Here is a 205,535-nt window from a genome sequence, read left to right on the forward strand (position 1 = left end):
CCGGGGTGGAGCCGAGCCGGACGCAGTGTAAATTAGAAACAAGCCACATCTGCTCAGTGCCTATATGTGCTCCTGCACTGTATATTTGCTGGTGTTTTTAGTTATGTTATTTGCAGAAATCAGTTTTCACTTGGACATTGGAGGATTTATTTATTTTATTTATAATGACTTATTTGTAGGAACAATAAAGAGGTATCACATCCAAAGGAGTGAAAAGTTTTAGTAGGCACTCTATTCAATGTTTTCAGAATCTTACCAAAACAATATTTTACAGCTAGTAAAAATTTGACTTGAACTTTCTCAGGAGGATTATAGACAGCAGCCTGAGACAGGAGCAGGATGATAAGGTCAGTTTTTAAACTTATTAAATGATCACAGTGTATGAACCACAAAGAGTGTTTAGTCGTGAAGTTTTTTAAAAATAAATACCTGTGATTCAGATTTGCATAAACTAATCTTGGTGTCAAGTTTAAGTGTTTGAATCCTACAGTCAGGTGGGATGCTGTCTGTTACCGAGTACAATGAAACCAGTAAACTTTGAACCAGGAACAGAACTTGGTTAGCGATCACTCTCAGGGCAAAGTTAGTTTATTCTTTGTCAGGTAAAGAGAGCCAGCATCCATCAGAGAGAAATAATGAAATATACAAACGTGAATGTACACCAGCTTTTTTTTTTTTTTTTTTTTTTTTTGCCACATTGTCTTTATGGCCATTCTGTACAGTGGAGTGAGTCCCAGTTTATGTACATGTTGGGTACAGAACCTGGACAGGAGGCAATAGTGCATTTTGTTGTGTGATTGCATGCTCTCCTTCAGTCTCTTCATTTCATTTCTGCTCTTCCTCCTCCTCTGATTGGACCATCAGCGGACTTGTGGAGCATAGCCCTCCTTCATCAGCCCCTCCTCATAATCAGTCTGGCAGAGAATCATGTTGTTCTTCAGGAAAAATTTGTCTCCCACACAAAACCTGCAGAGAAGCAGAGGACAGGTGGCACTTAGATGATCACCAAAGCATGAGTCCCATCATTAATGCTCCACAGTGGTCCTGAGTTACTGCTATATTAGCCAGACGGTGGTGCTAACTCAGCCTCAACTTTTGTGACCTTGATTGTAATCACTGTGTATGACTGGTAGCATTATGCTACCTTTCATAAGTGACATTTTTTACTTCATTCTCTCTGCAGGTCAGTCATACTGTCAGTTCTAATTCCAGCTTGCAGGAAGTTTTTGGTTGTAGTCAGGCTCACAGCCAAGCGAGGCAGAGAATTTCTCTGCTGTTTACACAGATCGACTGAGCACTTCTATTTCGGTGGGAACAAGAGTTGAATTTATTTCTTTCATTATTTTATTATTCTGAAAATATCACTATTGATTGCGCCAGTTTTAAATGATTGCAATGTCCATAAATCATGAATTTTATTTAATTAATTGTGATAGTAAAGACCTTTCAGTTTAAGGTTAGACATCTTTGTCAACGTATGCACAAACCTACAGTGTGCAGGAAGTTCCAGGAAATAATGAAGGCTTTAAAACTTTGATGATATACATTTATCCCTCTGATGCATCCCTGAAATCTTTTTCTCTGTAAGCCCTCCTGAAGAAAAAAAAAACAGAAGAAAAAAAACAAGTATTTGTGTGCATAAAATTTTACCATTCAGGATTTCACTAAAATCTGATGAAATTTGATAAATATTAGAGCTAAAAACTTTAAATAAAATGTCTGCTGAACATTCAAGGGTCCAAACTTTTCCAGAATTTTTTATTTCAACTTTCTTTATTGAATTTAACAGCTTGACATTCATTATTAATCATTAGGACAATGAAAACACAATGATCTCAAATAAGAGATACAGAGAGAAAAAAATGAAGCTGGTTTCTCTATAAACCCAACCCACCCTGAACACACCACGATCCAGGTCCAAGCACAAGACTAACAATGAGACATCCAGTCCGTGGAAGTACACACACTCTAACACTACATACACAAACACACCCACACATGTTCCAAAACAGACAGGAAATAACAAAAGAAAAATCAACAGTAAATAAATGAAGGAAGGACTACTCAATAGAAATAAACAAATGCTAAAAATTATGGAATATTTATAATAATTAAAGAAATACAAATAATAAATAAATACATAGGATAAAAGGGCCCACAGATAATATAGTTTCCTTCTGTATTAAGGAGCAAAGTGGTAGTGGCTACTAAAGACAGAAATTGTTTCCAGGTCTCCATAAATTTGTGGGCAGAGCCGATGAGTGTCAGCTTCACACAGCTGTGAAAGCTAAAGATTTTCCAGTAGAAAACTTCTCTCACCCAGTTGTCATAAGACAGAGCGATGCTTAGTTTCCACATAAGTAAAATAAGTTTGAGAACCAAAAGAGTGTTGAATAGACCCTCTTTAGTCTGATAGGTAGAAGTAGAGGGTTTTTGTTGTCCATCCATTTATTATTTGTATCTTGATGTGGTGCCTTCTTTATCAAAAGCTTTCATTCATGAATGTCTCATCTTGTGACTCTCATATCATGTGCATGGTATTAATAAACCTGACAGTGATTTTTACCTGACACTGTTTGGCAATCAATATTTCCCCCCACAAGACTTTCAACTAGTGTATGGACAACATCATCCCAACCACGAAGTGTTTAACAGCTGAATGTCAATGACAGGCTTTAAAATCTTAGACTGCACTGTACATATGTCACAGTTTAAAATATATTATTTTTTAATGTTACTAAGCTGTTGTTCCTGACAAACAGCACAGGTTTGATTGTGTTCAACAGAATTAGTCTGAGGATCCAAGTAGTCCTATGTGAAGTTTTTCCCATCATCAGCACTGACCTTTCCCTTCTGCTGTCACCCAGCTGGGTTTCCTGTGCCACCATCTACACTGACCTTGACCCTCCAGCTCTTCCGTGGCCTCCGGCTCTTCAGGGCTGGATGATGAGGCTGGGCGACAGCTTCATTGATTTGCTGTCCCCAGGGCTGATCTGTGGCTAACTGCTTACAGGACGGATCCTCATATCTGCCGCCTCCACCCTGTCCTCTATCGCCTCAATATGCTGTCTGTGTTTGAATTTAAGAATGCAGGAGTTCAACTTTTAAGGTTTTAAGGTAGAGGATGCTCAGATTCTGGACAATTTAAAAACAAAAGTAACAGATATAATAAAGAAAGATATCGGTCCACTGTAAATTATATTTTTACAAATATGAGTCATCCTTCTTAATGTTATGGACAAAGTGGGGAAAATGAATTGAAAGTTGGGTCTCTTCTGCACAAGAAATGAAACATAACTGTTGAAGCTTTTCCTTTTCTCTTCTCTTTGAAGCTGGCTTATCTGAAAATGTTTCCTCCACAGGGGGCCAGCAGAGGGAAGCATGATAGCTTTAATTGCTAATAAATAAATGTTAACATTCTTATCCAATGCTTGACTGGTGGAAGAAGAGATGATGAAATCAGATAATTAACAACATAAGGCTTCCATTACACATTGGAAAAACTGACATGTTCATTCATGCACCTGTCACCACTAAAGAAATTGTGTCTGTCATATATTGTTTATATTCTATTGTTTCTCTTTTCTTTGTAGTAATGATTTAGTGTCTTCTTGATGTGTTAGGTTCTGTTAAGTCCAACATTAGGTCCTTACCAAATGTGTGTCTTACACACTTGTATTGTTTTTATAAAATCATTACCTGTGGAATAGAGGTAAAAAAAAATAAGTAAGACTTTATTTGAAGTGTGTATAAGATAGGGTTGCCACCCGTCCCGTAAAATACGGAACCGTCCCGTAATTGGCTGTTAAACGTAGCGTCCCGTATTGAACCAATATGGGACGCGATTTGTTCCCTATTCTACAAATGTGTATGAGTAATAATAAAGAAGTGGTCCCTGAGTACTTCATAAAGTAGGCTGCCCCAGTCATTGTTTGACTCACGGTGTTGGTGTTGCGATATTGTGCCCACTATATTCTGAGATATTTTGGGTACTACACACTAACCGACACGCCGCCACAGCCCCCCCGCCCCAGCTTTACATATATAGGGACTGGTCCCTTATTTTAATTTCTGAAAGGTGGCAACCCTAGCATAAGATTGACATGACACTGTCGTAAACATGACATAACACCTGTCATGAATATAAAGAAGTCTTTATGAATGTTTATGACAGTTGTCATGAAGTGTTATTCGGTAAATAATGACACTTTTAATGCAAAGTTGCTCTAAAAGTTGCATTGAAAGTCCATTAAAAATGCCAACTTTGCATTAAACTGTCATGATTTACAAAATCATGCAAAGTTTGCACTTTTAATGGACTTTTAATGCAACTTTTGGAGCAACTTTGCATTAAAAGTGTCATTATTTACCGAATGACACTTCATGACAACTGTCATAAACATTCATTAAGACTTCTTCCTGTTCATGACAGGTGTTATGTCATGTTTATGACAGTGTCATGTCAGTCTTATGCACACCCCTTCAAATAAAGTGTTACCAAAAAATAGCCTTTTGGGTAATTCTGGCTTTTTAAATTCATGAACTATCATAGCTTTTATTAAATTATGCTGGTCCTTAATCTCCTTTCAAATAAATAAACCACATCAAATCAAGAATATTAAATAGTGAATGTCTCGTTTCTAAATTATGGCCTTCCTTTAAACAAACATTTTCTCTCTATAATCCTGGTTCAACACCTTAGATTCATTAATATCAGTATATTTCTGGCAATAGTATTTCAAGAAATCAGTCTTAAATGATCCCAAACAGACACACAACATCCAGACGCAACTCTTTGACTTTTGGCTGAGAGCCTATGAAGATCAACACAATCCAGCCCTCACTGATGACTTCACAGATGTTGATTTAGAAATAAAATACGTTTCATGATTCCTGTCCTTCTAAACACTGCGAGCAAATAAGAACTGTAAGAATGAACAGTTCAAATGTAATTTAAATAATTTGTTATCAGATGATGTCATTGTGGAGAGAATATCTGAGAGAAAAAACAACTGAATGAATTGAATTCGATCTGTCCTGCTGGTTTGTTCATTGGTGCCCCAGTTCTTCCTGGCCTCTATCAGCATGTGAGGATGGGTGGGAGGAACACAGTCCATGTAGCAACGTACCTTTGATTGCAGAGCTGGCATGCAAAGCAGTCCAGGTGATAGACATTTTCTTTTGCCCTCATCACCATCTCAAAGGCTGGAATTAGCTTGCTGCAGGCTGCGCAGTTTCCTGTTACACCAAACAACCTGAACCACGAAGACAAACAAGATATGATTTAATCCAAAACAATACAAAATACAGAAAACATTAAAAATGTCTTAATTATTCCAAGACAGAAAGAGCATTATCAGATAAGTTTCAAAGCTTACTAATCATGTGGAAAAAAACTGAATTCATCACAAGATCAATTAAACAATCACTTGTAATGATTAAGTGGTTATCTTCTTGAATAATCATTCAACATACATCTGGAACATCTGCACAGCGCTTCACTTTTTCACATTTTGTCATGCAACAGCCTTTTTCCAAATTGTAACAAATGAATCTCTTTCCTCACATTTCTACATACAAATGATCCATCATGACAATATGGGAAAAAAACAAAAAAAAAAAAACAAACAAAAAAAAACATTTTCAGTCATTTGGAAATTTACTAAAAGTAGAAAACAGAATAAATCACATTTATGTAAATATTCACAGTCTTTACTTAAATTGAGCTGTTTTCACTGATCATCCCTGAGATGTTCCTACAGTTTAAATGAATCCATCTGTGGTAAATTCAGTTGATTGAACTTAACATGTAAAGATTCACACCTGTCTCTATAAGGTCCCACAGCAACAGGAAGTGTTAGTCAGATAGAAAGATAGATAGATAGATGGATAGAAAGATGAATGCAGCAATGGAGACGTCCTGAATGAAAACCTGCTGCAGAGCGTCTTGGCCTCAGACTGGAGTGACGCTTCATTTGTTCAGCAGAACAACCCAAAGGAGAGGCGTCAGAACCTCTCTGTGGACATCCTGGAAGGCCAAGCCAAAGTCCAGACTGGGACCTGACTGAAAATCTCTGAAGAGATCTGAAGATGGCTGACAGACGCCATTCATCCAACCTGATGGAGCTTCAGAAGAACTGCAGAGGAGAACGGACCAAACTGCTTCAACAGAGGTGAGCTGAGCTGCTGGCTCATATTCAAAAACAACTGAGCTGCCATAGGGAGATCAACACAGTATTAATGCTGTGTTGATCTCCCTATGGCAGCTCAAGCTTAAGCAAAGGCTAAGAATATGTTCGTAAATGTGACTTTTTGATTTTCTATTTTTAATAAATTTGCAAAACACTCAAAAAAAATCCACACTGTCACAATGGAGCATTTAAGAGTAGAATTTTAAGGAAAGAGATTAATTTAATACAATTTAGAATAGACCATTGGAGATAAGCACCAGCTCTCCTCACAACTCGCAAGGATAAATGTGTTCACATGGATGGATGGATGGATGGATGGATGGATGGATGGATGGATGGCATTTTGAATAAGGCTGCAACCTAATAAAATGAGGAAAAGTGTGAATATGTCCAGATGTACTGTAACTTGGTGTTTAACCAGGTGATTTTCTGGTAACTTCTAGACTAAAAACAATCAACCGTAGCTTGTAGGAATGCTGAAGCATTCCTTCCAAAATAATCAACAGCATTATCCCACAGTTCATATTTTCCCACAGTTCATATTTTCTTCATAATAATAGCTGTAAAAACACATTTTCAAAAGTGTCTTTTTTTTTAAATTTCAAAACAATAAATGTACCACTCAAAACTGGCATACGTCAAGACTTTAGTTAGAAACAATTAAGAATATCTTACATCATTTGAAATTGTCTTATGTTTTAGGCCCCAATTAAACATGATTTTTATTCACAGACCACAACACACTAAATGGAATCCTATTATTATTATTATTTATTTATTTATTTATTTTTATTCTTTGAGTGTGTGAGCTACAGCTGGCATCATAGAAGAAGATGGAACATTGCTTTCACTGCTGCATGCACATTGTGAAACATTCACTGACTACAGGGGCCTGTTACTAAACAGCAACCTGGATCCAGCAGCCAGTGGCAGAAATAACATAACAAAATCATAAAGCAAAATAAGCTATTAAGCAAAGTTCTTGAGGGTTTTTTCACAGCCTGTGTTAAAATGACAAAACTGCATGCAGCTCAGAGCCTGTAGAGAACACCAATTGATAAATGATCGCAGGATGTGGGATAGTCAGGCCTGGTTATTAACCTCCAGAGAGGATGTAACCTAGAGGAGATGGATTTTACCTTCAGAAATCCAGACACAATTATCATTGTTAGCAAAACTCAACACAATATGGGACAAATCTTAAGACATGGGTGGATGGGAGAAGTAGTTCAATGGTAAAAATTAACAGGTAAAAATGTAACTTATGTACTTGTATAAATTATAGATTTTTATTCAATATATAAATGCAAAAAACTCTGAGAACAAAAGTGGTCAAATTTACCACAAATGGCCAGGCAGGGGGTGCAAGACGCTCCTTTAATGCATGCTGACCCACCAGCAAACAAAGCTAAAATATGTCAAACCTTAAATACTTTAGGTTTGAAATATTTACAGGTTCTCTCTACAGGTTAAGTTCAATCAACTGAATTTCCCCAGTTGGATTATTTGACTTTTATATCAATGTCAATGTCAAATTTATTTATATAGCACTTTACAACAGATATAAAACTGCACCAAAGTGCTGTACAAAAACAACAACACAAATGACAAAACAGAACACAACAATACGTCAATTAAATGCCAAAGAGTAAAAATGAGTTTTAAGAAGTGATTTAAAATGATCCAGGCTGTGGGCAGATCTAATCTGGAAAGGTAAATTATTCCATAAAACAGGAGCAGCAACAGAAAAAGCTCGATCTCCTTTCCTCTTAAGTCGAGTCCGAGGAACTGTCAGTAATAACTGATTATTTGACCATAAAGTTCTGGACACAGACCGGAATTTTAAAAGGTCCTGAAGATAAGGGGGGCTAACCCATTTAAAACTTTATAAGTTAACAAAAGAATCTTAAAATCTATTCGATAAAAGACGGGCAGCCAGTGTAAAGATGCCAGAGTTGGCCTTATATGGTCATGCTTCCTGGTTCCTGTGAGAAGCCATGCTGCTGCATTCTGGATCATTTGAAGTCGCTGAATCTGCGATTTATCCATCCCTCTATATAAAGAGTTGCAGTAATCCTGACGAGTTGTTATGAAGACATGGATGAGTCCCTCAAAGTCCTTAAAACTTTTGTTTTAAGGACTTTTGTTTTAAGGACTTTTGTTTTAAGGACCACCTTTAACGACAGAACTAACTTGTTTATCTAGTTTTAAAGAGCTGTCAAAAGTGAAAAGTGAAAATATCAAAAGTAAAATAAAATAAAATAGGAGGTCATTCAGCCATTCAGTTCAGGTGTGCTGGACTACAGGTGGCCCAACTTACCCCAGCTTCCCCTAGATCCATACTGAGGGACTCTGCAGTGTGTTGCTTAGTAACATCCACAGTTTAGGACTTTCCAAACAGAAAGGAGCAGTGGTGAGTCCTCATAGTTCAAATCTCTTCTGTAATTGATAAAACAGCTTGACGAAGCTGAGATATATTTGAGGGTTTCTGTAGTGACACTCACCAGTGGCAAATCAAGCTGTAATGTACAATGCCTTCTGTGCCATTTTCTATTCATACCTACTTACAGTTCAAAGCTCTTTTACATTTGGAAGCACATTCACCAAACTCACTCAGAAAGCCACTCTAGGTTTTGTGTCTTGCTCATACAGGGAAGCTGGAATCAAATCCACAAACTTCACATTACCAGATGCCTTATCTTCCCAGTGAACCACAGCTGCCCATGGACTCACCTGCTTCTATGTCTGGCGTGCTGCGTCACAATCTGCATTTATTTACCTTTAGCATGGTGATTTGAAAACAGAATACATCTTTATCATTGTGATTTAGTAAAATAAGAAACAAAAACAGGTTATTGGACAATCTTTAACAAAAAGGGCCAATCAGTGAAGACTTGTATGTGTAAACTGCTCAGACAGAAGCAGAAGCTAGAGAAAGAAGAAGGTCTGCTGGAAGCTGCGTGCTCCGTTTCTTTTGCCCAGCCCTCACCTCCTGTCTTGCCTGCCACATAAATTGCTCCAGCCTCGGCATGCATTCATCAGCTTCTGTATTAGAATTTGTTTCCTCACAAACCATTGATCATCGTCCTATTACTAGGCAAATGACAGTTAATTACCCACTACATTAACCACCAGGACCCGGGGACTGACTCCCTGTGCCATCAGTCAACATGATGAATGTGGCAAGTTCAGTAATGCATGACCATTCTCCCGTCTGCCCGGCATGCAGAGAACAAGCCCCAGATCACACTTTAAAGCATCAAGGGAAAATCTATGGCAATTTGCATAATTACAGACTCAGGGTTAATAACAGACAAATGATTTGTCACATCTCTCATCGGCTTTTTTAATGGAACTATTGTGTTATTAACCATGCTTGGAACAATGCTGGTGTTCTACATGGAAAGTAGAGAAGGCTTAACCTGTCCATCTGTAAAAAGATCCAGAAGCAATATAGCAGAACAGATATGAGCAGCATTACATTAGAATTTGATCTAAGAAGTCAATTTGACCAGATAGTCAAATTCTTAAGGGAAGTTGGGGAGGGGGGAGGGGCAGATGTAATTAGTCCCTCTCCACCATTCATGAGATTGTCAATGATTAAACAACTCAAGAGTCAAAGTTATTTCAATTACCACAGGCATGACCTGGGAATTGTCACTGGGATACAATTTTTCTCCTTGACTGCCCTCACTTATGAGGCTGCCAGATCCACCAGCCCTCATCTACACCCAAACACCGATCTGTCCTAACAAGGAATTATGGGATCTATTATGAGAAGAAGGTGATAATGTAGGGAAGTACATCAATTATTTTTCCTATCAATGTTTTAGTGAAACTCACTCGTGAGGCAGCAAAGGCAGCACAGCAGTGAAATGTTTCACTTAAATATCAGTTTGAAGGTTTCTCCCCAACCTGTTTATGGCTACTTCTGCTGCTTCTAGTTAGCTAGTTATTGTCCCTAATTCAAGATTTTAATCCAAAATCCAAAATTCTACATTTTCAGCATATCAGGAATGAAATATGGCGAAGTGGCTTGCCTACATGCACCAGAGCAGTTTTGCTCTACAGATGGAATGGTAATTGCTTGACTGACTTTATGAAATCAGAGAATGTGCCCATGTGCAAACTGAAAATTTTTAAAACAACTGACACTTTAAGAAAAAAACAAACAAAAACACCTTCTGAGTTTCAAAAGAAAAGCCAAGCCAACGGGAAGGTTCTAACAGTGACACAGGTAACCCTGTTATTCCACATGTTATACTCGGAACTGGGACCTCTCATCACCTCAGTGCAACCTGTCAAAGGACTATTTCCATCAATCATGCTGCTGTCATTCACTGGTTTGAAAATGCTGATTTCACCAATGACTTAAAGTGAGGACTCCCTGTTATGAAAGGCCCAGTTAATAATAGTAGAAAGAAGATGAGCACAAACCAGAATTACTATGGTGTGAGATGCACCAGTACTCTCATGCAAAAGTGCATGAGAGTACTGGTGCACAGCAAATCTTACTGTGGATTTTTGGCTAAGAAAAACTTCTGTCATAGTATTTTATTTTCAAGTCCGAGCTAAAGATCTCAGTCAGCACCGTTCACTGCAGAGACCTGGCAGGTAACAGAGCAGCTGGATAGCAGTGGGTGGGTGTAAAACAGAGTCTCACTGTTCCACCACGCTGCCAACTAATTCAGAAGTCATTGAGGGACTCAGCTCAGGCCTCATAACCCCGCCAATACCATCAATATCAACAGCTGTAAGCAGGACTGACACCAACCAATCAGGATTTTAACATACTGTTTTCTACATTCTGCTCTGCCCCGTCTGCACTCCATGCTGCAGCAGCTCCAGCCAGCCACTCTCCCAGGCTGAGATGTGTTTTTAGCTCATTTGTTCCTGAACCTCATCGCCATTTTGCTTCATTAACAAGGGATACTAATGAAGGCCTGGCTGAAGCTGCCCACTTCAACTAAAGCAACGCTTCATACACACACACACACACACACACACACACACACACACACACACACACACACACACACACACACACACACACACACACACACACACACACACACACACAAATCCAAAGGATTGGTCACAGACATTCACAGAGACATTGAGCGGACCCTTGTAGACGAGTTCAGATGATGAAAATCATGTCACCTGGGCAGCAGAATCAGGAGGTATGAATTATGCTTAAAGATTTTCTCTGAGTTATGGTTTTTATCACCACACAGATATGAACAGGAATAAATAAGAAGGGACATATGTAGGGTTTGAATGAGTTTGGGTAAAGATAATTGGGTCAAGTAAACTTGACTGCATTGTTTGGATGTATGACTGGATTGAATTAACTTTACTATAAAGTGCCTTGAGATGATATGTTGTAAATTGGTGCAATAAAAATAAATTGAATTTAATATTATTTAATTTGACTCCAATGGCTTCACCCAGTCTTCTTATATTAACAAAGAAGGCCAACAGACATTCACTGGCAGAGTTCAGGAGCAAACTGTAAAAATGGCTGCTGCTCCAGGAATTTCAATAATACTGATTTTATTAACGTATCATTCCAACATCAACTCCCTCATATGCCAGATAGTGTTAACATCTTCATAATCAGTCCTAGTCTGTCTTAATTTTTTTTTTTTTGCAGTATTCTCAACATTGCTATTGTTTTAGCGCAATGTTGTTGGGCTATCTTCCTTCTGCTACGCTGCCTCCTGTTGGTGACCTTACATGGGTGTTCGTCTAGTTCAGTTTCCCAATCAAATATGTAATTTTTTTAGGATTAGGGTTTTACTGGTTTTCTTGTGTCAAAACCTTATTATTTATTTACAAACACACAAAACCTTGAAAGAGGTACATTGGAGAGACAAGGCATTTCAGGTTGCTAGTTTCACATATCTCTGCGTCAGCCATGCGTTGGACTGGGAGCCCCTACAGTGTATACCCCCCACCTCGTCACACTGAGCAGGATATGTTGGGCATAGAAAATGGAGTGATGCATAAATAGTTAGGATGCAGCTGTTTTAACCTCTCTCATGTCACAATACCAAACTAAGCGTGAGGATTTTTGTGTTCCTTTGTTTTCGTCTTTGTTACCACACACTGGCTCTGTGTGTGTGTCAGTATATTGGTTTAAGACCAGATAACTGTGAAACCAGACCAAACCAGTGTTTGGCAAAGATTGTGAGGCTGAGAGGGGCCGATACTGCACCTCGATGTGTGTCTCACAGCAGGGTTTCTGTTATCATCCTCTCACATGCCTGCAGAATGGAAGTGACAGCCAAATATGTGGCGGTCCTGCAGCCCCAGAGTGTTTCAGGCAACACATGTCGCCCATTCTCAACAAGCAGTGACTGCGGAGGGACATAAGCACATCAAACGAAACGAAAAGCAAAGAAAATGCCAAGCTCTTTTTACTGTTGCTACAGAAAGGCTCCTGTTCCTATTTCGAGTAAGAAGTTCTGTTCAAACTAAAACCTTTTTAGACTTTCAGGTCTTGAAGTTGCATTTGCAACAACTCTAAGGAAGGTTAAATGATGGCCAGACTGGTACAAAGAGACCCAGAATATCTACAACTCTTCCACAATCCTGAACCATTGGCACAGGACAAGATTCTTTCTTATTTACTCCAAATTCTGGCCCTACCATCTGAACGTCTAGGCTGAAGATTGAGACACAGCAGAGCAGGAAACATTTTTCTGATCCTCTCCTGTCCAACTCTGGGGAGCATGTGAACTGTAACCTGGATTTCCTGTTCCTATGTGGCAGGTTAGGGTTAGGGTCAAAACACATTTTAATCCTCAACAGCTACAAATCAATGTATATTCTCTCTTTTTTTAGATTCTTGTCTGTGAACCTGACAGATGCTTGTGAGTGAAATTCCAATCAGATGAGAAGTTTATGGCATTCTGTCTGCCACTAACAACCACGCTGCATTCAAAGTGACTTAATCTCCTTTTCTCCCTATTCTGATGCTCAGTTTAACTTCAGCACTGCATCGATGCGCCTATATGGCTGATTTATGGTTTGTGTAAGCTAGCAATTGAACAAGTATACAAGGATGTCAGGGACTGCACATGTATATATAGTTTGTTGTTAGATTTTTAAGCATTACAAAGAACTCAAGCTTAAAATCACACATTTCAATTTAACTCAGTCATTTTCTGCGACAGGCTGCAACCTGTTTTAACTGCCACCAGGTGGAGCGTTGGATGCACTCTGGACACCACCAACACAGACAAAGCAGCTTGGATACAGCGGTTTGAACATCTTTGTGTGAAAAATAAGTCTGCATGCAGTGGACGGAGAATTTTTCTTGGAACTACATACTCAGGAAAATGACTCTGATTCTTAAAAAGAAGGAAAAAAGATAGCTGCAAGTCCAACTGAACAGTCATGACATATTATTACATTATGTTAATGGCAATAAACTGAAGAAACAAGGTGCAATAATTGGAGTCCTGCTTCATGTTTTCATTAAACTTAGAAAAGACAGGTGTTAAATTAAAGAGACAAAATTGGTTTTCCACAGTAATTAGAGAAAAAGGAAGAAAGCTTTGCAGACTAAACTTGTCTTAAGAAAGAATGAAAAACCGACTTGTATTTCAAACTCACTGGATATGACAAAGACAAGGGCTGTTTGGATGGGCTTTCAGGAAAAAGCCCTTTCTCCTTAAAAAGAGCATAGCAGCATAACTTTGGTTTCAGAGACTGAATCTCTACAAACCTCAACACCTTTTGAATAATGTCTGTTGGACTGTTAAGATCAAAGTGGTATGTTGGCCTATAAAACACATCAGCACAACTATTTTAAAACCAGTACAGCATTCAAGCAAAAACAGCCATTCAAGAAAACAATGATTTAAGCTCAGCAGAATCAACAGACTTTCTAATAAAACTGATGATTCTCCTGCAAAATTCTGGAATTGGAGATGAATTAGGCAACTGTTGACCTCTAAGAGTGGGAGAAAGTCGTTTCAGAGCAACTGTTATCAAACTTAATCATCTCTTATATTCTTTACAATTTGGTTTTCAGGGAAATATTGTAGGTGCTGTCTTTAGATTTGAAGAATTTACACAGTAAATCACAATAGTTTAAATTTTTAAAATTACAGAAGGAAACTTTTTAACCCTCACACCTTTTAGTTAGCAAATTACTGATATTAAAGATCTGCATCCTGATTCTGACTTTCTGAATATTGTTGTCTTGGTTACTGTGATCCATTGCATAGAAAGATGAACTCACTCAAGTTAAGAGAATGTGTCTTTTGCTTCTGTCTGATTGGAAAATGAGTATTTGTTAAGAGTACATTTATCACTGAGAGTTAAGTTTTAACAACTTCAACTTACTTTATTTGGTTAATTTTGTTTTTGGTTAATTTTGTTTTACTTTTGCTATATATCTCTTATCTTTCTTATCTTTTTCTATGCTTTAAATTCAAGTCTATTTTTTTTTAAAGGTGCTAATATCCATCTCTTTTTGTTGGAATTTTATCTATACACTAAAACATTTTCTCTTTTCTGTACCGTGTAGCAGATTAAAAATTAGTCATACTCAAGGCCCAAACCTAATCTGGAAATCCTTATGAATGAGGAGAGGAGAGATTAGGTAAGCCATTAATATATGCATAGAAATGACCTCCAGGACATACAAAAAAAGAGTGTGTGGCAAAAGGTTGAATAATCTTTAAACTGCACTTAAATTTAATTAAAACTTACAAAACAGGTACAATTGCCTTTTGGTGAGATCATGTTTTTCTTCAACAGTACACCTAAGCAACAATTTCTGTCGTTTTGATGTCAATTAAGACCCTCTTATTAAAGTCACAAAGGTTAATCTGGAAGGATAGATTATATCAAATGTGATGGAAAGAAGCCAACACAGCGACCCTGTGCTGATTAGAGGTATACAGGTGCTGGTCATAAAATTAGAATATTGTGATAAAGTTCATTATTTTCCATAATGTCATGATAAAAATTAAATTGTCATATATTTTAGACTCATTGCACACCAACTGAAATATTTCAGGTCTTTTATTGTTTTAATTTTGATGATTTTGGCAAACAGCTCATGAAAACCCAAAATCCCTGTCTCAAAAAATTAGAATATTATGAAAAGGTTCTCTGAACGAGCAATAAAAATAATCATCTGAATCAACAAAGTAACTCTAAACACCTGAAAAAGATTCCTGAGGCCTTTAAAAACTCCCAGCCTGGTTCATTACTCAAAACCGCAGTCATGGGTCAGACTGCTGACCTGACTGCTGTCCAGAAGGCCATCACTGACATCCTCAAGCAAGAGGGTGAGAAACGGAAAGAAATTTCTGAACGAATCGGCTGTTTGCAGAGTGTTATATCAAGGCACCTCAGTGGGGAGTCAGTAGGAAGGAAAAAGTGTGGCAGAAAACGCTACACAACGAGAAGAGGTGACCGGACCCTGAGGAAGATTGTGGAGAAGGGCCGATTCCAGACCTTGGGGGAAGCAGTGGACTGAGTCTCGAGTAGAAACATCCAGAGCCACTGTGCACAGGCGTGTGCAGGAAATGGGCTACAGGTGCCGCATTCCCCAGGTCAAAGGTCAAGCCACTTTTGAACCAGAAACAGCGGCAGAAGCGCCTGACCTGGGCTACAGAGAAGCAGCACTTTGGACCACTGTTGTTCAGTGGTCCAAAGTACTTTTTTCGGATGAAAGCAAACTTTGCATGTCATTCGGAAATCAAAGTGCCAGACTCTGGAGGAAGACTGGGGAGAAGGAAATGCCAAAATGCCAGAAGTCCAGTGTCAAGTACCCACAGTCAGTGATGGTCTGGGTGCCATGTCAGCTGCTGGTGTTGGTCCACTGGGTTTTATCAAGGGCAGGATCAATGCAGCAGCTATCAGAAGATTTTGGAGCACTTCATGCTTCCATCTGCTGAAAAGTTTTATGGAGATGAAAATTTAATTTGGTCTGGAATCGGCCCTTCTCCACAATCTTCCTCAGGGTCCGGTCACCTCTTCTCATTGTGCAGCGTTTTCTGCCACACGTTTTCCTTCCTACTGACTTCCCACTGAGGTGCCTTGATATAACACTCTGCAAACAGCCGATTCGTTCAGAAATTTCTTTCCGTTTCTCACCCTCTTGCTTGAGGATGTCAGTGATGGCCTTCTGGACAGCAGTCAGGTCAGCAGTCTGACCCATGATTGCGGTTTTGAGTAATGAACCAGGCTGGGAGTTTTTAAAGGCCTCAGGAATCTTTTTCAGGTGTTTAGAGTTACTTTGTTGATTCAGATGATTATTTTTATTGCTCGTTCAGAGAACCTTTTCATAATATTCTAATTTTTTGAGACAGGGATTTTGGGTTTTCATGAGCTGTTTGCCAAAATCATCAAAATTAAAACAATAAAAGACCTGAAATATTTCAGTTGGTGTGCAATGAGTCTAAAATATATGACAATTTAATTTTTATCATGACATTATGGAAAATAATGAACTTTATCACAATATTCTAATTTTATGACCAGCACCTGTAGGGACGTGATGAAGCTGAAGCTCTTGGGTCTTTATAAATTTAAAACACTTTTTCAAGAGTTACTGAAATAATGCCAACACTCATTACAGAGACTGCATAGTTGTAAATAATTCAAAATTAGCAAGAATAACTCATTTGCAATTTCAACATTTCTTAGAACATGATAAATGTGGTCATCCAAAGAAACACATCAGGAATGTTTTTATTAAACGGTTTGATATGCTCAGGACACTAAAGCCATCGTTTTATATATTTACTTCTCCTCATAGCACTGCTGTCTTATCCACGATCTGTCTCATTCATTCATTACAAAGAACTGTGTGGCGCTGCATTCCTGAGGTTCAGTCTGCTTCAAATACAGTAAGTGGATCCCTGGACTGTTGATTAAAGGCATTTGTAATTTCTGAGACTATACATCATAAAACAACTCACGTTTAGAATGGATTTATGTGACACCTGCTGCTTAATATTTTATGATTTAATATGAAATAGTGTTGAGAAAACAAATGAGACTTTGACAAACCTGATCTGTCGAAAGAATATGCTGATGATAATGATGTCTGCATTATCATCAACCTTAAATTATTTGCTCTTCCACTGTGAGTTTACCTTAAAGTTGCACCATGTAACTTTATCCATCAGTTTAGTGTGAGACCTGAAAAGTCCCCTGCAAAACTCATCCATCTGTTCTGGCTGTGCCCCCGACTCAGTACCTTTAGGATGGAGATATTTTCTGCTGTATCCAATGTGGTTGGGAGGAAAATTGACCCAAACCATAAGTGCCTTGTTTGGGGTCTTTAGTGGAAGAACCCCTTAACTCCATCTGAGGGAAATTCTCTAGCTTTTATGACCATTATTGCTAGGAGAGTAATATTACTCACATGGAAAATTCCTCAACCAGTCCTTCTTCCACTGGCTTAGAGATATTCTTTACCTTCTTAAACTCTTCTGAGGAATTTACACACTAGATAACCACTAGAAGTGCTGGCTAGACGAACTCACTTTCCACTAACATGTTCAACTAAACATGTTAGTTGAACATGTTCTCTGAGGACATGTTAAAAGCTGCAGGATATTAAAACTTTTCATAAGGAACATATGAAAGAGCCTGCAACCAATAGCAGACCTACATTTGAGTCTGCGTTCTTGTCTAATTTTTTTTAAATGGTTGCTAAACAATTGTGTGAACATTTACACTGTTCTATTTGTTTCAGTCATATTCTTGTTTCTCCAAAAATCTACAATCATCTCATGTTCAACATAAGATCATTTTTTCCTACATCATGACACAAAGCTGGCCACCAGCTCTGTGCTCAGCTTCATGCTGTCACACCTCACCCGGGTACAGTAATCAATGTTTCAGTGAAGCTGAGGACAGATTTTCAAAAGGACTAGTTATTCACACTGACAGACTAGTTTTTGTACTCAATTTCATTGAGTGAATATGATTTGAAGTATTGTCTAAAAAAGTTCACGTTTAGTGACATAATAATAATAACTAATAATAATCTGTTTTTAAAAACAGACAAAAAAACATTCTAAATAATAAGTACTTTTGTAGCAAAATGCGCAAAAAAATGCATCTTAATTTTTAATGCATTTTCATTCTAATCTAATTCCATATTTAATCCAATTAAATGAATTCCGGTATATTGAGGCACATTTCAAATCAATACAATTATTTTGTAAAGTTGTTCACATAGTATTTCCATTCATGAAAAATTGTATTCATAAAACGGTAAAATGTTGTACTTTTTACTTTTTTATCTGGCATTTGCTGGATAAAACTCTGGTAAATGCCAAATTAAACCTTCGCTGTATTTTCTGTACACAAAGAAAAAAACAAACAAAAAAAAAAAACAGAAAAAAGGCAAGCAGTAGATTTTAGACTTTTACTGAAAAATTTAAATATGAAGAGAAGATCTGAGAGCTGCATGAGGAGGATCAGATCACTTCATTCCTTGGATCAAATCAAATTACACATATGGCTGTGTGCCTCAATGAAACCAATGTTATTTGAGAGATATTGGCAGAACAAATTGCACCATGAGCTGGAGTTTGATACACACTGACTGACTAAAGTTTAACCTAACTTAATGAAAAGCTTGCAGCTTTCCTCCGCTCTCAGTGCTTTGGCAGGCAGATGAAGAAGTAGGACTCTGGGTTGTGAAGAACTGATGCACTGCTTCCAGTCTCAATGCATGCACTCCAACTTGACTTACAAGCTATATGTTAAACTTTTGTTATTCCAATGTCAATGACTTTTGCACAAATTATAGGATTCTTGATGATTCTTGAGAATAGGGACAAAATGGGTTTTAATTTTCCCATATTTTTTTAAAATTATTTCTCAACCTTATGTATGCAAATATGACAAATAATGTTTAGAAAATATGAAGATGCTAAGGTACAGGCTCCCAGTTGCGAATTTTTTAAAAAACATTACATTTTTAATCGACCTGACCCAAAACTTTGTCATCACCATCTGACAAAAATAAATCTAAAATGATTTTTAAAATACCCCATTAGTCATATTTTTACTCAATTTACAGACAAATGCTTCTCAAGAAATAAAATAAATATTATTTAAAACAAAAAACAAGAAAAAGTCCATCTGATGGAGTTGACATAGAACTGAAGGTGGTGACAAACTAGTGAGTAAAATTAAAAACTTGGTACATGTGAAGTAATGCAATTCATGTAAAATACATTAAAATGAATTAGTTGCACAATTAAGTGAGATTTGACAACAATTTCACTGAAAGAGTCAGAAAAACTCTGACGGAGTTGACGAAATGCCAAACTACCTCAATTTATATGATGTTATTCTGAAGGAGGCCATATTGTAGCTCGTCAGGTCCATGAAATCTTTACATTATACCAAAATTAAGCTTTTATTTCGCAAAATTTCATCAAAGTTTTGTAAATTGTCAGTTATGGAGTTGACACATCATGGTTGTGACAAACAATTTAGGAATAAAACAGAAGAAAAAACTAAAGAATAACTTAAGCTAACCGGAGCTAACTAGCCCTCCTAGCAAAGGAAGAGAAAAGACCAAAGACATAATGTAAGGATAGACGCCTCATGGACCGCTCTCGCCTATTGTCGCTGACGAGATTTAGGGCGGCCATCTTGGAGCGGTACTCCACTCCACTCAGCGTTATGTGTTTAGCAGGCACAATGATGTATCAGCGCATTTAATCGATCATAACACACTTTTTTGTTTCTGTAAACCATATTCAAACATCTATCAAAGCAACATTTATAAACAATTGTATTTTTAAGTATGTTTTTAATACATAGTTCATCATATTTAAATATGCTTAGTGGCTATAACAATAGAATAGGAATGGAATATTCTGATATCGATGTATGAAGAGCATATTACAAAGCACACAGCCGTTCATAATTTATTTAATAAATTATTTAGTAATATCAATATCAATACATATTTTATATAACTATACAAACACTAATAAATAAAGATTAATAATGACACAAATAAATAATGATTAATACTGAATATATATATATATATATATATATATATATATATATATATATATATATATATATATATATAAACATGTACATATATGTTTTTCAGCCAACGAGTCCAAAATCCGATGTGAGATTCATCCGTGCTGCAGTGAATCCGTCTCTCTTTATAGATTTCTCCCTCTTCTTCCTCACATCGTATCTTTAGGAAACTTTCAAAACAAAAACGGAAGATTTAGGATGTATCTTACTTTTGACAGAGTGAAAGAATATAAATAATAGTCTTTACCACCTGTGTAAACTTTGCCGGTGAATGTTATAACACATAATATAAGTTTTATAATATGTGTTATACTGTTTCATTTCTAATATAGGCCCTTGTGTCTGATAATCTAAGTCAATGTTAGAGAATAATTATTTTTTTTAGATTTACGGAATCTCAGTTAGCCTTCATAGCGGGGCTGAACCCGTATTACACCAAGCACTGTAGCTAATATTAGCTGGTATCTCGCCGGTGGACATAAATACAGTAAAGTAATATTCTAATCACAATATATACACAATAATATGTTCATCTTACTTGTGAAATGTTGTCTGTGGAGCCCTCGCATCAATAATCCATCGACCAGAACAACAATATCCCTCAGTGCTGAGGCATCTTCTGCTGTTTTGATTGAGCAAAGTAGGAGGGTATACCGCTCCAAGATGGCCGCCGTATTTCCTGCGCAGGAGCGGTCCATGAGGCGTCTATGCTTATATTATGTCTATGGAAAAGACAACGTCATGGGGTCCTCAGAAGTTCTGGTGCCCCCCAATAATGCCTGATTTTTTTTTTACATTCTTTTCATTTCTGACGGTGTTGACAAAAACTAAGGACAAATTTCAACGGAGTTGGAAAGTATCTAAAAATTATTTTTAATTCAATTTATCGATACTTTTATAATTATTTATATGACTACTTATACTTAATTGTCATAATATATAATTTTAGTATTTCTTTAATTGTTTTAAACTATAAGAATGTATTGAGTTCTGCTCCTGGACAAGGGCTTTTACAGGCATCATCCACCGACTACAATGTTTAAAATAAAAAAATATTCAGCAAAAAAAAGAAAAATATACATTGTTGTGCTCACATGACCCAGGTTAGTTTAGTTAGATATTTGAAAAAAATATATTTTGTGTATATTTTATTCAAATTTCATGCTTTATCCATAGGACCTGTTTTGTCCCTATTCTCAAGAATCACTGTTATTCTTTTATGATTAAAAAGTACATTATAGCATTTCCCGGAAGTACTCTTATTTCTCTCTATCTTTTTTTGATGAAGAATAACTCCTCTGACATAAAGGAGGCATTATTTCAATAAACAGCTTCATTTTAGTCATTTTATAGATGCATCATGAAATAAGATATTTCTCAGTCATGTATCAATAATATCTAACTCAAAGTAGTAGTTGACATTGTTTTGTCTGGCTTCATGAAGGTAGACTGGCGTGTTTAGAGAGGGGAATAGAACGGCTTCTTGTGGGGTGTGGTGCATGGAAGCTTGTGTAATTACAATCAAGTGGTCATCTACCACTTCTCTTAAGTGATGCAGAGTCTAATTAGCAGCATCAAAGACTGCCATGGGATTGAGACCTAATAGGAAAGTGAGGAGAGAGGGGAGTGTTTTGGTGTGTTTGTGAAGAATAAAAGAATAAAAAGGTATAAAGTGGCAAGGATGACAGGACTGAGTGCCGCATTCTCCTTTCTCAAGTCTCCCTAAAAGCTTAAGCAGGAGAGCCTTTATGGATGCCAAGTGCTCTATTGTAATAATAAGCTGTAGAGATGGGATTCAGTTGGGATTGGGACTGGAAAAACCGACACAATTTCTTCTTTAAGGTATTCAACAAGACAGCATAGCTTAGACTTTAGCAAATGGTTTACTTGCTTAAGATAAAAGTAAAATATATATTTTTTACATTTAATGTTCCGAATTTAAAAATACAAGCCTAAAAAATATAAATGGTCTTTTACTTCAGTACTTTAAAACGGTTTTATTAAGTTTAATGGTGTCTATAGTTTTATTTCTGGATGAGGCCTTTCATTAAGGTTGATCATACTGATTGAATACAGTATTTAATCTGAGTTTAATCATTCTGACCACAAACATCCAAGCTAAATGCTTCCTCAGCATTAGCTGCTAGGTGGAGGAGAAGATTGCTCCACTAATCTCCCTCTACAGAGGACAAAACATCTTCAGAATGTCTTCCTTTCATGGCAGTAAACTCTGCAGTATAGCTAACACTTTCTAATGTTCAGACTTCTGAATCAAAGATCTTGGGGTGATAAAGGAAGAAGCTAGATTTCTGTTGCTATGCTAGTTTTCATGTTTAATGAGCTATTATTTTGATTCAAAGGTTTTTCCTTGATCCTGTGAAAAACATGTCTCCCATTTCACAAGGTAAGCTGAGTTGGTACTCAAAACTCAATTTGTCCTTTATGACACACATCCAGTGTGCATCATCTGCTGGCTGATTGGTCCTTCTAGATGTGATGTGATTTTTGAGAAAAGGGAGAAGAAATAGCTTATGAGCAAGACACACATTTCTGAGTTCAGGGCTCCAAGACAACAGTGTTTCCTGTGTTTCCCGTAAGGTATAATTAGAAATTCTACTGATGGTTTGTGCAAGTCAGTAGACCACGTTCAGCCTGAAGTGTTGAACAGTTTCTTCAGCTGCAAAGGCAGGATTATTTATGTTATTGATCAGTTAGTATTTAAGACACAAGAAGTACTCTTGGATCTATTCTTCCTCTGCCCTCTGGTCCACACTTCATGAAAAGATAACTAGGTGTCAGATAAGCAAAGGAGAGTCTTTTCCAGACAGGATGATGGGAAAAGTCAGATAAAAATCTTGGAGCTCTTAGAGCCTACAACGGTTGAATGATTAGTTGGAGTACATCATTCCTTATTCTAGCCAAAGTCCTATTAATTCTGATCAGTAGAAGTAAATTGTTCTTTGCCGTTTGTCAGACCCTGTTTCTAATACTGTTTCTCATCAGAAAATACTTAGAAATATAGATTAGAATTTTTATTTTTTTATTTTAGTCCATAGATAATGAAAACAATCTCTAGTTAAAACAAATTACTTTGATAAGAAAAAAAAACATTTTTGAATGGATGGATGGATGGATGATACACTACTGACAGTAGAAAATAACTTGTGTTAAATTTATAATTGCACTTTTATTGTAAAGGCAAAATACATGAAGATGGTTTACTTAAACTTTATTATTCCACTAACGTGATTATTACTTGCTGCATTTTAACAAAGTCTATGTAATAGCTTTTTGGATCTTAATTCAATTCTATTCAGTTTATTTTTAAAGTGCCGATTCACAACAAATGTCTCAAGGCACTTTACAAAAAAAATTAAAAATAAAAATCATTTTGTTTTAATCAGACATTCCATTTGATCCTAGTTATCATCTTAAAGCATTAGTGAGAGTTTCTGAATTGTTTAAGTGAAGTACAGAATATGTGGTTGCAGAGCTTGTAATAGAGGTGCCAAGTAAAAATCAAGTTCTGGGCTTATTGACTATGAGCCTGGTGCCCTTCACTGTGAGGGAGACCATAGATACAGCAGAGCTGGCCTGATGTCTCAGCCAGGAGAGAAGATGACAAACTACAGCAGCTTCAGTCAGACCTCCAGAGCAGCTACTGGGCCAGAGCTGGGTAGAGTTCAGTGAACACAGCTGCCTTTAGCTCTTGGTGCAGCTTTTGATTTTAAAACTTTAGCTTCTTGTAACTGAATTAACTAGGCCCATCTGCATCCAGGAGACTGCGAATGATTCAAGTTTGGTAGAACAATACATCCTGAGCCTCGGAATGGTTTTGTTATTTAACTACAGACCTTGTGTTGGATCTGGGAAAACTCTTGGTCACTCCTCAGTCTCCTGAGTCAGAAACCTTGTTAGAAGTACCAAGTCGTGGCTGGTTTTCATGTAAATTAAGTTATTTTCTCTTTTGGGTAATAATGCCAGCAGTGCTCATTGTGAAGTTCAGGAACATGCCTGTAAGCAGTGCCGTCAGTAGCCAATGTTTTAGAAAAATGGTTCAACGGTCTTGAGAGACCTACTTTGTTTAACCCATCATGAAATACTTTTAGCGATTTACTTTCATTAGTTATCATTAATTATGACTTACCTAGCTGACATTTGCACTGGAAGGGCCAGATTTCTGGCAGCTGTAGGCTATCTCCCCCCCCCCCTATCATTTTTTCTTCATGTGTTCTATGATTTATTCCCTTCGCCATTCCATTTTAATTCTTTGTATGTGTGGATTACACATACAAATCTGAGCTGTTCCCATCATCAGATGTAAAATTAATATCAAATTTCCCATTAGAGTTATATTTACTGAACAAAAACGGATGTGTTCAGTACTTATTTTTCATACTGTATAGATTGCAACAGGAATAATTGCCATTCTTGAAAAGATCAAGACCAAGGTGTTGCCGTAGTTTAATTAATTAAACTATCATTCATGTTTTGAACAAATGATAAACAACAAATATGCCATCAAGTGAAAGTGTCACCCAGTGTATTATTGTGGAATATCACCTCTGCTGCCCAGAAAGTGAGCTGTCAGAATGTCATGACCGACATACAGCAACAATCTCCAGTCAGAGGCCTCTTCACATTAATTGAAACACTGATTGCTACCTGAGATCCTTCCTGCCCACAGCATCAAAATCCAAAACAGAAGATACTTTCAGGATGTGAGTTACAACAAGGTCGAATTTTCCTTTTGGGATGATTAAAGTATTTTCAAATTGTATTTACATTTTTATTTGTTGCTATTTCATAAAACTTGAAGAAGAAAAAAAGAGAAACAAAACTGTGAGTTTTTCTGTGTTTATTTAGGTTCTGTTTCTGTGAGTCTCTGTGCTGTTGATTGATGCTAACAGTATCAGTTTATTGATGCTGTTAGCTACCGGTGCTGAGCCTTAGCTTCCGCTCTGCCGTGCAGCCTGTAATCTGGACTGTCTGAGCTACATTTTCATCATTAAATCACCATTCATGTTCTACCTGGGTCTCAGCGTTCATTCTCACCATCACCTCCACATCATGACAAAAAAAACAACAACCTAAGAATACTATACAACAGTGATGTAATATGGAAAGAAAGAAAATCATTTTCATTAATAAACAGGGCCATAAGATGAAAGCAGATTACAAAGTTGATTCTGAGAGAAAATAAGAACATATCCTACAAGGAACCATGCTGTTGTCTGTTAGAGGTGGCTGGCTTTCCAAACTGTTATTAAATCCAGTCGTGTTTCTGGGGAGCTTGCTTACATTCCCAATTTTAGTAAAAGCAGCGTAGAGGAAAATTGAAGTTGGATTAAAGAGTGAATGAATAGATCGAAATAAAGTGAGTTTCTTTTTTTCAAATGCTGCCTTCAAAATGGGTTTTTGGACTTTACAGTTTTCCATTAAAACTGATGGTCAACTGCTTTGTCAAGCCTCCACCTGGAATAAAGGCGGGCATTGCATTGTGCCGGCTGCAGTACTGCTGTCTCCTTTTTCTTAGCAAAATTCAACCTAAAGATGTCATCCAGACTACTGTCCTCCCCCTTATTACAAACATTATTAATTTGGACTTTTCAAATTACATAAACAGTGGAATCCCACCATCATAGTGAGTGGAGGCTCTGCTTCAGATGGATCATGCACTGATAGGATGATCTTACTTTAGTTGATGACTTTCAGAGACAGCGGAGGACAAATCAAACTCTGAGAGATCAAACCTGTAATTATGTTTGGAGTTACATGGCTGTGAAGGGATATCTTGGTACACACACACGCACGCACTAGCACACACGCACACATGCGCAGACAGATATGCAAAACATTCCTCTTTGAACATCTCACTCAAACACATCTCACACATCCAGTTAGTTTTTTTCCTGTTTTGTGCCCATGTTGTGATGCAGGATTACTATTTGGTTGCTGGCTGGATTACATCACTCAGGCCAGCGGACCCCTGAAGAATTCTATTAACCCTGGTTATGTCACACCTTATAACATGCCACCCTGCTAAACAGCATGGGGCTGACCAGGAGTACAGATTAAAGTTTATAATGAATGCCCATCTCATTTATTTTTCCAGTACACTCTGCAAATAAACTAAACCTAATATATTTCCCCTTCTCAATAAGTAAAAATAACAACAGTGGTTGCTTCTGGTCTACTAACATTGGCAGACATTTCTTTAAGTGGGAGAGACAAGAAAATGTAAAATAGAAAGGCCAAAGATGATTAGAATGAGGAACTATGGCCATATGGTGTTCAGGTGCATCTCAATAAATGGGAATATTACTACAAAATATATTTTTCTCCTTCTGAAATTCAGTTCAGTTGAATTAAATTGAAAGTGAGGTTAATTAAATAGGTTTGTTTCACAAACAACAATTCTGATGACTATAGCTTGCAGCTATCAAAAACAAAAACAGTAAGATATCAAAAACATTAAATGAAATGTTGTCATACCTTACACAATCTTTAAGCCACATCACTGACTTGACACTTGTTCAGCAGATAATCACTGACATCCTCCACAAAGTCCATCACAAAGGGTCTTTGCTGAAGAAGCTAAATGTTGTAGTCAAGCACATTAGCGGAAAGTTAAGTGGAACTTTATAAAATAGTGTCACTGTCTTAAAGTGATTGTTCTTTGCATCACAAACAGCAAAGCTAAAAATTGTTGAACTGTTGTCACCTAATGAATCAGCTAATATCTTACTTTTGTCTGTTCCATTGCTAATCTTTTGTGTGTTTGTAGAGAGGCTATTAGTAACTGGTAAACACCCTCTACTAGTATAACACTTTAACTAATCCACAGCATTCCAAAATACTATCACTATCACTTACTATCTTGCCTGCGCTCAGCTGGGTTTGTATTAAAATCTCATGGCGTTGCATCAATGGGAAGACAGAGGAGCAAAACCTATCAGGTTTAGTTCAAGATAACATCTGAGAAAAAGAAAAGCCCTTGCTGAATTTAATGCATCAGTTTAACTGTAAGTACAGGCAGCAGCTTTATCATATATTTATAAGCTGGAATAATATTTTAACAACAATTAGAAATGTCAATTTTATCAAATATTTGTGATTATGATTTGTATTGACTAAATTTGAAAACAGAAAATCAGGTGCTTAGTTTGGAGTCAGTTATTTAAAACTATTAGATCGGAGTAACAAACAGCAGCTGTCATAAGATAATAAAAAAAATAATGTCCCATTAAAAATACACAAAATATTTTGTGTTGCTTTTTTATTTATAAATTTGCGCTGTGAAATAAAAACAGTTTGAGACTAACATGTTCTCATTTCCTTTGTGATGAGCTGAACTTTGTTTTGCTCATCACAAAGTAACTAACGTAAAATTTTAATGAGGTACTTGTTACTTTTGATGTTAGTAACTTTACTTGTATTTATGTGCAAATTTTTTAATCAAAAATAACTGTAGTTTTACTTGAGTAGTCTAATATTTTGTACTCTTTCCACCTCTGCTGGCATGTATAAACATAGCCTGAAAAAATTTGAGAAACACTGCATTAGATGGTTATTAATATAGGGTGAGTTTCCACTGCAGACATTTTTAGGAGCAGGGGTAGCTTCATCTTCTCATCATTTCCACTGCAGAAAAGATGGGATTTCTAGAATGGAACTCCACCCAGAAAATGGCGTTGGTAGGGAGGCAGCACCTGAAGTACACAGTCACCTCAGAGGAGGGATGCTGCAAAGCTAGTCACTCGATGCAAGATGTTCTTAGACAGAAAAACTTCTACCAATAACAAAATGTACTTTAAAATTGCTTCAAGATTAAATTTGCTGTTCACAGGAAAACTGAAGTGAAGTTTGAGCTAAACATTTCACATTTCTGGAATTTTTTTTTCAGTGAACTCCCAATTTACATTCCTCTGAAGCTCATGTTTACTGCTTCAATTATTAAAATCTGAATTATTATGAACTTATGAGGGATCCTCTCCTTTCTTCTCTCTCAGAGTTGAGAGTCAGCTCTAGCTACAGATTCTCCAAATTCAAATTATTAATCTGAACTTCGGTGCTTTGAAGATATTCTTAAGTCTGAACAGTGGGAATTATGTTTGAGAATGAATCATTGAGTTGATTATAAAATTTTTCTAAAGCCTGAAGTTATTTTAGGACATTTTAAGCATCCTGGTAGGTTGTCACTTTGTTCCCCACTCAGGCTCAAACAAGCACAGAAGCAGTTGTTGTTGCACAACAGCCAAAACTCTCACAAGTCAATAGAAGTGTTGCTGCTTGTATTTTTCTCTTCACCTCAGTTGGTATGGATATACAGATGCTTTTCTTTGCAGATAAATGCATGCTTTGTTTTGACTGAATCCTAAAATAAACCATCTCCTTTCAGTTTGACACCATCAAATGTATGTTTGCCCTTCTCCCAACTCAGAGTCAGACTCCAGCACCAATCCCAGTGCATACTTTGTTTGTCATAACATTTTTTGTTATATTGTTGTTTATACCATTCCTTTATGTACAAGGCCAACATGTTCCATTTTGTAGTATTTGAAAGAAATAGCAAATATTTTTCTGCAGACTTGTTCACAGATCACCCAAACCCAAGAAGTCACAATTGCTGCAAATTTAAGCCGTTTTCCCACCTTATAGTCCAGTTAACTTGGTTTGATTGGTGACCAAAATTGGAACATTTGTTCCACTTTCAGCTGCTGTGGTTCTTTTTCACATTGCACTGCATCAAACTAACCAAACCTTTTTTTCTGTACCTTTCTTTGTCACATAAAATCTTCATCATCTTTTTTTATGAAAATGACTTGGAACTATCCCAGTCACATTTCTACTGTTTTATTGTCAGAAAGCAAAAAGAAGTCTGAAATGTAGAACTAAAAGACAGACTTCATCTGTCACTTTGAAAGCACCATGGATTTTGGAGCTGCACTGACTTTATTTTGCAATCCGCGGATAAAGTAATTGAGTATTATCAATTGATTAAGTTTATTTGTATGGCGTATACAGAGGTAAGGCAGTTCAAAGTGCTCTACATCGTAAAACCACAAAAATATGCAGTCATTACAAACACCAATCAGTCAAAAATTGAGAAAACCAGAAACAAACATTACATTTTGATGACTGCCATCATCATAATCATCAACAGACATTGAATGTGTTGGTCAGTGCTTCATTTTTATAATACGTCTGCACTGTAACTGTAACGGCTCTCATCACTAATGACGTCAAAATGCTACAGCAGCCATATTCATTCAGGACAATGGCAGCGGTAAAGTCTGTGTGGAGAACAAGATGAATCCAATTCTCAACAGAATTGTGGTAGCAACAAAACATTGCTGTTTAAGCCTGAGGGATTCACGATATGGTGATTGGGAGAATATGAATGGAGATGGGTTTTTTTATTCCATTTTTAAAACCCGAAAGGAACATGGAGGAACATATGAGCTTGTAAGTGAGGAGTTTACTGTAGAAATGCAGCCAAACTCACCACTATATACTCTACATTTCATCAGTGTAAAGGAGCCAGACCCAACACCAGCGACTGCAACATCTTTGCAGGTACATAACTTTTCTCAGCAGGATGAAAATATCAACGTACAATACATGACATGACCCCATACATCCATCAATTTTCTATACACCGTTGTCCCTTATTGGGGTCGGGAGGGTTGCTGGTGCCAGTCTGTTGCAGGACAACAGATAGACAGGACAATTAACCATACATACACACACACACACATACACACACACACTCACACCTAGGGAGAATTTGGAGAGGCCAGTTAATCTGACAGTCATGTTTTTGGACTGTGGGAGGAAGCTGGAGTACTCCGAGAGAACCCACCATGCACAGGGAGAACATGCAAACTCCATGTAGAAAGACCCCGGGCCGGGAATTGAACCCAGAGCCTTCTTGCTCTACCAACTACGCCACAGTGCAGCCCATGACATGATCCCTTATCTTTAAAATGTAAACACACCACAACACAGAACATTCAGACACGAGTTTACCTCAGCAGCCAGTGGCACTTTCTCAATAAGAGTATCGAAGCCACTGTATGTCCTTATTTTACTATCATCACTGTTATTTTTACCATTTAAAAACCACACCAAGACAGAAGTAGAGTAACTGCATCTATAAAAACACAATGGGTTGATCAGCATATTTATATGGTGTTTAAATAAGCCATATTCTAATTTGAAGGATAGTAACACCTATATGTTATATCAAATATTATCTTTCTGTATTTCCTGTAATTGTATGTGGATTCAGCTCATGTTTGATGGCGGTGTGAAAGGCGATGACAGGCTCCAGCTGGACAAACCGGAGGAGCTTTGCAGTGATCCGTCACATTCAGATCACTGAGAGTTTTATGTCTGAGACACTTTTGTGTTCTGTTGCTGTGTGGACTACTGCATGAGCCGCTTCATGGTGTTACTGTAAACAGTAACACCATGAAGCGGCTCATGCAGTAAAGTGTGTTTTGGGGGAAACATATCTGAACTGCTGATTTTGTTTGTGATCAGCTGATTCAGGTTATTGATATGTAATATGTACACTGTAATGCCCACAAATAAGTGCCTGCCAACCGACCAATACGAAGAAGACTTTTCACATCAAAGTGTTTTGTTATTTATGATGTTTTGTTATTTGAAAGAGGAGATTAGTGGAGCTATGATCACGATGAAAGAAACACTATTGTTGGAGCCATAAATAGGAAATATTTAAGTTATGTGTAAGATGGTCTGCTTGTATTTTATAAAATTTAGTTAGGGCAATTGATATTTGTTTAGGAATTTTTATTGTGCAATTTAGTTTTATTTTGAAAGGCTTACTTCCTGTCGGGTTGTATATTGCCTTAAGAAAAAAGAAACCATTGTCCGGATTGCTTAGACACGGTTGGATTACTTAGACACGGAGCAAAAACAGTTTTTGACCGTGTAGACTGTGTATTTTTGGAAAGAAAGAAAAGGGATTGATTTATCGTCATTTTTGTATTTGTATTTTTTACAGATAGAGTTTTTTGTTAAATTCACGGTTCGCACGCGTCCTTTACTTGCAGTGTCCAAGGAATGACACAGATATTGGATCTGTTGCCATAACAACTATAAACTTGTCCACTTCCTAACTGTCAATTTTTCAGACTCCAAGTGACATTTTTAAAACAACAGCTAGTGATAAATCTAGAAACTCTGTGTTGTTGGTGACAAAGCTCTGCAGCTGACTGTCCTGAACTAGCAGCGAGAGCGGCCATTAGCCTCCATTAGCTTCTCCTCCTTCCTCAGTCTGACAGTCATCAGTTCAACACCAAACCTTCACCAACAGTCAGAACAGAGCAGACCCATTCCACTCTGTGTCCACATTGCAAATAAATCACACACTTGTAAAGCTGAGGAAAGCTTTCAATCAATGCTCACCAGATGCCATGACAACGCTAGCTACTCCAACTCCAGAAGTGAGACGGTTTTAGGCCAACTAAGCAAACTGCACAAAAATGTCAAACTTTGCACAGAAATATAAAGATAGAACCCTAAACAACCTGTTTAGACAGTTTATCAGCAAAACAAAAAGTTGTTTTAAGGTTGAGTTTCACTAAGTTGATTTACACCATGTTTCTGCATTGAAGCATGTTGAAATGGAACTCTTCAGACGTCATCATCTTTCAGGGTTATAGGCATTCCAGATGTTGCCATTCTGTCTGTACTCTGTCCAAACATCTGGGCAACAAGCGCACTTATGAATATTAATGAGCGAACTATGCCTTTAGAATAACATGTATGATGGACAGAAAATTCAGATCCCAGGTGGGATAAAAAAAACAAAAAAACACTGGTGACGTTTTTCTAAATAAAAAAAAAGTCCAGAATAATGTTAAGAAAATAAATTTAAATATGCTAGTTTTAAAACTTAACATGTCTTGATGGAAATAGCCTAATTATAGTTTTAAAATTAGTAACTTATTCTGGCCTATTTACCTTTATTTTACCTGTAGTTACAGCAGATGGTTTGCTAAGATCTTTTGAACTGTCCTTTATCTGTGTGGGAAACAATCAGGAGAGGTTCCAGCTTTTCACACTCATTTGTGAAAAGCCATAAAACAGCAGGAGTTCAGGAGAGTCTCTGCTCTCACTTCGTTTGAACAATGGAGACAAATAACCTTAGACCGTGACTTGTAGGAAGTTTAAGAAGGGTCAGAGATAGCTTCTGGTTGGATGAGCAAAGGTACGCCTTATTTGAATAAATTAAAGACAAGAATACGCCTTTACTATAAAACTTTCTACACAGGAGTAACAAATCAGATTTGCTCTGGCAATTCTCCAAAGACGTCTTTGCTTTTCTTTCTTTCTTTCTTTCTTTCCATTTGTCTCAGGTAAATGAATGTATGTCTATGTTGTTCCGCAGTTTCTGCTGTAACTTTATGCGTTGTTTTCTATTGGATTAAACTCTGTAATTTAATCCAATAGAAACAATCGTCTGCACTCATTGTTGTTTTCTGTGTGGCTACACGCAGTCTGCCGGGAGGACCTGGGATCGAAGAAGATCGAGCCAAAGAGTTTCTTTCTTAAGAAATATTATAACCTAAAATCTTCTTCAACAATAGGATAAATGTTCAATCACAATGAATCACTCAGTTCAAGCTCTTGATGTAAAGCAGCCCTGTTAGGTTCAAGTTCTTGGGCAAAGTTAATATTCATAAAGGCACAGATTTAAATGTTATAACACAGCAATCTTGTCTCATCTCATTCAGTTCAACCTGTTAAATCCAAAAAATAAGTAAACTCATGACATAATTTCATTTTACGTAGTAGTTTTTCTCTACCAGAAAAACATCAGAAAATTATCTTGAGAACTTTGCAGCCCCAGTTTGTGTCACTTATAATTTCACTTTTAACTTTTTTTACATCCACCGCAAATAAGTTACGTTTCCAAATGAATCGATTCCCCACCATCTGTTCATTAATCAGACTTTCAACCCGGTTAGCTTTAAATGCCTGCAGAAATCACTCCATAGTTTATCACTCTTTGGATTCATCTTGGTTTTCTTCATTTCTCACTGTTTTTATTTAATCCCTTGGACACAACGTCTTATTAAAATGAGACGTTTCAGATGGAAAGCATTCAGCACAATGTGTGAGCGGGCAGAAGAGTTCAAATAATGAAGATAACAATATTACTTAAGACAAGACAATATGAATGCGCATATAACTCACTGCCAAAATTTAAAAAGCAGTATTTAAGCTCCATTATTTTAGAGTGAATTTATATCCTTTATGCTGTTTATAATTTATGGATAGTTTATTGATAAAAGTGATAAAAACAAGGTTTGATTTACTGCAACAAAAAATGTATTAAAGAAAAAAAAACATACTCCAAAGCAGTGTTGTGTTCAAGACCACCTAACCCGAGACCAAGACAAGACCAAGACCAGAGTGTATCGAGACAGAGACAAGACCAAGACTTTTGGGGTCCGAGACCAAGTCAAGACCAAGACCGAGGGGAGTCGAGACCGAGTCAAGACCAAGACCAGCGGCCCGCGCTACATGACACAATAAAATGTAAAATATGATCGAAATTGCTTCTCAAAATAATCTGAGAGATCCATATTACCATAAAACACCTAGATATTAAATACTTAATACATTTTACCAATATTAAATATTCCATTTATGTGCTAAAATGTGTGATGGTCTCGTGCCATCCCTAAAAACATAACGCCCTGGGCATTTGCCCATATTGCTCATATAAGAATCCACCACTGTCTGCACCATTAAACATAGCAATTGAGGCAATGCCCTGATGGTAAATAACGCTCAACCATGAACACTGACCAAGGAGCAACAAGCAAGAAGTAACCAAACAGAAGGCGCTCATAGTGACTGTTTTCACTCTCTATCCCAGTACATGAAGCCAGGTAGTCTGACACCATGGCAGACATTACTGCTGCCACTTTGAACAAAAACAATCAAAGAGCAATGTGCATGCTCTGCGTGCTCTTTCGTTCTTGTGTTTTAGTTATTTGTTAATTTAAATATTAACGTACATAATAAAATAAAATAATGATGCAGTGTACACAGAGCATTACAAGAACAAAGAACAGGTGTTCTGTCAGGTCAGATCGTCATACGCTTAACACGAACTCACAGTGTTCTGTCAGATCAGCATACGTTGTCAGATAGTCGTACGCTTAGCTCAGATATGCATACGCTGTCATTACCATATGATTTTATTTAATCAGCAACATAGAATCATGACGTAGATCATCATACACTTGGTTATTAACAGTTGTATGGCATCCAGCTGCAGCCAGACCTGCTTTAAACACACTTTGAAACCACGACAACGCATGTATATCTATCTAGTTATCACATTATGTCATATTATAAATAATTTAATTACTTATTTTCGTCATAACTTGTTGCGTATACTGACAACTACACTGACGGTCGGACTTAATGCGCATGTGCTGGCATGGTACTCACTGCATGTATGCTATTCTGACAGCGTATGGCTATCTGATAGAACACCGGCTATATCTGTCAGACACGTCATTACCATAAGATTTCATTTAATCAACAACATAGAATCATGACGTAGATCGTCATACACTTTGTTATTAACAGTTGTATGTCATCCTGACTTAGCGGTTAAGTGAGTTTTACACGGGCGTGTGTTGTAGCTGACTCCAGCTGCAGCTAGACCCTGCTTTAAATACACTTTGAAACCATGACAACACATGTATATCTATATAGTTATCATTGAAAACAATTTAATGACTTATGTTCGTCATAACTTGCTGCGTATGGTGAACTGACAACTCCTCTGACGGTCGGATTTCTTAATGCTTAATGCATGTATGCTATCCTGACAGCGTATGGTAATCTGATAGAACGGCTCTCAGTGAGTGACACTCCAGTCCTATCTAATAAGTAAAGAGCCGTGGAGAAGAATCGACTGTTTCTGAATGTCACCTCACTATATTGCAGACTTTTGGACATAGCGTTGTCCCATATATGCGACAAGTCAGTCAACACCTCCGCACAATAATTCAGCACAGTGAGTGATAACATTTTTCATCACAATGTTTATGTGTCTCTGTACAGCTAGCTTTGATAACATCACGTTAATGGAGCTTACCTTCTTTGAGCTACTTTTCTAAGTGACGAAAAAAGTTAGACGTTGTCCCCACCGTCTGTGAAAGCGAAGCGCTGCTGAGTTAGCTGTGGCCATCGGATTTCTTACTATTTATGCAGCGCTATTATATTACTGACGATTAGACAAACATTTTCTGCCGCTGAGAGGAAACCACTGCGCGTGTCCTGGAGCGCCGCGCGAGAGTGAAAGGTGGGGAGGGGAGGAGGGAGAGTAAAAGGTGGGGAGGGTGGGGGGAGTAACAGAAACACGTAGTTGCTTGGATTTTAATCGGTGCGTTTTGCATCCACTGAAAACAAAGATGTTAACAAATAAACTGGATAGTATGCTGTACGTTTAGTGATATTTTCACAGTTGCGGTCTTGACTGGTCTTGAAATAAAATGCCAAGTCCTCAGCGCCCGAGACCGAGACAAGACCGAGACCAAATGCGGTCGAGTCCGAGACGAGACCGAGACCATCAAAAAATGGTCTTAAGACCGGTCTTATGACCAAGACCAACTTCGAGTACCACAACACTGCTCCAAAGACTAAATCACACACCATTTCCCTCAAATACATTAACAATGTATTTATGTTGCTGTTTCAGGGAGTTCCTGTCTCCTTCTGGGGCTGCTGCTTTAACTGTTACTTCATCACACATTAATAAAAATCTACATTTTTTAATTCTAATTGCTAGTTGTGCCATCACAGACACATAGTTACGATATCCTGTTTTGTTGCAGGGAAGAGGAGTGCAGGCTGTGTTAATAAGCACTCCAAATTAAGATGGATAACAATGCTTACAATGCTTATGTTTTGAATAATAAAGCATTATTTTGGTTCAGACTTATTGTTGAACGTGACATTTTTGCCATTTTGGTGGTATTTGGAGCTTCTTGTAGTGCGTTTTGTCAGTTTGACCTAATTTCCAGATTTAAGTAATTATACTCCTATCACAAAACTACAAAGAAATACTTAGACCAAAAGAAAAATTATTCCTACAAAAATAATAAACACAGACACACAAATAAATATACAAAGCAACATCAGATTTTTTTCCAAAGCAACTAAACACAAATTAGTTTCACTGATCAAATATGTGAAAAGAGCAACCAAAAGCATGCCACCGCAGTAACACGGCAGAAAATGTAAAGGTGTTTTGTAAGAAGAAGCATCTTCATGTCTTCAATATGCACATTTAAAAACCCAAATCCTAAGTAAGTGGAAAATAATTTCAGTGAATTTGTGTTTTTGTGCTGTTTCGAACCGTAAGGTGTAGAGCAGAGCGGTCAGAAGACATCGGCGTTTCTTACCGGAGGTAGTCTCTCCGGCACAGGATGAGGTTGGCTTTGGTGTAGAGCGTGGAGCCCACCTCACCCAGCCTGCAGTCACAGCAGGCACACTTCAGGCAATCCTCATGCCAATATTTATCAAGAGCCTTCAGCAGGTAGCGGTCCTTGATCTTCCGGTTGCAGCCGGCACAGCCTTTTGGCTTTGCGTCCGGCTGGACAGTGAGCATTTGTATACCTGGAAGCACAGAAACAGTCATTAAACACTGAAACAATGGTACGCTCTAGAATACCACTTCACTATTTATTTTTATTTTATTTCAGTTTGTTCATTAGTCCTGTTGTTTTGATCCATTTCTTAAAACACACAGCAAAGCACTGAGCAGAATTAAAGTCAAGAAGTGGCCGGAGTGTAAAATATTGTTTAAATTTAACAAATTGTTTAACAAAAAATAAGTTTATGAAATTCTACTGACGTTACAGCTAAAATACAGCCGCTGTCTTCAGACATTGTGACATGCGGGGTGCTGTCGTGATGCACACATGAATATACAATCAACATTCAGTTTTAATACAATATTAAAAAGCAGCATATTAATAGAATGTTTCTTTTAGCAAAAAAAATAAATACAATAACTGGTCATACTTAAGTATAGTGAAATACTATATAATCCATAATAAATCATCTGCTGGGCTAACATAAGTTCAGTTACAGTTGATTTTGTAAGACTAAACTGAAAACTGTAAAACAGATTTTGACTTTATTTTCACTTGGATGTTTTCAGATAAAGCTGATCAAATGGCAAAAATAAAAATGTCTTTAATGACTAGTTCATTTAACACCAAAAAGTGATTTAATTCATTTATCTCTTGTAAAATCATTCCGTTCTCTCTGAGTGGAGTAACAGACTAAATGTGTTCCTGCTGGAGGAACTGATCTGTTTAAATCAATCCAGATTCATCCTGTATGGTTTACATTAACACAGCCTTATTGTCTGCATTCTGACTGATTTCTTTGGGTCACTTAACTCATCCTGTGATTCTCTGCTTTTCCTCCATACAGCAGTTTTTTTGTTTTTGTTTTTTGCCAACTGCACGGCTGCAGCTTTACTCCAAGGTGAAAGATCGTTGTGTGAGAGGAACTATTGATCTTAGTGCATAAAGACTGAATTAGAAAATCTAAAACACACACAAACTGTTGCAGCGTGAGTAAACTGAGTGTGCTGAACACTGAAACATAAGATCATTACAAACAAACTCACAGCTCTGTTTAAACTGCCTTTGAGACCAATAGGCACACACACAAAGCCACCACCTCCAATTTGGCCCATTTTAACTTGACCTGATGTGTGTGCATGTGTGTAAGTGTAAAGAGGCGTGGTTCCAGGCAGTGCTGTGTATTGTTTGGCCTCAGCTCACTGTGGAGAGCCTTTGTTGGCCCTGTGGGTGCTAGGAGCCGCCTCACAATGAGGCTTTAAATTAGTATTCTCCTTCCATTCCCTGAGGAGCACCACAGCCTCACTCCTCTTTGTCCCCCATCACACACACACACACACACACACACAACTTGTTTCTTCTTTAAAATGAAGTAGGGTAGTTTGGGTCACTTTTAATTACACATATGCCAGAGTAAGGAAGTGTTAGCCAAAATTTCACCTCAATTTTGGGGATTTCTTGGAGCAAGTGACTGACGCTAATTTCCCAGCAGGAGACAAGTTGCTCATGTGGGATCTGGTTGATGATGTGTGTGAAGCAACTTTAATCTGAAAATCACGCAAACAGGATCGGGCTGCTTCTCTGTTGTAACTAACTGGAAATGTCCTTAAAAGGTGCAGGGCATGCTTCTGCTCCAGGCTGTTCAAAGTTGTTCTCTACCGCCTAAAAAAGTCCACTGCAGGGTGCAGATCTGAATAAAACAAATGTGCACAGGATCAAAGAAGTGTGCAACAGGATTTTCAGCTCATTTGTTCCGGTGCTGGCTGCTGATTTGTTAATTGGCTGGATTTAGACAGCAATGCGCCTCGGCTGCTGTCCACTAAGCACCGCTGATCCGTCCGCCCTCGTTAGCACTACAAAGTCCTGCTGCTCATTACCAACGCAAAGGGAGAAGGAGTCTGCGCCCTCCTCTTTGCTTTGCGATCAGGAGAGAGTGAGAGAGCCATGGGCTGGTTTTGTTCACTTGGCTTTTATGATAGGAAGGGGAAGTTTGTAATAAAGTGAGACAGAGCAGCCGGAGTCCGGCGGTACCGGGCTGTGGTGCTGCTGGCTCCGGGTTCTCCCCGACACGTCTGCTCCAAGACGGCCATCCAGCTGCCGGCCGATCGGTGGCAAGACGCCGACATACCATCCACTTTAATTACTGTTGCTATGGTAGCCCACAGTAAATTAAGCCCAATATCATGTCGATTGTAATCAGACCCAATTTGTGTTCCAATCAAACATAGCGAACCCCTTATCACAGGCATCAGAACACCAACATCTCGTGTGAGTGATGTTGTATACATGGAGGGCTGCCGGTGGATGTGAGGCGGAGGGTTGGAGCAGCAGCAGAGGCAGGTCACGTCACCTTCCAGAGACACGCTGGGAATTCCTCCCAGAAAAACACCGAAACAGGCGAAGCGCAGCCTGCGCCGGCGCCCGTTCAAGGAAAAGCCAAAGAAAGCGTCTTACCGAAACTTTGCTCCCTTTTCTGCATTTGCTGAGCCACTGGAGCACCACCATGCAACCCGAAGCCACCGAGTTCCGAGAGCAGCTGTCTGCGAGCAGCCTGAGACCGGGCTTTGTTAGACACAGAACAATCCAGCACGGCGGCGGAGAGAGGAGGAGAGGCGAATAGAGGCAAGCAGCGGCCGACGGAACAGCAGGCGGAGGAGCTGGAGGCGAGGCTGCCGCTGCTCTACGCTCACATGGCGTGTGAGAGCACGTTTATCACTGATCGCAGATGCAGCCTGTGCGCAGAGAAGAGCTGGCAACAAATGACAGGATGACAAAGAGATGCTTTCCCCCACCCCCTGCGATGCAGAGACCATCTGATCCGGCAGCCAGCCTAATCACAGCGGCTCCTGCTGCACGCCGCTTCGCCAATCGGCGCTTTCAACGCGCCACAAGGCAGGGAGGCAGGCTGGATCTCCCCAACCCAATCCTCATCATTTAACACGCTCTGCCTTTACTTTGTTCTCATTTGCATACAGGCTACACTTCGTGCCTTGCCATCTAAATTAGGAAGCCGGGTATTTTAATTTAAAGCAACTTTTTATTTTCAGTCACCATCAACTGAGCATGAACAGGACGGGTGACGAAGTATTGAGGACTCGTTCTGAAACAATGAAGACTACATTGCCTCCAGCAAATCTTCAAACTCCTGAAATAATTACCTGAACATTTCCAGGATCATGCAAAGACCAACAATGAACCTAAAAGTGTTGGAACCAAAGTCTTTTCTGTTTAGGCTGGTCATGATAAGCAGGCCATACTACTGCTGCACACTGTGTAGCCTGTCTTCTGTTTCCATTCAAAGGAACACATTGCTGTCCTTTGTAAAGGGCTTCTCAGAAAATGTTAGTTCCAGTCTAATAAAATCATCCCAGTTGTTTTTCCACAAAAACAACTGATGAGAAAATAATGTTAAACTTATCCATTCCATTCCAAGAAGTGATACTTATCAATATCACTTATTTCTGAGATCATCATTCTTCATTCATGGAGATAGAGAATTGAATAGTTCTTTGCTTTTTTTAAAATCTGCTATTCCTCACCCATTAGTGGCCCAGTTTTGACTATAAAGCCCGTGCTGAGGCATTCACCCACCTCAGTAGCCTCCTAGCTTCCTTTTGCACACCCATGGTGTTCTAATGCCCTGATAAATGCTGGTTGTTCTCTTAACGCTCCAGCACAGAGAAGGAGGAGGAGACGGCAGTAGGAGGAGACACAAGTCAATAGTTGGCATGCGGCTTGAGCCTAAACTGCAGCGGTAATAAGATGGGTCATAAAATGCTCTCTGCGTGCTGTGATGAGTGATGACATGCATTAAAGCTGACAGGGTATTACCTGCCAGTAATTAGGTTTTGTCATGGATTGAATTATTTTAAGACTGCCTATCTCAGTAATCATGCAATTTGCTGAGGTGTGTGTGTTCGTGGGAGAGTGGGCTCCCACACCTCTCCCGTTTCCCTTCCACCCTCAATTAGCCAAGTCATCGTCTTTGTGAATGGAAGACGGAGACAGAAGGCGACATCAATTGGAAACACCAGCATCCTGCCAGCCACTCAGAGAGAGAGAGAGAGAGAGGTATGTTTTGTAGGCTAAAAATGTTCATGACCCCAGCTCTTCTCTGTGTCCTAATAGGTCACCAAACCTTACATTCGTTCTGGGGAAACAGATGATGAAGACAGTTCCTGGTCAGGCCAAGTGTAATTTTAGGTTAATACGGAGGAGTAGTGGTGTCCTGTCTGTGTCCTTGCACTGAGAAAAGGGTAGAGACTCCTACCTTGAAATGGGATGCAGCCAGGGGAGCCTAGGGATGCTGCTGCGGATGTTCCTAACTTGGAGACAAACTGTCCACGAGGCAACTTTCTCAAATTGAGTGAATTCCTGATCTTCTAGAGAAAACTTAGCAACCAAACTTAGAAGATGGTTTGAAAATCAGCCAAGCAGACTTGAAAGCACCCTATCAAACAGTGCAGATCCTGGATTTTGCTCACAGTCGTTCCATTCCCCATTTGCTGCCTTCTCTCCTTCTCCCTGCCCTGTATCTCTGTGTCTCTTTGGTTTTCTGACAGGAAAAGCGGTACAATGTTGAGCCTCCCCTTCTATTTAAGCCCCTCTACCAGGTCCCCAGTCGGCAGCACACTCCAGCTCATCCAAGAAGCTGACAAGCACCGTTAGGGAAGGCAGCGCATGTTGCTCTAATGGACCTCATTAAGCACTACTTACAGATGTTCTCTTAACATAATTGATCTGCAGTGAGTTGAGAGGACGGCAACCTATTCCCCAGCCCCCAATTATGGCCCGGTAATTAGATCCCCAACCTCCTGTTCTCCACATTCACCCTTCTAACATTCCGAAATATCAAAGTATCTCTTTCTCTCAAAGCGACCGCTCCCTCCCTCCACCATTTCACCTCCATGTCTCCTCCTTCCTTCCCTCCCACCCACAAGATACTATTGACAGTCAGATGTGCTAACCTTTGTAGTGTAGCCAGACTTGGCAACAAGCTACACTCACTCAAACAGAACTCACTCACTTTTCTTTACCTTCTTTCTCTCTTTGTCTTCTCTCTCCACTGGGACAGAAACAGAGGGAATGAGTGGCAATGATGGAGAGAGAGAAAGAGAAAGAGAGAGAGAGACCAAAGGAAAAGTTAGTACTTTCCATATTAGACTGACATGATAATATTCGTCAGGGGAGAACACTTTTTGACAATCATATATTTCATTGTCGGCCTCTGATGGAAATGACACATCTGAACAGAACGAAGGCCGGGTTGGGCAGAGTGGTACTGCGAACTACTGAGGTTAGTCCTCATTAGTTCCACCCATCTCCAGTCTAGCTGCAGTTCTAAGGATGAAAACCCTCTGGAAGACAGTAATGTTACGTTTATAAACTATTTCCACTCTCTACCTTCGCATCAAACCCTCCATAACTCTGACCATAACCCACTGACCCTTCCAAAGCCACCACCACCACTCTCTCATAATTTAACCCGGGTTAGAGGTCACCATCCGATGTATCAATACATGTATTTGTACTGAAAACATCTGGTACAGCCGTGTTGTTTCGGTACACTCGTACTACCAAACAAATGCATCATTGTTATGCTTGAACACATGCAGAATGTTCCTGTGCTGAATTTAGTACTTAATGCAACATTCTGCAGTGTAACTTTACAAAGTGACACCACCCTTACAAAAACATCCCATGAATTTCACATGTGGTTCCCATGTGCCACATGTGATAAAGTATTTTGTTCAAATGATCATTGGTTTATTCAACATATGATCATTGATCACGTTTCTCACATGTGCACCACACATGATCAGATTTTTTCAATGCAAAGATCTGGTGATTGTACTGAATATGTAAAAAAAAAAAAAACCCTATTATTTTACATGCAAAAATCACATCTGAAAATGATGTACCACATAAAAAATATACATGTGGTTCATACAAATTCTCAGATGTGAATGATGTGAGACACATGTAAAAGCACATGTATTGTGTGATTTTGGAATGCTTCATGGTAAAAACCCATGTTTTCACATCGAATTCACATGTCTATCACATGTGTATCACCCATGTGTGTTACATGTGATACACATGGATTTCAGACTTGTTTCTTTTGCATATAGTGTATCTCTTTTGACATACATTTTTGAAGGAAATCATTGTGGTGCAGTTGTTCCAGTCTGTCAGATTTAATTCCAGGACTCTATTACTCCTGAAAGATGTTAATACTCTGGAATTTGCCCCACTCAAGGTGGCAGTATGTTTGATTATACTTTCATTCTGATTTATTTTTTAAAAGTAATTAATTAAAAAAAAAACTTTAGTTCTTAATTTGAAGTCATTTTTATGATTACTCTGTTGTTTTATGGAAGGAATTTACTTAACATTTTTGCAAAAATATGTGCTTTCACAACTGGCCGCAGCTGATTAACATCTTTATTTACAATATTGATAAGAATAGTTCAAATAATCCCTCATCTACAGCTAGGAATCCCAAATAAGTTGAAAAGGATGGATGGAGAGAAACACAGAGAAAAAAAAGAAAGTAGAAAGTTCAAACCATCTCTTCTATCTGAACTTCAATCTCTAATAAGGATACAACCAGACTATTATGTTGTGTTTAGTATGAGTCAGGTTTTGGCTATGAATAAATTAAATCATTGTGTAATTAGTAATTGCTAATACAACTAATAATTTAGATCAAAATAACCATGTATTGGAACCACACTCAAGAAAATAGCTCAAATAGTTCCATCTCAGATATTATTTATAGCTATGTGCCTGAAAAGTTCTGGTTTTTAAAATAATAGATTAAGGCATAATGATGTTATCTGAACAGCAAGATGAACACAGACATTTTTTTAACTATACAAGGACTCAACCTTACAATCAACAAACTGTCTATGCTAACAACACTTTACTAAACTACCTCAGAAAAACATATTAAACTAAACCACTAGAGATAAAACATTAATTATAAAATAAAATTATAATAGAACCAGTAAAATTCTGCAATGATGTCACAGTTCAGAATGAATAATGAACATAGAGAAACCAGATTTATTTTGTGAGGAATTTAGAGTGTCATTATTAGTTTTAACTAATTCATTAAGGTTGGTTTACAGCAATACATACTGTGTATCCTTCAAACAGAAACAATAGAAATAACAAACATAAAATAAGCAACATTCCATACGCTCTCAGAGTTTTTTTATTCATAAAAACACTTCCTGCGGGTGAGCAGGTCCTGAAACACCCAGGCTGTCCACCTGGCAGCATCAGCCATATGAAACGGTGTCAGTCCTTCACTCTGGAGATCAGCTGTAATGACAGGAACAGCCTCATATCCAAGCTGTGCTTCTTGCTTCCATCATTGTAGCAGAAAATAGTTGGTGGAGATGAAAGGTTCACGTTTTGGTATGTAAACAAAACGAGCCGTTTCAGTTGAACATTTAATGGTAGAGATAAAAGTAGCAGCAGTTTTTTAAGACATGAGTTTTTCCTCCTTCTGAATTCTCTATTATGTTCATGTCAGCTTGACAATGTTATTTGCTTGAAACTGTAATTAAAAAGCACAGACAACACATAGTATTATGGGTAAAATATTGAAAGGATACTAAAGCAATGTGAAAAACTGAAATTGTTTTGAAGTATTCTGAGGTTCATCTCCAGATGTAATACTAGACATCTGGTTTGATTTCCTCTGAACACCATGAACAGCAGTTCTTCTCCAGGCTGTTTTCTACTATTGCTGTTGCCCCCATTTCTCCACATTAATGAGTAAGGCAGTAGAATTAGGCTGCCCACTGACTGTTAATGGGGCCTGTGAAAGCTGCAGAGTGGCTGCACCTCTCGTTAGCTGAGCAGGCTACTATTGATTGTGGCAGGCCACTAGGGGCTCTCTACCTGTGGTTGACTTTGTACTTGCACAGTAGTGGTAAGGGCCTGCTGAACAACAGGGACCACGTACATCTCAAACAAGGTCTATGAGAAGCCTATCAATTAGGCGTTGAAGGTCAAACAAACTCTCTTCTCCCACCCTCCACTTTCTCTGTCTCCCCACCGCTCCCTGATCTTGAGCCGACAGTATCTTTCCTGCTTTCTCCAAAATACATCTGAAGACTCCATTCAATTAAATATCTCTCAGCTCCAGCTGCTCCCTAAGTGAAAGGTCAACTTAGTCCAGGAGGCTAAAAGAAAAAGGCTTGGGTTCTTCACAACCCCTCCCCACAAGAAAGCATCCCCCAAGCAGGCGTGCTCACTCCTAATGATACCCACTGGTCAATACCTAACTAGCAGTGACAGATACCCCCAGAAGCAAGACTGCAGACCAGAGCCAATCGATCAGGTAAAAAAAAAAAACATATAATGATAACCTGCAGACATAATGTCAAGCCTTTGCACTGTCCCAATTGGTTGACATTCAGGTTGATGGTGTGGAGAGAAAGGTGGTCAGACATCAAAAGAAAGGTATAGCAGTGAGCTGTCTGGCTCTCCTGTGGTACTGAGAGGTTAACCCTCCCTCAACCGCTCTAATTATCCACACCGCAGCCCAAAGGAGCTCCACTGGGATGACCACCAGGCCCAGCAGCACACACTCATTCAATAACCATCAGCATAAACACCAGTTAATTGGCTTAAATTGAGCCTTATTGCATACATTTTATCAGAAGCATTTAGAATAAATACAAACGTGCACAATGGACTGTAAGAAAAAATTAATATTCATTTAGTTATGTTATGTTCTTTGAAGCATCTCAAAGATGATCAGTGAAAACAGCTCAAGGCTGTGAATGATTACAATTTTTTTTGTTTTCTATGTTTAGTAAATTTGCAAAAACTGAAACTTTTTGGTAACACTTTATTTGAAGGGGTGTGCATAAGACTGACATGACACTGTCATAAACATGACATAACACCTGTCATGAACATGAAAGAGTCTTTATGAATGTTTATGACAGTTGTCATGAAGTGTCATTCGGCAAATAATGACACTTTTAATGCAAAGTTGCTCTAAAAGTTGCATTAAAAGTCCATTAAAAGTGCCAACTTTGCATGATTTTGTAAATTATGATAATTTAATGCAAAGTTGACATTTTTAATGGACTTTCAATGCAACTTTAAGAGCAACTTTGCATTAAAAGTGTCATTATTTACTGAATGACAATTCATGACAACAGTCATAAACATCGATAAAGACTCCTTCATGTTCATGACAGGTGTTATATCATGTTTATGACAGTGTCATGTGAATCTTATGCACACCCCTTCAAATAAAGTGTTACCAGCTTTTTTTCATATCGACACAAATGCCAGGATGTTCTAATCCACAGTATTTACAGGATATTCACATTACAGGTTTAAATCAGTGTTAATCTGTCATCCAGGAGATGACATGCCTGACAGATTAAAAATGATAATTCACCCCAATCCCTCAATTAAGATGCAATAATATAAACATGGACAAGCAGCATTCAATGTTCCACCCTTCTCTAATCTGGAACAAACTTCTAGAAAACTGCAAAAATGCTGACAAACTGAGTTACTTTAAATCAAGGCTGAAAACACACCTGTTTGGGTCTGCCTTTGATTAATAACTGGAACATCATTAGTTTTAGTCTGGATTGCAAACTTTTCATAATCTTTTTCATTGCCATTTCAGTGTAATTTTTTATCGTTTATTGTGTTAATCATGTAGAGAACTTTGAATGCCTTGTTGCTGAAATGTGCTATTCATGCAACATGAATAGCAACATGCAATCATGACATTTATAATATAAATGTCATGATTATATTGATGATTAGAGGTGAACAGATGAAATAAATAAATAAAACAAACTTAGGGTTTTTTGTGAAGTTGCCAGACTCACAGAGTCATATCTCTGTTGTGCTATGACTATTAATATGCTCCATTCTCTCTGCTCTCAGGAATTATGATTTCTTAGAATTTCTGCTTAATAAAATCCATTCTATTCGGCGTCCTCCTTAGCATGGTAAGTAGATCCACAATATGTGAGGTAACCTGGAGAGTCTGATCTGTATTTGGATTATTTTTATTTAGTTAAGATCACTAAAAGTAAAATCTTGAAAAAAAAAAACCAAAACAAGATTCTAATAAATTGTGTGAGGATTTCTGAAATAATTAGATATCTGAAGTCAGGTTTCAGATCTCATTATAGAACATTTTAAAAACTATATATATGGAACTGTACACCAATGAAATGTCACAATCCAACATTATAGCAACCTAATGCATTAATACAACTGGGATATAGATTAGGGACAATAGACATGCTGTACATGGTTACATTCAAGACAATTCTTCAGTGCCTTCCCACTGCTTGCTGACCTATTGCTGCTTCTCTTCTGGGATTGCTTTACATCACACAGCATCTGGTCATGCATTTCCTGTAAGCATTTTATATAAGCAAACACAAAATCCATAGCTGGATTTGAATTTCTGCTCTGGGAAAATTGAGAACTGTGACCATAAGACCAATATGATCAGTATTTTTTAATTGAAGAAGCTGGGAAGTGATCCTATTGTATGACAGATATTGTCTGTGATTTCCTGGAAATACAAAGAAACTTTTTAACTTATTTTTGCAGAGTGTTGATTAAACAGTGGCTGCTCTGTGCAAAATTAAAAGTAATATAAAAGCGCTGGTCAAAAAGCTTTTATATGACTTAAATTCAGATGTAAGCCGATTGACAGATAATAACCTCTGGTCCCAAAACAGTGATAATCGCAAAGTAGCTGCCTGAAAGTAATCGACTGTTATATGACAGATCTCTGCAGAAGGATAAAACACACACAATGTGCTTGTAAAATATCTCACTTGTTTACAGTAAATACAGAAAAAAAAATAAAAAAAATTCCCTTCTCACCCTCCGCAGGTGGTCTCTCTCTTTCATCCTCTGAGCTCGGGTCCTCTACCAGAGGCCTGGGAGCTTGAGGGTTCCTCCAGTATCTTGGCTGTGCCTAGAACTGCACATTTCTGGACTGAGATGTCTGATGTTGTTCCTGGGATCTGTTTGAGCCACTGCTCCAGTTTGGGGGTGACTGCCCCAAGGGCCCCGATGACCACAGGCACCACTGTGGTCTTCACCTTCCAGGCCTTCTCCAGTTCCTCTCTGAGGCCCTGGTATTTCTCCAGTTTCTCGTGCTCCTTTTTCCTGATGTTGTGGTCACTTGGTATTGCTACATCCACCACAATGGCTTTCCTCTGTTCTTTATCCACCACCACAATGTCCGGTTGGTTCGCCATTACCATCTTGTCTGTCTGGATCTGGAAGTCCCACAGGATCTTAGCTCGGTCATTCTCCACCACCTTTGGGGGTGTTCCCCACTTTGACCTCGGGGCTTCCAGTCCATATTCGGCACAGATGTTCCTGTACACTATGCCCGCCACTTGGTTATGTCGTTCCATGTATGCTTTCCCTGCCAGCATCTTGCACCCTGCTGTTATGTGCTGGACTGTCTCAGAGGCCTCCTTGCACAACCTACACCTTGGGTCTTGTCTGGTGTGGTAGATCTGAGCCTCTATTGCTGTGGTGTTTAGGGCCTGTTCCTGGGCGGCCAGGATGAGGGCCTCTGTGCTGTCCTTGAGTCCAGCTTTTTCCAGCCATTGGTAGGATTTCCTGATATCAGCCACTTGAGTTATTTGTCGGTGGTACATCCCATGTAGGGGCTTGTCTTCCCATGATGGTTCCTCCAGCACCTCGTCCTCTGTTCCCCATTGTCTGAGACATTCACTGAGCACATCGTCTGTTGAGGCTTTGTCCTTGATGTATTAACTAGCTTCACTTGTCCTCGATATATAAATATATATATATATATATATATATATATATATATATATATATATATATATATATATATATATATATATATATATATATATATATATATATATATATATATATATATATATATATATATCCCAAATGTTGGATCAGTAAAGAGTCTACTGGCAGATCACGAACAGTTGTCTCTGAAAATTTCACACAGTCACATTCACCAGAGACTGGGCTGGTCATCTGCAGTGCTACGAAGGTGGTGAAAGCAAAAATGAGCTGTATGAGTACAACAGAACAACATTGTCCAACATGCCACTATTTAAAGCTTTTCAAGAGCAAACAAAGCTAAATCTGATTTTATTTACACTCTAACTGAAATTAAAGACAAGAAAGTGATTAGCTTCCTAAGTCTAGAAATATTTTTATCTGAAAGCACCACTAGGTTTCTTTTTAGAAATCTAGAATTTGACTGTTCTTACACACCTTTTAACCTAGCTTCCCTTTCTGTTGTTTTAGTGTTTAGAGTCAACAAAATATTATTAATAGCTTCATCTAAACCTGTATGCTAGACTCCATCCCAGCCAAAAATGAGCAAAAGAAGTTTGTCCTTTGCGTACCACCTTGAGCTCAGATGTGATTAACCTTTTCTCAGTGAATGGACATGTACCACAGGCCTGTAATGATCCTGTAACTACACCTTTACTTAACAGAGAATTGTTCTTGACAGGATGTCTTCATCAGTTACAGACCTTGATGCAGTTCTTTCTTTCTTTTTTTTATTTTAAAGTTACCAATCAAATTTGTGAGCATTTGCAAAGTAGTGATCTGTTTGATGAGTTCCAGTCAGGTTTGGGTGTTGGAGCTCATCATGGCATGAATTGTTCCAGATGTTAATGCCGAGGCACTTTACTGCTGGTTCAGTTTGAGGTTCTGGCCGTTGATTGGGAGGCAGATCCTTTAGTTGAAGCTCCTCTCCTGTGGAACCAGAACCCAGCTTCAGTCCATGAAGCAGACACCCTGTCTACTCTCTAGACTAGTTGAGCTTACCTGGATTTCCTCATTCAGTCTTCAAGTCCACCACACTCCTCTTCATCACCATCATCCTCCTGCAAGCATCTACCTGCCCCCCACCTTCGTTGCTGTCTGCTTCCACCTGCTCCAGTCTACATGGCCTGTAGTTTCTCCTCAGTTCCACACCTCCTGCTCTTCCTTCGTCATCCAGCTCCAAGTATCATGGAACTGCCAGATCAGTCTCACTCCTCCCTGGCGTCCTTCTCCGCTTCACCCAGTAAGCACAGTTCTTCATCTCAGTGCTTGTTCTTGTACTCATCTCTCTGTCTTCTCAGTCAGTGGGTCTCAACCACCCTGGACCAATAACCATCCATATTTCACCTTCTGTCAAATAAATCTTTTAAATCTTTGCTTGCCTTCTGAGAGTTTTTGTGCATGTGATGCATGTAGTGTCATGTTTTTATAAACTCCTGACCCAGTCAGGAGTTTAGCTTTAAAATTTCCCTTGTTGATTGTTATATTTACGGTCTCTGAAGCAATGCTGCTTTAGGCGTAGATTGCTGGATCACAAATTGAATACTTCACCTCTGCTACATTCTACTTTTCTCCAAGTTTTCTTTATTTCCTGTTATTTTATCTCTGAACTTTATATTCTCTGTTTTTTCTCAGTTTGTGTACAACTGGCCTGTCTTTCAGTGTTCTACCTGGTCTCACTCCTAGACAGCCATTGTCTGAGCTATTGCAGCTGACTCAGAGCTCATCTGTTCATCTGTGTCTCTCTCCTAGATTAAGCCGCAGAAGGAGCTACTACTGAGATTAATTACAAACTTTTCTTTAATATGTAAAGTACTCCTGAGTCTGTGCTTCTTCATTTTTGTGTGTATGCTTTGTCTACTCAAACTCCCAGTTCGTCATGATATATGGTTAAGTCATAATGCCATGAAAATGAAAATGTGATTGTTTTTAAAACCTCTGCGATATTTGGAGAGCCCTCAGTGTAGGTTCCTATTTAGAAGTCACTGACTAGCATGGTTTAACATAGCGTAATTATGACCTCAATACAAGAGAAAACATTTATATTTATAACAGTATTGAGTCCAATCAAATACAAAAACACTCATGCATGACATTTCAAGTCAGCTCTCAGACAAATGATCCTTTGGAGTGTCAGATAATTATTAGTGTTTTGCATGATTTAATTGATGAGGGCAGTAAAAGGAATATCCACCAAGTATTGATTACAGGTCTACTTAATCTGCAACTGCTGTTTTCATCAAAGTGGGACTCATATTCACGCTCTCTGCAAGGCAAGTTGAATGATAATTCACTGTGGAATCAGTTTCCAATTTTGCCCGAAGCCAGTGCCAAAGGCAAGGCCCATGCAGCATCCCTCTGGACAACAAGCGATTCTGTTTAAGGTGTCATATCAACAAGGAAATGTTCAGGACCAGGAGAATGAAGGGCTGCATAAATACAGATATAATCATTGCAAAAAGAAAGTACACCGTCCTGCTGTTTTACACACCCTTAGTTATTGTTTATTAAAGTTAAAAAGCTGGAACTTTTATTTAAAAAGAAATCATGAGCTGCTATTGCTGTTTGAAGTAATGCACTGCCTCCAGTCAAAAACAACCAATCAGAGCCAGGAGGCGGGTCTTAGCATATACTGCTAAATGTGCTAATAGCCAGAGAAACAACTTATCGTTCCAGGAAAACCATTTATCTGCCGTCATCGGTAGCTATGGTAACAACCTTAGCATTCATGGCAGCCTCCGCTGATGAGGACAAGCTATAGCGTAGCAGAGAAGACGGGATAGTGCGTGAGCAGTGTGTACATGAGGATGATTGACAGTGCTAAGACCCTCCTTATTCTGGTTGGTTGTTTCTGATTAAGTTGTGTATTTCTATTGTTGACACTGGGAGAAAGGCAGCTATATTTTTTCACAGATTATCTGTCTTTATGCCATACTATCACAACATAGTAATAGTTTTAGCAAAGGTGTAAAAAGTTATAAAACTTTTTAAAGTTTTAGCTTTAAATTAGGAGATACTTTAATTTTCTCAGCTTCCACAGGATGTAAGAGGAAATAGTATAAGCCAGGTACCACTAATAAAATCTACTTGTGTGTAAACTGTCAAATATCTGTTGGTGTGTCATTGCTTTGGTCTGGAGTATAGGTTGGGATAGTAACATAACTGGCAATTGACGTGATGCTACCTGTCAGCAACTGACAAATCCCACTGGACCCCAGTTAATGGTCACAATTCATCCCAAAGCCCCTTTACTAGAGGAACTGAACCTCTAACAACAGTGCAAGCTGTGGTCATAGAGATGTCAAAATAATAGAACTCAAGGTCAGATGTTGTCAGTGGAAAACTTGATATTCAGTAACACTTTATTTGAAGGGGTGTGCATAGGACTGACATGACACTGTCAAAAACATGACATAACACCTGTCGTGAACATAAAGAAGTCTTTATGAATGTTGTCATGAAGTGTCATTCGTAAATAATGACACTTTTAATGCAAAGTTGCTCTATATGTTGCATTGAAAGTCCATTAAAAATGCCAACTTTGCATTAAATTATCATAATTTACAAAATCATGCAAAGTTTGCACTTTTAATGGAGTAGTAAGCATCCAATTTTTTGTCATATTGACACTGTAAGATTGATACTCAAATCAAAGATCAATAAGTGAAGCTAGTTAAGCTTGATTTTGTGAGTAGATTCCATCGGTAGCTCTATGGTAGTATGAAAACATGTACTGCAGCATGTAAGTACCTTTGCTGTTGTTTATATTTAAGCACTTTAAGGCAAGATTTTCACAAGCTCATATTAATTAGGTTTATTACATTAAGTCCCACTTTTGCAAGTGCAAAACATGTCCATCAGATTTCATATTCACATATAGACTTTGTGCTCCTCATCATCCTTCCTCTGGCTGTGAAAGACTTGGGTTTTAACATTGATTTCTCTGTTGTTTTCTGCAAATAACATTATAGAGCTGATATGACTCATCATTGTTTTGGTCTGGAGCCAAAACGACGGAAAAGTTCCTTGCCTGTTGCCTGTTTTAGCCTTGGTGTTGGCTGATAAGGCAAAAATGACTCACAAAATGTCTCTAGCAACACACTGAGTTTCACTACTGCTGCCATTATAACACTATTTGTCGCAGGTTTACGCTACATCCGCATGGGGGTGGAGCCAGAATCTGGCAGCCAGCAGATACCCAAACATCTGCTTGAAGTTGGTTTGAAACCAGCTCAATTATTCTCAATCTTTTTAGGAGCTATCATCATTTTTGTTCATGCCTGTTTTGTTAGTTTTTTTATGATCACGTTGAAGCACATTTCAACAACTGTCTTTGATTTTCATCATGTATATTTTCATTTATTTATATTTTTGTGAATATAGCTATAATAGTATTTATATTTTTGGAAGTTTCATGTTATTTCAGTGACCATGGTGGGTTTTTGCTCATAACAGAGGGGTAACAAATATTTTGTCCATGTGTGTCGGCATTCCAACAGCATCTGTTACAATGATAAAAAGTTTACAGAAAACATTGTTGATTTCTCCAAAGTAAGTGAACATGATCTAGAATATAAACGAGACCTTTGTCCCCTTTTCCACAACAAGATTAAAAGATTCCAATCAACATCCAACAAGTTAGAGAACATATTTTGATCAAATGCTAACTTCTTACAGAAATCTACTGTTTTAAATCTACTGTTTTAGTCCTTCCCACTCCAGATTTTTGTACTCTCTTATTTTGAGGTACCTTCAATTGTCAATTGTTTTAATTCCCTTTCTGATAAACCCATGTGATACTTTTTACTCTTGCAACCTTGATACATAGAACATCTTCAAGCTAAGGCTGCTTCCCTGCTTATGTCTTGAATAATTCATGATTTGCAATCCAATACCAGTGCAGTGGGGATAGAGGGACTCAAGAGTTGATTTAAAAAGAATCTGATTCTTTCATCTAGTGAATTTTTTTTCTCAACAAAGTGCAGGGGTCAGTTATGACTCCTCTGGCAATGGTTCGTATGAATAAAACACTGAAGGGCTCCGAAACCATGAGAGACTCGCTTCACTTGTGTAGATTATTGACGCCTCCACCACTTTTTTCCACCCTTCTTTGGGTACAAAGTACATCCTTTGTCTGCTGCCTCCTGCATGGCTCATGTTTGCATTGCTTGAGGCAAAGGACTCCTAATGTGCACCAGTGTCTTTTGGGTCCAATTATTATAATACCAAATTTATTGGAAAAACAATCACATTGAAAACAATAAAGAGATGCCACCGTCATGCATTTTAATCATTTTCTCATTTAAAATGTATTTCACGTGTTCAGCAATTTCTGGAGTTTTACCTCGTTCATCAAAGGTTCTTCTAATTATCTGCAGTGTGTAGAGGCAACTGTTGAAAAAAATAATTATTTTTTTTTTACATCACAAAGTAGCTCTGGCTCAGGAGGAAGAGCTGTCATCTGTAGCACAGTGGGAAAGTATTTGCTCACCTCTGTATATTTTTTTCTTTTGTTAGACTTAATGTTTCAGAGCATTGTCACAGTATCTGAATAAAGTCACAAAGTAGTATGCAAATGATGACTTCATGTATTTAATTACACAGGTATCCCAGCCAACCAACCAACCTGGCCCCACAAATATATAAATATTACTTATTATTGTAGTCATAATTTAGCTGTGATTAACCACAATTTATGTAATTACAGCATCTGAGTGTTTTCAGTCAGAGGGGTTTCAGATCTACTGTAATACTGACCACCACTGGAGAGCTCAGATGATATGAGCTACAGAAGCATTTAGGATTAATCAGGGGCAGTACAGTGCAGTACATAATCATTTTTGTAAATGATTGTTTGCAAATGTGTTCTACCCAAAACTCCTCAAGCAGAATAATTTTGGTTTAAATTATGTAAAAATAAAAACTGAAAAAATCCTCATATTAAGGATTTTTTCCATTTGATTATCAGTTGGATAATCCAAAAATGAATGGACATCGATATAGATATACTGTATCTGTATTGATGTTGAATCGATCAGGAAGCACTGAGCTTTCTGATCGATTCACATATTGAGATTTTTTTAGCTGTAGATGCTCCTTTCACATGTTCACCAAAGGAATGCTGTTATTGTCAAATAGTTCATCTGATTTATCAATTAAATGTCATTTACTAAAATAATCATTACCTGCAGGTCTAATTGCATTAATTTCCCATTGGAATTAATACAACATTTTTTCATTTACTTAAATTTATAATTTATGTGCAGTCACTTACTTTTACTTAATTTCATAATCTCTTTATGTCCCAATTAAGATGGATGAGCTTTATTATGTTACACTTCCACTCAACATTCACCTTTCCCGAATATCCCCAGTGAAGGATACTAAAGGATTTTTCCATTTCTTCTTTTAATTATGAATATTTCTTCCTAATCATAATGACATTGTTCAACTGTTCGGGTTTGGAAGTACTCCGACCTCGTTGAGTACCAGTGGGTATATTCTTTTACGTTTGCCGGCGCATCTCCCTAGAGGGAGTGATGAGTGATGAGGAGTGATGAGCGGGGGGCGGATTACCTCTGAAATGAAGATGCTTTTTTGGGCGCAACCAATCTAGTTTATTCCTCTTACTGTGTGACCTAAAAGAAACTAAGTCATACGGTCACAGAGGGCTCCATCCATCGCCACCCAGGTTATGAAATCCAATGAATGATTGCAAATCGCGCCTCCCTTTTGCATCTTTCCTTTGCTGGGTGGTAAATAGTGCGCACCCAGTGACGCTGTGTTTCGGAATGCGGACGGGAAGCTGAGTGGTTCAGTTCCCTCCTCCGCCCAGCAGGCTGAGTCTCCGCGTTCAGCCAATCAGCGGGCGTCCCACAGCGGCTACCCGGAAACAAGTTAAAAGTTAAAAAAAAGGCGCCTTGATTAAAGCAGGGAGGCCAGCTGAAGGTAAGCTTAGTTCTCGTTTAAAACTAAGTCACATAGTTTCCACTTGTTACTTTGACAGTGCGGTTGAAGAAGCAAATCGGGAAGTTTCTGTGTCTATTTCAATTTTCTGATCCCTCCTCAGAAAGCTCCCTCATTTGTGTTCATTTTCTAAAGGTTTAGAAGTATGTAATGCATTGTTACAGTAACACATGTAAACCTGTTTGTCTGTAATAAGGAGCCGCTTTTGTGTTGTTTCAGTCGATGCAAGTTTTGGATTATGTGTGTTCTGCGTTATGGTTACACAATAATTTCCACACTGCCAATAGTTTCAGGATATGGAGTCATGAGTCTGTCAGAAGAGATGGAAGGTGACAGCAGGAATGCCGATGTTCAGAGAAGCTTTCAGGCGGGGCCCTGACTGCCTCCCCTTCAGGCTTTATTCTGTCATTTGACTGCACTATGAAATGTAACAGCAGGGCTCCATGAACTGACCCGGTCAGGATGTTCTCTATACACTTGTCAGATGACACATTTAGCAACCTCAGTTCTAACATTATGCAATTTCTAAGAAATTGAATCTTAAGACAAACTATTAAATCTTTAGAAGCTTTAAAAGAATTTATACAACAGGGAAAATAAGTGTTTGATACACCACATATTATATACGTTTCCCGTTTTCATTTTCAGCCATTTGCATTGCAAGGTACAGCTCAGCTGTGATGAACAGCATCCATCTCAGACAAAACAATCCAAAAAAATCACAATATGTGATATGTATTTATATATATATATATATATATATATATATATATATATATATATATATATATATATATATATATATAATTTGTAGATACTTGAGGTTAATTGGAGATTCTAAATTTTAGATTGATTTAAGGCCATTTGAAAACCTCTGGAAGTCAAGAAAAATGTCATCCATCCTTTAACATGGAGCATCAGTCATCACTGAGCATTTCTGCTGCTCATTGGGAGCATGTCTACATAAATATGGACGTCGTCATGACTGAAATGTTAATTTATTCTAGCAATTCAGTTAAAAAGTGACACCTATCCATACCTTATATGTGGTATGAATAAGTGATTGTGAAGAAAAGTTCTTTTAACAGTTCAGTAGAAACCCACAGCTTCAAAAGCCAGCACCATGTCACAGAAAACATCAGAACCATGATATGTGAGCTTCGGAGAAAAATAACTGGAAGGTTCTTACTGTGACTAAGCAACCGAATTTGAGACAACTGTAAAGTCAGCAGTCTTCCCTATTTTCTTCTATAATTTCTGATGGTAGTACTGGTTATTTAAGTACATTTCTTTAAATTAGAAGTGGAATTTCTTGGCCTGTAATCAATCTAATAGGTCGACTATATTATATATATTATATATAGTCGACTATATTATATATAGTCGGCCTATTAGGTTATTTTTCAATATAACCTAATACAACCTTATGTTTCCCTGCAGTCTCCTCCTCACCACGGTAACCATGAGCTTCTCTCCTCATCCGCCCGGTCTCTCTGGGTGCAGCAGCATCCAGGAGCAGAGGGACCGCTGGGAGAGGAAACGCAGCCGAGCCGCTAAAGAGTTGGTGCAGACAGAGCAGCACTACTGCCAACAGCTGGAGCTTGTAACCACAGTATGTTTTTATTATCACTCTCAGTGAGGGAGGTTTGAGCTTTTGGGCCTGTTATTACCTTGTTGCGAATTTGAAATTTAGTAACGGCCACACATTTTGTCAATAACATAAACCCATTTTTTGGCGATCGCATGTTCAAATTTCTTTTTTCAGTAGATTGACTTCTATGCTTCTTTGTTAGAAGCCAGTGATGGAATAGGCGCCGGAAGGACTGATGATAGCTTTTGTATTTAAACATGCCAGCTCATGGTGTCAAGGTATTCTAAGTTTTTGGGTATTTTTTCAAAATTATAAAAACATTTTCTATACATCATTCCTTCAGCTTAAAATCTTTTTAATGAGAGGACAAAGTGCCAGAATGACCAAAGTTTTCTCCAGCTGTGGAGCACAAAATCTCCAAAGGCTGCTATTTTCTTATTATTCATATTCATTGGGAGATACTATTCAACCACTTTGGAGATATTTATGGTTGTAAAGTGTCAATATGTTGCCATGGCAATAGCAATACTGTTTTGCAATGCAATTGTTTTGTTAGAACACTGATATTCAATAAATTCTAATATTAATGTTGTATTTCAGTAATCCATCAGTAAATAAAACACAGATTGATTTCACAGAGATTAAGATGTTTAAGTCTTTATTTCAATTATTTGTGATTATTTTCTGCTTACAGCTGATGATGGAAATACATTTCGGATAAGAATCTGATTATTTTATGTCAGGCCAAGAATAGACAAAAAATAGTTTAAGTAAAATTCGTAACAAAAAAAATGCTTTCTCAATTAACTAATATGGATCTTACTAGAATAAATGCTAGTAAGGTGTTTATACAAAGTTTGAACTCTGAGTCTGTCAAACCAGCACCATAGAGAGATAGACATCTTTATACTGCACTGTGCCAACCCATTTGGTCACATAAACATACAATTATTTATTTATGCATGCATTTTTTGTTTTCTCATGTGAATTGATATTACACTATTGTTTAGCTCTACCATATCTTTTTTTCTTTCTTTCTGTCTTGAGTTTAGATGTATTTAATGATGAACACGAACTGATAATTAAAATGGCCCAGCAGAGGTGACAGTGTGTCTGGTCCATTCAGCATCCATCCTCTGCCTCGTGCAGTAGAGTTAGGCCTCTACAACAAGGCCTAACTGAGCTTTTACAAATAAACCCTTAGCATTAACAACACCTTACCTTCCTGTGGAGAGTGAATAAATAAAATGTGCCTCTATAGTCTAAATTCAATACAACTACTAGGTCTCCACCTCTTCACTAGAGGTAAATTTCATTTTCTTCATCCTATTTTCAGCTTAAATGGATTGAGATCCCAACAGATGTTGCTTTATTGTCATTTTGGCAGCTCAACAGTGTTGGTTTTGTGTGAGCTACACAGCCCACAAAGCTCTGGCTAATGAATATTTGGGTTTTTAATGCTTTCACATTGTAGCATATCACCTTGTTCCACCTCCAGAGTTTTAACCGTCTTCTTGTCCTTTGCACAGTTTTTTGTGGAAATCTTGAAAGCCAAAGGAACCTTAAAGGAGGATGTTCGAGAAGGAATCTTCAGTTCCATCAAATCTATTCTTTCAATGAATCAGTAAGTATTTTTTGGGTACCTGAGTATTTTGAAGAACTGATCACTGGTGCATGACTTGGTAAATTGATGAAGATTAGTCGTTTGTTATTATTACTGTGTTACAATCTTGAGGCATTCTCTTATTATATACCTATAAAATGTCACCTATGATTTATCCAGGTGATATTAATAATGTACAGTTATTTGTTCTTCCTTGCATTTTTTTAACTCTACATTGACTTCTGACTAGGGGTTCACCGATTGCAGATATCTGGCCAATTGAAAATCTTTAACAAGCCTGACATGCTGATTCCAATTTTTGGGGGCGGGGGGTTTGTCTGAAATGTGGCTAAATATAACGAAAGTCGTAGAGTTGGCAATTGTGGGCGAGTATTGTTAAGTACAAGAGTGCAGACATGACTTGGTGGGCGGGGTTAACAGTCAGACCTCTCTCACGCAGAGCAAAAGAGGACAGTGGTTGATTTTTAGACCTTTGCTGAGGTAGAAAACATCAGTGGATGAGATCGGCTTCACATGTAAGTATCAGTTGATTACCGATTTCCCAAAATGAAGGAAATCAGATTTGGGACATGTCTTCATTTTCCAAACTGGAAATCAAACCGCCACATAGGTTCTAACTGAGTGCCCTGTCACTAGGAGAAATCCGGGGTTAAAAACAGTACAAATCTTTTCATTTGTTGTCTTTACTAAAAAAATGTGACTTGAAGTGGTAAATTTCTGAACATTTGCATAACAGTTTGTCATCCTTGGAAACAGTAGCTAGTTAGGGATGAGTCTTTCTCAAGCAGGAGTTAATGGTCTGGTTTATGAATAGGATGGAACAGGAGATGGACAGACGGACTGGGGTTCTGTCTCTAGAGGGCGCTGCTACTTTGGTCTGTTGTGGTGAAGACAGGGATAGGCTAGGGCAAAAAGCAATACTCTCAATTTACCAGTCTGTCTACGTTCTAATCCTCATTGACTGAACTAAGGGTAGGTAGAAATGAGTTTCCTCATCTCCTTAGTGACAGGGTGTTGAGTTCCTCCGGCTCCTTCTTGAGATTCTTGAGAATGAGCTGGAGGATGTTGTATGGTGGAGGAATGTCTGGGGTACCCTCCTGGATCTGCTGCCCCCACAACCCTGTTTATATAAGCAATTGATGGATGGATGGATGGAAATCTTAGCTGTTGCATCTTAAATAAACTCACCAAACTGATTTTAGTCATTTTCTTAGGTCGTTGAACTCAGCTCAGCTGGCAATTATCTTGCCTTTTTGTCTGATTCATATCCAGTGTGTGAGAGAAGTTTGCTCTCCAAGTTTTTCTGGAACTTTCTTTCTTTGACAAGCTGGGCAAACAGGTGATGGGCTTTTATAGTCCAGCTCACACTGAAGCTTCCCAAACATGAGCCCTTCAGTGGGACAGGTAAGTCATCTGAAAAAATACAGTTGGTGCTTGATTTTAAATAAAAATGTAAGCAATTTCTGTTCACAATTGCACTTTTTCAGCAAGGAAAGCTGTAGAATTGTTGGTACGGATGCATTGGACATCCATAATAAGGAGTTTAAGTTGGACTAAATGAAGGTTTGAGTCCCTGCAGATGGCAAAGCTTTCTTGTTTAGCGTGCTACAATGAAGACTGAAGTATAAATTACACACTCTGATTTATTGGATGAATGGCTCCACAGTTCCCATACATCTTCATTATGTGCCCATTACTGAATCAGTGCTTGAAACATAGTGACAGTCTATCCTGTAGGAAGTGGTCTTAGGGGAGACAGTGGTTTACTGCTAGAAATATTTAACACTACTCTTTGTTTGATAAAAGACTTGGCTCGGTTCTGACATGTGGTATTCACTAAACTCGTGTTATAACGCCAGAATTTATATTGATACTCCTTATATATTGATATATAAAGTGTATAATCCTTAGTTTCATATTTATTATAAGAACCTATCCGACTGAGAGTTTAATAAAAATCGGAAGCTGAAATTTTCCAGCCCTTGTTAGAACCCTCCTAGCTGCTTCTGCATTGCTTGATTATGTAGAGTCCACCTAAGCACGGGCCTTCATTAAAATCTATTTAAATCAACTTCACTGGTAAAGTGTGTGTGCACAAGACATGTGGTTAGAAGTGTCTGGTAGCATCATTTGATGAGGGTGTGTGCTTATTCAAAGTTTAGATAATGAGCTTGTTCACACGTGTCAAAGCCCTCTGCCAGTTGAGTCTGTTAGAGAGCCTGACAGGCTTAGCGACTGCATTCCCGTCTCCTTCATGCTGTTGTTTTGGTGAGTTCAGCAGGTGTGTTTTCTCTACAAAGTGGCTGTGTTCTCCCTGAACATTGACTTACAGGAAAAGTCTCACCCCTGAACCTTGCCTGCTAAGCTACCTGTTCAAAGAAGCTCTACCTCTTGACTTTAAAAACCATGTGTGGTCAGGCAACATCACATCTGTGATACAGATGTGATGTTGCCTTTATCTCTCTCAGGCAATATTGCACCTTAACATAAAGTTCAATGCAGTTTCATTGGGAGTTAAAAATGTGACCACATTCTGTCATGAATGGTTAACATTTTAAGCTATACATTTTTCTGTTTAAAATAGAAGCCACACAAATAAAAACTTCTGACCTCAATGTAATATCTTTAAAATGAAAGCAACACATACCAATTCAATTCAGTTTATTTATATAATACAGCAGGTCACCTTGAGGCACTTTACAACATTCAAACAGCACAAATTAACCTAATACTGTATTTTCCACATCTACTTTGTAGGGTAATAAGTTAAACTATAGAAGTTGAAATTTAAACTTTTATTCAAAGTAGTTAACACATAGAATATAATTATTATAAATTTGTACTTTTCTCTTTCTCTATTTATTCAAATGCTGATTGCATAAAAGAATAAACATTTGAACCCAGATGTTTACATACACAGAACAAAAAAAATCCACATTTTGTCTTGCTGTCTGAAGTTAAATCAGACCAAATGTGCACCAGTTCCTCCTGCAGCAAAACAGCCCAACAACATGATGCTGCCACCACCGTACTTCAGTTAGGATGGTGTTCCAGGCAACCTTTATTTTTGGAGACATGTCCTCTGATCTGATGGGACTGAAGTGGAACTGTCTGACCATAATGACCATCATTACATTTGGAGGAAACATGGGGATGGTTGTTGCCTGGACACCATCCTAACTGAAGTACGGTGGTGGCAGCATCATGTTGTGAGGCTGTTTTGCTACAGGAGGAACTGGTGCACTTCATAAAATAGATTCATAAATAGGCATGTTGAGGAAAGAACATTATGTGGAAACATTTAAGAGACTAGAAATTAATTTGATTTAGGTTTTAGGACCTAAAACAGTCAGACTGTTGCCAACAAAGTGCTTACACTTTCCTATATGTAAGCACTTTGTTGCTTACATATAGGAAGCAACAAACAAACAAAAAACAAAACAATGGAACAAGAAGTTTACACATGCTTAATAAAAGTTAAATCAGACCAAACATTTGGTATGGTTTAACTTTGGTTAAATCAGTTTAGTCTGATTTAACTTTTATTAAGCATGTGTAAACCTCTTTTATAAATAAATATATATATATATAATATATAAAATGCTGAAACTATTACATATGAAGTTCAAAGCTGTATTAATAAAAAGTTTTGGTTGTCTTGCAATGGCCAAATTGAAATGATTCAAAGTTTTATTTTTGGTTACTTTGTATTTTACAGATCATTACTGGTCCATTTGGAGAATGGCTACATTGGGAAAGGCCTGGAAAAGTTCTCTTCACATTTGCACCACTACAACACCTATGTGGACAACATCTATAATGCCAACAAAGTGCTTGGGGTAGAGACTCTGCATTTATTATGCAGCTGAGTTGGATATATTTTTTAAAATGTTCATAATGTGCATGTACATATTTTATTAATTTCTGTTTACAAGAAATGAAACACCTCACTCTCCCAGCTGCTGGGAGAAAGGATCTGTTCTAAAGTTCCTTTGTGCACACAGAATTCAGAAGGTGTTCTTTCCACATCTTTCTGCTTTAGCAATCAGTGTGCTTTAGTTTAACAACAGATACCAAACCACTTCCAAAAGCAATTTAGTTGTCCTGGAGTAAAATGAAAAAATAAAAACAACCAAGAGTTTCAGAAAGCTTTCAGTGCAAATGTCCCAAAGTATTTGCATTGTCCTGTGTATGACCTTGAAAATGACCTCACTTAATATGTTTTTTTTTTTTTTTCAGATCCAGCTGAAGAAAAATAAAGCCTTCAGACGTTTTAAGAAACTTCAAGAAGCTCGACCACAGTTTAACAGCCAGAAGCTGGAGGACATGCTTCAAATGCCAGTTCAGCGAATTCGTCAGTAAGACTTCACCTCTCTGTTTAAATTAAGATTCTGGTTCTTTTGTTTCTCATCATGTTGGAATTGGAAATTAAATTTGGGGATCTATTTGGTGTTCAGCAAATGTTTTATTATTTATTATTATTATTATTTTAACTTTGTGACATGGCAGGATGGATTCTTGCTGTCTTGTTCACTGCAAATTCTGACCAAGCAATCGGTAGTGAGATTGAAAGTTGCTGCTACATTTCACATACACATCTTCTTCAACGTTCGACTCATTGTGTGTTCATAGATGAAATTCTGCTTGGTAGAATAAAGGTTGTTTCCCTTTTTTCTCAAACTAGTCTGCCCATTCTCCTCTAATATTCATAAAGATATTTACCAGGGTTTCATTGTCAGAAATATTTATTATTATTTTTTTTTAGCTTTAGGGGTTTTTAAGTAATGAATGATGCTGCGACCCATGAGGCATCTAAGTTTCTAAGTTCTTTTCTAAGTTGTTTTTACTGAGGCTTATGCTTATTAGGCATTACTACATGAGAGAGAGAGAGAGAGAGATAGCAAGCTTCTCTCAGTGTGAGAAGCTTGCACCATTACATTTGGAGTTGTGGGCTAAAAAGTTTGGGAACCATTATTCTAAACAACCTCTGTCACATTACACTGGAACATTTAATGCCACCAAACAGACCAGAGTCAAACAGCCTGGTTTCGTCTCTAATGGCCTCTTCCAGTGGCACCACTGTGTCTATAAAACAAGCTAAGACTAGACTCAGGGAGGGGTGGGCTGAGAGGTGGAGACAGACATGGTAGAAATCAATGACAACTGTCAATGTTCCTGTAGGTCACGTTATCCTATGAAAAAGTATCAAGTTTGTGTAGAGTGATTATTCACCAATACAGTGTTTTGCAAAAGTAACACCATGAACTTGTCATTTTGTTCTCTTACGATCACTAACTTCAGTGCAATTTACTGAGATTTGTGTGTTAGACCAACACAAAGGAGAACATTCACATGCATGGTACTTTTCATATTTTTTTAAATTTATTAACCTTTCAGATTTTTATTTTCTTAAAAAAATGAAAATCGTTTATTTTGAATGTAGTGTGAAGCTCTTTGGGCTTCTCTGGACAAATCGCTATACAAGTACAGTCCATTTGCCACATGGGTTTATGTCTTTGAAATATGCGTATAGACTTATTAGGGATCAGATTGTCTGCATGTTTTTTTGCAGAGCAACAGTCTGCAAGGAGCTAACAATGTGCAACTATCTGGAGGGAAGTGTAACTGGGATTATGTGTGCTCTGAGTCTTGTTATTATGGCATCAATATCTCATTTTTTTTTAAACTGCAAAATGTACACTATTATTTGACAGTTCACATCAAATAAACAACCGTAGCTTAACAGCTTTGGGCCAAATGGCAGAGAAGATCTTCCAAAGTCTACCGTTCAATACATATCAACAGCTGTTGACTCTGGTTGACTGCATTTTTCTAGTTCTTCAGTTGGTTCATCTGGTTTTGTTTGTCACTCAGGTATAAGCATCTCCTCCAAGACCTGGCCGCCAACACCAGTCCAGACCACCCAGAGTTTGAACAGCTTTCCAGTAAGTATCTCTTTATTCAAATCAGTGCATGTTTTTTAGTACAACTAAAATATGGACCATCTGTATTTACATCTCCGCCTTTCATTATGTCTCTTCTAATGAATTTCTCATTAAATGCAAACAGGAGCAGCGTTAATGTGGTTTGCATCATTAGACAAAGATCATGTTTGCCTTCTTCAAACATCTTTAAGCAACAAATTAAGGAGTCTGCACAGTTAGATGCTTTTCTTCATAACTCCCTTGTAAGTGTGAAAGCATCATTTGACTGGAGAGGAAATGAAAGCAAGAGAATACTGTGTGTACATGTGGCTCCAGTTTGACCTCGTTAATTAGGAGTGGATCAGAGCATATTAAACAGGCAGTTATATTAATAAATAAAATCTTCACATCAGCACAGATCTTGATAATGACTATTTCCAGTTGTCAAATAAACAGAAAATGTGCTTCAAGTGCAAATATACACAAGGAATTATTTATGTGAATCAATTAAAATGTGGTTGCTGGTGTGCTGCATGTGCTTACAAATTAAAACCTCCTCTGACTCTAAAATGAAGGTACATATCTTACTGTGCCCTCCTTTTTCCTTCCTCTTCTCATTAGTATTTTTTAATCAGGGATCCTTGTATGTGTAGCACTTACAAGCACATAATGAAAATTGTTCAATGAGAAATTTCAGATAATTTTAGCAAAACTGGATTAAGCTAACGAACAGAGAATCACAGGAGACTTAACTGTTGTTTCCATTCTGTATCCGTTTGCTTTCCTTCTTCTTTATCCCCTTTTCCCTGAAGCATTACTTTTCTATTCCTGCATATAAAGGCAGGATTTAATTGGTGTACCTGCACTGAGTTTTCATGGTTGCAAATTTTATGACCTGAGTGTCTGGAACACAGTTGGACTTGAGCGGTGCAGCTCAGGTTCTAATCTGTGAAGTCTGATAAATCTTTGTACTGGATCAAACACAACTGAAGAAAAATGTGGAATAAGGAGTTGCAGCAGGTGGAAGATAAATGTGGAAACCAAGGCAACAAACAGTCCTACTGCTGTCAGTGACTGTTGAAATAGTCATATTTTCTGTCGTTTTTATTTATTTTTTTATTGATAAACCAGATATTTTCATAAATTGCTTCTAAAGACTTTATTTTCTGTTTTGCTTCTTATTTGGTTTCTTTTTTTTAATTTCTTGTATGAAGTTAATTTTCATAGAATCACAGCTTTTTCTACCGCCCAGAGAATCAAAGCAAAGATACTGAAAGTGAATGAAAACGTCCCAGAGTTCACACGTTTGCACTACAGTAGCTGGAGGACGATGGGAACGAGGCCTGCAAAAGTCTTCCCAGGCTTAGTAGTTCTAGTGATAGAACTACTAAATTAAGTTTTAATTTATTTTTTATTGTTGGTAGTAAGATAGTGTTTAAATTATGCAAAGTGGATTAAAATCTAGATTAGTGAGAAATTTGCGTCAGACTTTACTTTTAAATCCAAGTTCACTGACTGCGTTCATTACTGGGGCGTGTCCTCTCAGTGGTTTCATAAAATGAATCTTTTTATTTCTCTTTCCTGTTGTTACCACTCACATAATTTCTGAAACCTCCTGAAGCCACCAGTCCTGGTTGAGATGATCACGTTAAAGCCTCTTCTTTCCTTCTCTTAATTCTTTTTGTAAATGCACTTTTTGGAGTAGGCCTGGCAGGAGCGAGGGGCTGATTCAGCACCACTGACTAGACTTTGTGCACTCAGGTCCCATGTTAGCCTTCTTCTTTCAAGTCAGAGGCTTTGTTCTTTCCCAAGCGATCCTTGGAGAAATGGAACGTTTGCAGGCAAGGCGTTTTAACTTCAAAGTCGTTGCATTTTTAACTGATGCACAGTAGAGTTTATGTAGAATGTTTCTTCTAAAAACTGTACAGGAGAACATTGTCTGCATGTAGCTTTTACAGATTATATTTGTTATTAAGTTGGGAAAACACTGCAAGCACCTTTTTCAGTTGTACACTGCACCAGTGTCCAGTAGCTGAAGACAGCCAGCTGCTTTGCACAAAAACAAAACATGAATTTGCAAACTTGTGTGTGTTTGTCACTTGCTGCCAGTGACAAAGAGGAGGGGTTAGGGGTGAAAGCAACAAACTGGGGCATTAATACCACCAAATGATATGATGGTTTATTCTCTAAACCAGAGGGGCCAAATCCAGCCCAACAGGACAAGATAACAGTTCTGTGCTTAAATATTGTTTAATCAGTCAAGTTAAATCAGGTTTTATCTGTATACTGCCAAATTACATCAGTGTGAAAAGATGTTCAATATTATTTAACTTTAAGAAGTACTTACTTAAGCAGACATAGCTATGTATTAATATTTTAGCAGTTTGTTAATGGTTTTTATCAATACATTTTGCCACACCAGGAGGACATTCATGATCTTAATGAGTCTGACACTCTTGCTATAAGCTACTGCCTGAGCGAGAGTTTCCTTGATTCAATTGGCTTTAAAGGTCCACTATTATGCTTCCTGGAACAAGCGTTCTGTGTGTTATGCAAAACATATTCATTACATTTAATATACAAAATCATTCTCAGATATTGAGATTTCACCTAATCAGTTCTGCCTGTTTTGACCTCATCAAGGAATGCAATGTTTTATGGCTGCATCACAATTATGCAAATGAGCTGCTGCTGGCCAGGCAGCATCAACAGACATTTCAGATGCATCTAACTTGAGTAAATTTGATTTTAATCAAACTTCAACATAATTTTAATGACACAACTTTGGCTTTACCATTTACAGACAGTTTTATTGCATCGCTAATTTCCAACATGATTTACAGTCAGATTACTGTAAACAGAGTTCCTACAACCCGATTTCCTGAAGATTTCTGCTTACAGCTAAAGCACACATCTAGTTTGTAAGCTCTGTAAACTTTTATTCCACAGGCTAATTTTACTCAGCTCTGGAAAAAAATTGCATAGCAATTATATATGATTCCTGCAGTGGATGATAAAGTGACATCTGAACCTCTGCATTGTTTAAGCACTTGTGCCATCACTTGTAACTGTGACGTCATCAATCCAGTCAGTATGATGTTCCTCTGATGGTAATGGTTTGATGTTGTAAATCCTTTAAAGAAATGTTTTTTTTAATACCCCATGCTTTCCAGGTTTAGCTTTTACTGTACATATCATACACATAAAAACTAACTTGAAAGCAGCTATTGCATTATGGGACATAAGGATCCCTGTGGTGGAGACCAGCATCCCTAATTAAAATAACCATGGTTTGGTGATTCTGAACACACTGTTCAGCAGACCATCACACCTAATCAGGACTCTTTGAATATTTTCATTTTCATTGCTCAGTAGAGTTCCTGACAGGAGCTTAATGAAATCAGGTTGTGTTAGTCTGTGATCTCATGAAGCCTTTCAAAAACAGATTAGAAATGTTATTGCTAAAAACAAATAATAATCCAGTTTAAAAATTTTTTGTTAATTTTTAAGATGTATCGTACATTCTAAGAGAAGACCAGCATGATCACTGTTCAGAACTCATCAATATTTGCTTTTGTCTTCACAATGGGCTGCTTATGATATTTGCGTTCATCTGAACATGTACCTGTACCTATATTTGTGAAAGTGACAACATAACTATGTTAATCAATTTGTTTCAGTGAAAACTATTTAGAAAAATCTAAATTATACTTTACCAGAGTAGTGGCAAAATGTAGACATGATGTTGTTTTCTTCTGTTTACAGAATTTTTTTTATGATTTTGTAATTGATGAATGCAGTACAAGAAGCAAAATACACAAGATTATTAAATGTACAGATGGCCTGCCGTAGATGTGCACCAAGCAGCTAACCGCATTCACAGGAAACTGATGATTCCTAGACTTTATTGGGATTCCTATTTATGTGACTTTAAACTGCATGAACCATTTAAAGGAAAATATTTAACTTTCAAAAAGTGTGATGTACTCTGAGAACAGACTCGGAGCCATTGCTGGCCAGGGGGGAATGCTGTTTGGGGTCGGAGTAGCCAATTTACTGTTAGTGGTTATTTGAGTTACTGTTGCCATTTCATTATCTTGGAGCCATCTGCACTCTTCTGAAATCAACAAGACCTTTTCCACCTCTTTATATGTGCTTACCATGTTCTGCAAACTCTGCCAGTTGTTCCAGAACTTCTCCCCCCAGCCATTTGTTGGGTCATATATTCTAGTCTCTTTTACTTTTATAGCTATCACTGTTAATTTGCTAGAGAGATTTTACCTGGACCATTTACTGCTTCACATGGTTTTGAAATGTTTTTTCTTAACCAAAATATTTAGTTTCTTCTTACATGTTTCATTTGACACAGAAATGTGTGCATGCCCACAATATGTTTAGAAATATATTCATTTTGATTCAGAAAGAGCTCACACACAAGTTTTGTGAATGTCCTCCTAATACACTATATGTCTTTGATTTCTGTAGGAGCCTTGGTCGCTGTGTGTGAAGTGTCCCAGCGTATCCAGGGCAATGCTCAGCGCCATGAAAACCACCTGCAGCTCTGCAGAGTGCAAAAGCTGCTGCAGGGCCGGAAGACGCGGGTGCTGGCTCCAGGTTGGATCCTCCAATGACGCATTCCTTTCATCTTCTTCATCAATTCCCACCATCTCTCTTATACATTCCTGAATCTGTTGCTCAAAGTCCTTTGAGACACAAAGGACACAGCTAAACTTAAGCAGGGCGACAGTATGTCAGCACATGGGGGTTCATCTGGTTTGAACCCCCACTCACCTGTTGTGTCCTTGAGCAAGGCATTTCACCAGTCTTCCATGGTCAGAGTGCCTGATGGCAGCCATACTTCTGTCAGTCTGCTCCAGGTTAGGGCATTGGCTACACCGTAGCTCACCAGCATCAGTGTGTTTAATGCATCTGAATGACTGAGCACTAAGAAGGCTGATAGCCTTGCGTGTTTCACAGGATTTTATGACTGTTTTTCGTGTTTGCTCTCTGTCTGCTGGCGGGAGTATGTGTTTACCCATGTGTGTGTGTCACTGACGAAGTAGAAGCGTGTGTTTTTATCCAGCGTTTGTCAGCCTTGTGGTTAGTGCTTTTGAAAATTCGCGCTGAAGTCATGCAAACCGAGCGAACTGCATGACTTGGCGTGTGCATCCTCACACTCAGTTCAGTGTGTCAGGTAGACGAGTGACCACTAGGGGCAGAAATCACTCACAATGTGGTCTACTGTTACTAGAAAGGTTGATAAAATCAAAGGCATTCACTGTGAATACCTACAATTATTATGTCGTAATCTTCTTGGAGAGGTAAGGAGGAAGATTACGCCCCCCACCTGGATAATGGTAGGGGAAACATTGTAGATTAATATAATGGCAAAATCTAAAGGGAAAGGTTGTAAAAAGAAAAAAAACGTTTCTATGTGCTTATCATTAAATACGCAGCAGAACCATTGAACTGTCTTTGCTTGTTTTGACTGTATATCTTTCACTACTGGAAAATACTTTAAGTAGATACAAGTTATGAAAGTATTTCAATTAATGAATGAATGTACCTTTACCCTTCACCTGCTTTCTACCTTTTAAATGTATTTCCTCTCTTGAGATGCAGTTCATCCAGTGCTTTGTGGAATGGTGGCTCTTTTCTTCCTGCCACTCCCCTTCTTTTTGTTTGCCTCAAGAGAATTAGGCCTCATTGTAGCGCTGCTCGCCCTGCCAATCTCCCCCAGGACCAATTAGAGTCCGGCTTCATCTCCCAGACCAGAAGATAAAAAGAAAGCCAGAATGTGTGTTTCTCTTAATGTGTGTGTGTGTGTGTGTGTGTGTGTGTGTGTGTGTGTGTGTGTGTGTGTGTGTGTGTGTGCGTGCGTGCGTGCGTGCGTGCGTGCGTGCGTGCGTGCGTGCGTGACGGCATGTGCATGTGTGTGCATGCGCTTGTGTGTGTACTTGTTTACGTTACCTATTTAGGACCTTTTGTGATGTATTTAGTAATCTAAAGACATCATGGTGCATAAACATATTTTAATGGAAAGGGGTTATGATTAGAGGTAGGGTGTAAGTTAAGTTGATTATGGCTAAGTCTATTCATATACTAAAATGAATGGATAGGATATACTGTACAAACCGGTGTTTGTCATTGTGGACATGCAAGCTGCTTTTAAATCAGCTCATGGAGGCTGAGAGTGAACGATGAATAGCAGCTCATGTCTCTAATGCCAATGTGAAAAGTTTTGAAAGCTTCCTCTCATCCAAGTTCTCAAGCCTTTGCAGTGCACAGGCTCCATTTTAGTGAATAAAGCTCTGGTCCCACCAGGCAGACTTCAGAGGTGCAGCAGCACCTCCCCATACAGCAACCTCATCCTGACCCATTCTCCTTCCTCCTCACCATCACCACCTTTAATGTTGGAGAAAGAAAAGCAGTGCCTTTTAAAGATCAGAAGCATCAGAGCCCCTCTAACATATTAAGTAGCTTTGGAGGACAGGAGAGGGGCAATTGTGGGACTCAAAGCCTAAATCACTAAGGCAGATACAGCACACCGTCGCGTGTTTTTATGTCTGTTTTCGTATTTGTTACTGAAGTCCTAAATTTTCTATGCAAGTAATGAGGTTTGATTGTCCATGCATCAGCCAAATTTTTCTCCTTAACTTCAATTATTTTTATTTTTCATTTGAAGCCTCAGGACATGTCATGGTTTAAAAAATAATAATATGAGATTGTGTTTTTTACCTATATTCATCTCTGATCACCCAAGTATTATTTTTTTCATTTTAAGTCAGAAATCTTATCTTTAAATTTTACAAAATAAATTCTTAGTTTTCTTGAAGCCCAATATAGAAGCTCAGTTATCCAAACATATTTATGGAAATGTTCATATTCTAGAGCCAATGCCAGACAAGCTGATCTACAAGCTGTAATTGCATGGAATCATTTTTAAGTTGGGTTAGTTCAAACCTAACCATGTGGGGAAATGAGCGTGGTCAGAAACAACCCTGAGATGCCATACGACCATAACGTTCTTCAGCTGCAATTCTGGCCCGATCTGGATGGGTTCTGTTGAGGTTAACTTGAAAGGATCAACCAAAGAAGCTGATCACATCATGAAAGGGTTAGCCATTATTTTCTATTGTTTTCCTTTAGATCTTTGTCTTAAAGAGTTGTCGACAAGAATGGTAAGTTTAGTTCATTCTTCTAGAGCCTGTCTAGGCAGGCAGGCAGGCTCATTCTTAAGATTTTCATTTAATGCCTGCATGAGAGTTCCATCCAGAAGCTGCAGCTAAAGTCTGAAAACGTTTTGTAAATTCTGCCACTGATTTCTTGGCTTTTTAATACTCTGGTGGGTTAGTGTAGCTGTGTGCTGCTTTACCTGCATCTGATGGTCTTTTTTTTTACTGCAGTGAGCCTCGATGTAGCCAACTTCCGTCAAGTATGGCATTGTTTTTATGCCATATTAAATTCGTCGTGTTGATGCATTTTGACGTGCTTCACCCCGAGGTAATTTTCCGCCGCAACATGCAAACTTCCCCATTCACTCAGTGCGTTATAGTTCCACACGACATCGCTTAGGATTTGCTGCTGCGGGTTTGCGAAGTGTGAAGGAAAGAGGAGACCAGCTGCACAGGCAGGCTGCGAAATGAGATGCAGGTGATCAGTTTGTGTGATCGGCAACACGAGACCGTGATCGGCGATCACCAATCATACACTTTTTCAAGAAAATCGGCCGATTATGATCGGTGGCCGATCGATCGGCACACCTCTAGTTTAAACTCCTGAATTTGAAGTAATAAAATAATTCTCATGTGAATCTTCTCTTTTAATGGGTACCTGCTGTAGTGCTTTTATCTCAAACAAGCTAATTAGATTTCAGAAAGTGTTTATTTCATATTTATTGAAACAGTCAGTCATTTTTCCAGTGAAACATGTGAGAAGTCATGGCATGTCTCTTTCTTTTTGAAGCACATCGCATTTATAAGCAATGTGACCCATTCTTGGCCCCACCACTTAATCTCAGTGGGCTTGTCTGCTGCTGAAAATGTCCTTCCTGAGCCCAAAGGCAGAGCTGCAGTCACTCAGGCTAACTACAATCACTTTGGCGAAAATGACTCTGGACCCAGGATAAATTTTCATTTTATCTATCTAAATGTCAGTTCTCTGCTTATTAGCTGTCATCTTACCGCTGCCAATCAAAGTAAAAACATGAGCTTTTCTCTTGGTGTAGGCCACATAGGCAGTTAACTAGAATGATAACAACAAGAGGTGCTGCTGCAACAAATGCAATACAATGAAGCAAAATAAATTGGATTAAATAATAGTATATATATATATATATATATATATATATATATATATATATATATATATATATATATACATACTGCATCTTCTGCTACATTATGCTGTCGCCCATAGCCAAAATCAGAAAAGAAATTGAGCTAAAAATGATTTATTTGGATTTTTCCATGTGCAATCTTGATTTTTGAATTTCCAAATAACCCACGTCCTGAAGAGAAAGTAAAAAAAAATTTCAACCAATCATCTCCATTCCACAGGAAGATGGTTCATCCGTGAGGGTTGGCTAAACATGGTTCCTCCAAAGGGCTCTGAGGCGAAGCCCAAGATGTTCTTCCTGTTCTCTGACCTCCTGCTGGAGGCCAGACGCTGCAGCCCGCTGTCTCTCTCCAATGGTGAGAAGTTTGTAGGCCAGCATGCCTACCCGCTGCAAGACGCTGCTGTTGAAAAGGTGTTTGGCCACACCAGGAGCCAGGGAGGACTGCTCAGTGTAAGTTCTTTGGCATGAGGGGTTTGTTTTTAGTTTTTGAAAACACAAACAGAATTATGATTTTTTTTTCTTTTTTTTATGTACTCTGCAATACACAGAAAAATGTAACATATTAATTAAACAAACAAAATGGCTGTACAGATTGTAAAGATCAGTTCAAACGTTGTTTGCCTATTAGGTTAACTTCAGTACTCAGTCTCTCCAGAGGATGGAATTTCTTTGTTTTTTTTAGTATTATCCATGCAAGTGCGTTGTATACCAATTAAAAGATGCTTGGTAATTATTCTCGGGTGGGGAGGGTTTTTTTTTTCTTGAGTTGTGAAGTGTTAATGTCAGTGTAAATGATTTAAGCCAGGCATATTAAGACCTAGGCCTTACAGGCCAGATATAATTGGATCCAACCCACGAGGTAATTTCATACATTTATTAATAATGTAATGCCAGAAAGAGTTCACAAGCTGCTTGGGAAAGTTAGACGCAAAAAGGAAACTTATGACACTTTCCACTTGCCAAGTAATGGCAAACCAAGAGCACATTTTACTAATAAACTGATCATGTGTAGTGACTTCACATGGAAAAGCATCTGAAACTCTATCATATACATTAATTTTTACACACTGACTACCATTTGTTTTAACTGTCAATATAATGTGCAAAATCTTCAAATGTATGCATGGTATGTAAAAGAAAAAAGGATGAAGTGCTTTGCTACTAATTGTCAAAACTATGACAACTACATAGCAAGGAAAAATGTTTTTAATAAGAAAAATAGTGAGAGGGAGAAAATAAAGCACAACAGGTGGATAGTATGACTAGAAAAGCTCGAAGTTCAGTTTAGTTATCATTTTACTCTGTAAAGAGGAGAGAATTAGAATGTGTAATTCCACCATGAGCCAACAGTTTATTCATGTTATGGCTCTTTATTCTTTTAATAAGAAAACATTCAAGCAAGAGCAATAAAAGACAAAAAAATAAAGGAACTGAGTGAAGAACTCAGGGTCTCCAACACCAAATGCACCACTAGCTTCACCGCTCCCTAGAATTCCTCTATTTGTTGTTGAGTTTTTGTGCAGCAGCTTTGCAAAGCAAAGTGCAGGTGGAACAAATCTCCCACCTCTGTGTGGAGGTGCAAACTGCTTGGAGGCTCTTGGGCAGGTCTCAGGTCAAAGTTGAAATTTCCTCAAATTTTTACTCGGTGCACTGTTAGGGATATTTGCATGACATCTATCCAAAGCTCTTCCTCTGTCTCAATATACCATGTTTAGTTGAGAGCAGCAGCATCTGTGTTGTTTTTAGCTTGGCTCCACAGGGTTCACTGCAGTCTCCTACAGAAAGCTCAGCAAAAGCTGTTTTTAGTCTGGAAGTCTAAAATACATCTGTCTGCGAATTCTTACTAGCACTGCATTGCTATGCTAACTTGGTATGCTTCAGAGGATGTTTTTATTTCTGTTTTCTGGTCAAGAGCTAAACTTGTCAAATTTTGTGACGTCTTCTTCAGGCTTTTGGCTCATTATCTACCATCCTTATTGATTAATGTGATCGGAAGCATGCTGTATCACTACATTAATAGTTTTTGTGTGAAACAGCATGTAGTCATTTGGTGCTCAAAGACATTTTTACATGGGGAATTGAACTGGCAACCTTCTTGTCAGAAAACTACTTTATTCTGTCATGAGTCTGTGCCTTTCCTGTGCCTGGGGGGAAAAATGATTTCCTCTCATTGGACTGTGCCCCAAGGACAAATATATCAGGTTTTATGTCTGTCTTATTGTGAGGATTAGTGTTAAACAAGTAAGAGGTAGAGTTAAGCTTAGAATAAGTGACCAGGAAGTGAGTAAAATCCTCGTGTGTGTGTGTGTGTGTGTGTGTGTGTGTGTGTGTGTGTGTGTGTGTGTGTGTGTGTGTGTGTGTGTGTGTGTGTGTGTGTGTGTGTGTGTGTGTGTGTGTGTGTGCGTGCGTGTGTGGGGGTGTGTGTGTGTGTGTGTGTGCATGTGTGCGTGCGTGTGAGAAAGGGAGAGAGGCAGAGAGAGAGAATCATCTAGTTGCTGGATCCGATTAGGTTGCAGATCCATCTCTTCTGGTCTTCCAGTAAATGCATCTTCCTCAACCCCACTCTGCCATCTCCCTGCAGCTTATCTAATGGTAGAAATGGCATTTCATTAGCCTCTTATCCCACAGTGCCCCGCATGCATACGCAATAGCTTTACACATAATTTCTCATAACGACACATTATTGATCCTGGGCCCCTACCTGAGCTAGAGGAAAAGGGCTATCAGCACTCCAGGGCCCTCATCATGCAGGACCATGAGGAATTAAAGCTAAATTAAATTTGACAGCTGTAAATGCCATGCCAATCTATATGCAAAGTTAAAAAAATAAATAATTTTTTATTAAAAATTCTGTTTTTTTCTTCTCTCCTTTCTTTTTTCCTTTCCCCTTTTCCTCCTGTTGTTTTGTCTTGCTTCTTTCTCTCTGTCTGTCCTGACCTTCCCCGTCTCTCTCTCTCCTCCTGCTAATATTCCCTCACTCCTTAAGTATTTTCTCACATCTCTGACAGATTCTCTTTGATGTATAAATAATTAGACTAAATTATGTGCAGCGATCAGGATTTCTGCTTTGCTGTTCCTATTACACAAAATAATTTCTACCTAAGAGGATCAGATTTCCTGTCAAATCCCTAATTACCATGCTGCAGTGGAGCTGGAATTTATTTATGCAGGGGTGAGTGCCTAATATTATGAAGCAGTCTGCTCATCCTGACTCACTGAACTCTTTAGTAAGACTTATGTTGATGTTACATTTCAAAGATTTTGTTTAAATATGCAAATAAAAAAATACATCTCCCTCTGTCTAGATTAAAATACAATTATCCTTCATGAACTTTCTGGTCAGTCTCTAGTCAATGCCTCGCAGATTACTTTATCAATGTTATGTAACCATTTAGAAAATAAAACTAATTTTTCCTGGAAATTTCACCTGGTTACAGCACAATCTTAACTAACTTTCCTTCCAAGCATTTTTGTTTTTACTGCAAATGTCACTTTGAGGCTTAATTCTGCTAATTTCTTATAGAAACAACAGCGGGTTTTTTCAGGAGTAGTATTGGCTTGATCTGGGCTGCCCCCTACTGTCTGATCTCCATCACTGCAGGCAGGTGTTTCAGCTAAGAACAAGCTTTTGGAATAAGAAACTGATGTGACCCAGTTGGCTCCAAATGTCCTTTATGTTCTTTGGCCTGTTAAGCAAACAAACCTTTCAATATGAGGCAAAAACTAAGCTTCAATTCAAAGCAATTTATGTTTCTCGAAAGACAAAACATCCAACCCAGTGTTATGAATGAAGGGATAAATAAGGAACACAGTCTAAAATGCAGGATCATTGTTTTCTGTTTCCCAGTTTCCCGTGGCATTGGAATACTGTCTCAATCATTTTATAGATTTATTTTTAATATATTTTATTACAACCTTATATTGCATATTATGCACTACAGTATTCCCATTTGATGTTGTGTTAGTAAAATGTTTCTCTATTTTTAAAAAGAATACACAAAAAAATGCATTATTTGATAGAATCTTGCAGGAGTTGGGTAAATACCAGAGATGGGTAAAGAAATGAAGTTGTAAAAAGTGTCCTGAAGAAGCATTTTTCCATTTTTAAAAAATGTTTTTAATAGTAATGTTTGTGGAGGTTGGCTGCACTGACATGCACTCACACACAGAGAAAAAAAACTGTGAATAAGTTGAACATCCATTTTTATTGTTACTTTTAAAATTATCATAATAAAAACCTAAAATTTTAAGTTACTGATGTGACAAGACCACTCCTGTAATGTATTGATTCCATCAACAGGAGCCTGCTTATGTTTAGAATGGACATCACTACTGGGTAAAAAAAAAAAAAAAAACTCCAGACCTGGAAATATGGAAATAGACAGGAACTGGTTAGGAACTCGCATCTTCATCAGACATCATGCTGCCATTAACTTTTTCTTCCCATATCTTCCTCCAGCTAACCCTCCCCAATGCAAAACTCCTGCTGATGTCCAGTAACCATGACGACCTCAATGACTGGTATCAGTGCCTGAGCTCAGCCATAAGGTATATAGCTGCCACACACACACACACACACACCAGGTGTTGCCTTTAGCTTTGATTGTTCAAAAATTAAATAGTTCTTATTGACTTGTCTACTTTTTACCCTGTTTAAACCCATAAAGTGATTTATTTCTTGCTAAAGAGAATAAACCAACATGAATACCGGAGAACTGTCTATAGGAGAACAGACAGCCATTTTGAAGCTGAGAAAAGAAGGAACATCAATCAACCACTGGACAAACATTGGGCACAGCAAGCACAACAATTTGGAACTGTACTGAGCAACAGACGTTGAACAGGTCTGCCAAGGAAAATAACAGTAGTTGATGACAAAAATATTATGAGAGCTGTGAAGAAAAACCTCAAAACATCAGTAAGTGACATCATCAACGACCTCCACAGTGCAGAGGTGAAGGTATCACGAACCACTGTTCAAAGAAGACTCAGAGCAAAAATATAGAGGGTATACCCAAAGAGGCAAACCACCTATCAGTGGTAAGAATCAGAAAGCCAGGTTGCAATTTGCAAAGAAGTACAGAGATGAGCCAGAAAAATTCAGGAACACAAACTTAAGGACTGATGAGACCAAGATCAGTTTCTACCAAAGTGATGGTAGAAATTGTGTGGAGAAAGAAAGGAACTGCTTTTGATCTGAAGCACATAAGGTCATCGGTGAAGCATGGTGGAAATAATGTCAAGGATTGGGCTTACATGACTGGTTCTAGAACAGACTCATTCATTTTTATTGATGCTGTAACTGATGATGACTGCAGCAGAACAAAATCCAAAGTGTACTGAAATATTTTGTCTGCCAACCGAAGGAGAAATGCATCCAAACTAATTGGGACAATGGCTCAAAACATACTTCCAACAAAACAAAGGCCTTCATCAAGGGAAAAAAGTGGAAGCTTTTGTACTGGCCAAGTCAGTCATCTGACCTTAACCCAACAGAGAACACATTTCACCTCCCGAAGGGGAGACTGAAAGGAGAAAAGCCCCAAACAAACAAGAACTGAAAGAATCTGCGGTAAAAGCCTGGAGGAGCATCACAGTGAAGAATGCAACAGTTTGGTGAAGTTGATGGTTCGCTGGCCTGAGGCAGTCACTGTAGGACGTAGGGGGGACAGTGTGGACGGCGGTAGGAGTTCGCCTCGCAATCAGTGGATCACTGGTTCAATTCCTGCACCGCCATTGTTTGTGTCTTTGGGCAAGACACTTCTGTCAGACTGAACACTGCAGCCATGTCAGCATGTGAATGTGTTCCATTTTATTTAAAAGATATTATAAATAAAATGTATTATTATTAAATATTACATATTATTCACGTTAACATTATTTTCCCTTTACTTTTGCTCACCTAAAAATGCTGTGGTGTAATCCAAATGGTGATATAAACTAATTTGCGTAACACATCCACATGTAAATACCAGGAAATAAAAGCTGACATTTTATTTCCTGGCAGTCCGTTGACATTCTGAACTCTTGTCTCATGCTCATCTTTTGATCTTAAACCCAAATATCTTCAGTGTTCAACAAAACCAAAGAATTTGGCTTTGCTGTTCCAATACTTTTAGAGGGGACTGCAAGTATTTTCTTGTCTCCAGTGTAGTAAGACATGTCGTTATTACCAGATCACTACCAAATGTGACTAGAAGTTGGACTTTCCAAACCTTTGTATTTCTCTCCACTACTTTTGCAGGGTTTGTTCCCTCAGTTTGGTGCCATATGTGTGCACAAAGGTCCTTCAACAAACACTAATCTGGCATAATGCTGAATGTGACCGTTGATGTGTTTCCAGGAAGCTGCAGTCTAAGTACACAGTGGTTCTTCAGAGAGATGAGAGGTGTGGCCAACCTCTCCACCCAGCTGTGGATCACTCCAATCCAGGCAGGAAGAGAGACCTGGTGAGTGGAAAACTGTCAGAAACTTCCTCATTGGAGGAAATTCTGGCTTTTAATTCCAATCAATTTTGTGCTTCAGTAGTTTTAATGATCTTCAAAGGGCTTGATGCATGTACATATCAGTGAATATATTTATTTCATTTAAATTCTGGCTTATAAATAATAAAATTCTCAAATTCAGTTTGGCCAAAAATTGTAATATTACATCAGACCAATAAATGGTGTTTTAATACAGAAATGGGAGCCTTCTGAAAACCATGTACTGTACAATCTGTGCAGTTCATACTTGGTCAGACCATAAAGAAGATCCTGCAAACTGTAAATTTGAAATTAATTTATTTGTTTGTCTGGGGGAATGCACTTTAATTAACATTTCTGTAAATGTGCCGGTAACACTTTATTTGAAGGGGTGTGCATAAGACTGACATGACACTGTCATAAACATGACATAACACCTGTCATGAACATGAAGGAGTCTTTATGAATGTTTATGACAGTTGTCATGAAGTGTCATTCGGTAAATAATGACACTTTTAATGCAAAGTTGCTCTAAAAGTTGCATTAAAAGTCCATTAAAAGTGTCAACTTTGCATGATTTTGTAAATTATGATAATTTAATGCAAAGTTGGCATTTTAATGGACTTTCAATGCAACTTTTAGAGGAACTTTGCATTAAAAGTGTCATTATTTACCGAATGACACTTCATGACAGGTGTTATGTCATGCTTTTGATAGTGTCATGTAAGTCTTATGCACACCCCTTCAAATAAAGTGTTACCCTATAAAGATTAGACTGATCATCCAGTTCAGGTTGAGGCTGTTTCCTGTCAGCCACCTGGGACAGTCAGGCTGCTCTGTGTTTAGCTGTACTGTCATTTCTACATGCTTGGTCAGAAATTAGTTTCCCCTTTCCACTCTGTAAACTAAATCCCGCCTCTGCCTTCAGGCCAGCGTTGAACCCTCAGAGCACGCTCAGAAGTCAGTGGGTGAGCTTGAGTGCAGCGCCCCCAAGAGGACAAAGCAGTCCGTCGACGCAGAACCCAGGTAAGGCCCTTCTAACTCCGCAGATCTGAACATTCCACAGTGAAGAGTTATATTCTGTTTTGCTCTCTCGGTTGACGGTTTCTGCTTAGAGCTTTGGAATTGCTTTATTAGCTGGACAACAAATATATCATAAAAACAAAGGAAACATTAAATAAATTATTAATCTGATGGAAAAATATAAGAATGAAAAGAAAATGTAATGTTTATTAGTTCGAAATAAACTAATAAACACTATAAATTAAAAAAAATTGTGTTTTTATGACTTTAGGTTTCTATAATATAAAGCACTTTGAACTGCCTTGTTGCATAAATATGCTATAAAAATAAAAATGATTGACTGAAGATTGAACATGACTATGTGGGTGTGTTACAGCAATATTTAAGTTTTCTATTTCTAACTTGTCTTCTGTTCTGTGTGAGACGGTTTGATTGAGAACATTCTCTCTGTGCCCAGCAGTGCAGAAGCCTCCTCTTCCAGCTGTGTGATCCTCTGATGGGTTCCTTTGGTCTCAGATGATTGTGGACTCTCTCACCTGCACATCTTGGTTCCACACCCATGCTGTCCTCTAAATCAGCTGCACTGCCTGCATCACCCAGATGTTTCCTCTGTGTTTACTTCAGCCTCAGAGCTTTTTATTATCACTAACCTCAGCTTTCTCCCTTCATGTCATATATTTTTTTCTCTTACCTACAGATCAAATAGATCTGCAGTTAACTGTGAGCTCCTGCTGTTGCAACCTTAGCAGTGAGTCACATAAACAATAATCATGAGATAATTAAACATATAGCACTATACATCATGTAAACGATGAACTCTATTGCTTGATTGACTTGATTCAGCTAATATCTGTTTCTGTGTTCTGATGAAGAATGTATGCCTTTAACTATTAAAACCAGAGAATATGAACTGATGGAGAGTATGGGGTTCTGCTGCCATGCAGCTGCAGGATAACTGCTCACTTACTGCTCTTTCCTGAAAGTTCCTGTGGTGCGTGTCGGAAGGTTCTGTGTCTATCTGCGTCCAGGCAGAACAACCTGGTTAACAGATATGGATCTGGAACATGTTTTCTTCCCTTTGTTCTACCTTTAAACAGAAATTCTACAAATATTACCTCTATTTTGTATCTTTATATTGCACACTGAGTCTTTTTATGCTTGTTTTTGCTACTCAACATGCTATTTAAAGCTGTTACCCTGGTTTCAAATGAAAATGATCATTTCCTCATAAAATGAAAACAATAGAACAAACTTAAACTTGAGTGCTTGATTTTGTTCTTTGATTCCTGAATGGTTTGAATCAAACAGATTTAGTTAATGTACTGCATTAATATTACAACAATATTGTGAGGTAGAGCTCAGAAGAAGCAGTGTTTCTGCTCCCTGTTTCCATCATGGGAGAAGAAGGTGGTGGAGGAATATAAATACCTCGATGTTCATCTGGACAACAGACTGGACTGGGGATACAACAGTGAAGAGAGCATCATCTCTTCTGCTGCCATCTGTTGCGGCTGCAGCATCAGAACCAGGAACTTAAAACGGTTCAACAGCCTGATAAAGAAGGCTGGTTCTGCTCTGGGGATGATTGTGGAACTTTTGGAGATGATACGAAGGATTCTTCATAAAAACAACTAAATTATGGAGAACCCTGACCATCATTTTTATGAGACTGTCATGGGAAAAGAGAATGTCTTCAGTCACAGGCTTCTTTAGATTCACTGTAGTACAGACTGCTACAGGACATCTTTCCTGCCAACACCCATCACTATCTATAATGACTCTTTGAAAAATTTGAATTAATATGAGTTACAACAACATTTAATACCCATTTGGGATCAATAAAGTATTTTGAATATTGTTAGGTGTCAGATCTGACTTTACTTCAGACCAGAGCATTGTGGGTAATTTCAACAAAGCAAGGAGTTTAGTGAAAAAAGGAGCAGTTCCATTTAACTTAGCAATACAACCAAAATCAAACCAGGAGATCAAACATGCACATAATTCATATCTGACAACAAGAAACCAAATTCCAAAGTGTGTCACCACTCTCACATTAAATGAGTTCACACAGCACAAGAGCTGTATGTCATGATGTTTTAAATATTAAACGTCTCTATTAATGGACTGAACAGGGACAAAGATTCTGTTTCTATTTTGGATGACAGGTGATGAGTTATTTTATCACCACAGTCTGTCAGATCCAATGTCCAGAGAACTTTCCCTTGAACTTCATGAAGGAAATATTTCTCTATTTTTTTGTTGTTTGGATTATTTAGTTTATTTTATGGACTTGCTTATTTTCTGGGTTAGAATGCAGGAACCAGGGCAGGAAAAGCAGCAAGATATCCTGTCAACTTCCACCATTCTGTTTGCCTGGAGTCTTGGAATAGACCAACAAGGAGCCATCTAAAGAATCTCTGAACATCTCACCTAAGATGTTTTACTCTCCTTACTATGCATTACACATTTTGAGGAGCAGGGGCTGTTCTAGATGCAAAAATGATGGACATTATTTATGTTTAATGTGACAAATGCAACAACATATTTTAGAAATTAAATTCATACTTCTCATTTGCAATGAATTCCTGTTTTAACATCAGAGGGCTCCATTCTCCTGTTCTCATGAATGACATCATCTCAGCATCAGTCTAAAGACACACTGTGACAGGACATTGTTCCTGAGAGAAAATATGCACACACAAAAATCTGAAAGTACTTTGGAAGCTGATACAATGATGCTTGAATTCTTTGCATCCTGTAGAAAGGAGAAGTGATTTTAGAGTCTATTGTTTGCAGCAGAAACATTGAACAGCACTCTGTGAATCAAGGAGATCAGAGTCTGACATTAATATAATATTGTAATAAGATATGAGTTAGAAGCAAGATAATGTTGATACTATTTTCATTTATTTGGATAAACTTTGGTCATTATTATGAAACTGTTATTGATTTAGACTGAGTCCAAGTCAAGTCTCAACTTTATTTCATAAATCTGAGTTAAGCCTTACATTCTTTTTCACAGAAACAAAACATGTATGACTTAAGAGGAGGGAGCACTAGGACATTTAAATAGCAGTTCTTTTCCCCTGTCTACATTTAAGACGATCTCAACTTCTGTCATTGTTCATTTGACATCTCTACTAAAGGACCAGACCAGAACAGTCTTGGAACTGAAAATTGGTTGTTTACAACGTAGGTGAAGGCAGTGGACTGTTGCAATATTTCTGCTGCCAATGTTTAATCATCTTAACAGGCTGTTCCAAATAACAAGGAAGCAGACAAAATGGTTCATGATTAATTTACGGGCACAGATAAAAAACTCAAGAGGTTGAAACTTCCTGGAGAAAACTACTCCCCAGTGCAGCCTTCATGTACTGCTGGAGAATTCTTCATCTCAACAATAATAATGAGTAAAGCATTATTACTCTTTATTATTTTTTTCTGTTAAGATATTAAAAATAATATTTGAAATCTACTGGTAAGGTTGGCCAGACAGAAACAAAACATGTGAGATTAATTTAAAAGCTAACACTGGGTAAACTTTTTACACCTCAGTGTTCAAAGATCACTGAGGTTCGATTTCTATCCAATGAACTTTCAAAAACTCTTTCATTGTGCGAAAGATTGTCCAAATAGAAAAAGAGCAAACTGTCGATAATGCTGGTAACAACTAAAAGCTGTAACTTCCGAGGTTAATGAACTCATCGTGAGGTAGATGTTCCTGCTCAGAGCACCGAGTGGGAGGGGGGTTTTTCCACAGCAGAGCAGGAAGTTTAACACCTACGTCAGTGTTTCGGAGAAAAAGGCTGTTGTTTTCACTTTGTTTTTGCTGCTTTGGCTAAAATGGCAGCAGCGAGGCTGACTCTGGGATGGCTGATAAACATGAAGTTGGTTTTAGCGCTGCTGGTCTTACTGGGGCCCATGGGCTCGTCGTCCATCAGCCTTATATCTCAGGACGGGCTCAAATGCTCGCGACAGGTGAGGCGCACTGAGACATTCTTAATGATTCCTGTGTTTGTCAACACCGGAAATATTTATTTGGTCTTATTTTTCTTATTAAACTAGTGATAAAGGATTTCTTCTCTGTGTCCAAATGTTGTAAATGTGATCACCACTAGGTTGAATCAAAGGTTTAAGTGCTTAAAGTTTTAAACATGTCAAACAATTAGTCCTGTCGATGTCAATGCGATTAATCTTAAAATTTTAACGCGTTAATAAAACAGACTAATCGAACTACCTATTTTGATCTAAAAGCCTTCGAAGTGTTAGTTCACAGTAGCGCGGTGTGGGAGAGACACATGGGGAGTGAGAGCAAACAGTAACAAAAGTTGTATATTTTCAACATTTTTCAACTACCCCGCGTAGTTGAGCTCAAAATTTCACTTGTACGAAATACATCAGCCGCCCTGCTGGATGAGGACAAACGACTGTCGCCTCTTCGGACAAGTTCCATAGGAAATGAAAGGAGAGGGACATTTCTAAACAAACGTTCAAAACAAAATGACTTCCTTTTAATCCTCTTGGAAAAGAGAGGAATCTAGACGTGTGGTTTGAGACAGTAAATCCGGTAACACTTTATTTGAAGTGTTAAGACTGTCATGACACTTTCATAAACATGACATAACACCTGTCATGAACATGAATAAGTCTTCATGAATATTTATGACTGTTGTCATAAAGCGTCATTCGGTAAATAATGACACTTTTAATACAAAGTTGACATTATTCAAAATGTCTTTGTTATGACAACTTTACATTAACCAGGAAATCATTACTGTTTAAACTTTACCTTTAATAACATAAAGTTACCTAATTTTTAAAGTGCAATCAGTAATACTTTTAGAACAAATTTATATCAGTAATGATTTCTTGGTTAATGTCAAGTTGTCATAACAAAGACATTTTGAATAATGTCAACTTTGTATTAAAAGTGTCATAATTTACCGAATGACACTTTATGACAACAGTCATAAATATTCATGAAGACTTATTCATGTTTATGACAGTGTCATGTCAGTCTTATTCAACCCCCTTCAAATAAAGTGTTACCGTAAATCCTTTTCTTAAACATATTTTGAAAATGTGGTTTTTGATATGAGTTATGAGGGCAGTTGCCCTGGGCAGCATGAGAAAGGAGTGGGGCACACAAGAACTAGAAGATAAAATATATCATACCTGTCAGTTATCCCCCCAAACAAGTTTGGTACTACTTGTATACATGTACAGGAGAGTAAGTTTCCTCTAGTTTTTGTTGAGTACTGGGAGAATCCATTCCCTGCCATCTGATACAATATAATTCAGATAATTGTTTGTAGCAGGAGGGGCTTGCACAACTGCAACTGCTTGCATATTAATTCTTCAAGCTTACAAAGTTAGTCATAGTAATTAATCGGGATTAAGCAACAAGTGTGATTAATCTGATTATTTTTTTTAAATTGATTGGCAGCACTACAAACAAAATCTAGAGAACACACAGCCAAACTTAAATACAGTGATGCAATAAATATAAAGTATTTTACTCTCTTTACTATGCTGTAAGAATTGGCCCATGTCTTTTCTCACCAAAAACTTTTAAATCTGCTAAATCTCTTACACTCTGGATGGTTTTGCTCACACTTTAACTCTTGGAACGATTAGAAACTTTGCCACTTGACAGATTCAAAAGATTTTAATATTTCTTTGAATCCCTTCTCAGATTGATTGGCAGCAACAATTACTTCTCTGACTTCATTACCAATACTATCTGTCCTTGGGATATTGCTAAGATACACAATATTAACAAATGTATAAAGGTGGTCCTACTATGATCAGTTCATCAAGTTTTGTAATTAGCAGCACCTTGTTGTAATTTTCACTCAATCCTATGGAAACAACATTATGCTCTGAGATTTTCACACACAGCCTTTCAACAAAATCTTGACTGTAGAATTATTGTGTTTTCTAGACTTTAGGTTTGATTTAAATCATTTTAGAAACTTCTGTAAACTAGATCATTATTATCAATTCAGGAAAACCCTGGAACTGATCATGAGGTCCTTTCTGTTTTCTGTGACTGTGTAGTTACTCAACCTTTAAATACCATGTGTACAAAACACCATGTTTGATAAACTCCAAGATTTCTAATGCTGTCGTCTTTGTTCTTGTAACAGGATCTGGACTGTAGAGCCAGTTGCAGTGAGTATTTTTAATTTCTTGTTGCAGACATTTCCTTCTTGCTCTTTTGTTTATAGTGAGTTTGAAATCCAGAAGTTGCCACAGAAGTTGCTTTTCAACAGCATGTTTCACACTTATGTCTTTGCTTTTCATCCTCTCCCCTTCATGTCATGACAGTTATTAGATATACATGCTGCTCATTTATGTATTAGAAAAACTGCCATCTTTGGTTTATTGTAACATTTAAATTAGAACCTCATATAATATATAAAATACAAAGTATTTTTAGGATAAAACAAACAACAAAATAGCATAGAGTGAATGGGTACTGACAGGTCTGTCACAATAAACAATAAATCAATTAATCACATGATAAATTAAAAGAATAGTTTTCAAATCATTTTCATTTGGTTGATTTTTTTTTTTTTTTTTTTTTTTAACAAAAACTGACTGTTAGAAGTCTTCAGTCTGGTGTTTTGCTCCTCAACTATTCTTTTTTTTAACATAATTTTGTTTATGGAGGCTTCATAATTTATTTTATTTGTTGCCTGTGTTGTTTTCATTTTGGATATTCAAAATATCTTCCAGCTCCAGTGTTTAAATGTTCATTAGAATTTAAAGTTTATTGATCTTTGAGAATAAACTTTAATACCATTATTACTATTATATTACTTGAAAATGTTCTCAAAACAATAATGTTATCGTTTATCGCAATAAGTTCTGAGACAATTTATCGTCCTAGAACGCATTGTTAACATGACAGCCCTAGATACTGAGACATTTCAGTGCGTGTTTGTCTCTTTATGCAGGTAACTGTATGGACCCTGGGTGGCTAATCAGTCACAAGTACACCCCCAGCGGTCCAGACAACCTGCAGGTTGCTATAGAAACCAGGCTTGACAAAGCAGGAAAACTGCAGCCTGTCCTTCAGGCTAACTGGACTTTAAAGGATGATGGTGAGTCATGATGTTTATTGTTTGATTATATTAAAAGTATTGTTAAAATTCAGTGTTTATATGGATTGCAAATATGTCTAACATTGTCAGTCTCTCTGCAAAGTTTAGGATTTAAGTTTAATATTCTCCAGTGACCTGACTCTCACTGGAGTTTGTTATTTTTATTTTTTCATTCTCTAACATAGACAAAGACAACATTAACATCAACTGTGTTAATCAACAGGTAGCATACATTTCCTGAATGCCACAGAGCTTCATGTTCTTAGGATGTCCACTAATGAGCAGCTGTGTATTCGATATTCCTTCAAAACACGTCTCGACATGAGAAGCCCATCAGCAGAGAAAGTGAGTAGCTCATGTTTCATTTTTAGATCAGTTCTTTCCAAGTTTGGATACACCAATGAGATCATATGTTTCTTCTATATTTATCATTTTTAATAGAGTTGTCATACATATCAAATCACAGTTGTCATTGTAATATTAATGTGTGATGTAGTACAATAACAAAGTATTGCATGGATGTATAATATATCCGGTATATTTCATATAAAAGAATTTTGTACATAGATTTCCTTTGTAAACCATGTATCATCTTGAAGGGAACAGAATGAAACCAATTACTAGACTAATTATCTGCTAATATTCAGACTTAACAGAGATGATGAAGCTGGTCAGGTTTGCATTGCTCTCACTGATTCTTATTCAGTCTAAGTGTTCCAAACAGAAGCAGGAAACATTTTACTTGTTGAGTCCAGAATTCTTTCTTTGGATGTCCACTAATGACTTGTGTGTTTTCAGTGGCTGTTCTCCTCTGATGTACTGGTGCTGAATCCTGGTGAGGAGTATTATGTGTCTGTCTATAACATCCCCAGACCAGAGCAAGGCCACAGCAACTTTGAAGTCAACAGACAAATTCAGGTCCCAGGTAAGTTGAACCAGAATGTACTTGTTTTTGGATTAGGATTCACAAACCAAACCTGTCAGGAAGTCTTCCATTTGATTTTCTGTTGAGTTAATATGTCCTCTTAATCTGTTTTTTTAAGGCTGTGACCACGCCAACATGAAAAAGACCCAGCTTTGCATAGAGAAAGGTGAGTCACACTCCTGTTTCCCCAGGTCAATGTGCTTAAACCTGCTAACAGGCCGTGTAATCTCTGTAGGAAGTCTGTGGAAGCCTAACATCAGCCTGGTTCATGAGCCAGTCAACAGCTCCCTGGCTGTCAGCTTCAGCCCCAGCACCATGTGTAAGAAATACACGGTTCTAATGAGATGTGGCTCCAAAGCAGACACCAGGCTTGTGAACACGGTGAGGCTCAGCCTCATGGCTGTTACAGACCTTAGTAGACTTTGACAATAATCTGTTTCCAGTGTTGTACATTAACTCATTTGAATGAATATGTTTTGTGTGGTGTTTTTAGGAGAACACTAAACTTGTAGAAACACACTAAAGCCTAATAAATGGTGGAACATTAGCTGAAGCTGTTGATGCATAGTAGTTTCTGCATTGTAACGTTTATCAGACTCAGTATTCTCAAACACATCAAAAATCATTCTAAAAGGTAGTCATTGTAACCGGAGAGCCCTAATTTCATACTTCATTCAAATGAATGAGACATTTCGCAAAAAAAAAAAAAAATATATACATATATATATATATATATATATATATATATATATATATATATATATATATATATATATATATATATATATATATATATATATATATATATATATATATATATATAAAGTGATGTTATCTTGAGGAAGACTACAGGCATTTTTCGTTTAGTGTGGGTTGACACTGATCAAAACATCCTGGAGTCTGAAGCCACTTTACTTATCTGTGACCAGATTTCTCTTTCTCTACACACAAATGTTAGTTACTCTATCTTTGTGAGGACTTTACATTGACTTCCATTCATTTCTACAGTCTAACCCTTAACCCTATCAAAACTCAATTCACATCTGAGTGCTAAGCCTAACCCTTAACAGCATTTCCCATGGAGCATTGGGTCCCCACAAAGTAATATGCGTCAGGAAAATAGTTCCCACAATGCATCAAATACATGGTACATGTGTGTGTGTGTGCGTGTGTGTGCGTGTGTGCGTGTGTGTACAGGTGCTGGTCATAAAATTAGAATATTGTGATAAAGTTCATTATTTTCCATAATGTCATGATAAAAATTAAATTGTCATATATTTTAGACTCATTGCACACCAACTGAAATATTTCAGGTCTTTTATTGTTTTAATTTTGATGATTTTGGCAAACAGCTCATGAAAACCCAAAATCCCTGTCTCAAAAAATTAGAATATTATGAAAAGGTTCTCTGAACGAGCAATAAAAATAATCATCTGAATCAACAAAGTAACTCTAAACACCTGAAAAAGATTCCTGAGGCCTTTAAAAACTCCCAGCCTGGTTCATTACTCAAAACCGCAGTCATGGGTCAGACTGCTGACCTGACTGCTGTCCAGAAGGCCATCACTGACATCCTCAAGCAAGAGGGTGAGAAACGGAAAGAAATTTCTGAACGAATCGGCTGTTTGCAGAGTGTTATATCAAGGCACCTCAGTGGGGAGTCAGTAGGAAGGAAAAAGTGTGGCAGAAAACGCTACACAACGAGAAGAGGTGACCGGACCCTGAGGAAGATTGTGGAGAAGGGCCGATTCCAGACCTTGGGGGAAGCAGTGGACTGAGTCTCGAGTAGAAACATCCAGAGCCACTGTGCACAGGCGTGTGCAGGAAATGGGCTACAGGTGCCGCATTCCCCAGGTCAAAGGTCAAGCCACTTTTGAACCAGAAACAGCGGCAGAAGCGCCTGACCTGGGCTACAGAGAAGCAGCACTTTGGACCACTGTTGTTCAGTGGTCCAAAGTACTTTTTTCGGATGAAAGCAAACTTTGCATGTCATTCGGAAATCAAAGTGCCAGACTCTGGAGGAAGACTGGGGAGAAGGAAATGCCAAAATGCCAGAAGTCCAGTGTCAAGTACCCACAGTCAGTGATGGTCTGGGTGCCATGTCAGCTGCTGGTGTTGGTCCACTGGGTTTTATCAAGGGCAGGATCAATGCAGCAGCTATCAGAAGATTTTGGAGCACTTCATGCTTCCATCTGCTGAAAAGTTTTATGGAGATGAAAATTTAATTTGGTCTGGAATCGGCCCTTCTCCACAATCTTCCTCAGGGTCCGGTCACCTCTTCTCATTGTGCAGCGTTTTCTGCCACACGTTTTCCTTCCTACTGACTTCCCACTGAGGTGCCTTGATATAACACTCTGCAAACAGCCGATTCGTTCAGAAATTTCTTTCCGTTTCTCACCCTCTTGCTTGAGGATGTCAGTGATGGCCTTCTGGACAGCAGTCAGGTCAGCAGTCTGACCCATGATTGCGGTTTTGAGTAATGAACCAGGCTGGGAGTTTTTAAAGGCCTCAGGAATCTTTTTCAGGTGTTTAGAGTTACTTTGTTGATTCAGATGATTATTTTTATTGCTCGTTCAGAGAACCTTTTCATAATATTCTAATTTTTTGAGACAGGGATTTTGGGTTTTCATGAGCTGTTTGCCAAAATCATCAAAATTAAAACAATAAAAGACCTGAAATATTTCAGTTGGTGTGCAATGAGTCTAAAATATATGACAATTTAATTTTTATCATGACATTATGGAAAATAATGAACTTTATCACAATATTCTAATTTTATGACCAGCACCTGTATATGTTTCCCCTGCAGTACTAACTTTGCCTATGAACCTCTCCCCCAGGAGAACCAGGAGACAGTGAATGTAAAGTTCAGTCTTCACGAATGGCCAAGATTCTGCTGCCAGTTTGATGCTGAGGTAAATGTTTTCATTTTTTCTTCTGACTTCCATTACGTCAGCCATGCTTGTGTTTATTAGCAATACTTCTGCATCATCCAAGCCAAATATGAACATTCATTTGATTCTTCTTTTCCTGCAGATCATACCGTATTTCCCACAATGTGACAACGACTGTCCACGTCTAAGAAAAACCAATAACATTTGTAAAGGTACAGAATCTTGTTTTATGGCAAAGGTGGATGGCAGCTAAAATCTTTGGCCATTAAAACTTCACCTACCACTATATTTCAACTGGGACAAGTGATTTCTGTCTACTCTGTATCATTAAAAAAGGCCTTTTAAAGACTGGATGGAAACAGATGGTCAGCTACTAGAATAACTAGCGATACAATTCAGCATTAGAATTTTAACAAGTAGATAAAAGCGCTCTTTTGCAAAAGTTATTAATTTTTTTCAAGTTTTGGACACACACACACACACACACACACACACACACACACACGCACACACACACACACACACACACACACACAAGCAAAGCATCAGTATTCTAGTTTGAGTGGACGTAATGTATTCGGAGCACTTGATTTTCGCAAGTAATCTAAAGGGTATCTGAGGGAAACCTGCCTCAACAGGAGCTCCACTAAGGTAGTGCGACCTTTACTTGGTTATAGTTAGCAGTAAATGTAGTGACGATCCCATCATGCCTCATATTTGCAGCATTACATATAAAACACTAATAAGTTAAAGATATTTGCCTTTCAGGTGAACTTTCTGGATTAATCTAAAATGCACTCTAACCTTTACAAGTGAACTTAATATAAGCTTCTTGAATCGTTTGAATTTCCAAATTGTTCAATATTTCAGAACTCTTTGTGCAACTTTGCTGCTCTAATAAGCCAGTTCAAGACAAAAGTCATCCTGGGATACCTTTGAAAAAACTGCTCATATTCATATCTGACTGCAGTCACTAGTATACATAGACATTTTGACATTCTGAATGTGTAAGGTTGGATTTTATCAGACTACATTTGGAAGGAAAACTTTGTCTATGAATGTGACCCACTCATTCAGATACTGTGGTCAGTTTTTTTTTCTTTGTTTGTTATAATTCAGAACTACAGAAGCTTTTATTTGGTATTAGTTTGCTCTACATTTGATTTAATAAAGCCCAGGATGTCTGTCCTGACTTATTTCAGATTAAGTCTTGAGTACTTAAGTACTCAAAAGGCTTCTCAGCATATTATGTCTAAAATGTTTGTGGGTTTCAGATGTTGGGAATAAAGCAAAAAAAAAAACCTGGCTGCTAAATGAGAAGGACAAGAAAACAAGAATCCTCTAAAACTCTCTAATCGCTTGTCTTTTCTTCCCTACAGAGAAAACACCTCAGACAGACCCGCTTCCCCCTGGGTACTTGTTTGTTCCCATTGCAGTTGTTTCCATCTGTATCATAGTGGCAGCAGTAATGTGTGTTATTTGCAGAAAGCATGGTATGGAATACTTTTTTCAAATTCTTACTTTTGAACTTAATGAATGTAGGAAGTTAATTTTGTATCACTAATAGATTGCTTCGTCCACCTTTAGGTAAACATTACGTTGCTCCTCCATCAAAGGACGGTGAAACACCTCAGACTCCACTTAAACCACAACCCAAAGTGCTGGTCATCTACTCCCAGGACCACCACCTCTACAGGGAAGTAGTGCTTAAGCTGTGTGCCTTTCTTCAGGCCAAATGTGGCACCAGGGTGCTGGTAGACCTGCTGGACACCTCCTCAGTCAGCATGGTTGGCCGTCTCCGCTGGCTGGAGTGGCAACGGCAGCAGTTAAACAACCCGTCCGACAAGATCCTGGTGCTGTGCTCACCTGGAGTTCAGGCAAAGTGGAGGTCAATGTGTGGTCAAGGGCAGGTGAAACTGAAGGAAGATGTACTTTGCCCCACAGATGACATTCTCATTCCGTTTCTAAATCTCTTCCTGCCTGACATGCATCAGGCAGGCATGTTGGGCAAGTATATGGTGGCTTACTTTGGGGACATCAGCAGTGAGAGGGATGTGCCTTCAGTTTTCGACATTGGAATCAAATACAACCTGATGAAGCACTTTGAGGAACTCTACTTCCGTATCTTAGACATTGAGAAATATCAGCCAGGTCAGGTCAGCCACATCGAGGGAATCGGTGTGGATGAATATTCCAGCTGTGCTTCTGGTAAAGCCCTTAGAGATGCTATTGAAACCTTCCAAGCCTATCAGATAGAAAATCCGGACTGGTTTGAAAAGGAGTGTGTTCTCAGTGAAGAGGAAGTTATTTCTGAAGCCAATCAGCTCATTGAACCACTGCAGACCCTTCCTGTCTTTGAGTACATTCCTCCAATCAGAGATGGCCTTCCAGTCTACATTCACAACATTGACATTAATGAAAGCTACAGCACTGTTCACGTCCTTACACCTGAGTTAAACCCAGGGCAGCATCTGTCTTCAGTGGCAGTGATTGAACCAGCGATGAATTCTGACTGCAGACATCTGTATGCACCAAGCCAGGTGGAAGTGTTGACAGAAGTCCCACTGTACCACCACAGCACCGGGCCGGAGTCTGCTTATGTAGCTGAACCTGTTTTCAGGAGCCAGTCTTCTGTCCAACAGAACTGGGTGTCCCTCAGGGAACCATCATCTGTTCCAAAGTCTGTTGAGGGTGATGAAGCTTCTTTGCAGCATATGAACAAAAGGCTGTATGCCTATTCAGACCAAGTATGTTTGGCTCAACAGAACTTTCCTGACATAAGTTCTCTTGGATGCCCCAGTTCTGTTGTGCAGAGTGAGAATATTCCCTTACCTGAACTGAGCCTGGTCCAGCCTGTGGAGATGGAGGAGGAGGAGGAGGATTTTGACCCAGGTGCAAAACGTTCCAGCAGTGGATCTGACCAGGGCTACAGCTCCAAAGGATCATCCCAACATGAAACCCCTTTAGAAGAGGATCCAGTGAAGGCTTTAGCCAGACTACAGGAGGAGCTGTTCCAGATGTCTGACAGCTGATCGCCCTTCATCTCCTGCTCTAACAGACTGTGGTGAAGCTTTTTTACCCAATGCCAAGTTTTTCAGATCCTCAGAGACATTACACTTAATGCTCACATGTGACTTTTCTGAACAAGCGAACATACCTGGACCTATAAAGCAAAACGGACATTTAATTGCATTTCTTCATAGACAACGTAAAGAGAGTGTTGCACCTTTTACTTTAGGTTTCATTCTCATTAATTCTGCCTTGTGCCAAAGTCCCATTTCCTGCTCATGACACAGTTTGCTTGTGGAATGAATTCCCCTGTGTAGACATACTGATGAGATAATCTGAATGATTAAAATGTCTTAATAAGAAAGAAGAAATCTATTTTAGGTTCTGAGAAACTCAGAACACAAAATTCAACAAACAGCAGAGCTAAGAGCACCATGGTTCTGTTCTGTCAGTGTATGTAATATGTTTGGACTGCATACAGTTGAAAACACGTTTACATCCACTGAACAAAAAGATGCAAACAGACAACTGGTTTGTTTTCTTTTTATTTCAGTCTTCAACCACATAAAACTCCATCTTAAACTACATTGATTAGATCAATACAGATACAGTATACAGCACATCTGGAATGGAGATAGTATTGTTATAGTTCATAGTTAACAATACTATACTATGTATACATTACTATATAAATATAACAATTCTAAAAATCAATAGTATACTTAGTACTGATTTTTATCATTGTTTAGCAGATTGTATTACTGTTTTTATGTTGTTTGTGATGTATGTAACACGTTTCTCTTATAAATGAGACGGTGAGTCTTAAGAGATTTTTTTTCCTGTATAAATAAAGGCTTATGTAAAAAAAGGAAGTGAGCGCTCTGACTGCAGGACTCGTATGGATCTGTTCTGTCTGTGACAGGCTCCTTCAAACACCCAGAAATGGTTTGGTCCTGTCAGAACATTTCCCTACATGCAGGTTACAGCTCCACTGAACTCTGGCTGGATGCTTTTGGTATTAATCTGGGGTAAAGGTTGTGTGCTGCTGGATTAAGAGAATTCAAACTGAATTTGCTTTTACGCGTAATAGAAAATCTAAGTAATACATTGCATACAAAAGCGACAGATGGGCAGATGACGAGGGAATCATTCCTCACAGGAATTTTGTCCAACTTTCTTCGTTTGAAATGTTTCGCTGACTGAACTGGGGAGGAAGGTGAAGCCATACGTGCAAATATTGAGTTGAAACATTAAAAAAATTATTTTAGCACTGCCAGACCATTAATATTGCTGTAAATAAATTCAAAGAAATTCTAGAGCAAAAGTTTTACCATAAATCAACAGAAATCTGAAGATGGTGATTTTTATGGTTCTTTGATAAAGGAATCTGAACTGGGACATGATGTCATGTAGATACTGAAACAGAAACCAACCAGCGCCTCGGTCTGGAGCGGCTTCCTGATGGCTGAGTTATGACCTTATGTCTTCATTCAATTCATTTGAGTTTATTTATTTCAGGTCAGTTAACAACAATTATGAAGACATAGCAGAGATCAGATTGCACAGCAGAATGATGTTATTTATATTAATCTGGTCAGTAAATGAATGAAATGATTTGCTCTGTGGGATGACTGGTCAGCTGGAGGAGTACCACTCTGCAGTCATATTCAATAAATGAGATTATGCTTTCTGATGAGCCTCATTCGTCAGATTAAACGTACCTGGGAAATAATCTTTAAGCTCTTCTTAAACATACTTTTCATTAACCCGACATTTTTGTATTATATAGTGCTTTTTATGTAATATAATTTTAAATGTCATGTTTTGATTAACTGTAAATTTAAAATCATCATTATTATTATAGATATGAGGTGGAAAACAGCAGTCTGTGTGTAAATAATATATGTGATAAGACTCCTGAAGTAAACCAAGCTGTAATAATATTCTAACTTACTGAAGGACTCTGTGCTTCCTGCTCCTTGAGTGCAGGATGTGTTGAGTCTAAGCTGAACACTGTTCTGTGAAAAACATCAAGCGCATTTAATGTAGCAAAGATTCAGAAATAATTATCGTTGTCACCAGCATATAAAGCCATTCATCTCAATTATCATGAAATGTGTGCTTCATGCTTTGACCTTGACACGTCTGTCGTTGAATGACCTCAGTTAATGGATGGATAAATGAATTCCAGAAGTGGTTTTAACTGGACTCCACATGTGTTCACACAGTGTATGTAAATGTATGACTATGGTTTCATCTGGACAGCACTTTGGTGAACAAGGCCAGCAGAGTTCCAGGTGGATGAGTAAGTAAAACTAGATTTGGGAAATTAATAAAATTACTTGTCATGACAATAAACCAGCAGCTCACACGCAGAAAATAAACCCAGAATGTTTAATCTGCTTCTACAGACCTAGAAGGAGGAGGAATTGGAAAAAAAAACGTTTCTCCTGACTGGTCCTTCATGGATCCACACAAGGCACCAACTATCCACAACTTCATGTTCAGCAAAAGGCATTAAATGTATCTTTATTTGTGAAATATTGCACAAACTGCCACATCAAGCAGGATAAGGCATGACATTCCAACTTAAAATAAGACACTAAGCAACATCTCACATGTAGCGTTATCAACAGTTTATGCTCTTCTGACATATTTGGGTCATTGCAGTGATAAGAGCCTGAGCAGAAGGCAGGTGGACGTCTGCTTCACTCCTGAAGACAGTGAATGTCTTTTTGTACTGATGAAAAATCTCAGGTATTAAATCCCTTTTGTTAGAGACTAACAATATTATTTGTTTCTTTTGACAAATTATCATTTGAAATCACATTATTTTCTAAAGCTGTTGTCAAAGCCCACCTGTGCAGACTGCCTTCTATTTCAGCTCTTTACATCACTTTTCCTCCCTAGTCTCTCACTAAATGACAGAGCAAATGTACTACAAGAGTGGGATGCAGTGTTGGGGTAAGACAACTTGTTGATTATGGATAAATCAGAAACCTGCTCTCTCAATTAGGTTATGGAGCAAAACACAACACTCCACTGTGCAAATAAAAGCTATATGATTGGGCATCCTGATATCCATCCACTGTCTGTGCAGGGTCACCCTGGGGCAACTCCAGCAGTCATTAGGTGAGACTGCAGTCCGTCATCGACCCAGAGATACCAACAAGGCTGTTGTAAAAGAATATTCTAGTAATCGAGTACTCTATCCATTATTGTTGCAATTAATCGAGTAATCAGAAAAAAAACGGATCTCCCTCTTTCTCTCTCAATAAAACCCAGAAAACTGGACGTTGTGCTGCCAGCACTGAGCAACAACTCCCAGGCAGAAGTGAGAGTGCTGCCCGACACAAATAATGACCCGGCCGGAACTCGGCGCGCTGAATAATAAAACATAATTTATCGAAGCTTCGAGGAAGATAAATCGAGGTACTCAAATCATTCGAGAAATTGTTACAGCCCTCACACACACACACCCATACGCGCGCACACACACACACACACACACACGCACACACACACACACACGTGTACCAAATGGCAGTATAGAGACCAATTAACAGTCGTGTTTGAACTGTAGAAGGAAGCTGGAGAACGGAGAGAACCCACACATGCATGAGAAGAACATTCAAACTTCCATGCAGAAAGACCCCAACTGGGGATTTGAACCCAAGACCTTCTTGCCAGAAGGCGACCAACTGCCCCCTGGTGCTGCTCTGCATTCTGACTGCCAAATAAGTGTTTATTTTACTAAAATCACTTTAATTTAAACATTTCTGTTGATTGAATATAACATATTCACTATGACAGTGAATAAATGTGCAAATATGTCTTTGATATTCTTTAATTTTTCCCACCATCTAAGCTTCTCCTTCAGGGAAAATTTAAATGCTGGCCATGTACAGCAACAGGTGGGGGGGGGGAGGAGCACTGCACAGCTCTCTGCTCCACATGGCTGGAGAAACATTTGGTCTAAACTGGACTTTTAAAGCCACACTTTTTACAACCTTCATGTTAGGAACAGCCTCGTGTGTTTTAGGCCAAAGTGATGAAATATGACGTCGGCTTTTTATTGAGAATATTGAAGCTTTCAAGGCACAACCACCAGATGTTCTGTTTGTACCATTAAGTAAACCTCCTGTAATAACCCAGGTTACCGGCTTCATGCTCTGACAGGCACTTTACATTCTATCACCTTCATCTGAGACCAGAGCTGAAATCTGAACAGCTCAGTGGGGACGGAGCAGGCGGCCTATCAGATTGAACTCATTGCCCTAACACTGTGGCATCAGCCATGACAGTATGACACCTGCAGACAGAGGTCCACTCCACTGAGTCACTAAACTACAGACACACATTCTACTCTGGTTCTGACAAATCAAGCACAAAGCCACAGGAACAGGAACTGCTGCTGTCCATGACATCTGGAGTCAGAACACACGTTTTGCTTCTACGTCCAAAACTCAACAAGATCATATTGTAATTATTATCACTATTCTTAATTTGTTTGCACCAGTTTAATCTGAATGTGACCTGTGTGAACTGGTTCTAAATATGAGCTTGGAAATATGAAACAAAAGTCTTAAACAGCCAAACATGTCCTGTAGAAAATGGTTTAAAGTTCTACAGGAAGTTCCTCAGGTCCTTTGGTGTAGGGAAAGCAGAAATGTGATATAATCCCCCAAAAGCAACAAAGACTAGAAGAAGACTCCAGAAAGAGAAGAAAAGTTTGCTGACTTCGCATGATAAAAAGAGAAACTGTTTGAACATCCAGTTTCTAGAAATGAGAGAGATCCGCGGTGCTGCTGTCACTGTGCTGGTTTATCTTCATCTTCTACTAGTGGAAATCCTGCAGCCTGGATGTTTTTATCCGAGAAGCTTACAAGCGACCCTGTGGTGTTGTTCCCCCCTCCCCCGGTCCACAGCCGCAGTCTGCCCGCTGAGGCTCAGCTTGGCTCCCCGCTGTGTCTGCTCCATTCCCAGGCCAGCCTCCAGCACATGCACGCTGATGTTAAGATTGCGTGACGGCCAGAGTGTTGACATATCCGTGGGGGCACATGTCGTTCTCGGACACGCAATGGGAGAACTGGGCTGGGTTGTTGGTGCCAGTCCGCCTCCGCAGGCCCTGCACCGCGGCGCACTGCTCCAGCAGCTCCAGCAGGCGGCACGCCAGCAAGAAGATGTTCTTGAACATGAACACCGACACCGGCATCTTGTAAACATACACCTGGAAACAACGCACGACGAGCAGCGGAGCGTTGACCAGCAGTCCGGTGGAGAAGCGGGCCCACAGCCACCGGCACCGCAGCTCCGCCGCCGTCAGCTCGTAGAGCCAAACCACCGGGACCGCCAGGGCCACGAAGTACACCGTGATCACCGTGTACTTCAGGTACACGGAGGGGAGCTCGCCTCTGAGAAGCATCTCCATCAGTGTGAACGAGTCCAGCAGGTCCAGGCAGGTGCTGGTGAAGCAGCTCTGGGAGTGGTGGCGGGTCGGGCCGTTTAAATCCACCACGATGGAATTGATGAGGCAGAAGAGCAGCGGCGCGGACAGCAGCACCGTGATTTTAAAGCCGGTCACGCCGCACGGCACCTTCAGCGCGATCAGCTCCAGGATGGACGTCTCCAGGATGAGCACGACTTTCGGGGTGCAGGCGATGACATAGATGAGCCAGGCCAGGTAGGCGTAGGTGAACTCTCCGAGGTTGCAGCCGAAAATGGAGCTCTTCTGGTGGAAGCCGCAGGCCCGTTCTCTCTTGCTTCGAGCATTCTTCAGGAAAAAAACCCCCCAGCCAGAGATGACCACCAGGTCCGTGGCTATCCACGAGCACCAGTACAGGTCGGTGAAGAGGATGAGGTAGAAGTCCAGGACGCCGCCCTGGAAGAAGAGGAGAAGGAAGCAGAGCGACTTGTAGAACAGGCTCCTCCTGGATTTGTGCACCAGCAGAGGAGCGCTCGGCAGGAACTCCCCAGATGTCATGATGCAGGCGGAGAACAGAGGCTGGAAGCTGCTGCTGGTGCTCCGGGTGTCCCGGGTGCTGCTCAGCTGGCAGACTGCTGAGCGGAGGGAGGAGGATGAGGGGCTGGGAGGATGATCGCTGTTCTGATGAACGCCACCAGATTCAGAGATCATTGTATTTATGCTGCCGCCTCCCTTCATCTACTTTCTGCCCTTCTGCTGGTTTTCTTTGGGAGGCACGGCAAAGAAAGGCATGGACTCTCAGGGAATGGACTCTGCTTTTATGAGGTCCAGTCATTTAAAATGCAACCCGGACAGCAGGATGAAAACATCATGTCCATTAGCTTCAGTTTGACAGACAGCAGTGAAAGTGAGATATGGAAATCCAGTGATCAGTCAATCAAGTTTATCTGTAAAGCTCATTTCAGCAACAAGCCAGTTCATCGGGCTTTACATCATAAAAACACAAAGATACACTTATAAAACACAATCAACAATGGAGAAACCAATAAACAAATTTTGATGTCATTACAATCATTAATACCTCGAATATGTTGGTCAAAGTTTCATTTATCATCTTTAAAGTTCTGAACAGGTTGGTCTGAGCCTTGATTTAAAGGAACTCAGTGCAGCTGAAACACTGCAAAATACCAGAACCAGAAGACCTGAGAGGTCTGGAAGATTGATACAATGCAGATCTGCATCCAGCAGTTTATCACAGATCCTTCCTTCCCTCTGCTCCCCGCTAACTAAAGTGTTGACTTTCTTGCTGGTATTTGCACATCTCTGTTGTTCGCACACTTTTATTTTCATTTATTGTAAATAAGCCTGTTTTAATGCCCTGACAAAAAAATTGTTTGCACCCCCCCGCAGCTGCTGTTACAGTTTTTTGAGGCTATTTGACCCATAAAAAGCGTCACAATTTTAAAGGCCTGCATCTGCCTTGCTTTCTTTGGTTCAATATTGATAACCAGCACAATATTTACTGTTCATGAACTTAACATCCAACAGTCCACCTCAAGTATGCAAGTAGGTTGCTTAATTTTTTTGTATTAGTTTTAGATACTGAATGTCTCTCCCCAAGAGCAACAGTCAAAGGCAACGTGCAAATACACATAAAGCAATCCAGACTTCTCAAAAATGCTATGTAGTTGCATTTTATTCAAGCTGCAGCACATAACTTTAATAAAAAATGTTTTCTCCATATTTGTTAAAGCTGTCATGATGTCGTAGCCGTTTGTTATGAGACAGATAATCTGTGAAAATAATCAATCTCCTCCACCTCCTTCCTGAACTACTATTACTGGTTAAAGAAATGCACCGTTCTGACCGAAACAACCAATCAGAACAAGTAGGACAATCTTAGGACTGTCAATCAACTTCATTCACTCACTGCTAAATGTGCTAATGGTGGAGAAACAACTTATCACAAGAAACCGTTTATCCGTCGTCATTGGCAGCTTTGCTAACTAAACTGAGCATTCACAGTTCGAATCTGCACAGCTCTGTCCTATGCTAGCTGCAGCACAGAACAGATCGAGGGGGAGGAAGGATGAGCAGCACCACATGAGATTATGATTGACAGCACTAAAACTCTCCTGCCTCTGACTGGTTGTTTCTAGCACTGGGAGAAAGCAGAGGAAATAGATTTTTCACAGATTATCTCTCATACCATACTGTCACAAAATCATGACAGTTTTAAAAGATATGTGAAAAAAATATTTATATAAGTGACATACTGCAACTTTAATTTCACTAGGAGAGGTCAGAAGAGACGTGGGTTAGAGCTGCTGCTGACTGACTCATTTGTAAGTGGTAAAAGATACAAGGGACAAGTTAAAAATATGAAAATGTTGGTAATTTTTTTTTCCTTAATTCATTAAATTCTAGTGAAAAGGAGGCAAACAGTAGTTTGTAGCTAAGATAATTGTGCTAAATGGTTGATAATCTCACAGTCTACCCACCTCTCTTGGAGAAAAACTGGGTTATAAATTAACACTCTTGCCTTTTCTCTCTCTTTTCTTTGAAAACCTGATTTTATAACTTTTCTTAGCAGCATAGTAACTGCAACAGTCATTCTTGCTTCCTACTGACTGCTGCCAACAGTGTCACGGTGAAGCGCTTCAAGCAGGAACGAACCATTTAACACAGATAGGGGGGGGGCGAATATGGATGTATGTTTTTTGATCTGGGAGTGGAAACTTTAAATTTTACTGCTAAAAACAATCTTTGAAAATACAATATGATTAATTTTGTAATTAACAGGGCCCTGATTTTTATTTTTATTTCTATGAACAAAAAATAAATAATTAAATTGTGGAGGGCCCCCTGTTGGTTAGGGCCCCTAGAACTGTCATCACTTTCCCTCCCCTATACTGCACCTGGGTCCAAAAACAAATTTTGTCGTCAGAATTTAAAAACGGAAAGGTGTTTACATCAGAACTATCTGTAATCTATATAATTTAAGGTTTATAGATATAGCTGCATGTCATCAACATAACAGTAGAACTTTCTCCCTTGCTGCCTGATGATTTTTACAATTCTGTTTACATGTATTTGGAAAGCACATTGCCTTTCTTTTGCTGACCTCTCATATTTATTTATTTTTTCAATTAGTCCATCATAATTAGATTTTAACCCTAAAAAAATCCCAACAAAGGCCAGGAAGTGATTATGGTAAATTTATTAAACATCAGCAGCTTTATAAACAGACAGAAAAGAAGTCCCGGCCTTCAACAACCATATGTAAAGTCTTACAACATGCCCATCTGAGTTACAGTAAACGGTGCTGAGTAAGTTCAAGTGCAGAGTCTCAGAAGTATGTACAAATACCTGGATAGATGATAAACAAGTCAAACCCACAAACAAACTGGACAATGTCTTAGCAATTTCTTAATGGTTACTTTAGTTAGATTTTATATTGACTTCTTTTTCTCATTTTGTATTTAATAAACCACGCAAGAAAGACTCACAAGGATAGAGGTCTATAAAATGTTTAGCACGAGCGCACGGAGGTGGATTTTTTTTTTTTTTTTTTTTAGTTTTTATAAGTTCATTTATTATTCATGGCCTGCTTAAAGGCACTGCCACAATACAGAGGGGAAGCTACTGTCCATCACTCACACAAGACAGTCCATTCTAATGTCTAGAGTATATGGGTGGTGGGGTTAAGAGGGAGCCGCTATAGGTAAATCTCATAGAAATCGTCGAGCTCTTCATGAAACAAGTCCCATTCGTCCTCTGAATCTGTTACTTCGTCGTCGGTTCCTGCAGCAAGCAGCATGAGAAGCATCTCACTCAGCTCGAACGTCACCATTTCCTCGTCGTCGTTGTCGAACGAGTCGGTGCTTTCTCTCTCGTCAAAGATGTCCCACAGTGGCGTCCGCCTCGAGTTCTGAGAATTGGAACGGGTCTTACAAAGTGTCTACTGGATCTCACACACACAGAAACTAACTGCTTTTCACTTTCTTTAATCTGCTTTTCCTATTCTCAACTATCTTCTTGCTTTCCAGCTCCACTACAAAGTGGTCACTTAACAGAACTGGTCACTGTACAGCTTTGCGAATGCATTTTAAATGTGTTTACCCGGTTCCTGTTACTGGATCCAGTCTGTCTTCTCTGCGGCTGAGCTTCCTCTAGACGTCCATCAGGGAAGGCGTGTTTGTAGAAGCAGTTTGAGCCAAAAGGACAAGTTCCACGACCTTCATCGAAGTACCGACATGGTTTGCTCCTACAGATACCAGACAACAGAAACAGAGGTCAGGCTTTCTCAGTGAAAGCAGCGACAAAAGAAAAGTAAATGGATTTAGTTTGAATAAAAACCAAAATAAATCTAAATATTTTATCAACTTGATTTGATGTCAGCCACTAAGCAGAGCAGCAGTGCTCATGTAGGAAGCAGGCGACGTACCCCATGCCATCTTTGTATTTCTGGATTAGCTTCTGCTTGTCCTCTTTGTCCTCCACCCAGTACTCACTTGGGATGACAAAGTTGGATGTGATTCGACACTCTGGACAGGACCTAACGAAAGAAAGAGCAGATTACCAGTCATCATCCTTCAGGTCAACAGAGCCATCCTAACTATGGCCTCTTTAATAACCTATAGAGTTATTATCACACCACCTTTAATAAAGCTCAAGAGTCTCTCACATTAGTCAACTTTAGGGCCGAAACAATTCCTCGAATGATTCGAGTACCTCGATTATTAAAATTCCTCGAGGAAAATTTACCTGCCTTGTGTCCGGGTTTTATTACTTAGTGCACCGTGTTCCGGCCAGAACATTATTTGTTTACGCGGAGATCTGACTTCCACCTCTGAGTTGTTGACGAAAGCTAAGTTTTAGAGGCATAACGTTCAATTTTCAAGTTTGGCCCATGGGGATTTTATTGATTGATGATAATGCCCAGGTTTTCATCGTTTTTGGGGGACCAATAAGCATCCTTAAAATGAATGACGTGATGCCTCTGGGAGCTGCTGGTTGAAAGCGAATGGCGGGAAGAGCGAGCGCTGCGGGAGTATTTATACAGGTGAGCGGATAGACTGAACAATGCGGGCGGCTGAGTAGTTGATGCTTTCAGAGTAAGTGTAACTTTACGGACGAACCACACAATAAATTTCATGTCATCCCAGTCTCAACAAACTAGTGGTGGAAAGAATCGCAGTGGTACATGGCTGGTAGATCAGTTTCTTAGTGTGACGAACGAAGGTGCTGTAAATATCCCGTATTGCCCCCCCCTGGTCTACCGGTCCCTGGACTTAAGCTCGTCTGTCCCCTGGTCCGTTTCCTCCCCTCCACCCCCTTCTTACATTCGTTTGATCACCTGCCTCCCAACCCGGGTTAGGGTCAGGGCATCCTGCATGTTTTAGTTCTCTCCCTGGTTTAACGAACTAGGGAGAGTAGAAGAACATTGACTTGGTCAGAACATTGTTTCTACCAACAGGGAGAGAAAACTTGCAGGATGCCGGCCCTCCAGGTCCCACTTTGGGCACTACTGGTTTAGGCTGTATATTCAGAAAGATCAATACCTGGTAAACAGTGGAAAATATACCATGATAGAATTCCTATTTATACAGGTTGAAAATTAACTGTATAAAGAACTGTTAATTTTTTTTATACAGTGAATAAAAAGTTAACCATATAATATTTTATTGCATGGCTAATTTTTTGTGGTTCTGTCTGAATTAGGACAAAGTTATGAATCTTTGTCCTAATTCAGAAACATTCTTACATACTGTTTGTCCCTTAGACTGTGTTGGAAGATGCAGAGTGAAGTCACTGCTCTCCAAGCTACAGAAATAAGTCTGCTTACTTGATAATTTTGCTCTCGAACTGCTTGGCACTCCTCCACTTGCGAATGCATTTCAGACAGTAACAGTGGCTGCAGTTGGAGAGGATCCCAAAACGACGCTCGCTTGGGTTGGACTTCTCGAACACAACCTCCATACACACACCACACATCATGTCCTTACTGCGCTGGATGGCAAAAGAAATCTCCATGTCTTTCTCATGAGCTTCAATGCACGCCTGGAAGGAGGACAGATAACCAACACTTTAGTGCTGCAGGGTTTGGAATAAACATGCTCCGTCTGACTCCCGCTTGATTCCTTCACCTTGGTGTGCTCTGAGCGCTGGGAACTGTCACTGGGATGGAGAACCTGCAGGCCACACATGTCACACACGTCACCATGGAGATAAGCACAGTTGACTCCGTAGCGGCACTCTCCAACAGCAGCGTATGGACAGAGCTGCTTCCTCAGGTCTTTGTTGTCTGGGCCTGCGTCTCTGTCAAACTCCTCAATGAGAGGGGCCGAGCTCTCCACTTTCACTGGCTCAGCTGTGAACACACACACACACACAATTTACTAAATGTTTCATTGTTGCGCTGCAGAGTGGATAAGTCCTGCTCTCTGTCTGATCAACATTTACCCAATTTAAATGTGAACGTTTACCATCTGCAACATTTCTTCAGGATGGAGGTGAAAATGTCTTGAACTGCTGTAATACCAACCTTTTCCCTCATAATACAGAACTTGCCACTTTTTGTTAAAATGTAAAATTTGACCAAAACTACAGCCATGAAACTATCTGCTCCTACTGGAATTAGTGAGAAATAGCCTGAGCAGCTGAATGGAAACATGCTGAAGATCCGAGTCTGAAACTTTACTTGGATTTATGGCATTAAAAGTTTTAGAGTGCCCTGCGTGAGGACGACATCATCCCTGAGCACAAACTCCCACAGAATGTGCACGATGTCTCACACACACTGCTCAAGCAAATACTGTCAACAGGAACCAACACACCTAGTTTCTAGAATCCCAGCTGCATGAGCTGAAAGCACATAAAGCCTGTGATCCTGGCTGACTGGCCTTTATGACGGATAAAAGTCAAAGTGGTTGCTAATGTACCTCAAGAGCCACCATACAGCATTCAGGACAGGGGCCACTAGAGACTGGACTGTAGACGTTCATTGAAAGCCCAACCAAGAATTAATGTACTTACTGTACAGTACATGGACATATTTGTCTCATTTAATATTTGAATTAAAAATTATTTCAGGGCTTTTACTAGTTCTACATGTGAGATATGAAATATAGTTGTGAGGAAGTTGTGTACATTTTGTTTAATTTTTAGAATGATTTAAAAACTAAGATTTGATATTTCACTTAGATGCCCCTGAAAGTTGTTCAGTAGCAATGATCACATCCAAACATCTAAAATGACTTAATAATGTCACATTTTCAAACATTAATATCACTACCAACGTCAGGTGAGTGAAGCCGTTCACTCACCTCGTCCACAGTACGGCTGTCCTGGAACAAACTCTGCAGCGTTGACCCAGTCCTGAGCCCCTGACCCAGGCGACATGTCCCTTGGTTCTGGGTCAGCCGGGTCGGGTGGGTCAGCCGGGTCGGCCTGGGAGACAGAGGCCAGCGGCAGCGTCTGGGTGTTTGGCAGCTCCTCTTTCTTTATGGGTTTACTGTGCTCAAACCTAAACAAGCAAAACAGAACCCATCATCAGAGCAGAAACCATCATCAGAGCAGAACCCATCATCAGAGCAGAACCCATCATCAGAGCAGAATCCATCATTAGAGCAGAACCCATCTACTCACTTCCTGAATTGAAAGAAAAAAACTAAAAACTTGAATAGAGTAAAATAAAAAAAAAGATAATTTTTAACTCAAACCCCAGCCTACTAAAACCATTTCAGACTAAAGGTTCACACACCTGTCTACAGTTGCCTTTGATATATAATTCAAACATTGATAGACATATTTGATGCATACTTACTTGATTTTGATGGCATTTGACAAAAGATAATGGTTATTTCTTGCTTCATGGTTAGTTACTGGATTATATTTTATGGTAAGGTTTAACATCAGTCATGGTGCAACACTAACCTAATTCTGAACATTAAGAAGACCAGGGGAATGGTTGTGGATTTACACAGACACCAGTAGAACCACTGTTGTAAAAAAAAATTGCGATGAGGAGTTCCCAAGTCTTGAAGAAACAAATGTGGACTTTGTAATCAGGATTTATTGTATATCTACAACTAAGAGAATATTATAATGAAGAAACAAAATGTGATGGGGAAGTGAACCAAATGTAGTACTAGAAATATTGTTGTTGCATTTAACTACAAATGATCAAAATCTATACATAATGCTAGTATGCTGGCATGTCAAAAATATACAGTAACACTGTACCAAATATGTCGAAGAAATGGAGAAAACCCCCTCTCCCCCCCCAAAAAAAAAACAAAAAAAACAAAAAACATTTCTGTCACACTCTCAGATGAAGGATGGTTTCAACCTGCTCATTAAGACCGGGGGAATTCAACTAAAAAAAATCTTGTCTTTTTTAATCACTTCATCTATTAAGAAAAAACAACCAGCAACGCAACAAATCTGCTGGAGGCAATGTGGTTCTGAGGACCTGAATCACTCGTTTTTTGGAGCTGCTCAACATGTTATTTTTGGGATTATATTTACTTTTCCTAAAGAAAATATTAAGATAGCTTATTGCATGGCATGTGCATCTTAATATTTTGGCAATATCCCTATGGTAGCCAAAAAGGAAGACCAGCACTTATCTAAAATACAAGTGCAGCGGTATCTGACAGCGGTGAGAAACGCAGCGGCTATGAAATGGATAAAATGACATTCAGCCAAAGATTCAAGGAAACAATACAAAATGAGAAATGGAGCAAATTTATTACTCATAAAATATTATAGATGGACACTGAATAGACTTAAATATGTCACAATATCTGCTATGTCCTTTTGTTCATATTTGTTTATTTTTGTTATATGTCCATTTGACAAGGCTCTTGAAGGTTTTTTTTATATAATTTATTTTGTTTCTTCTTCATGGTGCAATAAAAAGCAAAAATGTAGGTGAAAAAATAATAATTATACTAATAATACTAGTATTGCAAGATTTTTAAATGTCAAGCAGCTCAACTTCCAGATAACACTTCATCTATAATATATACACATGTTGGCTTTAAGTAGTATTATCTGACATCAAAATTTGCACATTGAGTGCAAACAGTGTGATAAAATAATTTTCCAAAACCTAGTCATGTTTATGTCAACAAGCAGAAACCCTCAGAGCTTCTGGGGGGCTGGGCATCAATCAAAAAAACAAATGAACAAGAATGTACAAAGTGAACGCAAACATACTGAATTTCACAAACACCTCATAGCAACATTTTATCTTCATACAAATGGGTTTTATGTAAAAACATAAAACCATTTATGTTTTTAACCACAAATTGGTAAAAAGGTCACTTTAGTAGTGGGTAGTGATGAGTTCCAAATATCTGATCAAAACGCTCATTTATTAACCAATCACACAATTCAAAAGCTGAAAATAAACCAAATCAACCTTCTTCACACATCAGCTCCTCTGACCCATCCAAACAGACTCACACATAGAGATGCACCAGGCCTAGTTATGAGACACAGTGTGCAAAAAGCTACCCAGAAAGCTTGTGGAGTTTGAGGAGGGGGAGGGTACTGAAGCTATGCATAAAGAGAAAAGGAGTGAGCTGAAGCAGAATGAACCTGGTGAACCCAACAACAGCAGCCTGAGAGGAGAGGGGAGGAGAGGAGGAGGGGAGCGGAAGGGAGAGGAAGGGAGGGGGTCAGTCTGACAAAGAGAGACAGAAAAAAAAAAAACTGTTATGCAATTCGGACTGCAGTGTATTCTGTCTGGCCCTAGGGGCTGCAGGGGGAAGAGAGGGAGAAACACAAACACAGAGTAAGAGAAGCTTCAAATGCTAATGACAACATTCACAGCATGTTGGAGTGTTTTAAATGAACAGATTATCTGTCTAAATCAGCATCATAGTGTAGCTAAAGTGCAAGTAGTTAAGTGTACAGTGCATTTAAAAAAAAGAATAGAACATGTCAGTGTTAAGTTTTAATGTTTACATTCCACCAAAAAAGGAAAAAATATAAACACCTGTTAATCTGCCCTGATGTTCAAGAAAATGATCATTTTCTTCAGTACGTATGCATAAAATAATTAACATCTTCAACTTGGACATACAAAGTGAACTCAGATTACAATTTTTGATCAGAGCATACTGTTTGTGGTTGGAACTATAAAAAAAAACTTTGGTTAAAAGGAATTGGATATTATTCAGGACCTGTCAGGTCCCTGTATGGCCGGTGTCAGAGTCTGGTCTGCATTGCCGCCACGGCTGCCCTTTGTCACCGATTCTGTTCATCACTTTCATGGACAGAATTTCTAGGCGCAGCCAAGGTGTTAAGGGGATCCGTTTTGGTGGCCGTCGGATCGCATCTCTGCTTTTTGAGGATGATGTGGTCCAGGGTTGTCCTGCCCCAAGTGGAGGAGTTAAAGTATCTCGGGATCTTGTTCATGAATGAGCGAAGAAGGTAGTGGGAGATCGACAGGCGGATTGGTGCAGCGTCTGGAGTGAAGCGGGCACCGTCCGTTGTGATGAAGAGAGAGCTGAGCCAAAAACTGAAGCTCTTGATTTACTGGTTGATCTTCCTTCCTACCCTCATATACGGTCATGAGTTTTGGATCATGACCGAAAGAACAAGCAGCCAAAATGGGTTTTCCATTAATGAATGGATGGATGGATATTATTCAGTTTTTCTTTTAGAATCTCAGAAATCAAGCTACAACATCTGAATTGATTGATCAATCAGTCCGGCCCAGAGTCCAGGACACTCCTGTAGATGAGATTTTAATCTCAAATCGTTTTAATCCCGAATAAATAAATGTTAAAATAAAAAAAAGTGGTGGGATAAATAACAAATAAAACATTTTGGTTTTGCAACAATTTTGAACTAAATATTTCAGTTCCATCAACTGAATGATTGCTGTGCTTTAGTAGATGAGCTTAGATGAGTTTATAATAAAACTCATCTACCCACTATCCACCATCTACCAGCTTAGTCCTGCAAATGGTGACTGTCAACACACTCAGGCTGCCCATGTCCATAAAAAAATATGATGGGTAACATTATTGTTGGAATGATAAATAAAAATAAGCAATACCACAATGTGTATAAATATGTAAGCAGCGACAAAAGCTGCTTTTCTGATTAAAGTGAAAGCATTTAGGGAAATGTTTCATTTTGTGCCCTAATCTAATCCACTATACAAAGTAAGTGTGTCATTTCTTTAGGACTGCACAACACAAATTTAAAGCTATCATAATATTGTTGTAGACAAAATGCATATCATAAAGAACTGCCTTACCTGCAACAAAGGCCAGCTGATTATTTAAGTACCAGTCATTTGGACTCACTGTGTCTGTCATATACTTGGTAACATATTTTTGATGTGATAAAAAACATTTCAGAAACCAATGTGACAGTAAGGTGGGCATCAACAAGAACCAACTGTTTCAATAAAACCATCATACGTGAATTTAATTTTCTCTGGGGTCTATGTTTGTTATGAATCTACGTTTGTTATGAATCCAAAACATAAATTCATTTAAGCCCTAAGCTGAAAGTATATAAAAAGAACTTGAAGGTGTTTAAACAAAAAAAGGATGCATGGGAGTCAGCTGCATGAGATTTCTGGCACCAGGAACCAAAACTGCAAATCCACAACATCCATCACATTAAGCAATTCATTCTCCAGCACCGTTTCCTACTGACCTAAAGAGCATCAGAAACATAGAGCCAAAGGAGGCAGCCGCATGTCGACAAAACTTTACAAATTTATGTTTTTTCAAAGCTTCCTCTCACCAAAGAGCAGCTGATGAGCTTAACAGCAACTCCACAGTTTATAGACAACACATTGACTGGAGCAGCTGTCTCACATATCAGAGTCACTTGAGGAGCAAGCAGCATAGCTAAGATGCCCCTCCAGCAAGGCTGTCATTGGTTCAGAGCATGGCTACTTTTAGAAAACTAGTAACAACAATCTAGATTAGTAATTTCCCAGCCCATATTAGACTTGCATGCATATCTTATTTATTTTGGCATATGTTTGTAAAATTCCTGGAGTAGTCAATACCTGCAGCGATCTCCAAACACACAGTTTCCCTTCTGAAAGAACTTGCATATCATGGCTGCAGGTTTGCTGCTTGATAGATCATGAGAGTATCTACAGCTGTCTCCTTCTTTGCAAAGACCATGCATGAAATACCTGCAAATTCAAATGTGAAAAAGACAAGTACAAGAATTAGAAAAGAATAAGGTAATCATTTTAAAATTAATAATTTGGCAGAACCGAAAGGCTGAACACTCATCTAGAAGTACAGAAGACAGTTAAGGATAAATGCATCCTACTGCTTTAATACTGAAACTATATTCCTCATCACTGACAATAAAACTATTGGAATGACGAATCAATCAGGAATTTACCACTAGATCCTATCTTTCCCTACAGTGTGTACTGCTTACCACCAGGCTGCTTTAAGGTGAAAGAATATAAAGTTCTTATGAAGTATGGTTTATGGTTTTATCAAGGTGTGGCAGTATGTATAAGTTTGACACGTTTGCCAGTCGGATAATAGTTGACAATGTACGTAACATAGCTAGCTAGCCGGCCGCTAAAGTGGCTCAGTGGCCATAGTCAACACAATAACAGAGGACTCCAGCTAGCTCAGTAACAGAGCCGAGGTTGTCGTCAGGCTGTTAATCGGCCACTAACCGTCCTCACAAACCAATATTCGTGTCAACCAATAGCTGAATATGCCCTGACACTATAATACTCGAAGATAGCGCTCTACCTGCAGGTTACGTGTTTTGTCCAACCTCCTGTTACTGAAGGAGCCGCCGTAGACGCTGCTGCTGCCTCCGCCATTTCTGTTTATGTTGAGAAGCTACAGCCGGATGTTCCGGACAGCTCCGCTTAGGCTCGGCTACTTTCGGAGCGAACGAACGGGATCGATGATTACCGAAAAACCTATTTTGACTCTTTATTATACAACTTAATTTTTTGCTTAAATTATAATGGTCTCGTCTTGATTAGTCACATCATATGAAATTCATTTAATTTCATGAAAAAAATAATAACTGAAGAAGAGCCACATTGTTTAAATAGCGGTTAAGTGAAGGTTTAGTTTAATCTCTGAGTCACATTCTGTGAACATGAGCTTCCTCCGGCCTCCTCCAGATGGCGCTGCTCGGAAGCTGGATTGAAACATGTAGTGTGTTGTCAGGAAATACTGGTGGAGTGTTCTGCAACTCTAAGGAAAATAACAATTTCAGGGAATTTTTATGACTATTTCTAACCAAGAATAAACCTCGCACAAGCATAGCTAAAATAAATTTAAATATAATGGAAAAAGAAGGCTGCATAGTGCCACAGTTGGTAGCACTGCTGCCTTGCAGCAAGAAGGTCCTGGGTTTGCATCCTAGCCTGCTGTTTTCTGCATGGTATCTAATTCTCCTTAGGTGTGTGCGCATGATTGTTTGTTCTGTCTGTCTCTGGACGGGTTGCCATGTGATAGACTGGTGACCTGTCCAGGGTGACCTTGCCTGTTGATTGCTGGAGATAGGCACCAGCACCCCTAATGACCCCAATGGGATAAGGGTGTAAGTAAATGGATGGAAAAGTTACATTCTTTGTCACTCATTTTAGAAAGGGAAACTCAAATTACATAATTTATTATTACACATAGTAAATGGCAAATGATAAATAAATAAGAAAATAAAGTTTTTAAGTGGCAAAGATTTTATTCTTCATTCCCTCATGCATACTGCATGCAAAGACATCTGGCTCTCAGCCACTGGAGATCAGGATGACCTAGAGGTCATGCTTCTCTGAGTTGCTCTGGATTCAACAACTCATAAGGCAAAAATATTTCCTGCAATGACTTTGTAAGGTTAAAATACCTATAGTGTACATTTATAGTGTTGGAGTCGTACTGCCATTGCTAGCAGTATAAATGCCAAAACAGCAATGCTCCAGTCATTTTCGATGTCACCATAACGACACAGAGGCGTACTAACCTGTGCACTCAAATCCTTATGTGTATTTTGACTGAGTAAACACTTAATTGAAGGACGTAGTGCAAGTACTGGGACGGGGCCTATGTACATGACATATGTCACCAGTAATCACTATGGTAGCACTGGCAGACCTAGATGGACTATGGCAGGAAAGTCTGATGAGGTAGCACAAAACATATGAAAATGGCAGAAAAGGTCCCCAAGATACTGTTCTTATGAGAAAGCACTCTTTTTAATGACAAGGAGTGGTTAGTTAAAAAATGGTATCCTGTCCAGCAAAATAAAACAGTCAATGAACTGTATAGTTCTTGCAATATGAAAACATGAAAAGTTTTAGATGAAAACTGTTGAACACCAAATGGCACCATCAGGTGCTGCACCATGCACCAACTTGGTTTTGACTGTCAATATATACTGCTCAAAAAAATAAAGGGAACATTTCACTTTAATTTTGTGTGTGGCTCCAAATCCAGGCCTCCATTGGTTAATAAATTTGATTTCCATTGATGATTTTTGGGTGATTTTGTTGTCAGCACATTCAACTTTGTACAGAACAAAGTATTCAATGAGAATATTTCATTCATTCAGATCTAGGATGTGTTATTTGAGTGTTCCCTTTATTTTTTGAGCAGTGTACATTACTTGCTCTCCACTGGTGTGGTAGATCAGCACTTTTAAATTACACTGGTAATTTAAAACAAGCAGGCAGGTCTTCTATATTTTGAGTTTTAACCAGCCGTTTATTTGGAACATTTTAAAGGTCCATTCATCTACTGTTACTATACCCAACACTTACGCTGGTAGTGTTATTCAGCTTTGGTGGTTCCCTCTATCGCCAAAGGTTGCTTGTCAACATCCTTAGAATGTTGCCTCATTGGTATACTTCTTCTGAATAATGCCTTTTCCTTTTAGACTATGCAGGGTTGTAATGTAAAGCTCTTCTCCAGTCACACTGGTTATTTTACTGAAGATTCAAACAATCATTGTTTTAATTCATAGTCATCATACAAGTGAGCTTGTGCAAACGAGGGAAACGGCTGGGTATCTAGATCTCTGCAGCACTACTATGCAGTTATGTGCCAACTTGGAAAATTAATTTGAACGACTGAAAGAATTTTGATGCTAATAAGTCTCAATTTCTTTCTTTTTTAGTGTATATTATATCCAGATATTATTTTGGTAACCTTAGGCCAAATATTCTAGAATTTAGGAAGAATTATTCATGGATTACTTGTGAAAAAACAATAATGAACACCTGCAGAAAAAGAAGAATAGATAAAAATTGATGACGACACGTGAACATTTAAACCCACAGTATTTATTTGGATTCTAAAAACTAGACTGACATGATTGACATCCCGGCTCAGAAGGTCATTTCTAAACAAAAAAATGAACCATATAAATAAAGGATTCTGTCAGACTGTGGTTAGTTGAGCTGTCTGAGGAGTAAACTAGAGGCAAATTGACTTGGGGCTGACCGAAGCTAATATGGCTCTACAACAAAGTAATACACAGAGTGTTGGGTTCTGCTCTGCTGTCATTTTGCACCAGCTGCAACAAAGAGCAAAATTATCTCATCTGAAACTGTGTCAACACCTGCTGGACTGTTTCAATTTGGATCAGCAGGAAGCTACAAAGCTGAACCCAATGAACAGGACCGAAACTTTACAGAGGACTTTCAACTTCTCTAATTAGAACAAACGTTGTTTTAGTGCAGTGAAGTAACTACTGATTCTGTCAGAAAATTTAATATCTGAAGCAAGAGCTAGATGTTTCTAAGGTCAAAGTTGATGCCACAGGTCAGCAGAACAGAACCTAGCACTAGGAAGGATTTGATGTCTGACATTTTTTATGCTCTCCATGACGACGACCCTCTAGGTGGGTGAATGAGTGAGACCGTATAATCTAACCAAACCCAGAGACTCCTACTGACACACCACTTCCACTCTTGATGAACAATTCATATAAAGTAATAATGACTGTGTAAACAAAAAAAGCAATAAAATTTACTTGCACATTAAAAAAAGTATTAGTCACATTAATACAGAAATAAATGGCACATTGAATTCCTAATTTTAAAAGAAAGTGGTGCTTTTCTTTACTGAGGAGACATGTTAAATAAATTACTACCATAAATGTTACATACAAATCTGGAGTAGTATATACAAATGAATTGTTAGACACAAATAAACTACAGTTTTTAATTTTATGTTTAGACAGCAGTAGAAGTGTATGATACAATGTAGGGGGTTGTGTTGAACAAATTTGGGCCGGAGTGTGTGGGTTGGTGGCTGGTTGGCTTGCTGAAGGTGGAGGAGGGGCCGTCTTTCCAAACCATAAACCGTCCAGGAAACAGAATCGCCTGTATGGACTGGCTCTGGAACGATCACGTCCAACATGATGGAAGCCTTGGGAGCAAAGGAACACTGGTTCACTTTCACTTTGTTAAAGGAAAATTATGCCATCTTTCTCCATCCCAGCTCAAACTCTTAGTCGAGTTCTGATTGTTCAGTTTTGTGTTTCAACGCAGTAAGAGAAACACAGAGAATGACTGTCAGCTTGATGGGAAGGAATGGGAAGCGTAAGTTAGACTGGGTCCGAAGTGCAAGGAAACAATACTACTGTGGTAAAAAAATAAAAATAAAATGACATAATTTTCCTTTTACAACTTGTTTCCAATTCAATTTGTGTCCATCCCTAAATCTATCTCTGACACATCCCATACTATCATGGTATCCCTCCATGTCCCATCTCCCTGACCTCCTATAGATTGTTCTGAAGACATAATAGATATCCCTGCTTTTTCCTTCAACATCCCTTAAAAGTCTCCATGGTAACAGTGGTTGGATAGAAGCACGGGGGCCGTGAGCTGAGTGGAGCTGAGTAAAGAAACCGTTGTCTACTTTGTAAACACGTATAGATTCTGAATCTCCAGATGGCTCTTCTGGTTTGGTCTTCACAACTGGATCATGGCTTTCACAAGATGTCTCCTCCTGTGGAGTACAGGTGGCCATAACCAAAGTTTTCTCATTCTGATACAAACTTCTGATTCCTAAAAAAAAAAAAAGAAAAAAAAAGAAAAAAACTCCAAAAGAAAAACAAATCCTTCACGAACCATTACAGAGTTCTCCTGCTCCTCTGTCTCCATAGCAACATGCTTGCCAAAACATAGCATCAGCGGGCTGCGTGAGGCAGTGAGAGCAGAGCTTTATGAGGACTGTGCGCTCCTCAGGGCAGGTTTGGTCCATCAACCCAGCAGTTAGTCCTTGAGATTCTAGTCTGGGCAGTCTAATGAGTTCATTGTGCAGCTTGGCTGCCTCCAGTTCCTCCGTCATTCCTCCTTAAAGTGTGAGTGGGGTTTGGACTGAAGGAGCATGTGTTGGTTTACAGGAGGAGGGTCTGGAAGGATGGTGATGCTGGTCCAAGCTGCAGGATACCTCCCAAAGACGCCTGTTGATTTTGTGCATATAACACACAGTGTTCAGACACTTGGGGAGTTGATTTTTCTGGGACTTTTTCTTCTTTATAGTAGAAACACTGCAACATGTGACATTAGATTATTAGTTCAACACTAGTGAACAGTGGTGAAAGGCCCCTTTCCCTCTTTGTTCTGCTGAGGTTGGCCAGCAGAGGCTCCATCAGGCACAGCAGCGCCCCCCAGTGTTTCCTGGTAGCATGGGCTCCTCCCCTCTAGGCGTCTGACAGGCAGCTCTGGATACTGTCCATCCACAGCTGGGCATTTGAACTCTCCTGGGCACACAAGTTATACATGCGCTTGGCCGTCTTCAGCTGAGAGTGGGAGAGACAGGACAGTTAGAACCACTGAAATACACGGAATACTTTTTGCCTTATGAAAGTATTCACACCCTTTGCACTCTTATACAATGGAAACTGGAAAGTATTTTACTGACTTTCCTTCCTGCCTGTCCTTTCTTGTGTTGATTTATTTTGTTTCTGCACCATAATGAGTGTTTCTGTATTTGAAGGACAGAAATGTTTGCAAACTCACATCAAAGAAGGCTTTCTCCTCCACGTTTTTCGGCGCTCCCATGGCAGGTGTTCCCACTGTGACCGACTCCACGTCCGACAGCTCGATCACACCTTTACAGTCTTTGTCCTGCCTGCTGTCGTAGTATCGCAGCTGGAAAAGGAGCCATGTTAGCGACAGGAGGAGGTCACAATCAGAACGGTATTCTTTAGTTTGGGTTGGTGGGGCTGTGTGATAAATTTCACCTGATGTTTCGTCTTATCCAGCACAAACCACCTAGGTTTCCATGGTTTCAGCAATGCTCCTCTTTTGTACAAAATGCCTTCAAAACTCCTGATGGGGAAGAAATGTTAAAAATGAGAGCAGTTCTGTTGAGGTGTGGGATGATCAGCAGTTAAAACTGCATCATCATTTAACCTGTTTATAGGTGAAGCTCAATAAATCAGCATAGAATTGAAACTCAAAAAAAATACTTTACAAGGTGTAAACATTATATTATTCATGTCATATTTATTTATGTTCATTTTGAGGATTGTGGTTCACAGCTAATAAAACACTGAAAAGTCAGCTTCCTAATGACCTTTTCTAACCTACCATAACAGCATTTTACTTTTTAAACTTAATTACTGAAATTAATTAGCTTTTTCATGACATTCAAATTTGGATGCATCTGTATTTAGCAGGTTTTGATGTTTGTTTCTGTCTCTATATTCACACTGCAGGTCTTAATCCTCAGTTCTGACTTCTTGGCAGTTGTTCACATTTCCAAATATATGTGACTTGTGTGCAATTTTCTGTGTGAACTGCAATAATGTCACATGCAGTGAGCATGCTCAGAGTTTGTAGAAGTAAACATGGATGCTAATGATGGAGGATCTGAGCTTCCCCTCACAGACGGCCGCCCTCTGGGGAACAGACCTGTTCTCACTCTCCGTGCTCTGGAACTGGCTGTAGAGCGTGCTGGTACTCGGCCGACCCGCGACAGGCGTGGACGTGGCGCTAGCTTCACAGTCCAGACCCAGCTTGATGGAAGATCCAACTCTGCTGTCCTGCAGGCAGACGCCCTGGGATCGCCGCTGGTGGCTTAGGTTGGAGGACATCAACAGAGAACTGGAGAATGACGGCTGTTAAGAGAGAGAGATAATATTCAGAATCACATTTAAAATCAGTTCTAATACTGTTACTAGGTAACAGCATTAGTTACTAGGTAACAGTATTAGTATGTGGGTGGGAAATGAAACTCTTATCTCACTTTGCTTTCCAGTTTGGTCTCAGTCCTCTGTGTGGTCTTGATTTTGTCCCACGTGTCCTTCCACTTCTCCGATGTGTGGCCGAGCTCAGCCTCCAGGTCCTGCAGATCTTGCAGCAGTTTAGTGATGGCATCAGGTATCACTTTGCTTAGGTTGTCATAACATGGCCACACGATGTGCCGCTGAGACTTTGGAGCACCGGTGTCAGCTTTCTCTGCCGTCTCCTCTGCCAGGCTCTCCTGCCGGCTCCTCAGCTCCCAGTCATACGGGGGTCCATCAGACAGAGTTTCCTCCAAGTAGAAGTCCCACACCTTCAGGTTGGAAATGAACGTGTACGGCCGCAGGACCTGTAACACATTTCCATATCAGCCTCGTCTTAATGATTTAAGAACTCTGATTCCTGCAACAATTCCGGAATGTTCCTGAGTCATGTTCCTTTAATATTCTGAGTCTAGATTTCATTCAACCTCAGTAACAAGTGCAATTGTCACTACAAGATAGACGGAAGCTGCCCTCACCTCCTCATCCTCTGGAGAGTACATGTAGTTGTAGAAGACGGGGGCTTTCTTGTTGAGTCGGTCGACGTAGTCCCACACAGACTTGCACACCTGAGGATTTCTCCTGTCGCTTTTCTCCTCGTACAACACTCCTACATCCACACAGTGATCAGCGTCACACAAACCGCACAGTCAGACAAACATGAGCAGATCTACTGCGGCTGTGGCTCACCCAGCTCAATGCGGTCATAGTCCGAGTCCAGCAGGAAGGTGCGGAAGCGGTTGGACATGTAATGGTAGGCCAGGAACTTCAGGTAGTATTGGCTGAACTCAAACTCCATGGGGAACTGAAGATGGATCTGAAGGATGCAGAGGGGTTTTTAGGATGACAACACAGTTCTTTACACAAAGAAGCAGTTTTTATGCTGTTCAGTTCATTCAAACAGACATTTTCATCTTGGCTAAACTCAGTGTTTTGCTCTAGAAATGTGTGACTACAGGCTTAAGAGCAGGAAGCAACATCTTTCTGTAGCCCAACTCCACAGGAACACAGATGGCCATACATACACCATATGTATGGCCATACAAAATAAGGTAATTTTATTTATAAAGCACATTTTCAACAACAAGGCAATTCAAAGTGCTTTACATATGTAGAGAACAAGGAAGGGAACTTGAGGACTGCTGACATTTCTGCACAGAGGGTTTTATCTGTTTGAATCCAGGTCAGAGGTAAGACAGCAGAGGTCTCAGACAGGACAAATACAGTGTCAAGTCTAAAGATGTAAGACTATTTTCACAACTTTGAGTTCGTTAAGGTTTGCAAACATTTGTTTCAGCACACCAAAGCATTTCATCCTGGTTTTGGTCTGGTCTTTATTGAACCAATGCAGCACCTTTTTTTCTTCAACACTTGGGAAAACACAGGAGCTCATGTTCAGCTCAATGACTAAAAATGCCGAGGTCCTCATCCATCACATTGAGTTGTTTGCTTCTTGCTAACCCTGAGTAGCAACACTGCACAGTCTGACCTGGGATAGAGATGTTGACCCCACCTGGTGTACACAGTCGAGGAACTGCAGAAAGACGGGGGTGAAGCCACTGCTCTGGCTGCCCAGCGTCTGCGCACCCCGGTGGCTGAACCTGTGGCCAAACGACAGCCACTCCTTCTCTACCAGCAGTCGGAAACCATCAAACGTTCTATAGTATGGGTCAGACAGCAGCTGCACCAGGGACACCACCTACAAAAACACAGTTCAAACTCCTGGATAAAAAAAGTAACAAATAAAAGCAGATTTTGTGTTGAGCTACATATCTTTGTCGTGGTCCGACCTGTGTTGTAACGTCCCAGCCATCCTCCAGGCTGACCATGACCGAGGAGCCGGTGTCCAGAAGCTCCACCACCAAAACGGACACCTGCAGCACTCTGTGCAACTGGAAACACGGCCAATTTCAGGTCAGAGTCCTGTCATGGCTGAGCATCTACACTAAAGCTGTAAAACCAATAAATACTGACCAGAGTCATCCACTCCGAGTCCTCTAGGAGGCGCAGGAAGCTCATGTTTGGCTCCGTAGTTTGGGAGCTCGGCACACAGGCTTTCATCAGCTTCTTGAAACTGTTCTTCACCTGCCGCACGTCACACACCTCGATGGGGATCACCTCCCACTGCTGGAACGAGTCCTGCTTTCCTCCCTGATGACAACATGTCATTCTCTTCACTTACATTTAATGAATACCCTTTTTTATTTTTGCACCAAACATCACATATGAGTTTGACAGAATACCAAAACAGACCACATGATAGCTTTTACCAAAAGAACAGATTTTCCCAAAGTATCTGGAGCAACATCCAGCATTACACACATCTGTCATTCACATGAATGTTTTTATGACCCTGAAGTTTTATACTCAGAAAGGAAATCTTTTCCAAATGCCTTTGTCCCTTAATAAAGTAGCTCTCATGTGAATGAACTTATTTAGCTAATTTAGAAATTCAAAAAGTTTTTATTATGTAATTAGTTAATTTTAAAGAGTGGTTAATATATTAAATCTTTAATGGAAATTGGCTTTATGAATAAAACAATGAAATGTGTAGAATGTTTAGAAGCTTTATCCTGAGGAACTTTATAAACGTTATGGGTTTATGACTGAGCCAAGAAAATCTACTATAAGTATGGTCTTAAAGTCTCTCTAGCTCCATTGCTCATAGTTTCCCAAATCCACTTCTGATTGGCTGATTGGACCCTCATGACGTCTCTTCCAGAAATTCCCAGCTTCCAAAGCAGCAGTCTTCAGAGAGAGAACCCAGCAAGGAGCTTTGTCCCTGATCAAATTACAACGCTCAGTTGGGGGAAATGTTTTGTGTGCATGTTATACGGTGAAATTCTTCAATGTTCTGTTTTGTTTTACCTCTACAACTCTGACCTGTTTAACATCACACTGATTTTTTTCATTTGATGCCCATTTGTTCCTTCTGCCCAACTTGGTGCCCAAACAAACTGAACCAGAACCAGCAACAACTAACTTTTGTTCAGAAAAGCAAAGCTTTAGTTCTGCATATTAGCATAACAGTTTTCTTAGCATTATACTGCTGATCATATGCCAACCCATAATCAGAGCAAACATTCAATAACTGCTGATAGTCAGCTCTGCTGGGTGAGAGAACAGATCATCACCGATCCTACAAATAGTTTTACAGTTTCAACTGTTCTGACAAGTCATCCGTGTACAAGTTAAACACTGCAGATTATTGATTTAACAACCACATTTTTGTCAAATCAATATCAATTAATTTTAATTTGTCTAAATCAATTTTAGACAAATACTTTGTCTAAAACAGCAGCTAACTGAAGACTAAGACATACTATCTTCTAGTTCTTTTGTGGAGTCCCGTTATTGTGATCATGCAGTATGACTAGTGACATTCTTTAGCCTTTCTTCTCACCTTGAGTTGGGCCTTGTCCCCGATAATGTAGAGGTAGGCTTTCTGCTGGCGCAGGAACAGCGGATCATTTGGCCCTCCGTTGGGCTGTGGAGATTCCTTGCCAGCCAAACGTGTCCCAATGTCTGGGTTGTAGGCACTTAGACGGCCACTGCCCCGGATGCTGCCCCATTTACCTGCAGGGGACACACATACACACAAAGTCAAGTCTTCCAAGACATCATTATGTGAACCTTTAATCAACACTTCATGTTGAAGACCATTGTAAAGGATCATTCTGTTTTACTGAAAGAGCTGGAATGATCCTTCAATGTGACGGCGTCTGACTGCTCACATTCAGCTGCTACCAGCCAAGATCTCAAGCAAGGCAGCGATGAGTAAAAACTGCCCAGCTCACTTTGCTACATCTGCATCATGATGATTAATCAGCGGAGAGAAGAATCAAACAGAAACAAACAGGACGTCAGAGTCCAGCTGCAGCGGCAGCAGCATGCACACAACACACACAAGCAGTAACAACAAACCCCTTAGTCTGTGCAGAGACACTGCTTTTTCCAGAAGGACACCACACTGAAGCTACTGTTAGATATCTGATTGGTTAGAGAGGAGTGCAGGAAGAGTGAGGGGGCGTGGCCTACTGTACCTCTAGGAGAGTTCCTAGCTTTGCCAGAGACTTTGGGCTGAGAGAGGGAGATGACTTTCGCCTTTTGACCAAGTGCTGAGGTCAAATGACAGAGACGGCTCGTTAACCAACAGCGTTAAACAACGGAGGATGGTTCACTGGTTTGCACTGATTTCACACATGATGTAAAAGGAGTGTGTTCACTGACACACCATCAACCCTGATCAGTCCTCATTTCACTATGAGGACAGACTAGCAGCTCACCTCCTCTGCTGAAGGTTCCAGGGATGTCCTCCTTGTTGCCCAGAACCTGCTTCATCAGGTCTCCAATCTTCGGCTGCCTGAGCTTATCGGATGACTCTGTGTACAGCAAAAGCTGTCAGCCTGCAGACAAGGGTCCTCTAACAGCAACATGTGCTTTCAGAGTGTGTGCACTGACCAGATGTGTTCATGTGTGTGGATGTGAAGCCACTCAGGGTGTTTCTGCCGGTACTCTCACTGTAGGAGGGCATGGAGCTGATGATGGCTTGGAGGTATTTCTCCTGCTCCAGGCTGGTGGAGTCTGCTTGAGACGGCACTAGTTGAGATGAAAAACAGAAACAAAATGTTAGGCTTGAGCTGAGAGCTACGTCTCATCAATAACTGAGGTGTTAAAAGGAGCTTTTCCCTTTATTGTTTGCTGCACTTCACCAATAATTTATTATCAGACAAAGATAACCTGACTAAATATGAAATAAAGTTTTGAAATGATCATTTACTTAACTATTTTTCCTTAGTGAAAAACATCTCCCATTTATATTTGTTCAGAAGACTTTAGATTGATAATAATGTTTGATGACCTGAAACATTGTGTGATCAAAATGCAGCCAGAATAAACTTGAAATGGTGCAAATATTTTTTCACAGGACTGTACCTGTGCAAAGTTGACAAAGTGGATGTTTTATATCTGATTAAGTAAACCTCACTAATTCAGCATTCAGCTCAGATAATAAGTTATATGTGGCTTCTTTGAAGTCCAACTGTCTCTTCCTATAAAGTCTAAACATTACTAAAATATAAATATGAACATGGTGTGCACAAAGACGACCAATAAGAGCTACACAATAGGCTGCAGTCATCCAGGACATGACAGAACTGCAACAGAAGGCAACTGAACGTCTCTCTTTTCTTCAAGATATCAAGAAAAGATGTCTACCTCCCTTCTTTTAAGAACTGAAATGACTGTCAGGAATGTGCCCAGACAGTCATCTTGACATAATGTACCTGCAGTCGGCGCATTGGGAGACTTGAAGAAGCTGACGACTCCCTTGCCATGAAGGCCTGCAGAGCGCAACAGGACGGCCTTGGTGCGCGAGTGTCTCCAGCACACGACAGGGAAGCGATTCTGTCTGTAGCAGCGGCAGATCCTATTAATGGTGGAGTCCGGAATGTTCTGAGGGATGATCAGCAGGCCGGGGTAGCTGGAACACAAGAGGTGGAACCATTTTTATTTGTCTGTCTGTCTTTTCTACGCACTCTGCAAAAGGATTCACACCCCTGAAAATTTGTTGCATTTTGTCTTGGTACAAACAATAGTTTTGAAGGATTTTATTGGGATTTCATGTCACAGACCAACATGGTGCATCAATGTAAAATGGACAGAAAAGGATTCAGTTTTCAGAAACTGGGGTTTGAGAAAAATGTTGAAAACTATTTGTCATTTCCTTTTATTCACATTATTTCATGACCTTGTTTTCACTTAAAATCCCCACAAAATACACCAAATATATATGCCATGTGGAAATGCTCAAAGGGTGTAAATAGTTTAGAAAGGCCTTCTACATCTGTAGACTGACTACTGCTGCTGTACCTCCTGCAGACTGTGTACATGCGATTAGCTGTAGAAATCCTGAACGGCTCATTCTTAGATCGCGTCAGGCTGTTGCTCAGCGTGCCCAGACCCAGGCGCTGGTAGTCACGGCAACAGGCGCGCTCAACAACGTTGCTCATAGTCTGTCTGTCTGAAGAGCGGATGGTAGAGGACAGAGTCAGGGCGCTCTGATCCACTTCCTCTGAAACTGTGGAGAAAATTGATTGATTTAAACTTTAGACCCACAATTCATTTAATTTGTTAAATGATGAAAAACAAATCGTTAAAAAACTGATCGGCCTTTTTCCTTGTAATACCTGAGATTTCATCTTCATCCAGCTCGGACTGGAAGCTGCTCCTGTTCTCCCAGGTGGCCGGAACCTCCTTCTTCCTGCCCACATACTGACGACTAATGGTCCTCTTTGCATTCTTCACCAGGTTTTTGGAAAGTGTCCTGAAGAGGATAAGGACATTCTCAAAGATTTGTATCAATGTGGATCACTCTGAGTAACTTATTTTTGGGGTTTTGAAGTCTGAAATTGAGAAAATCTAAAAGTAAATTTAAACAGTTCTGACAAGTTGTCACATGGATACACATTCAGATTTAATAATACTCTGGGCATTTATTATGTTTCTGTTTTTTGTGTTTCTGATTTTTTCTTATTATTATGATTCTCCACTAAAACTCATTGCTGCCTATACCCAAAGACTTATTCTAACTTTTATTTGGTGTCCGGGTTCAGTAGCCACACCGCCACTTAGATAAAAAAAAACTGAGGGACATATTGTATTTTTATTTATTTTTTTAACTTTCTAAATAACTCATACAGAAATTACATTAAGAAACCAAAATGGTTCAGAGACTTGAGTGACTCGCAAAGCAGCGGGAGTCTTTGGATCATGATCATGTGTTCATAGGAATATATTTTAGTTTATTTTCATCCACTTAAGTCGCAATTAGGAGTTTTCTGGTTGATCACTGATCTTTCAAAAGCCTGACTTACCAAAACTACAAAAACTTGTTTTAACTGCACATGAGGTAGAGCGAATTGCTGTAAATTGAATAAACTAAACAAAAGAAACACTTCCTTTAGTCTTAAATTTGTTCACATTTTAAAATGAGACCTGTTTTTCAGATTTTTGCAATGGTAGAAAAGATTGGTGGATAAAATCACCTCTACATGTAAGCATCAACCGATCACCTAAAATTAAGGACATGACAATGGCAGCCATTTTGCAACATTCATATGCTGTACTAATCTGGAGGTTTGGCTGGAGGCTATCTACATAAAATGTATTGTTAATCAGTTAAATATAAATCTCCACTGAGCTGATCTTTAGAATTAACCGGTTTTCTAAATCATCTTATGTTCTCAGTAGCAACTATTAGTTCTGAAAGCAACAGCTTTATGTGCTTTATCTCTGTGACACTAATGCATAAACAGAAAACCATGATTCACAAATATCCAGTTTAACCTCCCTGGGTCACAAACAAGCCTCAAAGTAAATCCTTCCTGTACTTGGCCCAACAAACAACCAATCCAATGACTCGTCTGCTTTCAGAGTTCTGAGTACTTGATGAAATAATGAAATGGTAAGTTACAAAGCAAACCTATAACAACACTCCTTCCCAGTTAGTGAGACTTGGTGTGCTTGGGCCAATGGATAAAGTCAAGCTGAAGGAGTGAAAACTGAGCTATTCTTTGATTTACTTGAATAAAAGTCTTTTTGTCTCTTACCTTAATGACTGGTTCTTATCCTTGGTTTTGGGCTCCAACACCAGCTTGCCACTTTGACCAACTGTGAAGGCAAAGGTGCCCTGGACATGCTGAGGAAAGCGCAGCTTATGTAAGTGCTTCCTGAAACTCTCAGCCAGGTCTGATGCAACCTCTTCATCAAAAGCAATTTTCATTAGCTGCAGGTAAGACAGAAAGAGAAGGACATTTGATCACCTGTGGGTTACAAGCGAAGGTCTAACAGAGGATGGCTGATTATGAGAGGTAAGTACCTGGAAGGTGCAGGATCGGAGCTGAAGCCCCTCCTGGACAAATTGGTCCATGGTTAGAGTGACAGAGATCCTCTTCTCCTTGGTCAGAGAGGCGATGGGGAAGGAGCGAGTCACTATCTGTTCACCCACTGAAGGAAAAGACACCAGTTTGGTTTATTAGAATAATGAACCAAAAATCCAGCACGCCTCAGATGATCTTTTCTTCCTCACCTAATGCATCACTTGGTGTGCCCTTGAAGATAAGCCGGTAAGTTGTAAGAAAGATGGCGCCCTCTGCAGGAAGAAGAGGTGGTCCTCCCATCTGCCCAGTGGCCTCTTCGCGGCCATCAGGGATGAGGTGGACCCGCATGCCATCCATCACCAGCTCCTCACCGGGCAGCAGCGTTGGCCTTAGCAACTTGGGCTGCAGATGAAAACAAAACAAAAACCAAGAAGAAGCCATAAATCATTTGAAGTCGAAAAACAAGAAAATGAAGAAAAGTAAAGCAGACTTGCATTTAGCTTTTTTTCCCAGTAGATCAGTCCTTTATTTAGCACCTTTTCAGGTTTGTGAAAATAATTTAGAAAAACTAACAGAAAAGATAACTTTGTGTTTGTGCTTTAAAGTTAAACTGCTGACAAGACTGGATGTTTGACTGCAAGTAGTAACTTTAAACTGTGCCAATACTTTAGGCCTTCACGCACTAAAAACATCACTCCCATGCTTTGAAATCATGCGACCTGCACTGATTACCCAGAGAGCAAAATATGAGTGAATCAACGTTGAAATATAGTTAAGCAGCAACACTGAATCCATGTTGAAGAATGACACTGAAATGATATTAAAAGTGGTCGGAGACTGACATGTCGAATCAACATTAATAACTGACACTATATCAATGTTGTTTCAACAATCATCTACATGCACATTTTAGTTTGTTTTACATCGAATCAAAGTTACTTAACTTTGATTCCTTAATCAATATTGAGTCTTGTATATTTTTTGGTCTGACAGGTCTACATCATCACATACCATTACAAGTTTTTTCACAGGTGTTAAATACACAATGTTGTTGACAGACAATAAGTATTATGTCATTCAAAATTATCTTACATTAACATATTTCCAAAAATGTGTGTACACAAGCTTAAAAATAACAAGATGGCATTAATATTTCATTTTATTTAAGAAAACACGTATAGATCTGTAAAAATATTTGATTCCTTTTTGAACAACAGTCTTATTGTCCATAGAAGAACAGCGTCCATGAGGTTAAGCCTTGTGCTGTATGAACCAGGGAAACATGTGTTGGGGTAACCCAAGTTTGACTTTGGTTGGCATCACATTGGTTTCTTGATGCCTTCCTCCCTCTCTGTTGCATAACAAAGCCACTTCTTGACAGTTTCGCTATAGTCCTTGTCAGTCAGCTTTGGGCCAAACTACCGAGCAGCAGCTGAAAAACACCAAAACAAGAGTGAGGAAGGTGCCGGTTTGGGCCGGTTAGAAAGATGATAAACATTTGAAAAGTTTTGAAACACAGTGAAATATTAAACAGTGTACTGGATCTGAGAACACACACAGAAACTGTATAGTTCCACTTGTACACTCACAGCTAAACTAATATGCCAATGAATATTCATGAAAATTTATCTTAAAGTTAGTCGACATATATAATCACACCTTTACTTATCAAGCTGCAGCATAGGCACAAAACAATGCAGTTATTTTTCAATAAACACAGTTAAGATAAAAGTAATGTCATCAAACTTACTGCAAAAGTGCTCAGAGTAGAATTCAATTCAGAAGCAGGTTGCAAACAAGCCAGCAGCAAAGGGTCGTGTAGTTGGGCCATACCACTCATGTCAAAGGTGAGTTGGAGGGGGTGGACCACTCCACTGCTTGAAGTGACTTGTAGATGTTTTTGTCAACACATTATGCACAAACAGTCAATAATATTTACAGACAAGTAAGAAAATGTACAGAAAGGAATCACAACCCACTGTCCTTAACAGTTTAAAACGTCATAAACGTCATTACATTGATTTAACATTGATCAGATGTTGGCATTTGAATCATTAGAATTCAATCACAAAACAACATTGACTCAGTGACAATTCTTCAACATTGGTTACTTGGCTAGAATAGGATAATTGTTTGATGGTTGATCCACCGTTGACTATAACCAAAAATCAACCTTTTTTTTTTTTTACCATAATTCAACGTTGAATTACCATTGCTTGCAATCTGGGTAATGTTAAAGTTAAATTCTGACTGCAGAACAAACACCAACGAGATGTCATCTGGAGAAGTCCTTGTAAATTAGACTTTATACACAAAAAACTACATAAACCAAAGACCAGCATTATGTTTTTTTATATTTGACAATCGTCTGGTATTTTGTCAGCAGCTTCATTTTGAACTCAGGGCTGATTACGAGACTGCTGAGGTATTCCAAAGGCAGACCGTGAAAAGTGTGAAGTTGGCTTTGTCCTTTTAACCACTTCACTATTCATCTCTGTTTGGGAGAGATTCCAAAGAAACACCACAAAAACAAACAAAAAAAAAGAAGAAATTCTATTTGACTGAACTGATGGCACAATCAGAACTATGATGTTTGTCCTTTTTGTCAAATTACAATCATACAATGTATTTACTGGGTGTTTATCTGATATACCAACACAAAGTAGCGCATGTACCTGGAATGAGAACAACAAACAGTTCAATTTCTTTTGCAAATAAAACCTAACAGTAACACACTCAGTCATGGAAGTTACTGTTAATGTGGCTGGCACAGAGCATTTCATTCTGTCGCCTCTTCAGCTTCCTGCGACCATCTTCTAGCCTTTCTTTACAGGATGCCTACGAACTAGGAGTTTATATGCTGAGCAGAGAAAAATGATATTGTGATCAGCTTTTTCCAGAGGAGGTCTTGCTTTGGAAAAGTATCGAATGTCTTGTTTTCTCTGAAAGAGTAGCTGACAAACTGTTGAAATATTGGAAGTACAAAGGAGAGTAATGCATGATTAGAATCCACAGAATCAAATGAATAGGTTACTTTTGCATTTGCAAAATATGCTGATGTACTGAGGTGGTAATTCAGTGTTTGGTTCAGGTGTGTTGGAGCAGGAAAGCGTCCAAAAGCTGCAGGAAAGTGGCACTAAGGGCACAGAGTTACTAGGTAAAATCAAAGCCTTTTTCTGTATTAGAATGAACTCTTCAAACAAAGTCCTGCTCTGAATCCATCCATGACTGTAATGAGCTATTTTGCAAAGAACAATGAATACAAACTAAGCCTCTAGTTTCTAGTGAGCACACCTTTAGGTTTATATTTGCAAAAGATTTTGAAAACAATGAAAATTCCCACTGCATGCACTACTTAGTGTTTGTCTACCACTCAAAATGACTTTCTGTTAAAGTCTGTGGTTGTAACATGACTCCAGTCAAACCAGTGGATCATTACCAGGTCACTTCAGAACTTGACTTGCTGAGGTACTTTACTTATTTCAATCAGTTTTGCTGAAGCAGAGACTCATCCAAAACATGCAGGGCACTGTAGGGGCTACTGACTGATTTACTCTGAAAACTAAGGCGAGACAATGCTCACATGATGCCATTTTCCTATAACATATCTACAGGAATGATTAAAAAAAAAAACAGTCAGATGAAGCTCGGCGTAGCCCATATCCGTCTCCAGCACACTGCATGCATGCACCCTTCAGCGTGAAGGCACTCGGCTCTGGAGGTCCTGGAGAAGCTACAACAGCTAGACTGAGCTTCTCCGGCCTCTACAGAGATCAAACAGCAGGGTGGGAGGGAACCATCACCCAGCAAGCACCACTGCGGCATGCTGAGAATCACGCCGTTCTGTCTGGGTGGACAGACGTACCTGCCGTGACACTGTGAGCCTGAGCTGAAGGGATTGGTGGAGAGGGGGGTGGGCGGGGCTGGATGGGGCTCTGCATGACCTTTTTCCAGTGGAAGGTAAAAACAGGAATTGGTTACCTTTTGGATCGGAGGCAGTCTCTTACTCTCCCTGTGGACTGCGTCCAGTGTCTCGATGTGCATCTGAACAATATCTGCAGACACATTTATACCAGTGAAGCTCCATACAATGATTGTAAACTGCTCAATCAGAGATCAGTGAGTGTGGGACCGTACCTGGTATCATAGTGTGGAGCGCTTTCAGGTGCTCGTTCGTCACTCCGCTCTCATTACACACTTTATCTACAAAGCGGTTGATAAAGCGCACCACTGAATTGGCCACGTCCGAGCTCTCTGCATCTTCAAAGCCACTCTCTGTGTCGTAGCTCTCTGCCATGCTGCCTGCAATACTGCAAGACCAGATGAACCCGATTTAAACTTCTGTTACATTCTAACCTACAAACCACCAAGTCTTGAAGAGCAGAACGCATCGTTACTCTCTGACCCCTGGTGGCTGAGATGAGGATGTGCCTCCCTCTGGTTACCTGTTGGTGACATAGCTGTTGCTGACGCTCTCCACGTCTCCGAGGCCAGAACTCCTTAGCAGCCGGTTCTTGCTGGTGTCCAGTGGCAGCAGGAGGTAGCTCATCCTGTTGGCGTAATGGATGGCCTGGCTGAAAACCGTGCTCTCCTCCTTCTGCACGCGTTCTGTCTGCATCTCTTTGCTGAGGGTCGGCCACAGACGGTTTTGCTCAGCCGCGAGTTCCAAGGCGCTGATTTCCCTTCTGGTGCCTGACCCTTCCTGTTGGTCCTGGTGATGGATCAACAAATATGAGAGAAACAGATGAGCTGGTGACCAGAAGCCACATTTGACCAGTGCTGGATGCTCTCAGTCATATGGAGGGTGGAACGTAGGTGCTCACCGAGTTGCTCTGCTGGTCTCCATCATCCGTCTCCATGTACAGAGCTTTGATGTGGTTCTGAACGTCACTGTAGAACATGGCCTCCCAAAACTGCATGGTAGTCCACACCATGTGTTCTTGAACACAGCTGTAGGCAAACTGAGTGATGCCTGCACCCAGTTTCTGTCCAGTAAAAAAACAGATTCTTGAGAAGAAGCCAAGAAACTTTAACCCAGATTAAGCGATAGAGAAGTCACATTCTGAGTGTTTCTCATCTAAAGTTCCTCCCACTGAGTGAAGAAAGGAAAACCTACAGTATCTCACTGCTTTCTTAGAGCTTTATGGATTTAAGACTTGAATACATATAATGAAGTGACTTTCTTAATGCTAGTTTGAAACTTACTCTGCAGAAGGCCGTGACAAGAGGAAGCAGAGCGGCTGCAATACCATGTTCATCCATATGGGAACAGTCCTGCATTGCAAGATAAAGAACTTAATTTGTTGTTTAATATGAATACAAAAGTTCACTAAGATTTTATGACAGACATTTCAAAACCTAGTTGGTTTTATATGAATATTAGAGACAGAGGCACTAAAAGACAGCAAAAACTTCATGCGACATTAACAGATGGAGCATTAGCGCTGATGTTCTGAGGTGTGTTCCACATGTGCAGGCTCACCTGTAAAGTGCAGTTCATCATGCGAACAATGTAGTCAAACTGCTGGTCGTCCAGCACAGCTCGGTTCTGAAGAACATGTTGATTTAGCTCCTGGGTCAGACAGACCCGTGCTGTGCGACCCTTTAATGCCCGCAGCACAGCCGGCATCAGCTGGACCATGGAGAGAGACGGTCAGAATGCACTTCACACACACATGATCTGCTGTGACATGGCCATTTAAGGTAAGGTAAGGTTCCATTTAGCATCATATCATTTAGGAAAAAAAAGGAATTCATTCCTATTTTCGTTCCCTAAGTTTGGAGTTTAGAAACGCTGTAGCTCTATTTTGCAGACATCATGAGTCTCACTCACCTTCTTGGCCTCCAGCATCTTGTTGTCAAATATATAAGTGATGCAGTTCCTGACCACCTCCAGCCTGCGAGCGCTGTTAGCCATCACATTACCGTTCCTGTCAACAATGTCTCCTGAGAGGAAGTAGCAGTTATTCATCAACATCATGACAAACTGTCTCTATTGGTAAAAATAAAACGCTTAGTCTGAGTTGAATAAAGATAAATACACATCTGTATTTTTACATTTTTAACACAAAGCTTATATTCCCATTGTGAAATACACATCTACAAATCCTCATGGGTGACTTCAATTTGTGCGTTACCATCAGATTCCTCTTTGTGTTTTAATCTTAAGGAATAGAGGTTGTGCTCACCCAGTGGAGGCCCAGACGGCACCATGCTCTTGAGCTCTGCTTTTACAACAGGCGGTGAATTGTTGAGCTTGGCAACAGCGTGATCGATGAAGAGCTGCACTGCGACATCATCCAGAACAGGAAACGGTGTCCGACTCTGATCCGTACTCTGGCTGGTTTCTGATGGCCTCTGGACTTTGTGCATTGCGACTGCGGGGTAGGGGTTCTCCTGGAAGGACGTCAAGTAAAGGTGAGGGTTAACTCTAACCCTAACTGAACAAAGCAGAAGATGGCACAGTTCCTGGAGGAATAGAATGTGAATGCCCTGAAATATTGGAGATCATACATTTTTAAAAAGTTGCTCTGCCAGCTCTTTGATGTGATTCATGACTTTGTGTGGGCAGGCTTCCTCTTGTCGTATTCGCTCCACCTGATTGGCAACAAGCTGTGGAAAAAAAAGAAGATTTAAACATCTGCATGATATGAAAGCTATATGACCAACAAAGCAAAATAATAGAACCTCGTGAATAGAACGGCTAAGAATGCAGTAGAAACACTGTTTTTAAGATTTTGTTGGCTCCAGTGGCCTCTATTAACAGCTCTCAGACAGGAAAGTGGGTTGAGAGAGAGGGAAGACCTGCAACCAAGGTCATGGGGTCAGGACTGAAACCCGTGACAGCCGCATCAAAGGCTAAAGCCTCCATACATTAATTAATACATGCAACTCATATTTACATGCATGTAAATTATAAATTCATCAGAAAACTTGTTCAGTGCAGTAATTCAGCTTAAAAAAAACATAATATTCTAGTTATCAGAGAAACTAAAATTTGCCATGTTTCTTGAAATGAATCAAAATGCTTCATAATAGCATTGTTACTGTAATGAATCTCTTCTCTCTTTTTTTTATTTAACTACTGATGTAAACTTCACAACACTTAGTTTTTAAGAAAAGAATATCAGCAAGAGTCTTAATTTAGCTAGCAATCTTCATATTTGTGTACACATCATCAAACTCAAGACTCACATCATCAAACAGGTCGGTGGCTCTGTATGGTGGGCCCCTCTCTGATACAAAGCCTGCGAATGCCATCCCGTCCAACACCTTCATCAGGAAGTCATCCTCTGTCAGGGATCTCTGACCCAGGAAGGCCGCCTGTCCCAGTAAAAGGAAGAGACACTTTTGTTTTTTTACAACTAAAAGCAAAGGCCTCCCCCCCTCATCACAACAACACATTTCTATACCTTATGGAAGCGGATTACAGGTTCTGGGTGAATTCGGATGATATGTAAACACCAGCGATAACCTTGGAAAAGTCGAGCGAAGAGCCAGAGGAAGACGGCTCGGATTTCCTTATCCTGAAACACACCCACAGTTCAGCTCAGTTTATCTATAGGACGCTCTTAAGCCATGTTACAAAACAATTAAACAATGTGTGTTCAGAAATATATAGTAGCAGGGTAACGGTCCATTCAATCCAATCCCATACAGACAAATTTAAAGTTACACACATTCTAATTAGATTCCAGGTGCAAAACAGATCAGTTTATTGTTCTAAATGGTTAAAAGTCCCAAACATTTGAAAGGAATCACTGACTTAGCATGAATCAACACTCTAAATGAGTATGAAGTGGCAGTGCATGGTGTTCATGATTTTAAAATTAAAAGAATTTTTAACTATTTAAAATTTGATTTTCAGAGACTTTTAAAGCAGATTTAAAGTCAGTCCAAGTGCTCTTTCATGGAGTGTGGAGTGTGTATAAAGATCTGTATTCACATTTTTCTTACCTGGATCTTTAGTGCAGAAGGATGCATGGACTGTGGGGGAAACGCCTGATCTGAAAATTCCAACTCCGGGTCCAAAACCTGCAACAATTTTACAAACCTGTCAAAAATGATGCACAACCACATCTCCCCTTCCACCTTGCTTTCTTGTTTCATGTTGCATGTGAAGGACCCATTTTAAAAGGCCCTTCCAAAGAGCAAAACAACTAAAAACAGAGTCTCCCTCCAAAGACACCCACTGTAAAATGTGATGGCAGCAACATCATGTTGTTTTTTGTCAATAGGGACGGGAATAGGAAGATGGATGGAGCTGGAGAAAAACCCATAGTTGTAACATAGTTGAGAGTGAAGCAGAAGTTCAAACAGACTTAGTTTATTATGTCTAAGGTTAAAAAGAATGATTTGTTTTAGGTTTTTCTGAAGGCAGAGCTCAGATTTCTTGTCATTTTCATTTTTTGACCCATGATCAGTTTTGGTATTTACTTTTACAGGGAACTTGTTCACTATTAAGCTGAAGTGAGATGGCTCATGCAGTAACAGTGGTGTTGTGCTGCCCAAATATGTGCCTGTTCAAAATCAGTGAAGACTGAATCATCAACACCAGTTGCCATACTTAGAAAATGTAAAATGTTACCAATTATTAGTCGACCTCTCCTCTGGATATCAGCTGGATTTTCTGTGCTTAAATACAGGCAGGTCTGTTGTTGCCTTTGCAACTTATTGAAATGGCAATTCACTTTTTATGAAAAGTAATTTTGTTAAAAATAATTGTCTAATATATCATGACATCATGTGGGTAGGAATGTCTGTGTTATTGTAATATTCAGCATTTTATGAAATATTCATCTCAACAATCCAAAGCAAAGTCTCAATTGTGATAAAATTGAATAAACAATGTAGAATGCCAATAAACCTTCATGAATTTCCGCTTATTTCAGAAGGATTTGTTCTTTTTTGTTTGTTGTGGAAGGGAACCGGGAAATATTTGCTCAATTAGTGACAGAGGTCAATGTGATTACACAGAAACCCTGAAACAGCACATTTCATTTCACTTAGGCCCAGTGACCCAGGCCATCTCCCAGATGCCTGACATATTATGCCTTAAAATGAGTCCAAGTAGAAACTCAGGGCTCCACACAACTTCTTGTTGTCCTTCTTTCTGGCTTAAAACCCAGAGACTGTTGTGCTACTTTTCTGCTTCAGACAATGAGAAACCTCTGTGTCTTCAGTTCAGCTTGTGCTGCAGTCAGTTTATTATTTAAAATCGACTTGCTGGGATGAATTACCTCTGATGTAGATCCAGTTGATTGTTGGTCATTAAGTGTAAAAACCGACACTTAATGCTAATTTTCCTATTATGGTCTTGAGTCACATGCCTTGTGTTCTGTAAAACTTTGAACATATTACTGAATGTAATAAGAAAACCTGTAAAAAGGAAAATTAGGGACTTCTGGGTGGGCAAGCAAGATGGCAACAGCTTCACTGAATGGTTCCCAGATAAATATTCTAAAAATGTCCTTCCTCTATGCAGTTGCAGGATGTAAAATACACTACAGAGTGAGTTAAAATGCCTAAGCCTAAATCTAAAAACGCTCTGCTGTACGACAACAAATTACAAAAGATGAAGGAATGAATATCCCTTCATAAAATGAAGAGCTAGTCTCTGGGATTCAGAAGCATCTGTGGTGGCCGACGACGACTGATCTACAAACTATTTTCCAGCAACTCAGAATCACGTCGTGAGAATAGAAGTGGTTTTAGAAGTTAAAGAGAAACTAGAAAACAAATGGAAGATTGGACAAAGCAGAAAACCATATTTTGAAAGCAGATAAATAGATTCAGCACAATGAAGTAAAGAACAATGTGAAGCGAAACTGAAACAGACTGAGATGGGTGAACACCACATTTGAACTCCATTCTCTGCAGAAGGCTGAGGACCGCTCTTCCTCTCTCTCAGCCTTCATAGAAAAGACTGTCTATGAAAATCTTCATAGACAAATTGGACGTTCTGACATCATTTGACCTGGTTACTGAGAGAGCTCACCGTTCACTGGGACTAAACCTTCATCTGATGCCCCCCACCACGTTTAATAACAGTCAAGTTCACCACATTTGAAGTCAAGGATGCAGTATTAAAACGAGCTTGGCAAACGAAAGGCTTCATGCTGGCAGTATTTGGAGTAATAGACCATGATTATGTTAAAATGGCAGTGTGAATACGCTGAAGCAGTTCCTCAGAGAAAAGGAGATAAATTCCAGACTCCATTCACGGCCAAGTTGAGGGTATTTTATGAGAACACCACGTGTCTACAACTCTGCAACTGAAGCAACAAAAACATCGTGAGTTGAGGCTTCAAAATCACCATCAGTCAACTATCTACATTGTGAGCTGACAAGATCAAGAGTGCTATGTGGACCAAGTCAGGAAAGATGGACAAAGAGCATTCAAAGGACGAAACATGGGATGGATGTAAGAAGAGGCTGGACGCTTTTAGAAGGGAACAAGTAAAACCATAAAACACCAAACGGGTAACACCACCAGAGGGCCCTTCACAACCACAGAGCAGTGATGCTTTACCCTCAGAGTCACTCATTAACTATTACACCACTAAGGACATTGACAAGATCAAAGGAAAGGAAGTCTTCTTTAACTGGACTTATGTTAGTTTCATTTACAAAGGGAAAATGTTCAGACTATTAATTGTTACTATATGTCTGAGTAGTCAAAAGGTCCATCCATCCATCCATCCATCCATCCATCCATTTTCTTCCGCTTATCCGGGGTCAGGTTGCTGGGGTAGCAGCTTCAGAAGGGAGGCCCAGACTTCCCTCTGCCCAGCCACTTCTTCCAGGTATAACTCCTGACTTTATCAGTACCAATAAGAATCACAAGCTAAAATGTAAAAGGTGTTCTTAATCCAACAAAAAGGGCTAAAGTACTAGGCAAAATGAAAAAGGCAGAAGTAAAATTCCTTCAAGAAACTCACCTCTCCGAGACAAAGCATAGTAAACTTAAAAGTATATAGGCATTCAATGCATCACATGAATCAGGTTGTAGAAGGAGGGTAACATCTGAGAAGATCCATGAATGACTACAAGGCCAAAGAATGCAGCTAGAATGTAGTGATTGGCAGACTAGAGGGACAGGAAATGATCATAAATTATTTGGTTACCCACGTTAAATATTACCAAGTTTGTGTTTTTGGATAAACACTTTGAACAGATTCAGTACAGAAGTGGAAGTCAATCAATAAATCTGACAAAATTAAATTAGTTTTTTTTCTCCACCAAAGACGAGCGAGACAGAGAAACCACACACACACACACAGTGTTTACACATATACCCAGTTGAGGCGTTTCATGTGGGCTCTGCCCAACACACACTGCTGTTATGTACAGAGGATCTGAATGCATCTTGGTGTGAATGGCCCATCCACTCCACCAGTACTAATGACGGTAGTGAAACTTCCTGTTAAAACCCTGATCATACTGACAGGAGCTGTTGCTGCCAGTGAATGCTAGTTTTAATGTGAGGAAGGGGAATATGTTTTCAATACCGATATAGTTAATAAATAATTGTACAGAGCACTGTGGACGGAGCTTCATTTATTAACATTTAAAAATATCCAGATCCAGTTGTTCCTCTTTGATGATTTCATTCCAAGACTTTTTGTAGTTAAAAGTTGTTAAGTGAGAGAAAACATATGGAGTTATATTAAAATAAAGAAGCAAGATTATTTTAGCAGCTGAACCTCTTTGATTGTGGCACTTTCTTTGAAAATGGGAGCTGAACTCCTTCCCTCAAAAAAACACCTTAAATGTTTCCATGTCTCTCAGTTATGGCTGAGATAATGCCATAACTGTTAATGTTTTACCATCAGGTGATATAAACCTCTATTGGTTAAATATTGCAGCAGCAACAGAATTAGCAAACTGCCAGCAGATTCTGTTATTCAAGAAAAAACCCTGTAAAATGTAGGAAGTAAATGAATTTATTTACTTCCTATCTATCACTAAAGTCTGTGCAGCAGACAATTTACAACTGTACAGCACATGAGCTGGCTGACTAATACACAATAAAACTATTGCTCACACATGGAATTATATGAATAACAAAGACGATACATTTCTTCAATTATTCCTGGTAATCCTTAGTCAACACAAAACCAAGATCATAAAAGTGATTTCCAGCAAAGTGGCATTAAATCCTGGACTTCCTGCATCACATAGCCTCAGTGTGTAAATGCAATGACTAACAACAAATTCAATATGTGTTATCAAAAACACACACAAGCATTTTTAACAAGAGGAAGAAATAATGTAATCTGTAAATATCAATAAGGAAGCTGAGAAAAGCTCTTACAGTACAGACTGTAAGAGCTTTTCTCAGAATGGACTGTCACTGGGATACTGGAAACAACCCAACAGCTTTATATGAGCTGGCTGGGGAAACCACCTCTAATGAAGACAACAGGGCAGCATGTCAAAGCTCTAACATGAACAGTAGCTATAAAACAAAAACAAATCAAAATAATGATGCAGATGGAGTTTAACATTGTAGGCTTAAAAAATGAAGCAAAAAATGTTTTATTACCTTGGTGAATAATTGGAAATGACTTCTAAAAAAATAAGCAATTTCTATCATTTTTTTTAACTATAGTTGCATTACGGCATTCTAGATTTTTGCAAAACCAGTTTAATAATAAGACATGTAGAATGAGCAGTTCTACAGACAACTGAGTGTTGTTTCAAATTCAGATAAATTCAAAAATGATTTATTGATCCTAAAAGGAAACTCCATGTTGTAACTCAAATTATTCAAGATTCTTTAAGGAGTTAATGTAGATGATGATGGCTGAAGGATCCCCTGTAACAGTCTGTGTTACAGTGAATTTGAAGAAACCTCTGACTGAAGATACAGTTTTTCTTTGACAGTCTTGTGAAAAGCATGCTCAGGGTTCTATACCTGCATACGTTAATACTTTTCTCATGTTTCTCACCACTCTTAGCACATGAATGTTATTATTAATTAATTAATTAATTAATTTATTTATTTATTATTGTAACAATCACTAATTTGGTCCCACATTAATGTAGAATGATATTCCATTCCTCAACCAGCATCTGTTGGAAGTTAGTCCATTTGATTGTGTTAATCACTTCAAATGTGAAACTATTTTAGGGGAAAATGGTTTTCTGACAGTATAAGTTATTAGAAGAAGCATTGTTACAACAATGAAAATAAAGGATAGATGAATGGCTTTAAAAGATGATGAAACCCTGTTACGTCACAGAAGGAAGAACTCAGTGAGGACTTTCCAGCAGTGCTGTGTAGCTGATAACTTAGTGAAGACTTCCCACAACCCATTCCTGAGATTTCCCTACATTTACCAGTGTGTTGTGTAATGATGTGGTTGTGTTTGCATCTCTTACCATGGAGAGGGCAGTCTGGGTCTGCTGCAGCAGAGGTTCAGGCAGCAGAGAGATGTGGACGCATTCAGGGATGGTAACGGTGCCTCCATCCAGGTCAGCAATGATTACATCCAACTAAAGTCACACAAGTACGTATCATACACATCACCGATAAACAGTGCAGCATCAGATGATAAACCCAGACTAACAGACATTAAGTTGTTTCCATCGGCTGTTATCCATTACGACTTTAGACATCAAACAACAATAACTCCACAATGAGACAGAACGGCTGCAGAGCTGATAACCTCTGTTCTACACTGACAAGGGATCAGAAAGCAATCTGTGGGCTGAGATAAGGAGTCAATTCACACCTTTAACATAACTGATCATTCCATTTTCAATAAGTCACAGTCAGACAAAAGATTATTATTTTTATTTAGTACTCTGAAGATTAACTTATCAAAGTTGAAAACACACAATTTTATTACATTTATAAATCTTAAAGGCAGCAATCAGTCAGGCAGCAGGACAAAGCTCAAGAGTGGAATTATAATATTAATTGTCCTGAGATCACAGATCTCTTTAGCCCTTTGTGAACACAAACATTTCCTTAACACTAGTGAGTTGCTTTTGTCATATGTTCATGTTTTCAGTGATAAAAACTCACCAGTTCTTGTGTCTCAGAGCGGAAGAAGGAATTAACACCAATGATGAAGGGAGTGGGAGTGCTCAGGACCTCCAGCAGCTTCCCGGGTAAAATGGGAACATAAGTAAAACTAAGAAAACAAACAAAAAAAAAGGTTTAATGTGAACATCATCACAAACAACAGACAAGCCGAGCACAACTACAGCAGCAGAGCAAAATTAACAGCTGTTAAGCATTGAGGATCAACTGTTTTGTACAAAAACGCCATTTGAGATGGAGAATGCTCCATCTCAGACTTAGAAGCTGATGTGAACAGGGTCGACAACAGTTTAAATAGACCTAACCTAGCATATAAATATATATTTTACTTATGACTTCTAGCTTCTCACATGATTTCCAACAATCTCTGGATTTCCAGACCCCAAATATACTCCCTAAATTGACTTTTTAAAATTACGCATCTCCACGTTGGAAGGTGTTTTAAGGATCTCAGTTTTTCTCATCAATAAAAAAAATAAAATAAAGCTAGTTTGAATGTGGAGCGGAAGTACAAGCAGCAGAAAATATTTGTCCCTCTACATACACATGTTAGTGTGAACAGAGTTTTTGCTTCCAAAGCATCAGAGTGGTCACCTGTATTTGAGGGGGAACATTATGGCCAGCAGGCCTCGGCAGGCGTCGGTCAGCCTCTGGTAGCTGCTGGACAGAAACAGGATCTTGTGCTCCGTCAGGGCAGCACAGAACAGGTACAACACGTTGACTATACCTGAGAGGAAAAACACACTAAACATTATGACAGGCCATCTGTGGAGAAAAACCAGGTTTCTCTCACTCACTCACTCACACTCACACACACACACACACACACACACACACACACAAAAAGATACACAGTTGTCAAGCCATCTAACCAATTAACAGACACTAATGTAGAAAACAACAGTGTTCTAAAAAGCCCTGAAATCAACCAAGCTAGCTCCACACAGGAACACTGGTGTGGTGCAGTTCAACCCAACAAGCACCAAAATTGAAAAGCTAAAATTGTAACCTGTTAATAACAACAAATTTAAAAATGAATGAATTCATTGTTTATTTCTCCAAACATGGGATCAGAGTCCATACCAAGCTGCCTAAAGAGCTGGGCCACGCTGCTGCCGCTGACAGGAAGAGCATCATTGATGGGAGTCTGGATAACTTGCCGGTCACCAGCACCTAATGTTATTGTCCTCTACAGGTAAAGAGAGATTAAAAAAAAAGATTAGAATAAATTAAAGAAAGAAAAAAAAAAATCAAACAAATGCGACTCAAGAAAATCATGATTCAGTGCTGAGGTTTGATCAGAGTTGTGTGCGTCCAGAAAACAGCGTGAGTCTGAGACAGAGATGGAAAATCACCGAAGCTCAGCAGAAACATGACAAATAAAACCCAAGCCATTCCAGCTGATGAGGCTGCAAAAGACTCCATGCCAACAACCTTATAGGAAAACAACAGCAGCACCATAACAAAAGGTTCCCACGGACAATGGAGGTTCAACGACACTGCAGCCCTCATGCTCTATGAACTGTCCACTGCAGTCTAACAGGTAAGAGGGAATGATCAGACTACATACATCAGTCAGGCCACCAATATTCTGCAAAATCTATTTTTAACTTTTTAAATAGCACATATTTCTGTGCTTTACGTAGAAGGTTTCAGTTCTATATATTAGTTACCAGATCATTAATAAACAACATCGAACAAGGGGTGGAAAGTAAAAAGCTTAAGATGAGGTTACCTAGCAGAGTATACCACAGGGATGTGGTTTAGGACAGTATTCATATGTGGAGCAGAGAAGAAGTTCCAAAAGGCCCCAGATTGTTTGGCTCAGGAGGCCAAACAGAGAACAGTGCAGCCACATCCCATGCACTCTACAGCAGTAGTGATCAAGTCAGTTGACTCAGATTAGCCATTCAGTTCTGTGGGCCAACATCTGATCATCAGGTGTGCAAAGCGTTTTTCTGGACAAATAGAAGCACCTGATGTGCTGCTTCTTCTTCATCGCCTAAATGTCGTAGTTGTAAACTCATAGTGAAATAAAATTGCATCCTTGATAAATCAGAGCATCTCAAAAAGGTCATCTATTTCAGGAATTCATGAAAAAAATGAAACTGGTCAGATGGATTCATTACATAAAGTAACATATTTCAATAATGTATTCCTGTTAATATTTGTGATTATGGCTTACAGCTAATGAAAACCCAGATTGAAGCTTTTCAGAAAAGAATAAAAAAGTAACGTACACCAACATTAGGACCACAGTTTGTGTGAGCTTGATTAGTCAACAGCCCTACAGAGGAAATGGTTGTCAAGAGGGAGATGACAAACAGCAGAGGGCCGACACAGAGCCACAGCCTGAGGGCCGACACAGAGCCACAGCCTGAGGGCCGACACAGAGCCACAGCCTGAGGGCCGACACAGAGCCACAGCCTGAGGGCCGACACAGAGCCACAGCCTGAGGGCCGACACAGAGCCACAGCCTGAGGGCCGACACAGAGCCACAGCCTGAGGGCCGACACAGAGCCACAGCCTGAGGGCCGACACAGAGCCACAGCCTGAGGGCCGACACAGAGCCACAGCCTGAGGGCCGACACAGAGCCACAGCCCGAGGGCCTCCATGCCACGCCGCACCACTGCAGTAACCTCTGCTAACGGCACCCTGACCAACTGCTGGGTGAATATACTGTACATACTGAAGAGAAAGTGGACAGTATATACACATTTATTAGAATAATAATATCAGCTAATTTTCTGAGAAAATGAATTAAAGTTTAACTGTAAGCCAAAGTCAACAAACAGGACAGAAAAGAAAGCTTGAACTACACTACTGTGTGCAAGGAATCTATTCTATCCAACTAAATAAATTCACTTTTCAATTCAAATTAACTGATCTATAACCAAGTACTAACCTGGAGCCTGTGCTCAACTTTACTGAGGAAAATGGAATTGTTTTTATGTTCTTGGTAAAACTGTTGCTGAGTGATACTTTAGCTTCTACTGTCTATGATTTGCATCAAAATTACATAACCATTTTAAAACATCTCAAGAATCTAGGATCAGCTTTTGCTGTAGATGAGATCAGGTGTTGTTCACAAACAGAAAGCATCTCAATTAGTTCACCTAAAGCAGCAGGTGTGCATGGATAGACTGAAGGAAGTGGGGAGGAAAATTAAAAGAAGCTGATTGGTAGAGAGAGACGGTGAGGATATGAAGTCAGGCTGGCATACCAAACTGTCCTCTCTCTCCTCTGGACCCGGCTGCACAAGCATTCAACACACACACACAGCAGGATAAGATATGTTAGAGGTGACTGCACAAGACAGTCATGTATCAGCATGGCAAAACAGATAGGCTGAACAAACATCATCATACCACTGTAAAATGGGTGAAAATAGAACATTGCACCAAACACATGCAAAACAAATATTTGGCATTTTGGCAGCACAAAAACAGCAATAAAAAGAAACAATGCTTCCATTAAAATTCAAAATATACATAGGAATAATAGGGCAATTACTTTTCACGCAGGGTCAAGTTGTTCTTAAAAGCTTTTTCCCTTAAACATAATCGTAATCTCAACACATTTACTGAAGTTAAATTACTCTGATGTTACAATTAATCTGATAGTTTCAAGCATAAGTGTGATAAAAAGCAAAACCAAAAGCTAATGTTATTTTAAAATGCTGTTACAACAACAACTGGCTCAGAGGGAAGTGAATTCTGAGGAATCAGTTTCAAAACTGAAACAGTGGCACCAACCATAAGCGGTAGTAAAAGTAAAGCTGCATCCAGCAGATAAAAATGTTCCCAAACAAAGGTGCCCCAACATTAACATCTACAATCTCATGTGATGAGATCAAGCAATGTGCCAATGACCTCCGGCACAGTGACTGATTCTTTCATTTCAGTCAGAGCAGCTGGCGGGTGAAAAATGGGACTGGAGTTCCCAATTTCAGGAGGAGATAATGTGTATGTATTCCTTTAACAGCTTGGATTCTAATAAACACTTGACTTCATTCCAAAGTAAACAAGTCTTTGAAAATCAGGGAAGTTTGGACATTTGGAAATTGTGGACACTGCCGTGGCCAGAGTTACCCTTAGTTTGCTTCCAGTTCCCCAGGGGAAACTCCATGGACTCTTTGCCATCCTCAGCCCTTCAGCTAAACATCGCCCCTCCTTAGTAACTAGTTTTACTAAACTTAAACCTATATCTTAAAGACAAACATAGCACAAATGTTCCACAAAAATTTGACACCATTTTTGTCTGCTTTGAAGAAGGTGTGATGGCCAACTTCAGTCAGGTATCCGAGTGTTTCATTAATCACAGACAGTTGTAAGACATTACTTTTGTGTGTCAAAGTAAAGCCAAAGTTAACACTGCCCTTAAATTTGACTCATCTTTCAATGTTTAGGCAAATATGAAAATATGGCTTTATGTAATCAAGAATAACAAAAGCAACAAGGGTGGGATGAAAAGATGGATGGACAGCCTGACAGTGTGATCTTATTGACATGTTTTCCCACAGTGGCCGTTACATATGGAGGTAAAGGGAGCCTGAAAACACAAACCCAGCTGTACAGCATCATGTTGTATGGCTGTTTTACTGCACAAGGGACTTGTGCACTTCACAAATTACATCACTGCATGAGGAAAGATGATTTTTTTGAAATATTGAAGAACCACCAAGAGGTTGTAGTTTGGGGACTAGTGTGGACCCTAAGCATACTCAAGTCATTTACAACATGGCTCAGACACAGCTCATTTTAAATTATGCTTTTCTAATCAAACCACTTTATGGAAGCGTCACATTCATCCAGTTGCAGTCAAAAATATGCAGACATTTATACACAGATCAGAAGAAATCTTGGAGTCAAGTATCTTGCCCTCAGGCATATCGACATATGGCAGGGTAGAAATCTGGAACTGAGCCGAATGTGCGTGTGACTAACAGGTTCTAGAGAACTGACTCAGCTCCACTAGGTCAGGAGGAGCAGGAGAAAATTTCAGCAAGCTATAGTCAAAAGTTTAAGGAAGGATAAACAAAAAAACCAAAGTTTCAAAGGCAATTCTACAAAATACTAAGAAAATGCATGTCAACTTCTGCCATTGGGCAAATAGAATCAATTACTGTTTTACAATCTAACTGATTTAGTCTAATTTAATAGTGGGAAAAGTAGCAGAATTTTCAAAATATGTTTTTTGACATATATTAAGTGCCTTTCCGAAGCGTATAATTGGTTGCTGCAGCCTGGAAATGTCTAATGCTGATTAGATGTGATTGTCTCATTCAGATGCTGCGCTGCCAGCAGGAAGCCATCTGCCAGGCCATATGGCCACCAAGCAAGCGAACTATGACCTGCTAAGCAACCACTTTAATGTGTGTTTGTGTGTGTGTTGGTGAGTGGGTGTGGTTCTTAATACCTGAAGAAAATCAAAATTATTAAATAAAAAAACAGCAACAAACTCAAATCTGGAGAAATGATATGATTCTGCAGTCTGAATACAAAACACACATAAGCAGGTCAGAAACATTTGGAATCACTCAGTTATTCATGATTTGAAATGAATTCATGAAAAAAAAGACACTGATCTGGTTGACTGACAGAATCAATAACATGAAGCTTGTTGCTGATTGGTGAATCTTGCAGAACAGGAGAGTTACCTGGAGACAGGCCAGCAGCCAGTCACAGGCCGGGGACTGGGGAACTTTGTCTAAACTACAAACTGGGGACTCATCTATCTGTAACACAAAGGAGCCAGTGTACAGAAGGGTGCACATACAATGGGATAGCACATCTGGAACTCTAGTAGAAGGCTTCAGTTCACACAGAATCACAGAAAATATGAAACTTACACCATCTGTGAACCCCTAATAAAATGAAGTAATTGGGTTTTGGGATAGCTTGCATTTAAAATAAAAAGGCAATGGCTAATTGTGGAAGACCACCTCTTTCAAAATTTCAAAGATATGATTCGTCAGGAGCAGGACAACACATTTAATGAGGATGATGCCATTTAAAAACTGCCAAAATGTGCTTTAAGTAAAACACAAGATGGCATGCTAACGTCCCACAACATACGTCTTCAAGATTTAAACAATATTCATTTGAACAAACATGCTGCAGAACATCCCATCAGAGGTTTGCATCATTAGGAAGTGGAAACAAACGGTGACAACATGCCACACTAATGACATCCTATGTGAAAGAAAGCACTTTGGTTTGAAGGTCTATATCCACCTTATTCCTGGTGCTGCTGTAGGACTGAGTGTGGATGGAACGTCTGAAAACAGCCAAAGTTTCAGTTAACCGCTTTGTTTCAGAAGTTAATTCACACAGCAAGCTGTAAATTTGAAGTAAATGGTGAGCAGCTTAGATAAAAATCTTTTTGTCCATTTTGAAGAACCCAGCGGTTATGAGCCCAGTCATTTCAGCTTATTAATGTGAGGAGGCTGAGAAAGGAGCAGGTCCTCAGAGGAGACACCTGGAGGAATCTTCTCCAGACAGGAAATGACATCATGGAATCTGAGGTTCTGTTGGTGGATATAACATCTCATCTAAATGAGTTGGACCTCAACCTCCAGTGCCATGGCAACACTGTGTGATCTGATGGCAGCAGTCAGCTCCTTATTTGTTTTTCAAGTTTGATTAAAAATTTATTTTCTAATTGCAGTTCTCATTATGTTTTATATTAAAAAATACAGCAGTTTAAGTTCACAGACAGAATTCCTGAACTTATGAACTCCTAATGCATATTATATTTTGTCCAGTTTTCTTCCTAAGAAAAAATGCTAGCAGTCATAACTTGCTCTAGTAGATTGTAGCATATTTTACTGTGGTTCCAGTTCATTGTAAAAACCTATAGAAAAATCTGCTTCCCTGCTCTACACTCTACTTTCTGCGTTCTCCCAACAGGCAGCTGGTTGCCGTTTGTCAGTAATCAGCAGCTGAGTAATTGTAAAGCGTGACACAGATTATTAGACAAAACCCAGATTCCTTGGATGAACTCAATAGTGTGGACAGCCTATATAATGAGCTACACACAAAAATAGGCCATGGTTTGAAAAATTAGCAGCACAAAACACAGCTGGATAAGACTACACTGTAACAGTTATGTTTTCCATCAGCATTACCTGCCTATATTTAATATTTGTCAAATTCACAGCTACATGAACATCCTGCTGTGTGTTTCTCCTGTTGACCCCGGACTGGACTTCATGTCCGCCTGGAGAGCCATGAGGTTGACCTCGACCTTCAGTAAAATATAACCAACCATTTACAGGGTTACCACAGCTACAAGTCCTCTTACTGTTATCCATCCATCTCATCCTGTGTGAAGCACAAGTTGATAATGATGGCTTATAGGAATTAGGTGGATACAGCAGAACTGATGCGATGAACTGGTCTGAACCAGTAATTAAAGCTACACAGGTTTCTCATTAAACTCAGGAATATTAAACTAAACAGTCCCACTCACACATTAATGACCACCTGTACACCTGTGACCCAGCCGTTGTAACACCTGATCTCGGCTCTGACCAGAGCAGAACCAACATGTCTCATGCAGGTGTTGGTCGGTTATCATACCTGGGAGCCTCCGGCAACAGGGATGACACAGGTTAGCAGGTTTCCGATCACAGTTTCTAAAGGCGTTGACAGGCCGTCTACATGGACGGTGTAGATGAGACCGAGGCAGTTCTATGGAATCAAGGCACAGACACAGAGGTTAGAGGTCAGCAGGGCAATGTAACAAACACACTAATGATGCACTTAAAACTATAAATCTGTCACTTTTTTTCTTTTCAACACCTAGAAATATACTGGGAAGGCTGATGATGACCTACCCTGAAGGCCTCGGTGTAATCAAGTCGAGAAACCACCACCAGGCTCTTCGGTGCAAACAGTTTAGCGTGCTGGACTACAGCTGGCTCCTCATCTGCCTCGTCAGCATCGCCAGCATCAATCTTCTTCAGCTGAACACAGAGGAGAAACAGATGCTGTCATGACATCAAGCTGAAATGAAGCTATTGGTGTTCAGCTTCCTGTGTGATCAGCTCAGAGGGACTGTGTCTAGCTGGCGATCCTCTCACCTGTGGATTATCCAAGCCCTCCCAGAAAGTAAAGCAGGCACAGTAGTGACGCTCCGAGTTGATGTCAGTCAACACGGCAACGAAGAAGGAGGCCGGCTGCCGCTCTGGAACCAGCTGCCAACCGCTGGGCTGGCAAAACTAGAGAGGCAGAGGGAGAGGATGTGATGATACCAGGTTTTACCATAAACAATGAAGATAGTGAAATTTTTCAAACTGATGTGTCATAGTTTCATATTTAATCAGATTTTCCCTGAATATGTTAAATATTGAAGGTACTCATTTAAATGAAGGCTATATACAAAGACAACAAATCAGCAACTTAGTCACTCATAAACAAAACAGTTTTAAAAATAAATGACAAAATATAAAAGACCGTGTCCAAAATTATTCTTACTAAGGGAAATTCAAGGTTCTAAAAAATGTAAAATAGTCTGATGTTCTTAAATCATCCTAATTAACTTTGAACAGATGCTTCCAGCCAACCCAACAGGTGGAAAACAGCAGGTAGAGGCTCAAACAACAGAGCGCAGTGAGGAGTTGCAGCTGTGTGATGTGGCCCTATCTGAATGTGCTCAAGTCCCAGTGGCAACAAAATACACTACTATTAAAAAAGAACACAAAAGACTGTAGAAAAACTCAGAGGGAGTGGTATAAATTCAAAAGTAACACCTGAATTAACTAAACTAATGGTAAAAAAGGGCATGAAAATCAGAATGTCCTGCAGAATGTGGGCCATGGAGGTGGCATCATCTCCAGGCAGACAGTCCAACACACACTCGAGGGGGAAGTGAGGATCCAGAAGGTCTGTTTGGCCTTCAGAAAATCTAATCTGGACAGGTTTTCTGCTGTGTGGTGAGATGAAACGAACATCCCAACATTTTATTTTGGTAAAACCACAAAAAAAAACAAAAAAAAAAACAACATTTCATCTGCGTGTGAATGCTGTTAGCTCTATCTGAACCTCAGACAGTTGCTGTTATTGTCTTGTGAGGAGAATGAAAGTCTGACGGGGCTAAATCCATACACAGGAACATGACAGTCAGCACAGACTCACCAGTTCAATGCCTTGTGGGAACGGACTGTCCTCCCAGTCTTTCTCAGGAAACCGCTGGAGAATGCGACCCTGACCCTCACCCTCCACTGCAGGAGACACAGAGGAGCAGAGGAAGAGGTTAGTCTGGGTCATCTGCAGTGTTTGTTGCAATGTCTGTTTCTACAAATAAGCTTCTGTTACAAATCATTTACAGACCATTCCAAAACATTCAGCCCTCATACAAGTTTGTACTTATTTACATGATCTAGCCAAGAGAGCATGCATGCGTTTCCTGGACTACTGACTGCAACTACAAAGACTGCTGGCAATCATAGCTTAATATGCAGAGGTTTTAGAAATCAGAATAATTTATATTTTATAAATTATATACATATAAATTATATATATATATCTGCAATACATATAGAAATGTACATACAGATATGTATAAAGCCTGTGGCGAGCCACCGGGTTTTATACTTGTTCCCCCTCCTTGCTAAGCATTGCTTATTTATTTGTTGTTATTTTTAATGTTTGCATTTTTTAAGACTTTATAGTTGGTGATCAGATTTTAATCTTCCAATAACACTTAATTATCAACTGATATTTTCAAATTTCCTATCAACTTTAAACATGTTTTAGCTCAAAAACACAGCGGGCCGCTGGATGTCTGACTGCCGAGCTCCCCAACCACCAGGCAGTGCTAAATCCAAGTATATAGTGGAAAGTTCAGAATGATCAAAGTGTGCTTAAAAATCTATATAAATATTTTTTTAAATGGACTTTTGACTTTAGATTTCCATTTCCAGGAAGCAAATAATTACTCAGCACATTTTGATCATAATATGTTTTCAAGATGTTGCTTCTCAGACCAACAGATGGTGTAAAAATGGGATGGATTATATCTGCATTTGATGAGGAATTGGATATTAATTTGACCAGTTTGTCATGCAGATAGCCTTGAGAATAAATGTGGTTTTAATCGGTTCTACAAAACTAAATTGAATTAAATATTCTAAACAAAGCCTTCACTTTTCTTTTTGTACAAGGACAACGGCCACATGACATCAGGGAACTACAGACTGCTGGAACACCTTTAATACATACTTACACGTATAATATACAGTATCCTAACAAATATGATCCATGTTCACAGAAATTGCCATGACGATTGTGCTTCAGTACATATTGCAACTCTAATAGGGACTGAGCCAGTCCATGCCTTGTGAATCTCCCCCACAATTTTGAATAAGCAACAATCATTCTTCCACTCAACTCTCCATTAACATGCGTTGACACTGTATCAACTTACCAATGACCTTTTATGGCTTACTCTCCTTGTGGAGAGTGTCGGTGAGTGGAAAGAAAGCAGTCTTCCCCTCATGACTGTGATGGCTATAAGCCTTCTGTATTAAAAATAATTTTTGATTTATTTTTTGGAAATAGGCCGATATTATCAGATACATCCACGTATAGCAGTTTAATCCAGGGAGATGGGCTAAACTATTGCTTCCTGCTGATTAATGGGGTCTTTTCTGCTGTTGGTGTGAGCTTGGCTGGTCACAGAGGCACAATAATATAACAAAGAGAAACTTTTGTAACCAACACAAGCCAGTCTTTCAGCTGGGTTCCGACTGTAGCCCTGCTGGTCGCTTAAAGGAACCATTCATCTGCACAGAGAATACACTCTACTTCCAAATACAAAAGGAAACGCAGTCAGAAACAAAGGAGCACAAAACCAAGTGCTAATCCATGCTAAAAGAAGATTAACACCAGTTTTTACACACCATAAAAAAATCAACCAAATAATACCTAAAAGAAACATTGTGCAGTAAAATTCAACACACAATACACAAAAACACTGAAAGTAGGCCAGTGGCTGAAACAGCTAGGAAAAAAAGATGAGCTTTTTATTTGCTGGAGTTTTTCACTCTGGTGGCTTTACTGACATTTTCTTTCTTTTTATTATTATTTTAGCTTCTCAGACAATAATAATATACATATAGTGTTCATCAAGGGCAGCTTAAAAACCATCTGACTGGTCAAATCTATGACTGGCATTCAAAAACTGAAAGAATGACACCTGAAATATAATATCCAACCACATATTGTATCCAAGCAACGCTTTGTGATTGCAAAATTGCAAACAATGAGTGGCTGTTGCATATTTTACCACTTCAGAACAACATAGATAATTTTTTTGTGCCAGAGATAAAAGAGATCAGGACATTTTACAACGGATCAATCAATAATTAAACATTCCAATCCTTACCAAAGGTGTACTGGTGTCCAGTTTAATAAAGTATTACTTTACAGCAAAAAGGCAGTTCATTGTGCTTTACATGACAGAAATATAAACAAAAAACATTACAGAAGAAATAAAAAGTTGAAATCCAGACTAGAATAAATCAATGTTCCAGCTCTTATAAAGCAACTTTGAACAGGTTGGCTTTAGCCTTGATTTAAAGGAGTTCAGTGTTTCGGCTGTTTTGCAGTTTTCTGGAAGTTTGTTCCAGATTTGTGGTGCATAGAGGCTGAATGCTGCTTCTCCATGTTCACAAGAAGACTGAGAGGTCTGGAAGGTTGATCCAACAACAGCAGATCTTTAATGTATTTTGGTGCAATCATGCACATTAGTGCACATCACATTATTGTGTACTCTAATAATGTACACTATTACACTAATAATGTGATGACACTTAAAGTTTACATATGTAAACTTTTGGGCAGCTAGGCAAACAGAAACACCAGCAATCATCTTCACAATAGTAGCATTTTGTTCCCAACATAAAAGCCGTGAATTTTTATTTGTGTGTAGAATTACCATCCATCCATCCATCTATCAATCCATTTTCTGTACACCCTTGTCCCTAGTGGGGTTAGGAGGGCTGCTGGTGCCCATCTCCATCTAACGTTTCGGGCAAGAGGCGGGTTCACCCTGGACAGGTCACCAGTCTGTCGCAGGGCATGTAGAATTACCAGCTTATGCATATTTGACTTCAGTTAATAAAAATGGGACAAAATGAAATCACATACTCTTTATGGCTTTAAAAAATAGTTTCTAATATAGCCCAGTCATGCCCTTATTAATTCAGCGACATACTTGGAGACTTGCCCTTTTGCACTCTGTGAACTCTGGGACCGGCATAAAATACCATTGTGCTTAAGAATGTGTGGACCATCTTACCTCAAAAGGGACTTAATTGTGTGTTTTCTATTTTGCTTTTGTCTTTCTTTTGATTTCACTCCGTCTTTGTTGTATCCATTGTTATAACGTTTGTCAGTATTATCAACTTATAATGCAGAATAAATATATCAGTGAGAGTCAGAAGAATGTAACTGTGGACAAGTGTCACAGTAAAAAAAAAAAAAAAAAGGGGGACAAAATGAGACATGTAGGGGTTTGGTTTAGGACCTCAGTCCATGGGTTGAAGCTGGAGTGGAGGGAGAAATGAGTAGCGGGCTGCAGAAACAAGTGAAGCCATAGTGTCTCTCTCTATGTCTGAGCCCAGCTCCCTCCACATTCTGGACTGGCTTATGGGAAATAACATCTGACCAAAGAAGTCCCTTTTCCACAAAGAGGCTTGATTACCATTCTGCTTCAAGATGCAAAAAGCATGAATAAGGACAGTGTGTGACATTTTGAATGTAACTGCTTCTGGATCTGTACGGGTGAATGAACAGACAACATGGCAGTTTCTACTACTGGGACAGGAATTACTGCATAACTTTATAATCCAAATTATGTCTATTTATTGATTCGTTTACAAAGCAAAATTTATTACAATTGGAAAAATGTTAGTTGAACTCAATCTAATATAATTCTGAAGAGAAATGGATGATATGTCATAACTCATATCATCCATGTACTTTCAAAGAGTTGCACAGCAGGGCAGCAGGTAGCAGTCAGTTAGCTGTTAGCTGAGGCTGACCGCTCAGAATCCAGGCAGCAGAGGCGTTACTTCACAATCACATATCCTGGATGATTCCATCAGTTCTTGGCAAGAACTGCTAATCCACCTCATTTGCGTTTGCTGCTCCTCTTTAAATCTGTCTGTTTGGTTAGAAAGCAGAGCAGAGACACATCACTGTGATCGATGGAATGGATGGTTTCAATTAGGGGTGCACTGATTGGAGCTTTCTGGACGATTGGCGATCTTTAAAAAAGCCTGACCTTCCAATTTTGATTCTGGCCAACACTAATTTTTTTTTGTCTCAATGTTGCTAAACATAGCAAGAAAGTCAGTGAATTGGCAGCAGTGGGGTGACTATTGTTATCACAGAACATGCAGACGTGACCTGGGGCGGGTCTGTCCATTAAACCTCTCCACAAGACAGCAAAGGAGACGGCGGCTGATTTTCAGACCTTTGCTGAAAGATCAGCTTCATGTGTATCAGCCAATCATCAATCTCCCAAACTGATGCAAATCTGGGCTGATTTACCAGTTCATGCTGATGCTGATGATATAAAGCATCAGCATCCAAACCTGAGGGAACAATTGCCTAACCATGCAGTGAACCAACCAATAAAATTTTAAACAGATGTCTAGAGAAAGAACCAATCAGAACTGACGTAGCAGAGCTGTTCCAACATGCTGCTACCAGGAGAGACACATTAATACAATTAAATAGAATTTTTAATGTGTCATATATAAAAATATGAATAATCACTCAACTCACTCCTACATAGATGGGTAAGTAGAGGATTTTATCTCTCATCAAAAATGTATTAATGCAATTTTTTCCAAAATTATTTCACCTATAAGTACAGAAGGAAACACGTTTTAACCGCTTGCTGCTAAAAGCTAAACATTTCAGTGGTTTGTGTGCTGTTGCTGTGGATATTGCTGCAGCCCTCAAATCCAGTTCTCTAAAGAGGCCATGTAGACAGTTAGCTCCAATCAAAGGTTATTATCATATGAAACAACTCCTGGAGCTCTTTGCACATCACTGATTCAGAAACAGATCCAACTGGTCCGTCAAGAATTTCTCTCATTGCATCAGCCCATAAGAAAAAAAACAAAAAAAAAAACAAGAAAAAAATCAGTGATGGTTGGGTTTCTGAGCCCTGAACATTGAGGCGGTCCTGAAACATGGCAGGAGGTTCATGGATGATTCTTCTCAAATCTTTGGCTGTCAGTTTGAAGCTGTTTTTAACTATCAACACGTTTCTTCAGTTAAATATTTCTTTATCTATTTTGCCAGAGGAAATGAAGCTACCAAGTGAACATGCACACCATGAAGTCAGGCGTTGGTCTCCTTACACCCCTCCTCACTGCACAAATAAGCAATAAATGACAGGCTCAAAACCTGCCAGAATTTGTATCAATCTGGAAAATATGCATAAATGACCTGTGCACACATTCTATATAAATATGTGATTTGAAATCATTGATTAGCAGTAAGGCTCTGATCTGACCGGACTGGACCTTTTCTGCATTTAGGACTTCTAAAGTTACCTCACTCAATCTATAACATAATCAATAGCTGGAACAAAGCTGCATTTAAAAGAAACAAATGAGTCAGCAGTCCTGAACACACCAGGGTTCAAAGAGAGGCAAATTTATTCATACAAAGCAGCAAACTTAAGATAGGTTTCATGTTTGTGTTCTCTTAACATACGTTTACCAAAACCAGCTTGTTTAGCTCATATCTGTGACCCAAACTCAAAACCTGATCTGGAGGATCTGGAGATGATGGTGAAAAGAAGAAATCTTCAGAAAATCTGGAAAATTATGAACAACCCTGTGCATCCTCTTCATGACAACTACAGTCAGAGGCTTCTTCAGATTCGCTGTAACAGACCACTGCAGGAGATATTTCCTGTCCACAGTCATCAACATCTACAATTCTTTCAAGAACCTTGAATAATATTAGTTACACAGCTTTTAATTCCCTTTGGGACCAATAAAGTATTTTTGAATGCGAATCTGTAAACGTTAATGCTGCTGATGGGTGAATTTGGCCCCAGCTTGTTTGGTGAGGGGCATGTTGAAACAAGGAGCAGCATAACAACTGACAAGGACGTAAAGACATAGAAAGATACAAGTTAAGACATTTTTCACATTCTGATTTATTATCAGCACCACAAACCTGCAGAGATAGCTGCAGGTTTTCAAACAGCACCTGACTGTGTGTAGAACTGCTCATGATGAGCGATTAGAGTTTCAGAGTCAGCACTCACTGACAGTTTGTGTAATGTGAGAGGAATGTGAAAAGAGTCGAGTGTCCTTGCATGGATATAACATGCAGTTATGAGGCTGAGGAGTTGCATAACAGCAGCAAACACAATGACTGCATTCCCACAAGTTTCAATATTCAGGCCTGAAATCTACAACAAACATCTTGTACAGATCTGACCAAAGTTTCTTGTTAAAAGTCCTTGAACCCTAAACTGAGTTGATTTTTTACCACTTTCTCTAAGTTCTTTGTCAACTCCTGACTTAGTTGAGCTGCTGGATAGTAGCCACAGCTGCCCTGGGTCTACCATGCAGCAGTGCTAGCAGGCCCTCTGACCAGCACCACCAGGCAGGGTGAGTCTCTTGACTCACCCTGTTACCACGTGTTACCACGACGACGGAGACAGAAAAGGGCTTGAATCAACAACCCAGTGATAATATATCCACCATTGCTAGTATACAATCAATACTAGAAAAATTATTTATTCAAAACACTAATTCATGTCAAAATTGTTATAAATGGACCTATTCATATTTGCTGGAATTGTCACATTTCTTCCAGCAGCAACAAAGACACTCAGCGCCTCCCCTCCTTTCAAGAAATTTTGACATTTAACCTGTCCAGTACATCCAGCAGGAAACGAGTGTGACCGCGACTCTATTTAGCCGACAGGGAAAACACAGCAGTACTGTTCAGAGAGCAGACTGCCTGTGAGGCAGACAGACGGGAGTAAAGGAAATGCCTGCGCTAATTCTACAAGCTAAAGCTATGACACTAATTTTTGAGAACAACTATAAAAAGGTCAGAGTAGCTCCTGTATTAACAGCCTCCTAGACAACATAAGCTAAAGCTATCCATTTAACAATTAGCTTCATGGACTGTCCAAAGGTGCTGTTCTGTCTGTTTGTGTGTCATCGAGATCCGTTTCCCAGTTCAATCACGCAGAACTCCACTGTAACCCTGCAACGCTCTGATATGTTTTGGTATGAATAAACTGATAAATAATGACAAAAAGGCCGAAGTTGTGCTGTTTGGGCCTAGCAATATTTCAGAACCTCATGTTGACCTGTCCTCACTAAATCTGTTGGTGTAAAGCTGGACTTCAGCCTTACACTGGACATAAAGCTTAGCTAAGTTGTCAAATCCAGATTTTTTTTTTCTGAGACAATTAGCCAGAGTAAAACCTTTTCTTTCTTTGCATCACTTTGAAATGATAATCAGTCGGCAACTAGTGAAGATATTAGCTTCCCTACTGCTGCTGTTAATCATTAAAGAAAATATTCAACAAAATTATGTGAAAAAGAAATTGTACATCTATTTGGACTATATCATTGTTTACATTGCAAAAATCCATATTAATTTATCAAATCATGTATTGTGATAAATTTATCACATGAATTTTGATTTATCGTTGTCATGATAAATTTCAGTGAACATTTAACCACCACACCTGTCTGTATTGTTGGGATTGTTAGGTTTACTATTTTATACACCGTTTATTCAATGACGGGTTTAATAAATATCAACACCTTTTGAAAATATGATTAAAAGCAGTCTATTTCTATTTAACAATTAGACTGCATTCTAAATAAACTTGACAAAAATGTGACTGGTATGGTAAATAAGTATTACAATTGTCTTTTTAAGAAGTATTTGTGTTTCTGTTGCTGTGATTGCAGTCGCAGCCATACCACTAAAGAAAGTAGTAATAAATAGTTCTTACATGATCACAGCAGTACCATAAAATCTCATAATACGTAAAGTTCATATCACTTATTGATCAATGTCAGTTTTGAAACAAAAGTAGCATAGCATAAAATGATCCTGTTTGTCCTTCAGTTCTAAAAAATGATTTGCATCAAAAGCAAATTGACGGACAAATGGAAGCACAGTAAAGAAAAGCATTTATAAATGATAAAATAATATAACTACAGGCTGAACCAAAGATTCACTATCATAAAGTATAAGAACATTTTACTAAGTGTTATCTTATTTTGATGAATCAAATTATCAAATTAAAAGTAGCAATTACAGATTGTTGGAGCAAATTAACTAGTGTGTCTTCCTAAGGGCCAAATAAAGGCCTGAGGTTAGCCTGCTCTGATAGTGACTCTGGATGTCATGTGACCACTGTGCATAAAGGTGAAGGAAGCATGCACCACAGTCACTTTATCTCTGTGTATCATGCTCTTTTGCTGAACCAGACCGCAGCTTCTCGTTCATAGGCTTTCAAACCACAATGACACGACATCATGGCGTTTCCACAGCAACCAAAGCAGTTGGGACGAAACAGCTCAGTTTAGACAGTGGGAAATGTCAAAAGTTTGATACTGCAGAAAACTACAAATGAAGTATTAAGGATGAACTGAGGCAAGGTTAATTCAGCAGAACGGAAGATGGGTGACATAATACCTTCATTACAGAATTATTAATACCAATAATGGAGCATTACAAGCTGAATTGAAACTGATTAGATCTTCATAAACACTATTTTTAATGAATTAGTTCATGTTCAAACCCAACTCTTCAAGCTAATCTACCATTTAGGAATCAGCTTCATCTGACTAGCCCCATAGCCTTGGACACAATGGTGAAAGGAGGGTGGGTGTTGGAGGGGTGGGGGCATTTTCTTTTAGCAAAAGTTCTTCAGCAAACTCACATCCTTCCTCCAAAGCTGCTTCAGCTCCCCTCCCCCTTAATACTCTACCATGCAGAGCCAGAAACAAAATGAAAAGAGAGAAAATGGCCAGCACCGCCTGACTGGACACAATTTAGCTTTTCAAACTTCTTTAAAGTAGGAAAGGCCTTAAAGATTCACAGTAAGATGTTGTCTGAGCCAAAAACTAATAAACAAAAGGCAGACCTATGAAAGCCCACACAATACATTCTATTTGCTTTTTATTCTAAATCTTATTCTAAATCTAACAGGTCACCACATTCGTCAATGACTATTTACCGTATGTAATAACAAATAAACTTGATTTAGAAAAGGACAAAACATAAATGTCACCATCTGATGCACTGTACCAGATTATAGCATAAGCTAATTCGCATCTGCAGCCCCTTGGCAACACGTAACCATTTCCTCCCTCACTTCCTGATATTAAATTTGACTAGGCTTTTCACTTTTTAGATCAGCTAGAATTAACTAAATTATTTCTATTTGCCACAAGCTTCCCACAACAGTTTGCTGGAAGTCTGGCCTATTTCTTCTGAGTGGACCTTGAGCTCTGCCACAACATTTCTATGAAACTGAGCTCAGAGCTTTGTGATGCTACACACAAACATTGACTCTGGTATACTAAAGCTGCTTTGTAACTAATGTGATGGTAGACTTAGAGATGAAAGCACTTAATCAGCCCCAAACATGACACATTCACCACCATGCTTGCCTACAGAAAAGTAACACATGCCTTTGTACTCTTCACCTAGTTGTCATCATCCACTGTTGACACCATCTGGAACAAACAAATCTGTCTTGGTCTCATCAGACCACAGGATGCCATTCCATTGATACATGACCTTAATTTGCTTGTCATCATCCTTCTGGGACTCCTCCACCTCCACCTCTGCCAATCCATCTATCAGCATATCAACATTTGTGAACTAGCTCAAAATACTGGGAACCATAAACCCTTCATAAAGCATTCAGTGGCATCTTTGACTCTACTGGGCCCATCCAGCTAATCTCTGAACCAAACATTTCTAAACCTGAAAGCTAAAATTGAACTCTGTCCTTTAAAAGTTAAAACAAACTAATTAAAAACATACATACACAGAAAATGTATTGTTACCCGAGGAACCAGCAACAAACCACATTGTCTCATATATTGACAGAAATGGGGGAAGGGAGACGAGCAGGAAACATGGCATAAAGCAGTGCATATGCACCTGCATATGAAAGCAGCCACAGGCTACACGTCAGGTTAAAGGAGGCACACTCTCTACTTCTCTGATACACAAACTTAAACGCAAAATTAAAGTCACACAGCCTTTCGGTGCTTTGATAATCTTATTTCTTATGCAAATATCCATTTCATTTTAATTTTTTAGTTTATTTGACAGGGACTATGCACGCTAACATACAACAAAACAAGCAACAGTACACAGCTACAGATAGTTCACAACTCCAGTCCTGGTACAACATCTTATGTGCCTAAATTACATACAATTTAAAAATCAAGATACAATAGAAATACATAATTCTTCATGCCTACATATTTGTGAACAACCTTGCATCCTCCAAATTTATATAAATATGCTTGAACAGTCTCAGTACCTCTGAATCCTCTCACATTCAGCTAACATACTAAAAATTGTAAATATACAAAACTACTATGGGTTCCACAGAAAAGGTTGAATGAGAGATGACTGAGCAAACAAGTAGAAATACTCAGGACATCTCCAGGTTTCAGCAAGTCAAATTTAAGACTTTAGACATTTTTAATGACATCCTGCTGCATTACAATCAAGCAGAGCAAAAACTGCAACATTTGTGGCTCTTGGCAGCAGCTTTGTGTTTCTCATACTACGGCTCCCTACAGCAATACTAGTTAACAAAAAAACTGTTGTAATATTTATCTACCATTAAATGTGCATCTGTTTTTCACTTAACAGATTTAAGCATCAGCCTATGAATCCCTCCTCCTATCAGATGAACACATGAAAAGTTGTCCTGAGGCGCTGGAATCACCCTCTGGATCTGAATGATTGCTTCCTTTGAGCTCCACCACTCTGAGTGTGAGACCCACTGATAAGTCTTTGTCCTGGGAGGAGAGCAGCTAAATTCCCTGAATTCCACCATCACTATCAAAGCACAGTAAGAGTATGTTCTTCTAGCTGCTGCCATATTTAAATCCTTCTTAATCTTTAAAAATCACCACCGGTCAACACTTGTTGATTTTAATTTAACCTTCAAATCAATGCTTGGCTTTGGTGGAGTTTATCACCAAAGCCAATTGAAGTGTGATGTTCTGATTCAGGCTCATCTTCTAAAGTGGTCCATTACCTACAAATACATAAACTTAAGTGTTTTTTAAAATATCCTCTCAAGCTAATCAAAAAGCTAATCAAAATGGAATTTTACTTTTATTCTGAAGCTTTCTGTTGTACGTACAGCACAGAATAAATTTGCACACAAGTGTTTTGTAAAAGTATTCACATTCACACTTTTGAACCATTTAATTTTCTCTTAACCAACAACCACAAACACCAGAACAAGCAGCAGCACAAGGAAGATTTTGTAATTGCAAAGTAGAAAAAAAGCACACTTCAAATTTTTTTACAAATGAAACTGAAACGGGCAGAGTGCTTGTGCTTCATAAGCCTCCTGCAATAAGCAATAAATCACATGACGAATTAAAATGAGCTCAATAATCACAAAAGTCCTAAATGGCAGTTTTGCCTTTCTTATCTGTCTGAGAATAATGAAGGGCAATTTTGCTGCCAAAGGCTTCATAATCCAGTTTATTTTTATTTAAAGTGTTTGATTTGTTTTGTTGTTTTTTTATTTTGCATATTTAAAATGTCTTCCAGTTCTGGTATCAATTGTTCTTTAGAACTGAAAGTTTATTGATCTTTGAGTGTAAGTACTTGTATAATTCATCAGTTATATGATAATTGTTAATGGGGCGTGTCCCTCTGGAGTCACATGAGGTTCCATGAAAATGGCCTCAAAACAATAATATTATACTTCATCACAATAATTTCTGGGACAATTTATCACCCAGCAAAGTTCATAACAGTGACAGGCCTGGCATTGAAGCCCCTTTTACTCCTGAATAAGAACCAAGGAAATGAACTGATTCAGTGAACAGGCGGCCTGATCTTGGTATAAATGCAGATGTTGTGTGAAGGACTCAGTGTGTGTGTGTGTGTGTGTCCATCCTGCAGCCAACAGACGCCCTCTCCTCTGCATGTGTGTGAAGGAATGAGGGTGTGAGGGTGGCGCTGTGGGCTTCATCTCCCTCGTTACAACACACACTACAGTACATGGCTGGTCAACACACACCCTAAGATTAAAGCTACATCGTTAAAAATGACAATTATTTTAATTCCCTTTTTTGCTTCTTTAGAAATAGTTTTTCTACTAATCTCAAAAATCAAATGGGAACATGTTTTCCTTTTCGAGGAAATGAAAAAGGAAAATGGCTGCATTTCCTAGTCTGTGTGTGAGGTAAATAAAGGTTACCAAGGTAAAGCAGTAAATACTCAAGAGTGTGTGTCAAGCTGCCAGCAATGCCCAAGCAGGCAGCCCATCTGAGAAGAGCTCCTGCCAGCCGACATCTGTGCAGCACAACCATGGCTGTGGCCCAGCACCACTCTGTCCCCATCAAAGCTTCACTGTGAGAATTATTTCTGGAGGGCCTGAATAGCTGCAGCCCTGCTCTGAAGAGGAGGAGGAAGTAGCTGGCCACTTTCAGAACACACACACACACACACCATTACCCCAGTGGCCATGGCTTCAGGCAAAGAGCTTCCTATTTCCTCTATTAATCTGGAGGATATTTATCTGTAACTTCCTATGATTTCATCTTTTAGAACCAAAGTACAAAATAAAGCAACAAGAGCAAAACCTGTGGCAGCATTCTGGATACAATGTTCATCATATAGGAAGCTCTGTAAATGCTGCAGGCCTGGCAGAGCAATCAGTTAGAGGGACAGCCTGAGAAATAACTGCAGGGCTGATTGATGTCCAGATTCATGTTTTTCAAAGTCTGCTTTCAGAGTCATTATATCAGACTAATCTATATCTACATCTATATAGAGAAATTCTCTTCTTACATACAAAGCCTTTAAAAAAGCTTCTATGTGTTCCTTTTGTGTCTCTGCTCCATACTCTCAGACTGCAGCCAGCTGAGTCAGGTTCAGCTGGAGGGTCACTGCTTTCTACCATCGCCACACGCGTGCTGGTAAAGACCACTGCAAAGTCAATGACTCAATGCAATTGGCTGGACTGGCTCACATAGAAAACTACTTGAACACACTGATGGAAGAAACCAAGCTTGATTTCTCTGTTTTAAGCAAAGAATGTGCATGTTGGTTTGAATTGATTCCATTTGTGTATAAATCGATTTGTTTGTCTTTGCTACATAAAGCGTACTGAACTTATTATCCATTTTCACATGATCCCATCTTCTGGGATTTTTGTTCAACTTAAAGAAGGCTGTCAGGGCATATATTGTTGCTTATGCAGGGTTTCCTCCAGTGTCCCATAAGCCTGGTGGGCCTTAGTGGTGCCAGATAAGTTAAAACTATGTTTGTCTCTCAATGGTGAATGTAGCAACTCTAGCTCATCAAGCAGGGCCGGCCCAATGTTTTATGAAGCCTTGAGCAGAATTTGATTTAGGGGCCCCTCTTCCTGCTTGGAATATCAGGATCACCAACAGCATTTCAGTGTAGATTTAATGGGATCTGGAAGAGGTAGGCGAGTTGTTTTCTAGAGCTTAAATGCAATCACTGATCATTTTAATTTGCTGAGATGAACAGACTGAGTTCAAACACAAAGGATTAAACTCGAATCATCAGAATGTAGCTATGGTAACAAAACAACCTAACTATAAACATTATTTGCACTTTTTTTTTTACAAAGTAAACTTGCCAGCTCCTTAAAATCTTAAACTGAAATAGTAAACAATTCAAAGCCTTTTAATTTATCTATACTGAAACCATTAAATCAAATTTAATATCATTGATATTCTCAATAACATGTGTTACATTTCTATATCTGCAGTTTGTGTTAAAATGTTATCATTTATGGGGCCCTGAAATCCTGGGGGCCTTAAGCAGCTGCTTAAGCAGCTGCTTAGTTCAATTTGCCTTGGGCTCTAAATGTGACCAGCATTACAAAGTGTTTAAGATCCACTGACTGATGACTTCATTAGGAAGTGCAAATAATTGATATTATTTATTTTATTGTATTTTTTGTTTGTTGTTTTTAAGACTCTAGTTGTGTGTTTAAGCATTGTCAACAATGTCTTCCACAAACGTAACGGCCCAGTAATATTTTTATATTTCCTGTCAACATCTTTTAATTCAAAAACATGGTGGCCCAACCAATGGGCTTAGCAAGGTTTCTGGGTAAAATTCTGGTTATGTATGTAAAGTGCAAAAATTTTAGTTCTTAGTTTGATGCATTTGATAAGCAGACTTTTAGTGTTGGATCTGATGAGGCAAAATGGGGCACATTGACTGATGCATCTCATTGTCAGAAAAAGAACATTTTCCCTTACAGAGAAAAGCCTAAGATGCATCACTATCTAAGAATAATTGTTATTTTACTCAAAATTTCTGGAGCTCTGGGTTTGGATGTGTGTGTGAACAGATTGCACTCTAAACACAATCAGAGTGCAGCATCTTGATGGGTTTCATGTCACAAGAGATCAACCAATGTCAAGATCAAACTGCAGTGACCATCATCCTCAGAGCACAGCTCACAGATAGAGGTGTGGTCTGTCTGTCTGTCTGTCTGTCTGTCTGTCTGTCTGTCTGTCTGTCTGTCTGTCTGTGTGTGTGTGGCTCAGTGCTGCTGCAGACAGCGCCTCACACACAGAAGTACACAAACCAAACACTCAGTTTTCCTGCTTTCCACGCAAGCACAGGGGGACAATCTGGATTCTCGCTTTAAACACAAGTCTCCCTGGAGTCCTCTCCTCAGCTTCCTGTTTCGGCCTCAGACCATAAATCCAATTGGCTACTGGGTGCTCAACAAAGGACGAATCACTGTCAAAACACACAGGCATGCTGTAGAGTTTCTCAAGAGACTCTTGCAGGAGGACAACACCCTGGCAACTTTGGACTCTCCTCCACCCACAGGCAGCAATGACGGCTCCAAAATCCACCGCTGAGATATTTGCACCTTGGCTGAGCACAATGTCAGCAGCAACATGACGCTTTAATGGCACGAAACACATGCAAAGAGGCTCTGACCCCCAGGCGACAGCTCAGCTGCTCATAGCAGGCATGAACAGGTTACTGGTTTGAGGTTTACCAAGGTTTCAAACAGCTACAAACCACTAAAATGTTCCCAATTACCACTCCCTTATCTTAAAGTCTTTATCGAGCATTGCGACAACAGAGTTTCTACAGCCGACAGTAACACAGCACTGCCCCTCCCACACCTGCTGCTGCACGTTGGTCAGCTGCCTGAGGTAAGGATATTACTGCAAACTGGGAAATGCTCTGTCAGTTAAAAAAAAAAATCAGATATTTGTTCTTTTTTTTTTTGCTTAATTATGTTTCTATATTAAAGTAATTAATAAATGTATTTTTTATTTAATGAATGGAACAAAAGCAGAAGTTTCCATAATTTTTTAGTCGACCAACCAGCAGGTTGAACTATGATGCACTTCCTCTAGGTTTAATCAAAATTAGTTTATGATATAGGGTGGTACTATTGTGATAGCAATAAAAGTGACAAAAAAAAAATATTTATGGGGTGCTGTGGTGGCGCAGCGGCAGAGCACGACCCACGTTTGGAGGCCTTAGTCTCCAAATGTGGAGGTAGTCGCAGGTTCGATTCCCGGCCTGGCGACATTTGCTGCATGCTTCCCCTCTCTCACTACCCTCTTTCCTGTCAAACTACTTTCAAATAAAGGCCACTAGAGTCATCAGAACCTTAAAAAATATAATTATGATTTCTTGTCACGTAGATAAATGTGATTTGCATCACCAAATTATTATTGTACCATAATGTAAATGAAAACAGTTTAAAATACTAAAACTGACAATCCCAACAATACGCACAGTTTAGTTTTTTTTCTTAAACCTCATTATTTGGAATTCTTGTGACAACAATAAATCTAAATTTTTATGAGAAATTTATCACAATAAATGATAAACTATTTGATAAATGCCCACCCCTTGTTTAGGAACATATGCTATGACTTATTAATGACCAAAAGACAAAATTGTTATCCAAACCTACTATTTTTATTTAAAAACCTGGAATATAAATTTTTCTATTTTAATCAATACAGTTTTCAATTCAGCTCCAACTCACAACGAAAAATGTCTCTAATCACTTTTCAAAGAGAAAAATGTTAAAAAGTAAATACTATTTAATTATACAATAACATTAAAAGTCAACAAAGCTCATTCCAAGTTAATGCTAGTTATCAAACCATGTCTCTGACTGGTAGCATTCACTCCATTCTGAAAGGTAGCAGGTGCACTGTGAGTGTCGCCAAATTTGCAGCAATCCTTCATGCTGAGCATGCAATCAGCGACAGTAGAAAGGAAAATGCCCCTGACAGCTTTAATAAGCAATACTTAATTAGCAATCAATGTTTAATTATTTTAGAAACAGTAGGAATAAAATGATTGCTTCTTTAAGTTAAGAAATAAACGTTTTCACATTTTTGTCTTTTGAAACTGTAGAATAGGCTTATATAGGGAAATGTCACACAGTCTCATGCCTAGCTGTTAGCTATGCCAATTATCATTATCAGACAGGAACATTAGTCTAATGAAATGAAAGACTGAGCAGAGGAAGTTGTGTTCCTGTTAGTAGCTGTGCCTCAGTGCAGCAGCGGAGCGGCGATGACGTCAGCTGTGAAGCTGTCAGCGCCTACACTTGTAAAACATTCCACTGGATGACAATCAGCAACCACAGTCACACACAATGACTGGGACAGGATGGCTGAAATATTGAGGCACAAGCGGAAACTCAACTGAACGGACAAAATTCCTTGTATTCTTAGAATCAAGGTCAGCTCCCTATTGAAGCCGCTTTCTGCCAGGCTTTATCTCACCGCTATGAACCACTTTCACTAGTTTGTGAATTTTTTTGACCTAAGAAAAAGATTTGAAGAAAGATAGAAGAAAAATAGCTTCTGGTCTCTGAACAGTGTGGGCTGTACACACAGACACAAGAGCTTTCTACAAAAACTGGAGCCTAGAGGAGAACCAGAGCCATGATACCAGCAGGAGCTATTTCTGAGACAACAGGAGCCATGAGGAGGATGTTGGTGCTGCTGTCTGGACAGATGACGTTACCCTGGATACCTGGTGGTCCAGAGAGGGAGGTTGTGTCGGTTGTAGTTCTGATTATTATAACAGAAAGTGTTTTGCTGTAAACTTCATTTTCCCTGGGTTCTGAGTTCACTATTACTTCTTTGCGTTTCATTTAATTAGGCTGAAAGAATCAAATGCAAACCTGTTTGTTTTTCCTTCTACTGCAGCTCAGTGTCACTTCCATCGTTCATTTTCAGGGTAACATGACTGATTATTTAGGTCTGCATACATGCCTCCCTGCATGATAATCAGCTGTGTTACATGGATTTGTGAGTTTTCTCTGAGCTGAAAACGGAGTCAGCAGCGGATTGGTGGGGTGATGCATGCAGATGTGACAGCTACGGATTGGTTCCTGAAGATTTACTAGAATTGTTATTGTTCCTACATACAAAACTGGGTAAAACAATGTTCTGGCACATTTACTACTAAACAATTATTTGTTATTTTTAACAAATGAGAATTAAAAAAATGGCATCAACAATTCTAAACATGTCACTGTGTCAGGAATGCAGGTATTACTTTTCATTTACATTATCAATGAGTGTTTTCATCATTCAACTCAAAGTATGATCAGGAACAGCGTTCTTATCTTTGTCCAGACTCGTGAGAACTTTTGGTGCATTATAACCCTGGAGTGTCCCTGTTATAAACAGGGAGTGAAGCGGAGAGTGTGGGGTCACCAAGAAGACCGCTGGCATCTCCATGTGGTGGCCGCATCATGCACCGTTATGGCTGCACCTCTGAAGTTACTAAGCAGTGATCAGTATTACAATTTTACCTTTTATGTCTAAATCTTCTAGAGGAAACCCCTCGTTGTGTGTTCATCTTATTTCTACCTGTTCATTTAGAAGTGGCCTGTGGTGAAAACAATGGCTGGGGAAAAAAAAAACCTTCTAGTGATTTTAGGAAGAACACACCTCAGAGTATCAAAATATTACAAAAACAAAGATATTGTCCATACAAAATCATGTCTGTTTTTTCTCTTTTCCTTTCCTCCTCTGCTAAAACACAGCACAGGTACTCTACAGTAGCTCTAATCATTTATCTTTAAACATCAGCCTTACACTGCAATCTATGAGTCAAAGTATAAAATGACAGAATTTAAGAACACCTGTGTTCTACTCAAACAACAAATCTTGGCAAACTACCAATTGGTAATTTTAGCTTCAGGTACTTTGTTCACTTTTAAAGCAGCATTAACAGAAGGATTCTCCCTGCTACAGGACTGAATGCAGAGATTACTGGCTGTTAGAGGATTTCTTTGGACCACCATTTATTAACTATGCACTTAAACCAAAAGCATATACTTTTATGAATTTAAGAAGAAATTAGCATATTTCTTCCCCTTTAAGTAGAATATCAGGGTTTCCCCCAGAAAACTTGCTAAACCCAGTGGTCGGGGCGTCGAGGCGGTCCACCGACGGTCCACCGGCGGTCCACCGTGTTTTTTATTAAAAGATGTTAAGTTGTCAGGAAATGTGAAAGTATTACTGTGTAATTATATGTTACGGGAAAAGATCTCCAGTGAAATGCTATTTAAATCCACAACTAGTCTAAAAACAATAAATTTGCACTTCTGTTTAATCCAAATTAAGTCAGCGGCTCAATCAGGCGCAAGCTGTGTGATTGGTCCGCGCGCTGTCGGGTTTAAATGCATAAACTATAAACCCATCTATTACAAACCTATCATTTAGGAATAAATCTGCTCTGCTAGTGAAATGCTCAGAGCTAAAGAGACGCTTGCAGCCTGGCTTTAAAAAAAAAAAAGATTTTTTTTCCCCCCCTAGAAACATAAACAAGTAACACTTAGCCTGGCGGCGGGGCTAGTAAAGCATCGCGGGCCGCCAGGCTTATAATACACTGGGGGAAACCCTAACGTTCATGTTCTATATGCCAATAAAAAAATAAATGAATAAATGAATGAATGGATGGATGGACAGACGGACGGACATCACTTAAACAAATAAACAATAAAGTAATTTATTTATTTTTCCATGTGGTGGATGTCTTGATCTGGACCACAAGATCAAGACATCTTTTTTATGACAATAAAAAAAAAATCCTTGAATCCTTGAATATTTAGTGGTGCTAATCTTTAGAATGTTACAAAAATATTTTGAAAGCCATTAAGAAACTGGATCTGCATGCAACACTGGGAGGTGATTCATTGCCTAAGCAGCAGCTGTGAGTGATGCTGGAATGAACACAATGTTTCTTTATCTTTACAGTATCTGCATAGGCTGCTAACATTCTAGCAGTACAATATTAGAAAGCCATGTGAACGCACTATTATTGTTCAATATTGGGATGGTGACATCCTTGTTTCTCCTCATTTCAATGTTTCCATGTTTCTCTGTGACCTCACACTGTGGCTGCTGTCATCTGTATCAGGAAGTAAGACTAACAGAATCAATACGTGATCAACTATAAAATCAATGGGAATATAATAAGTCAACAAATGTTGCAATGCATACAGTCTTACTATATTCACTTTTCACACAAATCAAGTCATGACAGCATATTTGCAGTATGTTGCACATCCTCAATTGAGACGTTCAGTAAAGTTGCTGAATATTCAATGTTTTCCCAAAACAGTGCAGCCTTGTGTGTGTCAGTATTTCAAGTAAAAAAAATGGCAGAGGGGTGGCTGGTGGCTGAACAACAGAGACAGCTCCCATAAACATGGGCTGTAGTTCTCTATGGAAAGGTCCAGGATAAAGATCCAGACCTTCAGAACTTTGCTGAAAGCCCTCCCGCTTTTCTCTCCAACCATTTCCTGTCTATACCTTCAAAGTGAAAAGCACCACAAGAACAAGAGATAAATACAAAAACAAACAGTAAGTTTTTTATCCACCAGCCTCAAAAGGCAGCTGACAGGTCAATGGCACACTGCAGTGAAAGGAAAAACACCTGATGGAAGACCACCAGTCACTGATTGGCTTAATGGAGACTTAACTTTAATAACCAGAAGAGGAAGAACATGTCTAAAAAAGAGCAACAGATTTTCAGATTTGTGGTAAAAGTACCAGGTGAAATCCTTCATTAAGCTAAGAAACAAGGTTGTCAGTCTGTCTACTGCCTTGAACAATACATGTCATATTTTCCAACCAAAATACCAAGAGGTGGGTCAAAGTGTGTGTGATGTCCATTTTTAAAATCTTGGTTAATATTTTGGGAGCATGCTTTAACAATTAAAATACCAGCATGTTTCATCTGTTCCATCATGAACAAACATAATATAGACATGTCCTGATTTACCTTTACATACATGTACATAAAAGTATCAACAGGTCCAAACATATTCTGGTCATCTGATCAGGCCTTTTTCCACTGCTTTTTGTCCTGGTGTTGTTGAGACAACGCTGAATAAACCGCAGCCAACGTCAGCTCTACAGATACAATCTGCCCTCACGGCTTCAATTGTATTTATATCTGCAAGAGTGAGAATTACATGGTAGGCCTCAGAATGACTATATATATTCACATCCTTGTCATCTTCAGAGATGCTAAACAGGAATCCAGGCTATGAATAATGAACATTTAACACTGGAACTGGAAGACATTGTAAATATCCAAAATTAGTAATCAAAACATCAGAAATAAATAAAAAGAATGATGAAGTCTCTGTAAACAAAATGGTCCTTCAAACAAAGAACTACTTGAGAATAATACATTGGACTGAAGATGTTTGGCATGCAGTTTTTTTGTATAAAGAGAGGGAAAAAGAAAAATAATAAATCAGACAAATGGAAATTATTGAGCTTGTTTTAATTTATCATGTGATTAATTGGTTTATCTCGTACTGTGACAGACCTACTACCAGTTACACTTGCAGCCCTGCATTTACACAGGTGTCACTAAATATGTCACTAGCACAGGGGGCCTGAATTCATGGTACTTAAATAATCAACTAATATTTATTAGCTCAAGATTTTTTTTCACAATATTAATATTTCCTACTGTGATCTTGTAAAAACAATAAATTTGAATATATTGCGCAGCTGTATTTTATTTGTTGACACAATTTCCTCAAATCTACATTGTGTTCTCATATTAAGCTCCAGGGTTCTGCTGCAGTCATGCAAAACACAATTTGAAATTTGATTGGAAACAGATGAAAATGGAGAGAGAAAAAACAGGAAAATACAAAAACTCTATACTGTGATGTCACTAGAGGGGCTTGTGTTTGGGTTTGTATTTTGCTCATCTTGAGTAGATAATCTTTTAGAACAAAAGAGCAAAACAAATGACTCCAACCTGTAGAAGTGACATTTTACATCTAAAGTGAGTTCGACTGATTTCATGACCAGTAGCTGTAAACTTCCAAAGTAAAATGAAATGCAAAAAAAAAAAAAAAGTAAAGTAAAATGCATTATGCCATGCAGCCTCACAGGACCAAGGCTGGAGTCGGTGGCTAGGCTGGGGGTCTGCACCTCATGTCTGATCCAAGCACTATTTCTCCACATTAGGTCTGACACTGACAGCAGATCAGTTCGGTCTGATCTCCACATCACACAAAACTCTCTGCAAGCAACTACAGATGAACCACAACATAATGCTGTGATCTAGAAACCTAACAGCGAGTGCAGCAAGTTGAAACACTGAGGCAGCAGCAGCACAATGCCAACAATCATCATCAACCATAAGTGTTGTGTTTTACAGGCTCTGAAAGCTGTTCTCCATTAAGACCACTGGGTCTTTTAATGCATGCTTCCCAGATGCCTTTAACAGGCTCGCTCTACGCCACACTGCCTTCAAGCTGAGTAGAACAGGAAGGAAAGTTTCTGCAGCGCTTGCAGTGTCCACCTTAGAACATCCTGTGTTCAGCCCCTTCTGTAACAACTACAGCATAAGAGGCAATACGTCGCCTCATTCAACCAAGAAAGTGATGCTCACTGCTGTTGCATCACCATGATAAAAGCCAGTCCCTCTGCCTGGTTTTAGCCACAGGGGGACTTGTCATGTTACAATCTGCCACTTAATAAATCATAAGAAAAACTCCACTCCAATGGAAACTTCTAACCATGTTACAAGTTGCATTCTTGCATGGGATGGGCGAGTTGAATATTTCATGATTAAACGGTCCATTATACTGCTAAGATCTAGGCCAAGGCTAAGACTGAATGAAGGGAGGGGGGCTCAGATAACGGTCCAAGCCCCGTCCCAACAACGCAAGGGAGCAGAGGTCCGGGGCGGGAGGGGGGTCAGGGAGGGGCCAAGCCATCTAGGTTAATCCACACAAACACATACAAAGAAAACAATAAGCAACTCCGGCAAGTAGAAGGATCGATTTCTATAAGTTTTTGTGCTGGGGCTGACTACAGCGGTTTGCTGTCTGCAGCAGCACTGAAAGCTCCTAACAGTTTGATTCGAGCGTTTCTTTCTGAAAGTACCCTGCTGTTTTGTGAAGTGCCCAAAGTGATGCTTGTAAAGGAAAACAGCAGAAAAATGGTGAATAAATGCGAACCAAGTTATATTCAACTCTACAGCTACGTTATTGTTAGCTCTTGGCAAATGAAGATACTTCAAGTTCACAGAAAAAAGAATGGCTGTTTTAGTAATGATTAAGGCTGTTTCAAGGCAAAGACTCCCAGCAGAGCTGTGATTTCAGTGGGTTCTCCCGTCAGAAATGCGTGTCAACACTTGACAGCGTCGCACTGAAGTAAACTAATCCCCCTGAGGCCTCCGAGTCCCCGGCCTCAATTTGACGGCTTAGGCTGCTGACAGCGCCTAATATTGGTCAGCTATAAATGGCGTACAGGCCGGTCCCCGCCTCCTTACCCGCCTTCTATTTACTCACAGCTAATAATACGGCGTTAAGGCTAACAGGGCTGGCTAACTGGAGCACCAACCTCGGTTGTCGAGATCGTAACCGACCACAACAAAGTAGTCCGCGAGCCTGGCCATGTTCAGAGCTCAGGGCGACAGGCAGTTCTCACTGAATCCTCTGGTTTCTGGGCCGTCAATAGTCCATTTACGTGCTGCCGGCGATAGAAACATCCTGGGAGACAGTAGCATCCTTCCAGCTGCACTCCGCCGCCATACTGTCAATTTGCCTTGCCCTGACAGCCGAGAGCCGTGCGCCTGCGCACTGAGGGACTACTAGGGAGGGGCTGTTCTGCAAGAATGTCCCATGTGGGGAGCCGAACCAATTAAGAGACCAAAAGTCTGACCAAAGCCTATGATTAAACCGGTTCAGCTTCAACTAGGCCAGCGACGCAGAGGTGAGGGGTAATGTTGGGTTTCAGAGCCTCTAAAGAAAGAGAACCCATAAACGATAAGACAACGCAAGTTTATTTTGTATAGCTTTATTCACAATTCTCTAAAGGAAACTCACAAATAAAGGTTAATGACAATTAGAATAACAACAATTCAGAGTAACTCATTTATTTGGCACGTATAAGGAAATAAAATGCTAAATGCAGAGTTGTAACAAATAAAGTGGTAAGAAATTAGAAAAACGATCTGAAGATTTAATTTTTGACCTTTTTGGTAAATCTGCAATAATCTAATGTTTTCAGTCCTGAATGATCAGCTTCTGCCAATCGTAGGTTTTCTCTGTGTTGGTTCCAGTGCAGAGGAATGTTGCAACTAAAGAACTGAAACTCCGGCTAAAGTAGTTTATAAAGAGGTCCACAACTGCTTTGTGAAGTTCTTTTTTCAATGCGGAAAAACCCTAACTTAGTCATACCTCAAAATAAAAGTAAGCCTTCATAGCCAGGCTGCAGAGAGCCACCATCTCTTCCTCTAAGATCCTGTTTAAGATAATGTCATAAAGATAGAGCCACTTTATTATAAAAGTTAAATGAAGAGGAAAAAACCCTAAGTATTTAAATGGATAAATACAAAATAGGGACTTTAAATGTTTCACATTCATGTCAAAAAAACCCTTAAAAAATAAATCATGCCAACAAAAATCCAATACAATTCATAGCAAATAACAGGCCAATTAAATATTTACATATTTAAGAGCAATTATAAGAAATCTATTGGAAACATGAAGAAATGGAAGTATCTTATTTTAAAGCTAAATCCAAGACAGTTTTTACTCTGTGAACATTCAATAGTATCTTTACATTGACTACAGTGCTGAGTAGCATGGAAGGATGTTTGAAATATAAGTAAGTAAAGCATCAAATACAACTTGTGCAATAAGCACCAACATGTGCATTTTCATATTCAGTAAATTAGAAGATTATTTGAAAGTTAATTTCAGAAACTCAGTTCACTGAAATACAGTGAACTGTATCTCAGTGCTGCTAATGCTCTAGCAGCATTTTTTGAAAATGACAGAAAATTTGCTTAGCTTTTTGCTCAGGAACAATTGAAGTTATGTAAAGTTCTTAAAAACTGGAGTTACACTCATTAGAGTGGGGTGAGAGGAAGGCCTCATGGCTCATAACCATGTGGCCTGTCCTTGGCTGTCAGCTTTGTTATAAACTCAGGAGATATCCAGCACTTCCTGCATCTGACCTTTGATCCAGAACACTTGCACACTTACACTCTGGTTGCAAACAATCCCCAGGTTTAGATATAAAGCTTTTCATAAATGCTTTTTTCCCCCTACTGATCACTAAAAACTCCACACTATCTGTTTTTGTCACGTTTATCTGTAAGTGAGGGCTCAGTGGTTAAAAAAAAAACATAGACCATTATTTAAGAAATGCGACCAATGCTGCACTAGCAGGAGATAACATCCACTGTAACTGGTTTTTATGTTATAGTGATGAGTCTCAGTGAAGTAATTGGAGCTTCTCACCCGCAGCCTGCACCAAATGTAGCAAACTGTTGTTAGTAGAATAAACACCAACAAACCCTAATTCATCATGTATTTTTACTAATAACACAGAGATAAAGGGAGTACAGTAAGATGTGTGTGCTGAAATGATAATTGTACATAGTTGTGTTTAAAAATGCACATCCTGTCCTAAGTCTTTCATTCTGTGATAATGCTTTAATTTCTCATATTTGTGAAAGGGATAAAAAATTAAATCCAGTAAGATATACAAACAATTTTTTGTGCACAACTCTGTTCAAGTCCCTAACCCACATTTAGTTGGGTTTGGGACTGGACTGGGCAATTTCAGATTGCTCATGTAATTTTAAATGGCCTTACTTTTGACTCTTGGATAGAGCTAACCTGGTCGTTGCCTTCCTGTGCAATTCTGCTCAAACAAATTCTCACTTACACCACAGTCTGGGCTCTCTCCCCTTCACTTCTCTCTGGTAGGTTAAATCAGTAAGCAGAAGAAGAAGTTGTGAACAATGAAGTTGATTTTCTGCTCTGTTTTAGAATCGTAGTCTGTCTGTAGTTTTAGCGATAGCGTCTGAGTCATTCAGTCCGTGTTGGTCACACTTAGAAATATTAAACTAACATTATCAGCCGCCTGATTTGGATCAACACTTCTCTCTTCGTAGTGCAGGATGGTTGCTTACATCACAGGCAACTTCTGGCAAGCTTTCACAGTAATGAACTGGTACTTTATGTACGTCATGAACAAATGTTAGCGATTGGGTAAAATGTAAAACTTCGACACAGTCCAAGCCTCCAGAAAGTAATCGTTTCTCAGCAACCAAGAGCCCAGACCCTCTGGTAGAAGCAAGTACCGTAGAACAAGAAACTGGTTTTTACCAGGAAGAGGTGTATCGCTCATTTTCATAAACAACCCATTAGAGCCTGAAGGAGTGTCTTGATGCTGTCAAACAATCTCTTGTATGTGCTGCTAAATGTGCTAGAGTCGGAGAAAGAGGAGCTCCATTTTTTCACAGATCATCTGTATCATATAGTATACCTTCACGACATGGTGATAGTTTTAACAAATATGTGAAAAACTTATTCTTTAGAAAAGTTACATAGAGCTGCTTTAATAGGCAAATTGGTATTATTAAGTGAAATTGTTTGCCCAACTCCTGACTTTGTGTTCAAAATAATTGTCAGCATAGATTTTTATTGAAAGACTAGAAATTCTAATAAGTATTCAACCATCTTCCTAAAAGTAAACAGCTACAGTCACTCTGGTTATCTACTATTCATATATCATCTTTTTCTGACTGATTTTATTTCCAGGAATCAAAGAAAAGAAAGCTTCTCTATTCTACCCATCATTGATATTTCAGGCTTTATAGTCATAAAGCATGCAGCCCAATCAGAGCATGAACCCACTCTCAGCAGGATGCAGCAGTCATGTGACTTCCTGTAGACTAACCAACAGACAGGAAGTGGTTTGAAGGCCTAATGCACATCATAGCTCTAAACAGGCTAGTTCCCGCAGCCATCTTCCTCTCTGCTCAGGTGAAGCATATCTCCTGAAAATACATTAGAGTTCCAGAAAGTGGTGTATTTTTTCTTAACTATGACTATGACTATGATTTCCTTGTTGCACCTTTTGTCTGCACAGATAGATTATATGTTGTGTTACATAAAGTGTCATGTAAAAACAGTGATGTATCTTAATGTGGGGACTGAAGCTTTTCAGCATCAGCAAGCTGCTGTTATTACAATAAACTCCATGAAAGTGTTGATCACCCCATGTAAGGAGAGACGTTAGAGAGAAATATATGGGAAGTGTTGGTTGTTTCTTTGGCATTATTGAATTATAGCTATTCTTAAAAACATATGCCCTGTTCTTTAGATTTTTAAAAGTACCTTTTCAATGCGATATTTCCTGACATCCGTTTTGGTCAAACATCAAGAAAATCTCATGTAGCTGTGATCTAGACTTTGACGAGGTTATCGTAACACCTTGATTCCCCCGCCCCCCCAATTTTTCAGTCTTTACATTGTAAATTTGCTGTAGTGTTTGGATGAACACATTTGGGCCAAGCATCAGGTCTCATGATCCCTTGTTGTTTGGACATTTAACCTTAATAATAATTTTCTGTTTTGATAATCTTTTTCTTGTTTGTTTTCTTACATCTTGCCTTTTTACAAAGAATAAACATTCTTTGTGTCAGTTCAGCTATTTTCATTACTTTTGTTCTGGATTTGTTTTATTGGAGGTTTCAGGTTTCATTTCTCCTTTATTTTCTTTGTTTTTCACCTTGTCTCAGCTTCTATTCTGCTCCCCATCCCAGCTGTTATTCATTTCTTTTAATTAATAACAGGTTTTCCACATAAAGCACCACTCCACAGTGGCCCGACTGGTCACACAAACTATAAAAGTATTAAAACATTCCCTCGAACCAAAAAATGGGAGAGTAACTACTTTGCCTTATGGCAGAGGAGTACATTGTTTCAGAAAACTCACACAAAAGTGTGTCTAAGTTCTACCTGCAGGTGTTTTTTGCAAAGCGGCAAATGACTGCAAGAAGGCGCCAAAACTGCAGCCCACATCATCAGACCTCCACCTCTGTGCTTGACAACAGCAATGAGAGATTTGTGCTGGCTTGTATTGTCGGATTTTGTCTAAATATTAGCTGGTGTGGATTATGGCCAAGCACCTCCAATCAAAAATACTTCTGATGTATTTTAGTTTGTATAATGTAACTTTGCAGACCAAACCCCATAACACCATGTTCATTTGGAGAAAAAAGGCCTTCTGTTGGAAGAATCTCAAAACAGGACATACTGTTTGTACTGCATGGACCAAAACACAGGCTGCTGTACCTTCTTAGGTCTTGTAGAAACAAGGTCATTTAAGCTATTTATTTATATATATTTTTACAGTTTGTATTGTTTTATTTTTGCTGTTTTGTATTTTTCGCATGAGAAAAAAAATTATTACTGAGTGGGAAACCTGCAAATAACAACCATAATTTTGTTTGGCATGACAAAATATAGATCAGTCATGTTTTTTCCTGACCGGTATGTATAAAAAAAACAAAACAAATTCTCTAATTGACTTAAAAAAAAAAATTAAAAAAAAAGGAAATGACAATTAAAAACAAATTAGTAAGACCTTAGGATGTAAGCTGTTGTGGGACATTTTCATTTGTGACAAATGTTTGATATAATATTCTGATTACTGATCTTTTGTGTCCACTAGCACTTAACTGAGTAATTAAATAAAACATTTTGTCTTCAGTTCTGTGGTTCTGCACTGCTGGATATTTCTTCCTGTTCATAGAGTTCTTACTTTCCACTGTCACCATGTGATTGCTATGGAGAAGGGATTGCTGCAAATGTAAATACTGAGATTTGGGTGGAATTTTTTGAATGGGTATTTATTTGTTTATTTTTTACCAAGAGGCATTACATGATCAATTAGACTTTATTGTACCAAATATTAACATTGTAACTTTTGGTGCTATAACTGGAAATAAAGTGGGTTGTTTTCAATTGGGTCTGAATCTGATGAGAATCTACGCCACTGTAAAGATAATTCTGCAATTTACGAAAAATTCTGGCAGAATTTTACAGTAAATGCAAATACAGTTCAATTCTGTCAACCTATTTTAATGTAAGTTAGAGATGCTTTGGGGTTGGTTTTTTTACAGTATGGAAAAAACTGGATGGACATGAATTGAATTTAGATGGAATTGGATTTTGTTTCACTGTATATAAATTTGACTAATTCGACTTGCAAAGTGCCCTGAGACTTCATCATTTGCAACAATAAGAAAAAAAACTGAGCTGTTTGGATCTGCATTATGTGACATGATGCAACCTACTTTTCTGATATAAATTTCTCTGAATTTACATTGTGTTTTAAATTGATGGAAGGTGAATAAACAGAAATGTGGAGAACTGGTTTGTATTTGCGGTTGTTGCTAATAGCCTCCATCTCCAGTGTCATCCCTTCTCTCCTCTCATCTTTCTCACAGTGAAATCTAATCCCTTATTTGTGCACAACACTGTCCTGATAGTTTTCTGCTCTCACTCATACTTGTGTTAAGCCATTCCAAAGAAACCTATCTGGATAATATCTAAAATAATGTCAATAAAACTATCTGAAGCTGCCAAGCCAACTATTAACAAGATAACAGTGGGAAAGTGATTCTTCACATGGATGTAATGTTTGGAAAAGGAGAAGCTATTTTTAAATTCAAGATATTAGCATTAGATACAGTTTGTACTTGTTGGAATACACAAAAAAGTTGTGTTTATTTTTCTGTTATCCTCATCCAGCTGCAGCACCAAGTGTTGCTGCTAGTGCAACATGACATTCACTAGGGGGCAGCAAGTATTAGACTTCCACAGAGCGGCTTCTCCTGCTGTGAAGCAGGTCTGTGACAAAAATGCCACGAAGACGAGCACTAAATGATTAAAATAAAAATAATTTGAGCATTGCACAATGGATATTTTTACCCAACTGTCTCTTTAGATTTGATATTCTAGTTACACAGGTGTATTGACGTAAAACATGATCAAAAACACTTTTCCTTTAGGAAATTTCACTTATAAACTGAAATCCATGTAAAGATTTGTTACACAGAGGGACATAGTTCAAGCATTTATTTCTGTTCATTTTTGTGATTTTTGGGTTTCAGATAATACAAATCACAAACTCTGCCTTGGGTTTCAGCAGAAAATAAGAATATTACATGATGCAAACAAGAAATGAAAATAAATAAAAACAAAATTGAATGTGATCATTTTAAATCATGAGTATGTGGGGAAGACTTCCTGATGCAAAGGGAACATCAGATGAGTATTTTCAGTATGGGCCATACTTCTGTATTAAAATTCTCTTCTTATTATTGTCTTATGTAAAATCGTTTTTTTAAAAGCTGAATTTTGGGTTTTTATTTGGCCTAAGCCAAAATAATCAAAACTGACAGAAATATAAAGTTGAAATACTTCATTCTATGAGTAAAATCACAAAATTAGTTTTGCTTTTTCTATAAACTAACTTTTATTTGATATTTTAATTGGCAGACATGTTTTGGTTCATAAAAATCAAGAAAGACATAAATGTTGGTTCAAGTCAAGACCACAAAGCACAACAGAGAAACCTGCCAGGATGCAAGATACAGTCTGAACACATGCTGCTCATTTACTGGTGGCCTTATAAATGTTTTCAAATAAACAAAGACCGAAGAGAATAAAACTGTCTTCAGAGTTTGTTTACATGTAAATGAGTGTGTTGCTGAAAAGCGGAGGAACCATTTACCTCCTGAGAGCTGCAGATGTTCTTTCTCTGAACCCTTCAGCTTCGTCCTCTTCACGCCACATTTCCTCCATCAGGCTGATTTCTTTGCTTTGTGCCTGTTCTCATTTAGCAGGAACTGAATGCCACCCTCACATGTACACTGTCTGATCACATCAGATTACTCCCCGAGATGTTTACTATGAACAAAAATTAAACTACACTGTCAATTAAATTGCAGAAATCAATCCAGTTTTATCATTTCAGCATAGAGGTAACCTGAACTTCATGACCAACGAGCTCAATAATTTTCACACATACATAAATAGTTATTAAGATAGGATTAGACTTTTCTTTTTAATAAACTTTTTTTTACTTATTTTGTGTTGATCAATAAAAGGCAGAATGTTGCTCCATAGCCGTATTGCAAGTGAGAACTTGTTCCACATTTTTTAGTGGTTTAGTGGTGGCTTGAAGTGGCTCCCAAGGCAGTACAGCACAACCTATTTGTGATAGATGATGGTGATGATTGGGTAGGAGTTTGTCCTGTGATTAGCGGGTTGCCAGTTTGAGTCCCCAGCCCATCTCAGTGTCTGTCAGATTGCCCCAGCCCTGTTGCACCTTGCCACCATCATCATGTGAATGTGCGTGTAAATGGGAATGACTGACTTCATTGGAAAGAGTCTTTTGATTGTCCCAAAAGTGCCTTGTCAGCCTGATGTCATTTCAATTCATTAACTTTGTTGATCACTTTGGGGGCATTAAGCAGACGGCTGTAGACAGCACTGAAGTCGCATCTCTTGGGATTGGAGAAAAACATGATCTCACCATAAGATTATGGAAAACGTATCCTACTTTGTCTACTTTAGCACACACCATTTTACTCCCTTCATTCCTACATACATGCAACAATATGGAGAGGCAAACTAAGCAACACATACAAGTTGCACAACTTATATATTCCACAATCTTTACTTGATTACTCCACATCTAGATGCACTTAACATATTTTTTTTCAGAAATACAATTCATTATCTATGTTGGATTTAAATATTCAAACCTTTGGTTTATTAATATTGCATCACCAAACAATAACAAATGCAATTTTAAGGCACTTTACAAGACAAACAGATACAGAGATATAATATTACATCATTTCAATCATACACAGTGATTCAAATTCAGTCACATTCACTACAATTCAATGGCAGTTCTAATTCATTTCATCATACAGCTTCCCTTATTGAGGAACTTCAGGTAATTGAACCGGGTCATTGACTTTGGACCGGTTCCTCCTGAGTTGCACTAAGGAACATGAGGATGAAGAACATGGCTGTCTGATCAGCCACTAATGTCCACAAACCTGTTTGGTTTAGAAGCTGAGTAACCATCAGTCTGTGAGTCACTATGTTCTGTTTGTTATCTATATATTGCATCAGCAAGTGAATCAATCAAGTGAAAACTACAGACCAACCAGAAGTCTACTGGATAGTCTGTTGACCACCCATCACGTTTAGGTTTTTTCAGCCACATTAAGAGGTTTGCACTGACTAGACGGTTGACAATATCTTCGTCAGGTTTCCTTGGAAATCAGCCTCTGACGCAGCACTAGATGTTATTATTAGCACAGTCAAAGAGAATTTGGACATAGAACAAAAAGAATTCCTGCCGATATGAGATCTGAGTCATTAATTAAAGTAGAGAAAAATGTGTTTAGACCTGCACCGTACCTGTACCAACCTGTCTTAGAGAATGAATCAATGAGATAGCATGCAAACAACGTTTTCATGCTTTATAGTATTGAATCATACTAACAATAGAGCAGTTCCTACCAGGAACCGCTGAGCAAGAATGACAACAGCAATAAAATACAATAAGTGAAGGAAATGTTTATGTGGGGGAATTTAACAGTGATACCAGCGACTCATGACTAAAACTCAAAAGCATCAGGGGAGGTAGTGGAAGATTCCTGCATCCGGTCATATCTGTGCTAAACACTTGGCTGAAGGCGATGATAAGAGACTGGAGAGGGGTTCGGTAGAATTTCTTGAAAACGCAGCTTCATTTCATAAGCATTCACATGGTGGATTATGATAGCAAAGAGTCCTCAGGAATATACCAGCATTTGAAACGGGAATATAACTTGTGTCCTTTTATCCAATGACCACTGGAGATAAACGACAACCCCTTCACAATCAACCTGCAACAACATGCAGCAAAAGGCTATTAGTAAAGCTACCTGCAGTTCATTACTGAAACTTTACAACTAATGTTCAGTCTAGAGCAAATTTAACAAAACTATAATAAACTGTAAAGCTTTAACATTCTTAAGATCCTGTTGGAGTTGATTTCAGCTTCTTCTACCACTCAGCTTTTACAGCAATCTCTCTTTTCTGGAAAAATACACAATCCCATAGAAAATATATGCTTATAAAATTAGAAAATGTGTCTCTTTTCACATAATATAGCCTGTAAATTAATGTGTTAAGGATTTTGAAATGTATGAGTCAAATCAAAGAAAATCTCAGATTTTCTTGCCACACACAGAATTTTTTTCTGTTTTAGTTGTTTCAATTGTTAGTTCTGTTTAGAACTAAACTTACTCAGCAGGTTTAACTATTTATTGTGCTGATTTTTTTTTTTTTTTTACAGAGAAAGCCTTCTATGCTTTTAGTTTTATTTAACGCTGGTTTACTTCTGAGCTCATTCCTTTTAAGGATTCAGAAGTTACATTGCTTTTGGGCATGGAATGTAATTTATAATAGTTTTTATAGCATCTCCAGGATTTATATCAGTGCAATACAGAGTAGTCAAATTTCCAAGGATGTTAAATACTGGTTAGTTTTAACTCCACCCACTCTATTTAAATCCACTATGTTAGTCAGCACTCAGCTTCACATTGGAACTTGATCTTGACCAACAGGATTGGAATCGTGGGAATAAGAAGACTTTTGAGTGACTCCATACTCTGAGCTCTACATTAAAGGTAAGACAATTTATTTTGCATAATGTGTGGACTATGTGTAAATAGGTAATCTTTCAGACAAAGATTTTCTATTTTTATTTTGTTTCTGCATTAACTTTTGTTTCTGCAGAAACAAAAATTAATGTAGAATTCAGTTTGTATAAGCCATATTTAAATATATGCCTATATTTAAATATGCTTTTTGCCATCATTGTCTTTTAGAAAAAAAGAAAAACATGGACTTTCTTTTATTTTCTTTTCCAGTTTCCCAAGTTGGAATTCTCAGCTTCAACGTTTTGCTATAATTTTTTATTATTATTTATTTATTGCTCTCCCTCCATTTTTGGAGGGCTGAAAGTCGGTGAGGTAGCCCCCCTCCAACTCCTGCAGAGAGAGGGTGTACAAAGTTGAAGCTTATCCGGAGATGCGGTCCTTCCTCCCGCTTGTCGTGTATTGCATCAGCCTGCTTTCCCTCCAGCAGCTGTCGGCTTCACCGGCCGGGGAGCGTCCTGACGGAAACAGGTACGACAAGATTAACCACCGGCTAATAACGCTTTACTACTGTTTCCGCTGCTGTTGTCGGTATAATAACACACTAATACAATTGTTTTAGACGATAAAACAAAGCTACACCTGGTTGGCTAAGTTTAAAAACATTTACTCACCTGTTACTTTACGGCAAATTAGTTCACGGGAAGTGCTGCAAGTCGGAAACCTTAAAGCGGAATGGGTAGGAACAAGTTACTTCTGCAATTGTCTTGTTTTTAATTTAAGGAGTTGAAAATATGGGTTTTCTGCCGGTGTGGTGGAGCGTAACAGATCTGGAACTTTAACTAAAGTTTGTTACTAGTTTGGTTAACTCTAATTTTCTGCCCGCGTGTCTAAAGAGTCACATGAGTGTGAGTGTTTGGAGGTGGTTGCTGTTATGTCGTGCAGTTTACAGATAATGAGCTCTACAAAGTCAAAGGCTGTCTACAATAAAACACTTTCTTTCTTTCTTCCTTTTTTTTGACATTATTGTGAAAATTAAAAAAAAAATAATGCGAATATTTTAAATGCTTAAAATACCACAATAGTTCGAAACTCCTGGTTATTATTATTATTATAAAAATTATACAGCATTTGATGAGGTTATAGATTAAGTTCTAACGTGAAATAATATTAATTTAAAAAAGCAACAATTTAGCAGGTCCAGTATAAAAAATGACCCACATTCTGAATTTAAAGTTGAAGTGAACTGTATTTTCTAGTGTACCTCCGCACTTAAATCCCCAAAGCATGTGTGACATATTCGTCTTACACAAGGAGGGGAAACCAGTTTGTTTTCATGAATGGAGCCCCATAATGGATTATTGTGAATGTGACGATACCTGTACTTTTCCGCCCTTTTAAACTGCAGGGGTTTTAGTCACAAAGCCCAACCATAAGAGATTAGGCAACAACCAGAGCGCTTAGTAACAGCCTGTAGACCCAGTTTGATGTGTGTGCGGGGTCAGCAGCTATACAAACTTGTGTTGCAATGTTATCACAGTTGAGTAGCGTACGTGAATGTAGATGATGAGTGTAAATGGCGCCTTCTACTGGTAGAGTCTGATAAGACGATGCATTTTTTTTCTTTAGAGGCAACTTTTCTGTATTTCCATCCATTTGTGAGTTAATATATATATATATATATATATATATATATATATATATATATATATATATATATATATATATATATATATATATATATATATATATATTAGACACGTACACTTTTTTGTAGGCTGCCTTTCTCTATCTATCTGTCTAGAGAAAATTCCACTCATTCACTTGCTTTATATTCAAAGGGATTAAACTGTCGGAATGGTATCATTAAATTTGTACATTTGAAACTGTAACTTTAAAAAAGCTTTCTACACTTTGATACCAGAAACAAGCAAAGCAAATGCTCAGTTTGAACAAAGTCTCTGACTGAAGTAGGAAATGAAAAAGCTTTGTGACTGAAAAATATGAATATAACCCCGTAGATAACTCAGAAAATTTTGAAAATTGCATTTTTCCTCCTTTTTAGTGTCCCATTTTAAAATAATTAAGAAAAGTTGGAGAAAAATCCCCTCATCACTATGCATACTTCACATGTCCGACACAATAAAGCAAGAGGGTTTGGAAGAATAATAAAGCTAACATCTGTGCTGATGATCTAAAACTATTGGAGGCAAAGCATTATCACCCAGCACCATCTCATCTCATTGCCTATTGATGTGTGTGAGCAAGCGCTGAACATCTGCTGTTGAAACCTTCACCTGCCCAGCACCTTAATCCCCTCAATCCATCTCGTCTCCGCTTAACAAGAGAGTCCTCCTAATCCCTCTGCTATCCCTAAAGACGTGTCTTTTTCCCAGTTTGATCCAGTCTGCCATTTCCCCTTTCGAGCTTAATTGGTTGTAAATGTTCCATTGCTTTCTTATTATGACACTAAATTCTTACTCCCAGTTCCATTGAGCACATGATGTCCTGTTAACATCACATGCTGACAGAAGAATAACAGTAGACATAACTATTCTACATTTCTTTCACCTGTTAGACACTGGGTGGATTTCTGTCATTCCTTCCATGTTCTTTTTCTGTCCATGTTCTGTCTCTGTAACCTGATAAGGTAATGCTAAAGAAGTCCTTAAGATGCAGAACTGCCGCTTGCCAAACTAGGAGCGATTGCATGTTTTTCTGATCACATGCAGCAAATACCCTTCATTTTCTGCTGAAGTATTTTTCCTTTTATGTCTTCTTTTAGGTTGACCAGTTTTTTATCTTTACTTATCTCGCTAAAATATGTCAAAACTTGCCAGTTTTAGCTAATATTTCTAGCTAAGAACAATGACCTTTCATCCACATTTTAGCATCAGTACATATCTTTGGTGTGCCACCAAAGCTAAATTGTGCTTTGGTTGTTGAGCACTTTACAATACAGATTACTGATTAAATGACTCATTGTTTGGAGATGAAGGACATGCCAAACAGATTTGCACCTGGACCCCTATTGGGCCCCACTGTGTTCGCATCAGGGCACAGTAACATGAGAGTTCAGTCTGGGTGCTTGTAGTCCAGGTTTGTTTAACGTCATGTGAGGTCACATGACGTTATGTTTTTTTTTCCCATTAAATCATTAATGGGGAAAAACGAGAGTGAGCTACAGACAACCTTTAGAAACAGACAGATTTAATCCCACACAGGGTGTGTCCTGTAACATATTATTATTACAACTATTAATTATAATAATTACCATTAGTATAGTAATTATTATCTAATTAGTAATTATAATAACAATATAAGGATTTTAAGTTAGGTATTTCAGTGTTCTGTGCATGGGTTCTTGGGACTGAAAAGTTACAGCTGAGCAGGGTGAAAGCAGTGACCAAACGGGGAGAATTCCATTCTGGATTATCGTCTTAGACCAAAATCCAACCCTGGCATCCATAAAGAGCTGCTTTCCACATGGAAACCCATTTTGTAGAGGCGTGACTTTACATGTGCTGTGTATGTAAGAGGAGCAGCACTCATCTGATGATGTGGTTGAATTTTTTGTTTATTGATCACAGGGTTTCAAATGCTCGTTCCGGTTTAAACTTTTGACTTCAACTATCAAAACCACAGGGCTAGAATCATCAGCACCGCAGATTATAGTTCTGTGTTGTGCAACAGTGGAGTCAGTGTATGAGTCATACAAAATATTACCAATTTAAATCCACAATGAATTTCAGTGTAAAAGATGTAATGGTGACTGCAGTTAGAGAGAAACAAGACATGCGTCCAGTAAGTTAAATACTAGTCCCACTGTTTAGATGGGTGATGTGGCACCATGGCACACCAAGCCTGATCTGAAAATAGTCTGCGGCATCCCATTATGCAACTGTCTCTCCAGCAACAGCCTCGTCTTTGGCAACTGAGTCCTCGTCAGGCTACCATACTTGTTTGAATAGCATTGACCTTCCATTTTGTGCCAGATTACTGTACAACATTTCAATGGCACACAGTTTTCAACCACTCAGTGGGAGTAAAGTCTGAGTGCTTGTGTTGAGTCAGCATTTTACTGAGTATATTTAGAACAGCTGTGGTGTCTGCCACTGACAACTTGGTGCTAAATTTTTCTTGTAGTTGGAAAAGCAAACATATGATGCATTTGCTCAGCTGTGGTGTTCCAACAGAATTAATAAGGTTTACTTCTCGTCTGCCAGGTGTAGTCATTTTTTTCAACCCTTTTTCCATTGGTGGTGATAAGTTAGACACTCAGCGGCTTGACTCTTATTGATGAGCTACCAGGTCAAGTTGTAAGAACGATACCCGGTGTTCAAACAACGAGCAGATGGTAGAGATGTCTCTACTGTTTACCGAGAGGCCAGTACATTCTGCTTGCTTTGCTGACCGTGTTCTTTCTAGCAGAGAAATTGTCCCAAAGTCCACGTTCCAGAAAACACATTTTATGCATGGATCAACGAAAAGTCAAACGATCTCCAAATAACATGGTTACATCAAAAACATACCCTTTTTAACTTGAAGGAACTCGTTACTGTGCACAGATTCATTACAAGAACAGCTAAAGCTCCACTGGTTTGCTTTATATTTGTTCTGTTTCCCCTTGAACCTTTCAGCAAAACTGAAACAAGTCTCATCAGGTTTCTTGATAATGAGATCCCTTGCCTATTTAACAAAAAGCCAACAATAATCAGGTGGCGACGTAAAAAAGGTAGCAACCAAGGCTGACTCAGGAGTATGCTATTGAAGGCATCAAAAGGCTATTTATTTTTATGCCCCAATTAAGAGACAGGCATGTTGAAATGCACAAAGTTGTGCTCACATGCAAAAGATAAACAGATGTTGGTACTCCTACTAAAAGTTTCACAGTATTAGCTGATCCTAACCCTACAAAGAAAACAATAGGAGATATGCATGACTAAAATTTGTACTTCTTTCAAAAGAAACCCATTCATATTACTCAGTGATATAAAATATTATGTAGTTGGGAAGATATACTGATCTTATGAACTGTGTTTGTATTTCAGCACAAGACATAAGCAGTATCTAGTGTGATTGGTCTGTTTGTGGACAGGGTTGGAAGTTACAGAAAGGAGGGTGTCTGGTTTGGGAATCTCAGGGTCTCTTTTTCTTTGGTTTGATGATGAGCTTCTGTGTGTGTCTTTGGATCATGACCCTCAGTGTTTGCTAGAATGCTTTGCTTTGTATTCTAACAGTTTACATCACAGTCATTCAAAAATTCGTTATTATCCCTTACAGTTTGTAGTTGTTACTCGCTTGTGACTACTTTTCGATGTGTCTCAGTGGACTGATATTAGTAGGACGACTTCAACTCCCCATTCTGTGTGAGGACATTCCAGTTGATCATGGCATGTAAAGAACATCACATGACGATATAGGTTTTTGTTCTGGGTCTCTAACAGACTGGCATCATGCTTAGGGTTGTACCTCCTTGATGGTATTGCCGTCTCCCCAGTGCAGCTAACAGGACTTAGCAAGTACGGAAAATGGGCAGCAATTTAACCACCCATAAAGAGGCGTTGTCCGTGTCAGGAGTTTTTGAGGTTTTGCAATGTTCCTCAAAATATTTCTTAGCATTTTTTGTGGTTTGGCATGATGCACCATAATGCTTGAGGAGACTTCTACTGCTGACTTGGTGCAGTGGATATGCCCAGTTTGCTGAAATGTTCAAATTGAAGGCAAGTATTACATGAATGTCTGCATTCAAGGTTTGCCAGCACTGCATTAAAGTGTTGTGATTTTGGCCATTTCAGATTCTGATTAGCTGAAAAATTTTCTTGCAATGATATGTGTACTTACCTGCTTACTTTTGCATTTTATCTTTTGTTCATCCACTACTGTTTGCTTAATCCACTTATATTTCAAAAAACTAAAGAAACACCTTTTTACTGGCTGTTTTTCTTTCCAGACTGAATCATCAAAAAGAACCAATCGACCAGGAAAGGGAGCTCTCCACTCCCTCAGAAGGCCAGTCCAACACTGTCCCAGCATCTCCAGCAGCAAGCAAACTCCACAAATGGATGTTAAGCCTCGTGAGGCACCCACCGGCATCCAGTTTGAGGACGGCATCTCCTGGCCTGACATGGGCACAGCCTGATGAGGCTTTTCAGATCAAGAGAAGGGCTAAGAGATCTCGTGGCCATGGACACTCGAAAGGGGGCAGAAACCACCACCAGCATCTCCAGTTTAAGAGAGTGGGGTGTGTCCTGGGAACCTGCCAAGTACAGAACCTCAGCCACCGTCTGTATCAGCTCATCGGTCAGAATGGCAGGGAAGAATCATCCCCCATTAACCCTAGGAGCCCTCATAGTTATGGATGAGCTAGGTAGCCCCATAGAAGGTCTGTCAGTATTTGTCTTTTAATGTCTTAGTTCTAGTTTTTGCATTTAGGATTAATCTAGTGCACAGCCAGCTTTGACTTATTTTAGAAGTCTCCTGCTTTTACTGTTTGTACTTGATTGGTGGATTTTAAAGTTAAATTTTAAGATCAGAACTTACCAAATCAACTCCAAGGATCGACCATCCCCGTCACAGGAAAATATGGACATTAAAACATTATGGATTTGTCAGCTTGAATACTAAAAGGAAGACAAAAGCTGACATTGGGACATTTTAATCTGGATAAAGTAAGAATTGAGCTGTGTCTTTAGTGCCATTCAGTGGAGTACTTCTTATTGCCAACTGAATTTCATAGCTTTGGCTCCTTTGCTGTTCACTGATCACAAACTTAAGCCCCTAATGTGGATTAGAAGCTGGACCATGAACTGGAGACTGTCAAAATCAATGTGTTTCTGAATATCTTTTCAACAGTCAAGTGAACCCTTTTACCTCTCCATCAGCTTTGAAGTTCATACACTGTGTCTAACATGAACTCAGATCACCACAACAGTCCTTGAGTTTGTAGCTGAACTTAATCTGAGATCATCCACAGTCAAGACTTACAGCAAACATTGTGATTTAAGCCCCCATGAAAAGGAAAATAAGAGTCAGCATGCAGTCAAGAAAAGTTCTGTTTCAATTTTGTGCTTCACACAGTTGAAAATAAAAGTGAACACTATAGTCTGATTAGCATTTCATTGTTTGAGTGAAAACAATGAAATGCTAGAAATAACTTTAAAAAGTATTTTAGCAGTTAGATCAAATCAGAAAAATAACTTTAAAAATGTATCAACAAGCTACTTTGTTTAGTGGACTAGCAGATGAGGTTAGGCTTCCTGGTTTCAACAACTTAAAAGTTAAACTCTTGAGTCTCTTATGTCATCCAAGTCGAGTCTACAGCAAAGATGCGAAAGTAGACAAATCAGAAATAGGTAAAACACATTTACTTTCATTTTTACTTTCCAACTATGTAATATGGTGTTACGATGTGGGTTTGAAACAAAAACCACGCTGACCAAAATGCTAGCTGTACAGTGCCTAGTTTCAAATATGAACACAAATAGCCAGGCACCAGTAAAATGCATGCCCCGACATTTTGTTGTCTTCTATTTATGTCTGCGTCTGAGATGGTGGGTGGATGATAGACCAGGAATTGCTGGGAAACAAGGTCTTGTTAGTCCACCATGGTATAATTTGTTTGGGTCTTAAAGTTCTCATCCATCCAGCTTTCCATTTTCTATACCCACTTAATTCCCATTTAAGGAAACCACCATCAAGCGAGTGGGTTATGTCATAGAGCTGGCATAGAGTATAGTCTCTATGCCAGCTATAACTGGGCAAGTAGCGGGAAACAATCTGGAGAAGTCACCAGTCCATCATGAGGACAAGGTTATGATCCTAATGTTTCCACACCCACCATATTACCTAAATCATGAGGTTGAGACGCAGCTTGAATCAAAAATAGAATCAGTTAAAATTTGAAGCAACAGGTCAGACTTCAGTCAAAACTGGAAGTCTGTGTTGGCCTGCAAAACTCTGACTGGTCCATCTTTGGTATTGGTATTAGAATTAGATGTAAACTTTTTTAATAAACCTTCAAAGGTAGTAGAGTTGGAGTACTGTTTGAGTAGGAAAGTGAGTCACTTCATATTATTATTATTATTATTATTATTATTATTATTATTATTATTATTATTATTATTATTATTATTATTATGTTTCTATTTAGTTTCTATTGTTTTCTGTAATCTTGAAACAGCATTAGTAAAATCTCACCAAATACCTGGAAATACTTGATTGACTGAGTGGCCTTACAGTATGTGACCCACATAATATGATAACATGTTATTTATGTATTTTCCACTTGTCTTTATTTCTTCCGTCTTCCATCTACTTTTGTCCACCCTGGTCAAATCGTGGTAGTGTTCAATGTGTTCAAAGCCTCACTAAGGTAAATCGTGCCTTTCTCTCTGCTGTAACGGAGCTTATCAATGTCTCGTGACAGATCATTAAACGGCTTTTAAAATGACAAACAAAAACATCTCTCTACTTTCTCGAAATGTAACTTTTCAGCCATTCTATTTGTTTTGGATGAGTTTTGCCTTATCACTGTTCTGCTTTCGCAGTGTGTTTTTGGGACGTCACACATTGCGTCATACAGAGTTGCGTTAGCAAACCCTACCACAGTCGATGCCTTCCGGTTAGAGACCACGGACAGTGTTTCAAGGCTATCCATGACTAAGATTCATAGGAGTTCAGTGTTAGTGTTCCTGTTAGTTTCTCAGCAGACTTGTTTTCTTGTTTTCACATTTGAGTGTCACGTGTTCTTCTTTAGGGTCACAGGAAAGCACTTTAATGCAATCATGTTGACAGTTTTTTTTACAACTTGAATTTCAATGTTGAAGAGCTAGCAACAGTAGGATGAGGTGCTTCCTGTAAAAGTTGTCTTATTGTCTGTGAAGATGTACGTGTGCTCCCTGTGATGTGAGGAGTGTTGAGTGCACTCGTGAATATATGTTATACTTTTGTATTTAAAGAAAGTTATGTATTTAAGTATTTAACTTATCTTGTATGATAATGCCTGAATGTCACCGAGAACTATTTATCTTGTCTTTTCCATTGTTCTTTATCATAGTGGGAATTAAGTTTCTGACTGTAGTTGAAATGTTACTGTTTGACCATGTTCTTCAGTCTTTAAAATAAAGAACCATACTGTGTATAGTGACAGAGTACTGAGTGTATTTTAAATGTTTGTGCAAAACTTTTCATAGTTTTTCATGTTACAACCAAAACCTTATTAAGTTTAAAGAAAACCTGCTGTAGCTGTAGGTTTAGGGTGATGGTTCTGCTGGAAGCTGAAGTCTCAAATCTTCTTCAGCATCTAGCAGGTTTTGTTCTAGGGTTTCCTCTTAGCTCCATTCATCTTTTCATCAACTGACCAGCATCCGTGTTCCTGCAGAAAAAAAGACTTCCCACAGCATGGAACAGGCACCACCATGTTTCACATATGGTCATATGTTATTATGTTATTTTATATGTTATTTTGATGAAAGTACCTATTATCACCATTTAATCTAATGGAATCTTAAGAGTTGTGACTGATTTTGAAAGGCACTATAAAGACATTCAGGATGTGATCCCTGTTCTCCATGTTTCCAGGCCTTTGACCTGGAAACAACGTCTCAAATGTTGCAACTAAAGTCAATCATTACATGATGAAGGCTGATGGAGGGCATTGGACATTGTGAATGAGACATGGAGGGATCAGGACATGATCTGATAGCTGCTACATCAGTGTGTATGACAGAACAGGGTTAATGAGTGATGGAGGGAGTCTGACCAAAAGCAAGACCAGGATTTGGTATCCAGAGGGGGCGGAGTTCAGGGGAAGAGTGCTGAAGGGTAAAAGGGGACGAATGAATTTGTCAACCCTTGATAGGTCTTTAAAAGGGTAATTTTTGACATATTTCTTGGAGCCAAATGCTTCGGAAGGTGGATGTCACTTTCCATTAAGTCCAGTTAATTCCTGTCAAGAGGTCAAATCCCTGCCTTGCACATCACATGCTTCCAACGTTTGGCTCCCATGATTCTTATTAAAGTTAAGTACGTTCTAAATATTTTAAATCAATTGTAAATCAAACTTGATCTTTCAAATTCCACAGCAAATAAAGTTGCACTTGTTGGAAGAAATACTTGTAACCCATTTAGCCCCTTTAGTGTTAAAGCTGAGCTGGTATCCACTTCAGTTGTAAATCTGGAAATGATGAATTTTGAACAAAACACTTCCTTGTTAGAAACCTGCAGCAGATGGAAGTACTCACTCACACTGGCTGTAACCCCAATGGAGACTCCCACATTCAACACAATGTGGCACATAGAAAATATGGTTTTGACCTTAAAGTAAGTCCCTAAGTGTGAGGATACAATGAAGATCAACTGACGCTACTGTAAATTTTTTTCTGTTTCTTACAGAAATCTAAGAACAGCCATGTTGTGTGAAGAAGGAATCATGTTCAGGATCTTTAAGAGATGCTGCACAGCTGCAAATTGGGGAACAGTTAATTTATTCCAGTCATTTTTATTACCATCCAAACAAAAAATAAAAAACACAAAGGTGCCCATCTCCAGTGCTTATAATGCAGGAGTCAAGGAACACCCTGGTCTCTCATTTGGCAAAGGACAGACACATGAGACTAACAACCATCGACTGACACATTCATTCCTTAGGCAAGTCAAGGCTAAGGAAAACGTTCTAGACAGGTTTAAGGACAAAAACAACATCCAAGCTTTGGCATCTCACAGAGTTCTGGTCAATCCATCATCTAAAAATATCCTCCTGACTACCAGTAGTTCATTTTTGTCCTCTGTAGAGGACATTTCTAAACTTGAATATCTCCCACCCCCTGCATTCTACTTAATTAATTCCTTTTGGTATCTGGAGAGGACATTTAGGGCTTTTCAATGATACCACATGTGAAGGGGTGGGACTTTTGTACGCACCATTTTCTAATTCATAAAAATGGCATTTATCAGTAATAACACATTTTATGGGAAGAGACAAAGTAAGTGCATAAAACCTTTTATTACCTTATAAAGACTGTGGGATTTAAAAAAAAAATGGTGATTGGACAATATTTTTTTCCTGGTAGTCAGGAAGGCACCATGCCCATAGTCATCTGGGCAACACTGCTTCTTTCAAAAATAGCCAGCTTTATATGCCAGTTCAAATTAAAAGCACTGGCTCTGAAGTTTTAACACTTCATAAATACTGAAAACCAAAGAGACTGACTGTCCACCTAGCAGTCTGTCATGCTGTCCACCCTGGATGCTGTCCACTCCTTGATCTTAAAATGAGACTTTCTTTTACCATTTAAACTTTAAAAAGTGGAACGTAATAAGAAGGGCTGAATTCCTGTCTTAGCAGGTGATGCCAGGCGGAAAAACAGTTAAAACCCCCAGCTGAATGAAGGGTTTGGTCAGGTCTTGTGATCCCATGTATAGATGACTTATTGCAGTGATTTCCAGCCCAGTGGAAACTCACAGGGAGCTGTTCTGGCTGCCTAATGGAAACCAAACAGTATTTGACACATGGCAGATTTGCACAAGGTTTACTCCTGTTACGTTTCCACAGCAGTTAGTGGATCAAAGCATGCAGAGGTTCAAACAAGTGAATATGAAGATATTGTCACAAACTGTCAAGCTGTGTCTCATTGTTGTTACTCAGCATTTAGTTTATGAAGAAGGTTGAAATCACACAGAAATAACACAGACTGATTGATGTCAATTATTTTATTCTTCAGCTGTTTTCATGTTTCTATAAATCTAGTATAAAGCTTTTTGAAATCTTTTAACCTACTTCATGTTGTTAGACAGGTTCTATTTAATTTTGGGTTTTCTTACACTAAATGTTAAAGTAGTTAATGAAATGAAACTCAGATTTCTAAAAAAAATGTTAGTTATAGTTAGTTAATGTTTTAACAATGACAGCAGTTACTGTTCTATGAAGGGCCAGGTTGCTTCAGAAAAGCTTATTTAATAGAAATTCTCATTTGAAAACTGAATTTATTTTTCCTTATTTTTTGCCTGAGATTAAAATGTGTTTAACAATCTGAAACATTCAAGTTTGACAAATGAGATATATTCTATTCTATTCTATTCTATTCTATTCTATTCTATTTTCAAAACTACATTAAACTAGTTTTTGCTCTGATTGTGTCTTTGAAGTAATACATTCTGGAACACAAATCACACACCAAGCTGAACTAGCTGGAAATGCTTGCTGAGGTATTTCCTCAGGGGAAATACTTAAACACTGAGGACCTGTAGGAACTGGAAACTGTTTTTATATTTCCCTGGAATAAAGCAATCATCATTTTAACCAACATTAACCAAAACCCTCAGTCATATGCTGACACACCATGAATGTGATTTGCCAGTAGCTAAAGTTATTTAAATGAAACCTCAAGTATGTAAAAGTACATGCCAGATTCCACGCTGTCATTCTTTAATAAAACAAAGAGGAAGCCACAATGGAATAAGTATGTGCAGAAAGTAAGTACACCCTTGTGACTTGCATGGTGGCTGCTTGTCTAGAACGGGATGATTGTCTCCTCTGAAAAGAAAATGACAGCATTACTTTGGTGTGGAAAGTTTTATCTCAGCCAACCACAAGACTTTTGGAACAAGGTTCTTTAAACACACGAATACAAAGAAGCAATTTTTTCCATTAAGTCACAGTCATGTTTGCAGAAGCACATTGGACTGTGTCTAAGTGAATCTGAGTATAGATGCAATTGTTCCTTTAAGAACTCAAAAGGTTTGTTAGAGACAAACAGCATCATGAAAACCAAGAACCAATCAGGGATAAAGCTGTTGGAACAGCTTACAGCTCAGTCATGTTGTAAAGAATGTCTGAGGCTCACAGAGTTCTGCTTGGGATGCCATCTGCAAACGGGAGGAGTTTGGCCTTCCTGGAAACCTTTTAATACAAGTCTGTGGACTGCATGACAAAGCTGTTGCCTTTTTTTACTCATTATTAAGCTGATCCCTTAAGTACAACCATGTTTTTTCTCTTTTTCTTACAGGTTGAACTCGATAGGCTTTTCCACAACCTCTATCTTCCAACTGATGCAACACCAGGAATGGTGTAAGACTCAGTTCATGCCTCAGGCTAGCCTGCTTTAGATAACCACCTATTATTACTATAATCATGTAATTATAATCTTACATGTAAAGTCAACAATAGCACATTGTTCTGTAAAGCCTTGTAATTCAGTGTATTTTTCTAAATTATTTCCAATTTAGTGCAAGTAAGGGTTTGCTGCACAATGAAGATTTATTTCAACATTAGTGCACATCTCAAGCAAGATCCACTCCAGCATATCAGCAGTGTCAAAGTCTGTTACACCTGGTTGCAATCACCTGATCACCTGCTGGAGTTTTAAGGAGCGCTGGATGATAATCAGCCTTTTCTGAGTGACTTATTTCTCCTCCAGTAGATGTGTCTGTTAACCTGCCTATGATACATTGATAAGACTGACTCAAGGTCATAACAAAAGTGGGAGACCATGCAGTGGATAAGATGCAGAAAAAGGAATATTAACGAACTACAATGGATTGTGAAAGTCGGTATCAGTGGCTTAATGCAAAAGCTTGGATGTGTTATGTGAGTGAATACGGAAGTGCGGAGGTGCAAAAACAAAGACAAACTCAAATGTGCAAGAGGAGGGAGCAGAGCAACACAAGCACCAAGAGGCAGAGAGGACGCTGAAAGCGACCCGTTAGACAGAGAGACAGCCAGGTTCAAATACTCTGCTCTTCAAATCAACAGATCAGCAACACCTGCAAAGGGGAGGAGGACAAAAGTACCTGTAACCCAGGTTACCATTTACTTTTCAATGATGATTCTGCACATGGATGAGATAGCTACCCGGAAACATGACAGTGGAAAAAAAACGTAGCAAATATGATATTATAGCTAAACACAAAGCCAGCTGTAGTTCTTTTGAAAAGAAAAAAAAGGTAGCGTATTAAATTAAAACCTGAAAAAATGTAAATTATACAAAATTATATAGTAGAAGAAAATACCAGAGGGAGGAAATGTAGCCAGCAGCCAAGACAACAGTAATTATGCATAACCTAAGTCACTTCAACTTTAAGCTTTTTAAAAAATTAAAGTGTAGCCTTAAAAGTGAACATGGTGTCTTCCTCAAACACACATGGGAGTTGGCTCGCTCTTTGATCTGAGTGTGAAAAGTCTCCAACTGAGGTCACAATCAGGCTACAGAGAAAAGATAAAGTCGAGTAGGAAAGTCTAAATCACATTCTCACCTAACCACAATAACGAATGAAAGAAGACAGGAACTGTAATTTATCTTTCTTCACTCCATAAACACACCATGAATTTAACAACACTCAGACGATCGCTGACAAACCTCTGTTTAATGTAAAACTGAAGAAAAAGCAAGAACAACAAAGTTTAAAATGCAAGGTCATCCAAATAAAAATATGGACTGCAGCAAGAATAATAAAGTTCTTCTTGCAAGCCCTGGTCTGCTCCAGCCTTTTAGGACAAGAAAGCTCTTAAATTTTGTTTGCAGATGTGTCATAACTATTCTATTTCAAGATGATACATTGGTGCTCTGGGAGATTTTTTTTTTCCTATCCTTACTTCAAACCTTTCCATACCCTTCTCCCTGACCTCGCCCGCACTAAACGGCTGGATTGATTTTGAAACTAAAAGCCACTCAGGTGGACTTCTGAAGGCAAATAGTGTATTGAATTTTATTTAGGGTAAACAGAGTTAAGGGGTTGAACTCTGTATGTCACAATTTTCAAAATTTTCATTGCTAGAAGAATTGACAACCAGATATAATTTTCCTTCCACCTCACAGTGATGCATTTCTTTGTGTTTTCCATGACAGACAATTCCAGTGAAGACATTGAAGTTTGTGAATGTAATCTAACAAACTGAAAAATGATTCAGTGGAGAATGAATACATTTGGGAAGCACCTAGTTATCCTGCTGCCAAAATAGGATTTTGAGCTCAAATAGATGTATATGCAGAGGCTCTAGCAGCAACAGGTGGGGTTCACTCTGGATGGGTCACCAGTGTGTCACACCCAAAACAAACCACCTCACACACATTAACCTACAGTCAGCCCTATGACACAGGTGGTTTCATAACTGTTTGATTGTATAATGTCTACTTGATCCTGAAATCTTCAATTAGAGTATATAATACCTGTGTTGATCTTAATGAAAGATAAAAACTACTCTCTTGCTAGTTAAACATATTGTTTATTTCTCATTTGCCATCTCCAGTCTGGAAAGACAGGGACACTGTCCACACCTCCTGTCCCTGCTCACAGAAGACTCTGGACCACTTTCGCTTCATCTAAATGTCCTAACATTTACATTCCAAGAGACCAACTTAGCACCTGGCTCAGTACATGGCCCAAGATTATTTTGTCTCTGACAAAGACACAGCCAAATGCACACATACATATGTGCTGTGCATTTAGCTTTATAGGAATGCAGATGGAATTTATGTGCAGAGCAGAAGGAGTCAAAAAGGAATATCTGAAGCAACAGCAGGTTGCTTCAGATATATACCTAATATATTATATGGCTAATATAATATAACTAATATTATATTACTAATAAACTAAAATAATGTAATAAATATAAAAGCTGTTAAACATGATTCTCAGTAATAATAACATGGCATTATAATGTATATTGTAAATAACAGTTATTCAGAGTGTTGCTACAGACGCTCAGTAAAAACAAAGATGTGACTCATTAAATGAGTTGGAAGAGAAAATAAAAGAAGTAAAAAGTATTCTGAGAAACGTTTTCTGAGAAACGCCTCAGAAAATACTTCTGGTGAGACTAAAATCCACCCATTTACAATATTTTAGTAGATTCAATGATTTTTTTTGACATGTGAATATTTAAAGAATGGGTGTGGCACTTCTCTCTTCAAAGACCAGGTTAAACACACCTGAATCAAAGGACTGAATTACCACGTCATGGACTCAAGTTCTACAAAGTCCTACTAATGATTAGGCTTGTCGCAACAAGCAACAAAACAATGATAAATTAAAACAAGCTCAATAATTTTCATTTGCATTTCTTTCTACCAAAAACTGGATTACAAGTCTTCAGTCTGGAGCATTGCTCTCAACCAGCCCCTTCTGTTGTTTTGTTTATTTATTTTGGATATTTAAAGTATCTTCCAGTTCCAGTGTTAAATGTTTATTAGAACTTAAAGTTTATTACTCAATGAGAATGTGTTCTTGCATTGTTATGCCGTTATCATTACATTACTTAAAAATGGTCTCAGAACGACAATATTATCATTTATCGCAATAACTTCTGGGACGATTTATCGTCCACTAGGCCTGTTATTGTGGCCGGCCTAATAATGACCTAATACTGTGACTCAGGTGTGTTGAACCACAGAAGGCGTCAGACGCTGGCCCTCAACGACTGAAGCTTGGAACCTGTGATTTAAAATCAAAGCATTTTCTCAAACATTACTGAATGCCTAACAGAAAAACCTGGACGGATGAATTTCCAGTAGCTACCAATACAAATCTACCATCTCTGAGGTCCAAGCTGAAATCTGGGAATGACATCACATCCAAATGAGTTGCATGCTGACAGCAGAATTGGTTAACAGTTATGCTTAGTGATCATAAGCACTAAGGATAGTGCAGAGCAGAAGGAGTCAAAAAGGAATATCTGAAGCAACACCTGGTCAGAGGGACTGGTCAGAGGGACCCCCAGAGGGACCTCGGTGGGTGAACTCAGCGTTATCCTGTCTCTGTGGGAAGCATCGGAACTGAAATGTGGACTGGAACAGTTGGGATCTGGATGTTAGGATGTGGGATGTGGCTCCCAGACATGCCATCAGGTGTCAGATAATTGTTATCTGTGAAATTTGGAGGCTGTTTACATTTCAGAATCCCTGTTGTTTTCTCTGAGCCATTCTTTATCTGTTTTTGAGAAAGGCAACCACATGCTTTCTTTGCCAGGATATGTAAACAAAATAAACAAAAAAACCCTCAAAATCACTTATCACTGTTGATTCATAGCATGAGGTCATGACTACCAACTATATCTGAGTACCAAAGGTTAGAATCTTACCTATCCAAAATGGATAGGTAAGATCCTTATGTCGCCTTGTTATTTTATGACTTTTACAATAAAAGGGAATGACATGACACCCGACCTTAGAATATCAATATCATAGTCTGGTTGCAAGTTAGATATAATATTTCAGTACTATGTTAGTAACACCCATCCACACCTTTATTTCTGTCCAAACACTAAAGCAACAAGTCAATAACTGTCATGCTTGTGAATAGTTTACACCAGCAACTTTTGTCACGTTTTTTATGCTGTTCTACTCTCAGTTACCATTTTAACTCTTCATATGCTCTTCAGGACAACCAGGCTGTCATTTCCAGTTCCATCTTTGCAGGGAACTTTAGTGGCAATGAAGCCTGGAGGGCTCCAGATCAGAAGCCTGCTAGAGTCTCTGCTTTACCAACAGACCTGTCTTTTTTATTTGTTTATTTTAGCAAGAGTGCTACGCTACATATTCTGCTGTGATTATTATAAATGATTGTGCCACAATTTAGACTGAGTGTGCTGCCTTTGAATGGTTAGGATTTTTTAATACATAGAATGTTTCTGAACATTATTGCATTGAAAATGTTCATGTTAAAGAAATTGTAAAATGTTTTGATGGGTTCTTTGATAACTTCAGATCTCGGCATTTATTCCTGTCAGTAGATGTAGATTATTTGGTCTTCATAATTATTCCTTGTATTTATGTTAGTCAGTTTGTTATTTATATTTTATCAGTAAAAATACATAAATGTAGTTTATTTGATTAATAAATGAACACTTTGATTAAATTAGTAGCCTATAAAGATTTCTCAGGCTTTGAATGGCACGTTCTTATCATAGCACTAAGAACTAAATGAAACTCCTTGTTTTAATGTATGATAAATTATTGTTTAGGAAAATTATTTGTTGAAAGCTGACAAATAATTTGATGCATTGATTGATAAATATATGAGTTTATTTATTAACATCACAATCATATAACAGGAAAACATCATCCACACTGAGCCCTGAATTCAGGACTGCTCTGCAACATGTGACTTTCTCCTTCAGAGAAAGTCTGAGGGGGCGCTGTAGGGGGCGCTGTTGTTAAACTTCTGAGCAGGAAATCTGAAAATCTGTCTTCTGAGTACAAAGAGACAATCAACTCCTCTGGGTGCTTTGACATTTTCTGTGTGTTTTGTTTTTTTTCTCTTTTCTTTAGTTTTGGCTGTGTTGATCCATACATAGTCAGTTATATGATTTTGAGGTGAACATTATATTTTCTCAATTTTATTTTTCTTAAGCATTTTTTAAAAATGACTTTCCAGCTAAACAGAACAATCTGTGTCCCTTGAGGATTGTTCTGTGTTTATATCTCCCATTTCAAAAGCATTTTTGAATACCCTTCCATTTTTGATTATTTTTTATGTTACATGAAGATGTTTCTTTTTTTGTACAGTTATTCTACAATTTGCATATATTGGATGGAAAAAAAAGATATATAGTATAATGGCTAAAATTGCATGAAAAATTATTGAATAGCAGTAGCTCTTATATAAAGTGTCATGAGGACTGAAGTCAATGTTGGTATTCGTTCAAAATGGAAAGAATATGTTGATTTAAAAGTTCATGTTGCATGTGGAGCTCGCTACAAAGGGCCACACTGGAATAAATTTAGAGGCACTATATGGCACACCGGATGAATGGCCTATTTTAAAACTTTTTTCATATATAAGGCGCACCGCACCGGAGTTACGTTATGCATCCACGAGATGGAGCTGCACTAAATAGAATGTCAACAAAACAGTCCGACTCCAGTCGGCGAGAGCCTTCCGCGACTGGCCAGGGCGTGGCCGGAAGATGGTCACCCTTCTCCGTTTGCGCACAGCATGTTCGTAAAGAACGTGGTGCTAAATGACCTGCAGACGACCTGATTCTAGACGGTCGGTAGGTATCTAGGTCAGTCAAACTTTATTAATAGATGACAAACCAGCGTTCTGACAACTATCCCAGCATGCACCACGCGCTTCTTCTTCTACGGGCGAAAATGAAGTTGGCGGCTGCTTACCTTAGTTGCTAGACCTGTTGTGGCTCAATATTGGTCCATATATAAGGCGCACAGGATTATAAGGCGCACTGTCGGCTTTTGAGGAAATTTTTAGGTGTGCCTTATAGTACGGAAAATATGGTAACTTTATCCTCTATTATTTATTTATTTATTTATTTATTTATTTTCCTATTTTTGATGGATTAAGTGGTGATATTATGACAAGTAAACTTTTTATCCGTTCACATCTGACTGAAATCACCACAGTTCCAGGAGGAAATCAAATGACCTCTAGAGTTGAGTATTTGTCCTGATTAACAGATGAATTTAAAGTACAGATGCTGAGTTTGGTGATCTGTGGATGATCCAATGAGAGAAACCTGCAGCCTGGCAGCTGTTCTACTGTCTGACACATTTCTCTGCACCAAATATCACCGACCCACTCATGTTAGATATGCAGAACAGCATACGCAGCAGATATCTGCAAGCTGAAAACAGTTTGGGATGTTACTCGATAAGAGATTGTGTCAAGGCTTTCAGACTGATCTCTCCATTCTCAGCCTCCAGTTCATGTGATGTAAACTTGGATTGGACCCTTTGCTTGAGCTCACAGAGCCTTTACATACTAGAAAGTCTATTCTAATAAATGCTTATTCAAGTTTCTATATTGCTTCATATTGTACATTATTCATATTCTGAGGTTTTTCCCACATATTGCCATGTTACAATGACAATTACAATTTTAATGAAATTTTGTGCGGTAAATCACTTAAAGAACATGAAGCAGCAGCTAATTAAGTTGAATGAAAATGACTGACAATTTTTAAAAAGAATTTAACAACTAAAAGTGGGGAAATCGTACGATTTTTTTTAATGTCAATCTTTTTCAGCACTGCCTTTTTTCTAGCAGCTTTGTATTTCCAAAAACTGAACATTTTGCACATTCCTCTCTGCAGAACAGCTCAAAGTCAGATTGTTCAGAGAGAGTGTCTGTGAAAGTCAAAGTCAATGTTTTTAATTCAAAATATAATATCTCTTGCTGGTTTTCACAACTGTTGGCTATATGATATGTTTATGATGTTTTTTTATGTTTTATGATGTAAAGCATCTTGAACTGCGTTGTAGCTGAAATGTGCTTTACAAATAAACTGGTAACACTTTACTTGACGGGGTGTGCATAAGACTGACATGACACCTGTCATAAACATGAAGGAGTCATGAAGTGTCATTCAGTAAGTAATAACACTTTTAATGCAAAGTTGCTCTAAAAGTTGCTTTGAAAGTGCATTAAAAGGGCTAACTTTGCAGTATTTTGTAAATAATGACACTTTAATGCAAGGTTGGCACTTTGATTTTCTCCAATTTTGCCCAAACTGCAAAAGCTGATTGTCCAGTTTGTTTCTGGGCAAACAAAATTTTAGTCAAATCAAACAAAAAACACCTGAATTTCATCTTTTAGTAGATATAATAACACAGAATCTGTGAAATTAAACATTTCTTCAAATGGTCTGAAACAGTAGACAGAGAGGTAAAAAAATATCCACACTTATCCTCATTTCTATTCATCACCTTTCAAAAGCCTTTGTGCCCTTTGGCCTGGTTAAATTCTGACTCTGCTTTCAGAAATCACATCCTGCGGCTTTTTTTTATCTGCTCTTGCTAAGTTCTTGCTGAGACAGAAATAAAACTGATTTGAGCAAGAGCAAGCAAGCAAGGATTTAGAAAGCGAGTTTGAAAAGTATTAACATGAATATAGTCGGGAACATGCAGAGAATCCCCTCAGCTGTGTAATTTACACAAAGGCTGCTAGGAAACCCTACCTGAGTCTGTGTTTAGACCTGAGCTGGTTTCTGTTTCAAACTCAGATGTGTGGGTGGAATCGAGCACAAAAAACCAGTTTCCCTTTCCGATCAGTGATCCCCCTGGGGCAACTGGGGCTGAAGAAAATCAGACCGGTCTGCACGTCTGCAGCGTTGACCTGCTGCCCCACATCCCAGCAGGTGAAGTCCGACTAACTGAAACAATGCTCACTAAATTTAGACTTTCAGAAAGTTCATGAGGTACCAGAGAGTGGTTGTGTTCCTTCAGCCATGCAGTGTTTATTCAGTAACTCCATCACTAAGTGAATCATAAAGATTATTCAGGTCTATTTCTGCTCACATCTGATGCTAACATTACATTTAAGATTAAAATATTCCATCAGACCAATAAATGAAAGCATTGTGGGCTTAGTGGAAGTTACTGTCATATCCTGGGGATGTTTTGACTTTTTCTGAGTTTAATTTTTTTAATTAATGCTTAGCCTGTTTCTCATTAGTTCACTTTGTTGTTTTCTGATGAGTTTTTTTTATTCTCTGACTTTTAACTTGATCAATGTGCATTTCCTCCTCAGTCTGCCTGAGGTCTCTCCTCTCAGCTGCTCTCTCTTCATAATCTTGTTTCTGTTCTAGTAATCAATCTTCCCGTACTAAACTTTCTCCAGTTCAGTCCTGGATTGTCCTGTTCATTCTTGCCACTCTCTGTTTCTTCCTGTGTTTACCCGCTTGTACCTTGTCTGGTTATTCATTCCTTGCCTACCTGTATGTTTATTTTTTAATCTTCATTAAAAGTCTAAAAGCGTACCTCTTCCTCCTACTCCATGTGGATCCCAAGCCCAACAGCTACATGTAACCATGGCAGCTACTTTTTATTTATTTTTATTTTTTTAATGACCTTTAGTTTTGACATCAACCCAACACACAGGGGTGATGGCAAAGACATGCAGCAAAGGCACCAAGGACGGAATTTGAACCCAGGATGTTGGACCTGGGCTGAACCTGTTCTCCTCTGGCTCTCTGCTTTCCCTGTAATGTTTTTTGTAAGGTTTTTGTTCGTTATTTATTCTAAATTTTCA

The 205,535-nt window shown here is 38.9% G+C and overlaps 7 protein-coding genes and 2 long non-coding RNA genes across 13 annotated transcripts; 3 read left to right on the forward strand and 6 right to left on the reverse strand.

The window, feature by feature from the left end:
• Positions 1-570: 570 nt before the first annotated feature.
• On the reverse strand, positions 571-40,314 carry lmo3 (LIM domain only 3). Its single transcript, XM_014970691.2, has 4 exons — positions 39,362-40,314; positions 36,716-36,929; positions 5,130-5,255; positions 571-966 (listed from the first exon to the last, which is right to left on the reverse strand). The coding sequence occupies exons 1-4, from the start codon at positions 39,384-39,386 to the stop codon at positions 861-863; spliced, it is 471 nt and encodes a 156-aa protein (XP_014826177.1). The 5' UTR covers positions 39,387-40,314; the 3' UTR covers positions 571-860.
• Positions 40,315-55,614: 15,300 nt separating this feature from the next.
• arhgef39 (Rho guanine nucleotide exchange factor 39) lies at positions 55,615-81,941 on the forward strand. Of its 2 annotated transcripts, none has more exons than XM_014970694.2 (12): positions 55,615-55,708; positions 57,167-57,338; positions 58,847-58,941; positions 62,660-62,780; positions 63,181-63,299; positions 64,816-64,886; positions 69,351-69,479; positions 73,424-73,653; positions 77,663-77,751; positions 79,547-79,652; positions 80,596-80,693; positions 81,148-81,941. In XM_014970694.2, exons 2-12 carry the CDS (start codon positions 57,189-57,191, stop codon positions 81,185-81,187), a joined length of 1,248 nt encoding a protein of 415 aa, XP_014826180.2. In that variant the 5' UTR covers positions 55,615-55,708; positions 57,167-57,188; the 3' UTR covers positions 81,188-81,941. The 2 variants fall into 2 exon arrangements, with proteins under 2 accessions (XP_014826180.2, XP_014826181.2); XM_014970695.2 differs by having other exon boundaries at positions 81,151-81,941.
• A 2,507-nt stretch (positions 81,942-84,448) lies between these two features.
• il17ra1a (interleukin 17 receptor A1a) lies at positions 84,449-96,731 on the forward strand. The gene is made up of 11 exons (XM_014970688.2): positions 84,449-84,668; positions 86,840-86,864; positions 87,653-87,799; positions 88,023-88,144; positions 88,598-88,724; positions 88,843-88,890; positions 88,960-89,105; positions 91,565-91,639; positions 91,761-91,830; positions 92,998-93,111; positions 93,206-96,731. Exons 1-11 carry the CDS (start codon positions 84,534-84,536, stop codon positions 94,648-94,650), a joined length of 2,454 nt encoding a protein of 817 aa, XP_014826174.2. The 5' UTR covers positions 84,449-84,533; the 3' UTR covers positions 94,651-96,731.
• A 280-nt stretch (positions 96,732-97,011) lies between these two features.
• On the reverse strand, positions 97,012-103,104 carry tmem121b (transmembrane protein 121B). The gene has a single exon (XM_015010692.2). The coding sequence runs from the start codon at positions 100,788-100,790 to the stop codon at positions 99,642-99,644; it is 1,149 nt and encodes a 382-aa protein (XP_014866178.1). The 5' UTR covers positions 100,791-103,104; the 3' UTR covers positions 97,012-99,641.
• A 153-nt stretch (positions 103,105-103,257) lies between these two features.
• On the reverse strand, positions 103,258-112,940 carry mkrn1 (makorin, ring finger protein, 1). The gene is made up of 8 exons (XM_015010693.2): positions 112,820-112,940; positions 112,102-112,233; positions 107,381-107,580; positions 106,202-106,425; positions 105,901-106,115; positions 104,500-104,610; positions 104,175-104,319; positions 103,258-103,983 (listed from the first exon to the last, which is right to left on the reverse strand). Exons 1-8 carry the CDS (start codon positions 112,891-112,893, stop codon positions 103,771-103,773), a joined length of 1,314 nt encoding a protein of 437 aa, XP_014866179.1. The 5' UTR covers positions 112,894-112,940; the 3' UTR covers positions 103,258-103,770.
• A 2,402-nt stretch (positions 112,941-115,342) lies between these two features.
• On the reverse strand, positions 115,343-173,664 carry sbf1 (SET binding factor 1). Of its 4 annotated transcripts, XM_015010686.2 has the most exons (43): positions 173,420-173,664; positions 150,396-150,481; positions 149,342-149,479; positions 149,096-149,224; positions 148,839-148,949; positions 146,915-146,992; positions 144,479-144,508; positions 142,338-142,443; positions 141,849-141,981; positions 141,237-141,345; positions 140,588-140,701; positions 135,158-135,235; positions 134,614-134,727; positions 134,396-134,524; positions 133,715-133,813; positions 133,390-133,597; positions 133,035-133,147; positions 132,684-132,833; positions 132,407-132,475; positions 132,025-132,186; positions 131,647-131,912; positions 131,339-131,511; positions 131,183-131,256; positions 127,411-127,603; positions 127,201-127,328; positions 126,932-127,107; positions 125,510-125,646; positions 125,193-125,400; positions 124,607-124,803; positions 123,783-123,920; positions 123,608-123,703; positions 123,365-123,439; positions 122,725-122,897; positions 121,296-121,472; positions 121,112-121,213; positions 120,835-121,020; positions 120,012-120,138; positions 119,801-119,931; positions 119,285-119,629; positions 118,951-119,156; positions 118,278-118,365; positions 118,054-118,185; positions 115,343-117,833 (listed from the first exon to the last, which is right to left on the reverse strand). In XM_015010686.2, the coding sequence occupies exons 1-43, from the start codon at positions 173,472-173,474 to the stop codon at positions 117,735-117,737; spliced, it is 5,838 nt and encodes a 1,945-aa protein (XP_014866172.2). In that variant the 5' UTR covers positions 173,475-173,664; the 3' UTR covers positions 115,343-117,734. The 4 variants fall into 4 exon arrangements, with proteins under 4 accessions (XP_014866172.2, XP_014866175.2, XP_014866174.2 ...); XM_015010689.2 differs by lacking the exon at positions 146,915-146,992; XM_015010688.2 differs by lacking the exon at positions 123,365-123,439.
• LOC106932136 (uncharacterized) lies at positions 128,343-131,174 on the reverse strand. The gene is made up of 2 exons (XR_001421195.2): positions 128,952-131,174; positions 128,343-128,633 (listed from the first exon to the last, which is right to left on the reverse strand). It is a non-coding gene; the product is annotated as an uncharacterized LOC106932136 (long non-coding RNA).
• Positions 173,665-181,548: 7,884 nt separating the features above from the next.
• On the reverse strand, positions 181,549-184,432 carry LOC148152451 (uncharacterized). Its single transcript, XR_015762118.1, has 2 exons — positions 184,226-184,432; positions 181,549-184,069 (listed from the first exon to the last, which is right to left on the reverse strand). It is a non-coding gene; the product is annotated as an uncharacterized LOC148152451 (long non-coding RNA).
• Positions 183,948-192,699, forward strand: adm2a (adrenomedullin 2a). The gene is made up of 2 exons (XM_015010696.2): positions 183,948-184,082; positions 189,505-192,699. The coding sequence occupies exons 1-2, from the start codon at positions 183,985-183,987 to the stop codon at positions 189,914-189,916; spliced, it is 510 nt and encodes a 169-aa protein (XP_014866182.1). The 5' UTR covers positions 183,948-183,984; the 3' UTR covers positions 189,917-192,699.
• Positions 192,700-205,535: the final 12,836 nt, after the last annotated feature.

The sequence above is a fragment of the Poecilia mexicana genome, unplaced genomic scaffold (genome assembly GCF_051168715.1).
Source record: "Poecilia mexicana isolate PSO_F unplaced genomic scaffold, ASM5116871v1 scaffold_23, whole genome shotgun sequence".
Classification (NCBI taxonomy): Eukaryota; Metazoa; Chordata; class Actinopteri; order Cyprinodontiformes; family Poeciliidae; genus Poecilia; species Poecilia mexicana.

Excerpts from the sequence above, each read along its gene's own strand:
- lmo3 (XM_014970691.2), bottom strand. The coding sequence starts at position 39,386 with ATGCAGAAAAGGGAGCAAAGTTTCG. Across the intron at positions 36,930-39,361 it reads GAAAAGGGAGCAAAGTTTCG|GTATACAAATGCTCACTGTC; the intron begins GTAAGACGCTTT and ends CTGTGCTTCCAG. Across the intron at positions 967-5,129 it reads TGCCAGCTCTGCAATCAAAG|GTTTTGTGTGGGAGACAAAT; the intron begins GTACGTTGCTAC and ends GCTTCTCTGCAG.
- arhgef39 (XM_014970694.2), top strand. The coding sequence starts at position 57,189 with ATGAGCTTCTCTCCTCATCCGCCCGGTCTCTCTGGGTGCAGCAGCATC. Across the intron at positions 58,942-62,659 it reads TCTATTCTTTCAATGAATCA|ATCATTACTGGTCCATTTGG; the intron begins GTAAGTATTTTT and ends TGTATTTTACAG. Across the intron at positions 73,654-77,662 it reads GCCAGGGAGGACTGCTCAGT|CTAACCCTCCCCAATGCAAA; the intron begins GTAAGTTCTTTG and ends ATCTTCCTCCAG.
- il17ra1a (XM_014970688.2), top strand. The coding sequence starts at position 84,534 with ATGGCAGCAGCGAGGCTGACTCTGGGATGGCTGATAAACATGAAGTTG. Across the intron at positions 88,891-88,959 it reads CCAGCTTTGCATAGAGAAAG|GAAGTCTGTGGAAGCCTAAC; the intron begins GTGAGTCACACT and ends TAATCTCTGTAG. Across the intron at positions 91,831-92,997 it reads AACCAATAACATTTGTAAAG|AGAAAACACCTCAGACAGAC; the intron begins GTACAGAATCTT and ends TCTTCCCTACAG.
- tmem121b (XM_015010692.2), bottom strand. The coding sequence starts at position 100,790 with ATGAAGGGAGGCGGCAGCATAAATACAATGATCTCTGAATCTGGTGGC.
- mkrn1 (XM_015010693.2), bottom strand. The coding sequence starts at position 112,893 with ATGGCGGAGGCAGCAGCAGCGTCTACGGCGGCTCCTTCAGTAACAGGA. Across the intron at positions 112,234-112,819 it reads ACAAAACACGTAACCTGCAG|GTATTTCATGCATGGTCTTT; the intron begins GTAGAGCGCTAT and ends TTGAATTTGCAG. Across the intron at positions 103,984-104,174 it reads GATCCAGTAACAGGAACCGG|AACTCGAGGCGGACGCCACT; the intron begins GTAAACACATTT and ends TCCAATTCTCAG.
- sbf1 (XM_015010686.2), bottom strand. The coding sequence starts at position 173,474 with ATGGCCAGGCTCGCGGACTACTTTGTTGTGGTCGGTTACGATCTCGAC. Across the intron at positions 150,482-173,419 it reads TTACGATCTCGACAACCGAG|TGGAGGGTGAGGGTCAGGGT; the intron begins GTTGGTGCTCCA and ends TGTCTCCTGCAG. Across the intron at positions 125,401-125,509 it reads GGATGAAGATGAAATCTCAG|TTTCAGAGGAAGTGGATCAG; the intron begins GTATTACAAGGA and ends TTTTCTCCACAG.
- adm2a (XM_015010696.2), top strand. The coding sequence starts at position 183,985 with ATGCGGTCCTTCCTCCCGCTTGTCGTGTATTGCATCAGCCTGCTTTCC. Across the intron at positions 184,083-189,504 it reads GAGCGTCCTGACGGAAACAG|ACTGAATCATCAAAAAGAAC; the intron begins GTACGACAAGAT and ends TTTTCTTTCCAG.